The sequence below is a fragment of the Festucalex cinctus genome, chromosome 1, assembly GCF_051991245.1.
Source record: "Festucalex cinctus isolate MCC-2025b chromosome 1, RoL_Fcin_1.0, whole genome shotgun sequence".
Classification (NCBI taxonomy): Eukaryota; Metazoa; Chordata; class Actinopteri; order Syngnathiformes; family Syngnathidae; genus Festucalex; species Festucalex cinctus.
Window position 1 is genome coordinate 23,652,401 of NC_135411.1, and position 209,438 is coordinate 23,861,838.

General features: G+C 39.6%; 3 protein-coding genes and 2 long non-coding RNA genes across 6 annotated transcripts; 2 read left to right on the forward strand and 3 right to left on the reverse strand.

Annotated features, from left to right (window-relative positions):
- Positions 1 to 7,564: 7,564 nt before the first annotated feature.
- On the reverse strand, positions 7,565 to 149,019 carry LOC144020576 (ephrin type-A receptor 3-like). 2 transcript variants are annotated; one of them, XM_077524206.1, is made up of 19 exons: positions 148,841 to 149,019; positions 124,719 to 124,783; positions 113,805 to 114,005; positions 110,005 to 110,112; positions 108,532 to 108,883; positions 70,534 to 70,689; positions 64,570 to 64,905; positions 61,650 to 61,762; positions 59,412 to 59,574; positions 55,945 to 56,053; positions 33,733 to 33,800; positions 32,303 to 32,428; positions 31,837 to 32,022; positions 15,966 to 16,027; positions 12,487 to 12,696; positions 10,027 to 10,176; positions 9,702 to 9,895; positions 9,179 to 9,316; positions 7,565 to 7,938 (listed from the first exon to the last, which is right to left on the reverse strand). In XM_077524206.1, the coding sequence occupies exons 1-19, from the start codon at positions 148,956 to 148,958 to the stop codon at positions 7,839 to 7,841; spliced, it is 2,955 nt and encodes a 984-aa protein (XP_077380332.1). In that variant the 5' UTR covers positions 148,959 to 149,019; the 3' UTR covers positions 7,565 to 7,838. The 2 variants fall into 2 exon arrangements, with proteins under 2 accessions (XP_077380332.1, XP_077380323.1); XM_077524197.1 differs by having other exon boundaries at positions 9,179 to 9,319.
- Positions 149,020 to 163,581: 14,562 nt separating this feature from the next.
- Positions 163,582 to 174,634, forward strand: LOC144009203 (uncharacterized). Its single transcript, XR_013280863.1, has 3 exons — positions 163,582 to 163,703; positions 164,776 to 164,831; positions 174,476 to 174,634. It is a non-coding gene; the product is annotated as an uncharacterized LOC144009203 (long non-coding RNA).
- An 8,145-nt stretch (positions 174,635 to 182,779) lies between these two features.
- LOC144019177 (monocyte chemotactic protein 1B-like) lies at positions 182,780 to 183,973 on the reverse strand. Its single transcript, XM_077522104.1, has 3 exons — positions 183,851 to 183,973; positions 183,670 to 183,778; positions 182,780 to 182,995 (listed from the first exon to the last, which is right to left on the reverse strand). Exons 1-3 carry the CDS (start codon positions 183,915 to 183,917, stop codon positions 182,848 to 182,850), a joined length of 324 nt encoding a protein of 107 aa, XP_077378230.1. The 5' UTR covers positions 183,918 to 183,973; the 3' UTR covers positions 182,780 to 182,847.
- A 6,320-nt stretch (positions 183,974 to 190,293) lies between these two features.
- On the reverse strand, positions 190,294 to 196,014 carry LOC144019247 (uncharacterized). Its single transcript, XR_013283614.1, has 4 exons — positions 195,893 to 196,014; positions 192,643 to 192,711; positions 192,411 to 192,529; positions 190,294 to 191,104 (listed from the first exon to the last, which is right to left on the reverse strand). It is a non-coding gene; the product is annotated as an uncharacterized LOC144019247 (long non-coding RNA).
- LOC144019109 (uncharacterized) lies at positions 192,454 to 193,236 on the forward strand. Its single transcript, XM_077521973.1, has 4 exons — positions 192,454 to 192,667; positions 192,746 to 192,854; positions 192,928 to 193,002; positions 193,088 to 193,236. Exons 1-4 carry the CDS (start codon positions 192,592 to 192,594, stop codon positions 193,137 to 193,139), a joined length of 312 nt encoding a protein of 103 aa, XP_077378099.1. The 5' UTR covers positions 192,454 to 192,591; the 3' UTR covers positions 193,140 to 193,236.
- Positions 196,015 to 209,438: the final 13,424 nt, after the last annotated feature.

Here is a 209,438-nt window from a genome sequence, read left to right on the forward strand (position 1 = left end):
GTCGAACCCAGGTTAAGAACACTACTTTGGAATGTAGAAATAATAACAATGTTATTTGAGTGGCAGAAATTCAGTGCTGCTGTGTTTTATTTCATTTGGATTGAAGTGGGTTGGGGAATTTTAAGTCGATTTAGGTTCCAACTTGACAACCATCCCAAATGTAATTTTTATACTAAATTCCCCATACTTGCCATTTGCCATTTTGGTTTAACAAGAGGTTAAAACAAGCGCGACAACTAAATCCTTCCCCACATGCACGGCTCAAATCACGGTGTTCTGTCAACATCCTTTTTCCAGCGCATTCAAAAACATGCAAACGCACACGCACGCTTCCTGATGCTGACATAGAGTGACTTCTCATTCCTGTGGTCGGGCGTGATGAGAGTGAGGCATGTAATATGATTTATAGAGCCCAGCTCAGTTTTCAAATTCAATCAGGAACTTTGATTACTGTTGAAAATTTGAGACAGGAAATGGCTTTGATAGCAAACTAAAATCCGGCGAGACAGCAGAAGTGTGCGTGCCAGTTTGGAACCCTGAGCCATATTTGATTAAGAGGGGACGCAGGTAAGGCAAACACAAATGACAAAGCGGCACCTTTAATAAGCATCTCATGGAGCATTTGCACGGGTTTCGATGTTATTTCTAGTTTTCCATTGAAACCCCCGCAGAGATCCTGATGGAGCTATAATCGTTTGCTCTCGTCTTTTCTTGCAAATGTGTTCTGATGCTGCAGCCGAGGGGACGGTCAAACCCACCCATGACAGCATGAATGAGCGCACCAATTACCATTCCTTTGGGAGTTTGTCCGCGAAAACCAGAGAGACCGGTCACTCGCACATGCATGTGATCGAAACATGACAGGCTCATCCGTCATCTATGACCTTTTTAAAGTGTTCTCCATAGGGACGCGTGACCTTTTCATGAGATGCCAATAGCAGCTGTGCGATGAATCAATTGCCCGTGCCTCGCTCACACCAACCTCGCCGTTTATCCCGACTAAACGCGAGAAATGACTCCCCATGTCAAGACAAAAGCTCCATCTTACTGCTCGGCCTTCACGGCACCTCGTCGTTGCTTTGAACAATCAAACCTATCGTCTCGAAAGTAGTGTCAGAAAATAGGGAGGCGGTATCAGAACCATAAAGGTGGCATGTGTAAAAGGAATGATAGTTGAGACAATATACTACCCTCAGTGCATTTTGTGTAAAAGCCAAAAGAGGCTTAATAGCGATCTTCTTTCACGGCTCTGATGCGGCTATTTTGTGGGATCTCCGCTGCGCACCTCAGATAGGTCGGTGTGACTATCAAACGTGACCGTGAAACATCAGCATAAAGTTGTTGTGTCTCCAAGTGCGCTGCAGTCTTGAGAGGATGTGAGACGATCACACAATGCATTTCTTTTTTAATACAACATTGGAAACATTTGAGCAAATAAACGTCTCCCTCGGATAGGAAATAAACAACCAGCCGCTATTTGTGTTCATAAAGTAAATGGCATAGAAAACTAAGTACAGGGGTGCTCGGTTTACGATGGCCACGACCTATAACGTTTTGTTGTTGTGAGTGGTGGGCACTGAAAGAGTTGGCACATCTTCCAGTGTGGAAGCCAAACACAAGACAAAAGGTAGACAGTTTTCCCATTTGATTACCGGTAGTTTATATTCATGGCCTGAAAGGGACTTTCTTACAAATATACATTGACATTAGGGGTGTGAATTGCCTCGCACCTGACGATTCGATCCGTATCACGATTCATAGGTCACGATTGGATTCAATACCAATTAATCCCGATATGAATTTACAAGTCGATTGTTGCGATTTTTTTTAACCCAAATTTAGAAAATACCATTCAGTAAACTTATACATGTACACTATAGATTTGTATGAAAATGTATTATTTATTGATCTGAAACTTCAGTTTTATAACTGTGAGCCACTTTATTTAACAAACAGGTTGTAACCTTTTTCATGTTTGAACAGCGTTGAAATAAAATATTAAGGCTTAATGTTCCATTAATATAACATTCTTCCATGCTTAAGGTGTGAAAGTTAGACATTTTGTTGAATTTTTCCATCAAAAATAGATGTTAACACCCCTAATTGACATACTGTAATTAAAAACTTAACTACTACGATAGAATGCGTTAGCATTAGCAATAGAGCAGTTCATTCCAATTTGAATGCACTTTGACAGATTATTGAAGCGGGGATGGAATACCACACAGAATAACCCAATTTCACTTCATTTGTCTGAAAAATATTATTTATTAATTGCAAATTTATTTTGTATATCTGTGCCAGTGAAGTCAATCTAATGGCAGAAAGTACAATAAACTTTTGTACCCACATCTTGCCATTCATACAAAAGAATGTCATGACATCCTGTAAATATAAATGTCTTCAATTAAACGGGTCCAGATTTCACAAGTACATTTGTGAGGAAATTGAGATGAGATCGTTATTATTAGCATTCATACTTTTTGAGATATTTTTAATTGATGGCGTGCTGCCATTTTTTTCTAATGTAAAACACACTACCCCTCTTTACAGCAGGGGATGCATTCCAGACCTGCAATAGGTGGAAATCTGTGAAGTAGGGAGATCATATTAATCAATTTTATTTATTTTTAAGATTTTACCCCTCCTACCTATAATAAATATATTAAAACTGTCTCTTTTCTTAAGTTAGGGTGTGCACAAAAATAACCCAATTCAGGTAAAAACTGTACCAGTCCACTCCTTTTTAGGGGGGGCGGGGAGTTAACACATTCACTGCCAGCCCAGCAGAAATGCATCATTTGACGTCTTTTTCCGTCAATGGCAGTGAATGAGTTAATTATTATTATTTTTTTCGTATAATACAAACACATTATTGTGTGTATCTAAATAACAGCCAAACATTAGTGTCAAATTGACCCAAATAGCGATTGTTCCGTTTTTCACTCAAAGTGGGTTGTTTTTGACCCACTTGTTTTTACAGTGTGTAAAACCCACTAACAGTGATTGCCTTAAAAAAAAAAAAAAAAAAAAAAAAGTCCAATATATAGTGATGGCACAAACTATGAATTTTGATATTGCGGCTGAACAATACCCATGTCACTACCTTGTCCCTATGTTGCTATAATAGTAAAACAGAAACATCGAATGAGGGCTGCTTGATAGGAAAACTTTTTACCGGAATGTGTAGATGATTGTGGCAGGAAATAAAACCCAAAAATTAGTGTCAAATGGACCCAAATGGGTTGTTTTTGACCCACCTGTTTTTAGTGTGTAAAAATCCGCTAACAATCCATCCATCCATCTTCTGAACTGCTTGCTCCTCACAAGGGCCGCGGGGGGTGCTGGAGCCTATTGTCTTCGGGCAGTAGGCGGGCTACACCCTGAGCTGGTTGCCAGCCAAACGCAGGGCACACAGAGACAAACAACCATCCACACGCACAAGCACTCCTAGGGACAATTCAGAGCACCCAATCAACCTGCCATGCATGTCTTTGGAATGTGGGAGGAGACCGGAGTACCCGGAGAAGACCCACGCGGGCACGGGGAGAACATGCAAACTCCACCCAGGACGGCCGGAGCCTGGACTCGAACCCGAGTCCTCAGTACTGGGAGGCGGACGGGCTAACCACTCATAGTGGCGGCACAAACTGAATTTTGATATTGCGGCTAAACAATACCCTTGTCCTTATGTTGCTATAATAGTAAAACAGAAAAATCGAACGAGGGCTGCTTGATAGGAAAACTTTTTACCGGAATGGATAGATGGTTGTGGCGGGAAATTTGAAAATGAGGAGAGGATAACGGTCTGCAAACGAACTGCTAACTTTCTCTCCGTCTGCTGCAGATGAAAAGGAACAGGCGGGATCGGAGCGCATGAGGCCAGTGGAAAGATGACGGTAGCAGGACGCCAGAGATATTGAGGAAACGGAGAGCTGCCCCTGGAAGGATTTTTATATTTCTTACCCTGTGTGTGTGTGCATTTGTGTGTGTGTGTGTCTGAGAGTGGTGGGGGAGTGAGCGGGAGGGGAATATGGATAATATGATGGGCTAAATGAGGTGTAATGGCGGTAAGATAGAGCGACAGCAACTGGGTCACTGCATTAAGGGGTTAACCAAGGCCAAGAGTCGCTAACCTTCCCCGTCCCAGGAGACAAAATGATCCCTCCTGGAGGAAAACAACGCGACCGCTGTGAATGAAGACGTGGTCGCAGTCCGCACAATGTTTGCCATGCGCAAACGTTATGAAATCATTTCACCCCACGATCACAATTGCAGCAGAGCTGGAAAGGGAGGGGCAGTTGGGGGATAACTAAGCAAGCTTTTATGCTGACTGGTCAGCACTCAACAAAACATTTGATACTTTAAGGCTTTTTAGCAGCAAAAATAATTAAGCGAGGTTCTCCTATTACCTTACCGTAAAAGCCACTTTGAATCGTGTATGGTCTCTCTGGAATTGTGCACGCGAATTACTCAGTGTGTGTTTGTGGTACAACGAGAGAAAAGGACAATACAGGCTGCAGCTGAGAAATTAGAAATATTAGCATATTTATTACAGCAACATGAAAGACATGAGAATGCCTACATCCTTTACAACAAGCAAGACAGAGGAAACATGGCTTGGTGGTCAATCAACATTATTTGGTGGGCAAAGAAAGGAAACGTTCAAATGAGTCACCCATGAACAGTCACAAGAAGGGAGCTGGAGGACAAAGACCGTCGAAGATGACTCCAAACCGAGCCACAAACTTGACTTCACCAAGTGAATTTGGGGAGAAATTTGAGGCTTCAAAATGAGTGTGCAGACATCGTAAAACCCTGTAAAGTGAATTCTGAGATTTCGAAATACACGTTCGCATCAATGATTCTGGCTCAATTGCGAGTTACTTGCCTGTTAGCTTGCAAGCTAAATGCTGGCTAGCACCTCAAATGGGACGTGTCAGCATTAGAAAGATGCTAGATGAAGCCGCATCATTTTTTTTTCAATTATTACAATTGGCAGACAAATTTACAAGACATTAGTTTCACTTGACAGGATTACTACTGTTCCAAGTGTACCTGTTGAGGGATATTTAATCTTGCTGTAACCTTGTAACTGTTTCAAATACAATATGCAACCAAATAGACCAAAGGTGCCGTAAGTCAATCACATTCGCATTTGTTTAGTTCACAGAACATTTTACCACTCCAATAAATAACAATACTGTTTCCCTACGTAAAGATAACAAAATCATAGCGTGGTGATGTGTGGACATTTGAAGACCAGATAAATACTTCCTGTACATACACTTTACTCCTTATAATAGCCTCTATAGGGCAACAAAAATACCAAGAGCAAAATAAGGCATCCAAAAGGCCACCAGTCCAGGGAACTCCACTAAATCCATGAAATCACAAATTTAGTATGAGTAGAATGTGCTCATGCTGTCAGATTATAGTTTTCTTGATATGCAGTATCATGGTTTGGCAACGATAAATAAAACAAAGTTTATTTGGTTATTGTTACCCGAGTACTGAAAACTATAAGCTTTTGAATTTAGGTTTTTTGTTTATTTGTTTTTCAACTCCAATCACCATTCTCCACTGATCTGGAAAAATGGTCCTGTAATATGACACGTTTGATATGATGATTCTGTTTTTACAATGGATGTGTCTTTTACGCAATCCCCAAGCATCCCCATTTGGCAATACAACACTGTTTTCTTTCTTTTTCTCTTTGTTTTAAATATTCCAAAACTCATTAATTTTTTTTCCTCTTCTATTTTCAGTCTTGCAAGTGACATAAAAGCACCACCTGAATCCTTTCATTGCTGTCAGTCTGTCTTACCACTGTAAGCCTGTATTGGTCTCTATGGTTGGAATATATATATATATATATATATATATATATATATATATATATATATATATATATATATATATATATATATATATATATATATATATATATATATATATATATCAGAGGTGCCGATACTGCATAAAAACAGTGGTATCGGTATCGGTGACTACTCACAAGTAACATGCCGATACCATTAATACGCTGATATAGGATTTTGGATGCACCATCTCGTGTCTTGCTGGTGCACGACATTCACTGATGTGTGACATGCTCACTGCATGCCGACCTAAGATATCCTATTGGCCCTTGAATGCTCTGAACCAATGGCAGGACAGCTTTTTCATGTTGAGGAAAAAAAACCTTAGGTATCGGTATGGTATCGGTATCGGCCGATACCGCAAAGCTGGGTATCGGTATCGGGGGCCAAAAAACAGTATCGCAACAACACTAATATAACATATATATATATATATATATATATATATATATATATATATATATATATATATATATATATATATATATATATATATATATATATATATATACATATATATATATATATATATATATATATATATATATATATATATAGCAGCCAATGAGATTCCTGGGTTGAATTGAGCTGAAGTTCATTCTACTTATTCTAATTTTATGTCGAAACCGTGATCACTCTTGCCCGTCAATCAAAGATGAAGCTTCTTGACCCATGCTACATTCCTTCGCCTTATATGCCCTTCCCCTGAACAAGCATTCGCAAATCTCTTTTTCATAACAAAAGTACATCATAGTCATCATCATTACAAACATTCTATTATTGGAAATCAACGCTGTACATATTTTACACTATAATACAATCATATATATGGTGCGGTATGCCACTCTCTGTCCTTTACATCATAAAACACTGCAAACAAGGTTCAGTGTCATTAAAAAGGTCCCATTAGTTTTCACCTGCTAACCAACTGCTCGGCAAACGATTGACATTTTCTCACAAAATATCAGTCTTTTGCTGTCAAACTTGTGTGTGTATGAAATATGTAGGTGTTCAATAACTGTGCAATTCATTTTAAGAGATTATCGAGGTGAGCGGAAAGCACTGTAATTATGGTGACAAGCCTTACGCAACCATCCAGCCAGAGAAGCGGATATTAGTATATTAACTGTTGGACCCTTCAAAAAAATAAAATAAAATCATTATCAGTGTCAACTTGATTTTGACATTTATTATACACCTAAAGACGATTCCCTCATTAACCATGAGAAAGGAAAATGTTTCATCTGGTTAATATTGTTGTGAATATTGCTGGAAATGGAAGAAAGCTGACACCAGATGCAGATGACGTATACGCCAAAGTGGAGCGAGATGCAGGGAAGCACATATTGTGCACATATTTTTACCAGTCGCAATACTTACTCTTTAGGTCCAGTTCCCCTCACACCCGAACATTCACGTCATTCCTCATAGGATGCTGCACAAGTACTCGGTAGAAACTAGCATACAAACCTCAACAACCAATACAAACGTTAGGTCCTTCTATACATCGAGAAAGGTGTGGAACTCACCGCCACCTACATACACACATCTACACATACACATGTACTTGTGGCACCTTTCAAACTCTTCAAGGTGAAAGCAGAAACCAGAAGACAACATAAGCAATTGTAAACCTCGCATGAAAATTCAATTCTATTTTCTTCTCTTTCTTTCCTTTCTGAGTCTTTTTAGATTTTTTTTTAAGCTGTTATGTGAATGATGCTGTAGATGTTGCTCCATACTGGTTATTGTGTTACTGACAGGACTCCGAAGCTGGTAGTGTCCACCAAGGAAGGGGAGAATGGTGTGAGAATGTGAAGGAGTCAAGTGTCCACGTTGTCCTCCAAATCAGTGACTGTTAAAACCGATGGAGTATCCATTGAGTGGGGCGGGGGGGATCTTTAACACTGGCATCCACACCCTTAGCTCTCTCTCAATGTGTGTTATATGTGGAGAATGTTATACTTGGACGTGTGTCCCCTGGGTCTGAAGGCTCTGCACACTGGATAAAATCTTCTTCTGGTGGCCGGCTAGAGTCACACCCATTTTAGCCAATTCACTGCAAGGGAGACAAAAAAAAAAAAAAATGATAGAATGATAGAAAAGACATTAAAACTAGGGGTGTCAAAATTAGTGTATTAATTTTGAGTTTATTTAAAGCTCCTTTAACACCACTTTTTTTTATTTTATTTATTTTTTTATTTATTTATTTATTTATTTATTAACACACTATTAATGATCGCCCCTTCCCTGCCAAGCCCGTACTGGGGGAATTCCAGTCACAACGCAGCAGACAAGTCCACATCAAAATTTAGCAGTACAAAATATAATAACAATGCATATATTTGTGGAGACGTTGTCTTATACAATTTTGAAAATGTGCAGAATTTCACAACTTACTTCATGTTAAAGATTCGCTAGTTCTTAATATGAAAAGAAAAATACAATGAGCTGTCACTGTCTTAAAAATGGAATTGTGCCATCTAGTGGCAGAAAGATAACCAACACAATTCAATATCCTACTCTCTTTTTTTTTTACTGTACAGTACAACTTTTTAATTTTAACTCATTATTATGAATTATGAAATTACTGTATCAATGACTAAAAGATGCAGATATATATCTATAACATTTTTTCCACTTTTATGTGAACAGCATGAAAACTTAGCAAAAATATTTGATTGTATATTTACAACAGATATAAAATTTGTGATTAATTGTGAGTTAACTATTGAAGTCATGCAATTAATTACAATTAAAAATTGTAATCACCTGACACGCTAATCAAAACACACTGATCAGTGACCACTATATGTCAAAATTAGGCCAGTGACTGTCTGTGTTTGTATGACACTCATTCTGCAATGGGGAGCATTTTTAATTGTCAGTTACATAAGAATTAGTGTTGTTCCGATACCGATACTGATATCGGCAGAGGTGCCGATACTGCATTAAAACTGTGGTATCAGTATCGGTTAGTACTCACAAGTAACATGCCGATACCATTAATTCCAACTCTAATATAGGATTTTGGATGCAGCATCTTGCGTCTTGCTGGTGCACGACATTCACTGATATGTGACAAGTTCACTGCATGCCGATCTAAGATATCCTATTGGCCCTTGAATGCTCTGAACTAATGGCAGGACAGCTTTTTCATGTTGAGGAAAAAAAAACCTTAGGTATCAGTATGGTATCGGTATCGGCCGATACTGCAAAGCTGGGTATCAGTATTGGGAGCCAAAAAACGGTATTGGAACAACACTAATAAGAATATAGAGGTACGGTTCCTTCTTTACCTGACACTGATGTACAGGATTGAGTCTAAGCTGACATATCCAGAGCTGGAAAAGTTCTCCTTGTACTGGCCCATCTTGATGGCCTCCAACCACTCATCCACAGTGCTCACACTGAATTCTGGAGTGGTGGGCTCCTCACTGTTGAAATACAAAAGAATAATTTGGATGTTGCTCATGTGTATTTGAAACAGTACTTAAGATCTTAACATCTAAAATTGTATTTCTTTCTTCAATTGTGTCATGTGCATCCAAAATCCGCTTTCACGTTTACAGTCCTGAATCAACTCGATGTGTTGACATCTAATTTGTGATTCTATCATATGTTGTATTTAACTGATTGAGGGGGGAAAAAACAAAAACAAAACAGTTGTACAGTGCGATGTCTTGCAGTTTTAGACTTGTTGCCTGTCAACATCAAGCCAGCAATTAATGTCTGGTGTAAGTGAAAAGAAAATCTAGCTGTTGAAAAGGCCCCAAATTAAATCTAAAGCAGTGATTATGTCTTCAGCTCTCTCCCACTGACCCTGCTGGGCTGTTCGCCAGCTCTCTGAGGCTGGCAGGGTTTCTGATGAGCTTGTCCAGGATTGTGACGATCTGTCCAAACTTGGGTCGCTCACTGCGTCCCTTCTCCCAGCAGTCCAGCATCAGCTGGTGCAACACCACCGGACAGTCCATTGGCGCAGGAAGACGGTAGCCCTCGTCTATTGCTTTTATTACCTACAAACAGGGAGGCCAGGAAAACAGGTGTGCTCCAAATGAAATTTTCAGGGCGGTCATGCTAATAATCCCCAACAATAACACAACTCTAAATGTGTGGGATTGAGCACAGTGTTGTGATTGTGACTCACATCCTGGTTTGACATCTCCCAGTAGGGTCTCTCGCCGTATGAAATCACTTCCCACATGACGATACCGTAACTCCACACATCGCTGGCCGAGGTGAACTTCCTGTATGCTATGGCCTCTGGCGCCGTCCACCTGATGGGGATCTTCCCTCCCTGTAAATAGTTAACCGAATCAATGTTTTTAGCAACACTTAACTGAGTATGTCACCCTGAACTTTCAAGACTTGCGTTATTGAAATGCTGTCTTGAGGAGTTGGCTCAGAAGTGTAATAAATAAAAAGCAATAATAAGTCGAGGCTGCGTGGAAGCGCTGCGCTGTGTTGACAAGCACCGAGCCGATGATATTATGGGGCGACATTCGCATGTTTACTTCAGCACATTGTCATATTGCTGTCAAATTTCCTATTGTGCTTTCATCCTACTTGCGCAGATCAAATACATTTTAGAAAGCGCCACTCTGTCGACACAATCGGGACCGGCGCCTTTTCGCTCTGACGAGCACACGCACTCACACATGCACAATAACCACCGAGGCTCCAATCATCCTTTTAACATGCAGCAGCCGCCTCTGCAACCGCCAAGCATTCCCCATGTCTGCTCGGGCTGCTTGGTCAAAGTCAAGTAAAAGACAAAGCTGCCAAGTCACTCTGCGCTGTACTTTAGTTTCCATCGCCCCCTTGTCCGTCCCTAAACATCCTCTCTTATCTCTTAACTGCTCTCACTGGATCCCTCCCTTGTTCCCTCTCAGCCTTATTTGATTCCCGCTCCTCTCTCGATGTCTTCCACATCTCCACCTCTGCCTCTTGCCCCGCCCTCTCCCAGCGCCGCCAGCTCTGCATCGACGTCTCCTGACATCAGTGGGTGTGTGTCTGATTGCAATGGAGCAGTCTGCGGCTGATGCACCCCTCCCAGGGCAATGCTAATGCCATATTAAAAATAACATCCTCGACAGTTCTTCCTATGCATATGATTAATGCCATCTCCTTGTGGGCATTTTAGATGAGTTCCTCCACCGTGGCTTAACTCAGTGATGACGTCGCTGTGCGAGGATGGTAATGCGACCAAACATTTCTCCAATTTGGAAGTATGTCGGCAAAAACGACAAGGAGTTTATTTGCATGAAGCTATTTGTCAGTGTTCGGAATTTAGGGTGACAAAACGTCTGTGAAATGATTTCAGGGGTGTGATTTTCACAAACCAGTTGAGATGTGGAACATCTTGAATGACCAAGCAAGTCCTCGACATGAGTCATTTGCTGTTTGTAAAACACATGGTCTTGATGGTATCCCTTTCGATTGATATTTTGTTGGCCTTGGGTTCTCTGTCTTTGAGCGCTTGTTTGTAGGTAATCTGCTCTATCTAAGGCTTCATGTGCAAGTCATGGCCACGACCAGAATTTTCTTTTTGGTTATGTCAGTTGTATGGACAAAGTTATTGGAGCATGAGGGACCTTGCTTTGTGTACAAGGGCAGAGTCATACTGGTAGAAAAAGGGACATTTCACAGTCTCCACAAATTTGGAAGCAAATTTAAGAGTGTCATGGTTTGGATTTAGTTTGATTTTTGTTTGATTTATCCCTCAAGTCTCTTGAGTTAGTCATGATATGCGCTTTGCTCTGTTTTCCATGTGCGTCTCCCTTGTCTCGTCAAGCATTGCCATGTCCACCTGTGTTTGCCTGCCCTTCGTCATGTGTCAACCAATCAGTGCCCTCAGCCACTTGTGCCTTTCCCAGGTGTGTCTTATGTCAATCAGTGCTTCTCTATTTAGCCTCCTGTTTCCTGTCAGTCCTTGTCGAATCATTGTTGTTTCCCCATGCCCGGTTGTTGGTGTTACGTCACAGCTCGTTTTTGTCAGGTCTGGTTTTTGGTTAGTTGTTAGGTTCACTGTTTGTGTCTGGATTTTGTTGTTTTTGGTTGAGTTTACCCAGTACCTTGTTTGCGTTTTGTTTTGTTGGATTAAATTGCACTTCTTTTTTCGAGCACCTCTGTCTTCCTGTTGCTTGACTTCCCCACACTTGGGTCCATATCCACCCGCTCTACTTGACAAGGAGGAATTAAGATTTGAGGAAAGTAAGGATCATGTCCATCCCTTTGTTGATTCATCCATTCATGTTGTACAATGTGAACTGGAGGCTGGTCAATAAAACAACATACACGACAACCATTCAAACTCACATTCATATCAGGGCAATTGAGTTAAGTGAGCATGGTTTTGGAACATGAGAGACTAGAGCCAGACTACAACACCGAAAACCTGTGCAAGCTAGGGGACAATATGCTAATGCCACACAGAAAAGATAGCGCTGAAGTTTGAACCCAAAACATTTGACAATCAGGCTGCCTCTTATTTGAATACTTACTACTGTCATCTTACTGTAGAACAGAAGAATTGAGTTGTGTTGCTTGCCATCACTCTTAATCAAAACATAATGCAGAATTAGCAGCCCATTTGAATCTGTCTTACCCTTGTGGTGTACGCAGCCTCCGGGTCGTCCTCGAGAACTCGACTCAGGCCAAAGTCCGACACCTTACACACAAGGTTGCTGTTGACCAGGATGTTTCGTGCAGCGAGATCTCGGTGAACGTAGCTCATGTCTGACAGGTACTTCATGCCCGAGGCGATGCCACGCAGCATGCCGACCAGCTGGATCACTGTGAACTGGCCGTCATGTTTCTGCAGGGAGAAACAAGGAGATAGATGAATTAATACAGAGTGATACAGCAGCAAGATGATGTAATGAATGCTGCCTCCTTCAGCTGCCTCAAGTGGAATTTCAAGCTTCTGGAAAAAAAAAAAAAAAAATACTCTTCTGAAGTCTCCCTGAGCAACATTTTAAATGCATTCCGTCTCGCTAACCCTGCACTTGGCCTCTGTCTGCTGGGTCTCAATGAAAGATGTTTTTTTCTTTTTTTTCTCTACAGTGGCAGTGGCATATCGGAATATGCCGAAGCAGTGCTCACCTGATTCCGTTTTTTGTGTCTTTGGCAGGGAAGCAGAGCCTGTTGATCGATGACAGTTCAGCTTACCTTCCTCTGCGAATTATTTCTGCCATGGGCCAATGGTGCCCGTTAAAAACCCATCCATGTTATCGGTCACCCTTTCTCCTTCATTTAATCTCTCCTTCCTACTGTTTTGATCCTCTCTCCATCCATCTATGTCTTTCCACCGCTTCTTGTCTCAGGGAGAGACAACTGTATTAGGCGTCTCCATATATCCATTTATCTTGTAGCCATCATCTTTCCGAATATGCACACCGCCCTCTACCAACAACTACGGTTCTTTGCCTGTCTCCTCACTCAGCAGCTGTGGAGTAAGTTAATTAGCTGGTGGTTTTGTGAGATGCTGATTGATTGGAGTGTCCAACAAAACCTACAGACTTCCTCTATCAATCTGCCCACTACATTGTATTGCTGGGCTGGTCAGTAAGGAGACTAATGAGCAGAGGTGGGCATTGACTGGAATTGATGATTGATGGAAGTGCCCACCTTTTGGCGTGCGCTTCAGCACTTTCAGCGAAGCCTTGAGAAAATGCACAGACTTAGCACCGAGTGAAGCAGGATTACTTCTGTAGATAGCGGTAAGGACCGTGTGTACTCAATCCGTGTTTTTGTGAGGCTTCGAATTAACAAGCATTCGCTGAAAGTGCTGAAGCACACGCCAAAAGGTGGGCACTTCCATCAATCACCAATTCCAGTCAATGACAATGCCCATCTCTGCTAATGGGGAACGATGGAATGAAATGAAAACACACACTCTCTCCATTCTCACGCTTTACTTTTATTTGTTACACTAAGAAAAAGTATCTGTAACCAGTATGGAAAAACTAATTTCCTATTCAATTTCTAATGAATGTATTTAATTTGATAAGTGCAAATTTTGTGTCAAGCGGTCACGTAACAGCGCACTCAGCTGTTCATGGAATGCAGCTGCCGACACTGGCCTGGTGAAACCTTGCCACAGGTATGTTGTTGTTGTTTTGCTTAAGTTGCTGAATAAAATACACCTCCCATCAAAAGATCAAGTGGCTTGGAGTCACTCAAAGTGTCAAGACGGCATCCATTCGGCTCTTGGCTCTCACATGGGGTTGAGAGAGGACACCTTTTGAAGAGCTGTAGCAGCCTAGCTCTCTGCTAATCGCTAACACCGGTGCTACAGAGTGCGTTCTTTCAAAGCAGGGAACTGGCAGTAGTGCTAAACATTGTATACTGTAGGTCCAGTGCAGTACAGTGCATTTCTATTGGGTAATTTTGACGTGGATGTTTCTGCTGCGTCGCGACTGGAATTCTCTTAGAGGCTTTTCAAATAAGGAGCAGTCATTAATCGAGCGTTTAAAAAAAATAGTGGCGTTAAAGGCACTTTAAGTTAACAAGATAACGCGATCATTTTGACACCCATAGTATGCATGTGTGTGTCATAACTGATCACATTTGTGGGGAAGATGCAATCCAGGAGGATAGTAGGACATTAATGAGAGTTAGGAAGACCTTCCCGACAGATCAGTGGTTTTGTATTTTCTCAGGGACAGCTGTTTAATAAATGGTCAGCATAATTAAAGACACATATGGATGCCTGGAGCACAGATCAGCTGTAAAAAACATAAAACATGTTCCATTATTATATCGAGGCACTGTGGATACTCTTTACGACCCTCATTATAACACAAACTGCACACAACAGTTTTTCCTTTTTGTTTGTTTTATCAGTGCACTATTTTTGAGACTGTGTTTCGTTTGGGTATTATTAGGCTAGCAGTTCCCATTTATCTTGATGAGATCTCCATCTAGTTTGCTTTAGGCTGATCATCGAAGTCTTGATGGATGTTTTGCGGTAGTGATATTCAGTAGCATGAAGTCGACCGGAGCTGCACAAATTTATTGATGATCTGTTTTCTTGTACAGCAATGCATTTTCTTCAAATTTTATGACAAAATGAAACTACAGTAAAACCTCCGCTGACGAACGCTTAAGCTCACGAACTTTTCGCCTCAAGAACATTAAATTCGCGAGCATATAGTCTCTGCTGACGAACTAGTTTTCGGCGGATGAACCAAACCACGCGGTCGAACAACGCCGCGGTGGCGGCCACGAGAAGCTGACGCACGCTCAGTCCGTCACCCCCTTTCTTAGAGTGCGGACATGGTTTGTGTTTGATAGACATTTTGGACCATATTGAGTGTACTTTTGCTATTATGGGACCGAAAAAGACCCCACCACAGGCTAGTGTTAAGCCTAATGCTACGTTCTCACCAAAAGCGATGGACGGCGGCGCGTTTGCATTGTAGTCAATGGAGTTCGCGCCACTAAAAAAAAGCGAAAGTGCTATCGTGTACCTCAAAAAAGGAGAAAATAGTGCCACGGCTGTTTAGTCCCAGGAAAGAAGTGAAAGTAGTTGGCGGTGCTCACTTTTTGTTGACTCGCTAAAGTGCTCCACTTCCTTGTTCACCAAGGGACACGCCTCCTCCGCTCGGTGGCGCACGAAAGAGCGAATGAGCAGCAACCGTTCCATAAACACTCTACGCGGTGAAACGCTCGCGAATGAAGTAAGTCTACCATTGCTACCATCCTTAAGAACTACCATCACAAAGGTAAATAAAACGACTTTATTATACAGTACAGTTCATTTCTTGAATTACAATACAATAGCACATTTATTATACATAAAATAAGGTATATTTTTGTGTAGTTTTAAGGCTTATTTAGTAGAAAATTATGTTTTATAGGGACCTGGGAACGGATTATTCTCATTTTAATGGTTTCTTATGGGAAATAAATGTTTGGAAGACGAACTTTTCGCCTTACACACACTTTCTGGGAACCAATTATGTTCGTGAGCTGAGGTATCACTGTACATTCATACATCATTGAGTAGCCATCATTTATTCCTCAAATGTTGAGAAGAAAGAGTCTGAGAGTGATCAAAGTTGTTGCTTCCTGCTGACTCACCTTGAGAAAGGTGTCCAGTGATCCGTTCTCCATGAATTCTGTTATGATCATCACCGGCTTACCTAGAAAGAGACATAACAAGGCAGCTGTAATGAAGTGCAATTATATGGAACAAAGACACGGACTATATCGAGACGGGGATGGAAAAGTGGTGCAGCCCACAGCTGTGACCGGCCTTCTTCTCTCTGGCCCCGACTCGTCTCTCTGGGGGATAACGCGGCGTGTCGTCATCAGTCACACTGACAGCTTCTAATCAAGCTTCTCCATGAACGCCAGGAGATAATTAGAACGGACCGACCCGCGAGAATATCTTGTGTGTGTGAGAAAGAGAGCGGGAGGGTGTTTTAGGGGTTCTCCTGAGATCTCATGAATACTAATCAGCCTCAAGGGAAAGGCGATGTGGGGGTGTTGCGGTTCAATCACCGTGCACCTGCACATGTATGTTTATGTGTGTGCGTCTGTAAGGTTGACTGACGCGCCCCGTGCACTCTTGCTTGGCATCTGGTCGGGCTTACAAATGACTAACAAAGTAGTCGAAATCACATGTGCACACAAACACACGCACATTAAACCAGCAGCCGTTCCTTTTCGGCGGGGATCACTTGAGGCACGACCCCATACGGCCCCGCTTTGCCGATCACAAACAAGCATTTACAAACCATTTGGTGGGAGTGTGTTTATGGAAAGATGGTGTTTACTTTCGAATTCCCTCGTTTACGCTTTCTATTTTCAGGAAATACATGCAAGCAGCTTTTCCTTCTCAATACAGTATTCTATGTGCAGTAAATTAATGATTTAATTAACTTTCATTGCCAACAGGTAGTGGCTGGTATTATTGTACTTTCAAAGATATGTAAGCGATTAATGCTGCATTTGAGGATGGTCGGAAGTCGGACTTTTCCGAGTTCAAACCAGGAAGTGTGTACGGGAACGCCCCCTTGAACTCGGAAATTCCACTTGCGAAGTCGGAAAAAAAAAGGACCCCGACTTTATCGGAGGACTACAATGTGACGTCACTCTGAATGGCAAAACACAATTTTCTTGAGTATGAAACTAGATAGCTTTCTTAATTCATAAGTATTTGACATAACTCCACGTAAGGCAACATACGTGACAGTATTGCCGCTATCTCCCTGCATGAAATTATACGGTCAACTACTACTGTATGGAATGCTAATGAAATAAGATTAAAACAATAAATGAAGCAAACTTGCAAAAATGTAAGTTTTCTGCAGGTCAAATTGAGTTTTGAGGACCAAAGTAAAAAACAATTTATCACTATCCGCCATTTTGGTTGTTTACTTTCACCTCGAACGCTTTGCGGTCGGAACTTGGAAGTTTCAACTCTGATATTTCCGACTTCCGACCATCCTCGAATGCAGCAATAGTTCTAAATACAATGAAAGAAGGAAATGAGGGGAGATGATGTGAGACCTCAACAAACGGGAATGAGATGAGATGAGATTGGGTGAAGAAGAGGTGAGCATGTGTGAAGAGATGAGAAGTACTGAGAAAGCATTGTGATGAAAACTGGAAGGAGATAAAAAAAAAAAGATGAGAAGGACTTGAGAGTGATATCAAATGAGTTACAAGAGAAACTGGTAAGGACAAAGAAGAATAGAACAGATGAGAAGCAAAACCGATGGGACAAGAATAACGGCCAACTCTCATTTTGCTGGCGGACAAACGGAAACGTAAAAGAACTGGCGGAATAAGTGCAGACAGAAGCGATTTTTGGCTGTTACTAACCCAAAAATCAAAGACAAGTGGTAGTTTGGCGAGTATAAGCAGGTGGAGAACAGTAACACTAGTATACAAATTTGTATATATTTTTTTTTGCGTAAATGGGTCCAAACTTAGCAATGACAGAAGTGCGGTAATGATGACGGAGTAACGGACTGATGGACTGAGTTGGACTGACGACAGATTGGAGGGCCGGAATGAAAAATGACGGACAAATTGCTCACCTCTGGAAAGAACAGAGAAGGGGTTAAATGACTTTCAGAATGTTTTGAGTCGGATAGTGGATTCAACTGACTTCATCAATGGCATTAACTCATTTGCTCCCAAAGACGTATTTATACGTTTTTTTAAATGTTTTTTTTTTTTTTTTTATGCTAGAGCATACAGAAGGCTTTGATGCAGCCTCGGAACTGAAGAAAACACTTGACGCAATGGTAGTTATTACAAAAACAGCCAGCAGGTGGCAGCAGAGTATAAGAGATCAAACAGAGCCATGTCGAAAAAAACTCTTTTCCCCACTGTTTTAAACAGATTTGGGATGAAACTTAGCTATATTCTAATGCTAATTGCTGCAAAACGGAAACAGATAGAAATATACCTTTTTTTCCTGATAAAAGAAGAGATGCTAATTTTTCTTTTGGTAGATTCCATGTTTTATAGCAATAGAAAACAATACTCTGTGGGCCTTGCAAAAGCAGTCAAAATCCAGTAAAGGGGTTGCTTCAGTGAAAATGGCCGGGAGTGAATGAGTTAATGATCCTTTTTTTTTCAGTTGCCGTAGTTTAATAAGATTCAACCCTGAAGGTGTTTGAGATTTGTGATTGGATGAGAGAGTCGGGGGTTGGAGTCAGTGGAAGGAGGAAGAGGATTGCGAGACTGGTGGTTGAGAGGAATGCGAGTTGGTTTTCTTTGCCGACATTAACCGTGCAGTTTCACAAAAAAAGATGTTGCTTTTTTTTATTTTTTATTTTTTTTTTACTACATCTTCTAAGCACACTACAGTAAATTATCTGTCTTTTGGATTATAGACATTTGTTGAATTTGCTGACGGCAGACGTGAGGAGAGGATAGTCCGTATTGCTGCCAAAACGCGATTAATGATTAATCGGCGCCAAGCTATAATCGCCAATGCGGGTGGTACGGTTCAACCCCGAGAACATGTGAAGTTGGAATCAGAATCTTGTCATGACAAGGCAGAACAACACCACAGAGGCCTCCAGTTAGATTGTAGGTAAAGGCTGCAATGCATCACCTTAAATGAATTCACTATCTGTGCAGCAAACACAAAGACACACAGAGAGCCGTGGGTCTCCGGTGGTGGTGTCTTCTTTGACAGTAACATTAGTCTCAGGGATAAAAGTGAAAGGGAATTGGATTTTCTTCTGCTGGGGGTGAGGACTGCTGGTCACATTTATCTCCACACGGGGCCTGGATTGTGTGTTGCTTTGTATTTGTTTGTGTTGTGTTTATGACTTTGTGTCCCTGCGTTCTTCTGTGTGTGTCCGAGAACTGGTTTTGGGGCATGGCAAGTGGAAATGGAGACAATAAAAGTGTTCAAACAACAGTTGTTGGGATTAACAGTGATGGAGAGGGATGTGACGCTTTGCCCTTGATCCTTGTACGTGCTTGATCCAAATAACTGTGTGTGTGTCTAGTGATGGGTTGTTTGTAGGATTAACAGAAGTGGCAGAAGAACTCACACTCCATAGTATCAGTCCAAGTACTGATACTAATACAAAATAGTTTGAGTAAAATAAAAGTCAAACTCCTGATTCAACTGCTTTTCTTAAGTAAATAAGTACAGACTCGGAAAAGTACTCTAAAAGGGGGATTTTCACATTTGTTGTAATTGTTAAGTTTGATCTGACAAAAGTGGCAACATGATCTGAAAAAAACAAAACAAAACTTTCTTGCCCCATCTTTTGTAACTCTGATATATTTTTATACTTTGCTTTAGCCAAAGACTTGAGAAGGAGTAGGTAATAGTTGAAGTGAGACTACATTTAAATCTGGCTAGCAGTTTTAAAGCCGCAACCCATCTCTTTAAGTGAAAAGATAAAAAATAAAAATGAAGTTTTATTGTCAATTTTGTATAATACACGTTTTAATAAATTAGCACAACACAACCAAATTTTCTGGACACAAAATACTTTCCCTATTTTATTTACTTGCTTGTAAAGAGAAGAAAAATGATCAGTGGACATGCTATCAAAACAATTTTGCAGATTTGAATTTCTCTTTATTTTTTTAATGGCCTGAAGCTGGTGGCTGGAACAAAGCAACAACACATTAGCAAAAAAAAAAAAAAAAAAAAAAAATCCTTTATGTAAGGCTATGGGAAGCAGATATTGTGCTTTTCCAAATCAGTTGCATCGTTGTTACTGCTCCCTGGTTCACGTTCAAGTCACAGAGATCTCAATTAACCAATTAGTCAATCAAAATATTAATCGCAGCTTACGTTTATAAGTTTTTTTTGTTGTTTTTTTACATTGTTTTGTCATCCACAGGGAACAAGCCTATTTTGACAAAGAAAGTAGAATGTACATTTTAAACGATTAAGAAGTCTTTAAAAAAAATTAATAAATACTCAGGTAGGGAAACGATTAATCCACAATACTATTTTAATAATCCATTAGAGACCTTGCTTATTTTAAAAGCATCCAAATGCTCAAAATTTCAGCTTCTCAACAGTCAATTTCTGTAATCCTCCACGAAAGCAGACTGATTTTCTTTGTGTTGAATAAAAAGTTAACATTTGAAAACCTCTGCTTTTAATTTGGAAAACAATCAACTGTTTTGCCTATTTTCTGACTTATTACATGTAAACCAGTAAATTATAATTTTTGTGTTTGTGTATTTTCTTTCTATTCTATTTTTTTTAAATAAAATAACAGATTAATTGATTATTAAAATATATTCATTAGTTGTCGCCATAATCAGGTGAAGCAGTGATGTCTGAATCATCTAAGTACAGCAACAGAGTATTGTCACTTTTTTTTTTTTTTTACTTCCACCCACTGCAGATTAGCACTGTGAACTCGTGTGCTTTACAGATCCACCATCCATAACAAAGTCATTCCTTCCAACACTGACAGCAAGAAATTGAACAACAAAACATAGCTTGCTTGTGCGCGCGTGTAAACTCATATGCTGCATGCTGCCCGTGAAGTATAGACTATTACCTATTGGCCGACAGTCTTAGCTGTACCAGGAGAGAGTCACAATGAAACACATTCATCCTCTTGACTCGCTGCAGACCATCAGCATGAACGCACACAAGCGAGCGCACGCACCCCCGTACACAGTAGTGACACACAACATCACCAGCCATCATCTGGACACCTGTCATACTAAATTATCCTTGCAAGTGATAGATAACAGAGGTTACCAATAAAGTTGACCACACATACTCCAGCTCAGCACATTCGCCCGGTCCTTCTCGTTGACTCAGGTGTGCGCGCACACACACAGACACACGCACGATGAATCCTTTTCATTTCCCAGAGCGACTCCATCCACTTTTCAAACAAAAATAGCACATACTTGCAGGTTGGAGCATGTCATAAAGCCCCACTTTGCCAAATACTCCTGAAAGCACATAATTAACTAATCACGTTCCCATTCACTCACATTTAATACCTTTCATCACGCTGAGAAATAAGTCAAAGAGCTGGAAGGGCTGTTCGTGCGTGGGTGTGTGGTTCAATGTGCAGATTGGCTATTGACATTCTGCCAGATGAAGTGTCATGGCATGGATCAGTGACAACTTTCATCGTCTTTACGGCGCTTCATTAAGTGGAAGTAAGTCTTGTCTATCTTTTCTTGGCCGTAAAGCGATAATCATCACAAAGTTGTGTGTTTGGGTGAGTTGAAAGCAGTGCTGCTCTCTCATTGGTTGAGACCATTTTAACATTTAAACAAAATTAAACGTGACTCTCTAAAGCTACACTTCCAAAAATGTGGTTAATCGTACGTACTGCTGCTACATTTTGGATTTTTAACGGATCTTTCTTTCTTTCTTTCTTTCTTTCTTGCCTACGCTAACACCCAATTTAGAATTGTGTGCAGTCACTATAGTAATACGTTTTCACGCAAAATCAGCAATAATTTTTGCCTTTTATGTGGTCTGATCCTAGAGCTGGAAGAACTGCGAGTCATATGTGCTTCTACATCAAACCTTCCTAGGGCAATGCTAGCCGCTAAGCTAACTTACGCCACAGCAGCTATGTTAGTGTTTAGCTAGTGCAACTAAACGCTATTCTTCCACGGTGTGGGGCCACTCCTCAAAGTCAGTAATCTTTACATATATGGCAGCGAATAAGCTATAAGCATTGTTATCACAAAAGGAGGAGAATGTGGAGTGGCTTATAGAAGATGGCCAATAGAAGATGGAGAATCTTGCTAACTGCTAGCGTATATGTAAAAGTTTATAAAAAGTAGAATAGTGAAACACCAGAATAAGTTATTGTTGTATAACTGCTTCATACATCAAAGTGTATGTAGGAATGGAAGAATGTTGATTTGTTGTGATTGTATTTTATTGGTGTTAATGTTTTATGTTATGGTTGTTTTTTGTGTTTCTCTAAAACGCTTTGTGACAGCTCAGGCTGTTTGAAAGCACTACATAAATAAACTTGAGTTGATTTGAGTTGTGTTAATGCTGTTTGGACAATTGTTACTGTATGTGTTGAAAGCAGTTGCTTGAACACCTACGCTAATTTCTGTTAGCTCATCAATGGTGTTTTGCATTATATGTTGAGCTAGCGAACTTATAGTTTGATACAACATTTTGGTGATGATGATGATGATGTTTAATTCTCTTTTATGTTTGGGTTGTGCAGTTAACTTCAACTGGTAGTGACCAATAAACCATTTGAAGCAATTGTTGGCTCTTACAAAAAATAAAAAATAATAAAAAAAATAAAACTGAAAAAATGACATTTTCAGTTGCAGATCATTAACTCCTTCACTCCCAGCCGTTTTCACAGAAGCAATCCCGTTCGCTCCCGGCTGTTTTACTGGATTTTGATTGATTTTGCAAGTCCCACAGAATATTGTGTTCAATTGCTATAATAGCATGGAACCCACCAAAAGAAAGATTAAAGTCTCTTCTTTCAACGGGGAAAAAAAGTATGCTTCTATCTGTTTCCGTTTTGCAGCAATTAACATTAGAAGAGAGCTAAGTTTCATCAATTTTCACAAATCTATTTAAAATTGTAAGTAATGTAGCTTTTTTTTCTAGATGGCCCTGGTTGATCTCCTTTGCTCTGCTGCCACCTGCTGGCCGTTTGTGCAATAACTACCATTTCTGCAACCGTTCTTTGCAGTTGAGAGGCTGCATCAAAGCCTTCTGTATGCTCTAGCATAAAAAAACAAAAAACAAAAAAAAAACGTATAAATACGTCTTTGGGACACGTACATAAAAAAAAACTTATTTACATGTTATTGGGAGCAAATGAGTTAAAATGTAATAAACTGATGTTCAGTTCCCCCTTTTTCCCCTCAAGTGATATATGTTAGTTTAACTCATTTTAATCACATACTACACATGTACATGTTGGAATTTAGTAAATCCAAAGTATAGAATATATAAAGTGTATTTACTATAAAAAAAAGAAAAAAAAGAAATGGAAACTGCCAAACTTAGAAGAGAAGTAGACCTGTGACTGATGTAAACAACGCATATGGCCTATCTGGAGAATCTCATTATAAGTGCCTGTTTCTGTACATAAGCGAATTAATGGGAGCGTGAATGGAAGTGACGAGTGTGTGTACATGAGCACAATTACGTCATGAGTGTCTGTTTTTTTGTGTCAGTGGCCTGCATTATGGCGTTATTGAATGAGACTCAAAGTACAAAAGAGAAAATTAAATAATTGCCCAATTGATTAATGTTCAGGTTCTGAACTAAATGATCGACTGCTTTAAAACAAGGCGGCGCTCTGTTCTGGGAAGCGCCATGCAAGGCTGCGTAGGGTGGGGGGTGCTGCAAAACAGGTAGACAGAAACTCAATAAGCTTATCTCCTGGCCTCTCTCCACCTCCCCTCCACCCACCTCGCCTCTCATTTCCTCACGTTCATCTCCTCGCAATCCGTCCTCTCGCCTGCCTGCCCTTCTCGTGCTGAAATCTTTGCACACATCTTCGCCGTCACCCTCATTTGTTCTCAAGCCCTATCTTGTCTAATTTCCTCGCTCTTGTATCCCATCTCATCTCATCCGCCCCCCCCCCCTATTGTCCCTCCATCCTGCAACCATCATCACCTTTTCCTCCTATCTTAACTCCCCCTCATTTGCCTCTGCAGTCCAATCTCCGCAGATCTGCATACGAACGATTCCAAACACCTTTTCTATATTGTTCTACACACATTTGCAGCTATTCACTATAAGACAAATGCTTTAAACCCTTTAGTGCATATCCAGTATTTGATCGGCAGATGAGATGGAGTGCCTTAATTGAGGGGTTTCTTCAATGAGCTGATTGTTGCAGAAAAAAAAAAAAAAAAAAAGCATGAGCAGCGGGTGGATCAAATTAGAGATGTGCAGAATGAGATGAAGGGATGATGAGAGGAAGGAGGAGGAAAACAGATTGTGGCGTTTTTCTTGATGTGCAGATAGGAAGGGTGTCTTTTTTTTTTTTTTTTTTTTCTCTCTCCCTTTTCCGGCATGTGGCCCACCAATCAGCAAGACAATAGCAACAATCAGATGACAGACAGCAGAGACGCTTATTAGGGTGGAACACGGCAGGAGCTGAAGGCTTATGTGCTTGTAAGCTGACAGAACGCACGCATAAAGGATGACAAACGCAAGATTGAAAAGATTGCAGTCAGCACACGCGCCACACAAAATACAACGCAAAATTACAATAAATACTAACAAAGACTTTTCTCTTTTTGTGTCAGCGACAACCATAACTGTGATTGGTCTTAAAGTTTACAACATTTGTACAAAGGGGATTTTTTTTTTAAAAATTTTATTTTATTTTTTTTTACCGTTTCACAGCATTGGTGAGATATTTTTCTCGTATGCCTGGTGTGCCATAAAATCACATGTATAACACAGACTCGTGTATAATATACTCCTCAAAAATCAGCCTTTTTTTCTGTACTTGTTTATTGTCCTTTAATATAAGAGTCAATGAATTGACATACAGTCACCAATACCGACACCACTAGTATTTTTTTTTATACAAATGACAGATAATGTTAAAGAAAGCACTGTACATCCCAATATAGAATTTTACCTTTAAAATTGTGTGAAATTAATCTAAAATTTCTAGTCTTCCAATTTGTAATTTGTAGTACCTGATACTTAGTATCGGTACTTGCCCATCCCTAATTAAAGTCTATCAAACTAGTTTTGAAATGTTTTAGAAAATATTGTTCTCATGCTGTACCCTCTCTTAGTAAAAGTAAGCTATTTTTATTTCTTTACTTTGCTTTTAAAGCTCTTTCACTCAGTTTGCAACTTCATTTTTTTAAATATTGTACTTTTAATTACGTGAAGTACGCGAAGCATATTGAGTTGTATGAAATCAGCTTTAAATCAGTGATTATATTACTGGTAGTTTTATTTTTAATGTTTTTATTTTTTACAAACCCTGGGTTTGTCATGTGAAAAATGTTTTTCTTTTAAGCCACATGTATAAAAACCACCCTTGATTTGGGATGTTTTTTTTTTTTTTTTGGTAATTGTTATTCATGGTATTTTACAGTAATTGACATAGGTGACATTTCTTTCTTCATGTGAAACCCCAGAAGCGCTGCACTATTGATGAACTAGAAAATGAAACAATGGAAACTTAAATGCATTTGATACGTTAAAAAAAAATCAAAAAAAAAATCATAGAGTTAGTAAGCTGCAGATGAATTGCATTGATTATGTTTATTTGTCAGGATCTGTCTGCATAATGATATGAAGTGTAATGCAATGAATACCAGTAGTGCACAAGGATTTTCTTGAAAATTACGTTAATATTGGTAAACCTTTGCCAAGATCCTTCTGCATGTTTTAATAATGCAGCATGCGAGTTTTGTGCTGACATTAGCAGGAAATTGTTGCACTTTCTTGTGCTCATACATTAATTTGTACTATATTAATAAATGATTCAAACAGAATATAAACAGTTTGTGTTGCAACTCGAAATACTCCAGGAGTTTCTCCATTCTACTGCAAAAGTGCGGCTGTGATGCCTCTTCCCCCGTTGAAATCGAGTTAGCAACTCAACCCTCTTGAACCCACCTGAGCCCAGTGCATGCTGGGTCAGCCCGGCTGATTACATACTGAGGATGGTGTAAAGGGACCAGCTGGCGCCAGAGAAAAAGGCCTGAAGGAATTATTGACCCATCTGAACTGGGCCATCAACAAGCCACCCGGCCCACGCATGCACACCTTAGGCTGTGACCTGTGAAATGACGTCCTGCTAGTGAGATTTGTTTCCGAGGAGCTCTATCACCCTCTCAATGTGCCGTGACGGCGGGTGAACTGAATAAAGACATTTTAAAACTAAAAAGAGAAAGCAATTAAATTCACACACACCATCCTGCAAGTGAAGTGTAGTTACAGCGAACACCCGACTGTACTGCAGACTTTCAAGCAATCACATTTTTTTCTCTTTTCCAAGTATTCGGGCAAGTTTTAAATTTAGTGTCGATGTAGTACCACATGGTCCCACAAAATGCTGGGCAGCACTGAGCTACTAGAATATATGCAACATCATTAAGAGTAAGAACAAGAGATGTCCCTTCTGTGTAACACAATACCACATTTCATTGTTTAAATATTTGTTGCTAACAAATATCAGAGCGAATATATGCCTGTGTGTATTGTTGTGTGTTATGTTTCTATGAGTTACTGCTCTGTATGTGTTAAAGTAGCCGTTGTTTGAAACATTGTCGTTACCGTTAACAATTATGCTAATTTCTGTTACCCGCTCTATAGGATTGTATTGTATGTTAGCATGAAGCTATCAGACTTCTGTTATATTAAACGATAAGGGTGAACATTTTGGTGATTAAGTATACAGCACGTTGTTAAATTCTCTTTTGTTTCATGTGTCAGTTGTACAATAAACTTCGATTGAACGTAGCAAATAAACACGAAGCAAAGTGTTTGTACTTTACTTGCCACCACTGAGGATTAGCATGTTGCTTATTTGATAGTCGACAGTGAGAGAGTGAAAAAAAAGTGGTAAGTAGTGCTTTAATAAATTTAAATGCGTTTAAAGAATGTAGGAGGGGTAATACTATTAATTTTAAATAAAACATGTTTTTATTTGGGCTCTCTATATTGCATTTGGACTGACACGTAACCTTCATAGAAAACGTGGGCATCACTGCAAAAATGTTTTGCTGTTAAGTCACACTTACAAAAGGAATTTATTATCCCTGGTTGGGCACACTTGACACATATAAAGTCCAGTTTGTTCAACTAATTAGATGTCCTCAGGCCTCACACTTTGGTGGCAACAACCGCTGAGTCCGTCCTGGGCTTGGCACAATAACTTATGCGTCATGGCTACCCAAATTGAAAATGGTGTATAATCAATGCATTCCTCCCACCAGCTATTAATGATAGCAGCCACTTGTAATAGAAATAAACAACACCTAGGCCGCATCGTCAGTAATGCGGTGTGGTATTACCAAGTGCGCGGAATATAAAATTGTAGAGATCGGCCATGATGCAAGTTTAATTAACTCTGAATTGTAAACCTAATATTGGCTAAGGTATTTGTACACATTTTTGGAAAACAAAACAAACAAAACAAATTTGCCTCAATTTAACCTCTGCTGATTAGCTTGACCTGCATGACTGACAATCTACACTAGTGGTGTCCAAACTTTTTTTGTTTGAGGCCCATATACAGAAAATCAAAAGGATGCAACGGCCACGTAATGTTATGAAGAGAAATTGAGTTTAGTCTTGAAAAATTTGTGTTTTTGCATATCTATAAAAATAATTAATTACAATTAATTTGTAATTGTGGCACCTATTTTTTCGACTCCCTCTCGTCTTACTTTGACCATCTCCAAAATATTTTTTTTTCCCCAACTGTGTCAAATGACATTTTTAGTACATGTCGCGGGCCACTGAAAAACGGGTGGAGGGTCGCAAATGGCTCCCGGGCTGTATTGTGGACACCACTGATCTACAGAGACATCCATCCATCCATTTTCTTGACCGCTTATTCCTCACAAGGGTCGCGGGGGCTGCTGGCGCCTATCTCAGCTGGCTCTGGGCAGTAGGCAGGGGACACCCTGGACTGGTTGCCAACCAATCGCAGGGCACACAGAGACAAACAACCATCCACACTCACAAGCACACCTAGGGACAATTCGGAGCGCCCAATTAACCTGCCATGCATGTCTTTGGAATGTGGGAGGAGACCGGAGTACCCGGAGAAGACCCACGCGGGCACGGGGAGAACATGCAAACTCCACCCAGGAAGGTCCGAGCCTGGACTCGAACCGGAGATCTACAGAGACATGAAAGAATTTTTTTTTTTCGCAATCACATTTGTATTCCTTTAGTGATAATGCGACATTAAGTGAATAATGACTTTGGCAAATCTGATTTTAGGTTAACAAAATGACAAAAGTGTCAATTAAAATCACATAACATAACAGAATAGTTGATATAATCCACCTGCCTCTATCCTGCACCGTACAAAAGGTCACATTTAACATCCAGAATTATTTAGAAAAAGCAAATAGGCAATTAATAAGTATGTTTTGTCATCAATTATACACAAACTGTCGAATATTCATGAGGGTAAAATCTCATCCAATTAATGTTATGAATTATTGAAACTCATGCATATGCATTTGCGCTTTTTGTTGCTGACCAGGTGCTGAACTCTTTCAATTGACAGGCTCCTCCTCCTTATTTTGCGACTTTCAAGAGCAAGACCTTATTAAAGCACAGAGCGTGAACAGCTGGCCCTGATGAGCACGTGCAGCAAACATCCACGCAAGGCTCGTCATGCAAGGCTGAAAATGCAATGTAGTTAAGAAAATGTGGCGCTGTAGTTTATTGTTATGTTTGCTCATAACATAAAACTCATATGCTGTTTGGGTCACGTTTCTCTGTGAAGAATATGTTCCAGTCTGCTTAGCATGCGTCTACTTCTCTTCAGACCTCAATATACAATTTGAATGGCGTGCATAATATTCAACAGAACATTGTTCCATTTGAGAATGATGCACCCTCTTAAAGAACAAGTATGCAATTTTCAAAAATAGGTGAGGCTACATTTGAACCTTACGAGCAGTTTTAACAACTGCAAACTCCCTCTTTAACTTGAATACAGGACTGTCTATGACATTGTTTTTCAGATCAAAGGGTACATTCATAGTGGACACCATTCAGACATGTCAAAGAAGCTGAAACATACTCAACGTAACACACCGCTTACGCTCAGGATAATTTCAAAATAAAGTTTGGTTACATTGATGGCAATGCAAATCGCCTTGGGAGACATTGACTTTGATGGCTAGCTTGACTTCCCTTTTAGACGTTCGTAGTTTTGTTTGACATTAAGTTGCAACCAACATCAACACAATTCTATCCCAAACTCATATTCTATTGCTAATTTAGGATGCTAAGAAACCGCTAATTACGCCGCCATTGTATGATACGGCAGAAGTCTCTGACATAAGTATAGCTACTGGCTAGCATTCAGCTAGCTGTTAGCATTACCTACGGGTGCTTAGCTGGTCGCTGTAAATGAATTTGACAGCTGGTAAGTGGTAACTGGCTTACTTGAATTCTTTTTCAATATTTTGGACCAAGGCTACTTTGTAATTCACTCTCCATGTTTAAATGAAGGGAATGTGCCAAACACTAAATGGAAGTTTGAGTTTATTTATTTTCTAAAAACACTGTCAATATGGTGGACATGCCTTGCTGAAAGAATCAATTTGACTACAAAAACACTACAGTATATATTGCTGCAACTTCAAAGTAGTTCAGTTTAAAGAGTAATGACTGAATGAATCTTAAATGTTAATTGATTTAAAAAAAAAAAAAAAAAAAAAAACAAGACCTGAAACTACCTTTAAATATTTTTCTTTTTATGATGGCATCAGTTCAACTCTGTAATACATTATAAAAAATAAAAAATAAAAAAAATACACGGAACAAATCAGAGGCCAATGAAAGTTGCGGGATAAATTGTGCTCAACCTTTAAGGTTCCACTGTAATTGCACTCTTTGTATAAAAGCCTCCAACATATTGATTGATATAAGGTGGTCCCTACTGCAACAGCTAGCGTGTTATCTGTTTCTACTTTCATTAGAGCAACATCAGGGCATGTCATCTGCTGGTGAAAAGGTAGTGAGTGAGGCATGAAGATGAGATAGAAGAAGAGATAGACTGAAAGAGAGACTAAATGAGAAGATAAGAGGAACGGTGAGGGAGAAAGCCGCGGCGCGAGATGGACATACGAGACAAGAAGATAGATGGAAAGAGAGAGAGTGATTGCTCGAGCGGGCGCCAGAGATAACCAATCAGCTCTGTTGTTGAACCCGGCCTGTGTCGCTCACCTCCACGCACACACAGGCACTCGCAATGGCGCTAACACAATCGTGAAGTAAACAAGTGGCTGTTTGAGGGGAGCGGACAGTCGCAGTTGCCATGCCGTCATGAAGGCGTTACCATGGTAATGGAGCTTTATCAGAACAAGGGTCAGCTCCTGTTTACAGCAGCTGTGTGTGGCACTCCATGGGCAGGGGTACAGTGGAACCTCGGCTCACAGTCAGTTTGGGAACAATATTTTTGGACAAATATTGCTTCAAATCATAAAGCGATGTGGCGAATGCTTAGGTCGTAAAAACATATTTGTAAATGTCTTATTTTAATTCAACACAAATGATTATTCAGTCTTCTTTCACGGACTACAGAAATCAGTGAGCAATTACTGTTGAGGTTAAAATCAGTTGATATGGACAATTTTAAATTAAAAAAATGGATCAAAACGATTACTTGATTATTAAGAGAGCTGTCGATTACTTTGATAATCGATCACTTGTTGATTAATCAATTAATTTTGACAGCTCTAAAATAGAATGCATCCATTCCAGCCACAGAACCAAGCGGTGCCTTGAGATACGAGTGGTCTTTTTTTTGTTATTTTGTTTTTTTAATTTTTTATTTTTTTTTTTGCTTTGACTTGCAAGCAAAACATTGTGATGCGAACACTTTAAGGTGGCAGTGAACTTGACTCACTTCAAAATTAAATATACAAAAATTAAATGTCTAACAAATACAACTTAGCACGTCCGCTTCCCAGTTCTGAGGTCTCCGGTTCGAGTCCTGGCTCGGACCTTCCTGGGTGGAGTTTGCATGTTCTCCCCGTGCCCGCGTGGGTCTTCTCCGGGTACTCCGGTCTCCTCCCACATTCCAAAGACATGCATGGCAGGTTAATTGGGCGCTCTGAATTGTCCCTAGGTGTGCGTGTGAGTGTGGATGGTTGTTCGTCTCTGTGTGCCCTGCGATTGGTTGGCAACCAGTCCAGGGTGTCCCCCGCCTACTGCCCAGAGCCAGCTGAGATAGGCGCCAGCAGCCCCCGCGACCCTTGTGAGGAATAAGCGGTCAAGAAAATGGATGGGATGGATGGACAAATACAACTTTGCCTTCTGTTAGCTTAATGCTAACACAATGCAATACACCATTGACATGCTAACAAATAGCACTAATAGTGGCGGGTCGACCACATTTTAAGTGATGGATATTTGAACACAGTGCATTAACGCATCAACATACAATATAAAAACACTCACTGTCATATATTCTTTATCCACTGCGACAAACAATATTTTACTGCAGTTTACTGAATCACTTACAGGAGAATTTGTGAAACTCTTCTTTGTTTGTGTCTGCATGCCTCTATTATAGTGGCCAACTCACACACACCAGAATGGTGTTATGACGATTCACAAACAAGTGTTTTGAGTTACAAGTGTGGTCGCATTTCAAAATCAACTTGTATCTCAAGGCAATGTGTATGAAGAAAAAAAGAACTATTTAGTGCCACCCTCTAGTTATTTTAATGATTCTCAGAACTAGTTCCTGAACCGAGGTTCCACTGTAGCAAACGAGGGCTGTTAAACAGGGACAGGCGCACGACTCACATTTGGTGACGACACCCTCCAGCCTGATGATGTTCGGGTGGTCAAACTGTCCCATGATGGAGGCCTCTGACAGGAAGTCCCGCCTCTGTTTGTCCGAGTAGCCCGCCTTCAGACTCTTGATTGCCACGTAGATCTCGCGTTTTCCTTGCACACGTAAACGCCCGCTGCACACTTCACCAAACTCTCCTAGAAACACATATGCATAAAATATTGATCTTGTTTGAAGGTTCGCAAATAGTGTAACAACGATGCTAATTTCTGCTAGCCCATCAATGGCGTTCACATCGTACGTTAGCATCAGCTAGCTGAGTTTTGTTAGACGAAATTACATGATTTTCTGATGTTGGGAAAAATATGTTTTGTGCCTGGAACATAACCACCCTGTTAAACAGTGTGTTCACTCTATTTTATAATAAACCCGAGACAGCATGAAACACATGAATATGTCTTCAAGATGCGCGCGTACCAGCTCCAATAACTCTCTCGATGCGAATATTGGTCGCATCGATCTCTTTGGCGAAGTCCCTGACAGCCTGGTTGGGGTCTTCATAGGTGTGAGGATGGATGTAGGTCCGACTGCCGGGAAGCTTGACTGTGCACATGCAAATGAGGAAGAAGAGAACAGAGCGAGCAAACATCAATTGCACTTCCGCATCTCATAAATGTTACAGGAAGATTAGCATATTGGCTTTATGGGGTTTCATAAAAATTGCCTGTTTGCCATCCTTGCAATAAGATTGTCCGTGGTGAAATGTGAGTACGCTGATCAGATGGCGTTAAAATCCAAACGTAATTAGACACATACAGTAACTACTTTGTTAGCTGTGGTGATAAACACATCATTTTAACAAGAACCCATAAGGAGCCTCATCCTACGAGAAAACATTTGCGCAAAAACTGTTTATGCCAACATAAATGTCACCAACATCGTTCTTTACTGTTTCAGTTGAAAATTCATGAGATGCTTACATGAACAGGATCGGAGGTTTTGGGCTCTCTACAAGGCAAGATACATTTTATAGTTTTGTACATTTTAACACAAATGTACTGTACCTTCTCTCTGTGTCCTAATAAGAGATTGTCAGTAACACTTTGGCTTTAAAATTAACTCATTCATTCCCAGCCATTTTAACTGAATTTTGCAAGGCCCACAGAATATTGTGTTCTATTGTTTTTAAAACATGGAAGCTACCAAAAGAAAGATTAGAGCATCTTCTTTCATCACGAAAAAAAAGTATATTTCCATCTGTTTCCGTTTTGCAGCAATTAGCATTAGAATATAGCTAAGTTTCATCATTATTCCCAAATCTGTTTAAAACAGTGGGGAAAAGAGCCTTTTTCAACATGGCCCTGGTTGATCTCTTATACTCTGCTGCCACCTGCTGGCCGTTTTTATAGTAACTACCATTGCTTCAAGCATTCTCTTCAGTTTAGAGGCATCAAAGTCTTCTGTATGCTCTAGCATAGAAAAACATAACAAAACGTATAAATACGCCTTTGGCAATATTTAAAAATAGAATGTTTTTATGCATTTTTAGGAGCAAATGAGTTAATAGCAAGCAGGTCAGTAGTGCTATCTGTGACCACCAATATTACATTTCATCCAAGTACATTTTAAGGGGGGCTCAGTGCTCAGATTCGATGTGGGGGTGCTTGAGCCCCCCCATAAAAAAATTAATAAATAAAAAAATGGTGTAGAAAAGCCCATGTACATGAGGAAAGATTCTAAATTTTGAGCCTTTTTTTTTTTAAATTAAATACACTAATAGCATTCATTCTGATTCGCAATATCAGGGCAAAACATGTTTTTAATACAAAAAAAAAAAGGGCATGCATCTGTGTTTATGGATGCGTTCGTGTTTGTACGTGTGAAGTCTATTAACATGATGTTATTACCTCGGCCATGCTGGAATTGCATCTTCTCTTCATCAGGGTCCTGCTTGGCTTTGATATATCCACAGTGCCTGCAAAACAAATACCCAGCTGGGTGAGCATCCTGCTGTACCAACACGTGCGCGTGCACACGCTCACATGCACACTTTCTCCAACAAAAGAAAACGCATGATGGAGAAAGTACATTCAAATGGGTAACCTATATTTAAAATGAATTGAAAACATTATAGTATTGATTATGCGGCGATTACTTTTTCAAATAACCGATCCATGTTTTGTGTATATTTAAATACTGTAAATATATTTAAAAAGTAGATTGCCGGTTTCGGTTCCACACCCACCATTGCTCTTGTTCAGTATTGTGTATGTGCGAGTCACAGATGTTCCTATCGAGAGACACACATTCACTGCATTAACGCTCTGCAGCCCCTCTGGCCATGACCGCCTCCAGATTTACTGCAGGTCACACTCCCACCCTGACACACACACACATCCTGGCCCCTATTCCGACCCCCCAGCCGTCGGTGCACACACCCGCGGTGTGTCTCTGCGCAACCAGCAAAATATTGATCAATTGATCAAGCAGCCTGTTGTCCAGCTGTGAGGAAGTGTTTAACTGATTGCGTTACGCCGACCTTGCAGGGGGATGATGCCGACGGGTGTGTTCGTGTGTGTATTTTTTTTTTCCCACTATGTTGAGCATTATCCAGAAACAGATTTAACGGCCCCCATCATCCATAAACATGTGAGACTTGCGGCTCTTTTCGATTCAGCACAAATATTTCAGGCCCAAACCCGTAAAATAAAAAAGCAATTCCACTTAATGATGAACTAAAAATGATTTAAGCACAACATGGCCTCTTCTGTCTGATGGTTGGGAGAATTGAATTATAATTTGCTCATCTATACATGAGTGCAGGTCAACATATGCGGCCGAACGCGACTCAACTGGACAAGTGCCAACAAATTGCAGTCGGCTGAACACCTGGTGATTGGCTCTCGTACATAAACCAACTTGCTGCCATGTAAAAACAACAACTCCTCTTATGGGGAGACGTTTTGAGGCTCCATGTTTATTGTATTATCTTATTGTCTTATTTTCACTGAATGACACACAACATGGCACACTTGTCAAGGCAGAAGTGGCTTGCCCTGGTCGCTGTTGCATTCTACATCTTATATTGCATTCTTTAACTGCACTGGTATAGGCTGGATCTTGTTGGGTACCTGGAAACGTGTCATGTGATAGTAAATGGCATTTTTGATTGGCCAATACATATGCAACATCATTTATCCATGATTCAAATTTTGATTCACAAGCGAAACTACCACCGATGCGCACACTTCACGATAGTTTAATCTAGGTTTGTCAGGCAATTACATTTTTTTAATCGGAATTAATCGCATTACTTCATTAGTTAACTCACAATTACCGTATTTTCCACACTATATGACATATTTTTAAAACTTTTTTTCCATATATAAGGCGCTACAGTAGAGGCTGATGTTACATTATGCATCCATTAGATGGTGCGGTGCTAAAGGGAATGTCAACAAAACAGTCAGATAGGTCAGTCAAACTTTATTAATAGATTACAAACCTGGTTTCTGACAACTCAATTCACTCCCAAAATGAATAAATAACTGTTTTATTATTTTCTCTGAGGTAAAGTATTAGGATTAGCTAGCGATCCAAGATGGCGGGATCTTCCGCGCATGCGCGTCACCGATCGTGCAGGGTCACCGATAGCGTCTTGACAGCGAGACCTGTTGCGGCTCAATATTGATCCATATATAAGGCGCACTGGATTATAAGGCGCATGGTCAGCTTTTGAAAAAAATTGAAGGCTTTTAGGTGCTCCTTATAGTGCGGAAAATACGGTAATCACAAATTTGACATCTTTTCTAAAAGTTTTCATACTCAACATAAAAGTGAAAAAAAATGTTAAACTAATAGAAATATGACTGCATCTTTTAGTCACTGATACAGTAATTTCATAATTCATAACACTGAGTTAAAATTAAAAAAGATGTACAGTACTGTAAAAAACGAGTGTGATATTGATTTGTGTTAAGGTCATTTTCTGCCACTAGATGGCATAAATGCATTTGTTAGATGGTGACAGCTGATTGCATTTTGCAGTTCATATTAATATCTATTTAATCTTTAACATGAAGTAACTAACTTGTGAAATTCTGCATACTTTTTAAATTTGTAAAATACAACTTGACCCCAGTCTCCACAAACATATGCATTATTATTACATTTATTACTGATAAATCTTGACGTGGATGTATCTGCTGCATTATGACTGGAATTCCCCCATTACAGGTTTTCCAAATAAGAGACTGTCATTAACCACGTGTTAAAAATAAATAAATAAATAAATAAATAAATAAATAGTGGCGTTTAACTCACTAATTTTGACACCCCTAGTTTAATCACATTGAGTTGTGGGCCTAAAATGGAGCCTAGATAAAAGTCACGGCTTTCCCTCACTTGTCAATACCATTCTGAAAGTTATGTTGAGGTTAAAGAGGAAGGAGAACTGTTTGTATATTTGATGGTAAATCACATAAAACTCAAAATGCAAATGAGATAAGTTGTCATTAAGTATGCAATCTTTTATAACAGGCTTCTGCAATCCTGATCAAAGAGGGCCGGAGCCCTGCAGGTTTTAGATGTTTCACCCGATTCTAAACATCAGGATCGTTATCAGGATTCTGTGGAGCTTGCTGATGAGCTGATTATATGAATCAGGTGCGCTGGCCCTGGATGACCAGGATTGGGGAAGCCTGCTTTATAAGGAAAGACGCAGAAAGTTGCCCATTATGTCGTGCTCACAATTAGTGTGCATGGAAACCTCAGCATTAATAATGCAAATCAATTGTGTTAGACACGCATTTCACAAATTACAGTTGTCAAAAGTACACTGGTCACTAGGGCTGGGTTCAAAATATCGATATATCAATATCGTATCGATAGGCCTTTTCATATCCCAATATTGATACATAAAACCATCGATACATTGACCCCCCCCCCCCAAAAAAAAAGCCTGCTGGGATAGGCTCCAGCACTCATGCGACCTTTGTGAGGAAAAGCGGTTAAGAAAATGGATGGATGTGACAACAATGTGAATGTCGTGAGTGTCAGGTTTGTTTTTTTTGGCACTTTATATACACAGCCTTTACTGTGGTTGTAATTGATTTCAATTATTTGTTTTTATAAGGCCATGTTAAATGAAACAGATTATTAGTGTAACTAAAATGGATTCAATTCTTAATGTAAATATTCATATTTTTACTAATTAGAGTAAGGAGTCAACTATTTGCAGCATTGGTAATTTTGACTGTCTAAAATAGCTACTGCGTGAATTCCTCAACTGAATTGTTGTGAATCGTGATTGATCGAATCGGAATCGGAATCGAATCGGGCCCTTGTGAATTGAATTGAATCGATTCTTGAAATCTGAATCGATACCCAGCCCTACTGGTCACAGGATTCACTTTTGTTTGTGCTCGTTCTATAACTGTACAAGATAGTGCCAACTTCCTTATAGGAAAGTAGTAATTGGTGTCAAGGAAGTATGTTGAAGTGATATGTCACCTGAGAAATTAACATCTTTTTATATTGAGGAGGAACTAAGTTCAACCAAATGTGCACGTACAGGTACACTTCAGGCACTTTTTTTTAATTTTTTTTTTCAAAATCCAGCTTGTGTGAACTGCATATTGTTCATTGTAATCAACTATTTTTTAGATTGTATGTAAACGAATACGAATGAATTAGTTTCTGTGCAAAATAGTTCTAAAATGCTCTTGTTGAACAGGCTCCATATTGAGAGATGCAGAATTGTGGAGGAGGCGGGTGCTGGTGCTGCTCATTAACTCTCAGCCAGTTGGTGTTTAATCCGTGTTTTGGTTTTTCACAGCTGACTGCACGTATGCACGGTTGGGGAATACACACACAATATAAGCCAGTCGAGACTTGTATTTGGGGGCGGTCGTGTCACCTGGTTATCAGCTGGGCACGAGCCAGTCGATCACCGTGAGATCATTACCCCCTTGACACACACACACGCAAACGTATCCCTTTGGGGCATGCGTTTGGAACATATGGGGAACGGGGGACACCGAGTCACACTCCCGTGATTATCCCATGGGCGCCGCCTCCTCCCACATGGACATACATGTTTTGTGAAACCAAAAGCACGCCTGTGTTGCTCCATATTTAATAAGCGCGCGTGTGTGCGCGGTGCATGGTTACAGATGTGAATGAGTGTGTCTGATGGGAAATGAACACATTTCCATAGTAATTACGCAGAGACTCATTTCTCCTCTCCAGTTAAAAGTGTCATGAATCATTAGCGCTACACTCGGAAACATGGCGTGAAAGCTGACACGGCTTCGCCTTTTGTTTCCTCGTCTCGTGTGTTTTGGGCGAGACAAACTGGTAGCAGCCTGACTTAAAAAGCCGAACACTACCAACGATTCAAGTCAATTTTTCAAAGTTGCACATTTTGTTAATAGACCTTGTTGGGGTTTTGGTGTCTTCACCACGTTTCACGACATATGACATGATTTATTGATGTCAATGAGCATAATGAGGAGCAGGTCCAAAAGTTCCATTCATCATCCAAAAATATAAATGTTCATTCTGACATTCTGGCATATCATGCTGACTAAAGAAGCTCATTTCTGCATATTCTTATGCAGAAGATGTTGCTGTAACAGTAATAACAGAATTGTACAGGAAAACGATGCCCACTTTAAAGGTGTAGGACAATGCGTCAAATTCAAGACCTGGGCAGATCCGAAAAGCAAATCACGTGTGTCAACTTCCATGATCCTTGCAAAATTCTGTATCAACATTTCAAATTGGTATAACAATGGCATTTTGCAAGAATTTTTTTTTTTTTTTTTTTTTTTTTACCCTTTTTACAGTGACTTGAACAATATTTATAACTATAATAATTATTCTCATTTACTTCTGGTTTCCAATTTAGTAATCCATCATTTGTTGTGTACACTGCATATGTAATATGATGAGACAACTAAACATTTATTTGTTGTCACTGTCATAACGGGCGTCTGAGGGAAGCTGTGACTCTAAAGTGGTCGGCGACAAAAATGAGTTTGATACGCCTGCCGTTGGGTGAAGCCGCAGTTTATCAAGCTTACGGCTTCTTTTTTTTTCTTCTAAAAGGACCAACAAAAATAAATTTCATCAACTAACAGAATGAAATTAAGAAAAGGAAACAAAAACACTTGAGGAAAAAAAAAAACAACAACTAATCTTTTTACCCAAAAATTGTCTATCCAGTCAACCTAACAAAATAAATACAAGATTTTTACACTTTTTAAATGCTTAATTCATATATTCACTAATTACATTAAGTTTAAACACTCTTTTAAAAGATGAAATTGAACCACACATTTTTAGATCAAGATTAATGTTAGTCCTTCCTTGTTTTGTGTTTTCTGAGAACACCAGTTCCCGCCTGATCACAAGTCTCTCCATTTCCAGCTTTTGAATACTTTGACAAATAAATTATATTTATGTATACTGTACGTACAAATAAATACATTATTTGCACAGCTATCTAACCCACATAATTCCAGAGTACTCAAATGAATAAATAATCCTCACAACATTTCTATAAATCATTTGTGAATTATGTTTGAGGCCAGAAAATTCGGATTGTTCTTAAACTGTTGCTCAAGAAGCGGCGGCGTTCGCTAGCAACTAGGCTAAAAACACTCCCCCTAGTTACGAGGCATACTGTCTAATAATTGCTTATTTTCATACACTTCTATTACAATTCTGACTTTTGTGCTGCTTGGAAATAAAACGAGAGACCTCAAGGAAGCTATTTGTGGAGAAATCTGAAAATGGACAAATTAACAGTTTAATATCGTCCATATCTGTAGCTTGATCCTGCCAACATGCGGACCCTTTTACCGGAGCAGGTCACATATTTAACTTATTCAATGATTTTTGTTGTCTACATGTGGTTTCCAATAATACTCCAAGAACGTATTTCTATTTCAACTGAATGTACAATTTTATTTTAGTGCCTTTATGATGTAATGTCTTAGTTAAGTGGCCAATTATCCATTTCCACGGCAGACTATTTGATACATTGAAGCTGAAACTGTGTAGATGTTGTAAAAACAAAACTTGTTTTTTTTATGTCCCAAACAAGCTCCTGATAAGAGCTAATGAGACAAGAATTCACTTATTTAAATAACAGAATGTATCTTCAGTTTTCCGTGCTAAAGGTCGTGCTAAAGGAAGCATCTGTTTTTTTTTTGTTTGTTTTTTGTTTGTTGTTGTTTTTTACTTCTTATTTTTGGAAGTAGAGATGGACTGAAAATAGGTTTCGATTTTGCACATTTACATTTATGAATATAAAACTGAGCAAGATAAATTAACAGATTAATCAAATAATATTCCTTTTCAAACCAACTGTCATAGTCGAACCCACCCAAAAAAAAAACATTCGGCAAAGAAAGCACAAAATTACAATAGATATTGTCCAAAATAAATGTGCAAATGTCTTGCCAGAGCTTGCGAGCATAAGTACATTTTCAATGAAGCATCTATGTTGACCACACATCCAGTACACACACGCACCCACGTTGCATCCCCAACCAGGTTTTCCTGACCTACATATTTAAATAACGTCAGCTCGAGTCCCGATTCCGCTTAAATCCTTATTCATGCCCGTCTCTTCGCGTTTGTCACTTTGCCTTGGCTAGCTTGTGACAATCGCCTAAAGGTGGAATCGTGTGGGCCACATACACAAAGTCCTCTGCTCTTGCATGTCAGTCATGCAAGGTTGTCACATTGCCAAGACCACAGGACATGTACGTGGAACTTTATTTATGCAACCGGCATTTGTATAGTTAGTCGGGGAGTTTATTGCCTCAACAGGTCTTTGGTGTTACATTTGCACAATTACAGCATAAACTTGCCCCCAAAAGGCAAATATCAGGTATAGATTAGGATTTCACAGGTATTTACGTTTCCATGCTGACATTTAGAGTGGTGAGGTAAAGTTTATAATGAGGATGTTTGCATTCCCACTGGCTGATTCTTTGCACCGATGCCCCGCTGTTAGAAGTTGGTACAATTTGCCACGGTGGGTAGGGATGTCACGATAAGGGCAATATCGTGATATCGTGATATTAAAATTGCCACAATATCGTCGTCATGTTCACGATATTTAAAAGGAACACATCTATTAAAAAAGTCAGGTTTATTTCCATTTGTGCAGTTCGAGCACCGTCTAGTGGCTAGTTTATTAGTGCAATTTCATTTTCATTAGGGATGTTTTGGCCTTCTATGTTTAAAATCTATGCTAATTGTCAGATGAAGGGGAACTTAATTTGCTTGTGAAGCGATCAATGTGTGCTTGCATTAGCAAATACGTGCCTCAGTATTGTTATTACAGATTGTAGGTGGTTTATATGCATTGCTGTTATGTACAAAAGCACAATGTTGTCCTTTTTTATAAGTATGAGCTCTCTTTTTTACAATGTTGTGATCATTTTTAAATATCGCCAACGCCCCCACAATATCGTGCTAATTATCGTGTCGTGACCCTCATATTGTGACAATATCGTTTTGTGATATTTGGATATCGTTACATCCCTAACGGTGGGATATATTGCTATCTACTATTTTGCTGACACGCAACCTCACTATATGCTCTTGTTCCATCCTGCGCACACACGGAGCTTTAATATAAATGCAAACGTACAATGAACACTCACAGTCAGACGCTCAGACGCTAATAGACGTCTGTACGCTGTATTGCCACCCCAGCCGAGCTCTCACCTTTCTCTCTGTTCCACTTCAGTGATGACAACAGGCTATCCCCGTCCTCCAAACGCTACACACTCCACATTTGCATATCAATTTACTTTTTAATATAATACTCTGTCACTTGAGACCCATTTGTCATTCTGCTAGCAAGCTTCCCTCACAGAACTCCATCCTCATAATATTATTGCCGTAGCCCCTCCCCCCCTTCTTTTTTTCCTCTTCTCTCGTCGTGTCATTCGCACTTTTACGGCCTTTATCTCTCTCGGGGTGTTATTTTATTTCCTAATTCTGTCCTTTCGTGAAAACATTCCCTTGTCCAATACGCCATATATCACAGCTTTCTTCCCCAGGCATCCTTCCATTTATCCACTCTGGGCCTTTCCTTTGCTCTCTACTCTTCTGGGGTTGTGCTGTTTTTGATAGAAAGAGTGGACTAAAAGAGCCGAACAGAAAGGAAGAAAGGAAAAGAAAGGAAGTGAGGGAGTGGATACGAAGGAGCGCTGACAGGCAAGAAAGCACAATGGGGTTCCATGCCTGCATACCAACTAACAAGCAATCACAAAGGGGGGAAAGCGAGGAGCGCAGGGGGGCAGCCATAAGGAAAAAAAAAAAAAGGCGAGTGGGTGACATAAGGGATGTGGAAAGACAGGGTGAGGCGGTGCTTGTGCCGCAGCAACGTGGCCGGAATGTGAACAACTGTTACAACCAGGAGATTGTTTTTGGACTAAAAATACTTGAGCAAAGTGAAATGCAGATGTTGGACATCACTTTTTATCTTTGATTTGATGGTGCATAATCTCATTTATATTACAATCAAAAGAAACTGGAAGAAAAGAAAATCAGCAATGCTATCTCACATATTTTTGGATTTTTTTTTTTCTCAGAAATTATCCTCAGTTACTTCCTGAAAATTCTATTGGCTGTTTTGGGGCTCAGGCCATAAACCTGTCAAATATAAAAGTAGTGCTTTGCTGCCATCTTCTGACGGCTGAAGACAAGGTTTTGCCCTAACTAATATCAAAGTACCGGTAATGCTTTGTTGTTCTGTTCTGGAAACTATAGACAGTTATTAACTTTTGGACTTCACTACAACTGCGTCTAGTGAAGTCTCTATGACAAGCAAGGTCAGTTGCCTGCAGTGATGGGAAAAGCAGGTCAAGAAAGTAAAAACTAGGGGTGTTAAAAAAAAAAAAATCGATTCGGCGATATATCGCGATACTACATCGCGCGATTCTCGAATCGATTCAATAAAAATAAAATCGATTTTTTATTTTTTTTTATTTATTTTTTTTTTATTTTTTTTTTAAGAGCTCAGAATTGTTCATTCGGTAGTCTTACCGATTCAACGTCTTATCATCATTGCCTTTTTTTTTTTTTTTTTTTTGTGTGTGTGTGTGAATCGATTTTTAAACTTCCATTTTTAATGGAAAAATATTCAACAAAACGTCTGACTTCGGGTTAGGATTCACACCTTGAGCATGGAAGAATGTTATATGAACGGAACATTAAGCCTTAATATTTTATTTTAATGCTGTTCAAACATGAAACAGATTACAACCTCTATAAGACTGAAATTTCAGATAAATAAATAATACATTTTCATATAAATCTTACACTCTACAAGCTTACTGATTAGTATTTTCTAAATTTGAATGAAAAAAAAATCGCAACAATCGACTTATAAATTCGTATCGGGATTAATCGGTATCGAATCGAATCGTGACCTGTGAATCGTGATACGAATCGAATCGTCAGGTACTAGGCAATTCACACCCCTAGTAAAAACCCTGCCAGAGTTTGGCTTTAGCCGCAGGTGATTCTCATAATGATTTTGTTTACCTACCGATTGAGTAGAAGCACCTGTAGCTAACGCCAAACTGTGGCAGGGTTTTTACTTTCTGGACCTGCTTTTCCCATCTCTGGTTGCCTGTAGTCAGGTCACTTGTTAATGTTGCAATTACAGCTCTCTATCATATTATTTTGAAATGATTGGGTTTAATTTTTTCCCCATTGAATATGCTTTGCAGCTACATTAATAAATGTTGGAAAAAAAAACAAAATATTTAAATAAAATTGTCTGTTCTTTGCTGATTTGCTAAATAACATTAGAAAAGAAATGAACTGATGTTAGCCATGCTAGTATTTGTAGTACTTTCATAGCTGGTTGCAAACGTTCACTTCAAGACGGTTTTATAGTATTATATTAATGTTACTTTGAATTTTTCCAAGCGTGATGTGTGGCACTCTCATAAATGTAATATTTTATATAGGGATGTTCGATACCACTTTTTTTCAGATCGATGCCGATACCGATACTCAGACCCGCAGTACTCACCGATACCGATACCAACTGCCGATACCAGTAGTACATTTTGCCAAATAAAAAAAATCGCTAAAAGATATTTTTAATCAAATATATTTCCTTTAATTTTGACAAAAAAAACAGCACAGTCACTCTTCAATAGTCTTAACGCTCAAAATAAAACACAAAAATGCTCTTTTAGTTTAAGATTCACAATTTTGAAGTATTTCCAAACCGGTGAAGTTTTGGTGGAAAACTGCTGCAAGCTAGCGCCAGTTACAGGCAAGGAGGACTCATTTAATCTCTTCCCCATCTGCCATCGGTCGCTTGTACTCGTCTGCGGCACGAGTACTCGAGTACCGTATTTTCACGACTATAAGCCGCACCTAAAAGCCTTCAATTTTTTCAAAAGCTGGCCATGCGCCTTATAATCCAGTGCGCCTTATATATGGATCAATATTGAGCCGCAACAGGTCTCGCTGTCAAGACGCTATCGGTGACCCTGCACAATCGGTGACGCACATGCGCAGAAGATCCCGCCATCTTGGATTGCTAGCTAATACTAATACTTTACCTCAGAGAAAATAATAAAACAGTTATTTATTCATTTTGGGAGTGAATTAAGTTGTCAGAAAGCTGGTTTGTAATCTATTAATAAAGTTTGACTGACCTATCTGACTGTTTTGTTGACATTCCCTTTAGCGCAGCACCATCTAATGGATGCATAACGTAACCCCAGCCTCTACTGTAGCGCCTTATATGTGGAAAAAGTTTTTGAATTTGTCATTCATTGAATTTGCGCCTTATAGTGTGGAAAATACGGTACTTGAAAAAAAGACTGGTATCGGCCCGATACCAATACCTGGTATATTGGTACTCGCCCATCCCTAATTTTATATGTACATTTATATACACACTTTGAAAATGCTTTCTCTACACACAGTGACTGAAAAAATAAAAATAAAAATGTAAAGCAACGACTTTTTCTACAAGGCGAAAAGTTGTCTGCTTGCACCAGCAACGGAAATCGGCCCATGCTCACTACTGATCTATCTGCATATTAATGCATGCATTTTCAGTCCTTTCTTGCTTTTACTCTTTGCCTAATAATAACTTTACATTACATGTAACTTTTTTTTTTTTTAACATAATGGAGCCCTCAATTTCTTGATTGTGCCACAATTTTGCAAAATCTTCATTTGCCTCAGGCTAAGCTGCTGCTGTGGCTGCTGCCATTTTCCCTTTAGTCTCACTCAAAGCTGTCGTGAGAGTAGGCACCGATCCTACTGATTCATACTTTCTCTGAAACTTAACAACCTGCTGTGTAATTCATCGTGCCATAGTAGATTCTAAGAACCTCCATTTCCACAGGGTTGTGGAGGATGACAGAAAGAGCCTCAATAGAAAGGACTGGATTTATTCACATGCTTGCATAATGCACCTGTATTTCTTATTTGTTTTATACAGAGATACAGCTACTAGCAAAATTATGCTAAAATTAAACCGGAAAGCTGTAGGGGAGGACAACCAGAGCTGAGGAAAAATAAATCAATAAATAACTACATTAAACCATCACAGTAAACTATGAAAAAAGGCATTAAAAAAAAATTGTTTTTCATGCCCAGTGGATATAAAAGTCTACACACCCTTGTAGGGGTGTGAATTGCCTAGTACCTGACGATTCGATTTGCATCACGATTCATTGGTCACGATTCGATTCGATACCGATTAATCCCGATATGAATTCATAAGTCGATTGTTGCGATTTTTGTTTTTTATTCAAATTTAAAAAATACTAATCAGTAAACTTGTACAGTGTAAGATTTTATTTAACTGAAACTACAGTCTTATACAGGTTGTAATCTGTTTCATGTTTGAACAGCATTGAAATAAAATATGAAGGCTTAATGTTCCATTAATATAACTTTCTTTCATGCTTAAGGTGTGAACCCTAAGACATTTTGTGAATATTTTTCCATCAAATATGGGATGTTTAAAAATCGATTCGGCCACCTATTGAATCGATTCGAGAATTGCGCGATGTAATATCGCGATATATTGCAGAATCGATTTTTTTTAACACCCCTACACCCTTGTAAAAAATGAGCTCAAGGTCAATAATTTAAATGAAAAATAAAATTAAATGTTTCCCAGTGTGGAAGTAAAAATAAACAACTGAGATGATGTGGTTGCGCAAATGTGCACACCCTATTATAAATGGGGATGTGGCTGTTCAAAATTAACCAACCACATTCAAATTTGTGCTAAATAGGAGTCAGCCTGCACTTGCCGCTATTTCAAGCGCTTCTCATTAACCACACATAAAGTTCAGATGTTCTAGAAGACATTTCCTGACACTTTTCCGTTTATTTTCTAGCTGAAGCCTGACTGGTATTTGGTACTGTCTATAATTCACTTTTCATAATTTCCAATCTTAAAAACATTTATTTATTTTTTTTATTTTGCTGTACGGATTGTAGTTCACATTAACTCATTCACTCCCAGCCATTTTCACAGAAGCAATCCCGTTCGCTCCCGGCTGTTTTACTGGATTTTGACTGATTTTGCAAGGCCCACAGAATATTGTGTTCAATTGCTATAAAAACATGGAACCTATCAAAAGAAAGATTAAAGTCTCTTCTTTCATCAGGAAAAAAGTATGTTTTTATCTGTTTCCGTTTTGCAGCAATTAGCATTAGAAGAGAGCTAAGTTTCATCAGTTTTCACAAATCTATTGAAAATTAAAGTAAAGTAAATAATTGAGCTTTTTTTCAACATGGCCCTGGTTGATCTCCTTTGCTCTGCTGCCACTTGCTGGCCGTCTGTGTAATAACTACCATTTCTGCAACCGATCTTTGCAGTTGAGAGGCAAATGAGTTCATGGTGGGGAAAAAAAAACAACACAAAATTTTTAGCACAAAATCCAGGCATTTGAACAGGGGTGTGTCGACTTTTTATACCCATCATTTATGTGGTGATACGCCATCGTGTGTGACGTGTGTCATGCTAGTGAATAACCTTGGACTGATGTTAGCATGAGACAGTAGCAGCTAATAAAGCGCTTGTAGTTCAGCGGCGTGTCGCATCACCTGCTTTGTTTTATACGACTGGCCGCATCTTATTGGATTAGAGTCAGGCTGCTAGCTGGGAGATGGGAGGAGAAATTGATGCGGTCCGCAACCACCAAGAGTCAGAAAGGCTCGGATGCACGCGTATATGAACACAGTCTCGTCCCGTCTCCTTTCCACTTTCATTTCCTGTCTCGCCACATTATTTTCCCTCTGCTAATCAGAATGACGAGAGAAATGAAATCAGTACGTTGTTAGTCACCCCTCCGGCATGACATCTATCCTGCTTTCCGCGCCAACTCACCTTACCACGCACACACACACTGCTGCTTTCATTACTCGCGGTGATTACTAATGGCGATTCCATTTAATATCAAGCCATTAAATTAAAACTAATTACTGAGAATGAAATTGATGGATTAAATTCACCATCTTGTTATTTCACAGCAAAAATGTGTCTGAGCACACCACCTGAATGACCAAACATTTTCTCTGCCTAGATACCCCAATAATTAATTTAGCAGCTCAACAGCACAGAGCGAAAACAAAATAACAACGAGAGCAAAAAAAAAAAAAAAGCAGTCAGGCGGAGTGTTCTAACAAAGTCCAATCCGACCCAATCTCCATCTTGTCCCTGTCTGGCACCGGCTCAACGATCTCTGACCACAGTGTAAAAAGATTTACTCAGCGCAGGCTAATTATTAAGACGGGGAAATGATTAGTGGAAGAGTTATGACTAATAAATCTGTCTATGTTTCATTAGCACCCTGTTTGGAAACATTTCAATTAGCTCCTTCTCATTAAGGAGAATGGAAATGGATAAAAAGAAGCAAGTGGGCGGGAATGAGGAGAGGCTGAGAGCTGCAATACGGGAACGGAGCAGGATTTTTACGGTCACAGGAGAAAGGCAGACCGGTGGTGTATCATCAAGTGAAGTGTATTTTTATATATGCAAATAGATCCGTATGTAGATCAGTGTAATACCCCTAATGATGTCACTTGCTTGATGAGGTCATGATTGTAAAATGCCTAATAAATACATCTCAATGGACTATACGCTCTACAACTAGAACAAAAAAAGGTTCGTTTTTTTTTATAGGCTGTTTGATCAATCACATTGCAACATCTGCTCATTTGCATGAAGCCTGAGTGAAATTGTTTTGCACCAGGGGCAACAGCTTCCAAGACTGCGGTACTTTTCAGGCGCGTTGGGTTACACCCTCTAGTTTAATTGAAAGCGCTAGCACCCAAGCAAAACATCCAAATGCTTCTAATAACATCATTCGAATATCATCACATCCCACATATACACAATAGGCTTGCCTGTTTTTTTGGAATGTCTCATGCACACAATGCTTCAGATGCCAAATCTTTATTGTTACTGGAGAGACTCGCAACACCCACATGAAGAGGCTTTGTTGATTTCTACCTTCAGTCTATTCGATGGATGGATGGATGGATGGATGGATGGATGGATGGATGGATGAAGATTCACATCGTCTCCAGAGATCCAAGATCCAAATGTTCAGATCATTCAATTTTCATACAAAAAAAATCCAACTTACCAAAAACTTTCACCACTACAATACCCAGAAAAAAAAAAATCTCTATTCATTCTCAATGATGATTTCCCATTACAAAATCTAAATGTCCATAATACGGTAATGACGCTTTACTTTCACCCCTAACATGAGAAAATGGCTATCTCCACTGTTTACTTTGTCAAAATAGGCTAGTTGCTTTTTTTTCAACATCCAGGGAAAATTACATAAAAAGATGTTAATAGAAAGAGATTACGTAATCGTGACTGATGAGTTCTGCTCTTAGAAGGCATAAAAATACAGGAAAAGCAGCAGCATGGAGGAACGTGAAGCCGAGTGCATTGCTGGCAATGGCAACAGATTTGGAGAAGAAACATATCCACCATCCACGACCTTATTTCAGAGAATTTTCCAATGTTGTTGGGTACAAGAATGTTTCATTGTAATTACGCCAATGTGGGAGAGAACACGTCCAGCTCCCAGCCAATCGAACTGCCTCCCTTCATTCCCTTGCAGTGCGGAGAGAGCGATGCGGTCGACATGGCATGTAGATGCAGGAGATTGGCAGTACATTTCAAAGGAACTGCATGAAGATCTCCACGTGCGGATTATGTAACATTGGCCGCTGTGGATTGGCACTTCCACGCCGATCGTGTGTCTGTGTGTGTTTGCTGAAGTACATTTTAGAGTCTGAGAACTTCTAAGTACAGGAATTGAATCACTGTTTCGACTCTTACCGCAGTGGTGGCTACTTTTCACCTCTGCCAATCCGACCATCAAATATCAACAAATTAAAACATCGCTAACACACAACAGTGTGTCAGGGAAACAAACCCGTCCGCTATCCACTGCGTACCAAGACTGTAAGCGTCATTAGATGGCACACTAGACGGGATACACACAGATGCTGCGAGGCAGAAGCTGTAACATGTTTAACAAGGAGCGAGAGAAAGTGAGGACGTAAGGGGAGGGGGCGTGCGGGAGCGCACTTTTGAGTGAAAGGCCATCTGCTGGATTCATGGTTATGCCAGTCGCTCGCTCGCGTCCCACCACTCACACCTGCCAGCCTGCCAAAGCCCCCCCCCCCATGGGGACCAGAAGTGGCAAGTACGCACACAAACACACACTTCCACGCCTGCGCTTGCAGAGCAATAATGGCACCCATACAAGCGTAACTGGTGCGATTTGTCAGAGCTGAGCAGCATCTGAGGAACATTTGACAGTTTTTCATCTTTCCAGTTATGGTGTAACAATAACCTAACAGCAGAGGTTGGTGACATCAAGCTACATTTACTGTGTTACATTTACATAAGCAACCTTTTGGGTAAATTGTACTTGTAGGAGTAGTTTTAACAAAACACATAGGGGCATATTCACTAAGAATGCGCTGCGTCCGGTAATAGAGCGAAATATTGCACCACAACCGCACCCGCAGTCTGCGCCCAGTTACCCACATATTCACGAAGGATATTGCGCTAATCGTATACCGGCGCAAACACGCCCACAAAACTGACAGCTTGGAGCAAATTTGCACCTGATTTACCACACATGGCAATGGATTTGCGCCAAGAACATGGTTGTTATAGTAACAGTTGCGAGAAAGATGACATTATCAGAAAGCGAGGTTGGACCGAGAGTAAACGTTGAGAGTGCCATTAAGCTGTACAGAGCAGAGAAAACGACGACGTCAACGTCAGTCATTCATAAAGTACAAATTATTGGTGCGATCGTTTAAAAAAAATCTATATTCAGAAGTTGGTGTCGGCATACAGTATGCATCTGGCACGTAAAAATGATCGTAAAATGCCTCCCCGCCATTGCCGATCAGCCCGGGTTACATTGTCCTACCTAAACCAACATTGAGGAATGCCCCCTTCTCTCTCTCTCTCTCTCTCTCTCTCTCTCTCTCTCTCTCTCTCTCTCTCTCTCTCTCTCTCTCTCTCTCTCTCTCTCTCTCTCTCTCTCTCTCTCTCTCTCTCTCTCTCTCTCTCTCTCTCTCTCTCCTCTCTGCGAGAACAGCCAGAGAGCGACGGTGCACTGTGCCATGCACTGCTGTCATGATCCTGGGATCGAGGTTGCATCAGGTTAATACATGCTTTCCAAAAACGTTATTTGCATCACGCAAATGCGGTGTGGCTATTTGCGCTGGCGTTCGTGAATTAGACGCTGCATATCAATGAGTCTCATTTGCATTGGGGTGGACATATTTTGCGGCAAATGTATGCAAATTACCTAATTTACATACGCGCAAATAACACCGGCGCACCGTGACGTAATCTATTCGGCAGAGCACTTAGTGACGGATTTCCCCATCTGCGTGTGTTTTGTGAATTAGGCACTCCCTAATTGCTCCATTTTTGCCAGTTAGCGCGGAGCAAAGGCGACGCAAACCTTTAGTGAATAGGCCCCATACGTTTTAATTAGCTTTATATATATATATATATATATATATATATATATATAATGGATGGCTGGAAAAGAAATAAAGGTGATTATGTCATGCATGTCCATCTGTGTCTGTCTAAAAATGTCAACATTTCGTCCTACAAGAATTCCATTTGCTGATTTGCAAAATGTGTTGTAATTAATAGCAATTTTCTATTCTAATTTATAGTTCCTGATCGTAAAAAAATCCGTAAGAGGGCGTCACAAGCACCAATACCTTGAAATAAGGCTGGTATCAGCCTGATACTGATACCTGGTATTGATCCATTCCCATCCCTAACATGTAGAAATGTAGATGTATATTTTGTTTATATTTAAATACAGTACATATCTCGATGATTGTTTACTTGATTTGTATAATATTGTGAAGTTGTCATAGTGAACACTTAAAAGACTACAAGTCGAAGTCTTTAGTAGGTTTTGAAGTAGATAAAAAAAAAAAAAAAAACTTCAAGATCAGTAACCACATTCATGGTTCTTTTACCTTTATTTTAGCATAAACATAAGATATAAGAGCAAAGCATTTATGTATAATACATCTGATGTGGTTTAAAGTACTACAGATTAATTTATTGCTTGTGATTGTTAAAACACACATGGGAAGAGGACCTTCAAAAATAAATCACAATTGCAAAATTGAGGGAAAAAAAAGTCATTAGATTGTTTTTCAGACTAATTCAGGCTACCCTTCTGACTTTTCATCACATTCGAGTTCCAGCCGCTGCTGCTCTCGACTCCCCAATGCAGCTTTGATCTTCGCCTCGTTCCCCCGACATAAAACACACAAGTCAGAGCCCCGCCTCATGCGCACGACGCACAACTTTTGACAGCTGCGCAGATGCTGTTTAATCGAGAGCGGTAATCAACACCGCTTCCTCCCCGGTGCGTCCCCGTGTCTAAATAGGGTGAAGATGGAGGCAGACAGCGACAGAGGAAGCGACCTAAAATTGATGTCAGCGCATCGACCCTCCTGTAAAACTCAGTTAACACCTCTCGGCCTGTGAGAGCTTATTAGCCGAGTGTGACTGCATCACGCGTGTACAAAACGTGCGACATTTAACGGCTTGTTTTACGTCTCATGCGCGCAAGCTCATAATTCCCCTTTGGTTAAAAAAAAAAAAAATGTTGACGTGATCTGTAAATGTGAAATGCGTGTGTGTTTGTGCGCTTGTCTGTGTTGCTTTACAGGCGAGTCTTGGCCTGATTACATCGCTCCGACTCAATAGTGAATAGAGCACTCCGCCTGATAAGCAATCACCTCAATCAATACTAATGTTTTTAGTGTGTTCATTAGTGTGCGTTCGCGTGTGCATGTGCATAAGTGTGTGTTGTTCTTAACCTGTTGTTAATCTAGTAGGAGCTCATAGAGGTTAAACTTTTACTCGCGCGCCGCAGTAAGTCACAGATGTCATCCCTTTTTCCAACCCACTTTTCCCTTTTCATCTCCTTATAGTTTCTTTCTTTTCATGTTCTTCAGCTCTCATCACCCATTCTTCCTTTTTCCTCACCTTTCCTCACCGTCGCCTCATTTTCTCATCTCCCTGCATTCATCCTCATCTTATTTCTTCCTCTTCTCCTTTCAAGACTGCTTTTTCTTTCCCTTCTCTTCTTCATTTTCCCATAATGCTTCATTTCTTTTTCTTTTCCGCAAATCCTCCTCTTCATGTTCATTACTTTCAGTTACAGCAGTGCCTTCAAATACAAGTTGCAATCTTCTTCAATTGATATGGATAGATATGCCAATAATGCAATCCAGCCTTCCACAAAAATCCCAATAAAACGTTTTATAATGTGTTTTAATAAACAAATAGCACTTTCCAATATTGTACTTTATAATATATATGAATGAAATAAAACAGAGAATTTACTGTGTCTCCTTTTGGCAACTTGGCCCTCAACTTTCACAACTGCTGAAAGTGACTCAATTTAACTGCAGTTATATTATTCATTATTCACAAAGGATAAATAAATAATAGTAGTGACGATTGTTCGTGTACCATCAGCAATTCATCCACAGTATCAAGGTTATTATTGTTAATGAAAACATCTTTGATTGCCCAGAAAAGTGCTACCGAAATCTGATTTATTATTATTATTATTATTATTATTATGTTACTAAAACAGAAAAAAAAATCATTAATGTAATAAAATAAAACCAACATAAATAGCTGAAGCTATATTTTACTCCAGATACAATAAATAAATAAAATACAACTTTATACTAAAAATATGACAAACTAAACAAACTAAACTGTCTCTTAAAAAAAAAAAAAAAAAAAAAAACAAAAAAAAAAAAAAAAAAAAAAAAAACAATGTCAAACCCAAATAAAACCAAACTATAAAATGAAAACTCCAAAACGCTTTTAGCCCTGACTGGCATGTGTAGTCCTGATCAAAAACTCATCACCCGGGTGTAGCGGGGCCGTTGGATGGGAGATGACGGACATTCCAGATCACAACACATGCTTTGAATGCAAAGTCATGTGGCTGAGTTAAATACACGTAATTATTTTTTGGTGTGATGTTTAGTTTGATGGTAACTTGCTGCTTGTTGTGAAGTGAGCTGACTTCACTGCCATCTACAGCGCTCGCTCGTATGTCAAAGCAAAAACGTGAACTAACGACATATCGGAAAACTCGGGTCACTTGTATCTCAAGCCAATGCAGCACTTTGTTTTTGTTTGCCCCTCATCCTTTCATCTCCTACTTTATTTTCATTTCCTTCTCTTATCACCTCTCCAGGACCACTCTTGCTCTTTTTTCTTACTGTTCATCCTCTTTATTCATTTTCACATCTCCATGCATTCCTCTTTCCAATACTCATCTTTCATTTCATGTCGTTTTCTTTCTCTCATGTCATTTCATTTCCTCCTTATCTTCTCATATCCTCTCCCTTCCATTTCCATGACTTTCACTTTGTTTCCATACCCTCATCATCCTCTCATCCTTAATTCATTCCATCTGAATTCTATTCATTTTGTCTCTACTTTCCTCTCATTTGCTAACACATTTTCTCCACACATCCTTTTTTTTTTTTATCCCTTTCTTTTGTCACCACCACAGATGTCGACTGATCCCAACGTGAAGCTCTTTTCCAAAGATCTTCGTGCCAGCCTTCATCTGGAAGGATTTGCTGAGTCACAGACTCGAGGCCTATTGCAGACAAAAGTGGTCCCTGGTTGTTGGAGAGACGCTAGTCTGCTTGAGGTGCCCTTGAGCAAGGCAGCCCTTCGCTCAGTGCTCAAGTGGTGCAGGACTGTTTGCACGCCTCTCTGAATCTCTCCTTGCATGCTTGTCTGCGTGTGTCTGTGCAACTCGAAATATACAGCAGAGTGTAAATTGAATTTTCTCCTTGAGGGATTATAATGAGTGTGATAAATTAAAAGCAGAACAGCACAAAGCATGGACGAAAGGATCCTGCACATTGACAGAGCACAAATTAGCCGGTTCTTCCAATTTCTAGTTGCTGATCATAAAACGGACACAAGAGGGCAGACGATACCGGTATTGTCGTGAATACCGATACCGTGAAATAAGGCCGGGTATCCACCCGATACCAATATCTGGTATCGGTACTTGCCCATCTCTACTTCTTATGAAAGTGTTCAAGCTTTTTGGTGCTATTTTACACCGCCCATGGTTTATTTGTGGGGTCAAATTCGAGAAGCTCCCAATTATTATTTTTTAACTCTTTGACTGCCACACGTTATCCAAAAAACAACCCGACAGTGCCAGACGATTTCAAGCATTTTAACTCATCTTTCGAGGTAAACGGAATATTGTGTGCTTTTACTACACAAACATGGGGAGTCCCAAATGAAAGATCGTGTTCCATTCTTTCATTGGGGGGGGAGTACGTTTCTATCTTATTTTGTTCTTTAGTAATCACCATTTGAATATAGGTCATTTGAGTGACAAGCAAAAATTAAAAGATAAGGAGAAGAAAAGCTTTTTGTGAAATGATACATTTTCTCCACAACAGTGACTATTTTATTTTTGTGACGCTTTGTGAATTAGATTTAATGTGACAAAGGCTTTGATCATTCACGTGTCATCCTTGAAAACTTTCTATTTCATCAGATTCCGTCATGTTTCATTGTAATTCCATAACACCGGCAGCCCATTGAAAAGAGATACAATGCTGCCATCTGCTGGCCATAGTTAGTAGTTGTTTTTGATTCCATAACACATTGACCGGGCAGCATTTCAATTTTGTTTGATTTAAAAGAAAAAACGTAGTTGACGTCATTTTCCGTTTATGGCGGCATACATCATGATTTTATTCATCGTTATTATACGTTTTTGGCAATCAAAGAGTTAACTGGGGTAGCCAAGTTGGCTGTTAATAATCAGTCAAAGAGACAAATTGCACTCTGGGTCTAGCTTGAACGCTGTGGCTAAGTGGAAGTATAATGTGACGGTGAAGTTGAAACAGGAATTTTGCTTCCACAAGACCACAGCGAGCATTTTAAATTATTTTTTTGAATGTGAGGTTCTGAGGGGATTTCATGCTATTCTGGGCTGAGTTTGGTCATCTTGGTAATGTTTTAGTAATGACATTTTGCTAATTGTTTGCTAACTTTAAACTAAACACTCCTCCCTTCGCCTTTCCTTTAGTGCACTTCCAGAGAGGCTAATTCACTTCCTTTCATCTTCTCAACTCTAACCGGTCTGCATGATTTTATATTGTTTTCTCCCTCTGTTCTCCATCCCCTGTGTGGCCTTCCTTGAGACGTGATATTAACCTTGAAAGGAGGCACTCTCTGCGTTCTTTACACAAAGACTAACACAGCCTTTAGTTGTGCTTAAATGTCAAAAGTTGGAAGCACTGCCGTGGTTCACCCACCAGTACCGTAATCCCTCGGTATTAAACCTAAATAAAAAAAAAAAAAAAAGACCAAAGGGCTGTTCTAGCTCATGTGTGCATTTAGTACGTTCTTGTGCGATTGCACAGCTTCAACTACACAAGTTGGAAAGGGCAACATCGCTTTCTGTCACGACACGCTCATTTTGAATGTTTGAGCTCACCTTCCGCTAACAACGAAGCACGTCACCAGGAAGATGAGGAGAACGACGCCACCTGCGATGGATATGGCCAGAATGGTGGTCTGGTTCGGGTCTCCGATGGCAAAGACGTCTGCAGAGAGCGGACAGAGGGAGGGTAGCAGATTTAATAAAAGCAGCAGTAGCAATTGCAAATAAATAAATAATACAAGACAGCAGCAAAGTGATAAAAGCGAGCGAGGGAGCTCGATGGAATAGTAAGCAAGGCTCCTGATGAAAAGCACTTCTTGCATCGCCTGCCTGTGAGGCACCGAGAGAAGACGTGAGAGCAATTCGCACTCGGGCCCGCGCTGTCCAACGTTGCATATAACAAGACTACTGGCCAGAACTTTCCGGACACATTGATTTTTTTTTTTTTTCTACACCACACCGATCAAGCAATTAATCACAACAAATATCCCATTTATCTGGCTTAGCTGAGCGCGAGTGCATCAGCGCGTGCATGTGTGTATGTCTGTTGGCAAATTAATTCCCTCAATTAAGTGTGGTTAGTGATCGGTTGCATTTATCTGACACACATAAATTCTTTAATAATAATTAGCATTGATTTGATTTGATAACATTAATATGACTTTGAAGCGAGCTTGGCTTCGTGCACGCTCACCGGACACATTATTAGGGATACCTGCACAATATGACCTCCTACCACGACTATATGGCAAGCCCTCATTCACTGCCTTTGACAAGTATACTTGTCAATTGTATTTTTTAGAGCGGTGCTAAATGGGGGCGAATCTGAGCATGCTCCACTGTAAATATCAAACTTGGAAACAACTTTACTGATGCCCAACCACCGGTAGATGACATCATTGCCCCATTTTATAGGAAATAAACACAGTTTCAGAGTCCATGGGAGAAATGGCTGTATTTTGGCAAACCTACATTTTTCTGCTGTCAATTATAAAAGAACGGGACGGGACAAAAAGTAGGGAGTCTATTCTGTTATTTGGTAGATTCGGTTTATATATAATTATTGAATGTAATATCACGTGAGTATTGGAAATGTAAAAATTTTCTATAATGACTGGCAGTGAATGAGTTAACATGAACTCATTTGCTCCCAAAATGTATAAATATGTTCTATTTTAAATATTGCCATGGTCCCAAAAACTTATTTACACTTTTTTTTTCTTTTTTTTTTCTTAATGCTAGAATATACAGAGGGTTTTGATGCAACCTCTGCCCTGAAGAGGTCACTTAAAGCAATGCCAAAATAAAGTTGTAGATATCTATGTGGAATTCTTACTAGTCAGCATCAAATTGTAGTTATCTCAAACGGGAAATGAACAATTCAATTGCAGATATATCCATTACAGTATTGACAAGCAGATCTCTGAAACTGATTTGTTGCTTGCTGTCTGTAATGTCAACGAACCCCATTCACGTGAATGGCAAAAGGAACTCAATTTTTCTTATGTGAAATGACGAGGCAGATATCTACCGGTAGGTAGTAAGAAAGGCCTTGTTAATATCTACAATGGTAATCCCATAGTCAAACTCAGCTTCTACATATTGAAGCTGCTTGCCGTAATAGTACATGCAGCTCCGGGTCTTATACAATTGTAATAATACAGCACTGAACTTGTCTGTGAATTGCACAGTGGAAAAAAGTGCAAATGTTGACAATGACATATTCCAGCTGTTTGCATTCCAGTATGTCGCAGAGCAGAAGCAGAAACCTATTCATTGATTATTCACTGATTAGTAGGCTAATGTGTTCCCACTGTATGCCGCACGATCTATATCCACACTGCTGTACATTAAGAGATTTATGGCCCTCTATGCCCGGCCATCTGAGAATCAATGTGCACTTTGAAGAGCAGATTATGGGGACTCCGTTGCAAGAAAATCGTTGGCCCGTGATGAAGTGACGATACAACTGAATGACAGTAACACAAAAAAAACAAAAAAAAGCAAGAGAAAGTGTGTTTTATATATTACACATGAAAAAAATTGGCAGTACCTTTTAGTAAATTATTTTTTAAATATGTGCAATTATGTGAAACTGATAAATTTAATAATGAATACAGTTGACTGAAAATTCACTAATGAAAAGCAGGCCTTTGTTTCTTTTTCTAGATTCCTGTAACTCTCAATGAGACTTATGTACCGGCCACTTCAGAATAATCTGTTTTGTTCTTAGCCGAGTCAATATTACTATAAAGTGCCCTTGTTGTCCTCATAACAATCACTCAGCCATAATGAAAATGTAGCGAAATAATTAAATTCTGAAGTCTTACTATAAGTGCCAAACATTTTGCACACATACCAGTTCAATGACAAGTTTGGTACAATATATGTTTTATTGTCCAGAGGTTATTTGATAAAAATGAGTTATTTTGATCATGTATATTATAATTTCATAATCATATTGAATATGGTATTTTGTATGTGTTACTGAAATTTTTGTCTATCCTGTCATGATGGGGCAATTGCCTTTAAGAACCCATCAGATATTTGCAGTGACATCACAGACAGCACTGTCTTTTTCAATTGAGGCTTGAAACAGTGCATATTTATTCATAGTGTAAATATCTACACAGACGTTTTCTATTTTTTATTTAATTAGGTTAGTTGGATGTCGTAGGCTCAACATGTCTACCCTGTCATAGTGAAATGTCATTTCAGAAATGGGAAATCATAGTCGGCTTGCTAAGTGCATGTTGAAAAACGAAGGTCCAACATGTGATAACTAAATACAAACATGAACCAAAAATGTCCACCCTGTCAGCAAGCTCGCATAGTTTGCATTTTTAATTTACATTGCCTGCTTGCAGTTAATGTATAAAAAAAAATGTGTGGGGGGCACAAGTATTTCTAACATAATAATATTTAATACAACAAATACTGTATGAAGTTTAATGGAAAATGAAAACTTTTTGTGTGTATCGGGGACATCTCAAGGGCACATTATGGTGATTTTGACTCAGCCATTTGTGGGTGTTTTTAGCAGTTTGGCCTTTATCTTGCCCTATGACGCATGACACCAAATGACACTCCAGAAGGCCGACACATCCTTGAGAGTCATAATATTGTATGCCAGATGAATAGCACTGTGAAATGGTTTTTACTTGGTAAAGGACTTTTTTAGTCCAAGAAATGCAAGCGTCATATTTCTTACAAGCGCCACAGTTTTCTTTTTTTTTTTAATCCAATAAATCTTCTTGTATATCCAGATGACAAGAGAAGTGAAGAAGCTATTTAGATGAAAAGTGAGCTATCTAAGAACCATCCGCTGGATTGATTTTAAACTCCAGCAGGGACAAATCACCACACGGAGATATAATCGAGCAGCACTGTTTGCACTTCATCTTTGACGTCCTTGCCTTCCTGCTCGTAGAATTTGGATCTGTTTTAACATGCTTGTGCTCCACACGACTGTGAATGATCACAAATATGATTGATGAGTTGCTTTAAATCAAAATGTGTACCTTCATGGCTAGTTTCCAGTTCAATTTCGCCACCATAGCTCCCATATCCGCCGTCGGTTCGGGCCCTGACCCTGAACACGTAGGTGGTGCCTGGTTTAAGGCCGTCCACCGTCATCATGTTGGAGCGAGTTTTCAACACTGTGTAGTTCTGCTCCCGCTGGTTCTGAAGTGGAAATCATAAAAAGAGAAGTAAATTATTAAACAATATACCGAGTAGATAAAAGGTAAAATAACAACAACAACGATGATGATGATGATGATGATGATGATAATAATAATAATAATAATAATAATAATAATAATAATAATAGTAATAATAATAATAATTAATCATGTTTATCTAACATATTTAGTCCTGTAAATGGCAGTAATTTGCACTGGGCCAGTGACCGGTTTCAAAGTATAACGCGGTTTTAAAAAGTCACAGTTTCAAAATGCCTAAAATGATCCATCAGCAGTATTAGCAGTGCAGGTTGGTGCAAGCAGTCAGCGAGCCCGACAACAAATCAGCTTGTGGAAAAAGTCGGCTCTTGCTTACGAAGACTGACTGTGATAGGAGGTGATACGGTACTTTCAATTCGATATCACATTTAGATCAGAGGGCAACCCATCACTTTTCAACAAATGTTAATACATTAACATAATGTCTTCAAATGAAGGTTTCAAAGCAGCAACTACAGTTAGCGTGTCTACAATTGGTGAAATAAATACGATAGACTTGCTATTTTTTGTTTACTAACTAAAAAAATAAAATACAATGCGCTCAATTGAAAAAAGTGGCTGGTATCTACACGCATATTGCAAAATTATACATTTTAGAGTTGGAATTACAATACCATGATACCATGAAAGTTTTTGCTCAAGGTTATCATACCATCAAAAGTGTTATGGTTAGGGTTGGGTTTTGGTTAGTTTTTTATTTTACTTTTGTCACGATTCAGGTTTAGTTTGGGATTCATCTTTATCCACATTTCTTTAAGTTTCAGCCATAATCTGTGTTTTGTTTTGTTGTCCTTGTGTGTCTCCCTAGTCTTGTCAACCATTGTCATGTCCACCTGTGTTTGCCTGTCCTTCCTCATGTGTCAACCAATCAGCATCCTCTGCCACTTGTGTCTTGCCCAGCTGTGTCAAATTGTCAATTAGTGTGAATGTGTATTTAGTTTCTTGTCTCCCCGCTGTCCGCGTCGATTCATTGTCATTTTCCTACCATCATGCTGCCAGTTCTGTTCCTCACCTTGTATCGTTTTACCCTGTTGGACTTTGTTGTTTTGGTTTCTTAGTTTGTAGCTCCTTTTTGCTTCCTTGTTTTTGTTTATTAAACTTTTTTTTTAACCGCAATCTTTGCCTCCTTTGACCTTCATTGCCAAAAGTAGTGAAGCATACAATTGAATAATTAAATCAAATCAAAATCCCCAAAAATAATTGGACCATACTTCTTTTTGTAACCCTTCTTTGGCTTATAATCACATTTCTGTTTCCCAAAATGTGGAGTGAAACACACGGCACTCTTTTAATTGCTGTTCTGGGACTTATCACAACAACAAAAATTTAACTCATACTTGTCGTTTTTATTGACTGTATCATATTCTTTCTTAAACAATGACTATGATTCCTACACTTGGAAACAGGATGTGGTCAAGATTTATTCTCCGGTTCATGATTTCTTTGGATGTGCCTTTGTGTGCACGTTGAAGTGAGTATGCGTGTACGACGAAAGGATAAGTGTGTCAGTTGGCCGGAACCCTGCAGAGAGGCTGCTCATTCTCTAATGGAAGACACTCTTCAGCATGGATTAAGACTATTTCATTACTAATGCATGCCGTCACACATACACACTCGCACAAGCGCCGAGGCTTAATTTCATCACCTTGACGATGTTTTACGAGGTTTGTCCAACAGATGTGTGAGTAATTGACATGCTGGGAGCTGTAGGAGAGGAGCAAGTCTGATATGCCCTCAAGCTACAACACAGCCAATAAGTCGATCGGAGAAGAACATGTTTAGTATCACAAATCCCACCAGCAGCTCCAAAGTGTTCTAACATTATACCAACATTATGCACTAACATTATTATTTGTGAAAAAGTGTAAACACAGATCAAAACCAAAATGAATATTTTCAGCACATTCTCATTTTTATATAATCCACAAAGGATTTTTTTGGAATATAAAATTCACTATTATGGGGCAATAAACAGGTAGGGCACCTTCAAAACTTTAAAAATGAGCTCTCTCTCACCTTCTCATAGTAGATGACCTCATACTCCACGATCACACCTTTGGGTCTCTGTGGGCCTTGCCAGGCCAAGGTCACGCTGTCCTTGCTGCGCCGCTCCTTCAACACAACGCTCACTGCAGGGAAAAGGAAGACAGATACAAAATTAGTGTGAGGTATGACACGTAAGTCACATTGAAGGTAAGGAAGTCCACAGGGGAGGAGGGATGTATTAGATCAGGGGTGTCAAACATAAGGCCCGCGGGCCGGATCAGGTCCGCAAAGGGGTTTAATCCGGCCCGCAAGATGACTTTATAAAGTAAATAAAAAACAAACAAAAAAAATTGGAATGCCAGACCAATAAATCAGGCCACAATCAAAACATAAATTTGTAATTTCACAAGCCTTCCTCAGATGAGCAATGCAAGTCGTACCCGGAATCGTCCTAGATGTCATTATTTTAAAGTTACGGTTTGTTTACATTTTTCTTTAAAAAAATAAAAATAAAATAAAAAATCATAGACCGACAAACGTGTAAATATGACACAAATTCAATTACTGGTAACACAAATACATATGACAAGAATTAACGTCCTTATAACTTCATTAACTGCGCCATACATTGCATTGTGGGAACAATATACTGTATATGCAAAACAGGTAGATTTAACACATCCGGAAGTCATACAGGAAAAAGTGTTGCCGTGTTCCATTGGCATTCGTGTTACTTTTTTTGGAACAATATATTACAGCTGAGCTCCGTAATTTAGGGCTGGCCCACAAATAGTGAAAACTTGTGTAGAATTGACGGCAATTGTTTTTATGTTATATACCATTGTTTTACTGATTCGGCCCACTTGGTCAGATATTTTCCTCCATGTGGTCCCTGAGCTAATATGAGTTTGACAGCCCTGTATTAGATGCTACCTACTATTCCATTAAAAGCACTACTTGTAACATGCACATGAAACATTCGAACAACTGAGCATAAGCTGTTTTATGTAATGTTCTGCTCGTTATTAATTAAAATCTCAAAGTTGATGACCTAAACACCCATCCCACATTGGGGCACATGCTGCATGTACCGTATATAGAGTACAGTATGCAGCAATATGAGTGTGGGAGTGCATGAGGCTGAGTGGCATGTGTGGGGATCTTAATGAGGATTCCAACCTCCTACGCGCCTTTTCATCATCAGCGCCCTGTCACATGCACTTCAGTTGCGCCAATTTTCACACACATCCGTAATGTGTAGGATGTACATATGATTAACAAGGAAAGTGACAGTGTGAGTGATTAATAAACCATAAACCATCAATCCAGAAAAAATGGTAATTACTTTAATATTTAATCACGTGGGTAAGATTCTTGATACCTTCCCATTACAGTAAAAAACAAAACAAAACAAAAAAAACCCTCACCTAAACGATATCTGTAGCTCTCATTATTATCCGGATAATTTCATATGACACAGTATAATGTAAATAACTTACTACTGTATTATTGTATTTTGCTGACTGTAAGTCACCCCATAGTATGAGTAGCACCAGTCAAAAAGATAAAAAAAAAAAAAAAAAAAAAAAAGCATCATGAAGAAGGAAAAAACAACAACATAAATGTCACTCCGGTGTAGAAGTCACATTTTTTGTATGTATTTATGTATGTATTTATTTTTTTATTTATTTTATTTTTTATTTTTTGTATGTATTTATATATTTAAAAACAGGACAGATTTGACTAAATATACATATATGTTTATTTATATTCTAATTATATTTTCTATGACTTATTTCTATGACTTGTTATTATGCACAATAAAGAAGTCAATCATTCTGCTACACAAGAATATTCCAATGTTGGAATGTGGCTTTTTCATTCTTTGATGGAAAGGTACAGAGACCACACTAATCCATTATTTCCATTATTTATACAACTAAAAACTTTCAAATTTAATGAATTGATATTTTAACCGTCTCAAAATAATGTTTAAAGCCCATCATGAAATTTTACCACTTAAAATACAAATTAAATTTAAAAAAAAAAGGGAAAGTGAGTATAAATTAAGAGGAACAGATATTTTTTCCAAAACAAAATATAGAGTAAAACGAAAAGGTCAGCTTGTGGAACAATCTGAATTGTAAAACAAAATCAACTCAGTCTATCTGTATTTTTAAAAACTTGACAAAAGCTCAATTTCTGGAAAGATACATATTGCACAAGGACATGCTGCTGAATTATTTTATAGAATATTTTACCGCTGTCATTTATTTTGTGTTATCATTTAAGTTTGACTTATTTCTGTCCCTTTTCATTTCTCTCCTTTTTTAAGGAATGAAATACAATTTTAAATTGAATTGAAAATGGAAAGGTATCAAGAATTTTGCCTGTATGTTTATATGGACAGTCTAGCAGTTGCGTTGACGTATTATAAAAATAACGCGACCAACTAGATGATATGCTGCTCTAATGATCAGTAAGTCACCGGTTTCATACCTGTAAATATGTCACCAGTACCATGTATGGTCAAAACAGCTGAACTAGTAAAACCGTTTGCCAGTTGAAGCCTCTCGAGGCTTGATTCATCAGTATAGTAAAACAAAACTTCCAAGTTTATCTGCACCTGAATTTGAGATATTGAATCGATCACAACTGGGCTATTCTGTCTTAAAGGACATTTTGTCTCTTATCCGAGCAGGCTTCATCAGTTCATGCTGAAGGCTACATACAGTAGGTAGGACAACACTAGCCTGCTCCTATCCGACCTAACCTCGCTCATGAACCGATGAAGCCTGCTCATATGAGACGGGAAACATCTCAGAAGACAACCGAGACAAACACTCCTGTTGTGATTGATTCAATTCCCTGAGAACGAACTGACCTGGATCTTAGAACAAAAGTCAGCTCTGTGATATAAGTGGATACAAACGAGTAACACGTGACTTGCCTGTTTGTGATGTGGTAATATTAATCACCGCTCTTCCTTTCGGGGTTGGACTCAAGTCTGACACGCCGTTCTGACTCTCGATGATGAAACTGTAGTTGGAGTCCGGCTGCAGGTCGGTGATCACGACGGTGGCTGACGAGAGGCCGAATTGTCGGGGCACAAAGTGGACACTGCTTCCACAGGGCGCGCACTGTTTGCTCTCGCCAGAGCACTTTCTGCAGTGAAGGCTGTAAGTGATGTCCCCCCGTCCTCCTGTGTCTCTTGGGGACGACCACTCTAACGTGACGCAGGTCTCGTTCACTGTGGAGATCGGGTTTTCCGGACCGGATGGGGGACCTGGGTATAATACAATTAGTTAGGGACTGTGATGAATTGTAAATTGATGTCCAATCAAGGGTTACCAGTAAAATGATTTGTTTGGCACAGTTTTGTATGCTGGACATCATCATTGCGCATATAATTGATCACCGAGTCTCCTATAATAAATCATTCATATAAATGAAAAATGATTAAATCACAAGGACTGGGTATTGCCGCCAACCTCACGATACGATATCACGATACAGGGGTCACGACACGATACGTATCGCGATACATTTGTATCCCAATACTTGATCTTCAAGGCGATACGTATCCCGATATATGACATTAATTTACTTGCATAACAGTCATATGTACACCTAAAGGATATGTTTCTTATGCTGAGTGACAAAAATATTTTTGTTAGCAGCTCTTCTGGTTTACCACCAAGCGGCATGCCTGGTTTAAATGTGCACGCACTGCAGAGCAAGGAGCAGCTTTCACAGACACACCGGGAATATTGCATGAGCCGATATGTGTAAAAATATAAAAGTATTAAAATTACAGCTCTAAAATGTGTTTATTTGAAATATTTGGGGAAATAAAAACAGCATTTTTTTCATGTAACACATTCGATTTCGTTTTTAAACAAAATATAGGAAAATTGGTACATTAAGACACGTACCATGTTAAGTTTAGAAGTAAATAAATGTTGATATTCTTCCTCTGTTTTAATTTTTCTTAGCAAGACACAGTGTCCAATCACTGGTGAGCTATTTTTGCATTAATTGAAGTCAGTTAACTTCAAAGACGCTGCTGCTTTTTATTTTTTTAGTACAATGGAAGCTGCAAAGGCAAACGTTAACTGCCTATTTAAAGTTAACGAGCAATATCGATTCTGACACCTGCGTATCGATACGTGTATTGTAATGAGGCCCGCAACGATATATTGCCGTATCGATTTTTTGAGCACACCCCTATAAATCACCGCAGGGTAGACACTTTAATGAGTGAAAAACTTAAAGAAGTTGTCTAGTTATTGTTGCAACAGTGAAAGTATCACATACTACAGTGGATTTCTACATTATTTGATAGCCAGGATTCAGTTGGCTGTTGCTGATTTGTGGGTTTGTGCCAGACTGCAGACAATAAATAATCCACATGACGACCATTTGATCCATAGAAAGTGGCAAGAGAGTCAATTTCTTACAAGTCGGGTATATCTTTTGATTTAGAAGACTTCATATTACTTTCAACGGCTTCAAATGTGAATTTATGATACTTGTCCAAGTCTGGAAAGTAGTACTGCAATCACTCTAAAAGGTTGACACTTCATTTCAGTGAGTAAGATTTTCACATATGAGTTGAACTGTTTTGCGGCTCTCTGTCACATTCCCACGTTGAGGTGTGAATCGTTTCATTATGTATGCTAATAATCACCCAAAATCTGATGCCACATTTCTTATGGACTAGCAGGTGTGTGTGATTCAGACGTGAGAGATGGACCACGAACGCGGCAGCATCCCAAGTGCCAAAACAAATATCAACCATATCCATCTCTGAAGTACAGAAGTGTGGAACTGCCAATGTGGAGTAAACATGTTTAACTGGCAAATAGGCATCCTTTTTTGCAACTAGGTTTGGCCAGATTTAAATCCATTCGAATATACTTGCAAATATGTTTAAACGTACCGTATTTTCCGCACTATAAGGCGCACCTAAAAGCCTTCAATTTTTTCAAAAGCTGACCATGCGCCTTATAATCCAGTGCGCCTTATATATGGATCAATATTGAGCCGCAACAGGTCTCGCTGTCAAGACGCTATCGGTGACCCTGCACGATCGGTGACGCGCATGCGCAGAAGATCCCGCCATCTTGGATCGCTAGCTAATACGAATACTTTACCTCAGAGAAAATAATAAAACAGCTGTTTATTCATTTTGGGAGTGAATGGAGTTGTTAGAAAGCTGGTTTGTTAATCTATGAATAAAGTTTGACTGACCTATCTGACTGTTTTGTTGACATTCCCTTTAGCGCAGCACCATCTAATGGATGCATAATGTAACCCCAGCCTCTACTGTAGCGCCTTTTTTTGGAAAAGGTTTTAAAATATGTCATTCATTGAAGGTGCGCCTTATAATGCGGTGTGCCTTTTGCACCGCGCTAACCGGCAAAAATGGAGCAATCAGCAAGTGCCTAATTCACTAAACACGCGCAGATGGGGAAATCTGTCACTAAGTGCTCTGCCGAACAGATTACGTCACGGTGCGCCGGTGTTATTTGCGCGTATGTAAATGAGGAAATTTGCATACATTTGACGAAAAATATGCCCATTCCAATGCAAATGAGACTCATTGATATGCAGCGTCTAATTCACTAACGCCAGCGCAAATAGCCACACCGAGTTTGCGTGACGCAAATAACGTTTTTGGAAAGCATGTATTAACTGCTGCAATCTCGATCATGACAGCATTGCGTGCCATTTGCAGCACAACGTCCACGGCAGATCACGCAAAGAGGAGAGAGAGAGAGAGAGAGAGAGAGCGAGGGGGAAATATTTCCTTTACAATTATTTTTACGTGCCAGATGCATACTGTACGCCCACGCCAACCTCTGAGAATATATTTTTAAAAAACAATCGCACCAATAATTTGTACTTTATGAATGAATGCCGTCGTTGTCGTCCTCTCTGCTCTGTACAGCTTAATGGCGCTCTAAACGCTTACTCTCGGTCCAACCTCGCTTTCTGATAATGTCATCTTTCTCGCAACTGTTACGATAACAGCCATGTTCTTGGCGCAAATCCATTGCCATGTGTGGTAAATCAGGTGCAAATTTGCTCCAAGCTGTCAGTTTTGTGGGCGTGTTTGATTAGATTTGATTAGATTATATGATTAGAGCAATATCCTTAGGGAATAGGTGGGTAACTGGGCGCAGAGTGCGGGTGCAGTTGTGGTGAAATATTTCGCGCTATTACCGGACGCAGCGCATTCTGAGTGAATATGCCCCTCAGTGTTTTTAATATTTACTGTATTTAAGACTTCACTAAAGTGCGAGTGTAGTTTTGTGACAGACTATGGCGTGTTCATCGTTCGTTTCGGGTTTTCGGGTTCGCCCTAGTCGGAACACCTCCATTGTAAAGTAAGGACATCCTGTATTGTTGCATCTATTTTCTATAGTGCTTTTCTCTTTAGGCCTCTTCTCTGTGTCTTTCTCTTTAAGCCTACTTGACTGTTTTTTTTCATGGTTTAATAAATAATAATAATAAATTATAAATTAATAATAGTACAAGGTACGGCGGGCCTTATGTGACACTAGTGCTGGAACTTTTCTGACACACCTCGTAATGAGAGCAAGGACAAAATAGAATTTCAAACTCGAGCTTTACTATTTCTCCTCTTTGTACATGACACGTGTAGAAGTCCAGCGAATGTGGCTGCTCACAGCACAACTTGTTAAAGTCAATTCAAGCATGGGCCATTCTGACTGACATAAAATGAAAAATTTAACCCGGCCATCTCATAATTGGACCACCAACGTTGGTCTATTTGTTTAAAATGACCCTAAAACACCAAATCCAAAACTTGCCCAACACCGCATTGGTTTGGGAGATACGGCCTGCCGAATTCTTCAGATTTCGGCAAAAACGGGTGTGGAAGACAAACTTACACCTCAATATCTTGGAAATTATTGGGTCAATTTTTAAACGAAATGTATTGTCGGAAAGCGAGTTCAACAGGGATTCTAAATATTCCTATTATTACACCAATTTGGCAAACTTGGATATTGCCCCTGTGAAACGTTTATACATTTAGCCAACATTAGGGGTGGGTATCTTTTCACAAAAGACGATCCGGTGCAGTTTTCGATATGTAGGATGCAATGGGGTATATGCCACGGAAGAGGCGGGACATGATTTTGCACATCAGTTTGTTTCCGGTCCGGGTTGTTCAATTTAGTTCAATTCAGTGGGAATACAATTTGATCCGAGATGGCTCAATTCGACATGGTATGATGCTTTGACTTTTTTGTTGTCATTTGAATTAACTTTTCTGTACTGTAAAGGCACAATTTCTTTCTAAAATATTTCTCTCCAATAAAAGACGCTTAAATACGTATCTCGATATACTTCAGAATAGAATGATTCGATTCGGTTCGGTACGATGCACTCGAATCTTATAAATCAAAAAACTATTCTTTGGTTCAAAATGGGTTTTTTTGTTACACCCCTGAGCTCACATGTTGGGTTTGAATTCCAGGAAAGTTTATCTCAAGGTTACAACAAGGTCAAATTGAAGATCAAAGTAAAGATCAAAGGGTCAAGGTCAAGCAACCTCAGCATTGCCCAATCCTAAAAAGAATGGTATAGTTATCTGAAATAATTACAGGCAGTATCTCCCAAACCGCTGGTGTGGTAAAATTTGATGTTTTGTGATCATAATGCACATATAACCCAAGTTTCGTCCAATTCTGAGATGGTCGAGTTAACTCCATCGGGTGAATTGAGCCATAAAAAATCCAAGTGCAGATGACATGTCATCAGGTGATAGCTGTGTACTGAGCCCTGGGGGATCTCTGGCACAGCCTGGGCCTTTCCTGATTAGCCTTCCCAGTGGTGAACATCCCAGGGGTGAGGGTGGGGGGGGTTGTGGGGGTCCTCAAAGCTCTGCGACCGGAATCGGAGACCATGCAGGGGATAATTGAAGCTGTCTGTAATAAATCTGTCAGAAGAGCATACTGATTTATCCCGCTAATTCCGTCATTTTCTTTTCCACATCCCCCACTTCCCTCGGCCATGCATAACTGTCCATCATCATCATTTGCGATCATGTGCCTGTTTTCCACCACTCCAATTCCCGACTGTTCTTTTCCTTTTCCCTGTCTTAAGTGTCATTCCACATGTCTCCCCGTGACTTACGTGTTCACCTTTTCTCCTTGTTTGATCCATTTCCCCCTTTTCCCCTGCTCCTTCCTCGTTCCCATTTAGGGGAGCATACATATTTGAAAGAGGCATTAGTCATTTCCAGCTGATAACACCTGTCACATCTCACCTGCTACAACGATTAATGAGTGTAATCTAGCATAACCTGATAATGGGTCTGCGCTGCGAGTGTGCGCTCCGGGGTGTTTCCGTGCTCTTCTTCCCTCTCAGTCTTTGTCATCGTGGCACTGTCCTTTTCCGCCTCCCCCCTCGCAAATCCTTCCGTCTATCTCAATTCAACTCTTTGCGTGTAGCATGCTCGCCTCCCTGCTCATTGGACAGAGTTAAATCCCTTTGGCGGTGCGTGCGTGTGTGTGAGAGACGGAAAGGTCAAGAAATTTCCTACGTGCTTGTGATAAGAGTATCAGCCTCACGTGTTCTCACGGCACACTGACCTACAAGCACTCAGCTAACACGCATGGGTGCATGTGTGTTTCATGTGTGCGCCAGGTGTGTTGAACGGGCAAATCCGAAGGAAAAGGGAACCGGCACGGATGGGTTGTTTAGAAACATAAATTGGAAAGCTGTCATGCACTGTAAATCCTTACAAGAACACATTACCAACTAATTAAATTTAATGTAATCCAATAGTTGTAACTTAAAGCCGCAGTTTGGTGCAGCATGCTATGAAATTAACTTGTGTTTTATTTCTTAATATTTCTGCATATTAAAGTTCACTCACGTGTGCACGCCATGGAGCGTGGGTCGCTGTCGGCTCGGTAGAAGCCTTTCTCACAAACGCACTCGGTGGCTTGCTCCTGCGGGGACGAGCTGTGAGGAGGACATTTGTTGCAGTAGGCGTCAGTGGCCGAGGCCTTGTAGGTTCCCGGTCTGCACGCTGGAGAAAAAATATAAACATAAAGTTAATGGAGGAGTAAGGCGCAGATGATGTGCAATAAACATCAATCACCAAGACAAAGAAATGCTGCTTTAAATGACAGAAATGTTGCAATAACTCATGTTTACTACTTGTAGTTGGTTGAATCTATAATATGAAGAAAAATAGAAAAATAGAAAAATCAAATACGCACTCATTGGACATAACAATCAATAAGGAGGAACAATTCCATGAGGATGATAATGCTCAATTTAGGGCAACAAAATGACTTTGTTGACGTCACTTTCTTTTCATGATGAGACCATGATAGCATGACGAGATGACGAGGACTCAGATGTTCCAATTGCAAAGAGTCTAGTGTTCTTAATTAGTATGTTCTTTGAGACACTCGCCAAGTTCACAGGACTGTATTCTTGATGTTAAAAAAATTGCTTAAAACTACAATGTAAAACTAAAATGGCTTCCAAAAACAACCCTGATTTAGATTTGACATGTTCATTTGAATATGTTTTGCTGTTATTTTAAATTGTATTATTTTATTTCATAAGTTATTGTATTATAGTTTTCTTAGTATAGTAATTTATTTTTATACCTTTGAAATAAATTCATATGCACTGTTGTGTATCATATTGTAACTGAGCCTTTCTATGTTGCTAAGTAATGCTACCGTAATAATGAAACATATTTAACAGCTGTATCTTTAGCGACAATACTTTTGGTAGGCGATTTGTAAATGTCATGTTAATTACTCGATTGATTCTAATATGACAGCTGTTAAGTTTTCATATTTCATCTACTTGTGTATGGCCATTATTTTACCAAAGCATATTCTACATAATAAGAAACATATGAGCTAAAACTATTATATCCGTGACACATAATTTTGGTGTATAGCTGACTTCAAGAAATTCCTGAATAATGAAAAACACATTTGGTGTCATCCGTTTATACGTTCCCCATACAGCAACATAAAAAAGTGTTGCATTATTACAGTGCTTTGCCAACGCCAATTTTGCATTGTTAATCTCCACAGGATATCACTTTAATGTTTTAAATTATTCACATTATATTAATTATAAATATATTAGATGATTCACCATCAAAATACTAAATGATCTAAACTAATTGACTCATTCACTCACTGAAGCAACCCCCTTTGCTCCGGGCAGTTTGACTAGTATTTGGCTGGTTTTGCAAAGCCCACAGAATATTGTGTTATATTGCTACAAAAAAACAAACAAACAAACAAACAAAAAAAACGGTTAACCTACCAAAAGAAAGATTAGAGTCTCTTCGTTCATCAGGGAAAAAAGGATATTTGCATCTGTTTCCGTTTTGAAGCAATTAGCATTAGAATATAGCTAAGTTTAATCAATATTCACATTCCTGGTGAAAACACTGGAAAAAAAGAGCTTGTTGCAACATGGCCCTGGCTGATCTCTTATACTCTGCTGCCACCTTCCGGCCGTTTTTAAAAACAACAATTGTTTAAGCTACCTCTCCATGTCAGAAGCTGCATCAAAGCCTTCTGTATGCTCTTGCATTTAAAAAAAAGAAAGAAAAAAAAAGTAAGGCGTAATTGGACAAAGTATTAAAAATCCTTTTTATATGTTATTGGGTTTGAATGAGTTCAAAAGCTATTAAATTGTCTTTTAATGTCAGTCTAATATATTTCAATACACATTCTAATCATTATAATAACTATTTTGTATCTCACAGTTGGCTGAGAGAACCCACTTAAATGACCAAATATGGTTACGCTGTTATTTAGTCCTTGAAACACACTGACAAAAGAGCCAAACACTCTACAAAAGTGGCCAAGGGCACACAAACAAGAGGAGTTGTGGTGCGGCAAAGGCACTACTCGTGAGACTGACGGCTCATGCGATGTGTCGTGCAGCACCCATGGCAACGGACACGAAAACAAGAGTCTGATTTAACGCATTGTGGCATTCGGTTTACGTGAGATCTTTTTGCATCAGGCGGGAAGACCGCGGGGTCGCACTGTACAAAACACAGCCCAACAGCGTCGCAACTGTCACTGCTCTTGGATGAGCGCCGGCTCTTCAGGCTGCCGCGGAGGCACAAAAACAGCCGCAGCAGTAACATAACGTGACTATTGCTTGGCTCTGGATGCATATTGGTCATTTTGTGGAAGAATTGACTTTCCTCTGTGGTAATCTAAATACTAGGGGTGTGAATTGCCTAGTACCTGACGATTCGATTCGTATCACGATTCACAGGTCACGATTCGATTCGATACCGATTAATCCCGATACGAATTTATAAGTCGATTGTTGCGATTTTTTTTCATTCAAATTTAGAAAATACTAATCAGTAAGCTTGTAGAGTGTAAGATTTATATGAAAATGTATTATTTATTTATCTGAAATTTCAGTCTTATAGAGGTTGTAATCTGTTTCATGTTTGAACAGCATTAAAATAAAATATTAAGGCTTAATGTTCCGTTCATATAACATTCTTCCATGCTCAAGGTGTGAATCCTAACCCGAAGTCAGACGTTTTGTTGAATATTTTTCCATTAAAAATGGAAAAAAAAAAAAAAAGGCAATGATGATAAGACGTTGAATCGGTAAGACTACCGAATGAACAATTCTGAGCTCTTAAAAAAATAAATAAATGAATAAATAAATAAATAAATTAATTAATTAATAAAAAAAAAAATCTATTTTTTTTATTGAATCGATTCGAGAATCGCGCGATGTAGTATCGCTATATATCGCCGAATTGATTTTTTTTTACACCCCTACTAAATACAAATTGTTTTTTATTTACATTCATAGGCCTAGTATTTCGTCCTTCTAAGCATACGCTTCCTCTGTGGTAAATACAGTCCACCATTCCATGTAATGAAAATGAGGGTGACTGACTCACCCCCACCCTCCCCATGAGTGTGCTTATGCATATTTGTCTGCAGAATACCAGAATAACTTGGACCACTGATGCGACAGAATCCACCTGGCACTGATTGTATGTTAGCGTGCCCGACACTTGTGTGTTAAGTATGCTTGCTAATGTGTGTGTTTGTGTGTCGGTGCGTCGGCGTGCCTGCTGATTGCTTGTGCCGCTGGTGAAGGTCACGGATTTAATCAAGGTACAATCCACTCATCCCAGGAAAGCTGTAAATTATCGCACTAATGCGCGTCCCCGCACACACGTACGGCCGACATATATGCAAGGCAGTGGTAGTTAACCTGCAGAGAGAGGGATGGAAATGTGGCCTAAAAGCAGCGTGATTTCTCAAAGTGGAGGTAAGTTCTTCCACCTGGATGCCGCGTTCGCTCGTGAACAGAATGTATTTTTAGGCAAAACATTCATCATATTGGGAGCAAGGTCCACCAGCGCAATCCCCAAAAGACCCGAGAGAACGCTGGAACAGGAGACGTGCTGTTTGCAAAAAAAAAAAAAGGGGGAAACAAAAGTAAAGGCAAGGTAAGAAGAGGGAAGGACGTGGAGTGAATATTCTCCAAGGGAAGACTTTCTGGCCTCTTTCCTCCTTGCCGTCATCTTCCAAGATAATGGGTGCCCATGTGCTGTGTTATGTGTGTGCTTTGGCTGAGCTGTAAAAGTAGGGTGGGCTAGCAACTATTCTCCCGGGGCGTCTCATCCGGCGCGTCCTTGCTCTTGCCAGGCCTGGCATCCCAACAAGTGCCTGATCAAAGTCTGTGTAAAAACTTGGCGTCTTCGAGTTAGCGCTTTGCTCTCCCAATCTTTTTCGCCTCGCTGCTCTACCTCATCCCACTTGATGTCGCTTACATAGTGCTTCTTCTTTCTTCTGCCGCCCTCTTTTCCCTCATGGGATACTCGCTACCTGACGGGGTTCCCTAATGATTAATGCCTCGCCACAGTTAAGAAAAGACAGACGTACACACACAAAAAAAAAAAAAAACCTTGCACACGAAAGTCACACTCGAGACGAGAAGTTAAGCTACGTTCTAAATTCTATGCTGTAGAACGATGAAAACTTGGAATAAAAACTGAGACAAACACACGTTAAAGTGTAAACGAGCTAGTCAGTGGTTAAGGCCATAGCTTGGTGCTACATATGCTGCACCTGCTTGCTACAAGTAGCCATGTGCATCGGTTGGCTACTGCTGTGGCTAACCACGTTACGGAGTTACTTCTAAGTAAGTAATCATCACCTCTGCCACTTAGAATAAGAATTTTGCTCTGACAAGTATCATTCTCTCGAAAGAAAGATGGAGAAGCCATGCTAATTGCTAAGCTAACCTAAGACTTACATGGCTAGCGCGTTTCGCACCAGAATTAAGTGCTTAGGGTGATCGCCTTTCTCAGATGTCTGGCTGCAACGACGATAAAGAGCTTAGAACTTTGAAAAACAAAATACCAGGCACATTATTAAGTCTGGACTCCAGGGGAAAAAAAAAAAAAGAAAATACTAGACAGATCCAGAACCAGAAATACGTACACTATGCCACGAGGTGTGACCAATAAGGTTAAAAATGTATTAATATAGAATAAAATATTTATAATATCAGTGATATTATTTGTTTCTTTTCACAATAGAGTCATGAGTTTTGAGTTTAACTTTTGAGGTCTGCACGATAGGGTAGGCAAAAATAAGCGTGAGCGTCAGCCTATACCGTTTCGGTTTATGTTTTTTTTCTTTTTTATGGTGGACCTGTTTGATGGTATTTTTTTTTCTGATTGATCTAAATAAATTGTATTCCTTCATTCATTCATTCATTCATTCATTCACAATAAATGTTACATTCAGTATATTTATTTCCATCAATTCAGCTTAGTTTCTAGACAAGAAAATGCAGTTTGCTGTTATAGACAATGTGAATTGAAGAAATAAAAACTCTTGATTATGGTATCTAAAAAACAAAAACAAAATAAAAATAGTTAATTTGTCACATTCATATTGTTTAATGAAACCATTGCTTCAAATCCATGGAATTACCCTGCAAAATATTGCTGCACAAAATTATAAAGGTTTTCTTCAAATGAAATCACTGATTTGCAAAACTGCACATTAGTGCACTGTGAGAGATCATCAGGTGTGCCACGGATAATCCAATTCCACTTAATTGGTCTGAAAAGTATCATTTACTTAGTAATAATATCTTGTTGTTCATCAATCTCTAGATGGCAGAAGGTGCAATGAATGTGTGTAGCTGCCTGTTTCCATTCATTCAACAGAATAATAATGCTGTGTTCAACAGGCCAAAGTTTTTACCTTGTACATTTGGAAGTAGATTGAGACAAAACCATCATTATATCAGTAAATATAGCCAACATTTTTAGGCCATTTTAACTTGTTGGTTTGTCATGAGATTTTTTATTTTTTTTTTGGTTCAATAATGTTTCAGGAACACCAAATGTTTAAATGTCCTCCATTGTTTTTCATGATGTATTTGTTGATGAATTCCAATTAACGCTACACTCTTGTTACGAAGGCAGGCCTTCATTGGCTCCACCAATATTCCACCCGGCATAATGATGTGTTAAGTGGGCTCCCGCAGTGTAAGATATAATTAACTAAAGAACAACTATCATGCAGCTTATGTAATAAATCAAACGTAAATCACTGATACAAGGAGGTATACGGTAGCTCGAGCACGCTGCTGTGACATTATTTACATACCTGTACATTACATACCCTACTTACATACTATTGACACTTCCACCACCATCCTGTCACCAAGTGACTTCGGATCATTGTTGACTCTCACAAATGTTGCCGTGGCGAGCTGAATTGAACTGTACTGCTTTGTGGCTAATTAGGGTGTCACCCATGTGACAAGCTATTGTGCCAGTAAATGTCCAATGATTTTCTTTTTGTGAGATCAGGGGCTGCGTGAGGATGCGGCGGCGTGAGTATGTTTCTCCTAACGACAAAGAATGGCCTCAGATCCAGTGTCTTATTAAATATTTAGCTGGTCACCAGAGAGACTCCCTGTGTTTATGCCAATCGATAGCTCTTAGATATGATGTAGTAGAGCTACTCAGGACACACACGCTTCTGATTGAGGAGGTAACAGCCCGTCTGTCTCCACCATATTGGAAAAATAAGAATTATTCATGCTTTCTCCAAGGTACTTCCTATGTGTTAAATTTACTTATATTGTCAAAATTGTGGCACGGTGGGGTGTTTAACACAGGGATGGGCAACTTAAATGCTGGAGGTGGACAGTTTTGAGTTTGGCAGTTTAAATCTGGGCATGTGCTTGCATGTTTTTTTTTCTGTAGGTATAGTAAATGTGTAGGAGTTTCATTGATGGTTCTTGTCCTTAACCCATTTGTTACCAATAACGTGTAAATACGTTTTTTTTTGTTTTTTGTTTTATGTTTAAGTGTCCCAAAGACGTATTTCTACGTTTTTTTTTTTTTTGTTTTTTATGCTAGAGCAAACATAAGGCTTTGATGCAGCCTCTCAACTGCAAAGAGCGGTTGCAGAAATGGTAGTTATTACACAAACGGCCAGCAGGTGGCAGCAGAGCAAAGGAGATCAACCAGGGCCATCTTGAAAAAAAGCTCAATTACTTACAATTTTAAATAGATGTGTGAAAACTGATGAAATTTAGCTCTCTTCTAATGCTAATTGCTGCAAAACGGAAACAGATAAAAACATACTTTTTTCCTGATGAAAGAAGAGACTTTATTCTTTCTTTTGATAGATTCCATGTTTTTATAGCAATAGAACACAATATTCTGTGGGCCTTGTAAAATCAGTCAAAATCCAGGAAAACAGGCGGGAGCGAACGGGATTGCGAAATGTGAAAATGGCTGGGAGTGAATGAGTTCAGTGTAAATGTGAGTCTGAATGGTTGTTTGTCTACTGTACAGTATATGTGCCCTAAAATTGGCTGGCGACCAGTCCTGAGTGTACTTGGCCATTCACCCAAAATCCGCCGGGATAGGTTCCACATGGGTTCCTGATGGAACCTATACCATACAGCAGGCAGACAGAAGTAGCTACTAGCTGGGATGTGGAACATAAAGCAGGAAACGAGACATATTTTTCAGTTGTAAATTGTGCCTTAAACTAAGATGAAACCAGAGTGCATTTGTCAAAGCTCCAGAAACACAATTTCTTTGAAACTATAAAGCTGCTCTGTGTCAGGGGACATCTGGAGGTGCTTAAAAGCAGCAGAATGTTGTTAACGCCGAAGCCATATTAGCTGAAAAAAGGTGATGAAATGTCAGTTTTTGCTTGTTCCGCTGCTCTCAAGTTAATATTGCTTTTGCTTGATAAATGACTGTAAAGGTTATTAACTTCCTATCATGTGCTTTCCCTGCAAGTCACTTCACAGTTGTGTTTATTAATTCAAGTAGAATGTGGATGGGGAATTGGATCGTTTTAATGATTGTCTTTTCAATATCATTTATGGTTATTCATATTTATTCACCGTTTTATGAAAACCACCAGCCTAACATAAAATGAAAGTGTTTAGAATTATTATAAAAGTTTATTGGGGAATACACATTAACAATTTAATATGTGAAAATGAATAACAAATGAATGGGATATCAAAGCATTGTTGTAATTTATTCAAACACAAATGGTGTAGTCTTAAACAGCACCAATATCAAATTTAATCTGCATGCAGTAAAGCCTTCATTTATTTTCATTTATTTTTTATTTTTTACTCATTTTTTTAGTTAATTTTGGGGGATTATGTCAAAGATGCTCAAAAATTCTATTGTGATACACACGGCTGCAAAATGGCTTATTCTCATGTTCAAGCATGTTGAAGCCTCAAAATGGAAATTTGGCTCAGAACAGTGTGAAGAAGGAACAGAATGAATTAGGTTGATTCCGGGGTCAGGTCGCAGCGGCAGCAGCATTTGGAGGGAAGCCCAGACTTCCCTCTCCCCAGCCACTTCAACCAGCTCCTCCGGCGGGATCCCAAAGCGTTCCCAGGCCAGCCAAGAGACATAGTCTCTCCCCTGGGTGATCCCAGGGGCATCGTGCCGGTGGGACACGCCCGGAACATGGCTCCAGGGAGGCGTCTAGGAGGTATCCGACCCGAGGCCCGAGCCACCTCAACTGGCTCCTCTCAACATGGAGGATCAAGGGCTCTACTTCGAGTCCCGAGCTTCTCACCCTATCTCTAAGGGAGAGCCCGGACACGCTGCGGAGGAAACTCATTTCGGCCGCTTGTATCCGGGATCTCGTTCTTTCGGTCACGACCACAGCTCGTGACCATCGGTGAGGGTGAGAACGTAGATCGACCGGTAAATCGAGAGCTTCGCCTTTCGACTCAACTCCTTCTTCACCACAACGGAGAGATGCAGAGTCCACATCACTGCAGACGCTGCACCGATCCGCCTGTCGATCTCCCGCTCCATCCTGCCCTCACTCGTGAACAAGACCCCAAGATACTTGAACTCCTCCACTTGGGGCAGCATCGCATCCCTGATCACCCTTTTCCGACTGAGGACCATGGCCTTGATAAATCATGTTTGGAAACATCCATCCATCCATTTTCTTGACCGCTTATTCCTCACAAGGGTCGCGGGGGTTGCTGGCGCCTATCTCAGCTGGCTCTGGGCAGTAGGCAGGGGTCACCCTGGACTGGTTGCCAGCCAATCGCAGTGTTTGGAAACAATACAATGAAGTGCACTACCTGGGCCACACTGTTTATGCTGTTTCCGTTTGCTGTCTAAAGAAGCAAACAGAGCTTTTGAGAAGCTGGCCTGTGTCAACTCCGCCAGCCGGCCATATTTGGCTCAATACAACATTGGCATAAAAACAGAAGTTAAGAATATTCAGAAAGATTCTCCATGAGCAATACAATGCACTTAATTATTTACACCTTATTTATTAAAAAATAACCACTGAAGTGAACTTTTTGATTAATATTTCTCTGTAGACAATATATGATAGCCACTACTTAATAATCAAATACACTACCACACAATTCTGTAATTTTGTTGGGACTACATTTAGGAGCTGCCAGTACGGTGGTGCCTTGATTTTAGTTTCATTCATTCTGAGAGCATACACCTTGTGGTCTATTCACCACCAGGGGACAGTATTATATAGACACACAGAATACACATAGTGGCTCAGTGAGCTGCATAAGCTGCATTTTAGTCCTTTTACACAGAGGATAAAGAATAGGTGCCTATGAGTATTGTTGTATTGTCTGTCTACATGACATTGGTGTTCAAACATCCATTGCTTGAAGGGTTAAAGCACCACTAAATTGATTATAGTTTTACTAGTTCGACCAGCTACAGCATTTTGCATTGTGTATTAGCATTAAGCGAGCAGCCTTCATATGGCATATTCATGTGGCTTGGTCGAATACACATTTTTCAAATGGAAAAACTCAAAAATGCTTGCAACACAAGACTAAAATATTGGCTCAGCAACACCTCGTATCTAAAAAAAAACAAAAAACCTTACAAGTCAAGTCCATCGTAAGTCGTGGCACCACTGTACCCAATATTTTGTCCTTTATACTAAGACAAACTAAAATATAGGGTACCTGTTGAAGTTGTACACTTTAGTATGTTTACATGGTGGTGGCATTGTGATACAGTTTGCCTGCGCAAATGCCAGCGGACGTACGTGTCCCGCAGACGAGGAAATGACTCGTTAGGGGTCCTGTGCAGATTTATAAGCAAATACAGAAACGCACACAAGCACAAAGCCAATAGCTCTCGGTCAATACTTTCTAATTACAGCCAAACAGGTGGTAGCTGAGACTGTGTGCTCGCTTGTCTACTCCAGACTCTGGCGCTAGTTGGACTGTTAATTGCTCCTTTCCTGGCCCTCTAAAGACAATCGCTTCAAGGCAAACATTGGCTCGCCATCAGGACTCACACAAAGCACTGAAAAGGGAGAAAAGTGTGTGTGTGTGTGTGGGTGGTGGCGTTGGGTGGGCACGAAGTGTACTGAGTGTGCGACCAAATGCGTATATGTGTGTGTGTGTATTCTTTTGAGAGGGACGTTGTGTAAAGCCTGGTGGCCCCCAGGAGATGGGCTCCATAATGGTCACCATAGCAACGGGCTTTCTAGCTGGAACCCTCCTCGTACCCCTTGAGTGCTACAGCTCCCGAAGCAAAGTAGCACCGTGCGTGCGTGCGTGTATGCTGTCCAGGCGTTAGTTGAGGCCAGCTCCTTAAAAATTGATACATCAAGCGTCAGCGGAGAAATGTGATGAGATTGAATGTGACGTCCTTTACGGCCACTAGGGTCGCATCCCTGTTCGTGTTTGTGCTCAAGTGCATATTGCCGTGAAACGTGTTTACACTTGAATTGACATGTCCGCGTGCTAAACAAACTTATGGGCCACATTAGCGACACCGAGCGCCGAGTCTAGAACAGTGTTGTGTATTCAAGCAATCGCCACAAGGGTTTCTTAGTGATTTGCGGAAGATGGAACAGTGTCAGCTTGCAAAAAAAGCTGCAGAGGAATGTGCCATGTGACTACATGCAGTGTTTGTGTGGGGAATAGAGATGTCAAGTACTCTGCTGAGACTAACGCTTGTCCCTATTTTTAACAGTCTAATGCCTTGTAAAATGCATACACAAATGCTCTCATAATGCCGGATCCCTTGGATCAATTAGACTTCTCGTCCTGAAGGAATTGTGTTATCTTTAAACTTCTCTTGGGAATGTTTGCCATAAGTTGCATCATCTATAGTGGGGTAAGTACGACAGTATAGTGAGGGAGTGTCTAAATTTGGATACAAATCATGTAAACCTAATGAGGATAAGCTGTTGGGGAAGTGGATGTACTACGAATAATGTAGCTGTGTTCAGCATTTTATGCAAGTGATTTTCGTGATAGGCAGCATGATCAAACAATCAGTAAAGGTTAAAGGGATACTTTACTTATTTAGCCATTTTTGTCAGTCAAACATTAATATTTTGCCTATAATAAATTTGATATTTTCATTATTTTTCATGTACAATTAGTACCTTTAAAAATACATTTTGCAGCTTGCCGTCGACTGAAAATGACATCACAAGGGCTCAGGTAACCAATCACAGCTCAGCTTGCGAATGTCACATGACCAAACCTACAAAAGAGGTGAGCTGTGATTGGTTACCTGAGCCCTTGTGATGTCATTTTCAGTCGACGGCAAGTTACAAAATGTGTTTTTAAAGGTACTATTTGTACGTGAAAAATAATGAAAGCATCAAATTAATTATAGGCAAAATATTAACTTTTTATTGCTATAATGGGCTAAATAAGTGAAGTATCCCTTTAAGAATCTCACGCTGCTGGTCTGTCACCTCTTTGTTTAAGTTGGGTTTTTACAGTTTTATTTATTTATTTATTTATTTTTGCCAATGACAGTGTTAAACGTTTTCCTCTTGACACTTGGCAGCCATTTCTGTTTTGTTTTTTTTTATATATAAGACATGGGATGAGCTCTTCAAATGTCTCTAAAATACTCCAAAACAAATACTTTTGCCAAAAACAAATGGGTGTTAAAATTCATGATCTTATTCTACTACCCGCACTGCTTTTCTTACCAATTATCTCCCATTGAGTTTAATTTTTAGGGCAAGTATTAGCATTTGAAACATGACACTAATTTTGAGCCATCTCAGAATTTTGGCCTACCCAAGCAATTGGTGGATATTTTTAACTGAAACTTTTTAGCCAATCAATCACGTAGCATTAAGTTCAAAGTTAAGGGTGCGTTCAAAGTTAATCGTTTCACTATTAACAGCTCTTCATTTTTTGTGCACAATTGATTTATTTGACAGGAATACACGCTAAAAAGAGAATCAATTAAACTTAATATATTCACTTTGGATTAATTCAATTGTGCATTAGCAATTTTATTAAGTTGGTCAGCAGTTCAATTTGTAATCTTAGGTTGTTTCAACAATTGTGTTTTTAGAGTTGTTACATTCCCTGTACGTTTAGTAAAGTAAATGATAAATGTAATTTGGTTGTACAGGATGTTGAGGGCTTAATATATTGTTATTGGGTTATTGCTTCCACATTTATTTTTTCTTGAGATAAGAACTTGTGACTGAGGAGCAATAGTTTCCTACTTTGTTTATGCATACTGTTTACACTTTTTTTTTTTTTTTTTTTTTTTTTTTTTTAATACACAGAATACTGTAATAATAGATGCTGTGTTGAACTCATTTGCGGACCAAATATATTAATCATCCCCCGTCAGTAAGTGGGCGGGAAAAAGTGCCCCACAAGGCATTTCCATTTAGATATGGTGCCTACCACTTCCTGGGAAAAGATCAAATACTCTTGTGGTGTATCTACAGTAAATGAATACATGGCACATGGAGAAAATGAATGTAGGGTCCTATGGTATGTTTGGACTTCAAGTTTGATGTGGGTAAAAGAATATTATCCCAGACGTGGGAGGAAAAAAATACGTTATAATTATGTCATTTATATTCAAGTCTGTATATTGTAACGGCCTCCTTTGTAGTTTACATTTTTCTATTTCATTGGCAGAAAAAGGTGGCGGCGTATTGCGCGGTATGGCATCAATTAAGTCAACCTGCAAGAGGTTTGCGTGTGTATAGCGCTCTGACTGACACCTCCTCACACACACCCGAGTGTTTACGACTTGAAATGACTTCTCCGACTTGCGCGCGCGCACCGGATATGAAACACTTGACGATGTCCAAGCGCACGAAGCACGCGCCGTGTGTGTCCTCAGCGCCGCCGTCCAATTACTGAGAGCGCTGAAGGGGAACCGCTCGTCTTCCGTCCATCTCTGTCTTTCATCTATGACGCCGCTACTGTGTTTTTCTCCTCTACACGTCTCTGTTTGCCCTCCTGTCTCCTTTTGATGTTGTCTCTTTGCCGCCCATTCCATCGGTGGGCGCGCCCGCGTCTTATTTCCCGGTGGACTGTCTGTCATATGTTGACCCTGACCTTCTCCAGAGCTCCTGCGCAAATATTTACCCTCTCGCTGACAGGGACACGCACGCACGCAAAAAGCTCCATTTCGGTACAATTAAAGCAAACACGCACGCGCCCGTACGCGCACATGCCTCGCTGGCGGTAATCCAAGCGGATGGCTCGCTAATTTCAAGTGGAGGTGATTATCCCGAAGATTAAAGGAAAAAAAAGATTAAACACATGCCAGGTGTGTGCATGTGTGTCCAAGAATGAGGGGGTCATGGGCGAGAGAGCGAGAGAGAGAGAGAGAGAGAGAGAGAGAAGCTGACAGGCCCACAGGAGAGGTCTGGGGGGAGTTTGCTTCGCAGTCTGAATAGCTTATTCTTCCGTCTGCTCCTTTTTCAAAGCATCACCTTTCCCGTTTTGAATGCAGCTGGACAGACCCCGTCTCCCTCTCACACACACGCACACGTAACGTCATCAAGACGCACATTTCCAACTGAATTCAAGGCGCACGTGTTTCTCGTCATCTGGCCCCTCACGACCAGCTGAGTGCGAGTGGGAGGAGCTGCTGCGCACGTCCCGGCCTGACTGTGGTTATTTTCAGTTCATCACGCTCAATAATTCATCCTCTCAGGCGGAGGTTTAAACGTGAGCCCCATGTCTGATTCTGGGAAACACACATAAACGTGGAAAGGCACTCGCCAGTGCGCACCTGTCAAGCGGAAGGCCGACTTCTTGCCGTCTTTCTCTGCGGGTGAGCGCGTCATATTGATGGCAGCGAAAGGGAAACGGACGCACTTGAAATGGGTTTTGCCTGAGCTTTCATTTAGCACCACGCAGGAAGTCAAGTGGGTACCAGTGATGGCTCCTTTGTGTCCATTTTTGCGCGTTACAACCGACAAATGCGTATATACAAAACAATTCAATGTCTGTCCGACCACTATGCAGCCTTGAAGGATTACAACTTGCTTATTCAGAGCAGTTTTGTGTTGACTTTATAGTGTAAATGTGTATAGTGTAGTCAAGGATTCACGTACTGTAAATGTACAACAAAAAACTCAGCATTTGTATTTTTTCTTTTGGTATTTTGCTAGACGAGCGCAGGTAGTTGCCAAGTTGTGTGCCGTTGTGCGAGGGAACAAAGACAACTCCCGGCGGTTTACATCGCAGGAAGATGTAGGTGCAAGTGTACATTTTAAAAGGAACTGCAAGAAGATTTTCACTTGTGGATATTGTAAATTCGGTTGTTGTGGATGGGAACAATATGTTTTTGTACATTTAGAACTGATAAAAAAAATGTGATTAATTTGCGATTAACTCATTCACTCCCAGCCATTTTCACAGAAGCAATCCCGTTCCCTCCCGGCTGTTTAACTGGATTTTGACTGATTTTGCCAGGCCCACAGAATATTGTGTTGTATTGCTGTAAAAACAAGGAACCTACCAAAAGTAAGATTAAAGTCTCTTTTTGCATAAAAAAAGTACATTTCTATCTGTTTCCATTTTGAAGTAATTAACATTAGAATATAGCTAAGTTTCATCATTATTCTCAAATCTATTTAGAACTGTCAGTAATTGAGCTTTTTTTTCAACATGGCCCTCGTTGATCTCGTTTGCTCTGCTGCCACCTGCTGGCCGTTTGCGTAATAACTACCATTTCTTCAACCATTCTTTGCAGTTGAGAGGCTGTATCAAAGCCTTCTGTATGCTGTAGCATAAAAAAAAGAACATATAAATACGTCTTTGGGACACTTAAAACATTTAAAATAGAACGCATTTACACGTTTTTGGGAGCAAATGAGTTAATCGTGTTAATCATTGAAGTCATGCAACTTATTAGATTAAAAATTGTAATCGATTGATCACCCTAATAATAATTCATTCAATGAATTCTTTTCTACAATGATTCCGAGGGATTGTCCGATGCCACTGAAATACAATGATGCACCAAACACATCCATGAAGTTCAAAATCAGTCTGCCTGTATCAATCATATCTACCAAAATCACGTTACACCACCTGCACCACAACTTAGACCTGCTTTTAAACTGGTCAAAAATCTGGTCTACTTTTGGTCACCAAATTACCATTTGCACTGGAGGTGTGCAATAGAATACGCCAGAACGCCAATCGAAGCATAGCGGTGTACGTGTATCAAATCCACAAACACGTTAAACTAGACTTACTGCTGCACAAAAATGAAGATGCACACTGTCTTTGAAAATAAGGCTCTCGCTCTCAAGTCATCTGTCCCAATGGAAATATCATTCATCAACATCTTCGCTACCAAGAGATAGCATAATAGATAAAGAGTTATAGCAATGTGACATTGATGCTAGTTTAGTTAGCCCAGTTAAAGTGTTTTGCATTGTGTGTTAGCATAAAACTAGGAACAATTTATTCAGAAAAGTTGCTGCTAATAATTCTATTGTTGATAAAACTGCTATAAAAATACATTCTATAATTATAAGTGATCATGCACCAGTCTCCCTCACTCTACAAATTGACTCTACCCTTAAACCTCCCCCGATATGGCGTTTTAACATTTCATTACTGAAAGACGTAGAGTTTGATAAAATTATTAGAAGGGAGTGGGCAGATTTTTTGGAAATAAATGACTCTCCAAATATATCTCCATCTCTTCTCTGGGAAGCAGGGAAAGCGGTAATTAGAGGGAAAATTATATCATATTCAACTTATAAAAAGAAACAGGATCAAAAATTAGAAAAATACCTGGAAGATAAAATTAAACAACTAACGGATGAATATGCATTAAACCCAAATAATCAAATATGGATAGAACTACAGAATATAAAAATACAGTTAGATAACATGTTATCTAAAAAGACAGAGTTTACAATACAACAGTTGAGATATAATAATTTTGAACATAATAATAAATCAGGTAAATTCCTGGCAAATCAACTTCAACGGAATCGGGAAAAATCTCTTATAACGGCTATTAAAGATATAAATGGTGAATGCACACAATCACCAGAAGGAATTAACCATATTTTTTATAACTATTATCGAAATCTATACACAGAAATTAATAGACCTAACCCTGAATATATTGAGGCATTCCTAAACAGCTTAAATATACCTCAGTTATCCATTGAACATAAAGATATTCTCGATACCCCGCTTACTATAGATGAGTTGTTTCGTGCTTTAGACAGTATGCCTAATGGCAGAGCACCTGGTCCAGACGGCTTTCCGGCTATATTTTTTAAACATTTCTGGTTAATGTTTGCTCCATTATTTCTAAGGGTAGTAACTGAAATTAAAAGTAAAGGTGATATACGTCAAGATATGAATATAGCAGCAATTAAACTTTTATTAAAACCAGAAAAAGACCCTACCCTCCCGTCAAGTTACCGACCGATATCACTAATTAATACCGATATTAAAATTATCGCTAAGGCCTTGGCATCTCGATTAGAGACAGTAATCTCGACAATTATTCATAGTGATCAAACAGGTTTTATTAAAGGTCGTCATTCTACTAATAATATTAGGAGACTCTTTAACTTGATTAGTATGTCACAGCGGTATGATAAAAAGGCAGTTGTTATTTCGCTGGATGCAGAAAAAGCATTCGATAAAGTTAACTGGTCTTTCCTCTTTGCTGTCTTAAATAAATTCGGCTTCGGGGAGTCATTCATTCAATGGGTCTCAATATTATATGATTCGCCTAAAGCTACAGTTACTACTAATGGGATTACGTCACAGAGTTTTACTCTACAAAGGGGAACAAGACAAGGGTGCCCAATGTCTCCTTTATTATTTGCTATATTTATTGAGCCGCTTGCATTAGCTATACGTCAGGATAGACGGATCCAAGGAATCCACTCCGGGACAACAGAACATAAAATTAATCTATATGCCGATGATATATTACTCTATTTAGAAGAACCTGCTATCTCGCTAGGGGAAGCATTTAAATTAATAACTAAATTCTCTCACTTATCAGATTACTCTATCAACTGGACAAAATCAACATTATTACCTATTACAGAAAATTCATGGAATCCTACAAGTCAGGATCCACACTACTCCTTTCCTACAGGTAATTTAAAATACTTAGGTGTTAAAATTTCACCTAAGTTAACTGAATTAACTTCTTTAAATTTTTCACCATTATTGGATAGTATCCGTAGTGACCTGGAGCGCTGGAATAATCTTCAGATCTCTTTAATAGGACGGATAGCTACTATAAAAATGAAAGTTTTACCAAAGATTAATTATTTATTTTCAATGATTCCATTTAAACCTACGTCTAACTGGTTCCAATCGCTGGACTCTGCTATCATAAAATTCTATTGGAATAAAAAAAAAGCCAAAATTAGTCTATCTACTCTTCAGGAAAGTAAATCTAAAGGAGGTTTAGAGGCACCAAACTTTATGTACTATTATTTAGCTAATCAACTACAATATCTTGTGCTATGGACACAACCCAACAGAGATACTAACTGTTGGTTGGAATTGGAGCAGAAGGATTGTAATAATCTTAGACTGTCAGATTTACTCTTTATCACAAAATCAATAAGACGACATAATTGTTTTAAAAACCCAATGATAGCCGCCACCCTGACTGCCTGGTGGAAGGCATTAGAAATTACAAACTCCCAACTGGCGCCCTGTGGGCTCTCTCCCATTTGGCATAACCCCGACTTTCAACTTAATAATCAGTCGTTCCATTTAAGCCTATGGGAGCAGAAAGGAATTACACACCTTCATCATCTTTTCTCAGATAATAAGTTTATATCGTATACAAACTTGGTCCAGAAATATGAAATAAAAAAGGGAAATTTTTTACATTATCTGCAAGTTAAAAATATGGTTAAGAAACAAATCCCAACACTTCAGGATACGCTCCAACTGCCTGTCTTAGCTAATGATATTATAAAGCTTTCTCCAACAACAATAAAGAAAATATCAAAAATATATAAGTTATTTTTATACACAAATAAAACGTATTTACCGACTTTAAAATGGGAAAAAGACTTGTCTATAGTTCCGGAACCAGACTTTTGGACCCAAATCTGTGAAAATGTATTTAAAATGACCAAACAGACAAATTTGCAACTTATCCAATATAAGATACTTCATAGAACATATATTACACAATATATGATGAAAAAAATGGGACTCTCTGACTCCGACATTTGTCTCCAGTGCTCACAAAACACTGCCGATACTTATCTTCATGCTTTATGGTCATGTACTCCAGTGCTGCATTTCTGGACTAAAATCTTGGGAAAGCTCGCTGATATATTAAACTGTAGGCTTCCTTTATCTCCAAGACTGTGTTTACTAGGTGACTTAACAATAACTGAGCTACCATGTAAACAATCTCAATCTATATTTATAGCCCTTACTATTGCTAAAAAAATAATCCTTGTCAATTGGAAAAATAAACAATCTCTAAATATCGACCACTGGTTAAACTTACTAATAAATTATATCTCAATGGAAAAAATCTCTGCCTTAAATAAAAATCAAGTATCAAGATTTAAACAAATATGGTCTATGTACATAGAATATTTTAATCTCAATCTGGCAACTTAATCCTGCCAAGATTCTGCCTGTTAACGAGAGCCACCACATCGTTACAACTTCTGTTTTCGCTGCTTCTGTATTTGGTATTTTGTATCTGATTGTTTTTATTTTTATATAGTCAGGAACCGAATTGCTGCTAGTGGGCTCGAGCATACCACACTATACGACACTATACTCATTAACTCCTTAAGATTTATTTCTAGTGGGCACTAAGCATCAACACTTGGTGTTACTGCATGCTAATTAGTCAATTTTCTTGACGCCGTCCCCTGTGGTCGGGCGGGGATGGTTCTACCCCCCCCCCCCCCGTTGTCTGCTTGGCGGCGGTTGCGTCCTGGCCGCTCCCTGGGCCCCCTGTGGGGTGCGGTGTTGGGGAGCTCCCCCTGGTGCCCGGGGCGGTGCCGTCCCGGCGCGGTCCGCTGCTCCGTGCCCGGCGGCGCGGTTCGGGGTGGGTGGGCCTCCGGTGTGCCCCGTGGTTCCCTCTCCCCTCCCCCTTCCTCCCCCCCGTCGCCTCTCCCTCCTCCCGCCCATCCTCCTCTGCCTCCCGGTCTCTTTTCCCTTGTCGCCCTCCCTCCTCCTCCCCCCCCCCCCCTCCTGCCCTGCAGCCGCCCTTTCGCCTTCTTGTCGTCTTCTCCCTGCTTCCTCCCCCCCCCCCCCTTCCCTGTCTGTCCTGCGGCCCCTCCCCCTCCCTCTCCCTGGGCCTGGGGCTCCCTCCCCGGCCCGGGCGTCGGGCTCCGGGGGCCGGGCGGGGGTTTGGGGCCTGCCCCGCTCCGGTAGAACTCCTGGTGCCCCGGGCGGGCTCCGGTGGGCGGTGGGCTGTCCGGTAGCCCTGCTGCGCTGGCTGTCCGCCCATTGTGGTGCCGTGTGGATGAGGTGGGGGTGGGGGGTGGGGGGGGTGGGTGCTGGGGGGTGGGCGTGCCACCTACACCCGCCGGGTTGGGTGAGGCCCCGCTGGTCGCTCCTCTTACTCACTTCACTAGTTTTGCACTATACACTTTGTAAATATACACATAGGGCACACATCACATTTCTTGGTGGGGTGGGGAAGGGTGGAAACACCGTCTTCACCCTTCAACTCCCCTCCAATTTTAATGCACTTCACGTCCAAGGGGAGGGGTGAGTTGGGGCAGGGAGCCATCAGAGGGGATGGACTGCAGTGCTTGGCAGCGCTGTGGTCCCCCCCATCTGTGTCCCTGCCCCACCACTTTGTCCCTCCATTCCCTTTTTTAATGCACTACACACATACATATTCATTTTTTGGGGGGGGATACGGGTGTGTCGGAGTAGGGGAAATTTTTTCCCTCTGCTCCGACTCACCTGCTCCCAATTTTAATACACCACATGCACACACTTGTATATACACTGGGTGGGGCCACATTCACGGTGTAAGGGTAGAGCTCGCCAGTCGGCGAGCTGGCGGACTCAGTAACAGGGCTAGGTGTCACTAGTACTCTGGCGTGACGACCGGGGCCTCTCCCCACCGGGCTCGGTGTTTTGGTGTTCCGCCTTCTCCCCTGGTGCTTCCTCCTCTGCTTCCCCCCTCCCGCCGCTGTGCTGCTCTCGCGCGGCTGGAGGTGGGGTGGGCACATCTTCCCTCTCTGCGCTGCTGCCCGGTGCCGGTTTCCGGGGGGGGGGCTCGTGGGGGGCCGGGTTCGCGGGGGGGGGTTGGCGGCCATCGGGGGGGGGGGGGGCGGCATGGGTGGGTGGGGGGTTGGGTGTTGGGGGTCGGGGTGTGTTCGGGGGTTTGGGGATCGGGGGTGGTGGGGCCTGGGTCGTGGTGGGTGGCGGGTTTGGGTGGGGTGCGGGGGGGTCGTGGGGGGGTGGGGGCTGGGGACCGGTGGGGCGCTGGGGGGGCCCGCTGGGCCTCGTTCCGTGGCCCTGGGCTCGGGGGTGTGGGCCGGGGCTGGGGCGGGGGTGTTCCGGGCGTCTGGGTCGGCTCGCCGACCGGTGTCCGCTCGGGTGGCTTGGGGGTGGCCTTGGTGCTGCCGCGGCCTGGGGATTCCGGGGGGGGGGGGGGGGGGGGGGTGCTCGCTTTGCTGGACCGCGGTTGACGGCTTCTTTCTTTGGAGGTGGTCCTTATGCATGCCAGATCCGTCGCACCAGCATCTACTGAAACTCAACAAAAGTAGCCTCTCCCTCCCACAGCCCCTTGAATCAGTGGGTGCTGGTGTCTGTGGTCCTCACTTTGCTTGATCTATCCTTCCCTCCTTCCTCTCTTTAGTTTTTCCTCTGGTCTCTTGAGATTTTAATTTATTAGAAGTACGAGGCTTCTGGGGTTGGCATAAGACTCTGGTTTTGTAACCACGTAGGAGGGGTCTTGTTGGTGCTGGACTTCACTTTGATGGATTGGATGTACTGGCTTCTATGGATCTCACTCTGCCTCATCGATCCTTCCCTCCTTCCTCTCTTTAGTTTTTCCTCTGGTCTCTGAGATCTTGCTAAATTTGATGGAATTTAGAGGCTCCCGGGGTTGGCGTAAGAGTTTGATTTTGTAACCATGGGGAAGGCAGGAAGTGTTTGGTCGGTGCTGGATTTCACTTTGATTTACCTTTCTTTTCTCTTTATTCCTTTTTTTTTTTTCTGACCTTTTCTCTGGTCTCCTGACCATTTAAACCTCACGACTCTGGCAAGATTCTGAAGTACCTGGTTAAGGCGAAGGGTAATGGGATATTTATAAGGTTTTAGGTGAATTAATGAGTATAAATTTATATGTATTTGCACGCACACACACACACGCACGCACGCAAACGCACGCAAACGCACGCACGCAAACGCACACGCACACGCACACGCACACGCAAACGCACACGCAAACGCACGCACACATACGCACGCACAAAAAAAAAAAAAAAAAAAAAAAAAGAGCAATGATGACAAGACGTTGAATCGGTAAGACTACCGAATGAACAATTCTGAGCTCTTTAAAAAAAAAAAAAAAAAAAAAAAAAAAAAAAAAAAAAAAAAAAAGAAAAGTTGCTGACATTATAAGAAATCCTCTTTGTTTTGTTTTGATTTGTCAGTAAACTTGAACTCGGAGTTTTGCTCGCAAGCAAGTTAAGGCAAAATCGATCATATCTGCTCATATCTGAAAAGTCGGGTCACTCATGAGTCAGGCCACCATTGGACCGTCATTTCGCAACAGAAAAGCTTGTTAGGACTTAATAAACGTCTAAAGTTTGTGAAATTGGTCGAGCATACTGCAAATGTTATTGTTCTTAATATTTGTTTATTTTTTCCCCAAGGCTTTTCTTTTCTATCTCCCATTATTGACAGAAATTTATGAAGCAAGTACAACTGTCTGTTATTGTCCTATGCAATTTATTTTTGTATTTATAGATTAATAGTCAGATGTGCAGCCCGGCCATGTATCAACATTTCACTTGCTGCTGATTGGAAGGATTTTTTTTTTCCATCAGAAGGTTGAAAAAAAAAGAATCAACTGCTTTCCTGTTTGCTTTCCTGAAAAGTGCATTTCAGAACACAAAAGTCAATAAGCTATTATAAGTGTGCCTCGTGTCGGCAGGTGTATTCATCATTTGAGGAAATAGAAAATTCCATCACAAAAATGCCTTTGTCTCAATGCTGTAGAATAATATAATACTAGAGCCGTCGTGCCAAGAGAATGTGCTTGCGTGCTCATATGTTGAATGGAATGGCTCCCTTATCAGCACTCTTAGCCTTCCCCTGCTGACTTCGTGCTGTCGTTCCATGCAGTGCAGTTGTTTGCTGGGCGCTGACTTAACATCAGTCATCAATAGGGCCCGACTGATATGGATTTTAGAGGCCGGTTTTTGGCAAGAAAAAAAAATATCGACTATCGTTGAATTAAAAAAATGTATATAAAGCATAAAAGAACGGGTGTTTTTTTTGTTTTTGTTTTTTTCATTTTATTATCCATTTCAATGGACGTCAATTATACATGGATTTTCACTATTTGTGAGCCAGCCTGGTCCCTATTTCCTGCAAACTTTACTTTTTGTTTCCCAGAATGCACTGGTCCTTGAGATTGAGTCAGTTGCGATGCAGTTGCTATGGTCCTGTAGTTGTCATTTTTATTTTGTCATATAGGCCTTTATTCTATCATACAGAATTGAGGATGGCCCTAGTGGAGTTCCTCAGTGGCACTTTGCTCCAGTATGTTGAGGTTTATTTCATGTAAATTTGTCTTCCATGTCTTCTGCATCCAGCCGTGCTCTCTGTTGTTACTTTGTATTTTTGTCCAAGACTTTGTTGTTCAACTTCCATGTCCTGTCTGATTTTGAGTGAGGAGACATATTTAACATATTTATGTTTGATTTATGTTGCACTATGTTTATTTTATTTTTTTTAACAAATGGTGACTTTATGTTGTGTGTAAAATGTGGCACCAGGTCAATTCCATGCACAGTTTATATCGCTATCCTAACAAAATGACCTAATCCACAAATTTCATTATATATGAAGTATTTAGTGGTGGAAAGTTGTGGTATACTGCAATTGACCTTACCGTGGCAGGCCCCTCCCCGCCCACATTGTGCGACAAGCAGCTCCTTCCGACATTGTTCGGGCAAGATTAGCGAAACAGCATGCGCTGTAATGGCAAAGGTGTCAGATCTTCCTTGTGATTTCTCAGTCAGGTATTTTCAGGACGCCGATATTTCTCCCCGAAGCAAGCAAAGGAGGCTTTCAATTTTTTAGTGGTGTATCTTCACTCCCTCATCATACAATTTTGCCCAAAAACAAAGGAAATACGCATCGTTGTCTGCTGCTGCAGATGAAAGGAAAAGCCCGAGTCGCCTCGCTCACTTCGACCGATTGTCGGCAAAACCGAAGTTTTTGGACATTATTCCTGTCAAGCAAGGTAAGAATGAATTTATATTACCTCATAGTTTCAATGTTTTGTTGGCATTTATAGTAAATAAATAGTAAGTCAACAAACATATGGACAGTTAGCTACCCGGAGCTATCATTAGCCTTTGGCTAAAAACAACAATGGAGAACATTACCTTTGTACTGACGTAGTAGTTTCTGGTCATTTTGGAGGGATTCGACTGATCGCGTGTGTGGTCTTCCACGAAGTTTGATACAGTGCCGACATTTTGCCTAGTTGTTTGAGGGTTTAGTGAAGGTAATAAACCAGACACAAGCTGTGACTACAGCGTTTAACCATTTTATTGATTTTTTTTCTTGGCTTTGGACAACCACACAGTGCACTACCAGGAGCTGAATTGCTTTTGTTTGTCGCGTGTGCCGTCGCAGACAAGACGTCTTGCGTCTTGATTGGTTTACTAGGTCACGCGGGCGTGGTTTACGGTAAGGTTAATTGTCTGGCAACCAGTTCAGGGTGTACCCCGCCTACTGCCCGAAGACGGCTGGGATAGGCTCCAGCACCCACGCGACCCTTGTGAGGAGTAAGCGTTTAGAAAAATGGATGGATGAAGTTGTGGTATAGATTTATGTGTAATAAATAATAACACCAGCGTCACTTTTGTACAACTGCTGTGAATGGAGACAGTGTGAAAAGGTAAAACTAATCATGAAAAATTGGTCGATGTTTTAAGGGCCATAATCCGGCCAACTGATTAATCGGTTGCGCCCTAGTCATCCATCTGCTCCGCCAATCAGCTTGATGTAAAGAGTTGCTTGGTGCCAACTCCTCAACCAACTAAAGCCTCAACAAATTGGACTTTGACCGCTACTACATTTGTATGTCATGTTTGGTGCTGCTTAGCGTTGGTGCGATCTTTCTGACAGACTGATCGCACATCTGGAAGCCATCCACCAACTAGAAAGAGAGGGAGGGGGAGACGGGGGGAAGGGTCAATGGCCGCTTTCCTGTGTCTATGCTTCCTGCTCGCCAGACCTGCTGGCTCTCATGCGCTGCCATCTTGAAAAGCCTTTAGATCTTAAATGGAGCAAAGCTAAAACTGACAACACTACAGAAATGTGCTCTTGTTTAACTAACTGGAACTCAGCAGCATATGAATCACAGCCAATTAATGGCGACTGTACCCAGAGGAGTCTCCCCTCTGTGCCTCCGTAGCCCCCCTGTCTGTGGGGGATACGGCTATATTAGGGCACCGAGAGATGGAAACACACGTGTTAACGGTTTCTCAGTTCTTGTCCTGCTTTTTCCTGGTTTTCTCTCCAGGTTTGCTCAGGACTGAGCCGAGATCATGCCTATGGGTTCCACGCTCGAGTGTGGCAGGGGATCCAGCGTGGTGAGCTAATTCCACATTGTGTGCTTCAATGCCACATGGCTATGTAGATGGCGACTATTGTATGGTGAGAATAGTGCCAAAGCCTTTGCAACGACGCGTGTGATTTGTTCCAACACAAAGGAGGGGAAATGAGAATCGGGGAGAGAAAACCGTTGGATGGAGGTGAGGCAGACATGGAGAAAAGGGAGATAAAGGGAAAATTAAGTGCGGCATTGTGGAATGTGTTGTCAGACTGATAAAGCAGCTTGAGAGGGTTCCACAGACAGGTAGCAGATAGAGATGACGAGCTTTTTCTTGTTCCATTTTTGGAACACACCGCTTATCAATTAATTAATCAATCAAGGGTTTGGCTAAAGTCTTTAGTTCCACATGAATCTTAATTTTTCAGACATTCTGGACAATTCTATGCTTTGAGAGAACACATCAGGGGGAAGTAAACTACAGTTTTATTCCATCTTGTCCTGTTTGAAGTAGCTTAGATACAAGAGAAGCAAAACTGGAATCTCCCGTGACCAGGATGGGGTCGCTGGGATCAAAGATGTCACTCACATTCACAGCATGCATGACGTCACTCACTTCTGCTACAAGCCGAGTCTGAAAGCAAACAAGCAACTGTAGCTTCTAACAGACCAGGGGGCTACACTATGTACAATGTACACTAAATGGAAAATAAGGCTGAAACTTACAAATAAAAGAGAACAATTAGCAGAGCTCTTGTAAGCTGCCAACTCCTTTGAACCATCCAATAAAACTGCAATTCCTGTATGCGAAGCAACAATGTGCTTTGGTTCATTTGAAGTGGTCATTTATGTAGTTTATTTTGTGTATAGAGCTTTGGTGCAACTGTGGCCATTGTGAAAATGCTTTATGAATAAAGTTGAATTCAGTTGAACCACAAAAACATACTAGGGCGATTGTCACACTTACAGGACTAACAAGTTCATTCATATTTTAAAATAATAACAAGAAATGTGTTGCTTTATACCCTCTCTCATTGAGTCATACCATATTGAGTTTAATCAAACCAAATCTTTTCACTTTGAAATGAACCGTCCTTGACTCGTGTCTCGGCATGGGCTGATTACCGATTTGAAGGTTTACTGTGGTTTTATAAAGACAACGTTGTAATACGAGCTGTCATTAATGAAGGTTTTATTTTATTTTTACAAGCAGGGCACAATAAAAAATAAAAATAAAAAAATAAAAAGTGCCAGTGTGTACTAGTTAGCCCCAAGGACAACATGAGTAGCCCACGGGCCTGTTCTAAAAATAGCCCACCAGTGATGGGAAACTGACTAAATAAGAAGACTTAGAACACTGTTAAGTGTTAACATTTATTTACTTACTTACTTAAACTTAACATGACCAAATATTCTATATTTTGTTAAAAATAAAATAGATTTTGTTCAAACATTTCCAAAAAAGTCATTTTAGAGCTGTAATTTTAATACAATTATATAGTACAATTTTTACTCGTTATCATATCGTCAGAATTGGCCCATGCCAAACCATATCATACCTCATGTATCAAGCTACATAAATTGTTTTTTATGGAGATATGCACATCCCAAATGAACATTGAATAACATGTAATGTAACTACTGCAATGCTGCTACTTTGCGGTCACGTTTACGTCAGACGCAAATATTCGGCTGCACATTTTTTTCGACCGCATATGTCAGATGTGTGATGGTCCTTACACTTCCAACAGCGTACGGCCATAATTCCCAAAGTTGCGGAAAAAAAAATACCCAGGCACACATCACATCGACTGCACAGCCACAAGAGCTTCTTGACTTGCTGCTTAAATCCTTTTGTTGCTGCCCCCTCCCTGCCTCCTTTCACCTTCACGCTCTCAAGCTCCCCGAGCTGCCACCAAGAGAGGAGCACAGAAACCAAAGAACAGCATGTGTGTGAACATGGAAGGGCGACGAGAGGGGCGGAGGCATTGACCTTCAAACGTCTGTACGCAGTGAACACAAAATTGCTCACTTTACCAAGCCAAAAGAAAAAAAAAAAAAAAAAAAAGGACGCATGCACATGGCTAGTGGGATGGAGAGAGTTCAGGTTCTGTGTGGGAGAGGCAATGAAGTGAAGCAGGTTCCCCACTGAGGTTTTACACACACGCACGCACACCCCCACACGCTGCTCCCTGCAAATGAGCTCAATCTCTTTTACAGGTGTGAAGATTAGTCTTCCTCTACATCTGTTCTTTGCTAAAACCTTTTATTGTGAACAGAGGCTGGAATCCTCCTATGAGATATGACATGGATTTTGCGTGTGCGCGTGTGCGCGCACAGGCCTTTTAAGTGCACTAGCTTTCATCTTGTGCATCTGAGGGCCTATCTTGATTAAAGCCTGACTGAATCCATGTCTTACAACCTTTGGCTTGTCGCTTTTTTTCGCCGAGGTGAATAAACAGAGTTTCCTTTTCCTTCTGGTCTGCGGTCCTAGCCCGAGTCTGATTGTCCTAACAGCTGAGAAGCAGCCCTTTGATCGCGGCCTGTCGCTGAACAAACGGAAAGCCGAATTCCCCTCACGGCATGGGCAATTCAATTTTTTCCCAAACTCTTCTGCAAATGACATTGCACAGACCTTTGTGTTGCCTCCCGAAAGTTATGATCTCATAGCCGCAGCCAAGTGGACTTTATGGTGTGTTAAAGTGATGTTTGCCTGACTTTTGCACACGGCCAGCCTGTAATCGACGGCTTCTTTGCCAAGGAAGTTATGTTTTCAAAGCGGTTGGTTGATCCGTCACTTTCAATGAAACTAGAGTTGGGCGGGTGAAGCGTGAGTTTAAGAGTCAAGAAACATTATAGATGTTTCATTTGCAGTGGTAATGTTGCCAATGAACATAAATAAGACCAGTCACCGATACTAAGTATCCATATAACTAGTAGTTTCGAAACGTAACATTCCCACGTAAAATAGCGCGACTAAAATGTTTTGTTTTTGTTTTTGTTTTGTTTATTCAGGTCAGATTACCGATTATTAGCGATCAAGGAGGCCGATAACCGATATTTGGAGTCGAGTTTTATAAGGCACAGGTATAAGGTTTTTAGTTGAATGTGAAGTAAAATGTCAGTCAGTTATCACTAAAAACAACTTCTTATATTTCCATTTTCATGGCTTTGTCGATTTATTTAAACCATTCAACTTGTGGCTAAAGGTCATTTTAACGGCCAAGTTACAATGACTGCGGAACGGACACAGAGCGTTTTCCGTACGGCATCCACACGGACCGCAATTCACACCGTGTGCATTGCGTAAGCTGTCCGTGTCGGGAAATCTGCACCCGCCAGACCACATGATCACGGGGGTTCACGCTGGAGAGTTGAGTTCACACGATAACAAGTGTCTATATAGAGTCCTATTATATAAACAATAGCCACGCTTGGCTGTTGTCACATTGATATGCTTTTTGCACATTATTTCTGGGACTTCTACCAAGGCTCATCTACCTTGGGTAAGTAGGTTTTGTGTTTACATAGCGTTATTTCTGTCATGTTTAATTTATTCTGAGCTCGTTTTTGTTGTTGTTGTTTGTTTGTCTTTTAAATGTCCGACTCATGTCATGCTATGTTAGCTAGCTTCCCTCCCAAAAAAACCCCCACAAACAGTTCTCAAACAGTTTTATTTTGAAATACATGCATCCATCCATTTTCCGAACCGCTTACTCCTCACAGGTCGTGGGGGGGTGCTGGAGCCTCTCTCAGCTGGCTTTGGGCAGTAGGCGGGTACACCCTGGACTGGTTGCCAGCCAATCGCGGGGCACACAGAGGCGAACACCCATCCACACTCACAAGCACACCTAGGGACAATTCAGAGCGCCATGCATGTCTTTGGAATGTGGGAGGAGATGATGATAAGACGTTGAATCGGTAAGACTACCGAATGAACAATTCTGAGCTCTTTAAAGAAAAAAAAAAAAAAAAAAGGAATGTGGGAGGAGACTGGAGTACCCAGAGAAAACCCACACAGGCACGGGGAGAATATGCAAACTCCACCCAGAAAGGTCGGAGCCTGGACTCGAACCCGACTTCTCAGAACTGGGAGGAGGACGTCATGCCATCCAGTCATCCACTGCCCATTTTCAAATACAGTGTTCCCTCATTTTCCGCTGGGCTTAGGTTCCAAAAAATACCCTCAATAAATGAAATCCGCGAAGTAGTTAGCTTTATGTTTTACATTTATTATAAATGTTTTAAGGCTCTAAAACCCCTCACCACACAGTTTATACACGTTTCTCATCGACACATTTACATTTTCTCACATTTCTCGCTTGTTTGAACATTCTAAATGTTCAAACCTTCATACATTTGATAAAATAAGTACATTACTGCTAAAAAATGCATGCAAAATTGCACAAAAAAAATTCAGAGATACAGCAAAGCCGCATAAAGTGAACCACGTTATAGTGATCGACCGCTGTATTCCGGATCTACCTTGATGCAGATACCCGACTTCCTGTCCGGCTCGTGTAATTTCTTCCGCTTCATGACAATCCGCATGCGGAATCCGCAGCGTCGCATCTGTTCCGCATCGCACTGCAGCTGGTGTGAATTGACACGCAGACTCGAATGCTTTCTATTCTTGCGCCGTCCGTACGGCTGCTGTACGGAAAACGCACCGCGTCCGTTCCGCAGTCAGTGTGAATTGGGCGTATAGGGTTAAAATTTTGCTGCGTCTGCAGGATCTGAAGGTCTGCTGTCAAATTAAGATTCAGATTGTGCAGCATTTGGCACCAAAGTAAATTGAACATGGAAAATCCCATTTAACATGTTCAGATGCTTATATTTCTGTCAAACCTCATCAGATCACATTGTAATTAGCGATGCTTATATAGGATCGTGTAACACTTTGTTTCCTTTGGTCATAAGAAATTGTGGCTCTGAATGGAACTTTATCCCCGCCTCCCGCCCTCCAAATGCTCTTAATATCTTACATTATAGATTGTTGCAGGTGACAAATGTTTAAGCCTTGGCAGAGGTCCCACTACTCTTGGTCTGAGTGCTATTTTATAATGTCCTAAATAGTCTGGCTATCTTTATGAAGATCTGTACTGTACTGTATGTCCAGTATATCAGCAATCAGCAGTGCCTGAGCCTTGAGCTCCTCACTCATTCACACATCCACTTTCAGTCCAGTGTTTCAGAGCGCAAAAAGAAATCTAAATGCATTGCGTCTTTTGCTTCATTCCTGTAAGTTAGGTTGTTGCATCACTATTGCAGTACCAAATAAATGCCAAATACACCAGGAGAATGCTGGTAAATAGAGCTGTGTATGCAACAAAAAGAAGTGCCGTGCAGAGCTTTACTACTGTGGCATGCCGAGGAAAAAGAATGAGGGGAGGTCTTGTGAGGACTTGTGTTGAGGTGACAGGTGTCTGTCCTTCTCTACTCTCTTTTCTCCATCTGAGGCAGTAATTGGCGCTGTCAGACACACAGAAGAGGACAGAACACGCATGCAAACACACACTCCTGCCCTTCAACGTGTACCCCTTGGGCTTACAAAGGTTTGAGAAGAGATTTTTACTATGCTCCCTGTCGTCTGAGAGAAAGCAGGAGAGGACGAAGGAGTGCAAAGCAGGAATGGAGGGAGTAATGGCGATGGGAACAGAATGTCTAAGAGACAAACAAGCGTGTCTGAAGGAGGTGGTGGCCTCCTGGAGTGTGCAAATGATGGTGTAGTAGGAGTGAGGGAGAGATTGTGTAAGTCCCCATCAAGTGACAAAGCGCATTAGTATGATTTCATGTGATGGAGCCGCAGTGTTGTTAGCGCGCACGCCTCAGTTCACAGGCGGCACACGTGCCAGTGATATAACAGGCAAACATAACAGCATTACACAATCACCATCCATCTATCTATCTATCTATCTATCTATCTATCTATCTACCTACCTACCTACCTACCTAGTACCTACCTACCTACCTACCTACCCACCCACCCATCCATCCATCCATCCATCCATCCATCCATCCATCCAGCTATCGAGCTATAAGCTAGCTATTGAGGTAGCTAGCTATTTAGCTAGTTAGCAAACTCTACAGACAGCGAGATAGATAGATAGATAGATAGATAGATAGATAGATAGATAGATAGATAGATAGATGTGTTGGCTCTTTCAGGGTGCGGTGATGTGAAGGTGTAGTAAAACATATGTAGTAGCAACAGTAGAAGCAGTCATGCATGGTGATAATTATAAGTCTGAATTTCAGACTTGACACAGTGGGGTGCCTTGCTTCCCTCTTTACTCTCTTCTACTCAACTATAACCCCCCTGCTTTTCCCATTTAAGTTCCTACCTTGGGATACCGCTCGCTAGCTATGGGGCTGCTGAGATCTGAGCCATGATACGAGTTCAGTTCAAACAATAAACATATAAACTATTTTCTCAACTTTCTATTCCTAGCTTTTCTTTAACTTACCAAAAGTGTGTTTACTGTTTATGAATTTCTCAGCAAGCTTCATGGTAAATTATAAATAAATAAACTATTGACACACTGAAGCAATTGGATCGGTACAGTGGTGCCTTGAAATGTGAGTTAATTTGTTCCTTGACCACAAATCTCAAAACACTTGTTTCTTAAATCATCTTTCCTATTGAAATGAATGTAGATATAATTCATTTGTTCTAGCATTCCCATAAATACAAACAAAAAAATGTCATTTGGGTTTTAAAAAGGAAAATGGAAGTCTATATTATACTTTATAAAAACATAATCATGCAGACACAAATTAAGAAGAGTTTCACGACTACTGCAAGTGACATATTACTTAAATAAAGTGTTATAAAACCACCACATACAGTAAATGCTATTCATTAGCATGTCTATGACCTTTCCAATTTTGTGTTAGCATTAAGCTAGCAGACGTTAATGCAAAGTTAAATGATTTTTTTTAATGTGCAATATGTAATTCCCCTTGTTTTATGTGTACAGTAGTTTGACAGTATACTTCAACTGGGGGTGTTGGGTCACTCATATCTCAATGCAAAGACTTCTGTAGATTTGACCACGCAGAATAATTGTGTAAATCTCAAGATTCTAGAACTGTTTTGTGTGTGTGTGCATATGTTTTTGTTGTACCAGCAGTATTGTTACTGTGTTACTGTGTAATACTGTGTTACTGTGTAATGTTTCAACGTGTTTATTTTGGTCTCATACACCATATGGTGCTTATGAGTGAAAAATGTATTATTATTATTATTATTATTATTATTATTATTATTATTATTATTATTATTATTGGGTTTGGCTTGTATACCAATGTACTCAATAGACGCAATGCACTTCATGTTTAGGAAAAATGCAAATAGCTTGTTATACACATTATGCCACTTTTGTCTTTTTTTTTTTTAAGTGTAGTGGCCCACGTGATCAAATTAAGCTGGTAGAATTGACTCTTGCTACATGATGATGACTAAGGAATAAGGATGGCTAAGACCTCTATACAAGTTTCAAAAGATAGCGTGCAAGAAAAAGGAAGACAATATCATAAGAAATGTGCGAGGACAATGAGTAAAGAAAAGCCCCATTATCGAGAGACACCAAAGCGAGGTTAGGTTAGCATAGAGGAGGGAGATTGCAGGGGAAAAAGGGGGCAGTAATTGGAGGTGTCTGCTGTTTGTCTAACACAGAAAGGCTAGTAATGATTCCATTAGCGCCTCACACCGAGAGAGAAAGAGAGAAAGGGACGGGGACACAAAGAGAGACGCTGGGGGGGAGCGCGGATGGGAGTCAGAGACAAACAGTGAGACAAAATGAGGCAGCTCAAGGGGGGCAAAAAGGAGGAGATCCACACAGAACATTAGCACGGAAAAACAATGAACGTCAGAGCGGCCAAATGGCAACAAGGAACAGGAGAGAAGGAATTCAAAGTGGCCATTACAAGACTTGTTCACCTGCACAATGAGAGTCACAAATGCCCGTCCATTTCCTCCCCCAACTCTTTGTGTAGAGGCAAGCGCGAGAGGGTGATTTAAATGCATTAGCAGCGTGCGTTTTCCCACCGGAGGACCTTCAGAATGTGTCAGGGCAGGAACATTTTGTTTAGAGCCACCGTAGAGGTGTAAGAGGACGCGGCAGCCTCTAAGCGGGACACATTAAAGCGTAACACTCGATGCGGCCTCTTATGGCTTTTTTTTTTTTTTTTTTAATGGAGAATGGATGCTGATGCATCAACATAAATGAGTACACCCACCTCTAAAAATAATCATTTTATCGCATTCTCTGAACACAATGAAATGACATTTTTGTGTGTCCACATTGACAATTACCGTCTGTAATCAATTGCTCACATTTATGTGAGTAGTTTGTCGAAAATAGAAAATATTGATTCTGAAAGGTGAGCAAAGGATTTGTGATAAATCATTTGGTGTGTACACATTTATGTTGAGAACTGTTTTAGAATTAATTGTAATGGCTTACATCAATATCATCATCATCATTTAGCGGTCAAGAAAATGGATGGATGGATAATTATGGACATAGAATATAGATTATCAAAATGAATTATTTTATGAAATAACTTGTGGACAGTAGAACCGTGTTTAATAATAATAATAATAGTAATAAAAAAAAGACTTACCAGTAGTATCATTTAACCACTCATTACACATACAGTCGTTAGCATAGCTTGTGTGGGACATGAATTAACCTGAAATATATGACTGGATAGCCGATAGGCCAAGACATTTGAAGCCGCGAGGCCGCCATATTGCTCCTCCCAATAAATGTTCCTCGGCATACGATCCTATACATTTACAGTATCGAAATTGGGGAACATTTGAGACAGTACTTAGTAGAAACAGCATAATTTATGATGTTTTAAATGTGTTAAAATAAACAAGAGGACTTCAGACATTTTACAACGTGCCTGAAATACATGTATAAATTATATGCTTAATGATGTTTACAGGAGGAAACTTGTATTTTTTATTAAAGAATTATAACTGTAATTCAATAAAAGATGCCTCCGCCAAATCTACATTGTAATATTGGGGTCGAAGGACTTGAGCGATAAAAGAAAAAGGGGGTATTCAAAGCAGCACATTCCGACATACTTGTTATTTATTTTTTTTTTTTTACGTGTTAAAAAATAGTGACCAAACCGCCACAACTCCTCCATCTCCACCCTATACTAACTGCCTACGAGCTCTATATGTCTAATCTGTACGTATACCGTATAGTTTACACCAGGGGGGTCCAAACTTTTTCATTTGAGGGCCACATCCAGAAAATCAGAAAGACGCAAGGGCCACGTAATGTTATGAAGAGAAATTGGGTTTAGTCCTAAAAATTGTACAAATAATTTATTTGTGCTTTTGCATATTTAGAAAAATGCTACAGTAAATAAACCAATTTATTTTAATATGTAGTCATTTTAGTTTTTATTTTGTTTTGTTTTTTTAAATTTAGTTAGTTTTAATTAGTTTTCAGGGTGGTTCTGTTAGTTTTTGTATTAGTTTTAGTTCTTTAATAAATGCTTAGTTTTAGTTTAGTTAGTTTCAGTATTAGTTTTAGGTTTTTTTTATGTGTATTACTTGTGCACAATATTTAAAAAACACCATGGGCGTGACGTCATTATTCCGGTTTATAACAAAATAAATCTACTAAAAATCACATTTAAAATCATCCCCAAAGGCTCATGCATTAAATTAATTACCAAAGACTAAAATGAAGGACATTTTTGCTATAATTATAGTTTTATTTTAGTTAGTTTTGTAAACATAAAATGTAGTTCCAGTTAGTTTTCTTTTTTAAAAAGCATCTTCGTTTTTATTTCGTTCACAAAATTGTTTTTTTCAATTTTAGTTTTTTCATTAGTTTGTTAACTAAAATAACCTTTAATAACCCCTGTGTTTTTTGACACCTTCCCTTCTTACTTTGACCATCTCCAAACATTTTTGTTTTTATTTTATTTGAACTGAGTCAAATGCCATTTTTAGCATATGTCGCGGGCCACTAAAAAATGGACAGCGGGCCGCAAATGGCCCCCGGGCCGTAGTTTGGACACCACTGGTTTACACAGTAAACATAGTTTACACAGTCTGCTCGCGAGATGGGAGGAGCAAGATGGCCGCCCTGTGACTTGTACGGCTTGCACGTATGGGCTATCATCTATCCAGTCATTCAGATCTGTGGGGACATGTCAAGATCACATACAGCCAATGAAATAAAATGGGGAAGAGACAATTTGGACCAAAATGCTAGGGAAATATGTTAAAAATGTATTGCCTAATCTTGCTCCCATACAAACCAAACATCTTGGCTCCCCCAAATTAATTGGGCGATGCAATACTAGTCCAGAAAAGTTATTTGGAATCACTTCACAAGACTGCTAACACACACAATCAAAATTGGAGCCTTATTATTTTTGCCTTTTTTTGTATGTGTGTGTGCAGTCTCTTGAGTTGGATCTCATTAGATTGTGCAGGTGGTCATTAAGTGTTGGCTGTTGAGAGCATGTGCCAAAAAAAAAAAAAAAAAAAAATGCCTAAATTGCCCAAAATACATTTGCTAAGACTGAGTAGGTGGTGAAGAAAAGCCTGCCACCGATATGCTTCTAATCATCACAAGGGAATTAAAATTGTTTGGCAAGTACCCGTTGATTGTTTCTCAAATAATCACCCCACAAGCAAATATGCTTTCACTTGAACTCCAAGCAAAAAGGATTTATGGCCAACAATGGAAGCCTGTCCACCAGTAATCTACTCACCATAAGTTATTACACAACACAAAGGTCACATGATTCCTGCTCTTTGACCTTCGTCTATCTGAGACCCCCTCACTGCAGTGACAGCATACACACAAGTGCACTATTAGTGAGTTAAATCTAGCTTGTTAAATGTGGCGGCTCGCTTGTTATATTCTCTGCAGTCTACTAAAACATGGCTTGTAAGCCTATGAGGTCACATAGATCACGCAGGTCAACTGCTTTGCTACGTGGATCGGTCTTTAGAGACTTCATATTCACAAAAGTATTGGGACTTCATTCAGTTTTTAGATGCACGAGAAAACCTATATTTGTTTTTCATTTGACCAAACCCTTTTATTATTCTATGCTTTCAATTTTGTGATAACAAGTTTGAAGAATGAGCCTGTCTGAACCTAAACATTTTTTTTTTTTTTTTTTTTGCTTTTTTGTTGAATCACTGCAATGCACGCTGCGTGAATATAGTATCATCAAAAATTACTATGTGGTATATTGTAAAGCGCTTTGGAATGGGCACTATAGCTTAAAAAAAGAAAGAAAGAAAAAAAGAAAACGCTATATAAATAGCAGTCCATTCCATATGTTACTACTATGCTAAAAACTCATTCACGTTTATTTCAGTCCTGGTACTCAAATGAGGAGATTTAGTGCAATATAACAACACACGTACAGAAAAAAAAACATAGACTGTATACATAAAAAAAATATGTCAATTAACACACACACGCACACACTGTATTTATTTTTGTTTATTTATGTAACTCAAAATATACTTAATTCAATTTTTATATTTCTTTTTGTATTTACTTCTATGTTTATTTTTGTATTTAGTTTTAATTTGTGAATATTGTTTTATTTTTTTTATTTTTTTATTTTGTATTCATTTGAACTTTTATTTATTTATTTATTTATACATTTTCCTTAGTCATTTCAATTTATATTAATTTTCATGTATATGAGTTTTGAATTATATTTCTTATTTCTATTTCTTATATTTCTTATTTTTACTTCATTTTTAATTATTTTCTATTTTGGTAATTTTGGTTACCCATACGAAAGTCAGGACTGGTTGATATTTTACAATTTATGCAGGACGGTAATGTCTTAATTTCCCCGATTGGTCAATGACATCATTGACTGGTTCAGTGAAATAAGACATAGTACATATTATACTAAATGTTTTTAATTTTTTTGGGGACAATTTTTGGGTTTAATTTTTTGCCCTCTACCCATCCATCCATTCATCCATCCATCCATCCATCCATTTTCTTAACCGCTTTCTCCTCACTAGGGTTGTGGGGGATGCTGGAGCCTATCCCAGCTGGCTTCGGGCAGTAGGCGAGGTACACCCTAAACTGGTTGCCAGCCAATCGCAGGGCACACAGAGATGCACAACCCCTCCACCCAATATATTTCAATTGTGATCGATTATACGTGTGTTTATGCTATTTGTGGGCCGGGCCAGTCCCTATCCCCCACGAATGGCGACAGTCGACAGTAAAGTAAACATAAAAGTTGCTGATTGAATTGGCAATTGGTTATCGTTATCGGTTATTGTGATTGGTTCGTCGCTGCTCTGTGATCGCCGAAAAATCCTGATTGTGTAAAGCCTAATACATCTTGTGGAGGGGGAGTCGGCCTAGCCATAAATCTTGCCATAAAGTCGAACAAGCTTTTCCTGCGTAGGTCATAAACAGCCGATTGCCAATAGAGTGTACATTTCAATATAAGGAAAGGGAGCATCACCGGGTAGGAAGTGAACTCCCTGAAATCCGCCGCCATAAAACAAGCAGCAGACAGACGCGAAGCTCAACCGCGATTGAGACGCGGCCAGACTTGCGACACAATCTGTGCACATTAGCAGTGCGCAGGCTGCAGCGTACAGCTTGTACTTACTCACTTGTCTCCAAGGCCCCACTGCCAAGGTTTCAGGGTGTCTTGGCGGCCGCTTCTCCAAAACAACTGAGATTGCATTATGCGGCTCGGATTGCAAGTTTGCGAGGATGAATATCTATGATTTTGTTTTTCTCTATCCTGGAGGAGGAAAGTGAGCCTGCGGGGACACGGTGGGAAGGCGTCTATCTAATAGAGCTTACTCTCCCAAATACATGCGGGCAAAGCAGGCATACAAACACGGCGCACATTGCACATGCCATCTGTGGAGTTTTACGACTCAATAACCGCCTTCCTCGGGCATACCTTTTTCCTCTTGCAACACAAACACGCACGCACCAATAAACACTTTCTCAAACACATTCTCAAACTGTGCTCTCCTCAGCTCAGCAGGGAAAATGAGATATTCAAGCTGGACAAACACACGCAAGCTCTTAAATAGAGGAGAAGATGCCTCAGAGCATCTCCCACAGATCTCTGCAAGGGACTGATCTTGCATTCTTGCTCCTCCACTCTCAAACTCACACGAATACGCACACTAATTGCACTGGTTAGCAAAATACGCCGCCATCCCCTTCCACACATTGTAGAGAGCCAGAATACATCGACATTTCAGACAGGCAGTCGACTCACGTTGGCAGATGTCCTTGTTCTCCTCGAAGCCCGGTTTGCACACGCACCTCCCGATAGGGACCAGCCAGCCTCCGTCTGCGCTGCAGTACATCTTGGGAACCTCAAACTCCTCGGAGGCATTCACGCACGCTCCGTGGACCTCCACCAGGGCTGTGTCTCCCCCCGTTATGGTGTCGGGGAACTGGGCCAAATTAAGCACGGTGAGCGGACACTTCTTGTAGAAGACCCTGACCGAAACCAGAGCGATGCAAGCGCCCAGGTCCTGGAAGGCCAGGTAGAAGCCTTTTTTGCTCAGGTTGCTGATGTCGCGCACTTCCGTATTGAGCTTCATCACGCGGTCGCCAACGTCCACCTACACAAAAGGAGACATCGTCCATTACATTATATAATGTCCATCTGATTTAGCAAGCAAATAAACTAATGATTTCTTTTGTTTATTTCAATTTTATTTTCTAGGATAGTCTAGTTTGATGTTGTTGCAGATTAATAAACGTACCATATTGAGTCAAACCATAAATCGTTAAATCCTTGAATTGTATCATACTCCATTGATCAATTATTGTATCGAATCGTCTTTTGTGGAGAGATGCAAAAATAGTGTTCGTATGTTAGAAATGTGCCTTTAAGAGGCGGGGCCTAGTGGAGTGGTGAATCTGAGTTTGTGAGCTGTGGCCAACAGCAGCTTCTGCATGAGTGTGCTCACTATGTTTTACTGTCTTTCTGGGGTTCAAACGGTGGCTCTCCTTCCCCACATGAGAAGGTATTACAATAAGTAGCAATATGGATTTTTTTTTTTTAACGCTTTTGCCAATTCTGATATTTGCTGGAAGAAAATGCAGAGAACTAATAATTAATCGGCCGACTAAAAAATGAAAATGTAATGAATAAAATAACTTGTTTTGGGTCCTTTAATGCTTGCAACAATAAAGATATGAATCACAGGCAGTTTTACGATACGTTTTCCTTTGCAATTTGTTTAACTTTACAACAGGGAGAAAATTCAGCTCAAATAGGAAAGACAGGCAGATTTTGTTTTTTGGGTGGAGCAATGGTTAAACGTTATTATCTTTGTCTTACGTTGTAATGTGTTAATGAAAAAAAATAAATGAAATGTAAAAGTCACCATTTATATGTGGGGAAAAAAGGCACATTTTTCATGATTTTAAAAGCGATAATATCAGACAATTAAATCAGCGAACTGATTAATTGGTCGGGCCCTAATAGTAACAAAGTAAACTGTAACAATCAACACTAAATACTGTATATTTCTGTGATATTCCACAGGATTTCCGCAACAGACGATATACTGTATGTTCACAGAAAAATCCGCTGGGGAACACTGTATTGTTAAATAAATAGTGTCAATCGAAACTGAGGATCATTTAAAATTCATATTGTTTTAGTTATGAGGCTTTTTTTTTTATTTAAGTGCAGTATTATTTATGTTTGTGTGTGCGTGCAATGTGTTCTTACCTGCGTAAAACTTTCATCTGCAGCAATAGTATCGATCTTGACATACTGACTTTCCTTGATGAACCACAGGTTGGCATTGTTAGACTCATAGTAGTACATGTTGAATGTCTGCACCGAAAAAATAAATAAATAAAGGTATATATAAAATTCTTGGGCATACAGCAGTCCACCCCAATGTGAAACTTTAACAAGCTTGCTGCCCTCTCCTCTCACGTCAGTCCATCATGTCTCGATAACTAGTCGCAAGTTATGTGCAGCTCTTTGAAAAGGCTGCTCGGTGAAATCTCATATCATTTCTCCAACACTCATTCTAGAAATGTTATGTCAGTGACTGAGTGCATGAGACAGACAAAGTGGAGTGAAGTGAATAGAGAGGAGCAGTAAAGTCACAGATATGAGCAAACGGGGGCCTGTGGAAAAATATATATCAGGAATTAAAAATATACGAGGAGCTGCGGAAAGAGTCTCTCGGGCATTGTTTGCTAAATTTTTGGAAAGATAAAAGGGGGGAAATAATGTTGAAAATTGATTTTTTTTTCTTTCTTTTTTTTTTATTGCCGCAGTAAGTCACTCAATTCAGTACCCACAATGTTGACTATGTCAGCATAATCAAAGAAATAACAGTTTGATGCAACTGCAGTGCAATTCTGCCCCAATACCATAATAAACACACTGTATTGTTACATAAATACTGTGCATATTTTTAATTAATAATGTTGTTCAAATCAGATATGACTTTTAACTCACTCACTCCCAGCCATTTTCAGAAGCAGTCCTGTTCGCTCCCGGCTGTTTTACTGGATTTTGACCGATTTTGCAAGGCCCACAGAATATTGTGTTCAATTGCTATAAAAGCATGGAACCTACCAAAAGAAAGATTAAAGTCTCTTCTTTCATCAGGAAAAAAAAAAAAAAAAAGAGTATGTTTCTATCTGTTTCCGTTTTGCAGCAATTAGCATTAGAAGAGAGCTAAGTTTCATCAGTTTTCACATATCTATTTAAAATTGTAAGTAATTGAGCTTTTTTTCTACATGGCCCTGGTTGATCTCCTTTGCTCTGCTGCCACCTGCTGGCCTTTTGTGTAATAACTACCATTTCTGCAACCGTTCTTTGCAGTTGAGAGGCTGCATCAAAGCCATCTGTATGCTCTAGCATAAAAAAACAAAAACAAAAAAACGTATCAATACGTCTTTGGGACACTTAGAACATTAAAAAAACGTATTTATACGTTATTGGGAGTAAATGAGTTAAAGGCAGGCAAATTTTTGTTTCGTTCATTTGTGCTTGGCAAGTGTACGCTGAATATTGTTTTGACTGTGCCAGCTATTTTACATCTCTGTAATCTGCCAAAGGGATGTAAACCAACAGCAACTAATTGGAACAAATATTACGTAAAGGTCAGACGCCTTCAATGATCTAATTAGATGATCCAGCTGAAGGCATCCTGAAAGGTAAATTTGTTCAACTATGTAAATGTCAGAATATTTTTATTACACATTTTCATCAAAAATAATGATTACATTGATACTAAATATCACCAAACACATCATTTCCACATTTTTAGGCCAGACTCCAGAGAGACAATCCAATTCTGACTTGCTTCAAATCAAACTCTCTGCTGTGCTATTGATCTCCTGCCGCAGAAAAAAAAAAAAAAAAAAAAAAAGGCTTTTTACTGTTCTTCAAAAAGACGGCCGCATGAGGTTGCTACAGTATGAACTCAGTGACGTGCGTAAATGTGAAGATTTCACCACACAATATGGCGGAGACTTTGTTTAACAGCGGTCAGGCTGACATGCTCGAGCCTGAAAAGACACTTGCCAGACACAGCATTCGATAAAAAAAAATATATATATATATATGACAACTGCATCCAAAACTGGCTAGCACTGTCGGAGAGTTCTTAATTTATTAATACAGTCAACTTACAGTCAACAAAAATATAAACATGTTTGTTTTTGCGCTCATATTTCATGAGCTTCACTCAAAGATCTCAGGCATTTTCTATGTATATAAATGGACTATTTCCCTTAAATATTGGTAACAAATCTGTTCTAGTGAGCAATTCTTGTTTTCTGAGACAATCCATCCACCTCACCACAGGTGGCGCACATCATTAAACTGATTACACAGTATAATTATTGCACACGTGAGCTTTCGACTGCCCACAGTAAAAAGCCACCAAAAAAAATCTCAGTTTCACTGTGTTGGGGAGATGATGTAAAGTCATAAAATCAGCAAGTATCAAGTTTGACCACAATTTGCCATGCGTACACATCTCCTTCATACAGTAGAGGTTGATTTTGGCCATGGAATGTCCGCCCACTTCTCTTTCATGGCTGTGCAAAGCTGTTACACTAATACAGTGCATCCCAAACATGCTCAATGGGTGTGTATTAGTGCCCAGACTCGCACTCAAAATCAGCATTTACTATTTACTATTTGCAAGCCCCGAATCAACTCAAATCGGACACTTATTGTACATTACCCCATAAACCAACAAATGAAAAATACAAATTGATCAAAATATTAAACAGTTAATGGAGTGCGCTTTTCCACCACTTTACCTTCATCACGTTTACAAAGTCATATTCACTTATCTCATTCGAACATATCAGAACGTAGCCTACATTGGCCTATTGATCAGTTTTCCTTTTTAGTTTAAAATAACTTTTACCTCCATCATCCAACACCTTTGCCTGACCAACGACAGAACCCAGGATGTTGTTTTCTCTTTGGTCCTATTTTAAATCTATCCCCGTTGTGTTGTACTAGCCTTATCCTTGCTAGCGCTAAGCTAGAGCTAACCTCATTCTAGCTAGCCCTAAGCTAGTACTAGACTTGTCCTACCTAGCGCAAAGCTAATCCTAGCCCGGTTCTAGCTAGCACTAAGCTAGTGCTAGCCTCGTCCTAACTAGTACTAAGCTAGTTTGTCCAAGTTTTCAAACTCAGTTTTTCTTGTTGCTAGGACAACGTGAGAGGCCAACAGTGAGCCATTAGTGTGAACGATATTTGATTGAAATAGGCCTTTGATGTACACAGAAGAAATCTACCAGCTCGTGAAGAATGAGAGCAAAAATAAATGCTGTTTATATTTTTGTTCAGTGTAGGTTCACCAACAACCAAGATTTTGGTTCACCCAACATTTGATTGTGCAGGTGTTGTAGCCAGTAGGGGTGTTAAAAAAAAATCGATTCGGCGATATATCGCGATACTACATCGCACGATTCTCGAATCGATTCAATAAAAAAAAAAATCGTTTTTTATTTTTTTTATTTTTTTATTTTTTTTTTCCAGAATTGTTCATTCGGTAGTCTTACCGATTCAACGTCTTATCATCATTGCCTTTTTTTTTGTGTGTGTGTGTGAATCGATTTTTAAACTTCCATTTTTAATGGAAAAATATTCAACAAAACGTCTGACTTCGGGTTAGGATTCACACCTTGAGCATGGAAGAATGTTATATGAACGGAACATTAAGCCTTAATATTTTATTTTAATGCTGTTCAAACATGAAACAGATTACAACATCTATAAGACGGAAATTTCAGATAAATAAATAATACATTTTCATATAAATCTTACACTCTCCAAGCTTACTGATTAGTATTTTCTAAATTTGAATGAAAAAAATCGCAATAATCGACTTATAAATTCGTATCGGGATTAATCGGTATCGAATCGAATCGTGACCTGTGAATCGTGATACGAATCGAATCGTCAGGTACTAGGCAATTCACACCCCTAGTAGCCAGTGAGTGTAAATTCACACGTTGCTGCTTGTGTGACTTGACACAAACCTCTTTGCAGGTTCCAGGGACCCCGGGCAGGCTGTTACAGTCGCGCAGGGTAAATTTGATCTCGATGTAAACCCGCTGCGCTCCTTCCCGGCTGATGTGTCGCGTCCGCAGCCAGTTGTTCTGATTGGCCTGCATGACGTTGCACACCTGGTACGTCCGCATCGGCGTGTTGCGCTCATCCATCACGCTGATCTCCTCCCACTGAACGCAAGACAACATTGTACATTCGCATTACTATGTTGCGCTTGGACACAAGTCGTTTTATTGTTTTATAGAAAAACGAGCCGTCTATCACACCGTGCATGTTGAAAAAGGTAAGACGAGATGAAAGAAGAGGAAACGGTTGAGGTAAGTGGAATGGAACAAAAAACTATTTTTGAAAGAAACACCAAGCAGCACAGCTTTACTTGACAGCATCAACACACACCGCAAGATACTTTTGTGGACAAAGCAGATCTCAGTCCAAAGGTTGGCTTTTTGGAGGACTGCGCTCACACTCACTCAAGTGCGGCGTAGCACAACCTATAAGTTCTGTTTTTAAGTCAGCCGGGCTGAGTATGAGTGATGAGCTGTGTCTAGATGACTAGAGGACCGTCTTTGTGTTTTTCTCCAGTGAAGTTGGAAGGATCGTACAAGTGTGTGTGTGCGTGTGTGTGGATAGGTAAGACAGAGCAACTTTGTCTCACATCATTTGCTACCATCTGTTTCCACTTGTGACTAAGGCAGTAATTGAGACCACTTCTCGCATGAGCAGGAAAACATTTCTATCTACATGCACGCACACGCACACAGTCGGCACGCACAGAAAGAACATTTCTATTCCTTAAAGACAAGAAAAATAAACCGATGCGGTTTGAGTGTTTAAAGATATCTGATCCATTGAAGGGGAAAGCAACTGGACGCACGCTCCAAAACACACACACACAGAGGAAGAAATGTTTGCGGGGCGTGAGGACCACCATATTTGTTCTGCACTCCTGTCATCATCCTGATCCTCAAGCTCCTTCTCAGTGATGATGATATATGGCCTGACGAGCGTATAAGCATGGGCTGCTGCATCATGCGAATTTAGTAGGAAATCATACCAATCTTTAACGTCCGACGACGCTCAAAAAAGTGGAGCGAGAGAAGTTTCAGCAGCTGGAGGTGCGCTGGACAAACATGGAGCGAATGTGTTGTTTATTTGTAATATTTTTAATTGTATTTTGCCTCATTTTTAAAACAGCAGGCAGTTGTATTATCCATCCACCCATTTTCTGAACCGCTTACTCCTCACAAGGGTCGCTGGGGGTGCTGGAGCCTATCCCAGCTGGCTATGGGCAGTAGGCGGGGTGCACCCTGAACTGGTTGCCAGCCAATCGCAGGCAGTTGTATTATTTGCATTACATTTATTTTAATTTAAAAAACAGCCTCAAGCGCTGCAAAATGTTGACAATTTGAGACATTTATTTGTACCAAATTGTACTGATGTACTGATATTAACCTGAATGCATAAATGTATTACGTGTTGTGTAAAACATGCTAATTACAAATAAAAAAAAGAACAGACTAAAACTATTGTTTTTTAAAAAATACAACAATACAGGACCTCTGTGTGTAATCCTACTAAATTAACATATAATTAACATGTCAACACGTCATTTGCAAGGTAGGGTTGAGGACTCAAGTGCAGGGAGACAGGAGAAGCAAGGCTGGGAATGTGTACTGAACTTAACAAAAACACTACAGGGTACAGTGGAAACTCTAAATTAAAAACCAACAAAATACTTAAAAGACCGCAACTCAAAGTAATAACAAAACACAAGTGACTAAGGCCTTGTTTACACGGACGCAAAGCTGGCTTCGTTCCTCAAACAAATCTTGTACAGAACCGTCTAAAGACATGTGAGTGTCCAAAAGAAGACGTCAAGGACGTTTGACGGCTGTAATATATATGCCAAGTCTGGAGTGGCGCTGTCGAGCTGCCATAGCGGAAAGCGTAGAAGAAGAATCAGCGAATAAGACGAGCCACTGATCTGAATAGCCGATAGGCCAAGACTTTTGAAGCCGCGAGGCCCCCAAACGTTTATCGGCATACGATCCTATACATTTACAGTATTGAACATTTGAGACAGTACTGAGTAGAAACAGCCTGATTTATGATGTTTTAAATTTGTTAAACATAAACAAGAGGAGTTTAGACATTTTACAACTTGCCTTAAATACATGTATGAATTACATGCTTAATGACGCTTACAGAAGGAAACGTGTATTTATTTTTATTAAAGAATTATAACTCACTTATAATAATTATAATAAACAATCATATAATTATAACATGGTGAATGACTGGTTAACACGAGGCCTCCCAGTGCTGAGGACGCAAGATCGAGCCAACTGACGAGACAATGAGAGACACCTGTACAAGACACAAATGGCTGCAGGGGGAGCTGATTGGATGACATAAGGGAGGAATGACACAGGTGAAAACAAAAGACCTAACGAGCAAGCTAATATGCAAGAAAAAAAAAAGCCATAAGAAGAATCAAACGTAAATATAATGTTCACAAACACAAATCTTGACAATGATGATAAATTGTGTTGTCTTTCGTTTTAGTCTTTTTAACATTAAATGCCTGCCACAGTAAATTATTGTAATTACCAGCTGTATACAATTAATAAATACAAGGTGGTTTAAGGTAAAAAAAAAAAAAAAAGTGTTTTCTACTAATTATGTATACTTACTTTAGTGTAAAGTGCCACTACATTCTTGTGATGAAAGATTGATTAACAGATTTAAGAAACACCAAATGAATACAACCTGATTTAAAAAAAAAAATAAAAAAAATAAGCTCATTAGATTAAGTAAGTAATTAAATTAACTAGTGATGGGCGAGTGCCAATACCAGGTATTGGTTTTAGGGTGATACAATGGCTTATTTCAAGGTATCGGTATTCCAATATTGGCCGTCCTCTTGTGGCTATGTTCCAATCAGTAATTAGAAATTAGAAGAACAGAAAATTGCCCTTATTTTCATGCCGTTTTAACGGAAATGCTTTATTGGGCTATACTGTGTAGGTATTCCTTTAAAATTGTATGCCTTTTTTTTTCTGTTTCAAAATTATAAGTGGTATCAGTACTTGATGTCGGTATCACTGACTACTCAAGTGTTGAATACTCATACTGGTATCGGCCTGAAATAAAAAGTGGTATCAAAAATCCAGAAAATATAATTACTTGCTATAAATGCTATAAATTATTGTGTGTACAACATACTGTACTCTCAACAAACGAAAATACTAAACAAATGGAATACAGATCATAAAAACGCCTCCCGCAAACTATATGCCCCTTTTCTACAGAATAATATTAGCATGAAATTCTGATCAATTCTTGCAATGAAAGATTGAATCCAACATTTAAGAAGCACCAAATGAATATTTTCTAAAAACTTTTTACATTAGACATACTTTAACTTATTTGTAAAAGCCATACACAGAAAAGATTGGAGATTAAAAATGGAATCGAATTTCTAACAACAGGCCTCGCTAGGCATTTCCAGTGGTGTACTAAATGCCCTTTGATTATAATAAAATGTTACTAAATTGTGAGACTAAATGTCCACCTGTCATGATGTAAATCTCGAGTAAAGCAGAAAGTTGCTTTCAGTGAAGACACAACGAGGCGAGAGCAAATAAAAGAAGGGCCGTTCCCGTAACAACCTTAAAGGCGCAAAACGGAACTCTCCGCTTCTGGAAGTTAATGTGATGTGACGTTCCGACAAGGCGGCCATAAAATCCTTGACGCCGTTCACCTCAGCCGTGAGCACCAAAACAGATCAAGCCGCACATTCTCACGCAGACTTCCTCGCACTCAGCTGCTTTTAATCTCCGCTGAGATGTCGGGCGTGTATGAATTGGAGCACAACCAGTTCTCTCTGGATGCTCTCCCAACGTGAAGCGGGGAAACGGAGGCAAGGGGGGGGGGAAGATTGCTTAAGCTACTGCAGCCAACTGAAAGTCAGTGAAAGTTTAGACTGTTGCCCTGAATGGATTCCTGAAGGACAACGTAGCTACGAAACGTCCGAGTCCTCGTGATCAACTGCGCTCCATCCAATTAGAAGTGCAAAACTCGAGACTGGTGGTGGGAGGGGGGTAAAAGAGAGAAAGGAATAAATGTTGGTAAATTACAGGCGCGCTTGGCAGCTAAATAGACCCATCTGTGCAGCGCTGAGACCAGTCGGACATCACAGGACGGACACACACACATGCACACAACACTCCCCCGGGAGGAGTGATTAAAGCATTTATGGGAATAGTCATTGAGGGATAAAGAGGGCTTTATAATGTCTGTGTTTATTTCTTTGTCGGCAGAGTTTGGAGTGGCTGGATTACTGCCACTTCCAAGCCAGCAACTTATTTCCCCAGTTGGCGCGTCTGTTCATCGTCACTTTTACTTGCCGTGGAGCACAGGTGTGTTTATGGACATGAAAAGAACCTGCGCTCCGTTCACCGCATCGCTAATGATACACTTGTCGCTTGAGAGAAAGGGTACAAGAAAATGTGCATATTGGGAAAATATTTGGATCGTTTGGGAGTTCTCTAACCTTGCTCTCGCAAGATGAACTCTCGCAGTATTTGTGAGTTCACAAACTCCAGAGAATACATTGTGTACCGCTCCCGTTAATTTCCACCACTGGTGGTTCGGACCAATCACAGAGTGACATTGTGTTTGGGGGCGGGATATGCAACTGTGACGAAACCAGGAAGTCAGCGCCGACGCCGGGGCTAACAAACAAACCTAACATGGATGAATGGACGCGACAATTAATTCTTGCAGAATTACTCACTGTTTCCTTGTTGAATGTTGAACAGCGAGCGGTGCTTCGTGCATTTCTAGCTGGTAAGATGTTCGTGCTTTTCCCTCCTTCGGCAAAAACGAAGACGAAATTTTTACCTGTGGCTGTGATTGGTTAAGACAAACATGTACAATGCCACATCGTCCAATCAGCTCCAATCAATGTCCCGCCTTTCCCGAGCAAATTACCGTGGAGAGGTACCGGATGGACATTGCGGCGAACTCCCATAAGTGAAGCGCAATATCAATCTGGCTGTTGCCAGGTTTGTAGTTCTTGCCAAGTTCACAAAAACTAACATTAACCAAGAAACATTTTCGTTATTGAGATAAAGTAAAAATGAGTGCTTAGAAAAAATTCAGCTACATTGTACGTATAGAAAACTATAATTATGGTGAAAATGTACTTCGTTTTCGTCAAGAAATTTCTTTTATTAGCGTTCAGGGTTTATTTTAAACATATTTATTTCGATATTGCTGTTCAGAAAAACAGAAGAAGTAAGGTCATTTGGGAATCTTTAGTGATTTTGTTTTTTATCTTTCACTCAACTAATACTCAGTATACGTTGATACCACTTTATTTGTAGACCGACACCAAATAAGAGAACTCAACACAAAATCGCCCTCCATGGAGCAATTCAATAAAGCGAAGGGATGTTCTAACATTTTTTTCCCATATGTTCATAAAAGACATATGTGGTATAGAACACATGATAAAATGAAATGAAATAAATACATGTTTAATGGGCATCTGTCAGACGTGTGCCTTATGTTCCTGATCGTAAAACAACCACAAGACTAATGATACCTTGAAATAAGGAAAATCTATTTTTTTGTAAAACTAAGCTAAAACAAAGTATTTTTGGATAAAATAAAAACTAAAAACCTGCGCTAACAACTAATGAAAACTAAATTTAAAGGGACAGTGTGTATTATATACTGCCATCTAGTGCTGAACTCATAAAAAGCAATGATTTGGAAGCACACACACAACAGTGCCTCAGAGACCACACAAGGCTACTACCAAGTAGGAATGTCACGATAAGGGCAATATCGTGATATCGTGATATTAAAACTGCCACAATATCGTCGTCATGTTTACAATATTTAAAAGGAACATATCTGTTAAAAAAAAAGTCAGGTTGATTTCCATTTGTGCAGTTCTAGCACCCTCTCTAGTGGCTAGTTTATTAGTGCAATCTAATTTTCATTAAGGGATGTTTTGGCCTTCTATGTTTAAAATCTATACTAATGGTCAGTTGAAGGGGAACCTAATTTTCTTGTGAAGCGATCAATGTGTGCTTGCATTAGCAAGTAAGAGCCTCACTGTTGTTATTAGAGATTGTAGGTGGTTTATATGCATATGCATTGCTGTTATGTACAAAAGCACAAAATTGTGCTTTTTTTTTTTAGTATGAGCTCTTTTTTTTTTTTTTTTACAATATTGTGATCTTTTTTTAAATATCGCCAACACCCCCAAAATATCGTGATAATTATCGTATCGTGACCTTCATATTGAGATAATATCGTATTGTGATGTTTGGATATCGTTACATCCCTACTACCAAGGTAAGGGGGCAACCTACGATTAAATATATATATATATAAAAAAATGTTGAATACTGATGTGATAGAAACTATTTTATGCTGATTATTGAAATTAGTTTTTTAATTAATTATTAGTTCACCACTACATGGCGCTAAATAACACACACTGTCCCTTTAAAAAAAAAAAAAAAAAAAATGCTAATTGACATTTAAAAAAAAAAAAAAGTCTACAGTCTTCTCCCTGAGCCGCTCAATCAACGCAGCCAATCAGCACGGAGCTCCCTTGATTGCTTTGAAGTGAAGCAGAGATGTCAGATCAGGGTCAAAGTTCAACCATTCACTGGCTTCCCATAATATCCCTGCCGCTGCAATCATCTGATGTGTACACCTACCAGCACGTAATTGGCTCCCAAAGTTTGGGAAAAGCTCTGGCTTAGTTTAGGGCTAGCAAATTAGAGAGGAGTGAAGAGCCTCCGGCAGCGGAGAGATGTTATGGGGGCCTCTCATTTTCAAACATCATTATGACATATCTGTTTTGTGTCCCTGACGACGCCCACCCCCCGCTCGGTGACAGAAATGGGTCGCTCCGCTCTGTCTCGGCCACATCCGGCCCCGCACGGCTCGGATTAAATTTGACCCGCGGGGGTCAAGTGTGCTTTTTGGACTAATTCAGGTAGACAGTGGTCTCGGATTGGTCGGGATTGGTTCTCGCTGCAACCAATCTCAAGGTTTTAAAAGATCAAAGGTCAACTGGATAATACCTGTTATATGAAACACAAGACCTTCTGGCAACCACACCATCGCCCCCTCTGTGCTCATATTTTGACATTCACTGACCATTTCCACAAACAAGCCGCTAATACACAGCCTTAATCAATGGAAATATTTGATGTGGACTTGAAACCACCACAAGATAATTCATAACTACAAAACCACAGGGCTGTCAAGAAAGTCTGGATTGGTTTTGTGTTATCTGTCCATTTAAAGACCACGCTAAGCAAAGTATAACAGCATTACAACTTCATGGTGACAGAGGGAGAGCAGATCGCTAGGCAACATTAGGAATGGGCGAGTACCGATACAGAGATGTGCGCTCCCCATTCGCCATGTCGCCATTGATGACGTGTTTGTTAGTTGGGCTACAATGTCTCTGCCATGTGCATGCATGCGTGGTGCACGTAGTGAGATAGCGGCAAAATAGGCGGCACTGCCGTCACATAAACATGTGATGTCGTGACTAGCTACACTCAAATGTGGCTCGGAGATTTTTAGCCACATTGGCTAAAAAGTTTCATGACCTAGCGCCAACGATGCCGAGCAATGTATCGGACAGATAGTGGCCTTATTTTAAGGTGTCGGGTACTCAGAAATTTTTATGGTTGTCAAAATTTAAATTAAAACACTTACTGTGGTGATTAATTTAAATTCTTTGAAGCGTCTTCGTGTTGCGACCTTTCACCTCTGGTCACGGGTGCAGCCAAATTGAAAGGAGTCACAGGTGCAAAGATGGACACACGGGCAATAGGTAGTTTTACTTTCAGTTTGACTTGCTTGATGCTTGTGTGCAGCTTGTGGGCGCAATTAAGCCTTTAAGTGAGATGTTTTGAGAATTGTTTTTATGAGAAAAAAAAGATGCCTGTAAAGCTGAGTCTGTTTTGTTCAAGAGTTGTATTATACAGGAGAAGAATTGTACATAAGGAGTTATAGTCTTTGATTCTAAACATACTTTGTATTTGATGATTTTAAACTAATTTTTTTTATTAGTTTAAAATCATTCAGTGATTTTACTCAAGCAAATATCTGTGACAAGCTTTTTGGAAAATAGTACAAGCAGAAGTAGTAATATGTGATTGATTGAGAATAATTATGGAAATTTGCATGATTAATTAGCTAAAAAATGTTAATCACTGGATAGCACTAGAAATTTTATTTAAAAAAAAATATATATATTTTTTTCAAACGTACTGGAGGTATCGGTACTCAATATCAAGAGTGAATACATGACTACTGACTAGTACCATACTAAAAAAAAAGTGGTATCAAACATCTCTTTGCAACATGATTGTATTAAATCAGGAAATATGATTTTTTTTCAGCCTGTGGCTGTCGAATATTTACATTCTATGGTACCGAACGACCATTCGTGGGGGACTGGACCTCCCCGCGAATAGTGAAAATCTGCATATAATTGCTGATTAAAATGCATTGGAGGGAAAAGTTTATTTTCAAACCCAATAAATTCTTAAATCAAGGCTGATAAACATTCAGTATGCTTTCCACAAAAAATAAAATAAAAAAATGGATAACTATGAAAAAACAAAAACTGAAAATATATAGGCCTACAGTGTTATATGTATACTCAAATTCACAAATCTGCGGCTGTCGAACCACAAGTATGCGGGGGTGAACTGTATGAACAGTTCCGAACATCATTTCCACAATGCATCGCTTCCTTTATACTGTCATGATGCAGGGCTCTCAGTGTTGCTCTTTTCCTTTTTTCAGTCTCTGAGTGATTGAGGGGGCGTTTCCCCTGGCGCCGCACCTGCGGTGCATCAACATTAAGCCTTTATAAGGACTCTGACGTCGCCTGGACGACGTCGGATTATTCTCCCAAGTCTACAGCCATTGCCTTGTGTACTTTGCTATAGTTCAGTTTTGCTCTCGTAAGTTTTGGTACATTATTTTGTGTTGTGACTTTTTGCCTGTGATATTTATTAATTAAGAGCCATTGAGTTACTAGTAGATATTTTTTCATCTTGCCTTTTGCAAGCACCTTGTGTTTTCTCCCATTTTTTCCATCCTGGCTGGGGCCAGCGCTTTTTGTTATTTCCCCCATTTTTGAACTGTAATAAATCCTGTCAAACTCCTCTGTTGCCGTGATCTTGGGATCCACCTATCCAGTTCATACTGGACTCTGACAGATACGGTGAAAACAAACGGATTATTCTATAGTATTTGCCTGTGACTAGCATACAAACCAGGCAGATAATTGTTATGGTAGTCAAAAGACATTTTGAAATCAAAATAATCGTCACACCATCAAATTACAACGATCCAAAGGTAAATGCTTTTATGAGCAGAGAGCTTCCTTTCACCGAGTAAGACCGCCATCTTGACTTGTGACGTAAGCTTGACTAGAGTGAGAGCTAGACTAGACTCAATCCTATTGAACGAAAATCAGAACAACTTTTTTTTTGCCCTGATTTCAAACTGGTTAGGACACGATATTCAAACTATTCACTACCTAAAGTGCATTTATTTTAGTGCTGCTAGTATTTTCCACTTTTGTTTTTGTTGCATTCACGTTTACAGATTGCTTTCCAGCAGACAATCCTCTTTGTGGCAACACATGATTTGCATTTTATGACAAACCATAACTGACTGCAGTAAATTATCGAGGCATCCGTTTGTGGAATGCAATTGAAAACTTCATAAAATTGTCTATTCAAGTGATAAAGGCAAGACAAACAAGAAGCATGTTTATATAAGCGTAAAGGAACATCTTGTGAAAACAAAGACGGCCACTTTCATCCACTTATGTAATTTCCTCTCTGTATACACTCGGGGGGGTGATGCCTGATCCTTGCTTGAAAGATAAAAAGATAGACACAAAAAAAATGCATTTCTCTCTCCAGTCAGTAATTTGTAATTGTAAAATGAGAACAAATGTGCCTTTCAGGAAGCCCGTGTAAACCCAATCATAATGTCAATACAAGAAAACCTGTGTACTCTTACTTGTTCATAATGAGTCACAGATGCTCTTCCATGAGAACCTCATTGAAAGAAAACATACACAAACATAAACAATATGGCCACACAATCAATGCATTACAAGTGCATGAACCTGATACCCTGGCTTGCTTGAGAAAACAAGCCCGTCTCAGCAGCGTTCGCTTCAGCTGCCTCTTTGCTGCTCGCAACCATGAAACCGTGTGTGGCATCCTGCAATTCAAGCCGCCCGTGCTGAATAGCCACACGGAAGTTGGAATCCAGCTAGAATCTAATCAGTGCCATTCAACTGACGCACAAAGTCGCTCTTATTTCGAGGTGGAATCCGTATTGTCTCACGACGCTTCCCGACGTGAGGTGACTGCGCCTTTTTGCCTCTTACCTGCAAACGAAGGGTTACGCAACCCTTTCGTGCACGCATGTAAACGCATGCAAACGTCACAAATGTCTACATTTTCCTCTTACATAAGAATATTTCCCCCTCCCGCCCAACTCTTTACTCTTGCCCTAAAAAAAAAAAAAAAAACAGCCCGTAATAAATGGAGGCTCCAGCGCCACAGCACAGTTTTCAGTGCAGCGGAAATAATTTGTAAATTCCCCCTGAAGACTCCTGATTTAGCAAGGAGAGCTCAAGAACTCGGCGCTCTCTCCAAGCACACTGCACTGCGGCTCTTGCTAAGTCCCGCCTGCCTTTCCCTTAAAATAAAACATGACGTGCATAACTTGAACGTGAGGCGGCGGCAACAAGAAAGGGTGATGTTTGTTTGTGCAGGCGTGCGATGTGTGCTGCGCATACTCACCCCCTCATTAGGATAAGCCTCCCAGCCCAGGTCGGCCAAGGCGGACATGGAGTCCAGCAACGTAACTGCAAAAGAGAAAACAAACATGTGAAGCCGTTCTTTCACGGTGTTTGTTGACACACTCATGGGGGGGTAACGCTGCCTTGAATGCACCAGATCAATTTTTCACGGGTGAGTTTGTGTGCGTCTGGAAGGCTTTTGTTGTGTTGGGAAACAGTTGAGGTGGGAACTTTTGTACAATTCCAATCTTGCGTTGAGTGTGGTGGGCCTTGCAGCTGCTGGTGGTTGAAGGGGGATAGAAAGTCACTCAGCGAGACTGAAAGTGGCTCAAGATGCCAGAGTTGAAACATTGAAGTGACGCTCGTTCCAATATCAACCACAACTAGTGGAACGCGGCTGCACTAACTTTGTCATTTTGGAGGAGTAAAAGCTTTTTCATAACACATGATTCTCCAAAAAGACGTTCTACAAGATGTTTGGAGTGTGTCTGTGGGGGGTTTTTTTTGTGTTCGTTCATACAGAAAAACACATTTGTGGTCCTGGCTCGTTCATCCCAATGGTGTTATTTCTGTTGACATGCACTGTCAACAAAGAAGAATTATTGAGTGGTGGCATCTTTGGCGAGCACTCTCCACCGTGATGGTCCTACTCATATATTGGACGGAAATAGAAATGCCCCATGTTTGTTTTTGCTCCAATTGTTCATGAATTGAACTGAAATGGCTTCCATTTCTCTGAATTATTGTATCAAAAGATTATTATTGGTGGACCTTTTTTGAAATATTTGGGTAAATAAAACTTGTTTTCCCATTGAACACAATTTTATTTTTATTAATTTATATTTTTATTCATTTATTTATATTCTTAAATGAAATATCCATCCATCCATCCATTTTCTTGACCGCTTATTCCTCACAAGGGTCGCGGGGGCTGCTGGCGCCTATCTCAGCTGGCTCTGGGCAGTAGGCGGGGGACACCCTGGACTGGTTGCCAACCAATCGCAGGGCACACAGAGACGAACAACCATCCACACTCACACGCACACCTAGGGACAATTCGGACCACCCAATTAACCTGCCATGCATGTCTTTTGAATGTGGGAGGAGACCGGAGTACCCGGAGAAGACCCACGCGGGCACGGGGAGAACATGCAAACTCCACCCAGGAAGGTCCGAGCCTGGACTCGAACCGGAGACCTCAGAACTGGGAAGCGGACGTGCTAACCACTCGACTACCGTGCCGCCTAAATGAAATATATTGATGGAATTTCCAAAGCCATGCATGGCAAGTTAATTGGGCGCTCCGAATTGTCCCGAGGTGAGCTTGTGAGTGTGAGTGGTTGTTCGTCTCTGTGTGCCCTGCGATTGGCTGGCAACCAGTTCAGGGTGTGCCCCGCCTACTGCCCGAAGCCAGCTGGGATAGGCTCCAGTATCCCCGCCTCCCAAGTGAGGAATAAGCGGTCAAGAAAATGGATGGATGGATGTTGATGGAATTTAGTACAGAAGAAACCAGTCATGTTTAGTGTACAGTCTTCCCTCGCTATAACGCGGTTCACTTTTCGCGATTTTTTTTTTAAGTGCAATTTTGCATATTTTTTTACAGTAATATACCCATTTTATAAAAATTTATGAAGGTTTGAACATTGTCAAAGTTTGAACAGGAGAGAAATGTGAGAACATGTAAATGCCTCAATGAGAAAAGTGTATAAATTGTGCGTTCGGGGATTTTAGAGCCTTAAAACATTTATAAGAGTTATAAAACATAAAGCTAACTACTTCGCGGATTTCATTTATTGCGGGTATTTTTTGGAACCTAACCCCAGTGGAAAACGAGGGAACTGTATATAAATAAATAAATAAATAAATAAATAAATAAATAAATAAATAAATAATTGATTACATTCTTCTGTTTTAATTCGTCCTAGTAAGTCACAGTGTCCCATCACTGGTGAGTTATTTTTAGAACAGACCCGCGGGCTACTCATGTTGTACTTGAGGCTAACTAGTACCTGCTGACACTTTTTCTTTTTTTTTTTTTTTAGGACAATGCACATTGTTTGTTCTATTTCGCTGATTTGTCGGCATGATTATTGCACAGGATTGTCCATAATAAAAGGCTACATTAAGATGTGCAGTTACAGTAAAATTGTTCCTTTTGTGTACGCAGAAAACGGTTTATGATGAAAAGTTCACATTTTCCTGACCAAATACAGAATTACTTCAAGGTATTTATGCATTAGTTTTGTAACCGTTGAACACGTGTTTTCAGATTCTCCCAAAATAACCTTTCTTCTATTCATGCTCGATGGGGCCTTGGAGTTAACCCTTCATGACGAGAGAGGAACTGTATTACATCATTGGTTATTCAAAATGGAACTACGCATTCTTCACTATGTAGACGGCTTTAAATAAACCAAGGACATCCACTTTTATGCCTTTCTGTGACTTCCAGGCTCTTCAGGCCTGTTACTGCACACTGCACAGTTTGCGTTCAAATAACTATTGCTTAAACTGTTATAGCCGATGCTTTTTGCTCGTGCGTGTAATGTGTTTGGCATTGTTTGTTAGCATTAGGCTAAACGGATTTACCAAAGGCAAAGCTGGTTGCTCAAATAATGTAAAACGTTCTGTTTTATGTTTTGTTTTACTGTTCACTTCAACAAGGAGTGGGAGTAAAGAGTTTAAAGCCTCTTAAAACAATATTAATAATGTTCACTATCTGCCAAACTGCCTGCTTGTTGTGAAGTAAGTTGAGTTCGCTGCAAGTGAAAGTAAAAAAATCGTCTGAATGATGACTTGTATTTCACAAAACTCTTAAGTCTGGTCACTTGTATCTGAAAGTACCCTTGTACTACAGAAAAGGATAGAAGCCTATTTCCAAATCCTGTTTGCGATCTCAGTGTGATAGCCGGAATTGGAGGGAAGATGCAAGGAAGGTGACGATGACAAGTGATGAGCGGGAGGCGGCGGCTTGACCAGCAGGAGGCATAATGAAAACCTGCTTCTTCACCTGTGTATGCGGGTGGTTATTCGTTGAATGTGTATGGCAGTGCGCACCTTCCACTCAGGTCCTAATCAAGCCTTCAATGCTGCCGATCATCAATATTTAATCAGCATCCATATGCAGAGACGCCTGCTTCTCTCTTTCTTCTCACCGCTCAACTGCCATCATGTCAAGCTTCTCTGTTATGCAGATTACCAGTATGGCTACAATTTAGCTACAGGAACTTTTATATAGCACACACTTGAGTAAAATAGCTTTAAAAAATACAATGTGGGTAAAAAACGGACTGATCCACTACTACTTGGGTCAGTTTGGCCCAACTTTCTGGGTTGTTTTGACAAACAAGCTAATTTCTTGGGTTGTCTTACACAAAATGGCATATTTTGTTTGGGCTTCTGTGGAAAACAACCAAGAAGTTTGGTCAAATTGACCAAAGTATTTAGTCAGTCTATTTTTGATACAAATTGGCTGTTTTCAGAATGTTGTGTTGATGATTTGACCCAGCACATTGGGTTAAGATTTTGATCCAGCAAGGGGTAAAAACTACCCATATTGATAAGTTCAACCTACCAAGAAATGGGTTGTGAGGTTCTTGGTATATCTGTGGTTAAAAATAATACAAGAAGAAGCAACTTTGCCCAGAGGTCACCACAGTGAATCACTCACTTGATATATTTGGCACAGTGTTTACACTGAATACCATTCCTGATGCTACCCACCTAATTTCATCCAGGTTTGGGACAAACTGTGGCTGGGAATAGGCAGAGGGCATAAAAAAAAAAGGTCGTAAAGTAAGTGGTGTTACCCACTGAGCCATCAACATTTTGTAAATAAATTTACATACAATTTTGCTTCAAAGAGAAGTCAACCCAAAACTTTTCTTTACAATATTTTCTAGGTGCCCCCACTAGTCTGTATTGTGTTTGTGGAACATGGTTTAAGCAGCAAAAAACACCTGTTGTTTCCAACATCAGGGGGCAGCCATTTTGCCACTTTCTGTCGACTGAAAATGACATCACAGTTGCTCAGGGCTCATGCTGCATTCAGGAAAGTGGGAAGTCGGACTTTTACGACTTCAAACCAGGAAGTGTCAAGCTTGAACTCGGAAATCATACTTGTGAAGTCAGGGGAAAAAAATGTCACCGATTGACTTTAATGTGTCGTCTACAATGGAGACCTCTATGGAAACACATACATAATTTACACAATTTACTCAAGTATAAACCTAGATAGCTTTATTCATTCATATTCATATATTCAATATAACTCCACGTAAAACAATGTACGTGACAGTATGCTGCTATCTGCCTGCATAAAATTATACGCTGAACTGTATGGAATGCTTATGAAATACATAAATGAAGCAAAATTACAAGAAGGCAAGTTTTCTGGAGGGAAAAATATGTTTTGAGGACCAAAACAAAAAGCAATTTATCACTAGCCGCCATTTTACATTCGCCATGAAGGCTCTCAGGTCGGAACTGGGAAAAGACAACTGGGATAAGTCCGACTTCCGACCTTCCTCGAATGCAACATTGGGGCTCAGGTACCGACCAATCATGGCTCAGTTTGTTCACGTCACATGTCCAAACTCAGAAAACAGGTGAGCCGTGATTGGTTGTTATCTGAGTTACTGTGGTGTCATTTTTCAGTCGATAGTGTCAAGTGGCAATATGGCCGCCCCGGGTGGATTTTGCTTCTTATTTCATATTCCACAAACACAATATTAATCAGAATACTGTGTTTACACTAGTGGGACTATATCATGTTATTTCAAAGCAAAGGTTTGGGCTTCCCCTTTCAACATCAGTACACGACAAAATGGCGACCAGCTTCATCCCAAATCCAATCCAACCTTGGGGGGGGAAAGTAACCCCTGAAAATCTACATCACCCACCAAGTGACTCAGGAAAACATCCCACTATTGTTTAGTGTGTAGACCTCAGAGGGCTCAGCTGTGGGACACAAGTCCCCCAATTCTGTTCTGAAGTTTATATTACCTCTTTTGCATGCATCTGTTTCATAACCGTTCCAAAAAGACATGGCGTAATCACATTTCCTACACGGCATATAAGCCTGTTTACAAGCTCATCTGTGCCACAAAGAGACAATTTCACACGTTGTACAACATCTCCCTTGCATGCATGCACTTCGCAGCTCATCAAACGGTGACGGGCGAGAGGGACGCCATGCGGTAATTGTGTCCAAGTGAAATGAGCGTAAAGACAAAGGAAAAGAGGAGGAGAGGTGCTGAGCAGCTAAAGGTCACGGGAATCCTCCAGCCTCACACATTAAGAGCATTTAGACCGCCTCCATCCGTCAAACGGCGTACAAAGAAAGGGAACGTAATAACATGATTACATAATTTACATGTGATATCAAAGACTGCTATAGAATCACACATATTGCAGTGCAGAGATAAAAGCCACATACAGGATCAGTAGCGTTTGCCTGACACATTGTCAGTTACGCTAATAATTGCCTCTATGATATATTTTCAAAGGAAACAGGAACAAATGTATGGATTTCTAGTCCTGCCTACTACAAACAGATGATATGTGCACTTTCAATCCATAATGTTGTGCCTTCGGAGCTGGTTTGCTTCAGTTCTTCATTTCCCAATAGTAGTTCTTTTTATTTACAGTCAGCGACAAGCTCTAATGTTCATAGTCAGTTCTTGTAAACCAAATGTCGCCTAAAAAAATTGACATTTTTTTGACTGCTCTGACATAGAAGGAAGAAAAATATCAAGAAAACTGCATAAAACTGCAACAGGTGAAATTATGGTCACAAATGAAAACTTGCGATAGGGTGAACTGAAGCAATGAGGGAAAACGGTCATGTTTCATATGGTTAATGGGAAATAATTCATTTTAATGGGATTTTTTTTTGTTATGGAAATTAGGGATGTTAAAACTGCCACAATATCGTCGTCGTCATGTTCATATTAATTAAAAGGAACACATCTGTTCAAAAAGTCAGGTTGATTTCCATATGTGCAGTTCTAGCACCCTCCAGTGGTTATTTTATCAGTGCAATTTAATTTTCATTAGGGATGTTTTGTCCTTCTATGTTTCAAATCTATGCTAATTGTAAGATGAAGGGGAACCTAATTTGCTTGTGAAACGATCAATGTGTGCTTGTGTGCTACTATTGTTATTAGAGATTGTAGGTGGTTTATATGCATTGCAGTTATGTACAAAAGTACAATATTGTGCTTTTTTTAGTATGAGCTCTTTTTTTTTTTAACAATATTGTGATATTTTTTAAATATCGCCAACGCCCCCAAAATATTGTGATGATTATCGTATCGTGACCTTCATATCTCGATAATATCGTATCGCGATGTTTGGATATCGTTACATCCCTAATGGAAATCAAATCTTTTATTTTAAAACCAGATCTCCAGTTCTTGTTTTGTAGCTTACAAAAATCAAATGACCTTGCGGCCCAATCACCTTTGCAGGTTTTACATTTCCCGAACCCATTTTACAATCCTTTGGGAAAACAGAGACACACATTAAGATGCACAACAACACTTTTTCTTCTTCTCCTCACACCTCTTGTCAATAGCACTTATCACTTATAATCAATGGGTGCACTTATCAATTATGTATTACTGTATATCCTTTCCTGACTGCTGACAGCGCATTACATCATTTTGCAGATGCTTTTGGCCAAAGGAAACGTTTTCTCCACACTTCCTCTTAATCATCTGTGCATACTGGTCTCCCATATGAGCATGTAACATTTGTTGAAATCAAATTTGCTCCCATAACCTTAACAAAGCAGAGTTATTACCTTGAACAAACGTTGTAAAATCACAAGCGTCACGGTTATAGAATTCATGGCCGAGCTCTTATGTTGATTGGAGGTGGAACTAATGAATTAGAGAAGGAGTGCGGCTCTTCCTTAAGCAAACATCAGCAAGCATCCGTGTCTATATTTGCCTCGCCATCATTCTCTTCTCCCTTCCTTTCTCTCGCCTCCTCCTGGGACCTTAAATGGCATTTGCGCAAGTGTGTGCGTGTCCTAAGCTCATATTCAGCCTGATGACCAGTCTATACCTCTGACAAACACACACAATTTCCGGTTTGATGAGAATCTAAATATGACATCATGCCATATGTGTAGAGCACCTTCCAAATGTGATCACGTGAACAAAAACAACGCACAACAACACATTTTCTGTTTTTACCTCCAAGTTTCATTTACATCAAACAACTGATGAACACGCCATCATGACCTTTTGATTGACAGCTGACTGTCAAGTTACTTCTTTGCTACTTTTTAAGTGACTCGACCAATATAAGTTTGTCCCTTATCTCCCTCATACACATACTGTCCACACAACTGGTGAGCATCTATAGCGGCATACAAGTTGAGGGACGAGTGCACAGCCACTGCACGGCATTTCTATAAGTTGTTTACAATTCTGCAGCCTTGCTTTTTCCATTCAAGCCCGAAATATTTTCCAGAAAAGTTGCATCCCAACTTCCCAGAATGCTCTGAACTGCAGTGGCGATGCTTGCGGATGTAAATAAAAATTGGCATGGCCCAAGCCTGTTCAGTTACTACATGTTGAGTACATTCACAATACAACAAATCACTTTTTTTGTGGCTATACATTATGAAAAATAAATACAATTATTTGATTATATTACCAAGAAATTAACCAACAAAGAATTATAATTCAGTTTGGTTTGGTTCATAAAATGTCAGAAAATACGTAAAAATGTTGTTTTTTAAAGTAAAAAATCAAATGCTTTATTTTCATTCATTACCAAAACAGCATTTTCGTTGTATTCAGTCATCAATTCTACCCACCGCTACTTCGAGCCAAAAAAAAAAAAAGTATGCCTTTTGTGTGCGCCAAGTTCTGAAGACGTTATCCTTCCAGCCACGCATCGGGGCAAATTTGTGTGCACCCACGTATTTCTGAATGGTGGGCGCTCATTCCTGGTTGGCTACTCCCTCAAGCCACTGTGAATGACTGCGTATGACGTGTGATTGGAGAAAGAACGCAGAAGACTGTATGTACTCGAATGCAGAGATTAATCGAGAAAGTGAATAAAAAGAGATCAAATAAAACAACAGACTGCGGGATGACCTCCTGTCTCCTGCAGTTCATTTCGTCTACCCCGTTTGGAGCCCACCTTTTTGGCGACGTGCTGCCGCGAGACCGAGCAGGAACGTACAACAAAATGGTGTCGGTATTTGCACTGTCAAACATCAGTTTGGCCAAGGAATCCGGAAAGTTTAAACTGCAATCAGTTACACGTTTGTACATGGAGGCACAAGAGAATTCTACATCTATGGAGGAAGCAAGAAAAAGAACTCGAAATTGACGTGTCCGCTGAGCACAAAGTCAAGACTGAGCGGATCCACAATGCACTCGCATGGTGTAATTACAAGGGGGAGTTTGTCATCATTCTGGGAGGATTAACGAAGTAACTGCAAATCTCCAACCCGTTTGTTTTAGCAAGCATGTGGCAATAAGTGGCAAAGTTAATGTAAGCCAAGACATAAATGCGCTGACATTGCATTGTAGGGATCCTGTTGCCAGCGTTTAACGGAGGCTACCAGCTAGCAGCACAAGCAGCAAGCTACAGCGCTAGCTAGCAGTACTAAAGTTCCCCAAAATCGCTATTGTGATTCTGATGGCTCTTATCGTCGCAGAGACCAAAATCTGTGGACAAATTCAGAGCGCAAACTAGTGTGCTGCTAAAGCATAGATGAATTTTAAGTTTAAAAAAAGAAAATAAAAAAAGTTATCTAAAAAATGAAAACCAGTTGTTCATTATTATGTGCAAATTAGTTTCTTCTGTGTTTGTAATTGTTCTTTGACCAAGCAAGAATATATATTTATATCCAAATACCTGATTATTGACTAGAATTTTCAGAGGGATATCTGAAAAACCAAAATATTTGACAGCTGCAGCCCTAATAATATTCATTTTTTAGTTAGTGCGGCATGCACACGAGTTCCTCCACCACAACCCCCTGTCAAAGCTAGCTAGCCTGCACCACGCAAGCCATACTACACATGCTACACATGCTACACACCAACTCCAAGTTTTTGCTAACATAAATAGATATAAATTATTAGAAATTGTGTTTGGTCCAAAAGGAACTTAAATAGTTACAGTGTTTCAAAGAATTCCGTCTTAATATTTTTAAATGTTTGAACATTTAAACATGTTCTCGTTTTGCACCAAAAAAAACAAACTCATTTGAATAGTCGTGATTTCAATTATTACCAAAAACAATAATCATTTTTTCCATAATTGAGCAGCCCTACATCAAGCCAAAATAAATCGCTAGATTAGTTGAAAAATTAATTGTTAGACTAATCGACTAATCGTAAAAATTGTCGATAGATTAATCGGTAGAAAAATAATTGTTTCGGACAGCCTTATGTCAAAGTACATTGTGTAAAGTGCCAAAGCACATTCATTGTCAATCAATTCAATATCAATATCTCAAAAAAATTAGAGCCAATTCAAATAAATAGAGGCCATATCGAGACTTAAAAAATTAGCCAGAAACCATTAAAATATCTTTGGTACTTGAATTTTTTTAAATTAATTAATTAATTAATTAATTAATTTATTTATTTATTTATTTATTTATTTATTTATTTATTTATTTATTTGTTTGTTTATTTGTTTATTTATTTTGGCCAGTGTAATAATTTGACTAAATTGAATAGCACATAAAAGTTACATTAACAAAAGTTCAAAACTGTACTATATATTAATAAAAGATTAATAGGGAACAGATCTTAAGGATAAAATAATATAAAGTTAAATACAACTGAACTGTACTCAGGTAGTGATTGTCTCTTATTCCATCTCTCTCTCTCTCTCTCTCTCTCTCTCTCTCTCTCTCTCTGTCTCCCTCTCCCTGATGAGCATCCACTAGTGGAGCTGAGCAGCACCAGCCAAGCCTCTAGCAGTGATGCCAACAGCCCGGCTGGCTAACAAAGAGACCAGGATGCTGTACACTTATTGCGCTGTGCATGCACACATTTAGATGAAGCAAAAAGACCACCAATGACCACAGGGATGCGGAACACAGTGTGTAACTTCATACATAGTTAATCAGGCTGTTTTTAATTGTGTACAAACAATTGACTACAGGGGGCAAGCTACTACGTTGCCCACATTGCTGTTATTGTTTTTCTCTTGTTTTATTCTACACTGCCAATCAGGGTATTTTTATGAGAAATAAACAACTACACAAATACAACACACAATCTCCACGAAAAAACAAAAGTCTAATATCCCATTGAAGTAAAATGCAAATGAGCGGCTAATTACAATCAGCAGGTGAATGTGGTGCCAAAGTTACCTTTACAAAACAAATGATTTGAGTATTTCATTGACAATCATATTGATATCAAAGGCACAGATCTGTACATGTGTGAGTGTACTCTACTTCAGGGTGTACTCTTTATTCTCTATTTCTTGTTCAAAATCAGCTGGGATAGGCACAAGCACACCCGGAACCCCAATCAGAACAAGTGCTATAGGAAAATGCACATGTTGTTAATGATGTTATCCTAAACAAGTTTTAAAGTTCCAACACTTACATAAACACGCTATTTAGTAACTACTTCCACACTTTTATAGTCTCTGTGCAAAATGTGTTAAATCCCTGATACAATTTTATTTGGTTAAAGAGAACCTTAATGTGGCGTGTAAAACAAAATGATTATTTAATAAAGAGCTCCTTTTATAAGTAGTAAGGGAGGCTAAAGCATACTGTGGGCTCATTGCAGCGCGACCTTGACTTGCAAGTTTCATTTTGTTTCAGCTCGTGTCTCGATTTATTCGTACAGGAATTCCCCGTTCCATTGCGGCGGTTAAACTCTCGACCATTGCGATAAGTGAAATCCGAGATATCGAAATACCGTATTTAAATACTCACTATTCATGTTTCATGGCATTTAAGACACTTTTTAAAGGTCTTTAAACACACGCTGTGCGTATGGTAATATTTGTACATGTATTTATCTGTGTCCTTGAGATCCACTCAGTCACAGACTTCACCGCGTTTCCTCTCGTCTGACAGTTGAGCCCGGGGAGGGGAGGAGGATGTTGTCAGGGCAACCCACGGACTGACGGAGAGCAGGACTGAGGAGTGCAAACAGTTGAGCTATGAACTTTTGGAATAAAGCAGCCCCGCAGCAGGAGCGCTCCACTCACTGCTGTCTTTTCATCAGTCCTCTCTCCACTCATCCACAACCCACCAGAGGCTCCGCACTCGTTTTTCTTCTAGTTATCTCTTGCCGTGCTCATCCTCTGGTCATGTCACTTTAATGGAGACTGTGTATGTGTGTGTGGCGCCTGTGTGTTCTGCGCTTACGACTTTCTATCATTGTTTCATAACTGCTCTTCTTCATGTGAGGTAGCAAGGACTGCATCAAGACTAAGGTTGAGTTTACACAGTTGCTGCCCATTTTCAAAAGGCGTTTGAGCACAGTGGTCCCCCGTTATCGCTATTTTTTTTTTTTTTGCTTTTTTTTTTAAGTTTTCATGGGCTTTGACAGTGCACTTACAGTAATGCCCCCACATGTGGGAAAGGAGAGCCTCTGATGATGCATTTTGTACTTGCAATTTTGTATACATTCAAATACGTGTCCAATTTGATTAAATATTTAAGTGTGATTTAATATGTTTATATATGCTCAAACGAATGGTAGAAATTGCGGATTTTCATCTATTACAGGTGAGTCGGAAACGTATACAATAAACAAAGGTTCGCTGTGCATTAGAGCTGTCATTGTCCAATCTGTTTAGAATCAATTATCCTATCAACTAGTTGATCGCATACCCAAATAATCCAACAGCAGGTGTGCTTGGAGTCATTTCCGACTGACTTGGCCGCAGTATCAATTTTCCCTCAACAGGGGGTGCTAATAGAATGTCAGAAGGTCATGTTAGAGTAGAAAATATGCTTATGATCATGGAAATGTCGATAACTGGCTTTTTTTATCCAAATGTTTTGAAAATTTCAAGAGAGTTTAGTGAAAATGTGAGAAATGTACATGCGACTTATGCCCTGTTTCCATTTGTTATTATTTTGCAAATATTAAGAGGAGACGAGACTGCCCCATGATATGACGTCATATGAGCTCTGCCACAAGACTCTCGGCTGATTGTCAACAAAAGATTAATGTTCGTTTCTTTAATAATTCCAGAAATAATTTTGATGCTTTTATCCCCCCAAACATACCTTACTTTTTACATTTTTTGTGTCTACAATGTGTATTATGTGCATTGGTATCTGTCGTCATTCATTTACAATACCTGTTTCTTGAGCTGCATTTTCCTTTTGTCAATTCGCTGAAAAATCCACCCCACTCCAAGCGAAAAAACGTTTTGCGAATTTTAGGCCTTTTTTTTTTTTTTCCCCCCTAGCATTTCCATTCAGTTTTATTTTTGCAAATCCTTGATAAAATAGGTGGATGGAAACCCACCTTGTGCGGATCTTTCACATGCTGATGACAATAAAGCTACAGAACAAAAAAATCAAGTGTATTTCTTCCCTCAGATATACACTTGAATACCAGACAAGCTACGGCCGCGCTGATAGGTCCAAGGAATTGATTGTTTACAACTCCAATGGACTGTGATCAGTCCTTAAACCTCTCAGCAGTGACATAACAACACGATTCTGACTACAATGTCAAGCTTTCCTTCTTTCAGAAGACATATTAACTGCTATTTCATAACGCGTACTGTACACTGACAGCATTAACGTAGCTCCCAAAAAATGATATTGTGACAGATTATGACAACAAAACGTTTTGCGAATTTTTTTTCCGAGCATTTCCATTCAGTTTTATTTTTGCAAATCTTTGATAACTTGAATAAAAATAGGTGGATGGAAACCCACCTTGTGCGGATCCTGCACATGCTGATGACAACAAAGCTACAGAACAAAAAATTTGTGTCAACCTATTTTTGTGGTTGTCTTATTCAACTTGGTCAACGTTTTTTTCCCGGCCCCACTGTACATACTACGCAACTGGTAAGCAAATTGCTTATGACAACTGGTAGACTGCGATCACACATTTAATGACTTGATGAAGGATCGCAGACTAAATAATTTGTAAAGACACCTGAAGCTAACTAAATGCATGAACCTCGTGCAAACTCTCGTTTGCACAGATGTCTGTCTCGTTTTCATTTTCATGATTTTACATTTACATTTAACGTTTCTCAAATTTAATACGTTCTTAGGTCCTTGTGATCTTGTGAAACGTCATCAGTCGCGACCCAAATACTGTTCCAATTAAAAATACAAATAAACCAAGAATGCATGGAATACCCAGAAGTTGTTCTTGTCAGCTAGCTTAAACCGCTATCACAGAATTATGACAGAGGGTGAGGGTTAACAAGTACACAGCCGTTCCAATTTACAAAGAGATTGGTGCATTCAGGAAAAACATTTTTGCATATGCTCTTAGTAAGACCGCTTGGCGGTTTCACAAGACAGTACTCTGTGTTTGTATTGAGAAACGGCCATTGAGTTGCGTCAGTTCCACCACTGCGTCATCATCTGTGCTGCTCAGACATATTGAGTTTCAAATACTGTGCGCTTATTTTCACATTGGAGTTAAAATAGATGATGATTCAAATGTACAAATTATGCTTAATCTCAATTTAATTATATTTAGTAACAAAGCATTTAACGTGAAGAAAAAGTGGCAATTATAACCTGCCCTTGTGCAAAGAAACTGCATGGCTTATTGATGACTTTACTATGAGCGGCCTTGACGAAAGCGTGGCAGCCGCAATTAAAAAAAGATATGTGTAATTGCACAAATCACTGGAAAGTGCTCTTCCCGCAGAAATACACTTGAATACCAGACAAGCTACGTCCGCTCTGATAGGTCCAAGGAATGAATTTTTTACAACCCCAATGGACTGTGATCAGTTCTTAAACCTCTCAGCAGTGACATAACAACACGATTTTGACTACAATGTCAAGCTTTCCCGCTTTCAGAAGACATATTAGCTGCTATTTCATACCGTGTACTGTACACTGACAGCATTAACGTAGCTCCCAAAAAATGACATTGTGACTGACTATGACAACAGCGCTGCCCTGGTTTGTCACTTGAAGACGCCATAGAGAGCATGCGTGGATTTGTCTGCTGGTTGAATGCTTGCTGTGTTGAACTGTGACACCCAGTCAGACCCAGACACTTGTTTCTTTTTAATAAGCGATGCCGACACCTCATCAAGGGCAGAGAGCAACACACACATGCGCATGCTGACACACAAACAGAGGGGACCTTGAGGATTTACAAACAACAGTGCAAACTATCAACACGACACGCTCTTTGACACTCGCAGCATTCATTATGTGAGTGAAATGAAGTCATTAAAAGAAAGAGTGCGTCACTAAAGCCGCTGAACGAGACAGCTCGAATGTTGCCATGCTCAGACCTGCGTGTGGTTGCTGTTCCTGTATTTCTTCTTGACCTTTTACAGGGTAAGACGTTTCTCCTGATGAGAGCGGAGTCCTGATAGCCTGTGGACTCGCACTTCTGTCACACAGTGGTTGGCCACAGGAGGGGAAATTAGAGCAGTGGGCCTTAGCAGTTGACACGGATAGGAAATCACATGGCAGACAGGTTGTTACTAGTGATGCGCATATGCACACGCACACACGGCAATGTCTGTCACTGCCAAACATCCAAAGGAGCTTTGTCCGAAGGCTTTCAGTTGCTGTGGCCTTTTTTTATGATTTAGTTAATAATCTTGTAGAAAAATTGATGATCATGAGTCATGAGTGATGTTTTTGAATATTACATACAGTGACTATTTGCACATCATGTCTTACAATTTTTGTGCTCTTTCTCCGATGCCATAGGATGCCACAATATGGTCCGAAAGCCCGGTGCAATTTAAGGAGAGTTTTGTGCCTTGCTTTTTTTTTTAAATCAAATAATCTGTAATAGGGCTGGCCAATAAATCGAATTAATTCGATACATCGTCATTTTAAAAAATCAAATCGTTGAAAATTTGCTAAATCGTGAAATCGAATTTTGTCTTCTGGATGATTAAAAGCTGTTGTTCTTATGTTCTGTTACATCCAAATGCTTTTATGTGATGTAATTTTGTGTTAAAACTGATCTAGAATCAGTATACGTTACTGGTGTCTGAACATTTTGCACAGGAATTATTTTTTAATAAATGGAACCTTTAAGTAAACGTTTGTTGGATTTATTAGGTTAAAATCGATTAAAATCGTAATCGTCCTGAATGACTGCAAAAATCGAGATTTTATTTTTTTGGCCATAAACCCAGCCCTAATCTGTAAATTATTTATTTTAAGGTTAATGCTGGAAGTTTGAAATTATTATTATTATTATTATTATTATTATTATTATTATTATTATTATTATATTAAACTATATTGGGCTTTGTTTGTTTTATTTTTTGTTTTTAGTTTTATTTTTGTAGTTTATTTCTGATTTAAACTAATATTGTGAAATTTAGACATTTTTAGGGGGCACCAATTACAGTTGTTGTTTTTTTTTTTGTGGCAACGTTTGGTGACCTAACAGTGTTTACTGTACATCAGGGGTTGTCAACCTTTTGCCAGATGAATTCTCGCGGGATTTGTAAATTCACAAACTCACGAGAATACATCTTGTACTCCCGTTGATTTCCACCGATCCAAACCACCAATCACAGAGCGAGATTGTATTGGGGGCGGGACATGCAGCTGTGACGAAACCAGGAAGCCAGCGCCGACGCTTACAAACAAACCTAACATGGACGAATGGATGCTGCAATTAATTCTGTTCTTGCAGAATTACTCACCGTTTCCTTGTTGAATTTTGAACAACGAGAGGCGCTTTGTGCATTCTTAGCTGGTAAAGATGTTCATGCGTTTTCCACCCCTTCGACGAACTGAAAAAAACTGCAATTTATAATCCGAAAAATACGGTAATCCGAAAAAGTTGCCACTCCAAATCTGCTTGATATGAAATGACAGTCGAAATAAATTAGTCTATGTTTATCAGAGCGCTTTCTATGACAATGCACAGTCCATGTCAAATATGTCAACCCGCTGATTGAAAAACTGGCATATGTTGGCTGGCTGGCACACTTCAATGCTCAGGTGGCAAACAGTCCATGTCTACTGTATGGTGGACAAAATCCTGGAGCATTTGTTTCTCAAGCTGCTAAATGTCCCCTTTCACTAACACAGCATGAGTCCAGCCTGCCGTGCAAACAGAGAATAGCAAACGCGGAAGCAACCTAATTCAATTAGGCCACATTTGGGGTCAGAAAAATAGGAGTAGAGGCTTGTATCTGTATATGTGTGTTGGTGATGAAGAATCTAGACGGGATGTAAAATTGTGGGGGGTTACAGGGAGAAGGTCCAATGATCAGTAAGTGTGACCAGTTAAGGGCTTCCTCAGTAGGGGGTCCACTCACCCACGTAGGAGAAGAGTCAGACATTAATGGCTTCCATATTAGCATTGATGCTAGTGGTGATACAACATAAGTGACACGGCATCCAGGCTAGGAAAAAAAATATATGGACAGAGGATGAAGAGGGTTGACCATAGCAATGCCAGAGAGGCATTTTAATCTCATATCGGCTCGCTAAAGGTCCCCAAATAAAGCACATGAATTCTTGGGGGGCAATGCCAGAGAGGCTATTGGTGATTTTCTTCTTTTCTTCCAGTGTTGAAACAGCCGTGTATTGTGGATTCAGTAACTCTGTAACGGTCTTCTAAATGTGTTCTTTCTTAGAAGCATGACATAACTGTCAGCTTAGCTCACTTTTTTACATATAAATTGATCAACCTCACAAATGAAACCTGCAGATAGGACTTGGGCTTCAAAGGGGTGGCATATTTCAACTCAGGAAACTTCTTGGAAATGAAAAAAAGTTCTTTCATTGAACAAGCAAAAAAGAGGAATGCTGAATAAAACATGTTCCTTGTGGTTCAAACGCTGTAGTGTGGCCTCAATACTTTGCAGTAACATGCAAGATTCAGAGTCAGAATTCAGATCATTTGCGCACGACACGCGTGGTGGTGGAATTCACAGTGAAGCAGGAGTGTGTGGCCTCAATAGCCCTGCAGGATGCTGCTTTCTGCAAACCTGTATATCAGAAATTTGCAACAAATCTGGTTTGAACAGATATACTGCTTTTATAGTTAAACAACCAATCAGCAAGTTTGAAAATATACACTTGACTTAAGAGTTTAATTCCGTGAACATGCTCATAACTAAAAACACTTCTCAAATCAGTTATCTCAAATCATTTTGCTTAAGGGGGGGTGTGACAAACAACGGTTTGAACTAGAAAATTATTTGTTTTGAAAAAAAAAAAAAACATAATTTTGTCATAACTAGGGTCATGCAAGGGTTATGCTTACTGTCATGACTAGGGTCATGTAAGGGTTATGCTTGGGCCATGCAAAGGTTATGTTTGGGTCATGACCGTGAGGTCAAGTGTCTGTTTTAAACTGATTTTAACCAGCATCTAGTTTCAACTGGTAAGACGCTATGTGATGTCTGAAGCTTTGTGATGTCAGGAATCTTTAATGTCTTTATCTGGTCAACAGCCAATCAGATAATTCCAAGTCAGTCCTGTTACCCACATGTCTAGCCACAACCAATCAGATCGATTTGCTGTATATATAAGCCTGTCTGAGAAGTATATGTCTTTGTCGGATTGTTACCTCTGTTCCTCTGTGCAACTCCATCGCCAGTTACCCCGGGTTTTCACTGGATGCGGTTGCGGTGCGGTTGCGGTGCGGTGCGTCTTGACTGCGTGCTCCGGACGGGTCAATTTTTTTGTCAATCCACACCGGCTCCGCACAGCTGCGGTCCGGCAGCTCCGTCGCCGCCCACTTCCCAACGTGTCTCGCGGGACCGCGCGCGCGCGATCATGTGGCATTTCACAACGACAAACATACAGAAAGTCTGCTCAACAGAGAAGCAGAAAGATATGAGATTCCATGCAGCATCCTTTTTTTGGTTGTCCTTGTAAAGTATATTAATAACGAGAGTCGGGTCAGTGCGGGTCCACTCTTTATTTCTGTCTTCCCCGTCCGGCTGCCGCTCAGTACGGCAAGCGAGACGGGCACAACAAGCAATCGCGAACATCAAACTCACAATACATTACAGTCCTTATAAAAAGGATGTGCCGTGTCATATATTATTTTGTGGTTTTCCACCTCCAATATAAACCTCTCCTCGTCCATGTTCGCTGGTGTCTAAACCGTGAATGAGCACATGGCCCGGCGACGCCCACGTCACGTTTTGCTGAAAAACTTGCGAAATAGGAGCTGGCGAGTATTTTATTCTGAAAGGTAACCGGAAATTTATTTTGAAACTGCCTCGGTCTTCCTGTCCCGCTCGATGTGTTTTGTGCTAGCTTGCCATTTGCCGGAGGCCTACCGCTGCGGCGTCCGGCAAAAATAGAAAATAGGCTATCCTTGCGGAAGGCTTGCGGCACGCCGCAGGCCTTCCGCAGTCGACACGCAATGCACCCGCAAGCGGTGTAAACTGCACCATTCGAATGAATGGAATCTAATTGCTTGCGTCGCCGGACCGCACCGCAACCGCACCGCAACCGCATCCAGTGAAAACCCGGGGTCAGTTTAGTGTATTGTGATTCTTGATACATTCTCGTTGTTTCTCATCTAGTCAAGTTTGTTCCACGCCTCTCGATGTTATTCGAACAAAGAGTTAAAATCTTATTTGTGTCTGCGCTTTTGGGATCCAACCTCAGAACATAACAAATTTGATATGAAAAGATGTGAGTGAATCAACGAAACATTGCACTTTAAAACGTATCAAGATATGTATCAAATCGTCCTTAATTGGAGAGATATATCTTGAAGTACTAGCAACTTCATTCTAATATATGTAAAACAAAAAATTAATTGCACCTGATCATACCCTCTTGAACTGAGCCGTACCATATTGAATCGAATCGTAATCCCATTGAGTCGAACCAAATTGAATCATTCCACTTTCAAATCGAATCGTCCTTGAATCATTTCGCACCCCACGAGTCAAATTGTCTTTTATGGAGACATGCACACACCGAATGTCTGACACTTTCATTCTCTTGATTCAGAGTTGACTTGGCTAGCGTATATAAACCGTATTTGGTGAGACCGTTGGTGAGACCTCCAATTGGTCAATATTCGGTTTTGGCTGTACACTTTATGTGTCAGTAAGAGCCACTAAGACGTTGGTCATTGTGCTAAGCTAATCTAGCCAGCTTTACATTCCGATTGAGGTTAACACTGAAAGCTCAGCTAGTACGCAGCCATGAAGTAAAACATACAACAAAGAGCAAAGATCAATGAGATTCATGTTCTACTCCCCTCAGAAGACAAGAAACATTTGAAATAATAGCAGCAGATTTGTGTGGTTTATTTATTACTACAAGACAAAGCCTCACTGGGCTTTAATCACTGTGTGTTGCCACAACACGCCTCTTTGTCTCTTGTTTCACCTCACTCCTGTGGCTTTGCGTTTTTTTCTTTTGCTTCTGCTCATTGATAACATCACACACCCACACCAGCACACAAACTTAGTATGTGTTCCTAGCCTTCACACCAGAATCATTTCCTGTCACTGTGCTGTATTTATAGGCTCATCTATCAGCTAGCCGCAGGAATACTTGACGTTATTCTCTGGACCAAGACCACCAAACTGCCCCCAAGCCATACATTAGGCTGGAATGAGTGTCTGTGGGCGTGCATGCACAATGCATGGGCACCAACCTCAGACTGACTATGTATTGCACATATACAGCCGCACCTTGCTCCAAGTGCGGGGAGCTCCTGCGCTATTAGTGTTACTGTGTGGGGGGGTTGAATGAGCAAGAGCTGAACTAAGAACAGAAGGGAAAACAATCCAAGAGAGAGATAAAGCAAAGTAGGGCACATATGAGAGAAGGAGATTAGAGAAAAGAAAAAAAAAATCAAGTGGATGCTTGTGCTTTTTGGTGCCTCTCTTTTTTTTACTGCTCTCTGATGACAACAGCGATCTATAGCCTCTTCTGTTCAAGGTCATGGTTGTTACACGGGAGCGCCACCATCGTGGGCGCACAAAGGCACATTCACAGTGAGGTATGGCTCTGCCGATAACTACTAGCAACCCTTATAGATTAAAGCAATTAAAGCAGAGGAGACCTTTGACCCCGCATTATACCACAGTCAGGATCTTGTGCGAATCATTAAGATGGTGTACGTGCTTGTGTGTCAGTAGAGGGCATGTTTTACATATGCTTGTCTCTGCAATAACGGCTCACGTTAACCTTACAAAGCAATAGCAGCCATAACCACCCCCCCCCCCCCCACCTCCACCACCACCTCTCCCCAGCACGTCCATCTAAGAGCAATGGAATGAAAAACCTTGCCAATTGTACTTACTAGAAGTGCACTGTATATGCAGTATAGATTTGGACTCTACTTACCAGTAGTGGCAATAAGGCTTGTTGATTGATGTCATTGTACCTGCCTCAGTGTGAAAATGGTTTCAAGCACTTCTACATCTACTACCTCCCTCGTTTCTCAGCTGCTTGAGAACTGCCGGGGGTCACCACCAGCTATGGGTTGTGCCTGGCTAACTAACATGGCTAGCTAACTGTCTTGGAGTTTCTAAGTCACTAATCCTTACCTCCATGGCAGCGAATAAGCTACAGACCTACTCCTAACAAGTATCGCTATCATTAAACAAGGGCAAAGAATAGTTAATCAGGTGACACATTAAACAAAAGTGAGAGCAGGAGAAGATGGAGAAGCTATGCTAGCCACTATGCTAACGTAAAATGTAGATTAGTGAAAGGAGGTGGTACAGTTCACTTTTAACAGAAGTCTGGCTGAAACAGGACTAATTAACTTAACTATGGCCAGGAAATGAGCAGTTAAATTAGTATGTGTTTGTAGAGAAAATAGCACAGCAGTTACACAGCAAGCATACATGTTTGAAAATTGAAAATGAATAAGTACGTTACCGCATACGTCAGTCAGGAGGAGCAGCCTCTAATGTCAACAATATATTAATATTGGAGGTGGGACTTTATCGTGTTAAATGTGAATAGTCACTCGCAAAGTGGATTGCTCTGGACTGTAGATGTAGATCATTATTACAAAAAAAATGTCTTAAAATGGCAACTTTTGGTCTGGTGAGTTCTAGCCAAGGACATTTTCTATTTATTTTCTACTGGTATGTATTGCAAGAGATTGATTGCATTTTTCCAAATTTAAAAACATTCACATTTGTGTCTATTGTTTTATTCAGTCATCTACTAAAATATATTTAAATTAAAAATTGTTTGCTTTTCAGGAAAAATAATATTATATGATTACAATCTCATTAATCAAGATTAATTAATTATGAACCCTGCAATTAATTATATTTTTTGTTTATCAAGTCCCAGCCTTAAATTATTATAAATTAGAAAATTACGGTACATTTTGGTTTTTCTGTTTTATCACTGTAGTTTCGCTAATGGACTAATGCATTCAGAAACACCTCCATTACATTACCGTGAAGGATTCAATTTCAACTTTGATATTAGACTATCATACCCTACGTATAGTGGTTACCAAACCTCCAAAATAAACCACGGGTATTTTTTTCACCACACTTAATAAATTAAAAACGCTCTTCTTACACTCTGTACTCACAGATTTACTGATTATTTAAATGCTATCACCTAATTAGCATGACTTGAAAGAAAGCTCCAGTCGTGTTTTCTAGGATTGAGGGGGCTGTGCATTACAAACACAAAAATAGAAAACAGCGGAGAGGCAAGAAGGTGAAATGGAGAAAACAGACTCTAAAAAAGATAGAGCCACACACAGAGTGCAGACCCGGGGGCACCCATCCTAATGTTACATCAGTTTGCCCTCAGGGTTCCCACAATACTGAATGAGTGCGTGGGGCTCCCTCTGCTGGTGCCCAATCATCTCCTCCTAATCCCCTTCCTCTCTTTACTGCTTCTGACAAAGACTTTAAAAAGCCACTTGTGAAAAAAGTCATTTCCACTATAGATCATGTTCCCCTGTCTGCAGTTAGCACCAATTTCAAGCAATCTGATCAATTCCCCCTGTAGCACTTTGTTCCGCTTGTCCACCCTCACTCGCGTTTTTCTTGTAAATGCCAACAATTTCCGTACAAGATCACATAGTAAACAAAGCTTGTTGACACTGAAACATGATTTTCGCTTACAATATCAGCTCCGTCCAAAGGGCCTTTGCGCTTTAATTGGTCCTGAATGGGGAACTGTAAATTTTTATGACAGCCTCAGCCCTGTGGGTGGACAATGTGCATGGTCATACACACACAAGCATACACACACTATGAAGTCAAACAATCGCTATGGGCAGCAGAAGGTTGCTAAAAATGACTTCAATGGAGTCCATGGTTAACCTTATATACACGCATATGTGAGCCACAACATTATGTAAATAATTTCATATCCACAACCAAAATTGGGTACAAAAATAAACTCTTCATCCAAATTGTTAGTGCCCTTTACATTGGGCAGGTGTACCTAATGAGGTGTTTACCATACAGAAGTTGCGCTTAAGTTGCAAATTGTGCCAGTATGTGTGAAACAGCAGGATGCCAAAAGAGAGAACAAAAGTCCGTCAGCGTTCATATCAATTAAAAGCGTGAGCTGGCCGCAAACGCTACAGCTCATTTATCTAAATCAACAGGAGTTTCAATTCATCATCCTTCATTCCGCATTCACCTCAATGAATATTTCATCACATGCATTCTGCATTGTCTCCTCCTGTTTAAACACTCCTCGCTGACTGCCTCTCCTCATCCTCACCGCTCGTCTATCCTCCCGAGCCAGGGAGAACTCCTCCGGGCGGTGACATACATTCAGCGTTGTACCTATACGCGGGCGCTTACACACTCAAAATTGGAGGTCTCATGCATGCCGGCTGAGGTGTGGCCTGCTTGTTGTGGATGCTTGAAGTGATTCATTGTGTGAGACCTGAGCATCACGTGGATTTGAAAACTGTTTAAAGGCCAACCCGTGAAATTCTAACAAACATTTGGTACGTTATAAGACTTTTGGTTCCGTTTAGAACATTGAATTATTTTTAATAATTGTGTTTATTGTGTGCAACTGAATAATCATCAGACTTGAAACAATTGACATAAAATGGAGTGCACTACCAGCAGAGGCACTGTTGATTTAGTCTAATTCATTTGTCTAATTGGCAGGCTAAAAGAACAAATATATGCAAGCACAACATGTTAGCAAATGTATTACTTTGCCTAATCTCAAATAATTGACTTTTCCCATAATAAGATCACAAGTCAACTCATGCATTTGCTCCAGATCATCTTTCTTGTCGTCTAATTTGTAAACTTGTGCAGTTGGCCAAATCACACAATGCACCACTGACACTTCCTGACAGCATCATTTCTTCTCCTCGCCAATAAGTTGCTTAATAAAGTGCTCATCATGAATCTCCCCGCCTGCGATGACTTCTTTTCCCTCCTGCAAGTTGCCAGTAAACAAGCCATCTTGCATGTTTCAGTCCGAGAAGCAGTCAGGAGTAGTTTGCCACTAAATGTATTGGCCGAACATCGATGTTAATATAATAACAGAGGGAGGCTGTGACAAATGTAATGCAATTGCTGCCTCTCATTTGCTGACTGAGTTAGATGGCTCGAGTCCACAGACGAAAAGACATCATCATCCCTCAGCGTGTTTTAATGAACGTGCCTGGATGAGATTAGTGTTGTTTGGGGGGGGGTTCATTGTTACAAGTTCGCCCACTTTGGTGTTTCTCGCTCAGGTCAGCCTTCTATCGTCACATCATGTCATGCAAATTTAATGTCAAAATCCCGAAAAAAAAGAAGAAGAAAAAAAGAGAGAGAAACGTGACACACGCTTCCTCTCCTCCATCCCCTCGCTCTTTTTGTGGCTCTTTATGCACGATTCGTAATCGAGCGGGGCACTTCATCGGGAAGCTCTAGCGCTTCTCACCCGGCATTGGGCGCTCCAGATGGGGCTCCCTTCCACCGCATCACCGCCCCCCTCCCTCCGAGAACCAAGTAGCCCGCGCACACCCACCTACCTACCTTCATTATCCGGATAATTCCTTAAGGCTCCACACGGCGACAACGCGTGAAAAAGCACAGAGGAGGTGAGCAGGAAAAGGGAAGGATAGATCCACAATAAGCGCGGAGTCGGGGCCATTTTTCAGGCTGCGCTTCGCCCTCGATGCATCCCTGTTGGCGGCGTGGAGAGTGTGCGCGAGTCGGGGAGATGAAGAGCGAGAGAGAGAGAGCGCAGAGTGGAGGGGGAAGAGAGGGAGAGAGAGGAGGTGGGGACGACGGGAAAGAGGGTCGCTAGTCAGCCAAATGCTGTCAATCAGGCCCCCACGGCTGTTTGAGAGACTGTGGACGCCTGCGCGCAATGCTCCAAATTAGAGAAACTTGTTTGTTTGAAGTAGTAACGGAGTAAAAATACTTCCTTACAGTTGTTACATTTTTCCAGTAACCATTGGAGTATTTTTCTAACGACGTTTAATCATTCAGTGACCATACTCAAAATTTATCATTTGTAACTGTATTTGTCCCAAACTATCATTCCACATTGAAATGAATGGACATGTCATAAATCTGTTTCAGCCCATAAAACACCAACAGAAGTTGCAGTGGTGGGTGATTTAAAAAAATAAAATAAAATAAACTTATTAGTGTTGTAGCCTACTTTAACTAGAATGTAAATAATAAATGAAGAAATAAACAATGTGTGAATTATGATTTCATGCAGTCATGATGTAGCTCCTTTGGATATGCTTGCAGGGACATACGGACATAGAAATACATTAAGAAGGTCACAACTGTTCGGTAAGCTGCAGTAATGCTGGGTTATTTTCACACACAAGGGCGGAGCTACATGACTGTGCCCACTAGGGGTGAAAAAAAACAAGATAGGTGTTAGAAAATTTGTTTTGATTTGACAAACTGAATCATTGCATTTCAAAATCATTGCATTCTTGAATTGCATCGGTCCAGCGTATCGATAAGTATCGAATCGTCTTTTATGACAAATGTACACCAGGAAAAGGTTGATTTGTCGTTGCTGATGATTTCTTGGTTCTTTGAATTTGATTAAATTGGCTTGCTGGGGCTTTGGAGAGATTTTACACATTGTGGCATATCAATGACCGTGAGCTGAGAAAAGTACAAAATGGCCGTCAGTGACAACTGATCACTGTGAATGGCTGTTAAGCTAGCGAGAGATCGAAATAGGTCACAAGATAGCGAATAAACAGGCACTGTATAGTAAATTAAGAGCACCTGGAACATTTCCTGGTTACAAAAAACAAAACTTTCTACCCTACATCATAAACATTGATCGATGAAAAATGTATGGGTGGGGGGAGGACTGGTAATAATAATGTGTTGGTATTGAGTGGTAGAGGTTAAAAATGTGACTCATATTCTGATTTACACCACCACTGCATATCACTGGAAGGTAGCGTAGGAATTCAATTTTAGGGGTGCTAGGATTCAATGAACGGATATCATTCAGTTCAGAAAGTGAGCAAATCTTTGGATACGAGCACTATCCAAGTTAGTAAAAGAGGGAAACTATTTTGTGCCAAGTTGTCAGAATTGGTATTGTATATAATTGACAGCAGAAACCCATTTTTACTTTGGTACTTAACTACATTTCAGAGTCTGCACTTTTTTTTAACTTTAACTTAATTAAAGGAGTTGAATCGATACTTGTGCTTTTACCCAAGTCTTTTTTTTTCTTCTTATTTTAGTATCTGCCACCCCTGTAATCATCTGGCTGGCCCTCTGGCTGATTGTGAGCCTGTGGATGCCCACGCACAGACAGCACTGCAAACTGAAGCTTATTTACAATGACACTAGGGATAGTCTCTGCTCCGTTGAACAACAAATGTGCCACATTAACACCAACCTATTACTTTGAAGTGAAGCAGCTTCAAGCATACATGTTCTTACACGTGTAAGAGAGCAAATGAGAAATGTCCACAACAGGAAAAGATCTACTTTCTGTTACAGATCTTTGTGTAAAAGCATTTATTTTATTTTTTTTTGCCACTCAGTTCACAAGTTTATCAAAGTTGTGGAAACATCTTGTTTTGAGTCCAACCAACACTCGCACCAGTAAAAGTAGGTGGTAAGTTAGTAACCAAGTACTTGGACTTTGTTGCTTCCCACCAATGGAAATGTCACAAAAAAAGGAAGCTCGAAAGACATTGTGGAATGACCATTTTGTGTGTCACAAAGTTTGTATGAGAAACTTTTACCAGAAATATATCGCTGGCTTCGGGCCAAAACCTTGTACTGTACTCTTCTTTTGAAATCGTTATTTTTCAGGAAACCCCAAAAAAACCATTAAGATTGTATCATCAAAGAGAGCAAGCAATTTTTAGCAGTTTAGATTGGTCAATAAGCGTGTGGAATGACCAAAAGTACAGATTTCTGAAGTTTGCCAAACTGTAATTCATGAGGTTTAAGCTTGACGTCAGTGATATGAGCTTCTAGCATCATCTTGCCTGGTGGCTGCAGGTCCAGCTGCATTATATCATATCATATATCATATCACGTCATATCAATCATATCATATCATATCATATATTATATTTCAAATGACATCATATATTATATTTCAAATGACATCATATATTATATTTCAAATGACATCATATATTATATTTCAAATGACATCTCATATTATATTTCAAATGACAGTATGGCTGTATTTACAGGTATGGAACAAATGAAAGAACCCGCTTTCAGCAATGGGCTGTAATATCACAAGTTTTAAATAAACAAAACTATTTGTGTCCTTTTGGAAGATGTGGAAGTGTATACATCACCAATTTCAATTAGAGATAGACTGATAACGTGTTGTTTTTTTTCAGGGCCGATTATTAGCAGTCAAGGAGGCTGATAACCGATATTTGGAGCCGATATTTTCCGTAAAAAATCTTGACTTTGTTGTAATATCTTAAAACATATTAATGAAGAATTTTTCAGACTTTTCAAAATGTAGTTGTTTTTTTTTTATCTTAGATAATTAATAATAGACTTGATTTTAAATTTCTAATAAAATGTTCAGGGAGCTCCCAAGGTTATCAGTACATCTTAAAAAGTTAAATGAAAACTTCAACAAGTAAATACTTTAACACTTTATAGTTTTCTATGGGAAATATATATATATATATATATATATATATATATATATATATATATATATATATATATATATATATATATATATCAGATCAGATCAGAATCAAAATACTTAAAACAAGCCACTACAACATTTAGGACATGAGCACAATATATTCAGAGCTCTATCAAGTCCTACAAAGTGTCTAACAATGAGCATCACGTGTCTAAAACAATGAATACAGCACAAATGGCACTACAGGGATATGCAAAATTGGCAAAGTGCCACTTTGAAATTATGAGTCAACTGTTTAGGAGGTCAATAGGAAGGGAAAAGAAGCTATTGTAATTGGAATGTCTGGTGGTTTTAGGGTTTAATATTCAAACCGGACAACATTTAGCCTAATACTGCGTTCTCACCAATCCGAAAAGGCGAACTGGAACGCTTCCTTCCGAGCGTTTTTCACCGCGTAATGTTTTTGGAACGGTTGCTGCTCATTCGCTCTTTCGTGAGCAACCGAGCGGAGGAGGCGTGTCCCTTGGTGAACAAGGAAGTGGAGCACTTTAGCGAGTCAACAAAAAGTGAGCACCGCTAACTACTTTCACTTCTTTCCTGGGACTAAACAGCCGTGGCACTATTTTCTCCTTTTTTTTGAGGTACGTGATAGCACTTTCGCTTTTTTAGTGGCGGCCCGCATTTGTGCGGTACAGTTCATGAGCAAGTAAACAGACTTACCAGCAGTTGAATGCTACTTCTTTGCTCACCATTCTGTCCCGGCTAGCGTGTTGTTGTTGCGCTCGGGGTGACAATAGAGAGGACGCTGTGTGTGACGTACCCCGTACTCGAAGGCGATTGGCTGTAGCGAGGCGAAAAGCGAAAAAAGTTCATTTTTAAAAAAACATTTTTTAGCTTTGGCGAATATGCGATTGTGCGGATTTTCGTCACGAATGTCCGAATGTCAGCGCGCTAAACGCGTCCACCGCGCCGCCCCGCGCACTTTCGTTGCGTTGCGCGCGAACACCATTTTTTTTTTTTTTTTTTTTTATTTTATTATTTTTTTTTTTTTTTAAAGAGCTCAGAATTGTTCATTCGGTAGTCTTACCGATTCAACGTCTTGTCATCATTGCTCTTTTTTTTTTTTTTTTTTTTGTGTGTATGTGTGCGTGCGTTTGCGTGCGCGCGAACACCATTGACTACAATGCAAACCGCCGAAACGCCTTCCCCCACTTTTGGTGAGAACGCAGCAAAAGGCAGAAGACTTATTTTTTTTCAGAATATTATAATAATATAATAATAATAATAATAATAATAATAATAATAATAATCAAGGCACATTCCAAACAGTGCCAAGGCAGGTCACAGCTGGTTCCACTGGGACTTGAATGTGCAACCTTTCAAATCCTTTCCATTGCCGTTCCATTAGTCTACCGAACATTAAGTGTGTGCCCACATGCAGTAAGATTGTAATATTACAATGCAGGCAGCCCGTGGAGTAAAAGTGAGTGGACGCGTGTAACCGCCGCCACAAAGACACCGCAACAACTCCAGACGTCTCATTACTGCTCCACACTTGTTAAAACGCACAATAGACCGTGTGCCGTGACCAGGAAAAACACGTGCGTCGTGTTGTATAAAATCTTGTCAATTAGCCCAAGCAACATGAGCACACGCCATTGTGGGGATTAGTGTCAACTCTGTCTTCTCCCACTTGTTGTCATGTTTCCGGCAAATGTCACCACCGACATATGCTGAGGCTGACACATGCAATATATTCTACAGCAGTAAAGCATGAAAATGTATTCATCTTCCATTGCACAGCTTTGATTTCAGTTGAGATGCAGGGGAGTGCGCACGTGTTGGCAGCTCTCGGGATGCCAGCAACCGACTGTCTTTAAACATGAATAAATAATGCGCGAAGCCTCATATAAAATGTGTGAGGAGGAGCTGAGGTCATGCTCGCCGTCTTTCAGCACGTTATGTAAGCGCTAGTTGACAGCGCCCATGTGGTGAAACCTCTGCCCTTGATGGAAGATGCTCTTTAAGAGGGTTTAACTTCACACTTGCTTGTGCACGCGTGCACCGGCCACATTAGGTACTCCGAGATAAAAAATAACACATTTTCGAAATAACAAAAGCACGAGAAGAAATGACATTTTGACACAATGAAAAGTAGATAGTGTACACGTTATATAACAGTGTTCTATCAAAATAAGTCAAAAAACAACCATTAATAGCGAAATCGGTTTAGCTATTTATGGCTGTATTTTGAGTGATTTTGATGGAACAATAACTTGACACTGTTATATAATCTGTACACCGACTTCGTTTCATTGTGTCAGTGTCATTTCGTTAGTGCTGTCCCACGAAAAGATACCGAAATATTTGTAGAAATGTAGGTGTGTACTCTTGTGAGAGTCTGTATTTTTAATCGGGCTGAGTTAAAAAAAAAAAAAAAAAAAATCGAATAATTGATACTGAATCGATTTTCCTTTTCACGCCTGATATCGATTCATAAAACCACAAATCAATTATTTTTTTAATCTCTTTTCCCCATGAATTCTTAAGAAAATTCAATTTTTACTCTTTTCTTGGCTGCGATTGGCTGGCAACCAATTCAAAGTGTACTCCGCCTACTGCCCATAGCTGGCTGGGATAGGCTCCAGCACCCCCCGCAACCCCTGTGAGGAGTAAGCGGTTCAGAAAATGGATGGATGGCTGTTTTCTAAAAATGTAAAGTATTTTTTTTCTTTTTAATTCAAATTTACAATTATTGAATTAAATCATGACAATATTTTCACTAGGGGTGTGCCAAAAAATCGATTCATAAAAGAATCGAGATTCTCATTTATTAATCGAATCGATATTAATATCCAAAAATCAGTTTTATTCAAATTAGAAATGAAGAAGAAGGGGAAAACGCACTTACAATACAAAATTAATAAATGTTTAAACAACAACAACAACAAAAAAAAGACACTTTAATGTCTCTATTTGTCATTTTGTCTCGCAAAGCAGACTGGAGTAGATCATGACAATGTTGTGCATATCTGTAAATTGAAGCAGAAATCATTTGTCAATCAAATAATTTTGAATCGAGAATCGAAGATCGATTCTGAATTGAATCGTAGACCCAAAAATCGTAATCGAATCGAATCGTGAGACCGTCAAAGATTCCCAGCCCTAATTTTCACCGTATCCTTGCTGATGTCAATGTCTGTGTTACTGCCTCCACAAAATTTACTTCGGAATTTAATATTTGTGAAAATTTTATGATGTCCTTGACATTTAAGAATAATTGATGTGTCATAATTAATCGATATCAGATTGAATTGAAGCGAATCGAATCAAGTCAGAAAAAAATCCAAATCGAATCGAGCTGAACTCTTGTGAATCGAAATCGAATCAACTGAGGAAATTAGGAGCGATACCCAGCCTTAATTTTTATGAAAGGATGCTGTATAATACAGTGCCAGCACTACATCCTACTTCATCCAGTATAATAACCATGCTTTATTATCCATATAATCTATTTTTAGGGATTATTATCTTTTGATAGCAGGATTTTGGTTATGGCCTTTTGTATTCGTTATTAAAAAAAAAAAAAAAAAAAGTTAGAAAATTACAACTCTTGATGCTCGTCTGCATCCTGACTACTAAGTTGCCCTTGAGCAAAGCACCAAATCATCCCCAGCTCTAGTGCACAATCACTCTTCTTGTATACCTGCGTGTGCGTTCTGTGTTCTGTGCAACCCAACAAATGCACAGCAGAGTGTAAATTGAATTTTCCCTCGAGGGCACCTAATCAGTATAATAAATTGACAATTAAAGGTGCAGCTACTGCTGCGGCTGCTCAGGGTGTTGCATCGAATTGAATTCCTTTATCATTATTGCACAGTGAAGCAGAATGATGTATGATGATACTTACTAGTTATAGAAAAGACCCTTTAAAATTATAACTTAGCCCATAACTTATAAAAAAAAAAATACATTGAGATGATATAAAAATTATGAATGCATTAATGAATAGAGTGTGTGATAGAAATTAAATGAGAGAAAATACATAAATAAATAAATAAATAAATACAACTAATTAAATAAATACATTTTTAAAAACTGTTTTTTTGGACTGTTTTATTTCAGATTTATGATCCATTTTTGGGATTTCATTAGACACAGTTATGTGGTTAACTTTAGATCAATGATGCCAGAAGTTCACAGAAAATCATTTCTTTATTATTAGCTATGTTGGATACCACTTTTTTCAGACTGATACCAGTACAAGTACTTAACAGACTCCGCATTGCTGGAAGCGGGTTTTTGTTTGTCAATGTAATCATCAATAACCAGGTCAAGTAAAGAACTAAATGTTATGTTCTGGGGTTGGATCCCAAAAACGCAGACACAAATAAGATTTTAACTCTTTATTGGCATAACATCGAGAGGCGTAGGACAAACTTGACTAGACGAGAAACAACAAGAATGTATCAAGAATCATAAGACGCTCAGCTAACTTGGGCTGTGGAGGTGCACAGAGGAACAGAAGTAATAATCTGACAAAAACACACCCTCCTCAGACAGGCTTATATAGACAGCAAAACGATATGATTGGCTAGACATGTGGGTAATAGGACTAACATGGAATTATCTGATTGACTGTTGACCAGATCAAGAGATTAAAGAATCCCGACATCACATAGCTCCTGACATTACATACCGTCTTACCAGTTGAAACTAGATGCTGGTTACATCAGTTCAAAACAGACACTTGACCACACGGTCATGACCCAAACATAACACTTGCATGGCCCAAGCATAACCCTTGCATGACCCCAGTCATGACAGTAAACATAACCCTTGCATGACCCTAGTCATGACAGTAAGCATAACCCTTGCATGACCCTAGTCATGACAGTAAGCATAACCCTTGCATGACCCTAGTCATGACTAAAGTAGCATCCATGCAAAAATCCTTACAAATAATATTAAATAATTAAAAAATATAGACAAATATTTCAGAAAAAAAATATATAATCTCATCAAATGAATGTTATAGTCTGTAGGCTATTCAATTTCATTGTTTTAAAAAAGTTGATTCTTCCGAGAATGGTTCGACCCAACCTGTTATATGCCATCTAGTATCACCTATCAATCATTTCAAAACTTTATTTAAAATGAAGTTCATTTCTTTGTTTAGAACAGATCTTTGTATGACACCAAAGGAGGTCAGTTTGGGGTGAGAATTGTAATGTGCACACATATTTAGGAATAATTTATTCCTTTTATTTATTCTTCTATGATTCTTTATTTATATAGTTATATCTCTTTATTTTTTAAAAAATCAATAGAGAATGAAGTTTGATAAATCAGACAATGATGTCACAACACTCTATTTTAAGTCTTTTCTGTTTTTCAAGGAAAAATCATTTGCGCTGGTTAGGGGGTACTTGGCTGAAAAAATATTTCACGGGGGTACATCAACGAACAAAGGTTGAGAACCAACTGGCCCAGGGCGTGTAGTAGGCATGTGGTGATTTATGAAAAGATCACGACCACAATTACATATAGCACAAATTGTGCTCCTCTATCATGCTTCTTTTCCAAATGAGGCTCCTGAATGCCGCATAAAACTGTCAAGAGCACACGGATTTATGCTGAATTCTGTTTTACTCCGTCCCGGGGTCGTGCGAGCAAGCAGTAGAAACGTGTGACAGCTTTTTGTGGTTTGTGTGCGTGTGTCTGAAGCACCCTCACATTGGTTACAGATCCAATTATGATGGTGATGATTTGTTCCTGACAATGGTTTTGCTAATATGACCTAATTTCCTATTGAGCGTGTGGGTGAAGGAAAAGTGTTTTTTTTCCTACACTTCTCTCTTCTCCTCATTGCTTCCTTCCTCTTTTTTTCCCGCCATCGTCTTCTACTGCCATGACGTTGCATTTCTCGCCACTGTGGCAACATAAAGCAGCCCACTCACATTATACATTCACTCACTTATAATGAGTCATCTTGCAAAAAACACCACTAGCACATACTCCACACATTAATCGAGTCATAGTTGAGTGAGCGTCACTTATGTCACACATTTGAAGTATGTCATGAATTTCCTTGTGGAAACAATCCCAGTCTGGATTGGGGATGAGGGTTATTATTTCTAGGAAGGGAGGAAGTGAGCTCATCCCTCCTCTGTCGACCTCAACACGCTCACCCCTTCACCCTGCTTGGCCTGACTGGGTTAGCTATTCAATACTTGCGCCAGCTTGGTCATTAGCTGACTTTCTCTGTTTTTGTTTGCTAGCTTCTGGACAAAAAATGGACATTGATAGAAAACTACACACGTGACACATTCCGCTATCGGGTGAGGTTTTAAGGGTGTACAGGTAATTCATTCAACTTTCTCTTATCTTTACCTTTCAGATGCACGCTTGAACTCTGAATAAATTTCCAAAGAATTTCCACTTCTATACCTTTCTGTGAATGTTTACATGCGGTCAATAAGGTGGGATTTTGAAAGGCCATGTAAACAAAAATCAGAATTTGGGTTTTTAAAAACCCGAATAAGACCCTTGGTTGCTTTTGTTTGTGAATTTGATCATATAAAAGCGTTTGCGGTGCCTTGTGTTTGAAGTACGTATATGTGCGGTGGCCATTTTATGGTGCTACAAGAGCGTAATTTAAATACACTGACCGTACCATGACAAATCAAACTAAAAGATGTAACATGGACATGAACAGATCCTCATTTTGAATCTACAGCACGAGGAGTATAGCTGAATTTTGTGCAAGTGCGTGTGTATGTGTCGCATGTGTGCACCATTGGCGGTGAGGGCTTGTTTGACAAGGGTCGGAGGTGATAATCGGGTCGTCTGCCTTGTCTTCCCCCGTTCGCCGCCACACTCGATATACACACAAACCCTTCGAGGCATTCAAAAGCGCTCGGTCAAGTGGTAATGTCTCCATTGTGAGTGGCTAAATGTTTTACGGGCAACAGCTTGGTGCTGGCATTCGAGTCCATATGAAGGTTTGTGTGTTGACTGACGCATCAAACGCTCAAAGCCTTGAGACCGTGATTTCTCAGCAGAATATTGGATTGGAAACGGCACCGTTCCTAAGCACAGAGATTTCAGGGTTACTCACACAAGACTTTCATTCATCACTTCACTCCACTTCATTCCATTTTTACTTTGCGAGTAGTACCTCGTCTCGGGTAAGCAGGCGGTGCGATTCGTCATGTCAGTGTGTTCCAGAGCGCCCCATACAACGAAAGGTGAAAGGGAGTGTGGGAAAGGGCTGGTGCACAAAGCCCGCCCTGCCCCCGTCTGTCCTCCTGTCTTGGTTGCAGGCACGTTGACACTTGAAGCATCCCCCACCCCACCTTGCACAACACCAATCAAGGGAAAGTTGGGAGGGAGGACATTTATCTCTAGCGATGAGATAAAATGATTAACACAAACAGCAGGTTGACAAAGTATATAAAACCTGCACTGAGAATACATCATGCGTCCTCAGACGTCAGTTGGTTGTGACCGCCATTCATCAGTATCTGCTAAGGATTGACTGGATAGCAACAGACACAGGACTTGTTGGGGATGGATCACCACACTGTGTGAAGTTGTTCATAACTTTTGCTCTTTCCTATATAAATATGTATGTATATGTATGTGTGTGTATATATATATATATATATATATATATATATTAGTGCTGTCAAACGATTAAAATATTTTAACTAATTAATCGCACATTTTTCTGTAATTAATCGTGATTAATTTTCTACTTCTACTTTTTCCTTCAAAGCTTGGAACAGATATTTACTTCAGTAAAGTCAAAATGGACTCAACCAATTCTCATAACTACCCCCTTACAGGATTAGTTTTGCTCATGAGCATTGGTGTGGCCCCGTAGAGGTAATTTGAGCAGAGAATTTTGCTCTGCGAAGATACGCCAAAGGCATACAACTAATAGGCAGTTTTGGGGAATCCAGGTCCTTAGAGAGCAAACCCTGAAACAGTTTGACTTTAGCCACAGGTGCTTCTATGAGTTCGTTTAACTGTAAGTAGAAGCACCTGTGGCTAAATCACTTGAGAGTTCTCCAACAAGCACGTAAATCATAAAGTAAAACTACATATAGTCCATGTTTATTCATCTTCCCATCACTGACTCTTCCAAGTCTGGCTGCACACTGAGTTAACTGAGTTAAAAAACAAAAAAAAAACAAAAAAAAACGCTTTAATGAATTTAAATTAATCTCCAGAGTTAACGCTTTAATTTTAACAGCCCTAATATATATATATATATATATATATATATATATATATATATATATATATATATATATATATATATATATATAGATATATAGATATATAGATATATATATATGTATTAGGGGTGGGTACCTCACAATACAATACAATACAATATGCGATATAAGGCTCACGATAACTATTATCTCTATATGACGATACCGTGATTAGCGATATACTGGTCAGGTAATAAATCCACGATAATCTACGATAAAACTACTCAAGAAATAAACTGATATTTTTTCAATGAGAAAATAGTTTCTTTTTGTACCATCACTAAAACATAATATTAAAACTGGTGAGTACTTTAGTGTATTTTTTTAAAACAAATACAAATGTCTTCTTAACAGAGACAATTTTCTGTAAACAAATTTGTGTCTTTCTTCAACACTATTGTCATGCAACATGTCAGTCAGTTACATAGTCAATTGTTTCATTTTATAAACTGTGACAATTTTTTGTGTAAAATTGCAAAAGCAAATAATTAAATAAAATTACTTAAACATTAAATCCAATTAAATCATTATTAATATTCCTCAGAAATTGTGTGCTTCAAAAAGTCAAAACATACAATATGTTTTAAAATGTTAAAATTGAAGATATAATACACATTTTCATAGAAACGTATGCAAAACGGAGTCAGTTGCTGGACAGATAAATGTCTGACACAAGTAAAAGTAAGCTCATGAGTCTTCTTCGCCTGAAGACTTCGTACATTTCCCCGCCACTCTTATGAGGTGCTCCCCCTAGTGGCCTGCCAAGTAATTGCTCAATAAGTAACGAAAAATTGAGCCGTTATAGTGGCTGTATATTAACTACAAATAACGCAATACTTGCGTAGGTGTATCGATAATCTATCGGGAGACAAAGCATCACGATTTATCGCGATATCAATATATCGTCAGTATATTAATTTTCCTTTTTGCTAAATAGTAAATGGACATCTTTTTATATAAGCGCTTTTAACTACACCATATGGTGCCCAAAGCGCTTTACAATGCCTCACATTCACCCATTCACACAACACATTCACACACCAATAGTCGGCCATTCGGGGCGCTGCCAGGTCCGCTGAGAACAAATCAGGGTTCAGCGTCTTGCTCAAGGACACTATGACATAGTGAGTGAGGATTGAACCCACACACTCATGGATGGATGGGAGACAACCACTCTACCAGGTGCCATGCTGCCCCATTTTTTTTTTTTAACTCATTCACTGCCAGTCCAGGAAAAAAAAAAAAATCTTTGACGTCTAAAACCGTCTATGGCAGTGAATGTGTTAAAGTTGGGTGTCCACATGTTTTGAATATTCTTGGAGACTACACAAAAGGTTGTTTTTTGTTTTTTTTTAACTATGTGTAATAAACGCTGCAATTTACTGTTGTTGCTTTAATACCAAGTTGATGCATAACGAAAAAGCTTTTTTGCACATTGTTTTATTGCGTGTGCAGGAAAAAAATGAATCTTTGACATCTAAAGCCGTCTATGGCAGTGAATGTGTTAATAGTAACAGTGGTTGATTTATTATTATACTTCTATGACAGTGAAGAATGTTTACATTACCAAAAAAAATGGATTGTGAAGTACGACGTCAAAAAAATGTATTATAAAATTGCCCTCCGCACAGCATGTTGACTTGTCCCATAGTAGCAAAACTCAAGTGACAACTGCCACTGTTAGAATGATTGAAGAAAATGTTTGACTTTATGGATAGTGTGCAACCAAATTGATCAATCAACATGTCTCTGGAGCCCCAGAAACCTCGCGTCTTGACAGCCACTCAGAGTGAGTGATCGAAAGAGACAGAAAAGATAAAAACAGACGTTTTGTGTGTTTCCACAACCGTAGCTGAACCCACAAAATAGAAGGTAAAGAAAATTGAGATCTCATTAAAAAATGGCCAGCAATGCAGAAATAATAAGGGGGATAGACATTGTTACAATTTAAGACATATTTTCGTTTCAACCATATTTGGAGCACTCAAATTCTGGAGGCTGCAGTTTGTACGGACACACGAACCACAGCCTGCTGCAAATTGCTCTTGCCCAGAGGAAGGATATTTACGTGAAGTCTGAAAGGGAGGAGCATCTCACTTGTGTCGTCCTCAAACAGGAATGATTTAACAATCAATAACAACTTGACCTTGCATGGATCACTTTCCTTCCTGACTGACCTATTAGCAAAGAAGACAAAACCTGCGGAGTCAGCACACGAGATGAAGGAAATCATTCAACTAATATCTAAGGGAGCATTTTAACATTTGATTCCAAATTAAGCGAAGATACCAAAAATCTGTTTATTTTGTACAATATTAACATGGATTTGGGCTTCACTGTCACACCTATATCTTATGAATGAATGGATGATTTTTATTCTCATTGCACATACAAAAAGTGAACTTTGTCATGTCATCATTTATCTCTGTGGAGTACGCTAGCTTTCATTTGGATCTAAATTACAGCTTTGAAATTATTATTTTTTTTAACCAGATTAATTACGTTTTAGAATTTTGATTAATCACGATTTATCGCTTAAGAAGGTTTTTTTTTGTTTTGTTTTTTTTAATCAACATTTTATTCCGCCAAATTTAAAGAGCACTGATGATGGGTTCATTTTTTCAACATTTAATATTATGAGGATGTCTTCAAAAACAATTTATCCACAGCACACGCTCATCCTCCTCTTTTTTTTTTTATCAGTTAATTATGTGTATAATTTAAAATGAGAAAAAAATAGACCCCAATAAACAAATATTCTGAATGTCATACGCAAACATTTATTGACTGCTTTACTTTAATGCATGTTGTTATGTTTATTGCTCAAACACAACCTGTGCTATCTTTAATGTAGCCATCTGCAGTCAGCGAAAGGATCATCTGCAGTCAAAATAAAGAGTGCAATTAATCTGAATTAATATTGTACATGATTAATGCGATAATGGTTTGCGATTGATTAATTAATTACTTAACGGTTTAACAGCACTAATCTAAATCCACTAATAGCCTTTTGAAAAAACAATGAATGTGTCCAAAACTGATCTTGTGCTGCTAAAAACCACATAGCACCAAACTTTAATACAAATCCATGTCACACCCATCAAAAACGTTTGCTTCAGTATTTTGGAATACCCTTGCAAAAATTAAAGCGATTACCACTATAGAAATGTTGACATCTCATTATACATTACCTGGTAAAATCTGGATTTTTGGACTGTTTAACTGCCACTTCTCCTCACTTCCTTCCCCTCCTCTCCTGCTTGGGGAGACGGTTAGGTGGCAGTGCAGGTGAGGCTGTTGAAGGCATCAACTGACTGGGACAAGATCAGAGAAGGGCCACTTCACTTCCTCCATTTCATGAAATGGACTCTTGTGCTGTTGAACGTAACATTGTGCAGCGTCATAGCATGGAATAAATGTTGCTGACATCGCATCCGTTGCAGCCTGCTCATCCTGGAAGGAGGATCCTTGATCACTTCTCAAGGTTTCTTCATTTTTTTGTCTTTTGTCTGATTTTTTTTCCCTTGCCTGGATGAGGTGTCTCGACCAGGAAATCTCTTTGAGACTCTTGTAAGGGCTGATAAATAAACTTGACGTGACTTAAGTGTCCAAGAATAACATGGTGATGAAAAGTGAAGATTCTTTATTGGTAGAAGTTATTGGCATCTAAACATTGAAGACATTAAAAAGACAAGTAAAGTATTGTTTTGATTCCAGGTTTGAGTTTGTGAGTGTGTAATTCCCATCGTATACGACAGTAGTTGATTTGTGGTTGTCCACACTCAGTCCATATTAATTTGATTAAAGGGTCAAAGGAGATTCCAGTTGTTTCCAGTGATTGAAAGAGAGCCACTATGAACTATACAACGAGTTTAGCAACCTGGGCTTATCGGCCCGGCACTATTTTTATTTTTATTTATTTTTTAAACGTGACTAATAACCGCCCTTTACTTGGAAAGCCTGTATTGGGGGAATTCCAGTCACAACGCAGCGTTCACATAGCAGACATGTCCACGTCGAAATTGAGCAGTAATAAATTTAATAATAATGCATATATTTGTGGAAACTGGGGTCAAGTTGTATTTTACAATTTAAAAAATGTGCATAATTTCAAAAGTTACTTCATGTTAAAGATTAGATAGCTCTTAATTTGAAAAGAAAAATGCACTGAGCTGTCACCAATGTCTTAACAAATGCAATTATGCCATCTAGTGGCAGAAAAATGACCAACATAAATCAATAGCACACTAATTTTTACAGTAAAGTATATCTTTTTAATTTTAACTCAATTTTTGGAATTATTATGAAATTACTCTTGACTAAAGGGTGCAGTCATATTTCTATTAGTTTAACATTTTTTCCCCACTTTTTTGTTAAGTGTATTAAAACTGATACAAATTTTTTTTTTGTACATTTAGAACAGATATATTTGCAATTAATCCTCATCATCATTTGAAATCATGCAATTAATTACAATTAAAAATTTTAATTTCCTGTTACCCCCAAAAATACATTTTCTAGAGCCTTGAACTTATCACTTCATATCTTCTTTCTAGACCACTACGTGTGCTGCAACTTTTGTCTGGAGGCCAGGAGCTTGAAGACGTAGAAGGTGAGCGAAAAATAATGACATTTTCAGGTCCACAAGCAGCTGACTTTGCAGCTGCCCTTGCACGATTGAACAAAGTGAACTGGAAAGAGGATGAAAGCCAGTAAACATTTTTCTGACTGTGTGAATTGTTAAAGAACCTCAAAGCTGGAAAAAAAATAGCATTTTTTTTTTTCACATAGTTGTCACAAAAAGCTAAATTGTAAATAAGCCTGCTGAGGAAATTGCATCATTACCCCCCTTACTTACTTTCCTTCACATTGGTGTGATTTGTCACCATCGGTCGAGGCACGGACACGCTTGCTCTAATGGACAAACACTCTTTGTGAGCTAAACAAATTAGCTCCATTACTAAGAGACAGACAGCATGGGCGAGAGAGACAGATGGAGACAACTTAAAGGTCCGAGATATGGGCGCTAGTGGGAAATGGATTGAATGAAAGCTAAACAAGTTGAGAAAATGAGCAAGGAGGAGATTTATACATTTACGTTTTCCACGAAATAAAGACACGATCCTGGCGTCTCACCCGTGTTTTGAGAGCAAGTGTGTGCGAACCAGACGAGACATCCAACCCCTCGTGAGAGAGGCTAAATGTGCATTACCGTCCATCCATCACTCACTCATTACTCCTTGGCTTACTTACACCCACTCACACACACGCATACATGTAGGCTGATACACCCTAATACACACACTTAACACCACCAGACTGGATGCCAGCGAGACACATTTATCTCCATGCAAGTGTGTGGAAGTGATGCTGAGTGCGTCTGCGAACGTAGGAGAGAATGTGATCTGCCAGGTTTCAGGTCAAAGCAATTCTCTGCCAAATGATTGGTTCATAATCGGATTGACAGGCCGACTCCCTCTCCTCGTCTTGTCCTCGCTTTTCTTTCCCACCATTTATCAGTCTTGTTTCCGTCGGCCTGATCGTTACCAACCGCTCACCTCTTGTTTGTCCTAGAAGCCCCTCTTCTCCATCCCATAATATAAACTCATCAGTCCGTCTGGGTCTGTGGATACATTACCTGTTCTCATCTCCGCTATAGTCGGGTGAGAACTTTCTGCTCTGACGGTGATAGAGAGAGATAGAGATTCTTGTCAAGGAAGCCAATAAACGATATTTGGAACTGATGTTCGTTTTGGGTTAAAGGGAAAATATTGGTATAAAAAAAAAAAAAATACAAATCCAACCATAAATTTTGTTGAAAAGTCTTTACGCATAATAGGCACTGTCCGTATGGTATGGTATGCAATTATTTACATTATTACATCTTCAGTTGCCCAACGGCCATTTGTGGATTTCTCAACAGTGCGCATGTGTAACACCCCCCCCCCCAAGCTTGTGCTTGGACCTTTGGGGGAACATGTAGTGTTTTGCAGGTACGATGAGAAAAAAAACGAAAGACAGATCCGAGTTTTATATTCCGATCCAGTACTCTCCTGCCATAGAGCTGAGGTAAAATCTAATCCATTGTGACTTACTGGAATATAAATGCCATGATTAATAACAGTGACAAAGATGGCATAATGATAATGATCATTATTCAAAACTTTGTTCATTTCACTTCTCTAACGGAAAAGTGCCTCACTCCGGTAATTTATTACTGCACTTCCATAAATCAGATCTTATTGATCCCTGCAGTGCAATTGGTTTTCTACTACTGTTCAGCATGCACTTAGTGAAGGAGCATAATAAATACAGTCCAAATACATACTGCGAAAACATAATATTATTGAAAGACAACAGTATTGACTTTTTTTTTTTTTGCGTCATAGGCGCATAATATGTACTATTAGAATGTGTAACACAAGAAAACAAAACTAATTTCAAGCCTGTAGATGTTGATATGATACGTTTTAATATAATATACATTGATATATAAAGATATTGTTGAAAATTGAATGAAAAATGCTCCTATGTATTGCTTATTCCTTGCATGTGCACAAAGCTTGACATTTATGATCTGGACGCGGCGCAAGATGTCACCAATGAATTTAATCAGGATTGCTCATGCATTCCCTGATTTATGGGTGATACTTTGACAAGCCCCACCCATGGTGATATTTTATGATCAGCTATATTTTTTGGATGGATCAGAAAGAAACACTTTGTCATGCTCTGACTTGCGAAAGGGCAGAAAAGCATGCCGAATGGAGAGCGGCTACACGTTGAGGGGAAAAGTGGATTTGAAGAGTTTCACATTTGAATGTGTGCTTGGTGGAAAGTGATGGACTTCCATGCTTCTTTGGCAGCACATCTGTGTTGTAATTGAGCACATTTCCTAAAGTATCATTTCTAAAAGCTGAGTCAGTGCTGCAATATTTTGAGCCCATTGAATCCTCAATTGTCATCAAGGAGTAGCTATAATTGTGCTTTTAGTCATTGGCACGGCAGTCATGTTCTAATAGCTTGCTCAAGTCACTGAACCACATCATAATACTGAGTTAAGCTACTCACTAACATGTTTTTCCACAGACAGACAGCACAGTGTAACGGTGGTTAGCATTTGCTTCACAGTTCTGAGGTTGGGGGTTTGAATCTCGAATCTTAACATACTTCCTTGTCGCCATGTCACCAAAGCAATACAGTCATCCCTTGCTATAGTATATCGCTGTTCACTTTTTGCAGCTTCGATGCATCACAATTTTTTTTGTACTTACATCGCAGTTTAGTCGATATGTCGCAGGATTTTGCTGTGATTATTTTTCCACATGAACTGTTACTGCAGAGAAATAAGCACACACCAGGAGGAAAGACAGAGAATATCTGAAGCAAACGAAGTTCAAGCAAAATGTGCCTATTGCCAAGTACAACTAGCTTGTGTTAGGCAACTGCACTTCTACAGTAAAGTAAACATTCTTAGCTAATTTTATGTAGTACCGCTAGCTAGGACAAATTGAAATCCCTTCACCTGTGGTAAAGACAAAGCCACCGACGCACTTTCAACCGTTTTATTGAATAAAAATAACAAAATCAACATAGACACAATCTGCCATTTGCCACAAAAAACAAGACAAGTCACTCAACACAGAGTGGCTAACGGTTTAGCCAGATAACAGTCCGCTAGGGTTGCCAACTTTCTCATCCCGAAATAAGGGACAGGTGCACGGCACGGTGTCATGGTGGTGTGAGCATAATATGTGAAATCGGTGTATACGGCTGATACGTTCACAGCCGACGTATTACGATCGGTGTTTAGAGTGTAGGCGACATGAAGCTGTGACGAAACCAGGAAGTGCTTCTCTCTCTCTCTCTCTCTCTCTCTCTCTCTCTCTCTCTCACCTTGCAAGATCTCCACATAACGTCACACCCAGCGACTCATTTTATTGGCTACGAGCAACTTCCTTGTCACTTGTCAACCTACGGGAGCAGTCGTGGTCCAAAAATGGCAAAGTTGCTGTTTGCTGCATTTCGTGTAAGAATTTAGATTTATTTTACGGGACTTCTGAGGTCCCGTACGGGACATAACAATTTAGCCCAAAATACGCGGTGTCGCGCATAATATGGGACAGTTAGCAACCCTACAGTCGACCATTTCTACACTTTCATTCATACTGACTCTGACATCCTTTATATCCCACTGCACTGTTGTTGTTGTTGTTATGGTTGTTTGGCCTAAGCAGTAGCATAAAGACAGCCAATCTGTGAATTTTCTCAACAAGTAAGTATTTATTTATTTATTTATTTATTATTATTCTTTTATTTTTTTTTATGTGAAAAGGCAAACCCTTGAATCCCGAACCACCAATTGTGTATGTGGGGTTTCAGTATTCATACTGCAGTAGTTCCCCCGTGTAGGGTGATGTAAAACTTTTTAATTGGGTAATTCCAGGTGGTAACTTTTTGGCTAGAAGTGTACATTTACTGCCATCGACAGACTTTCGGGTAAAAATATAAACTGCAAATCCACTGGCAAACACCTATTGGTTACTATTGCGGACCTCATTTAAAATCTTAGCAGCTGTTGTGGATCTATACTTCCATGTCACTCGGCAATCAATATCACACCCGCCTTTGCACATGTGTACACACATCCTGGGACGACTCGGCAAACATCAGATCAAGCAGATACACTTGACTGACTATCGGGGCCAGATGAACTCTGCGTGAGGGGAGTCTGGATCAATGTTTTGGCTCTAAAGCCAAACTCATCTGGACCAGGGTGTATTGTCGTGCTTAACCAGCTGCCGCTAAAGTCATATTGATATCAAGATAAGTGCTTAAGGATCAGAGGATGTACTCCCGAACCGGCTGTGTGCTTTAGTGGACTAGTGTGACAAGAGAGGCCCCCCCCGGCCGAGCTCCCCTGCCGGGCTTGGGAGACAAAGACGAGTGCCTGTGTTGCCAAACATGGGCCTCACTCATCACCCAAGGGTCAGGAACTCAGAATAATCTAGCCCAAACAGGAGGACACACACACACACACACACCCTTGGGGATTAAGGCTTTGATAGGACCCTGCTTAACCCAGCAGAGGAACAAATAGCGGGGTGTCACCGGGGGAAAAGAGCTGTAGGAAAAGCGGAATGACGAGGAAAGTTTGGAATGACGGTGGCGCTTGGTAGTCGGATGAAAAGGCCAATCATGGAGCATGTGCTTGACCCACAAAGAGATCCTGCTTGGCCGCATGCCAGGCAGAAAGACGATTTTGAAGGTTTAGAAGTGGACTATATGATCAAAGCGGACAAATGATGAGATGGATGAAGAAGAGACCTTGCTGCAGTGAGTCATTATGAATGAGCGCCGTGCTCTAAAAGGGGACACAAGCGCTTTGATCCTCTTTTAATATTGCTTTTCAGGCCTCCTCGCAGGATCCGACCAATGGAGATAAATGACCAATGACAACACGAAACATCAATCAGCCGATTTCTTACCTGCATACAAAAAGTAGATTTCCCAGCTCTTTTGGCACAATATCTTACTAGTGAGGTTGTCAAAGAGGAGAGAATTTAAATTGTTCAAGGCAAGCTGACATTTTCTCGTTATCCTTACAACTTACTGTTGTGTCATGGAAAGCAGAATCATTTCAGAAATCGCCTCAAGGCTCCAAGGGTTGTATTTTTACCACTCTCAGCTAGCGGGCTAAATTTAGATGGCTCTCTCGCAGAGCCTGACAAGCTGCCGGTCCGCTCTGAGACTGTAGAGGAAGATCGCCATCTAGTGGCCGACTCTACCATGCATAAATTACCCCGGTTAACAGAATGTGCAGTCACATATTCAGTAAAAAGGAAGTGTGAAGATGTGAAGTTGTGATGATGGTGATTTCAGCCAAACCTGCTGTCTCTAAATTTCAAGGGAAAAGAAAGTGACAAATGATAAATTCAGGGCGACAAAATAGCTAAGCAAAAATATGTGGCACATTTAGGAGAATGAATTTGAGAAATGATGTTCACCTTGACAGCGCAGTAACTGAGTGGTTAGCGCGTTCACCTCCCGGAATCGAGTCCTCCGGCCTTCCTGGGTGGAGTTGGCATGTTCTCCCCGTGCCCGCGTGGGTCTTCTGCGGGTACTCCGGTCTCCACCCACATTCCAAAGACATTCATGGCAGGTTCATTGGGCACTCTGTATTGTCCCTAGGTGTGCTTGTGTTGTGTGGTTGTTCGTCTTACCCTGCGATTGGCTGGCAACCAGTTCAGTGTGTACCCCACCTCCTGCCCGAAGCCAGATGGGATAGGCTCCAGCACCCCCGTGACCCCTTGTGAGAAGCAAGCGCTTTAGAAAATGGATGTTTACCTACTTTGCTGTTCCTTCTACATAGTTGCACAGTTTTAATCCAGTTCAGTGTATACAAAATTCCAAATATGTAAAAGAAATACTTGTAATTGTTAGCCATAATTTTAAAGAACCATAATGTCAGAGTTGCAGCTGCTGCCTTTGCATCATTTGTCTTCCTCATCTCTCTTATTCAGAATCATTCATGATGGTAGAGCTATAATTCTCTGATACATGTGCGTCCATTTTTGACAGGTGTGGATTTAGGATCTGTCAAGTTCGTGTGGTGGAGATGGTGGACCCAAGTGCAGGGAGGCTAACGAGGCGTGGCAGGGGTGCTCTTAATAAGTTTTAATTTAACTCAAAACAAAGTGCAACATAGGGTACAAAGTACAAAACAAAGCAGGGAATAAAATTACTAATGGTGAACACAAAAGGCAGGACTCGGAGGCTCGGAAAACAGGGCAAGACTGAGGACAAAAACCAGCAGCATGACAGGGAAAAAAAGACATCGACAGCAACAACAGTAACAACAATGAACCAACAAGAACTGAACGGAAAACAGGTGACTAAATACACAGGCTAATTGACAATAACTAGACACAGCTGGGCATGACAAAGTGGCAAGGGAAGCTGATTGGTGGATACACTGGGAAGGGAAGACACGCAGGTGGACAAGGTTAACAATAACGAGACTAGGGAAAACAAACCAGAAAGCAGAAACGAACATGACAAACTCAAAAACCCAACAAAAGTAGCAAAACCAAACCCCAAACCATAACAGGATCCAAATGCAGAAAAGACGGGATTTAGAAAACAGAATCTTTTTTTATACAAAAACACAAAGTAACAACAAAGAGCAGGACTGGATTCAGGTGGTCTCGAGGAAAACACTTGGCTGAGAAACCTCAATTGAGAGAGCAGGGATGGATGCATGCAAGAAACATCAAACACATGGAAGTACATCTTGCATGGAAAAAAGCTTGTATGAGAAAGTAGGAATAGGAAACCTCGACGTCATTCACTAACTCGCTAGGGCAACGCACACTTTTCTACATGGCAGAATAAAAGCAGAGTGACTAGACAAACGAAGAGTGTGTCCATAGCAAATTCTTAGCAACTGTCAACATTATCATTGTTATCATAAGGGACATAACAACTGCATAGCAACGCCAAAATAAGAGTGACCATGGCCAGTGGTGTCCAAATTCAGTCCCCGAGGGCCAGAGTCTGACACGTTTTGGATGTTTCCGTCCTCCAACACACCTGTTCCAATGAACAGGATCGTTATCAGGTTTAGGCAGAGCTTGCTGATAAGCTTCAGGTGTGTTGGAGAAGAGAAACATTTAAAACCTGCAGGACAACGGCCCTCGCGGACCAAGTTTGGACACCACTTGGATTAGGCAAAATAAGAGTGGCTAATACATCATCGTCACAAAGGACATAACAACTGCATAGTACTGACATCAACATAACAGAAATAATGGCCCATGGCCCAACCCAAAAGAGTCATAACATTTTTTTTCTCTCTCTTCTCAGACCGATGTTTATATGTGTATCATACTTTTAATGGACAGAGTGAGATGTGCGTGTGTGTGTGCGTTTTGGTCACTTATAAGTAATTACTGAACATCTTATTTGGGGGAAATTAAATAAACAAGGACATCGTGAATTTGTCTGATGTAGTTTGAGCCACTCTACTATTACAACAAAAAGAAACTATAACCAAAAACACATTTAGGATGATAGAGTCAAAATCATTCGGTTGATTCTTAACAATTCAAGCTAATTAAATAAGCAATTGAGTAAAATGTAATCCTTCTTCAAATAAATTATGGTCGAAATAAAAACATGGCATCATGTATGAGAAAGTGAGCTTCATTCAGACATGCTCCCATCCCGTTAAAAGTAATAATAATATTAATAATAATAATAAATGTTTATTATAGGGCGGCACGGTAGTCGAGTGGTTAGCACGTCCGCTTCCCAGTTCTGAGGTCTCTGGTTCGAGTCCAGGCTCGGACCTTCCTGGGTGGAGTTTGCATGTTCTCCCCGTGCCCGCGTGGGTCTTCTCCGGGTACTCCGGTCTCCTCCCACATTCCAAAAACATGCATGGCAGGTTAATTGGGCGCTCCGAATTGTCCCTAGGTGTGCTTGTGAGTGTGGATGGTTGTTCGTCTCTGTGTGCCCTGCGATTGGCTGCCAACCAGTCCAGGGTGTCCCCCGCCTACTGCCCAGAGCCAGCTGAGATGGGCGCCAGCACCCCCCGCGACCCTTGTGAGGAATAAGCGGTCAAGAAAATGGATGGATGGATGGATGGATGTTTATTATTTTCCACATATTTGATCAAGGAAATATAAGCTCTGCATATTACCATTAAATATATAAGCAAATGTGGTCATTCCCATCACATTGTATTATTTTTCTTTTCTTTTTTTTTTTTTTTTTTTAAAGAGCTCAGAATTGTTCATTCGGTAGTCTTACCGATTCAACGTCTTATCATCATTGCTCTTTTTTTTTTTTTTTTTTTTTTGTGCGTTTGCGTGTGTGCGTTTGCGTGCGTGCGTTTGCGTGCGTGCGTGCGTGCGTGCGTGTGCGTGCAAATACGTATAAATTTATACTCATTAATTCACCTAAAGCCTTATAAATATCCCATTACCCTTCGCCTTAACCAGGTACTTCAGAATCTTGCCAGAGTCGTGAAGTTTAAATGGTCAGGAGACCAGAGAAAAGGTCAGAAAATTAAAGAGAAAAGAAAGATACATCAAAGTGAAATCCATCACCGACCAAACACTTCCTGCCTTCCCCATGATTCCCCATGTATTATTTTTCTTGATGAAAGAATCTAGTCCTGTTTTGTAGCAGCTCCTCCACATTTTGCTGCCTCGGCGGCCTGACAGAACCACAAAAACGCTTTTTTTTTCTTTTTTTTTTATATAAGAACCCCCCCCCCCCCCCCCACACACACACACACACACCCCTACTAATCGGCCCATTTTACCAATCTAAGGACAATTTGCTGTCTATAATGGCATTGGCAAAAAAAGAGACAAGTTACTGAGGCGGTGAAAAGCCAGTGCCTCAGAAATGATCTCGCTGGATCAGCTGTGGCATTGCACGCCGCCCAAGCGTGACGAGGCGCAGGCTGAGCGCCATTATAATTAAGGCATATATTGATTAGACTTTAGAGTCCTCTGGACCGTGTGCCAAAGGCGCCGGGTGGGTCAGTCACTCGCAAGACATCCAAAGCGCCTCGGAGAGCAATGAGCAATGTTTATGCTAATCCATATCATAATAGAAGCCTTGCTTGACGTCAATTATTGACGCCTGCCCTAAATGGCAGCTTGAACCCCAATTGAAGCTTTGCGTGCAAGGGTCAATAGCAATGAGATGGATACCGGGGCAGGAGGTCACTTTCATTTCAACCTCACCGCCTTCAGGAAATGGCTTTGCTAATTGAACTATTAATTAGAAGGAAAATGACATTTCTCAAGAGGGATTTGTGTTCATCTTGTGGTATTGAGGACAAATATACATTATTCAAAGCCGTCAAAAATGGGTTAGGATCAACTTCTCGGTTGTTGACACACGACGGAACCTGACGTGTCGGAGCTGCAAATAAAACGCGTGAGGTTTTATGGACCTCAAGTGAGTTGGAAGGGCAAAACATCACGCTTGATAAAGGTCAGCGTATCGATCGCATTTCAAAATCATCTGTGCTCTTCTGAACACTGTCCAGAAGGAAACCCGTCTTAAAAACACTTGAACAGCAGCAACATCCTTTCGGGGGAAAAAAAAAAAAAAAGTTTCTGGTCCAATTATTTTCCATGACTTCAGTTGAACTTTGCAGTGTTTACAAAGACAGAAAGAAGTAGGAGTGCTCTCTGATTGTGAGGGAAAGGAAGAAAATGACACATCTTTATCTTGCAGGATGAATCAAAAACATTCCTGGGAGCGGCGAGAAGGATAAAACGAAAGCTCGATACGTCTGCGGCGGAGTCCTCATTAAACAAAGAGAGCCAAATTTATACATCAAACATTCTGTAATTTCTGCAGCGCACATACACAAAATTCATGGGTGCGTTTGGTTTGCCTCTGAGGAACTCTTCGTTTCATATCTGAAAGTGATATTTTTAAAAGCTATTCTGTTCATCAGCCTGGTTCTTTAAAGCTTGTAATGTGTTCCTGGTTCTGATGACGCGGCAAAAAGCAATAAAATGGCAGTTTGGTCCAACTTCCCTTAGTTGGAATGTTGTTTTTCTCTTTTTACTTGGTGGTGCTTAACGTCTCTTTACAATTTTGAATGTCAAAAAAATAAATAAAAGTGACCTTCACATTACTCCTTTTGGTTAATAACACTTTGTTTTGTTTTTATAACATTAAAACGGACTGGTGTATTTTTAACTCGTAAAGTGCAGTTTGTTTTCTTTTTAAGACAACAGAATGTAAACACTTTACTTTTTTAAAGCCATATATAAATAGCATAATTACATAGAATGAAACCGTTTTTGTCACACTTCGCAACTATTGAATGGTCATTGTGCTACTCCCACCGTGGCCACCTGAGGGCAGTATAAGACAGACAAATGGCTATACTGTACCTGTACATGAACGTCTGTAATAAAGGAGGTAAACTAAAGAGTATATGAATGTGATTACTTTTATATTGTGAATCTGTTGTTGCACAGTTTATGTTCAATTATCAATTGTTATTAGTATTAAAATAGTGGATGAAAGGAAACAACAGTATGTGGTTGTTTCAAATACACTCTTTTGGCATGTTTTCAGAAACCATCTTAAGCATGAATTATTGATTACCAATTTGGTGGTTTATCGTGCTTTTACAAAGTCAACGTTTCAATTAGCGCCAATAGCTTATTTTTTGAGGGCACGTCTAACGAGGGCAAAATATGATTGGCTGCTTGCAGAGTTACGTAAAAGAGCGGCCTCTTTGAAGTTAATTGCTTCGATTTTTTTTTTTTTTCCTCTCTTTTCTCAGCACATAATGGAGCAGGACAACTGCGAGACAAGATACTGCAATGTCAATATAATGCATTCTCCTTAATAAAAAAAAAAAAAAAAAAAAAAAAAGATACCCCAGTGAGTACTAGCTAGCCCCAAGAACAACATGAGTAGCCCATGGGTAAGTTCTAAAAATAGCTTACCAATGATAATGTTAGCTTTTATTTATTTATTTATTTATTTATTTATTTATTTATTTATTTATTTATTTATTTACTTACTTACTTATTTATTTTGTAACCTTAACTTTTTACACATTTCTTATTACTAAATATTCTCTATTTAAAATAAAATCGATGGTGTTCAATGAAAAATAATGTTTTTATTTACCCAAATGTTACCCCAAAAAAGGTCATTCTAGAACTCTAATTTTAATACTACGTAAGAGAGATATTTTTGCTCACAGTTATCCCGTCAGAATCCAATATTTTTTCTGGGTATCTTTGATCGTACCAAGACAATTTGCACAATTTAGTGCTTCCACAAGAAGTTGCTCAAGAAGTTACTGTAGATGTCGCAAGTATCAGTACTTTGTCCACTTTGTGATGTGATGAAGAGCCCTTTTAAAGGTTCTTCCTGGGCTTCCATGTTCTGTTTACTATGCGTCGGGCGACGTGAGGATGTACCCCGCTTCGCATCCATACCTGACAATGTGCCTCTCATGCCTACGTGCGGTCGATATCCAACGAGGATATGAGAGTCAGTATTGATTGCAATTTCCTGCGATGCAACATTCCAGTCTCTTGCTTTATCAAGAGAGTAATTCCTATCAGCGATGCCGTCGTCCCGCCGACTGCTGCCGGGACGACGGCTAATGAATTTGAGGGGAATGAATAACCCAGCGAGGCAATGATAATGATGAGGCTGGGATATGCGAGTTGAGAATTATGTAGATCAGGGTGGAAGATGTGTGCTTGCTTGCATGTTAGTTTATAACACAATAGCATGTATATTAGGTGGCCCTATGGACAGGAGGTTTACTTGGTAATTAATACGAGACATTTACAATTGTGCTCCGCCGCTATATTGCAGTCTTAAAATTTGTGTTGTTCCGATACCGATGCTGGTATCGGCAAAGGTGCATTAAAACAGTGGTATCGGTATCGGTGAGTACTCACAAGTAACATGCCGATACCATTAATTCCAACACTAATATAGGATTTTGGATGCAGCATCTTGTTTCTTGCTGGTGCACGACATTCACTGATGTGTGACATGCTCACACTGCATGCCGACCTAAGATATCCTATTGGCCCTTGAATGCTCTGAACCAATAGCAGGACAGCTTTTTCATGTTGAGGAGAAAAAACCTTAGGTATCGGTATGGTATCGGTATCGGGCGATACCGCAAAGCTGGGTATCGGTATCGGGGGCCAAAAAACGGTATCGGAACAACACTACTTAAAATCCCAGTTCTTCTTCTAGTGGAAATGTTGTAAATGCTGACATTTTGCAGGAATGATCTTTTCTGGTCATGTCACATAGCAAATTCATACAGCTCAAAAATAACTGGTAACACGATAGTGCGCATCAAGTGATTAATTGCAAAGGGTTTTACATTTTTCTTTATAGTTAGTTTTGATATTTTTTGGACATTTGTTGTGTTAGTAGTTTTTATGTTTTCCGAAAATGCTTCATTTGATTATTTTTTTTTTATTAGTTAATTTTAGCTTTAAATGAAATATACTAAGTATTTGGCGAGTGCAAGATTAAAACAACAACAAAAAAAGTCTCAAAGTATTGTGTAATAAAGTGAAGTAAGCTAAATGTATCTGTTTGACCTCCCTTCTTCTGTGCGGATGTACAGTCAGCAATATCGTAATAAGTACCCCCATGTATGATATTAATTGACATTTTAGCTCTAATTGTATAGTTACTTTAGTTCGTTTTATAATCATAAAATGCCGTTTTAGTTTGTTTTGTTTTTTTTAAAAACATTTTCGTTTTTTTTTTTTTTTATCTTATTTCGTTCACAAAAATATCTCTTCAAATTGAGTTTTAGTTATTTCATTAGTTCGTGGTAAAGATTAGTGTTGCTCCGATACCGATACTGGTATCGGGTACTAACAAGTACTAACACGTAACATGCCGATACCATTATTTCCGACACTAATATAGGACTTTGGATGCAGCATCTTGTGTCTTGCTTGTGCACAACATTCACTGATGTGACGTGTTCACTGCATGCAATATATACTATTGGCCCTTGAATGCTCTGAACCAATGGCAGGGCAGCTTTTTCATGTTGAAAAAAAAACACACAAAACCTTAAGTATTGGTACGGTATCGGCATCGGCCAGTACTGCAATACTGGGTATCGGAATCGGTATCGGGGACCAAAAAAACGGTATCGGACCCACACTAGATAGATAAAAACCTTGCTGCAAACAGGAAATGATGAATTAAATTGGCTATTTATTGTGATTGGCTGAAAACAATACTGTTGTAATTCCTCATCAAACCATCCAGCTGTTTTTGGGTGCCAGTCAATCAATCACAGAGAATTTACAATTTCGAGACAGGCAACCATTCACCCGACTATGATTGAGAATGAGCCCATGCTGCCAGCAGAAGTCAGGTGAGTGACCCACTATACATAAAAGTTGAGGAACAGACACAAATTGTATTTCATTTCATTTCTTTTCTATTATATAAATGCCTTCCTTTCAATTACCACCATGTTCCTATTTAATCCCTTTCATTTTTTTCTGCTCTGCCGCTAAACCCTTCTTCCCATTCATTCTTATTTTAATCTTTCAAAATGAGCTCATAATATCGTCGGCTTTAAGACGGGAATCTGTGTGCCCTCAATCTTAACATTTGGTGGTGTAAAAACACTAATCCAAACGATGTCTTTCAATTTGGTTTCTTTGAGCATAGTGAGTATTACTTATTAGAACACGATGCTGCCACTTCACTCTGACAGATCCATTCTGCTGGTGTCGTTCGCCTTTTCCTACTGAAATGATTGAAAATGCAAGTAATCTGTTCCAGTATTGTACAGGGATGCAACGATATCCAAACATCACGATACGATATTATCACGATATGAAGGTCACGATACGATAATTATCACAATATTGTGGCGATATTTAAAAAAGATCACAATATTGTAAAAAAAAAAAAAAAGCTCATACTAAAAAAAAAGCACAATATTATGCTTTTGTACATAACAGCAATGCATATAAACCACCGACAATCTCCAATAACTAAATTGAGGCACTTACTTGCTAATGCAAGCACACATTGATCGCTTCACAAGCAAATTAGGTTCCCCTTCATCTGACTATTAGCATAGATTGTAAACATAGAAGGCCAAAACATGCCTAATAAAAATTAAATTGCCCTAATAAACTAGCCACTAGAGGGTGCTAGAACTGCACAAATGGTAATCAACCTGACTTTTTAAACAGATGTGTTCCTTTTAAATATTGTGAACATAACAACGACAACGATATTGTGGCAGTTTTAATATCACGAAATCAGGATATTGCCCTTATCGTGACATCTCTAGTATTGTACGGTATAAAAAGAGACGGTAGTAACATTTCCTCTCCAAAGTGCAATATTACTAATATTACCATGAGCACTCCTGTGAGGCCAAATGTCACCGACACAACAGAGTGTAAATTGACGGAAGCGACGTGTGACTTTCCAGGGAGGCGATATGTGAGAGTGTGAAAACGATTGTTTCATTGTGTGTAGAATTGTGGTCAGTGGTCTCTCCACTCATCTCTTCCACCTCCCCCCTATAGAGCCACCACATCGAAAAAGTACTTCATGGAAGAGGTGGGGGTTGTATATTCTATAAGAGCCGCTGCTGTCCTACACATGATCAACTGAATGCGCTCACAACTTCAGATCAGCCGCACCTGCTCCAAAGATGAGACTCAACCTAATTCTTCTCTGCTTGACCCTGTGGATGACCTCGGTCCTCACAAGTGAGTTTTGTAAAACTTTAAAAATCACTGATCTGAGTGTTCAATATGTCCCTGTAACGGTTGTCTTTGCATTTTGTCTTGCGTAGCGCCCGGGCCTGCGTCGGATTGCTGCCCCGGATTGTCCAACACCCGAGTGCCACTGCAAAAAATTAAGAGTTACGTTATTCAGTCTGTGGGCGCCTGCTCCTTTAAGGCCGTAGTGTAAGTAACGCTAGGATTACGATTAAACAGGTCGAGCTTTGGCTGCTACATATATGCAAAACATAATAGTAAATTAATTAATAACAACTATAATGCTGTCATTTGGATGATAATTTTTACAAAAAAATAAAAAATACTGCTGTGCGTGATGATTAATATATTGCAATAAATTTCAGGTTTCACACTCACAGACGCAAAAGAATTTGCGCAGACCCCAACAGGCGTTGGACACAGAGAGCCATGTTAAAAGTGGATGGAGGTGTTTTGCAGCAGAAGGAACAGAGTAACAAAAAATCAGCAAGCGGCAGTCAGACAAGTACGTCGCGTACCACCACATTGAGAAGGTCACAAGGGAAGAGACGTCAATAGGGGAACATGCTGTAAACAAATAAAGGCAAGAAGCAAATGTTGTACTGTACATGTCCATACAGTACATGTATTTATTTCTATGTAATTTTTTTTTTTTTTTTTTTTTTTTTTTTTTAGCAACGGTGTAGTTCTGACTTTATTTTTATGACTACTCGTCACACAATTAAATAAGCTGCCATATAATGTGTAAAGGCTATCGACAACTATAAAGTCATTCATACACACACAGTACACGCACATGGCAGAGTTGCTTTATGGGATGTTTTGAACTTTTTCGTTTTCACACTGAACACATTACATTATGTCACAGAAGTTCTTTGTACACTGTACCGGATTATACTGTATTATACTATGCTGTACAATACTATACTGCTGTGTACTTTGCAAGACCATATACTGCACTATTATACAGTATATTGTTCTATAATATGTGTTTTTACTAGATTGTACTGTTGTGTAGTTGTTGTACAAATTGTGTTACATACAAGACACAAAGGTGAGCTAGATAAGAATAAAAAGTATTTTGAAACCTGTTTTGCTTACTTAAACTTCTTCAAAATGGATTGATAATACAGTCGGAGGTTTTTATTCATTTCCACAAATGAGCGCAGTAGGTCTTTTTAGAAGTTGTGCTTTCATGAGAGCTTCTTTAGCAAATGTGGGAAAACGTGATGTCAGTTTAATGCAGTGAAATTAAAAATACACTTGAATATATTATCGCTAAACCCACCTCTATTGTTCACAACACTTGATGTTCGCGTTACACTTTGAAACCACAAAATTAACCAAGTGCTAAGTCACACAACCGCCACATAAGTGTCCCGTGGGTTGGTGGGTATAAAAATAATCCCCTCACCTCCTCAAAGCACCTAACCACTGAGAAAAGTGCTTCAACTTGTCCTCCAACACATTGTAAGCAAATATGGCTGGACTGGAAGCCCCCCAAAATTCCACCTGGGCTGCCAGAAGCCCACCTTGACTCATTTACCGGGCCAGGAAGGGAGCAAGGTGTGGGGGAGAAACATTTGAAAACCATCTGAGTCATTTGTGGTCAAAGATTTCCGCTTGATGAGGGTAACACTCTCGCATCTGTAAATAACTCCTCGACAAGTGGCTGCATCTCAGATTTGACAGCTGGCGACTCTCTCTTATTTATTTTCTTCCCAGAAAGGCCTTTGAAAATCCTTTCTTTAATTAAAGATCTTGTCCAAACATTGGCTTCTTTCCAACGTTGTTAAAGAAGCAATCCTACTTTCTTAATTTGCATGCCGGTGCTCCGTTTCTGGCTGGATTCCCAAATTCCCATTATTGTTTTACTTTTTCTTTTTTTTAAATTATAGTGTAAACAGCTCTTCTTCTTTTTTTTCCCATTGATTTCTTTTGAGCATTAATTGCATTTTGGCTTGGCAAGGCTGAACTGGTGGGGTGACCTTTTCTTTTTTAAAAACGAAAAAACTACTTCAAGTAAAGGGCTATTAATTAGTAGGGATGTAACGATATCCAAACATCACGATACGATAATTATCACGATATTGTGGGGGCGTTGGCGATATTTAAAAAAGGTCACAATATTGTAAAAAAGAGCTCATACAAAAAAAAAGCACAATATTGTGCTTTTGTACATAACAGCAATGCATATAAACCACCTACAATCTCTAATAACAATATCGAGGCACTTACTTGGCAATGCAAGCACGCATTGATCGCTTCACAAGCAAATTAGGTTCCCCTTCATCTGACAATTAGCATAGATTTTAAACATAGAAGGCCCAAACATCCCTAATGAAAATTAAATTGCACTAATAAACTAGCCACTAGAGGACAATAGAACTACACAAATTACTTTTTTTAACAAATGTGTTCCTTTTAAATATTGTGAACATGACGACGACGATATCGTGGCAGTTTTAATATCACGATATTGCCCTTATTGTGACATCCCTACTAATTAGATACACACTCCTTACCTTTATTTGTATGTTATTGTTTACATTTAATGATATTCATCAATGTGAAGACACTGTATGAAACAGATAAATATCAATATGAAGCACTTCTATAAATCTAAAGCATTTCCATTTTCAAATTTGACAAAATTCAAAGGAAATCACAATGTCCCATCCCTGGTCAGATATTTTAAAAACAGGCTACTCATAAGCTCTTTGAGGGGTAACCTGGTGCCCTTTGAACTCGTCTACGTACTTGTGTGAACTCAAATACAGTAAAAGTGTTTTTTAGTCGGTCAACCATCATATGAGCACTGTCAGTATCTTGGCCACCCTTGTTACCATGGTGAAGCAGCAGATGAAGGTGACCATATTCATGATTATATTAAAAACTAGCAATGAAGATCCCCATTTATACAGTGACCAAACCATAAATGGGGAAAAAATAAACAAGCTCTTAGTGATTTTTAGTAAGCGATAAGTCAGTACAATAGAACTAAGAACACTCTTCCAAAATGCCATATATTTATTTTGGTTGGTCTGATGTTTAGTCAATTTTGATCAGTATTTTATTTATTTACCCAGAATCTACAAAATCATGTTGAACAATTCATGCTCTCATTCTGAATGCACTAAACAAAAATCTACACAATAACAGGTCATGAGAAAATTATTTATTATTTTTCTATTTTTGTATTTTTCATTTTTTTTATTATTTATTATTTTGGAAAACAGTGATTAATATTTAGATTCTTTCAAATACAATGCACCATAATTCCTAGCTTGTTTATGGAGGTTTTGTAACGTCGAAATTTTGAAGATGTTACTGCAGTTCATGACCAACTGTGTGCTTCCTTGGTTTGTCGAGCTTTTGGCGATGGCACCTCTTCCCATCGAGGTACGCCTTGCTGGTTTTTGTCCACAACTTGTCAGGATCAGCGCAGATTCTCTTCTCTTGTAATGTGATGAAACTGGGAAATAATTCATGCAGACATGCAAGGACAAAACAATGTGAATATATTGTATAGACAGGATTTGTTATAAAACTGAAGAATTATTTTTCAAAAATGTGCAATATTTTATTTTATTTTTTTACGAATTAAAAATATTGTAATACGTGGGAGCCCTTGTCCTGCAGTATTTATTTATTTATTTATTTATTTATTTATTTTTATTTATATTTTTTTTTTCACTGTCAGGGTCCCATTTTTGCCAGTGGGGGGAAAAAAATGTAAAAATAAAATTTCCGCTGACGTTAATTAAAAAAATAATAATAATAATCCGTGACACATTTCCATTAAACAATGTACATGAGAATTTCATGTCTCAAGAATTTAAAAGTCAATTTAAAAGTGAAAAAAAAAAAAATCATGTTTCATTATTTCATGAGCACCCAAAACTTTCTCACAAGAAATGATGTGACGCTCATGGGAAAAGCTTCATAACCTTTTGACGTGGGCCATGTTTAATCCCATTTTTTTATTAAAATATTATTTGTGCCAATACAAACGTGCAGTGGGCCGCAAATGGCCCCTGGGACATACTTTTGACACCCCTGCTTTCAGGGGCTGTGTAAAATAGTGTCTAACCTTCATCGTAATCTTTCTTTGAAAATATATAGAATAATACTGTAAATGCGACTTACACCACAACATGCAAAGGACATGAAGGGGGTCGTTGGACGTAGTAGTTGGTCAGCAGATCTCGATGTACTTGCGTGTGGGAGATTTTGCGACAACAACTTGCTAATCCACCTGACAAAAGACAGGAGAAATAAATAAACAACACGTCATTTCATATGTGAACGAAGTTGACAGATCATCTACCTTGAGCAAAGGCGCCGGGCACCATGACAGCAAGCAAAAAAAGCGAGACCAAGTTAAGAGCTGTCATCGCATGTGTCGGACGTAATCAGGTGTGAAGTGGATGTTTGCGCTGCGGGCCTTTTAAAGCCATCATCAAATACTGGAATTTGTGTCACTTGCAAGTCAGGCGCGATGCACCCACAGTTACACCTGGAAATAATCAAACCTTTTTCCTCCCACAGAAAAAAAAAAGCCCATGGCCTTTTTTTCACTCAAGACTGAGGGTGTCGATGGCCTACTTTTTGGTTGCACGAGCATCACGTCAGAGCGCATTCAATTTCAATATGGCCTCATTTGTGAAAAATAGTCACTATGTCATCTTGATTTCGCGGCTTTGTACATGACAAGAGAAACAGATGCACTTTTTTTTGTAGCTTTGTTACATTTAAAGAAGTTGGGAATTCGGCATATGACTGTCACACTTAGTTTTGTCAATTTTAGGCCTTGAGACTTGCTTGGCTAAAACGTATCCTCCTGACTACCAGGAAGAAAAACATATTGTCCAATCATGTTTATTTTGGTATTCCCCAATCATTGTGAAGTAACTGGAATACTGCAAAAGAAAAAAAAAAAAAAAAAAAGTTTTTATTTTAAGCTACGATGTGTCCACTACAGAGGACATTTTTTTAAACTTAAATGCTAGGCTCAAATACCGTTAAAATAATTCAAACAATACTTTAATGTGTTCTTCAGAGTCTTATAGAACACATGCTAACATTTAAAGCCTAAATTTTGTTCAATAAAAAATGTTATACACTTACTTTTCCTCTTCCCTAAAAAGTGCTTGCACTGAGGGAAACCATTTTCTTTTATGATGCAATGAAAGGTAGCAAAGCCCTACACATTTGGTATCGTTGGAAAGCACTGAATGTCCTCTACAGAGCACCAAAGGAGTTAATTCAATCATATGCACTGGATGGGAGATATTGAGGTTTAAAAAGGTCCACTACAGAGGACAAATTTGAATTGATGGTAGTCAGGAGGATATAAGAGACTCGACTTTGACTTGAATAATATGACGTGCTCAGTGAAAAGCGGCACAACAATTCATCAATCTCTATTAAACCCACAAAGACAGATAAGCTACATTAGCGTCACGGTTAAAGCTGAGCAAACATGAAAGAATCGTGTCAGTTATGCGTTTTTAAGTGAGAAAACAATAAAAAGCAATTGACAATACGAAGACTAGTTTGGTAACATTAAGCCTGTTGCACACTGAATGACACAGCCATCAATCGGTTTTAATCAATATGTTGTGCATTATTTTTCTGTTGAATCACAAAAACACGTGACGATTGTCAAGGAAGAAGTGAATTGCCCCACCGAGTGACGCAAAAGCAAAGTGTGGAGAGACTCTGTATTAGTGATGCAGTCCGTCAACAGCATCTCAAACTAGCAACACTGTCTTGATTATTCTTGCCCAGTTCCTGTGTTTGTTGCAATCCGCTACTTCCTTGACAATCAAGCCATGTTTTTCTGGTTCAAAGAAAATAATACAATATTTGTACTAGTGTATGTTGAGTCTCAAAATCCGATACAGGGTCACGGTGTGTGTGTGTAAAGTGTATGTAAAGAGCCATCTTATTCGTACATGACCCCGTATAGACAATAATGTTGTTAAAACACCTCGATAATATCGGTGGCAGATAATTATCGGCAATTATCGACCAATTTGACGTCAAACAGATAAAACAGATAATAATGAAATCCACAGATAATTATCGGCAATTATAGACCAGTTTGATATCATACAGTGAACCAGACAATAAAGAAATCCACCGATAATAATAGACAAGTCAGGTTGGTCCATCCGTTGTATTTGTGGCTCATGTTGTGCCCAAATTTTCAACCCCTCCCCTCTCCTATGGTAGTGTTGCATATTTGTGATGTCATGATGCGCACGACCTCATATTGACGGACAGTGCATCATGGCAGTCGCCAGTGTGGGCTTTCTTTACTGCGTCTCCACAAAATGTTACCCTCGCAGTTGTTGTTGCATTTTTAAAGCAGGACCGTTTTGTTTCGGCAAAATCAAAATGAGTTCCTGGTTGTCTTTGAAGCAGAGATATCAATAAAATCCTCTCCTCACCCTCTCTTTTTATTTGGTTTTCACGCCCCTAGTTACATGGGTGTTCCAACCCTAAAAATGCAAATGCAAAACATAGTTGGAACACATTGTTGAGTGGAAGATTGCTGAGTACGTGTGGTGAAATTTGCAATCATTTGACTTATAGGAGGACTCGAAAGTATATTTGTATTTAAGTTAATTTAGCAAACAATTATCAGCTTACTTATCGGTTATCGACATCGGCACTTTCTAAATTATTCGTTTATCGGTATCGGTTGAAAATAGTATTATCGTGCATCCCTAATACCGGTAATTAAAAATGTCTCTTTTGTAGAGAAATACTAAACAATATGCTCACGAACTGCATGTCCTCCCAGCTGGTATACTGCATACTTATATATGTGAATGAAAACTTTGCTGGAGAAACAAGAGAAGCACAGATGCTACACTACACGACAGTTAACAAAAATCATGTTTTTGAATTTATTTAGACAAACGGAAATGTTATTAAAGGAAACAAAACTTCAACTTTGAGAAAATGTGTACTGTACTTCTAAATTTTGCTGTTGTAATGTGTATTGTACTATACTACTGCTACCAAAGCAATTATCCACTTTATGACTACAAATTCTTTCTCGAGTAATTTTCAGCATACAATAGAAATAGAAACACAGTATTTTAAAATGTATTTTATAATTACGTTGAATTGATTATCAACTGTATGTTTGTTTATCTATCCTTAATTTAAAAAAAAAAAAAAAAAAACTAGGCCGTGGCTTTTTTTTTTTTTTCTAATAGAGAAAGTGATGTTCACAGAACTATTTGTGGTATGTAAACGGATGTACGAACCAAGTTCCCCTGAAACTCCCCTTGCTTGTGGTCACTTGATCTTTGCTACGTGAAAGGAAGTGGACACAGTCACATGGGGGTTGTGTTGTCAACACTTTCCTGTACGCAGACTAATCCATTTATGCAAGGTCCACTTTGACAGTCTTAACCTTTCATTTATTAAACACATTGAAAACCAGTCCCTCAAGCAATTGTATACTGTTTTAATATACTATTATTATTATTATTATTATTATTAATTTTATTTATTTTTTACATTTATTTATGTATTTATTTTACTTGTGGTTCAAGATGATAAGGCTTTTTTGTAGTTGGATTCTCAATAATTATGTGGTTTGGATTCAAGTCTGTTGTCTACTTTAGAATTGAAAAGTGTTTGATGAGAAAACTTATTAAAGAGCCCTTCCTTTACCTCGTTAGGAGTCGCAAAATACTTCACAGTTTAAAACACAATTGTTACCCAAAATCAGGGAAGTGGTGAAGGAAAAAGTGCCAAAAAGAATTTATGATGAAAATAACAAAAACAAAGCAAACAAGCCGTATGGAAAATTCAAAAGTACTACGTTAACAAAGTCGAAACCTAGCAAACCAACTCAATATTGAATAGGTAACAACTAACCACAACAGGAACAACCAAAAATGAACTTACAAGGATTGAACGAAGCTAAGAAACAAAATATGAGCAAATTAATGAGACAATGTGGAACACCTGAACAATTGACACCTCCTACTAACATCCTGGCATTTCTGATATTTCCTCAATCCAAATGCTTCCTTTACACGGTGTAAACTAACGGCATATTGTATTGCTTTTGCCTGTGACTTGCATACAAATCAGCCAGATTGTTATAGTAGCCAAACAACATTTCATCATATTATGAAATGAAAATAATCCTCTCAAATCAAATTACAATGATGGAAAGTATAATGCTTTCAATGAGCTGAGAGCTTCCTTTCACCGAGTTGACCGCCATTTTGACTTGTGACGTAAATTCGGAATTGTCAATTCACAAGTTGCTGAGGGAGCAGATTGGTTGACACACGGGACCGGTCTGACGAGAAAAGAGCAAAAAAAAAAAAAAAAAATTACGATCAGAACAAGGCATGTAACAAAACAAAATATAATCTAGAAGAGTAACAAAACACAGATCATGACATCAATATAAAATGTCTTATCTTTCATAATTTCTTCGACCATATGAACTCTCGCAGCCCTGTGCTTCTCTGGCAGATGGCTCCGAGCCAGAGTCAGAACACACTCACGGCCAGGCCCTGAGCTTTGGAACCCAACGGGCAGTGGGGCCTGGGAGTTGGGCTCATTTTAATCAGTAAAGTACTTTGTGTTGCAATCCTTGTATGAAAAGTTTTGATTGAATGATTGATAGGGATGTAACGATATCCAAACATCACGATACGATATTATCACGATATGAAGGTCACGATACGATAATTATCACGATATTGTGTGTGTGTGTGGGGGGGGGGGGGGGGGTTGGCGATATTTAAACAAGATCACAATATTGTAAAAAAAAAAAAGAGAAAAAAAGAGAGAGCTCATACTAGCACACATTGATCGCTTCACAAGCAAATTAGGTTCGCCTTCATCTGACAATTAGCATAGATTTTAAACATAAAAGGCAAAAACATCCCTAATAAAAATTAAATTGCACTAAAAAACTAGCCATTACGGGGGTGCTAGAACTGCACAAATGGAAATCAACCTGACTGATGGATGGATGGATGGATGGAATATTGTAATGTGTTGTCCAATTAATGACAGTAAAATAAGCAGTCATGAATGAACTAATAATTTTATTGATTCTTCCGCATCGTATACCAACATTTCCGATGATTGTTTGCCTCAACACTTTTTCCATATGAAAATTCTCTGTAACGACCACAACGTTATTGCCTTTTCTGACACGGTATTATTATGAGTCAGTAATTCTGCCATCTCTGTTATCTCTGCAAAGGTCTGGAATCCAATGAGTCATTTGTATAACGTGTCACCAGATCTTGTACCTGCAGTATCTCCGTAGCAGATTCAAAATATCTGTCTTTCGTGGCCCTTAAAACCAAATCTTAATTCATCCATTCGCAATGTGGAACTCACATGACACGATTCACAGAAGTGTGTCTTGATTTTAGTGAACGCTTCCTTCCTCCTTGTGGGGAGTACTTCTCCTTTTCACTTGCAAGGAATGTTTCATTCAGAAACTTCCAGTCTTGTATGTGTAATATTGATTCCCATTCCATTAGTGATCACGACGGCTTCAAACAGACGTAGATTTGTCAATTTGTTACGAAACAAGCTGGCGCCATCCTCAACTCATTCAGTCTCCATTGATTCCGTTACAGGATCAATTTCAAAGATAGAATTGTTTGGGTGAAAACAAGTGAAGTAATGGAACCTCTGTGGCTGGTTGTCTTGCGTTTTTACGAGGCCACTTAATAAAGTTGTCAAGTTTTAGGTGTGGTTGTGGACTCAAATGCAGAGAAGCAGGGCGAGGAGGCAGAGGTGGAGGAAAAAGGGAATTTAATTGCACCAAACAAAAAGTAAAATCCAAAAGGTAAGTAATGCAAGACAATAAGGCAGAAAACCGGCAGTATGATGGGGGGGAACAACAATGAATCGACACAGACAGAGGGGAGACAAAAGACTAAATACACACACACTAATTGAAACAACGAGACGCAGCTTGGCAAGACACAAGTGGCAGAGAATTCTGATAGGTTGACATACGAGGAAGTCAGGCAAACACAGGTGGGCAGGACAATGCTTGACGAGACAATGGGAGACACACAACGAAAGCGGAACATAACCGATCACAACAGAAACTTAAAAGAACATGATGACAAACTCAAACAAAACCCACTCAAAACTAGAACCCTGACAAAAGCAAAAAAACAAACCAAAACCAACCCAAACCATGACAAAAGTAAGAGATGTTCTCACTTACTTTCGAGAAACAGCAATTTCCCCAACAATAGAAATTTTTCAACAATGATGTCATACTTAACATTGACTTTCTTTCATTTTAATGTCCATCCATCCATCCATCCATCCATCCATCTTCTCCTCACAAGGGTCACGGGATGCTGGAGCCTATCCCAGCTGGCTTCCGGCAGTAGGCGGGGTACACCCTGAACTGGTTGCCAGCCTATCCAGGTTCACGAAATCTTTAAAGAACCCTTCACTGACGCTGCAAATTCGCTGAACAGCAATGAACTTCATGTCATGACGCCAATTAGAAAAAACATTTTGGAGGGCTTGTCCCCGGAAATACCCCCGAACCCTCCACACCTCCTCATTCCCCACTTGTTGCTTAAAAGTCAGCTGGCACAGGATCCAGCTCATCAATGACCCCAATGAAGACAATCGAACTCAAAAGGACTTCACAGACAAATTGAGTCTTGTGACAGCGTTTTTATGACAGATGACCAAATGGTCGGCGGATGTTTGTGGTGAAAACCTCAGGATCTCCTTCCTTCCTCTTTCTTTTTGATCCAAGAGAAATGCAGCATGACACATTGACAAGTGATCAGGATGTGCAAGAATGTTTTTTTGCTGAAATCATCAAGATAATAACTTCACTTTAAGGGTGGAATTTGAATTTCACAATCAAATGGATGTCCATTGCTATGTCAGTGAGTCACTCGGTACAAGACAGGACATGATTCTAGCTTTCGTTTGTTCGGTGAAAAACATATTCAACAATTATATAGTTGGATGGTTAAAACAATAAAAATAATCTAATAAAATAGGACATCCATCACCCCTAACAAATACAGAATTGTATAATCTCTGGCGCGTTTGAAAATAGACGTTTCTCATCTATGATATTGTTGTAGTCATAGTTTACATTGGTGTAGAATTGTGCTGCCTGTTTCCAATATTTTGGTCGCATAATACTCAAAACTAGTGAGTAACAATATTTTGCCAATGAAAATCACCAAACTAAAATATACTGTCAACCTCCATTACTCACAGGGGATACCATGAACAGCAAAAAAAAAAAGTCACTGACGTCCCCCAAAATAAAAAAAAATAAAAAATAAAAATAAAAATGTAAGTATAAGTATACCAGAAACAATGAACCCCGGACATTTTGATATCATTCAAATTCCTCAGAATAACAGCAAATTCCTTACAGATAAGGGAACAAATGTTTGTGATAACTCTCTGACATACAAAGCTCTTAAAACAGTCGTGATGTGTCATTTCAACATACGTACTACTACTTACCACCAATTACTACTTTCCAATGAACCGGAATGTTGACGCCATCTTGTGGCATCTTGTTGGAGGGAGAGCAGGAAAAAAAACAACAACAACAAAAAAACTGTCAGCCCTTCTTTCAGATGTCAATGTTGCAAATGATGTGATGTGATCGATGTAACCTGTAATGTGTTCGGAAGAAAAAAATTAAGAAAACAAAACAAAACAAGCTTCTGCGGGGAAAAAAAAAATGATAGGGAAATCCACGGAAAAACAATTACTCTAAAAACTGTTAAATGTCAAAATAAACATGAAGCAAAGCAAAATTAAGTGCGTATTTAAAACAACCACACAGCTTTCCCTTAAAAAGGCCAATAGCATTAATATGACAGTATTATGATGTTCAGCAACAGATATTTGAGTACAAACAAACGTGGCACAACACATGACCGACAATCTCGTAATAATCTCAGGTGTATATTCTTTATCCTCTGCGAAAACAACTTACAGTATATTACCGCAGCTGACAAGAGTCACTTTGAGTAGTTGTGGCTTGACTCTTCTTTGTTTGTGTTTGCATGGCTGTATTATACTGCCCCTTAGTGGCCAAGTCACACACAACAGAAGGACCTGTAATGAGTGAGCTGAAATAGCGCTGTTTGTTGTGAATTACAAAATTATAGAGTGCCGTTTTCCTGATTAAAAATCACATTAAAGTAAAAAACAAAAAAACAAAAACAAAAAAAACAAAGAAAAGAAAAAGTGGGCTGAGAATGGAAGGGATTAATGACATTTCCATTCATTTTAGTGCGGAAAGAAGATGATTTGAGACACAAGTGTTTTGAATTACGAGCGTGGTCAAGATACAAATTGTACTTGTATTTCAGTTATTAATTTCAATTCATTTGGGCTGGCCTGTGAATGGTGCATATTTGTGAATTGACCCTCATTGTATATATATTTTTTTGGGGGGGGGATAATCCAAGCGTTTTTTTGTTGTTGTTTTTTTTTTTGTTAACATATGTTTATTAAGCACAGAATGAATTTGTAAAAAAAAATAATAAAAAAAATAAATCAGAAATTACGCTGCTCTGGTTTACATAGAAGGCTAATACAAAAAACAAAAAAACAAAAACAAAAACAAAAAAACAATACTATCCAACCTATCCAGCTGCCCATCCGTCCCAACACTGATAAAAACTTAGCATCAAACTAAATTAATGAATGGAATAAAAACAAAAACATTTATTTGAACAGTGTTTGTGTTAACTAATCCAAAATATAATGTACTATGAAAATGCATTTCCATATAGCCAAGCTTGATGATGAGTCTGGACATGTTAGATGTGATTGTAATGATGAAATCTGAGGCAACAGTGCGTCACCTAAGTGCGTCTCCTCCCGACATAAACCCGCTGTCGAATTCCTGCCTGTGGTCAGTTTGCTTCCTCTTTTTCTCCTTTAAAACCCGGAGGTCTGACCAGAAGAGATCAGCCTTCTCCTCCTGCCACATCAAACAGTCAGCTTGTTGAACCAAGACCATCTGGACCATCTCAAGAAACAATCATGCAAGTGTGCACCGCAAGACTGGCGTTCTTGGCTCTTTTCATGGCCTACCTGGCACTGGCTGCTGCAGGACCTGGTAAGTCGCCTCATCCCGCTGATTGCACACGACTTCACAGTATGCTGAAAGTGAAATATATTGTTCACTCGTGAACAGGAATTAAGATAACCTCGTGCTGCACTAAAAGCACCTTGGGGCCGATTTCTGCTCCTATCATTGGCTACAGGATCCAGAAGAAGAACCCTCCTTGTATCCGCGCTATCGTGTAAGAAGCCAAAGATTTGATGAATCCTTCACTGAGCAAAATTTTTGAGTGATTGGTTTTATGTGCCACTCAGATTTGAGACCACTGATGGAGAAGTGTGCAGCCACTGGAAGCAAGACTGGATCTTTACGAAGATCATGGAGCTCAAGTGAGTACGCTTTTGCAGTCTGAATTGGCTGCTGACTGTTTCCATTAGGACGTCTTTTCAAATTTCATATGTTTGTGTTTTACAGTGAAGCACGGAAAGCCAAAGAAAACGCCACTGCCACGACTGCCTTATATTAATTTCAAATATTTAAATGACTGATTTTAATTTAATATTTATTGGTGTCAGTTTTATTTATACATTCCAGCTGTGGTGCTCTTATTTACCTGTTCAGGAATCTATTGTGAAGAGTGTTTTGTTTTTTGCTCTCAAATAAAAATGCATTTTCCTCGTCACAATATATTTTGTGTGTTATTACCTCCATTTTTCATTGTTACCTCAGTTATTACAAACAAGATATCTGATTTAGAAAGTGGCTCCAATTGTTAAAACTGAAACTAGGTCTCGTAAATTTTGAATGGTGAAAATGAGACTTCAAAATCCATCCATCCATCCATTTTCGTAACCGCCTATTCCTCACAAGGGTCGCGGGGGTGCTGGAGCCTATCTCAGTCGGCGGGGTACACCCTGGACTGGTTGCCAGCCAATCGCAGGGCACTCAGAGACGAGCAACCACTCACGCTCCCAATCACACCTAGGGACAATTCAGAGCACCCAATCAACAAACATCGAGACTAACCCTGAAAAACGAGTTGATATATACCCTGAGATAGGAAACTCTGCATTTTCGGTTCCAGGGCAGCTTATTTGAGCTAGTTTGATCAACGCAGAGTAGTTTCACCTGGAGTTACAACCACACTAAAAGGCCGCATCAATGAAACGCCGCATTGATGAGTTACCATGGCAACGATTTTTTTTATTTTTATTTTTTTCCCCTCTCAACTGAAAATAGCATTCATGCGGTACCCCATTTAAGCAATTTTATTAAATTGGTCAGCAATTCAATTTGTAATCTTAATTTGGTTCAACAATTCTCTTCTTAGAGTGCACCTTCATCAACCGGATCATTTGTCAAAAGAACATATGCCACGTTCATGAAAAAAGTGGAATGATAAAGGCTATTGATTGCTCGTCCTGGTCGAACTCAAGCCAGTCAATTTCTGTTTCTGTAATATCAAACTACTTTCATTGGCCAGGAAGTTAATCAGCTGTGTTCACTCGCAAAATGGCACAAAAACTCTTTTTTTTTTAAATACTCCTGTGTACAAAATAAATACAGTAAATACATAAATAAATAAATAAAGCACACAACACAACCATTCACACTCATACACTACTACTACTACTACTACTACTAATAATAATAATAATAATAATAATAATAATAATAATGATGATGAAATCTTTACGATCAGGCCTAAGCCAAAATTTGAATCTTAACTCAGAAATGTGAGGCAGGTGTGCTACTGCTAACCAATTAGCTACCATATTGCATAGAGCATTATTATCTATTGTATAAATGTGTATAAATGTAGCCTATAACATTACAAATGACTATATTGAGAAACATTATGAACCATTTTGCTTGGGTCATTTCATATACCAGAAGATTCATTATCCCATTCTCACGTTCATTCATCAAATCAAAAAATGACTTGCCCCGGTTATGAATCATTTTGGGCTTACCTTCATAAATGGAAACCAGGTTGAAGGTTTAGAATATGGATCTCTTTTGCCACTTAGTGGCGAGACAAAGTTATTGCAGCGAGTGAATGGAGTCACCTTGCGTGACTGCGAGCATGGTCGAGCCCTGTGGCTTCCAGAGCACAAATAGCAAACTCGGCAGCCTTCTTGACAGACGCGTCATGCATTTGCATGAGCTAGCAGGCAGGACGACTCATTTAACATTTTAAGGCCCCCTCCAGCTGATTGGCATCTTTTTAAATACTACAGGCGGGTGCCACTATGTGAAGTAATGTCCCCACGCAGATTTGACTGAAAAGCGCAAAGGTTCAGTGTTTTGATGTATTCTACATTCATTGCAAAGATACTCTTTTTTTTTTAAATCATAACTATTAAGCATTAAGGCTGACAGAATGACCACAGAAGTAACTATTAGCATGATTGCATTTCAACAGATTCATGACCTCCAACTGGCAATTTCTTTAATTGCACCACAAATGTTTCTAATCGGAACTTTGAGGGTTGTTTTGGAAGCTTTATGTGGTACTTAGCAGAAACTTGGTTAATTTTTTTTTTTGCTTTGTGTTGTGAGCCACAATTTAACTCGAGTGAAATAAACAAAAATGGCTGCAAAGGTGCTGCTGTAGGCCACAATTCACACTTAGATGCTCACAATGAACAATAACTGGTGAGCCCAATGCCTCTCACTTGACCACAGCTCTAATAGGCACACATTCAACACACAATAGTACAGTATGTACAGTCATTAAACTTGAGGGGAAAAACGTTTCTTTGCATTCTCTTTTATCACCTTAATGCATTGCTATATTTCGCAACAAAATATAGTGATCACTTTTGGGGGCCTGAAACAAATTACTGTAATGAAATTTCAATTACTTTCAAAGAGTAAAATTGATTAGTAAACAAGTAAATTGTGTAATGAGCTTTATCAAAAAATAAATTAAACTTGTAAGTCAAGGTACCACAGTATTTAAAATGACTTGTTACAGTGAGCGTATCTCTCAAATCCATGTTGACAATTCAGTACAGTAAAGCCTCCTCAATTACGGGTTCACAATCCCATCATTTCACGGATTACATGTGTTACTCCCTCCAAGCACGAACAGACACAAGTGGTTTCCTTTACAGCTGGTTTATTTAAGGCTTGACTTTTCCTTAAATGTCATCACCACCGTGAAAACTAAACAACACACAGAGAACATAGCTACTTTAACATAAAGTATAAAGTCATGCGCAGCATGAATCTCAAGAAAAGAAATAAGTACACAAGTAAACAAATTATAAATACCTCGTTGGCTGCGTGCTATATAAAGAGGAGTAAATCGTCTTCTTCAATCTTCTTGCTTTAAAATAAGTAGAGACAAAATAGGTAGCATCATATGTGCATTGTAGCCAGTCTCTTAGCAAGGTCTGTGTTTTGGAAACTTCTAGAAGCGTAAAACTGAAAGTGTAAGCGCAGACCAACCGGAAGTATACCTTTCAAAATAAAAGTTCACAAGGAAACACTATTACGTTAAATAAAATTAGATACATTAAGGGGTAACAATAACTGCAGTTACAACATGTATTTTGTCCACTTATAACTCAATGATCATTTGGGGGATGTAATTCCACTTTTGACCACTATGTGGCAGCACACGACTATGTTTAACACTGCAAATTTGAAAGAAGAAAAGGAAACCTGAAGCGTTTTAGCCACATTTTCCCTGAAAATGGTAAGATTGTTCAATGTCTCAGTCTTCTTCAACCTCACCAGCTTTAGGTTCTGTTTATAATGTACATCTTTGCATATGAATATTGATGTATATTTTCAGTTGATAAGTTGAACTTGTTACTTTGATTTAATGTAAACACAGGGATTGGTACACAGTACAATATTTTTGCCTCATCCAGTCCTCCTCTTGCTCTCCCTCAGTACATTTGAAATGTTTTTAAATGTGTTATTACTATTATTTTAATGGATACTTCACTTATTTAGTCCATTATAGTAATAAAAAGTTAATATTTTGTCTAAAATTTATTTGATGCTTTCATTATTTTTCATGTACAATTAGTACATTTAAAAACACATTTTGCAACTTGCTGTCGACTGGGGCTCCAGGTGGAGGAGTGGAACCGTCACTTGCCTTCGGTGCCGGTTGGCGTGGGTTCGCTCCTCCACCTGGGAGACCCATGTGGCTTACATGAATTGAGCTCGCGTGTGAGTGAGTGATTTAAAAAAAAACAAAAAAAAACTTGCTGTCGACTGAAAATGACATCACAAGGACTCAGGTAACCAATCACAGCTCAGCTTGTGAATGTGGCATGGCCAAACCTAGAAAACAGGTGAGCTGTGATTGGTTACCTGAGTCCTTGTGATGTCATTTTCAGTCGACAGCAAGTTGCAAAATGTGTTTTTAAAGGTACTAATTGTACATGAAAAATAATGAAAATATCAAATTTATTATAGGCAAAATATTAATGTTTGACTGCCAAAAATGGCTAAACAAGTAAAGTATCCCTTTAAGTGCATATAAAGACCTTTTAAAAAATAGTGCTTTTAATGCAAAAATATGTAAAGGGAGTAGGGTGCTTCTGTATCGTGGCTTTGACTGGTTGTGGGCGGGGGCTACGTACACTAAAGGCCGTGATTCTCAACTGGTGGGTCGGGACCCAAAAGTGGGTCACGGTGCTACTTTGGTAGGTCGCGGACCAGTGGTTAAATTAAAAAAAAATAAAAAAATAAAAAATACTGGGGGTCCTTGGTTTATGATGATACCAACATACAAAGTTTTGAGGTTGCAGATGGTATGAGAAGATGTTGTCACGTGGTACAAAAAGGCACACTCATGTAGCGCTGATTGTTTTATGTTTTTTTTTTTTTTATAGAAAACAATACTTTAATTTTGACTTTAGTACTGTGCTAGCATAGGTTAGCGATACAACAGGGTATGTTCTGACTTGCATACACATTCGGGTTACAGTATGTCATGTTGCAGGATCACGACAGTGAAATATCGAACATAACAATCTTGCCAAACACCCCAATAATTAAAAACTCATTTGCTCCCAATAACGTGTAAATACGTTTTTTTTAATGTTGTAAGTGTCCCAAAGACGTATTTATACGTTTTTTTGTTTTTTGTTTTTTTTTGGGTTTTTTATGCGAGAGCATACAGAAGGCTTTGATGCAGCCTCTCAACTGCAAAGAACAGTTGCAGAAATGGTAGTTATTACGCAAACGGCCAGCAGGTGGCAGCAGAGCAAAAGAGATCAACCAGGGCCATCTAGGAAAAAAAGCTCAATTACTTACAATTTTAAATAGATTTTTGAAAACTGATGAAACTTAGCTCTCTTCTAATGCTAATTGCTGCAAAACGGAAACAGATAGAAACTTACTGTTTTTTCCTGATGAAAGAAGAGACTTTATTCTTTCTTTTGGGAGGTGATGTTTTTTCCATGTTTTTATAGCAATTGAACACAATAGTCTGTGGGCCTTGCAAAATCAGTCAAAATCCAGTAAAACAGCCGGGAGCGAACGGGATTGAGAAATGTGAAAATGGCTGGGAGTGAATGAGTTTCTGATGCATGCCTGTCACGAAAATGTTATTTTATTTTATTTATTTTTTTCAACTAAAGCAGCATTTGAACATCCAGACTGATTGATGTTATGTTTTCCTAAAATAAAATACATCAGTGCCAAGATGTACTTAAAAATAAAAAAAAAATAAAAAAAAATATTCATCTTCAGTAACTTAAAAAGTCGCTCAGAAAGTCATTCTGAACACGTAAACATGCAGTGTAATACACATTTTTAGGGTGTCCAATACATGTTTGTGCGTGTTCCTTATTGTTTGTAACTTGTGCGAAAGTGGGTCATACCTGGCAACAATAGGAAAATGTGAGACCCAGGGTCACAACAGTTGACAACCATTGCTCAAAAGAACCATTTACGGTACAGACAACTCCTGCAATTGTGTTTTTTGTAACGCTTAGCTCCCATACAGAGAGCAGGAAGTGCAATTATCACACAATGACAGCCAACGCTTCACAGTTTACACATTTATCCTCTACTGGGCCATTATGCAACCGTGACGTGTGTTTATGCGGGCTGTTCAAAGTATCAGTGCACCAGTCTGCACTGATGAATTGCTTTAGGCCCGCTCGTTTCGTTTTCCAGTGCTCTCATCTGTATGCATGCTTTACTAGGTTCATAATCACGCCGTGAATATTTTTCATATGTGCTACATCACAGCACTTCCTCCCTTCATTTGAAATAAACCCTAACGTCCCCCTCCTCTGCTGTCATTTATGGAATATTTAGATCACATGCATGCATAATTGCACCAGTGTAATTTGTTACACACAATATTGCCTTTGTCTTGCCATACTTGCCCCACGGGAGACAAGACTAATATCCACTGTCATAATTTCATGCTGTGTCTTGAAGTGCAGGTATGGGTGCTTTACTTCATCAGCAGTCTTCTTTCTTTCTTTTGGTTCTGGATTCCCCCCCCCCCCCCATAGCTTGTCACAGCTACCCCACCCCCTCCTCCTCTACATGACCTATTTCATCTGCCCAAATGTGACGACTCCAAATGTAGAACATTCACAGCATCTTTAACTTGGGGTTATGTGTGCATCCATGACATAAATATAGAATGCTAAAAATACAATCAAAGCAACATTACTTATGAGACATGTTTTCGAATTACGAGGCTAGGTTTGCTCATCCAACATACTGTGTGCTGCATGTAAAGTATATCCAAAATGTGCAAGTCATAGTGACTCACGTTCCACACTATATTATCAGTGACTTTGAGTGCATTTGTGTATAAAAGGCGGGACCTGGTCTGGTGAGTGACGTGGGAGTCAGGGAATGGGAGTGTAGAGTTGATGATCATTTCAGTCCAACCTGACATCATCAATATTTTTACCACTTGATAAGTGTATTTTTTTTCTGAAATATCTGGTTGGTGTTTGATGTTTAAGTTCCATTCTGTTACGCTTTTCGATTAGAATCACCTGATAGTGTACAAACTGAAAAACATTAAACAGCTCATGTATTGGGTCTCCCTCAATTGTGTGCCTCTTATGTACAGTGAGTGTTGATCCAAATCCAATATTTTTGGGTCAGTTTCCAGCCACAAGTATTAAAACTCAGCTATTCTGTTTTCAAAAGAATGTAGTTAACTTTGAAGAAGATGACTGTACGAGAGCTGGTGACTCATGTTGTTCTCATCGGACTTAGTGCCCTCCTCTGCCCTTCCACAGTCCTACACGTCAACATGTAGCACCTTCCTCCGTCTCCTGCCACATTGGAGATGACGTCAATGATGCTCGCCTTCTCTGGCCAATGGGGGGCGCTGTTTGTTTGGGCCAATCCACTCCGGGGAGGTTGGCAATGGCGTAACACTGAGGTGGGTCCATCCATGAGATAAATTCACACACGTATTGTGATTTCCAAAATGCAAGGCTTTGTTTTCACCCCTCTTTTATTGTATGTGTACTATATAGTGAATATATACTTTATTGTGTGTACTGCTAAATGGTGATAGACTGGACAATCATGAGATTTGAGTGGCTAATCCTCGCTAACCTACCAAACACAAGCTCTTATCACCAGCTTGTCAGCCTGAGAAAAAAAAAACACCTTCACGTGATCTTACTGCTTGTTCTATTTATTAAAGCCACTCCTCATTTGGACTGAGCCTAGTCGGGATCAAATCATTATTATTTTTTTCAAGTGGAATGTTAACAGCAATGATGAGAAGTTAATTTGAAAACACTTTTACAAATTTGGGAATTTTATGGATCATCAAACGGGCACACTTTTGTTTTACATTGTTGCATAGTTTTGCCTTTGTTTTTTAAAATAACTTTATTAAAATAACTTATACCCAAACAAACTTCAAAAGGGATTTTTTTAAAGAAATATATTCAATGTTTTGTACAATTCTCCATAAAAAGGATACTAGAGTAATCATATATTCAGAATATTAGATATGTATGTACTGGGGTCCTTCATTTTGCTGCACAAGAATAAAGTGTAATTGCACACATGCTGCGTACTTGAAACTTTTTGTCAAAATGTAAGAAAAACAATCTTTTAAAACAACATAACATAAAACACATCTTTGCCACTTACTGGTGTAATTTCCGGCTACTTATTCACCAAAATTTGAGCACACTCGAATAATTACAGTGCATGAAATTTTGTAGTTTGGGTCCCAGGGACTTAATTTGGGTCTGGAGCGAATATATATATTTTTTAGAACGCTTATCTCCAAGTCTTATTCTTTTTCTCCATGAGAAAAGATTGGTGGGGGTTATTTTATTTTTTAGTTGGGAACGAGGTTGAGGGTGAATAGAAAGGCTCACCATTGAGTTGTCCACCCACATGAAGCCCCCCTCTGGTCACCTGCGTGGGTTTGGGCCAAAAGAAAGGCGAGGGTGCACACTCTCTCACACACGCACATGAGAACTTGCACGGGAAGAAGAAAAACAACAACCCTCTAACCTCACATGCCAAATGTGGAGTTAAAACATAAGAAATAACCAAGAAATGTCTTGAGAAAAAAAATTCAATATACTGTAGTAATAGTGCTTCACAACAGAGATGAAAAGCTCTTAAAAGGCTTTTGGCGTCAACTTCAAACACTTTATGCAAATTCTTCCTGACAGTCAAACTGTACGACAAGCCAAACAACGAACTCCGCATTTTTTTTGTTTTTTTGTTTTGTGAAGCGTATCGGTAAATGACTTGATGTGGAATTGTTAGTGAGCCCAGAAGCTTGTGTCCTCTCCATCTCCTCCTACATCCCATCTGCGTGTCCACAGTGTGGGTGATTGCAAGAGCTGCGGGGGTGATGAGGAATTATTGTAGCAAAACGATAAGAAAACTTGTGATGTAACAGTCTGAGTTGCACTTCTGTTCTCCAGGCCGAGGAGAGAAATGGGAATGGGGGTTGCTGTATTGTGTGACATCACAAGGCGGCCCGAGGTGTTTTAGTCTGACAGAACCTCGGCAGACTACTGAGGATACCTGACGCCAGGAGAGGTGAGGGGGGTGCACCGAGAAGTATTTTTAGGGTGGTCTGTTATCTGACGGGCCGGGTCACATCGCTGAGGGGAGAACGCGGTCCAGGCTCTCCGCCAAGACGGCAGATAAGGAGGAGAGGAACAATGGAAACCCCTCACACACGCTTGGACCGCCACTAAGACGCGCTCTGGCGAGCACAGCAAGCCAAACGCAAACCTCGCTCGTATGCATCCTCTCAACGCCTGTTTGCACAAAGCAGCACAGTTACCCTATGTTGAGTATGCTACCGCGACCATACGGATGCAAACTAGGGGTGGGACAAAAAACCGATTCGACCGGAACCATCGGTCGTCAAGGGGAGCTAAACGGCCGTATCGGTAGCAGACTTGTCAACCGATACAAAATCCGCCGGGAATCCTTAGATACATTGCTTGTAGAGCTGTGGACCGGATATCGCGTTGCTGTGAATCGGTTGCGAGTGAGGTTTTATGGTTTTCATAACAATAGCAAGAGTTCTGCACCGTGCTCTACTTGTTTTGTTTACATTTCAGTAGCAGCACTATTCAAGCTACTTCCGTGTTTACAGAGAGCCAGCAAAGTAGCGCTCAGAGACGCTTCATTCCCCGGATGTTGTAAACATAATGCAAAGACGTTACGCACCTTGGGGGGTGGGGGAGCCTACCGTCAACGCCGTGCTCGCGACACGGCGCGCGCGCGCACAACGAGTGACAACATACAAATGGAGACAGTTAGCAGAAGCCGGTGCCGTACATCTCGGTATTTCCCATGGCTATCGAGTCCTCTCGGTGCACTTGTATGTCCCGGGCCGGCGTTGGTACTGCGCGCGAGCCAAAAAGAACAACTCCCGTGACGATCCAATGCATGGATTCAAACGACACAGGTATGTCCCACAGCCAACACACCAGCTAAGCTAAAAGCACACTGCAAGTATCTCATTTCTCAGTTTGTGGCTCCCTGTCAATGTACACAACTAGCATGAGCAGCAGGGAACTGAGACGTGCCCGCAATTACGTTATCAAACTCAAAATGAACGACAGCCCAAAAAACAAAACAAACAGTAGTGATTCCGTTGTCATCATCGTGTCTCAGATTAAAAAAACAAAAAAAGATGTCATACATTAACCAAAAATGAATATGATGGCAAAAGAAAAACAAAAATTGTTAAAAACAAAAATTGTTGATAAAAAGGTTAGGGCACTTTTGGAAATATTTTTGCATATATTAAGTGGTTAAAATGTGTTTGATAGATTTATTGTTCCATAAGGTGGCTTCATATTTCTTTTGGCTGGACGGTAGGTTTATTTCATGTCTTAAATTTATGTTTCTGAAATACTTCACAATGTGGACATATTCTGTTTAATTGTGTTGGTGTCTTTTTAAAGGTTAAATATTTATATTTCAAATTGAATTATCAGCCTTTTGTTTTCCTGATCCTGATTTTGAATTAAAAAAACAAAACAAAAAACAATTATAACTGTCAATAACAACTAATAAATATTTAAACTGATACATTTTTCAGTCATATCGCCCAGCCCTTTGATCCGGTCCATTTAAATAATTGATTCAATATATAAAAATATAGAAGACATTGTTGTTGTTCTTTTTTTAACACATTTGTAGATACTGTAAAAATTTGTGGTGTTTTAAGATTAATGTTTACAAGCAACAAATGTCACTATAAGTTTTGAATATTGAAATGAATCATATCGAATCGAAAATTGTATCGTTCCCAAACTTAATCGAACCGTATTGAACCGTTCTGTTCTGAAAGATCATCGTTTTTCAATCGAATCGCAACTTGTGTATCGAGATACATATCGAATCGGCCTCATGTCAGAGATTCCCACCCCTAATGCAAACCATACAATTTTGGTGAGGATCATGGATTAAGGTGCAGATATAGAAATCAATTTTCACTTATCGCGGTTTTCAGTCAAAATGGGTTTCACTCTTTCCGCTGAATGCCAATGGAGTCGGTCTGTTCCTATTAACCCTTACATGCCCTTTATTTTCCATGATCACCAAGGTTATTATAGCCCATGAAAATAACTAAATTGGAACACCATTTTCTTTAACAAATTTAATAAAAATGAGAGAGCTTTAAAAGAAAAACTAGCTGAAAGTACATTTTATGTTTATAAAATGAACTAAAACTTGCACAGAAGAAGTGTCCTTCACTATCACCTGTCAATTACCGAAATTTCATATATATCACTCTAAAAATTAATTAACACCGAATTTCTTTTTTTCTTTTTTTTTCTTTCTAAGAGACACCAAATTTCATTTACGCCGAATGAAAATTAATTCTAATGAAAAAAAATGTTATAAACCCTGATGCTCACATAGTAGTGTCATGCATTGTGGACAAAAGTTGTACTTCTACTATATTCTCTAAAGCTTATAACAAGTACTGGTATTTACTTCAAGTTAATGTAGAAAGATCAAATAGAATGTTTGCTGAAGACGTACAACTAATATGGAGTTTGAATTTAGCTTTAGCAAAGTGCTCCACTTATTTTAGATTTCTCCAGCGTACGGTCAAGCAACTTTTTAAGTAAAGCTACCTAAAATTCCGACTTTGTCCGTCTTCGCGCCAGCGACTCTCCTCTAAGTTTGGCTGCAAAACGAGCAGCTAGTTCAGCTGCCAGGGAAAGTATGTAAAACTGAGTTAACCTTGTTAATAATTTGAATTGTTTTACATAATTTCACATAACTCCTGATCCCTTAACCCTATAAAACCAAACATATCATATTAAATACAAGTTATTTATATTTCAGGAGTATAATTTTCCCCCATTAAAACCCTGATGTATATAATTTGACACATATATTGCACAGGCCACTAGGATGTCATCCAAGTAGACGAAGACGAACGGCATGTCCCGGAGAACAGAGTCCATGAGACGCTGAAAAGACATGTTTAGATTGCCGATGAAGTGTCAGAATGCTTTTTTTCCCCCCACCTCTGCTTCGGCAAGGCTGCTATGTGGAATTAGCTCCGCTGTTGCCCGTGAATGCTTTCAAATCTGATCATACAAAGACTTGACAAGTTTGTACAATCTGGATTTATTTCCCCTTTGTGTGTGCTCAAAATGTCATCGGAGTTAGCAGTTTAACACAAGTGAGCAACACTTGCGTCAAATTGCTGACCGCCATCATTTATGTCGTTATGGTGTTGGTCAGTTATTAAATACAACTGTGTAATATCTATTAAACCGTAGCAGCACAAATGAACGAAACAGATAATTTTCCCAATTTTTGCGTGTGCTAACCAGTTAGCATCTGCTGATTCAGCAGCCACCCAAAGTGCAATATCGGCTACGTATTGATTCTTCTTTCGGTAGTCTGGAGCATGCTGATCTTTATTTTTTAATTTTTTTGCCTTTTCTTGTTGTGGCAGCTAGTTCACAACAGCTGTCAATCATTGTTCAAGTGTGGCATTTGCCGTTTACTCAAAGTGGAAGATGCGTTTTCTATCCTGCCAAAATGGCTGCGCTAACGGCCATTTTGGGACGCGTGACGTCAACGTCAGGATCTCTCTTGAGCTAGGAGAGACACCTATAGTTATTAATAGTGGGAAATGTTCCTTCTGATTTTTGGAAATACTAATATGTTTGACATATCTGTTTATGATTATATATTTGAGAGTTATAAATGTACTAATTTTAAAGCACTGTGACCAGATGTATCAAATAAAACACAAATCAAGTTTTATGTGGAAGTTTATTTTTATTTTATCTTTTTTTTCCAAGTTTCCAACTTAGTGAGAACCATTTTGTTCCAGCATAGCTGTCCTTGAGAGACCTCACCCACACCCTGAACCAGAGATTGTGGGCATCAATGACCTCTGACCCCAACAAATATTCTTCCAGGTAAATAGACACCGCTTCGTACATCGTCATCCAGATTTCCACAATCATGTTGAAAGTTTTCCACCAGAGTGGAAGCTGTTCTATTTGAAAAGGTGGGAACGACTCCAATAGTTTCCCTTTTGGTAGGCCAGCTGTCCTCATACTTTTGTTGTCGAGATGTACAACAGATCTCCATGGCTGTCTTAAGAATGTTTTTCCCCCACTTGACGGTTTATCTTGACTGTGCGCTTTCTTCCTCTGTTGTATCCCTCTGAAGACAGAAATGGCAGCTGAACAGATGGGGGGAGATGGGAGCGAATAAATAGCTCATCACGTTGACTCCATGTTTATGGAATCACACACACACATATTGTACCGTACAGTTTTACCTCAAAAATACACGTTAATCTAAAAAATATTTTAATGCATATTTTCTTCTGTGTGTTTTTTTTTTTTTTTAAATACGCATTTTTTTTCTCATATTTTGTTTGTTTTATTTTTTCATTTTTCCCTTCGGACAATCATTGTGACAAATTTCAGTGTCATTCATGTACAGTGAATATAAAATGTCTACACACCCCTGTTCAAATGCCAGGTTTTTGTGATAGCCTATGAAAAATTGAGACTCAGATCATGGAACCCAGGGTCAACAGATATGAGAACAGTAGAGGCCTCAGGAATGAACCCTGCGGAACACCATACATGTGAATTCATATTGCACATATTTGTCTTTTTTTGCCCAGCACACTAGCACACTTAGTATAAAGGGATTACAATACTCAATAAATTAAATGACGTACCATCACAACAGTTAAGTACGTTGACTACTGAGCGCACCAAATTCCCTTGCAGCACAGACTGGCCAACCAATGTAGCGATCACCTGTAGCCAATGATGACGAGGTGTATCATCACAAATCATTTGAGTCGGGTGCTGTTGTCACTGCTTTTGTTCTTGTAGGGTTTAATATTAAACGTTCTGTTTTCTCAGGAATTTTTCTTGTATTTATCCGTGGGTGACCTACCAGGGGTCAAGTGTCACACATCAGCACCTGTGACGCATATTTTGGGTCGTAAAAAGAGTCAAATGCAGTAGAGATAGACCAATGTGTTTTGCTTATTGTTATGCTTAGTATTATGCTTATTATTAATAGTCAAGGAGGCCGACAACCAATTTTTGAAGCCGATATTCGTTTTCAGTAAAAAGGAGGAAAAATATTGGCGTCAAAATATTTTCAAATACAAATGCCAATCTTGACTTTGTTGTAATGTCTTAAAGAATTATTGCTTATTGAACAAATTTTCAGCCTTTTCAAAATGTAGATTTTTTTTTAAATCTTGCACATTAAACTTCAATTTAAGTTTGTAAAAAAAAAAAAGTAAAATAAAAAAATGTTCAGTGACCTCCCAAAAAGTTAAATGGAAACTTAAACAAGTAAATACCGTAGCTTTATAGTTTTCTACAGTAAATATTTATTTTCCAAAAATTTAAAAATACCTGAAATCAAAAACAAAAGGTTCAGAAAGTTCCCAGGGTCAGCAGCATCTCTTATAAAGTTAACTGAAATTTTAAATAAATATTTTGCTGAGATTAAAAAGGTTTTCGCTTTACATTTTATTGTCCGTCATATTTTGAAGACAGGCCGATACTGACATTCATCAAAATGCCCAACATCGGCGCCGATAATAGACCCGGCCGATTATCGGCCTATCCCTAATATGCAGCTCTGGATCCGTATAGGTTGCAGACCCCCAGTCTAGCTCCTCTCATGAGTTTGAGATCACTTGCCTCTTAAACCGTTGTGAAACTGCTTGGTGGGAATGAGCCTGTAAACCAATTTAGGTGCTACAGTGACGGAGGCCGCCCGTGTTGGGCTGCAAACTGAGAGAAAGCCAAAATCACTCCAGGAATATCTTAGCGATGCTTTGAGGCAAGATCCTTTTCATACGCCCAGCAACCCCCCACTCGCACTCCCATCACCACCAGCATCCATACTCCACCGACGCCCCCCCGTCCAATCAGCTTCTGTCCCTGGTCTCTCTTCCCAGCCCCCTTTGTTCGTCTCGCTCGCCGCCCACACACCTACCGTCCCTTGGGCTTTTTTTTTCTTACACACGTTTACATTTGGAAACCGTTTTATCTCCTCCAGTCGCCCATCTCGTCGGATTAGACATGCGTGCGTCCATGTTAGCATGTAAAAATACACAAACGCACACCATCTGTGTGCGAGCTACAATACAGATGTGTGGGCAGCAGCCATCTGGGGACCAACATTGAACAAAAGGTGTGTGTGTGTGTAGACGTGTTAGTACGATGGAGTGCCAAGGGCCCGCTGTGGACCCCCCTTTCCTCCAGAGAGCGAATCTCAGAGGAGAAGTGGGAAATACATCCCAAGAGTCATCAATCAAAACTTCGGTGACACAAATGACCAGAAACAACAGCTCCGCCCACTCACGCCATTGACGCCACAGGCCTTCGCCTTTTGCCGCCCGACGCCATTGGGCGAAGTCACGTTCCTCGCCTAGGCTAATTCGGCCTTTGTGATTGCGCGCTCGATCGCGGCGTTGGGGGAGAAAGAAACGTGAAAATGGTATTATGGCGGATAGGGGGAAGAGTGGCACGTCGAATGCGGGAGTTCCTTTTTTTCGTCTTTTTATTTCGCCGTCTCAAAGCGCCAGATGCTCTTCCTGGGCTCATTAGAATGCCTTACACGGGATCGACATGGTTTCGGCGAAGCAACTGCAAAGACAAAAAGCAAGATGGAGACTGGAGCTTGCAAATGCAAATGCAAACACACACCACACACACAGCAACCTTGATACCGTGGTGCCTTGAGATACGTATAATTCATTCCAGCCTCCTAAAAATAAAATAAAATAAAGAAAACACTTGGAATTAGTTTTTTTTAAGAGGGAAAATAGCACACTGTAATATGGTACTTTTCAACAAATACAGTACTGACATAATTAAATAGATTGTCAAGAAATGAAACCATTTTTGCTTCAGTTCAATAGTCATTGTGCTACTCCTTCTGACATGCTCGCCTTGGCCACCTGGGGGCAGTATAATACAGACATATGGCTGTACTGGACATGGAGCTAGCATTATCTTCTCGATAAGGTGCAGTAATATTAGTTTTTCTTTGCAGAGGATAAAGGACATATGCCTTTGTGTATTGTTATATTATCTGTCTACAAATGTTGCTCAGAAGTCTGTTGTTAGAAGATCGCAACACTGATGCTATTTCTTTACCTGTCTATGGCGTTTTCTCATTATGTGTTAGTGTTAGAGGACTTTATGGCAATGTGTTAGTTTTAAATACAAAACTTTATTTATTTGATGTTTAAACTTACACCGGGAGTGCCAACAAACAGCTTGACATTTGAATGATTTGTTTGGCACAATTTTTACGCCAGATGCCCTCCTTGACACAACCCATCCATTTTGAATCCGAGTTTGAGACCGTCTGCTGGAATGTGCAAGTACAAAATTTGAAGCAATTCATTACATCCCTCTCTCTCAATTATCACAGTCTTCTGAGGGCAACCAGAATGACAACCAGGCCTGCAATGAAAACAATTTCTGCTTCTGAGGTTGAACCAATTTGTCACCTGAGTCATATTTGCATTGAGGCTTCATGCTTGAAGTTGGCTAATCAACTAATCATGTTTTTGCTATCTTGTCATTCAATCGGCTAGTTTACATACAACTTTTGAATGTCCTCAAATAGCGAAATAGAAATGGTAGACATTGATTTTTTTTTTTTTTTTAGGAGCCTGACTACAATGTCCTGACTCCAACTAATTATGACAACTATGTGTGGTCACGTAAGGTGTATTTTGAATACTTTGTTTTTATGTATTTCAGTAACCTGTTTGTCAAAACATGCCGCAAAATGTTGAGGACCACATCAACATGACATCATGGATTAATTCATTTTA

Excerpts from the sequence above, each read along its gene's own strand:
- LOC144020576 (XM_077524197.1), bottom strand. The coding sequence starts at position 148,958 with ATGGCCCCGACTCCGCGCTTATTGTGGATCTATCCTTCCCTTTTCCTG. Across the intron at positions 124,784-148,840 it reads GAATTATCCGGATAATGAAG|TTACGTTGCTGGACTCCATG; the intron begins GTAGGTAGGTGG and ends TCTCTTTTGCAG. Across the intron at positions 12,697-15,965 it reads CACTGGACACCTTTCTCAAG|AAACATGACGGCCAGTTCAC; the intron begins GTGAGTCAGCAG and ends TTCTCCCTGCAG.
- LOC144019177 (XM_077522104.1), bottom strand. The coding sequence starts at position 183,917 with ATGACAGCTCTTAACTTGGTCTCGCTTTTTTTGCTTGCTGTCATGGTG. Across the intron at positions 183,779-183,850 it reads GCCCGGCGCCTTTGCTCAAG|GTGGATTAGCAAGTTGTTGT; the intron begins GTAGATGATCTG and ends GTCTTTTGTCAG. Across the intron at positions 182,996-183,669 it reads TGTCCTTTGCATGTTGTGGT|TTTCATCACATTACAAGAGA; the intron begins GTAAGTCGCATT and ends ATTATTTCCCAG.
- LOC144019109 (XM_077521973.1), top strand. The coding sequence starts at position 192,592 with ATGCAAGTGTGCACCGCAAGACTGGCGTTCTTGGCTCTTTTCATGGCC. Across the intron at positions 192,668-192,745 it reads ACTGGCTGCTGCAGGACCTG|GAATTAAGATAACCTCGTGC; the intron begins GTAAGTCGCCTC and ends ACTCGTGAACAG. Across the intron at positions 192,855-192,927 it reads CCTTGTATCCGCGCTATCGT|ATTTGAGACCACTGATGGAG; the intron begins GTAAGAAGCCAA and ends TGTGCCACTCAG.